This window comes from Petaurus breviceps, unplaced genomic scaffold (genome assembly GCF_028583685.1).
Source record: "Petaurus breviceps papuanus isolate PSGF00001 unplaced genomic scaffold, PetGlider_PUasm1.0 90925, whole genome shotgun sequence".
NCBI lineage: Eukaryota > Metazoa > Chordata > Mammalia > Diprotodontia > Petauridae > Petaurus > Petaurus breviceps.
Window position 1 is genome coordinate 22,364,118 of NW_027187380.1, and position 233,539 is coordinate 22,597,656.

Below are 233,539 nucleotides of genomic sequence, written 5' to 3' on the forward strand. Positions count from 1 at the left end.
CCTTCCTTCCTTCCTTCCTTCCTTCCTTCCTTCCTTCCTTCCTTCCTCCCATCTTTTCTTCCTTCTTTCCTTCCTTTCTTTTTCTCCTCTTTTCTTTTTTCCTCCTTTCTTTCCTTGCTTTTCTCTTTTGTCTTAGTATTACTATCACTTTCCTCTCACTTCTCTCCCTAACTCTCATCTCTAACCTAAAATAAAAGCTCTTCCTTATAACAAGTAGGTCATAGTCATACAAAATACGGAATATGTACTTATAGTTCATCACCTCTCTGCCAAGATATGGGAAGCATGACTCATCATCAGTCTTCTAGAGTTATTATGGGTCTTTGTGTTGATCATAAATCTTGTCTTTTCACAGTTGTTTTCCTTTACAATGTTGTAATCACTATATACACATTATTCTTTTGGTTCTGCTTATTTCACTCTATAAGCTCATACAAGTCCTCTTAGGTTCCTCAAAAGCCCCCTCTTTCACAATTTCTTATAGTACAATGATATCCTATTGCATTCATATATAATAATTTGTTTAGTCCTTCTCCAGTTAATGGACGTCCACTTTGTTTCTAGCTCTGTGCTATAACAAAAATTACTGTGATAGATGTTTTTGTGAATATGGAAATTTTGTTCTTTCTTTAATCACTTTGGGGTACATACCCAGTTGGGTCAAAAGGTATGTGCAATTTAGTGACTTTTTGGATAAAACTCCAAATTGTTTTCCAGAATTCAGACCCACTTCACAGATCCACCAACTGGCCATTGACATACCTGTTTCTGTTTGTTTGTTTTGTTTTTGTAGATCCTTCAGCATTCGTTGTTTTCCTTTTTTTGGTCAATTTTGCTAATCTGACATGTGTGAGGTGGAACTGCAAAGTAGTTTTAATTTGAATTTGTCTAATCATTAGTAATTTGGAGCATCATTTTTATTTAGTTTTTATCTAGCTTGACTTTTTTTCTTTTGAAAACTATTTTATCCTTCAAATTAAGGTTTTAAAAATTATTTTCCTCACAAGTATCCTGTGAAGTAGGGAAATGCATTATTATTGCAATTTTAATGCTGAAATTGAGATGGAATGTTTAAGTGATTCATCTCAAAATCATATAGACAGAAAGGAAATAGTTAACTGGGGTAAAATATTTGCAGCAAATTTCTCTCATTAAGGATTGATATCTAATATATAGAGAAATTATGCAAGTATGTGGTAACATATACCACTCTCTAATAGAGAAATGGTCAACAGCTATTAAAATATTTTTTAAACATGCTATGAAGTTTGTGGCAGAGATTTGTGTTTTCCTTTGCAGTCCAATTTTCCTGTTTTCCTTCGTGTAGGGGAAAAAGTTCATTTTTTGTTTGTGTTTGTCAAGGTCTTAGTAACATAAAAATAAAAAAATAACACATAGCAGAAAGTGTCAGAACTAGAAATCAATCAAAATTGCAATCATTGTGACAAAAAAATAACAAACAACAGGAAAATTAATTGTAAAAGAAATATCCATTCCTGTAGTTGACTAATTTTAGGACATTGGAACAAAGAGTTGCAGAATTTTAGGTTGGAACATAACCATGACTTGAATTAATTATGTAAGTTTATGAGTTTAAGATGAGGAATAACTCCCTATAAAGTGGCATATTGTCTCCCTCTGAAACTAGACATGTGCCCTAGACGAAGCTTAAATATTTCATTTCCCATATGTATATAGAGTTTTGTGCCACTTCTTACTGTAACATATGACACAACTTATCACAGATATCACTGGTGTCCCAATGAAAAGCAGAGTTTTCTGGCAATAAATTCTATATAAATTTATACTATTTGATAATAAATTTATTCCTTCTATCAGCTTTTGCCTTTCTTATCCCTAAATCTTCTTCCGCAAACCAGTGTTATGTCCTAGGTAGCTGTCTGTATCCCTACAATCATGGAATTTCAGAATTAGAAGGTATCTCAGTGACCACATTCTCCGACCAATACTTGAGAAATAATCCCTTCTACAATATAATCACAAGTGGCCATCTAGCTTATGGTAGAAGACCTCTATGACCCCAAATTTCCCTATTAGTCCTTTCTATTTTTGGATAGTTCAAGTTGTTAGTAAGTTTTTCTTTACATCAAGATTAAATTTTCCTCTTTGCAATTTCCCCCCATTGCTCTTTTTTTCAGCCTTCTAGGATCAATAAGAACAAGTTTAGATTTTTTTCCATGTCAAATTTTCCCATTGCCTTTTATTCTCAAGGCTAAATATTCTCCTTTCCTTTAATCAATCCTCATATGACATGAATTTATGTCCCTTCAGCATTCTGAATACATCTTCCAGTATGTATTCTCCATCACATCAATATTATTCCAAAAATGTGGGATGCAGGAATGAAGCCGACTCAATATAGATGGACAATGTCAGAGCGTAGCAGAATGACTATTATTCCTCCACAAAGCATCTCTTAATGTAGCCGAAAATGCTCTTGACACACATTTCATCAAAACCATTAGATTTTTTCATGTGAACTTCTCTTGGGCATGCCTTCCTATTCCCGTATTCATGAAATTGATTTTTGGTACCTAAGTGTATGATGTCAATCACCACTGAATTTCTTCTTAGTAAGTTTGAGTCAATATTTTACTTGTCAAGATCTTTTTGGATATTGGGGCATTCCATCCCTGGTCAGTCATATTGTGTCAGCTATTTCTCCCAATTTTGTTTCACCTTCAGATTTGATAAGTGCTATCAACGCCTTTTTCTAAGCAACTGAAGAACATGCTAAGCAATACAGGTTGAAGCATAGAAACTTCTGACCCTCCTTTGAATACCATCTTCCAAACTGACATGAAACTATTAACAATTTTCTTGATGTCTAGCTAATCAACCAGTTCTAAATCTATCTATACATACCATCATCTGGTCCCCCTCCCGTTCTTCTCCAGAAGGACTATGTGACAGATTTTTTGTTTTTGCTTTTTTTTGGAGGGGGGAAGGCAGGACAATTGGGGTTAAGTGACTTGCTCAAGGTCACATGGCTAGTAAGTGTTAAGTGTCTGAGGCCAGATTTGAACTCAGGTCCTCCTGACTCCAAAGCCGGTGCTCTCTTCACTGTGCCACCTAGCCAGCCCCACATGACAGATTTTATTGAACATTTTGCTCTTGATCATTTAATTACCATAGTATTCCCCTGATTTATTAGTTTGGCAACCCTGGGGAAAAAAAAAGAAAATAAGTCTGTTTTGACATGACCCATTCCTGCTGTCTTTCTGTGACTTGTTCCTCTTCTTAATGTTCACTTAATCTTTTTGGTAATACATTCTCAAATTTTGCAAAGAATCTAAGTCAAACTATTTACTCATAGTTTGCGGATTACTCTCTTGCCTCACCTTAGCACTACCTACATTGGCTACCTTGTGTTCTAAGTGTTCAGTGGAATACATCCATACAAATAACTAAATAGAAGAATATTGAAGCATAAAATCCTAGGCAAAAAACTGAAGAGCTCAGCGACACCTTGTGCCATTTTCATTATTAAAGGAATTGACTTCATAACAAAAGGACATTTTGGTGAAATGAACAAATGTCTAGTAGGTAGAGTTTGAGAACAATATTTTGGATTTCCAAGCAAGAAATGAAGCAGCTAACTGGTACAGTGGCTAGAGCACTTGTCCTGGAATCAAGAAGACTTGAGTTCAAATCCTCTCTCAGAGAAGGGCAAGTAATATACCTTCTCTCTGCCTCAGTTTCCTTATCTGTAAAATGGGGATAATAATAATACTTACCTTCTAGGATTGCTATGAGGATAAAACAAGATAATATTTGTAAAGTAATTTTCAAACTGTTAAGTGCTGTAGAGATGTTATTATTATGTTACTGCTACTACACTACTACTACTACTGCTACTACTACTACTATGTTACTATTACTACTACTGCTACTACTACTACTGCTTCTACTACTACTTAGCAATGGTGGGTTCTTGACCAGTGATAGAGTGTACCACCAAAATCTAGTAAAGAAAAATTACTGTCCCCATTCTTGCAAATACAATCAAAAGGGTTTTGAATTGAAAAGCTAGAGGGAGTGAGAAAATAATACATAGATCTTCTAAAGCTGATATAAAGGACAGCAAGTATAGCATAGCAAGAACAGTAGAAGAAAGAAGAGTTTTCTCAGGAAACAATGTCCAGGAAGAGAGCCAGAAACAGAGCTCATCGTCTTGGATATGGGCATATACAACTCTCTGGCAAGGCTGGATAGACTGCTCAACCTGGGCAAGTCACTTAAAATCTCTCAGCGTGTTTCCTTATTTGCAAAACAGAGATAATAAAAGCAAATACTACACAGAGTTGTTGTGAGGATAAAAAGAGAAAAATTACATGAAGTGCTGTAAATCCTTTAAATGCTCCCATCATTCCTACGATACTACAGCTACACTGGTGTAAGACCTCATCACCTCCCTCCTTTGCTATTATGATAACCTTCTGGTCGGTGCCCTGTCTCGAGTCTCTCCCAACTCCAAGCCATTTATCAAAGTGGTCTTCCTAAAGTACAGGTCTAACACTCTCTGTCTCTGTCTGTCTGTCTCTCTGTCTGTCCGTCTCTCTCACACACACCACCTCTATTCAATAAACTCCAGTGACTCCCTGTTACCCCCACAATCAAATACAAAATTCCCTGTTTGGCTTTTTAAGCCCATTGTAACCTGGTTCCTTTGTAACCTGGCTACCATCTCAGTAGCCTCTGAAGAAAATATCCTGTACTTTTCCAGGCTTCTTACACCTCACTCCACCTCCATGTTCTCTGTTCAATTCAGTAACATAGGCCTCTTTACAATTTCCATTTGTAATGAGACACTTTCTCCATTCTTATCATTTTGTCCACCATTCCTGAAGTTCCCTCCCTCTTCATCTCTCTCTTTCCTCCTCTCTTCTCCCTAGGATTCCTTTAAGTCTCAGCTATAAAATTCTAGTCTAGTGATAGTCAATTTCCTCAAAGATTGTCTCCAATTTATCCTGTACAAATCTTGTTTGTACATAGTTCTTTACAAATTACCTTCTTAGACTGTGAACTCCTCAGGAGTAGTAAATGTATTTGTCTTTCTTGGTGTCTGTAGCACTTAGTGTTGTTCTTGGCACATAGTAGGTGCTTTGCAAATGTTTGTTGACTTGCACTGTAGTGTGAGATTTATTCCTACCAGAATGAAGGAGATAATTAATGAAGAAAACTAGAATGAAGAAAACAGAGAGAAGTGAAGGGGCTTACAACAGACCCCAAGAGGATTTCCTGCATTAAGTTGATGAAAAGAAGTTAAGGATCCAAGGTAGAGAAAGGATTGATTAAAGGTCTGAGAACCAGAAGAAACTACTATCTCAGTAGCCTCTGAAGAAAGAAAGTATCCAGTGTCTAGCAAGAACCAAGAGTGCCAAATTATGCAGAAAACTCAAGAATGATGAACCTGGAAGAAGCCCCCGTATTTAGTAATTAGGAGATCAATAGACACCCGAGAACAGCAGTTTTTAACCTTTTTTTCATCATGGACTGCTTTGTCTAGTGAAGACTATGGACTTCTTAGAATGTTTTTAAATGCATAGGATTACAAAGGAAATAAATTATATTAAAATACAGTTATTAAATTAAAAAATACTTTAATTAAAAAATTAAAAAAGACCAAGTTAAGAATGCTTGCCTTAGAGAGAGTAACTTTTTAGGGAGGTGGGAGCTGAAGCCTTATTGCCAAGGGTTTTTTTGGGAAGTTTCATTAGTTCTGCTTCTGGAGCACAGAAATCAACAGAAATCAAAGAATCAAGAGATTCTTTGGGGATGAAGATTCCTTGTCTGACAGCAGCAGAAGGGAAGAGGTCCAAAGGGTTCCATTGCAGAAGCTAGTGACATGCTAGCTAAGGGGAGCAGAAGAGGGGATGGTCAAGGTTTGGTCTCAGTGAAAAAAAAAAACAGCAGAATGAAGGAGATGGATTAGGGGAATGGGAATAGCTCAAGAGACCAAATATGATAAGTGTGAATAATTCATTTAAAGTAGAATAATAAAAAAGATAAAAAGTCTATGATTGAACAATAACATTTCAAAGATCTTTTTGGAGGTGTACAACACTGAGATATGGTGTATTCTAAGATGTAGCTATGTCAGATATGACTCTAGTGGGGGTGGAAGTGGTCATTAGAGTTGGGAATATAGAAGAATTGAGAGATCAGGTTGTCAAAAGATTTGTCTGGATAAGTATAGGGGGAGACCATGAACTAAGTACCAATTCACGAACAAAGTTGGTCCTTCATTCTCGAAGAGGATCAAAATGTCATCACTATGCTTGAGTCAAGTTTTAGTGGATCCAACCGCGGCTTGTAAGACCAATATGAACTCAGAATGCTCCACCATAGGTTGGGCACAAATAGTCCATGTGAACATTTGGGGTGGATTCTCTAAATTTGCATGAAAGAAGTAATAGAATGATTTAACAGAATTGAGACCTAGAACAGCAAGTTAGTAGAGTAGATAGACTGCTGGATCTGGAATTAGGAAGACCTAAGTTCAAATCCAGTCTCAGACACTTACTAGCTGTATTACCTATGCAAGTCAATTAATCTCTATTTGCCTCCATTTCCTCATCTGTAAAATGGAGATAATAATAGAACCTACCTCCAAGGTATGTGAGGATCAGATAATACAAAATTGTGAACTGCTCAGTGTAGTGCTTGGCACATAGTAAACACTATATAAATATATATTTTTTCAAAGATAGAGCCATGACAATGGGCAAATAGTTTTCTCAAGTAAAACCTAAATTTAAAGAACATTGATATTATTTGTATTTCTTCAGTAGGTGGAGACAACTCTCCCTAACCTATCAGCCACCCAGCTATGGTCCTCTCCTTTCCAATCTGCCTACTTCCTTTCTCAACAGTACCTTCATTGTTTCTTGGTGTCCCCAACCTATAAACCTCTGTTTATCAGTGTATATTTTCTGAACATTCCTGAATGAAGATATTAAAAAATGTTGTTTAAAAAGTTCAAGTGTGTAGGGGAGTTTATCATCCATAGATGGGTATTCCAAAGGGTGAAGTAGTATGGGCTAGTCGACTAGTGAGTCACCTGGAATTGGACTGGGAGAAATAGAGATCAAGAAAATAAGTGTGAACATTGAAGAGGAGGGAGTATGTGCATGACACTGGTGCTTCAGTCTGGGATGACTAGGACTGAGAAGGCATTTCTCAGAAGGAAGCAAATTGTTATGCTTACTTCCTCAGCACAGCTCCTTGTGATGAATTTGCAGAATTAAGCTTCCCTTAGTAAAAAAAAATATAGAAACTTGGTGTCTACAGCATGTACTTTTGACTTGGTGCTTCCTCCAGGTGCTTGGGAGTTGCCCTGATTAAGGGGTTTAGATCTCTTTTTGCTCTAGGCTTCCACTTTCCAGGAAAACTTGGCTCCTGGCTAAATATTTGACTCCTGAAGCTTTGGCCATCAGATATTTGAATGACTTATATTTGCTATTTTTGTTGTACAATGTCTTCTAAATAATGAATGAAATATATGTGATAATTGCCTAATATAAAATTTATTCTTGTGCAGCCAAATGTACCTTCAGTCAGGAGGAATACAGCCTCTCTCAGCCCACTTTGGAACAGGTATGTTATATTGCCAAGCAACTTGAATACATTTTATGTTCTCTTTCCATTAATTTGGGAGCACAGGAATCAACTTGTCTTTCTTTCTTCTCTGCCCTCCCCTCTTTTTTACCTCCTTCCCCTCCTGCTTACTTTTTCAGGTCTTCCTAGAGTTGTCGAAGGATCAAGAGCTGGGAGACTTTGAAGAAATGGACACAACAGTAAAATGGAAACTTCTCCCTCAGGAAGAGCCTTAAAGGGTCAAACCTCCCCAATTCCCTTTAAATTCAGTGAAATAATTCATAATCCCATTAATTTGCCTTATTGGTCTTAGAGTTTGTTACAGAATTAATTAAGTTAATCAAATCTTTTTGAAGCATATATTTTTACTCAGTAACTAATTACATTCAAGTTAGTGAAGGAAGATGAGAGGACTGGGATGAAAGCAATAAGTATCATTGGCCCATGATTGGCTTCAGCTAGATGTTCAGGGATTTCCTCTGCATTTGCATGCCTTTCTAAGTATATTTTTTGTATTCTATGAAATCAGTAAACTATATATATGACGGAATTGATTTTAATAGATATGCGTCTTGGCATCTGATATACCACAAATTATCTTATATAAGTTTTAAATACATCAGACATTTATTTTTTTAAATTAACACAAATACGAATTTAGAAATGTATTTATTTTGGAAAGAGACAACTGAGTTTCCTAGATGCAGCTAAATGTCACAGCAGTTGGAGAAGAGCTGGCCTGGAGTCAGGAAGACCTAAATTCAAATCTGGCCTCAGACACTTATCATGATCTTGGGAGAGTCATTTAACTTGTTTGTCTCAGTTTCCTCAACAGTAAAATAGTGACAACAGTTGCCATTTGTGTTGTACACAAATGGGTATTCCAAAGTGTGCAGTGGTATGGGCTAGTCAATTAGTGGATCACCTGGAATTGGACTGGGAGAATTAAAGATCAAAAGAATAAATGTGAACATTAAAGAGGAGGGAGTATGTGCATGACACTGGTGCTTTAGTTTGGGATGACTAGGACTGAGAAGGCATTAAAACAGGAAGCAAATTGTTATGCCTACTTCCTCATCACAGTTTCTTGTGATGAATTTGCAGAATTAAGCTGCATCACAGGGTTGTTTGATGAGATAATATTTGCAAAGAGCTTAGCAAAGTGCCAGGCACATAGTAGGCACTATGTAAATGATTGTTTCTTTTCTCTTTGTTAGATTTTTATGGCTCTTTTCACCATTAATGACAGTGGGACGTTGTACGTAGCCTCTAATATAAGAGTCCCCCAATGAATTGCGTAAAGAAATAGGATTTCACAACCTCTCCACTTCTCTCACTGATCAATGCTTTTCTACGTACTGACTGCTTTCTTTGCTGTCTACAAAAAGGCCCATAATGCTTCTAGTCTTTAATAAACAAAAAATGAAAACTCTGACTTGATCTGAATATCCTTGCTGGCTAGCTACCCTTCCTCTTCATGGTTCACTCCTTGAAAAAGCCATCTGTATTGGGTCTCTGCTCTGGTTCTCCTCCTGTCTGTCTGACCACTCCTCAGTCTCATTTGTTGTATCTTCCTCTGGGTCATACCTCCCAAATGGAGAAGGCCCCAAAGGGTCTGTCTTTAGCTTTCTTCTACCTCTACTCTCATGGTTAGTGATACCATCAACTGCCATAAGTTCAGTATTTTTCTCTATTCCGATGATTCTCATATCTACTTATATCTTTCCTAACTTCCAGTCTTAAGTTAACAACTGTCTCTTAAACATCTCAAATTGGATGTCACATAGAAACCTCAAATTTAACATGTCTAATACAAAAGTAATTAGCTTTCTTTTCAAATCCTCCTCTCTTCTTATTTTTATTACATTTGAATGTGCTACAAATCTACTTAATACTCTAACTCATAGTTTCAGTATACTTTTTTGGGGGGGCGAGGCATAGGGTTAAGTAACACTGGTGTCACACAGCTAGTAAGTGTCAAGTGTCTGAGGCCAGATTTGAACTGAGGTCCTTCTGATTCCAGAGCTGTCCTCTATCCACTGTACCACCTAGCTGCCCCCACTGTCATCTTTAATTCCTCACTCAAACTCACCACATATATCCAATCTGCTGCTAAATCCTGTCATTCCTAGATCCACAATATTTATCATATATATCCCCTTCTATCCTCTCATGGATGAGAGATTAATGACTAAAAGACTTCATGTTTTGAGCATATTGATTTATTATGCAATGCATGCCAATCGTCCAACAAACGAGGACCAGACCTCCTTAGCTTAGGCTTGGACCTTAAATATGGGGAGAGATAGACTTTATTAAATATACAGATTCATTAAAAACAATTAATCCAATAAGGTCAATTAATTGAAGGAAATAATACATTAAGCAATTTTATTTTAATTGGGTGAAATATTATGGACTTTCTAAGTTGGGAAGGGGAGAGTGAACAGGTACAATTCCCTGAATTCAGAAAAGGAGGTGTCCTACTCCCCAAGTATTTGTAAACAATCAAGGTAACTGTGGAAACTATAATCAATTGATCGGTATGGGGTCAGTTTTCAAATAAGACATATGGGTTGTTTGAGATGTACAACTGTGAGAAAACTCCCTGCACCAATCTTTGCATCTGACTGGGTTTCTGCTCAGCATAACTTAGGTCCTTGGTTAAAGGTCTCTAAACAGCAGGGAGAGGTGGTCCTGTTCCTAGTCATGCAGGCCCAAGTTCAAACAATGTAATAAGATTTTCTCTCAGTTCCCACAAATGAATAAAGTTTTCTCACAACGGCCTCAGACACTTAACACACACACACACACACAAACTAGCTGTGTGACCCTGGGCAAGTCACTTAACCCCAATTGCCCTCCAAAAACAAAAAGTTTTCTCACAAGACAGAAATTGAACTATAAAATTGAACTGAATAGAAACTAAGCTTGTTTCATAATTGAGTCACTAGATGGATTCAGTGTGGTTCACTCAGTTCTCATAATTAGCCGCTTCTGACCTAATCTCCCAATTGGCTTACTGCCACCCCGATACAGGTCCCCATCACCTTATGTCTAAGCTAGTGCAATAGTACTGTAATGTAGGTTGATCTCCCTGTCTCAAGAATCTCTTTAATGAAGTCCATCCTCCACTCCACTCAGATGCAAAATGATCTTTCTAATGTCCATGTCTGACCATGTCATACACATATTCAAAACACTCTGGTACCTCCTTATCATTTCCAGGATAAAACATAAAACTTCTTTTATGATCAGCCCCCTTCATAACAATTCATCTTCCTACTTTTCCTGTATTCTTCTATTCTTCCTGTATATCTTCACAATTTCTGCAAACAAGTGATACTGGTTTCCTTGATGTTCCTCAAACAAAACCTTCTGTATTCTCACTCCATGAACTTATATTGACTGTCCCACCTGCCTTAAATCATCTCCCTCCAATTTCTGCTTCCTGGCTTTCTTCCAGTCCCAATCAAATTCTTACCTCTTACAAGAAGTCCTTCCTTATTCTCATTAATTATAGTGTCTTTCTTATCTTTATTATCTCCAATTGATATATATATATATATACACATACATGCATGCATATACATATATATTGTTTGTATATAATTATTTGCATATTTTATCTCTTTTGAATTCTTTGAGAGCAGGGACTTTATTTTGTCATTCTTTGTATCCCCAGTGCTTAGCACAGTGCCTGGAATATGGTAGGTGCTTAATAAATGCTGTTGATTGACTTAAAAAGAACAAAATCATATACCCAGAGAATCTCAGGTTTGCAAAGATTGTTCAGTAGACTACATTGGTGTAGCACCAATGAAATATTCACAGTGTTGACGGTGACAATAAATATGCCACCATAGGTTTCAATAAAAAAATATAACAGACTCTCCATATAGATGACAGAAGCAAAACATTTATTCAGACACCAGAAAAGTAAATCCCCAAACCAGAAAGCCAAATCCATCATAGTAGCAAAGAAGTTAATATACATAACACCAGGGAGAACCACACCATCCTTTAGCCTTCCCACAAAACAACACTCACAAGTCTAGCTGTCTGCTTGCCTGCCGTCCTCTCTCTCCCACTGTCTAACTGCTCTGAGGCCCAGTTTCCTGTGGGCTCTGCTCTACCCTTCAGCAAACTTCTCCCACCACAGGCTCCATGTGATTACATCTTCAAATCAGGGAAGATCTTCAAATTCTCATAACCATTACAATTTGTCCTCTTCAATGGAAAGTGATATGCTCTAACAGTCGAGGATACCTCTAGTTAGGGAATTTCAGTACCAAGTAGGATGGCTATGGGACCTATAACCATCATTGTCCTCAACAATCATGTTCTTCTTCCATATGAAATGAATGCCCTCGGACAGGCTTGAGTACCATAAAGGTAATTGAACTTATCCATAGCATTCAAAATTTCTCCATTTATTGTGACCAACGGTTCTACATATGGATGGTTTGGTGCTGGCTGGTGGAAGACATCTGTTTTCTTGGTGTTGATTGTTAGGACAAAATTAGTACAGGTGGCAGAGAATAAATGAATACTCTGTTGCATATCAGACTCAGAGGCTGCATTGAGTGCACTATCATCAACTCCCCTAACATGCCATACATCAATTCCCTTTCTACTTTGATCTTGGCTTGTATCCTTTTCAAGTTAAATAGTTTATCATCAGTATAGAAGCTTATCTTTATGCCCTTTTCATCCTTGTTGAAGGGATCTGACAACATTGCAGAAAACATCATGCTGAAGAGAATGGGAGAAAGCACACAATCTTGCTTCATCCAACAGGTGACTGGGAAAATATCAAAACATTGTAGAGAATAGATGATGAAGCTGATGCATGTACTTCCAGAGCTGGCTCAGTGTTTGGGTGTGGGAGAGAAGATGTATTAAGCTCCACACCAAACTGTAAGTCTACAGAATGGAAGTGCTGAAAATATCGTTGTATGCCTGTGAACCTTTAACGGTCTGTCAGTGCCATGCCAGAAAACTGAACCACTTCCACTTGAATTGTCTCTCTAAGATCCTGAAGATTTCCTGAAAACACAAGGTACCAAACACTGAAGTCCTCTCCAGAGTTGAACTGCCAAACATTTAAACTCTATTGCAGAGAGCACAATTCTGAAGGTCTAGCCACATAGTTTGAATGCCAAATGCATGCTTACCCAAAAGACTATTTTACAGACAACTCTCACAAAGTAAGCACTCACATGGTAACTAGAAGTGCTATGAATATACTCTGAAGGTATCTCTGAAGAACTTTGGTAATAAGTGTGATTTGTGGGAAATGCTGGCACAGCAATGCATGTCCACATTAAAGAAGGCAGTGGTGGTGGGGATTGAAGAGTTTATGTCTAAGAAAGGGGATATACTAACCCAATTGATATTCTTGCTAAGCTCCTGGGTGAAAGTCAGGAGTAGACAATATCAACTCTATAAGCAGGGAAAAACAAGGGATTGGGAAATATTGGATTTATAATTTGTTTCTACCCATATTCCCCTGGGAAGAGGTAAGAAGAGACGATGAATCTATAACCAAAAGCCAGGAGATAAACTTCAGGCAAGGAGGATTAGCTTAAGTAACAGAGTGAAGCTTTGTCTGTTATCTTTTTTTTAGTCTTCATTATGGTTGTCCTCCACATCCCATGCTTGATCATAGCAGATGGCCTGAGTATATCCTTGCAACCATGATCCATATCTGTGAACATGATATCCTCTCTATAAGAGAACATCTTTCTGAAAATGGTGTGAGCATCTTAAGAAGTGACCAGTAAACTAGAATATTGGGCATATATAGAATATCTATCCATGTAAAAGAACCTCAAGAACAAGTTGGATAGGATGTTCATCGATATTCAATCCTAGAAAATGGTCCGAGGCCAAATAATCTGTGGCCTGGGGAGAAGAGTACTGGGCGATCAGAGGCTCTAGCCTTTGGGGTCAGAGCCAGTGGAGGAATTTTTCAGATGTTTCTTTTTTTGGGGCATTTCAATATATGGGGCATTCATCATAGATATTTGCTGAACTAATCCAAGGTTAAGCTGTTATGAGGAAAGCAAAAGTTGGGGAGTGTCAATTGCCAGTATGCATATGGGAGCCATGACACCATGCTAGGTGTAGAGCACTTAGTGGGTGTAACTAAGTACAAGACTTCTACTCTGGATGACTTTGACTCCTCATGCCAATTGGAGTGTGCACACAATCCACATGACACACCCTATGCCCAGCTGAAAAATTGGCTTTCTTCTTTCATTTAAGCATCAAAAGTTTTGTCCCTACAAATCAATAGCTTCATCATTATATTGCTTATTTCTAAAGTTGTGTGTCTCTCCTCCCAGAAACCATTCCTGTGATGAATCTATGCTACTGTAGAAAGGAGAGGTATAATGGTTTCCTGAATCTAGTCTTTAGGAAGATTTACCAAAAAAGGATGAAGTGCTTTTGGAGGTAGTCCTAGCTGGATCTTTTTTTTTTATTCCTTCTCTGATGCCTAAAGTTCCCTTCCCCCTTAGGGGCTCTGTGTACCTTGAGAAAAAAAAGCTCAGGTACCCCTCAAATGGCAAATCTTTCTTTTGGGATTGTTAAGTCAACTTCTTCCAAGAAAGACCTTGGGGATCAAGGTTTGGGGAGGAGAAGCTTTTGCTTCTCCATAACTGTGGCAAATTTACCTGGAAAAAGGAGGATCCCTGGTTGCCTTAGTGATAATCCTCAGTGTAAAGATGAAAACATTATCCTTATCCATGCCCATGAAAGAAGAGAGCAGACCCTCAACAAGAACCTCTAAAGGGGCAGACATGTGGAACAAATTTCCCACTGAAGCTCCCAGGGAAAGAAATATTTTAATTTTTCAGATGGGAAACAATAAGAATGAAGTATTAAGAGGTCTTGCTATCAGCACTAGCACCAGGACAGTCTGCATGCAAGAGAACTCTTAGATTTCTTACTACAGATGACCCCAACTCATGATGAAGAAGTGATGACTGTGCCAAAGGGGTAACCCTGATGCTGCTTGTGATGCTCCAACTCCTTATCACTTCTATTTATAGAATCCTAATAAATCTGCACCCAGCCCCAATATTCTAACTTCATTATAAGCCCCACCAAATAGCAGGCCCAATGAACCTACTTAGCCACCCCCCCACCAATATCCTAACTTCTTCATATATGCCTCGCTGCTCACTAGAACAACAGGTGAATCCATGAACTCATATTTCTCACAGAACAGCAGGTGTGTCCGTGTGATGGGATTCCAACCATCACCTCTACCTAGGCACTGCCCCTAGACCCATTCTTCATATTTCTTACAGAAATAGTAGTCAGTCAATCAGGAAGTGGCACTGCCAGAATGCCCTAGCAGGATGTGGACCCCAAAACAATAGAAGGGACTTTCCCTAAGTAGACACTTGTGCAGTAATAGTAAAAAACTGACCTAGAGTGAACTTATGACATAGAGAGGCTTATTATAATATACATATATATGCACTCCCCCAAATGGGCTTTTCTGTATGCATTGTGGGTAATCACATGCACAGTTCCCCTGTGACTGGGAACCCTCTTCTATTAACCTAATCCCTTAACAAATACCTCCTGCCTTTTAAATATTCATAATTTATGTTGTATAATTGCATTTTTACCCTATAAAAATCCATCTTGCTTTCTCTGAAGTTGCTGGTTCCTCTTGGAATTTAGCCAGCTCCATGAGAGGCATCAATCTCGATAAATGCCTATACTTGGATTAGAGGTGATCTGACTGAATTCTTTGAGACAGTTCTACCACAACACATCATGAAATCCCAACAATTTTTGGTGTCCCAGAGTTTAAACTTCAATAGCTTTTGGCATGGGCAGAGCCCCGACCACAACACTATCAGGTGACATACTGCAATGATTTAGCCACATCTACAATATTGATCAGATCATTGAAATCTTGGGTGTGGTCTACCAAATTTGAGAAGTGAAGATTATTGGTCTTTCTCTTCCACATTTGGTCACTCTTTCCAAGTGCCATTAAGATTTATTTGTTTGTGTTTATATTTTATATTTTTCATTTAGCTTTCCCTCACTTTTTCATTCCGGTAACTCCTCTGCCATACTGCCATTCTCAATCCCAAGATTTCGGTCATCCAGGAATGGCTCTTAAACCATTTAAATTGTAGAAGATTCTCTAGAAGACTTTCAGGGATTTGGCCAAAAATTGGTATGTGATAGGGACAATATCTACCTGATTCTTTCCCTTTCCTCTGCCATGTATGTTAGGCTAGTTCTTTACTTAACAGTCAAAAGAACTTTCTCCATGACTTGATTGGCTCAGGGAACAAAGACTCAAGGCATCTAACCTTTAATTCAGCTTCCTGGTGGCCTCAGGATATATTTATCAGGCCTCTTGGTCACCTTAGGGCATAAAAAGGCCCACCCACATGAAATAAGGACCTTTTAAACTTGTTGGCTGTACTAAAACTTCTCAAATAACAATAGTCTGCCCTGCTGACCAGTCATGTTTCCATAAGGAGATGAGGCAAACTATATATACACAAGCTAAGCTCTATATCCTTGTCCAGTATCCTTTCTATGCTACAGAGAAGTAAACTTTTTATTAACTATTAACTTATTATAATTAATTACTAACTTATGAAAACCTCATTTTATTCCAATATCAGACTTAAGTGTCCTGGGTACTGACCCACTTCACTTAACTTTATGGCAACATCACCAATAGTCCAAAGGTCAAAGTACGTATCCACTTATCCAAAGTCCTTAGCCTCTGGAACTTGAATCAATAGTCTAATAACTTTAAGCATCTTCCACTGAACTAAAGGAAGACCCACAGGGAAATTAATCCTTCAAGTTTTCTTATTAATACAGGAGTTTTAGCTGCTGTGAGCTTATCCACTGCATTAAGTCAAGGAAACAGTTTTATAACTGGGACATGACCAGAATACTGAATGACTACTCATGGCCAGAACTATGGGGTGGATTGTAATGGGCTTTGGCTAGGCTCCCATGATGTCATGGTCTTCTTAGAAATTAAGGACAAACAACAACAGCTGCTACCGAAATTGAATCCCAATTGTTTACATAGAATCGCTTTAAGGAAATAAACCAAATATTGGTTTATTTATTGGTTTATTATTGGTTTATTAAGCATAGTAGACATTGAACTAGATAGTAGAGGGAGAAGTCCAGAGTTATATAACAGTAACACAAAGCCCTGACAGAAATAGCTCTATGATCATTTTAGTGACATTATTTTAACAGTTGCCTCTCAAAGCAGTCAAAAAGGAAGAGTGTTGTGGCTTTTCTCATGTGACAGGAATGTTACTTCCAAGTTAGCTCTTTGTCATGGGCATTGGGTACTCCTCTGTGAGAATTATGGAGGCAAGTGGAAGCTACTTTCAATTTAGTTGTCAACCTTATGTACCCTTTAATGATTATGCACACGAATCTTTCTATAGTAACAATGAGAGGGGTACTTCTAAATTGTGGCCCAAGGAATCATTGCTACCAAATCCAAAATGCGAGGGAGACCTCAGAAATAATTCAGGCACTTTCTAACAGAAAGATAACAAAGAATTTATGACTCTGAACTGAATACTAGAAAAATCAGATATGAAAGACCATTGTAAATTATTGAATGGCAATTATAAGGAATGTAGTTTTCAACATTGTACAACATCTTTACAAAAATTGACTATGTGAGTTTTGCCTAGTGGCAGTATCATAGCCAATGAGGTTTATCTGAAGCATAATTATTGCTAATTAAAAAAAAACAACAACTGTTTACCAGAGCATAAAGAACTCATAAATCAACTACTTTAAAAATATTCAATAAGTAATTACTATATGCAAGTCACTATGATAAGCATGGGGGGGGGGAGGTAAGAAGAAAAAAGTAAAAGCTGTTCCTTCCCTCAAGGAGCTCCCATTCTAATAGGGAAGACAACATGTGTATTAATAGTTATATACAAGATAAAATCAAAGTAGATGGAAAGTAATCTTTTCCTATAGAAACCATTTGAGCTTAGCCTTCAGGGAATCTAAGTATAGACTGGTATACCATCCAAATTTCATAGGCATACAACAGTGAGGTCAGCTTTCCTATGAGCGATAGACTTTCAGTTTGGTAGTCATTCTAATACCTCTTCTCTGCCACACTTTCCTTCAGAGCCTCCCAAACAATGAGCTAGGTCTGACAATGCATGCATCAACCTTATTATCAGTGTATACATCCATGAGAAGTTGTAATGGAAATGTAAATTTGAAGATCTTCCCTGCCCCTAGGCTAAAGTGCACCTGGAGCCTGGGGTGGGAGGCTTGTTTTTCAGTAGATACTTCTTGATTGGCCAGTGAGTCAATAAGGTTGTTACATTCTCTGAGCCAGGAGAAGGCTCACTTTGAGAAGTGTTCTGTGATTTGATCAGATGAAACTCTGGAAAGCCATTGTCCAGAGCTCCCCGGCTTTGAAATCCAGATGTTGTTTGGTAAGGATGTAATGGTTGGACAGTTTGGAAAGCTGTCTACTTGATCTGTTTCTGTCTTGATACTTCTGCCTGTGTACTTTGAAGTTCGGGGTGCTGACCTTTTTCCCCTGAACGAGGCAAACGATGTATGTTTGACTGATTAAGCTTCTTAACCCATTTTGAGTTGCTTTCCTTTATCAAAGCAGATCCGAGAACCTGTGGTGGCAGGCACCCTGAGGACACTTGGGGTGCTTGCTGCTACAAAATGGCGTCACGAACAGGATCTGCAGAGTAAAAGGAAAGTATGGGGACTGGGATAATTGTTTGTTTCCCAGTTGTGGTAGCTGTGACTCCGTGGAGCCGTGGAGCAGGAGAGAAGAATGGCCTGCATGCAGACTTTGCTGAGCTGAGAGCAGGAATGGTGAGCTGCCTGCATCGGGACCTGGGCAGAAGCCAGGAGCGGCTGCCGCCTGCGGGCGGAGAAGGAACCCAGGAGTTCATAATTCAGCCACAGGAAAAGATAAGAATTGAGCAGCAAAGCAGGGGCACTGAGTGTGTTTCCTGGCTGCATCCCACAGTTTGGGAACCAGGGGGAGGATGAACTTGTGACTATGGTGGGTGGGATGAACTGCCTTGGACCCCCAGGGACCCCACCTTGTTGGGTTTGTTGCCCAGCTCCCTTTCTGTACTTGGAAGCTGGGGCTGGAGCTGTGTGAGGGGAAGGACACCCCGTCCCCCAAGAGAACTTTATTTGGACTCTTGTTTTGAATTGAAGTGGTAATGCAGTGTACTTTGTGTTTGTTTAAGGCCCAGTGGCCACTTTGGTAACTTCAGTTATGTATCGTGCAAATGTGACCTATGATTCTTAATGCTAATTCAAAAGTAAATTGTCTATGCTATGGGCATGAAAGATCTTGGGGCCGAATGTAATGGGAATGTAAATTTGAAGGTCTTCCCTGCCTCTAGTCTAAAGTGCACCTGGAGCCTGGGGTGGGTGACTTGTTTTTCAGTAGATACTTCTTGATTGGCCAGTGAGTCAATAAGGTTGTTACATTCTCTGAGCCAGGAGAAGGTTATAAAAGCCCTGATGTGTAGCTCAATGTGGGTTCACCAGCACTGAGCAGTTGAGATGCACCATAGATCTTTAACCCATAAATAGCCTTCAGGGCATCATAAAAGCACTTTGGATTGTTACTATCATTGTAAAACTGAATTTCATCTGCCTTCCTACTGAGCCAAGAATTCTGCATTTCTCTAAGATTTGCTTGTACTTTACTTTTTTTAAAAAAAGCAATTGGGGTTAAGTAACTTCCCCAATGTTACAAGACCAGTATTTCTTGTGTGGGTGTTAAGTATCTGAGGTCAGAACCGATCCTGGGTCCTCCCGACTCTGGGGCCAGTGCTCTTACTCGCTGCGCTACCTAGCTGCCCCTGTACTTTACTTTTGATGGACTTAAATGCTGCCTTCTTGGAGATGGATGAATTATCCTGCTGGTAAACCCTGTGGAGTTCTCATTTTAAAATTATCAGCTCATGAATTTCCCCATCATTTTCATCAAACCAGTCTTGAAGTTTGCTAGTATTTGGACCCAGGTGAGCAAATCCACAAAATGAGCTATCCACTAAATCTGTGAAAGCTTTCTACTCCTTCTCTGCTCCAGTGTTGCCAACTGTGCATTGGCTCAACTTTCCCTCCAAGCTAGCAACCAACTGTATCCTCTTAGAGAAGAGCTCTAATCTATTGACATTAATTCTTATGGTAGTGATTTTGCCTTGGGGACCCTACTTTTGTTGAATGCAAACTTTTATCTTTGCAAGGATAAGTCTATGATCAGTCCAGCACTCTATGCCACACATAACTTTTGTTACTCTCACATCCTATGCATCTACTTGCAATCACATAGTCTAATAAACGCCACTGTTTTCCACGAAGTTTTATTGTGTTTAGGTAAATGCAAGACAGAGTTGGTGATGAGAAGTAGTTAGATGTGCAAGTCTTTAGTAGTAAGTGACTATTTCTGCTGCTGTTTCCAACTCTCTAGGATTTCATGTTAAGTCTGGTAGTCTGTGTTCATGCTAATACTAAAATCACCCAGTATTATATATACACTTTACAACCTTTCAGTAGGTAAGTGACATAGTCAAAAGTGTTCTAGGAATATAAATCTGAAAAACACTAGAGAACATAGGAGTGAAACTTTTCTTAAAATGATAAGTAGTATCTACCTAAACCATCAGCAAGCACTATCTGTCATGTGGATAAGCTAGAAACCTTCCCAATAAGATTAGGGGTGAAGTAAAGATGCCCATTATCACCATTATTATCCAGTATTGTACTAGAAATGTTACTTTTGACAACGAGCAGAAAAATAAATTGAAGGAATTAGAATAGACAAGGAGGAAACAAAACTATCATTCTTTGCAGATGATATGACAGTGTACTTAGAGAATCAACTAAAAAACTACTTGAAATAATTAACAACTTTAGCAAAGTCACCTGATATAAAATTAACTCATGTAAATCATCAGCATTTCTATATTTTACCAACAAAACCCAGCAACAACAGATAGAGAAATTCCATTAAAAATAATTGTAGACAATTTTAAATACTGTGAGTTTACCTACCAAGATAAACCCACGAGCTACATGAACATAATTACAAAACATTCTTCACATAAATAAAGTCAAATCTAAACAAGTGGGAAAATATCTATTGCTCATGGGTAGGCGGAACCAATATCATAAAAATGACAATTCTGCTTAACAATTTGTTTACTTAGTGCCATAGCAATTAAACTACCAAAAATTATTTTATAGAATTAGAAGAAAATAACAAAATTCATCTGGAAGAACAAATGGTCAAGAATATCAAGGAATTAATGAAAAAATGTGAAGAAAGGTGGCCTAACCATATCAGATCTCAAAGTGTATTATAAAGTGTTAATCATCAAAACAATCTGGAACTTTCCTTCAGAAAAGCATTATTATCCCAGCCCCCATACTTTCCTTTTAGTCTGCAGATCCTGTTCGTGATGCCATTTTGTAGCAGCAAGCACCCTAGCATACCCAGGATGTTTGCCAGCACAGGTTCCTAGATCTGCTTTTTTAAAGGAAAGTTAAAAGAAAAAGAGTGGTGGCATTCAGAGTCCATCAATTCTTTCTGTGAATATGGATAGCATTTTTCATCATGAGTCCTTTGGAATTGTTTTCATATGTAATTGGGAAAAATATTATTTAAAAAGAATGTTAATTTGGCAGTTGTGTGGAAGATGGGTTGGGAAGGGGACAGAGGGAGAAGCAGAGATACCAATCAGATGGGTATCAGTTGTTGTTTAGGTGTCTGACACTTTGTGAGCCCATTGGGGGTTTTCCTGGCAAAGATAATGGAGTAGTTTGTTATTTCCACTCACTATACAGATGAGGAAAGTGAGGCAAACATGGTTAATGACTTGTCTAGGGTCATGCAGCTAATAAGTGTCTGAGATTGGATTTGAACTCAGCAATGTGAGTCTTCCTGACTTCAGAAAGTGCTCTATCCACTATGCCACCTAGCTTCCCATGGGTATTAGTAATTCAGGTTAAAGATGGTAAGGGTCTAACGTAGGATATCAAAAGCATAGAGAAGGTGGGTAAGGTAGATGTAAAAGATTCTTTTGGAGGCAGAATCAATAAGATTTAGTATGTTATTGGTTATTGAGAATAAGGGAGAGAGAATAGTTATGCATGACTGCAAGGTTCCAAACCTGGTTTACTGGAATAATGATGGTGCCTCCTGAGAAACAGGGAAGTAGGGAGGCAGACTGGATTTCAGGAGAAATATGACTGTAGCCATAGACACAAGTCCATCCTCCCCCTGGGTTCCAAACCATAGGATGAAGCAAGAAAGCACATTCAATGCTCCTGACTTGCCCCACAGTCCTTATCTTGTCCTGTGACTGAATTCTGAACTCCTGGTTTCTTTCTCCTCCCACAGGCAGCAGCCACTCCTGGCTTCTGCCCCAGTCTCGATGTAGGCAGCTCACCATTTCTTCTCTCAGCTCAGTGAAGTCAGCATGCAGGCCATTCTTCTCTCCTGTTCCATGGCTCCACGGAGTCACAGCTACCACAACTGGGGAATAAACAATTATCCCAGCCCCCATACTTTCCTTTTAGTCTTCAGATCCTGTTCGTGATGCCATTTTGTAGCAGCAAGCACCCTAGCATACCCAGGATGTTTGCCAGCACAGGTTCCTAAATCTGCTTTTCTAAAGGAAAGCAACTCAAAATGGGTTAACAATCTTGCTTTAATCAAACATATGTTATTCACCTATTTCAGGGGAAAAAGGTCAGCACCCCAAACTTCAGAGAATACAAACAAGTTACAAGAAGAAAGAGAAACAGATCAGCAGACAGGCTTCCAGCTGTCTGACCATTACATCCATACCTAGTCAGTTACCAGAGAGGGAAACACCAACATCAGGGTTTTCAAAGCCAGGGGGCTCAAAGGCTGCCGAGAGTCTTGTCTGGTCAAATCACACAACTCTTCTCAAAGTGAGCCCCAAAGCAAAATCTCACATCAGGGTATATATAGCCTTCTCCTGGCTCAGAGAATGTCACAACCCTCTTGGCCCATTGCCCAATCACAAAGCAACAAGGTTGTGGGCATTCCTGAAAAACAAGCCTCCTGCCACAGGCTCCATTGTGACCATATTCAGACTATTAGGGGGAAAAGTATATTATCAAATCAAGGAAGGTTCTCAGAGTCACTTAAGCCTATCAAAGAGCCAAGGATCAGGGAAGATCTTCAGATACCCATTTCCATAACGATGACAAATCTTGTTTTGGAAAAGAAGCGTTTGAGATTTATTCCTAATATGAGATTCTGTGAGTCTAAGATTTCTGCCTTTGCAAAATACATCTTTTTCAGGACAAAGAAAAAAAATCTAAATCTAGAGACAGAAAACATTCAGTTAGAGTGAAATTATTCTTTTTGTACATGATAATTGTATATGTTCTCTGCAGTTCACACACTTTCTCAAATAGTTAATACCTGATTTTGCATCTTCTAAAAAGTATTGTCCTAAAATTTTATTTATTTTTTAATTAAAAATAATTTTTAGTTCTAAATTTTTTTCCATCACTCTACCTTCTCCCACCTATTGAGAAGGCAAGATGTAGGATATCATCTATCTATCTATCTATCTATCTATCTATCTATCTATCTATCTATCTATCTATCTATCTATCTATCTATCATCTATCTGTATGCATATATGTATATAAATTCACATGAAACATTTCCATATAACCCATGTTGCTGAAAAAAGAAGAAAAATAAAATGAAAAAATATATGCCTCAATCTACATTCTGAGTCTATCTGTTCTCTTTCTGGATGTGGATAGCATTTTTCATGATTAGTCCTTTGGGACACTCATAGATCATTGTTTTGATCAGAGTGGCTAAATCTTTCTGAGTTGATTATTATTGCAATATTACTATTACTGTGTACAGTGCTCTTTCTAATTCTGCTCATTTCACTTTGTATCACTTAATATGTCTTCCCAGGTTTTTCTGAAATCATCCCCTTTAACATTGCTTAATGGAAATACAATAGCATTTCTTCATATCCAAATGCCACAACTTGTTCAGTCATTCATCAATTGATGGGCATCTCCTCAGTATCTAATCATTTGCCACCACAAAAAGAGCTACACTATAAATATTTTTGTACTTATGCATCCCTTTCCTTTAAAATATTGAGACTTACATGTGTAAAAATACTTATAGAGGCCCTTTACATAGTGGAAAATTTTGGAAATTGAGGGAATGCCCATCAATTGGGAAATGGCTAAACAAGTTTTGGTATATGAATGTGATGGAATACTGTTGTGCAATAAGAAATGATGAACAGGAAGATTTCAGAAAAAATCTGGAAAGACTTGTAAGAGCTGATGCAAAGTGAAATAAGCAGAACCAGAAAAACATTGTACACAGTATCAACACATTGTATGATGGTCAATTATGAATTGCTTAGCTCTTCTCAGCCGCATAAGGATCCAAGACAAGCACAAAGAACTCATGATGGAAAATGCTATCTACATCCAGTTAAAGAACTGATGGACTCTGAATGCAGATTGAAGCATATTTTTTCACTTTATTTTTTGTGGCTTTTCCTTTTTATTTTTTCTTCTTTCATAACTGTGACTAACAAGGAAATATGTTTTACATAATTGGACATATGTAACCTATAGCAAATTACCTACCATTTTAGGAAGTGGGAAAGGGAGGGAGAAAAATTTGGAACTAAAAATCTTACACAAATTAATGCTAAAAATTGTCTTGACATATAATTGGGAAAAATAAAATATTACTAAAAACTAAATAAAAAAGAAAAATCTTTGGGGTACAGACAGTAGTAGTATTACTAAGTGAAAGGGTATGTATAATTTTAGAGTCCTTTTGTTATAGTCCCAAATTGCTCTTCAGAATGGTTGGAGCAAATCATAACTCCACTAACAGAGCAGTAGTGTACCTATTTTGCCCACATCCCCTCTAGTATTTGTCATTTTCCTTTTCTCTTATGTTTGTATATCAGAGTTGTTCTAATTTGTTTGTCTCTAATTTTTAGTAATTTTGACCAATTTTATAAAACAATTGATTTGATTTTTTTCCTCTGAAAACTGTCTTTTCAGATATTTTTATGATTTATGAATTGGGGAATCATTCTGGTTTTTATAAATTTCTCTAAGTTCCCTATGTTTGAAAAATGAGACCTTTATTTTTTTTCCAAATGCTTTATTAACTTCTGATTAACATCATTCATTTCTGCCAGATTTGAAGTTACAAATATTCTCCCGGTTTTTCCCCTACCCACCACCCCAAAATACCAGTCCCACAGGATATCCCCTCTTCCAATCTGCTCCCTCCCATATTTTCTCCCATAACCCTTTCACCTTTTCCAGTGGATCTCTATGCCCCAGTACCTGTATATCTTATTTCCCAATTACATGTAAAATAATATTATATATATATATATACATATATATATATATATATATATATATATATATATATGAATATTTGATTTTAAAACTTTGAATTCCAGATTCATTCCCTTCCTCCCTTGTCTCCCACCCTTACTGGGAAGACAAGCAGTTCAGTATATGTTAGACATGTGTGGCTCATGCAAAACAATAACATAGTAGATATATTGTAAAAGACTGACTATATTTACCTCCCTTCTATCCCACCTCCCACTTGTTCTATTCTCTACTTTGATCTTGTCCCTTTTCAAAAGTGGGTGCTCCCAACTTCTCTCCCCCACAGGCTGCCCTCCCTTCCATCATCTCCCCTCTCATCCCCTTCCCCCTACTCTCCTGTAGGATGAGATACCCTATTTAGTGTGTATTTCATTCCCTCCGTGAGACAAATTCAGTGAGAATAAAGTTGACCCATTCCCTTTTGCTTTCCTATTCTTCCCCTCCATTGTAAACATTTTCCTTTGCCTCTTCTATATGAGATAGTTTACCCCATTCTGTCTCTCCCCATCTCCTCTCATTATATTCCTCTCTCACCTCTTAATTCACCTTTTAAGTATCATCCCTTCTTGTTAAATTAGTCCTGCTCCCTCTATCTATGTATACCTGTAAACATGTATACATACATTCACATATGTATTCATATGCCCATATACACTTATATATATGTATGTGTATATATATATATATATATATAAAGACCCTGTTTACCTTCTCATGCTTCTCTTGCTTCTTGTATCTGAATGTCAAATTTTCTATTCAACTCTGGTTTTTTCAGCAAGAATGCTTGAAAGTCCTCTATTCCACTGAATGACCATATTTTCCCCTGAAACATGATACTCAGTTTTGCTGGGTAGGTGACTCTTGGTTTTAATCCCAGCTCATTTGACCTCTGGAATATCATATTCCAAGCCCTTCGATCCCTCAGTGTAGAAGCTGCCAGATCCTGGGTTATCCTGATTGTGTTTCCACAATATTCAAATTGTTTCTTACTGGATGCTTGTAATATTCTCTCCTTAATCTGGGAATTCCAGACCTGGCTATAATATTCCTAGGAGTTTTCTTTTGGGGATCTTTTTTTCAGGAGGTGATCGGTGGATTCTTGCAACCTCTATTTTGCCCTCTGGTTCTAAAACATCAGGGCAGTTTTCTTTGAGAATTTCCTGGATGATGATTTCTAGGTTCTTACTTTGATCATGGCTTTCAGGTAGTCCAATAATTTTTAAATTCTCTCTCCTGGATCTATTTTCCAGGTCAGTGGTTTTTCCCATGAGATATTTCACATTGCCTTCTATTCTTTCATTTGTTTGGTTCTGTTTAATAGCATCTTGATTTCTCATAAAGTCATTAGCTTGCATTTGCTCCAATCTAATTCTGAAGCAATGATTCTCCTTATTGAGCTTTTGAGATTCTTTTTCCATCTGGCAAGTTCAGCTTTTTAAAGCATTCTTCTCCTCATTGCCTTTTTGAGCTTCTTTTGCCATTTGAAGTCTATTTTTTTAAGGTGGTTTTTTCCTCAGTCAGGCTGTTGGCTCTCATTTCATAATTTTCTTGCTTTGTTCTCATTTCTCTTCCCAATTTTTCCTCCACTTCTCTTATCTGCTTCTTAAGGTCCTCTGTGGCCTGTAACCAGCTGGTATTTTCCTTTGAAGCTGTTGGTGCAGGAGTTCTGACTTCACTGTCTTCCTCCTGTTCCATGCTTTGCTCCTTTTTGTCCCCAAAATAGGAGTCTAATGTTGGAATATTCTGTCTGCTTTGTTTCCTTTGCCTGGTCTTGTCACCCCTCAGTCACTTGACCCCTGGGCTTTTTGACACAATAGGACTCTGCCACCAGACTTGGGAGCTTTTGTCCCAAACTCTGTGGTTTTCTCAGCTGCTGGAGGTATTAGATAGGTGCCCTCTCTGAGGTCTCCACATACTCTGGCAAGCTGGACACACACTCCAGGACCTCCACCCTAGACTGCAATCCAGATCCAAGAAGGTTAAAGCAAGAGCAATTACCCCTCAGACTGGTGCTTGGTCCCCCTACACTCTGCAAGGCCAGGAGCTGAAGCTGCCAGGTGGGGCTGTCTGTCTGTGCCAGCGTCTCAGCGGCTTCTCACCCCAGGGGCAAAAGCCACTCACTCCCACTTACTGGGTCCCAAAGTCCAGACTGCACTAACCTCTCACTTTGTCCTTTGCATCTATGTGTTGACAAATCTGAAAATGGCCACAGCTACTCCTGATCTGGGGTCCCTCGGGCCAGTGGCTGGTCAGGCCCCCCTGGAGCTAAAGCCTTCGTGTGGGGCTGGGCTCGGCTCCCAGAGCACTACGCTTGCAGATTCCTGCCAGCCTGCTAGGCTGTCCTCAATGGAAGGTTAGCTTCTCTGTGTCATTTTGTGGGTTCTGAAGCTACAAAGTTTGTTTAGAGTCCCCTTTTACATGGATCGGGGAAGGTGGAAGCCAGAGCCATGGGGAGGTCCTGCTTCTACTCTGCCATCTTGATTCTGACCCCAAAAATGAGACCTTTATTAGAGAAACTTCCCATAAAGTTCTCCCATAGTTTCTTGCTTTTCTTCTAATTTTGATCACATTATACATGTTTGTACAAAACTTTTAAAATTTAATTTATTTTATCTTCTGTGATCTTCTCTGTCTCTTGTTTGGCCATGAACTTTTCCTTTATCTACAGATCTAATAGGTAACTTTTTCCATGCCCCCCTTATTTGCTTATGATATCCCACCTTTATGTTGAACTCATGTACTCATTTTGAGCTCATATTCAATATGAAATGTTGGTTTATACTTAGTTTTACCAGACAGCTGTAATCTTCAGATTTATCAAACACTAAATTATTATGCTCATTTACTTCTGTATGTTGTGTACCTAATCTTGTCTATTAATTAACACCCTCTATTTCTGTTAAAAGATTAGGCATGGTGGTCTTGAAACTACCATGACAATCTCTCCTTAAGGGAGGCTGTAACATACAGAATCTATTCATGGAAAAATACTGGCAATAATATTTGTTGAGGTTAATACAACTGTATATCCAAAAATAATCTTTCCAACAGTTATCTTATTTTTCTCCCTGTACCTATGTAGCCCTAAAATTCCTTGTGTACTTCAAACCCTGACACTCAAAGTGGCCAGCTCCAAGTAGTCACCAAAAAAAAGAATAGAAGTGTACCACTCTTAGAAGGGTACTTTCCAGCTGAATAGACTCATTCATATCTGTGCTCCCCAATGCAGCATTGAGTTTACATGAGTTATACTCTGTTAGTATCTCTTTCTGAATGGTGTATCAGATCTGCTCCTCAGTTTCTCTGTTTTTCCCACTGTTTGCTGAAAAAGCTTTGCATTTAATTGAAATCTGTTGTATTACATACTAATCTCAGCATCCAACCTCATTAAAGGTTTGTTTTCTCCTACATCTCTGACTGGCCCACAGGCCTTTCTTAAATTGCGTACCTGGAGGAGGACTTGTTAGCTGTGAGTACTCTGCTGGAGCATGGCATTGTGAGTTCAGTAGTACAAAGCAAGAATCAACAGAGAAACCCTATGTTCTCTAAGGAGGGACTCCCTTATGCCAGAGAACTGTCACAAAACATTTTTTTTATGCAGTACCCAGATTGTTTTAATGATTACTTCCAGGACATTTTCCTTCATTCCTCCCTCCCTTATCTTATTGTTGTTTTTATTGTTGTTGTGTTGCTTTGTCATATTCCACTCTCTGTGACCCCATATAGCCGTGAGTGTCAGAAGCAGAATTTTAACTCAGGTCTTCCTGACTCCAAATCCCATACTCTATTCACTGCACCACCTAGCTGCCTCTTTTATTCCCATGTTTAATTTTTGTTGTTTGCTCCTTTTTTCAGTTATGACTGACTCTTCAAAAACCCTTTTGGGGTTTTCTTGGCAAAGATACAGTACTGCTCTGCCATTTCCTTCACCAGCTCATTTTACAGATGAGGAACTTAGGGTTAAGTAACTTGCCCAGGGTCCACAGCTTGTGTCTGAGGCTGGATTTGAATTCAGACCCTTCTGACTATAGGGCTGGTACTCAACGCACTGTGCCAGCTCACTTCCCTTTCACTAGAATTCCCTTGACATTCTTGATTTTTTGTTCTTCCAGATGAATTTTGCTATTATTTTTTCTAGTTATATTATTTCCAGTTTTTTTTTCTATTTCTACAAAATCTTTAGTAGTTAAGTAGCACTTAATAAGTAAACTAAATTGTCATTTTTATTATGTTGGTCCAAGAATTATTATGTTGGCCCACAAGCAGTTAATATTTCTGCAATTGTTAGATCTGTCTTTATTTGTATTTATGTTGTAATTGTGTTACATGTAGTCTCTGTTTGTGCCTTGGTATTTCATATTATCTTCAGGTATTTGAAATGGTATTTCTCTTTCTATGTCTGTTAGATTTTGTTGGTAATAAATAGAAATGCTCATGATTGGCTATTTCATATCCTGCAACTTTGTTAAAATTGTTAATAATTTCAACTAGTTTGTTAGTTAATTTTTTTAGGTTTCTCTAAGTATACCATTATATATTTGTCTATTTTTATACCTTCAGTTTCTTTTTCATGTCTTACTACTATAGGTAGCATTTTCTAGCACAATTTTGAATAATAATGGTGATAATTGAAATCCCTGCTTCACCCCTGATCTTATTGGAAAAACTTCTATTTCAACCCCATCCAGATAATGGTTGATCTTGGTTTTAGGTAGGTACTATTTATCATTTTAAGAGAAGTTCCAGTCATTCCTATGTTTTCTAGGGTTTTTAATAGGAATGGGTATTGCTTTTTATCAAATAATTTTTTTCTGCATCTATCAATATAAACAAATAATTTTGCTGTTTTTCTCATTGATATAGTCAATTATAATTAAAGTTTTCCTATTATTCAACCAGTCTTGCATTCCTGGTATAAAGTTAATGTGCTTAAGGTGTATTTGAGATATATTTTTATCTCCTTGTATTTTATTTTTAAATTTTGCATCAATGTTTTTAGGGCAATTGGCCTATAATTTTCTTTCTCTGTTTTTATTCTCCCTGGTTTAGGTAAGAAAGTCATATTTGTGTCATGGAAGGAATTTTGTAGAACTCCTTTACACCTTTTTTCAAATAATTAATATAGTTTATATGGAATTGTTCTTTGAATATTTGGTAAAATTCACTTGTTATTATACCTGGTCTAGGCAATTTTTTTTAGAGAGATCCTTTATGACTTGTTATATTGCCAATACAATACACATAGCAGCTGCTATGAACATGTATGCACATTTCCAGGGAAAATTTGCAAAATATAAATAACTCTCTTCCTCAAAGACAAAACCAAAATATTTATTCAGATATCAGAAAGCCAATTCCACCATGGTAACAAAGAAGTTTATACACATCACCAATCCAGGGAGCACCAACATCCCCAAGCCTTTCCTTTGTTTGCCTCCCCACACACAAGCTCCCCTAGGCAAGATTCTTCCCTCTCTCACTCATACTAGCTGCTCTGCCTCAGCTCTCCCTGGCTTTCTCTTACTGCTCCACCCTTCCTGCTCTACTCATTGGGCAAGCTCCTCCCACCATGGGCTCCACTCAAGCTCCACGTGACTCAGCCTCCATCCCAGCAGTCAGCTGGGTCTGAGCTTGAAGAAGGTCATGTAGGCCTATCCATATATATACATATATATCCATTTTATTTAGATTTTCAGTTTTATTGGCATATAATTTGGTAATCTATTGTCTAATAATTGCTTTAATTTTGTCTTCATTGGTTGTGCATTCACCCTTTTCATTTTTGATATTTATAATTCAATTTTCTTCTTTCTTTTAAAAAATCAAATCAACCAACAGTTTATCTATCTTATTGTTTTCCCTATAAAACCATATACTAGTTTTATTTACTCAAAATTTTTAAACATTCATTTTATTAATTTATTTTTTGATTTTTAGAATTTATTTTTTAGTATTTAATTGGGGATTTTAAATTTATTTTTTTTCTAGTTTTTTTTTGTTTCATGACCAATTCATTGATCTACTCTTTCTTTTATTGATGTAAGCTTTCAGTGATATGTTTTCCCCTAAGTATTGCTTTCAATGCATTACACAAATTTTGCTATGTTGTCCCATTGTTGTCATTCTCATTAATAAAATTATTGTTTCTATGATTTATTCTTTGACTCATGCTTTAGGATTACATTATTTAGTTTTTAATTAATTTTATCTATGCTTCAAAGACTCTTTTTTGAATGTCATTTTTATTGTATTATGGTCTGAAAATGGTTCATTTAATATTAATGCTTATCTGCATTTATTTGTGAGGCTTTGTGCCCTAATACATGGTCAGTTTTTATGAAGATGTCATGCACAGTTGGAAAAAAAGTATACTTTTTATTCCCATTTAATTTTCTTCAAATGTCTATCACATCTAAATTTTCTAAAATTCTATTCATCTCCTTAACTTATTTCTTATGTATTTTTGGGTTAGATTTATCTAGGTTTGAGAGGAGGTAGATTGAAGTCCCCCACTGGTACAGCTTTACTATTTTCTCCTGTAACACTCTTCCTTCCAGAATTTGGATATTATGCCATTTGGTGTATATTTGTTTATATTAATTCATTATCTATGGTACCTTTTAACAAAATATAGTTCCCCTGAAAGCCTTCTTTCACTTTTGCTTTGTCTGAGATCATGATGGTTACTCCTACCTTTACTTCAGTTGAAGCATAATAAATACTGCTACAAATGCTTATTTTAACTCTCTGTGTGTGAATGTTTCTGTTTCAAATGTGGCTCTTGTAAATAAAATTATTGCATTCTTGTTTCTAATTCACTCTGCTAATCTCTTCCATGTTTGACCAAGTTCTTCCCATTCAGATTCACAGTGATGATGGGTAACTGTGTATTTCCTTCCACCCTATTCTATTCTCTCTCTCTCTCTCTCTCTCTCTCTCTCTCTCTCTCTCTCTCTCTCTCTCTCTCTCTCTCTCTCTCTCTCTCTCTCTCTCTCTCTCTCTCTCTCTCTCTCTCTCTTTTTTACCATGTCCTTCCTCAAAAGTCTGTTTTGCTTCTGACCACTGCCTCCTTTAATCTATTCTCCCTCTTTTTACACCCCCCCTTTTCTTATCCCTCACCCTTCCTACTTCTCTGTTGGGTATGATAAATTTCTATACTCAACTATTTGTGTAAATATATTCTTCCCTCTTTGAATCAATTCAGATGAGTGTAAAGTCCAAGAGTTGTCTATTCCACTGCATTTTTCCCTCCATTGTAAGAATGCTCCCATGAATGACTCTTTTATGTGAAATAATTTTCCCTATTATTCCTCCCCCTTTCCCTTCCTTCCAATGCAGCCCTCTTTTTCACTCTTTTATTTTGCTTTTGAGGTCATTTAAACAAAATAGACTCACTACTATGCACTCTAAATAGATTCCTTCTAACTATCCCAATGACGATAAAGCTTTTAGGAGTTACATATATTATCTTCCCATTTGGTAATGTAAGTGGCTTAACATTATTAAGTTGCTTATGCTTTTTCATTCATATGTGCCCTTTTATGCTTTTCTTTAGTCTTGTATTTGCATGTCAGATTTTCTATTCAACTCTGATCTTTTCATCAGGAACACTTTAAAGACCTCTATTTCATTAAAAATTCATTTTTTCTCCTGTGGGATTATATTTAGTTTTGCCAGGGAGGTTATTCTTGGTTGTAATCCTGGCTCCTTTGCCATCCAGAACATTATATTCCAAACCCTCCATTCCTTTATATTGGTGACTATTAAATCTTTGTGGTCATGACTGTGGCTCCCTGGTATTTGTATTGTTTCTTTCTGACTAATTTCAGTAATCTCTCCTTTACTTAGGAGATCTGGAATTTGGCTATAATATTCCTGAGAGTTTTAATCTTGGAATGTCTTTCAGGATGTGACTAGTAGATTCTTTCAATTTCTATTTTGTTCACTTTTTCTATGGTATACAGGTCATTTTACTTTATAATTTCTTAAAATATGATGTCTGGGTCCTTTTTTCTGGTCACAGCTTTCATGTAGTCTAATAATTCTTAAATTATCTCTCTTCAATCTATTTTCTTGCTCAATGTTTTTCCTGATGAGGTATTTCATATTTTAATTTATTTTTTCAATCTTAACTTTGCTTTATTATTTCTTTATGTCTCATGGAGTCATTAAGTTCCACTTGACCATTTTTAATTGTTAAGCAATTATTTTCTTCAGCAGAGTTTTGTACCTCTTTTACCACTTGCTCAATTCTGATTGTTTTTAAGGAGTTACTTTCTTTAGAATTTTTCTGTACCTTTTACCATTTGGTCAATTCTGGTTTTTTAAGGAGTTATTTTCTTCAGCATTTTTGTGCATCTTTTTCTAAACTGTTAATTCTCTTTTCAAAAAAGTCTTTTATTTCTTTTCCCAATTTTACCTCTACTAACTTTATTTTATTTTCAATGTTTTTTGGTCCTTTTTCATTTCTTTCTTTAGCTCTTCTTGGAATTCTTGTTGGTCTTGTGTCCCATCTGTATTTTATTTCAGAGCTTTTCTTGTTGAAATTCTCATTGTCTTCTTCTGAGTTTTTGTCTTGAGCATCCCTCTCATTTTAGAAGGTTTGTATGATTGTGGTTTTCTTTGCTCATTTTTCCAACCTATTTCTTGACTTACTACTTTATGCTAGAGTTGGGCTATGCCCACCTCTGTGTGTGGAAGTATATCTGAACTGGATCTTTTGATTTTTATGTCCTGTTGCTTTCTCAGTTAGAACTGAGGGCCTGTAAGTCTTTGGTGCATTCTATTTGGTGTTATTGGAGGATAGGTCTTGTCATTGCTCTTCTTTTCTGTGTTTTTGGTTCTTACCTTGGTAGGGAGTCTACTAATTTTCTATGATGAGCTACTCTCCACCTGGAACTGTGATCCAGAACTAGATAATAAGAAATGGAGTTGTCAAATGACACCTGGTCCTGAACCTAGAGCTAACAAAGGATCCCCTGCAATCTCTTTCTGACTAGGTCTTCATTCCTCCTATAGTCCCCAGGTACTGAGTGGACCTGGTGTTGCTGCTGCTGCTTTGCCAATCTCCCCTAATCCCAAAGCTCATAGCTGGTGTCTCTTAGTCCATGCCAATCACCCACTGTCTGTAAACCTCTCTTTATGTCTTTTTAAATTGTTTTGGGATGGAAAAATGACTCACTATAAGTCTCGTTTTTATTTCCCACAGATTTGCAATAGGGAAGAAAAGTGTTAATTCACAATTCCCTAACCCCTCTGTTGAAGCAATTATCCCAAGCAAAGTAAAGATTGAATGCAGTTATGAAGCAAGCATTTACTTTAGGGCACTAAAAATAATAAGTGGGATTTTGTTATTGTTCATCTATTGTTATTGTTGTTTTCGTTCTTGTTAGTGATGGTGGTAGTAGTTTATTATAAGAAGGCAGCTGTGGAGTAACAGAATGAGCCCTGGAGGCAGGAATCCTAAGATGTGGGTTTGAATTCTGCCTCTCTTATTTATTAATTGTTGGACTTTGGGACAAGTTTCACCTTTCTGAATCTGTTTCCCCATCTGCAAAATAAAATAATGATTTTTTACATATCTTTTAGAATTGTGATAATTAAACAAGATACTATCTATAAAGAACTTCAGGAAGCATAAAACACTATAATGGCCAGCTAATAATTTTATGATTTATATCATTTGCCTGAAGTGAAAGCTAAAATTCTCAGCTGAAATTCCTTTGCATCAATCACCATCTGTCTTGACTTTGAGTGTTACTTATCATTGTAATTCACCTCCCCCTTCCCCCTTCCCTTTCTTCCTTCTCCCATTTCAATCTGCTATTTGGGCTGTTTACATTTTTCCCATTTAAAGACTGCATTGTGGTCATCCCTCTTGGTGGGTCTTTCTCTTTTCTTTGAAATATTTGGACTTGACCACTTCTCCTTTATTTCAGGAAGCAGAGAGCCAGAGGAGTAAATGTAGGATTTGTCTTCATGAGATTATTTCTTCCAGAATAACATGCACAGTCAACCATCTGGCACTGTTGTCTCCCTGCACTGACCAGAGGAGAAAGAAATGGAAAACAGCACACAAAGCATCATGTGACATGTCATTTGGGCAGCCTGACTGACCTTAGCCCTCTTCAAAATTGATCTGAATAGAAACTGCTGAAAATAGGCAAACACTGAAAACTTCACATAAGACGGACTGTGAAGCAATTTGAACTGTTCTCTTGGACATAGAGACTGATGAGTTAATAATTCTTCTAGATTCCTTTTTTCAGCTTTCCTGACTGTAAGTTAATCTCTATTTCTCCTATTTGTTATATGTAATGTATAAACTTTTCTTGATATAGTGGACATGCCATAAATGTTTGCAAAATGAAGAATGGCATTCAACTACATATGTTCAGGGAAATAGGGGTGGAAACTATATGTATTAGTGGTGTGTGTTCCCAAATATTGTGGTATTTGATATTATATAGACCAAAATATCTAGAAAAATTATGGAATTTGGGGATTTTTATCATTCGTGTGGAGACATAAATTTGTAGACTATTGAGTATCCAATGAAACATGGTATAGAATAGAGTAGGAGAAATGTATCTGAATTTTGTAAATTTAATCTGAAGTCGCTTTTAAGATTCTTTTTCATTGCCAACACATTTGCAAACATTTGGATTATTTACTTACTTTCCCTCTTTTTTCATTTCTCAAGTGACTTTAAGAATATTCTTCTAAGCTTTCAAAAGAGACCTTTTCTAACCAGAAAATGGAGATAAGTATTTTTATTGTGTTTGTTTCTTAGTCTCATATTACAAAAATGTAGGGACAAGAACAGTATTACTCTTTCAATAAGAACCCACTTTGAAAGGAAAACTATTAGGATTTTTTTTTTATTACAGGTTTATTATTTCCAAAAGACATTATTTTCTCTTTGTAAGATTTTAAGTTTCATAGGTTGTTTTCATTGCTTGTGTGATTTAGAGGACTATGAGGTTTTTACTCAGGAATTTCCATCTGAAAACAAAAAGAAAAAAGGTCATCTATTGCAATTGTACTTATTAAGTTAATAGGGATCATAGAATAATAAATTAAGAGCTAGAAGGCAGACTTCAGCAATTACGTAATGCAATTTTCTCATTTCACAGATGAAGAAAACTAAGGTCCAGTGAAAGGATTTGATTTACCTAGGGTCATATAAGTCACAAAGTCAATACTGAAACTCAGGTCCTCTCTCTCCAGATCTATCATTTTTCATCTTAACCATATTTATTTACACAATACATATTTACATACATACACACACATACATGCATACATGTGCAACCCCTCAGAATCAATGAGGTTTTGTTCTTATCCTTTTGCCCTGTTCTCATAAATTATCCCAAGACAAGGAGGACTGAAACATTTCTACATTCAATATCTTTTAGATAAATAGGTAAGAAAAATTTCAAACATTTAAAAGTAAATTGAGCCACTATATTTGTCATTATTTTAAAAATAAGCCCTTTTTTTTAAAAAAGTCAAGAAAACAGGAATTGGAATTCTTATGAGGATGAATATATATATTTTTATGTTATAAACTCTGTTGAGGATCACAATGGCATAGTGAAAAGTGAACAGGTTTTTTTTTGTCTCTGACATGTGCTAATTGTGTGACCGTGTGCCAAATCACTTACCTCCCATTGCTCCCAGGCACTCTTACACTGTTAGTTGTATTGAAAAATTCTGCTTGTATGCATGGACAGAAAGGGTTTACAAACCAGGAGGTCTCCATATAGAGGAAATCATGGATCCAGGTTTTTATTGTTAAATTTTGTTTTGTCTTTTTTAAAGAAGAAAGACATTTTTATTTGCTCAAACTAAATACAATTTTATAAAAATTTCAATTTTTTAAAAAATTGTCAGTGATTTCCTTCATTTCTCTTCTCTACCACAAAAATGATTTTCTAATTGCTCCAAATTACTGTCAGTTGGTAAGCATTTCTTAAGCACTATGTGTCAAATGTGCTAAGATCAGGGGATGCAAAGAAAGGCAAACACTGCTCCCAAAATGATGATTGTCTGATGTGGAGATACCATACAAGCAACTATGTACAAACAAGCTATGGATAGCATAAATTAGAGATAATCAGCGTAAAGAAAGCAAATGGGGGTGGGGAACCTGTGGCCTTGAGGCCACACATGACTGTCTAGGGCCTTGGTTGTGGCCTTTTGATGTGTACGAGGGGTGGGGGACCTGCAACCTTGAGGTTACACATGACCTAGGTCCTCAAGTGCAGCCTTTTGACTGAGTCCAAGTTTTACAGAGTAAATCCTTTTATTAAAGGGATTTGTTCTCTGAAGTTTGGATTCAGTCAAAGGGCTACATTTGAGGACCTAGAGGGCCATGTGTGGCCTCAAGGTCACAAGTTCACCACACCTGCACTAGAATAAAGGGACATCAGGAAAGGCTTCTTATAGAATACAGGATTTTAGCTAGAGGTATAAGGTGTAAGAAGACTAGATAGGTGTGGAAGGGAAAGAAGAATCACAGATGTCTTTGAATGACCAACAGAAGATTTTTTATTTGATCTCAAAAGTAATAGGGAGCCACTGGAGTTCATTGAGTTGGGGTGGGAAGGAATGACATGGTAAAATGTTTTAGGAAAACCACTTTGACAACAAAGTGGAGAATAGACTGGAATTGGGAGAAATTTGTGGCAGTCAGACTAATCATCAAATTATCGCAACAGTATAGGCAGAAGTGATGAAAGCTTACACCAAAATGCTGTGAGTATCAGAAGAGAGAAGGCAGAGATTCTGTGAAGGTAACATCTACCGACTTTGGAAACAGAACAATTACTGGCATAAGAAAAAGTAAGGAGTCAAAAATGGCACCTGACTAGGTTGCCAGCCTAAGTAACTGGAAGTATGGGGGTATAATAATAATGGAATTTGAAGTTCTTCCATGCCCCTTGGATTGTTAAGCAAACAGGTACTTAGCACCTTGTTTCAAGTTCATGATCGTGTTAAGTATTAAGATCCAAAACTTGTGAATCCCACAGTGGGATGAACTTGTTGACGTAACAGGAAGGAGCAGACCAGGGAGGAGCTAATACCATATATAAGGAAAAGCCCAAGCTGAGAGAGGCCAGAACTGCTGGGAAAGAGCAGTGTGGAGGCTGAGCTATTACTGCTGGAGAGAGAGAAAAATTGAGAACAGAATTGAGAATTGAGAACTGAACTGAGAACTGAGAAGAACTGAGAAATGAGAAGAGAGGAAAACTAGAAGAAGGCACAGCTGTGGTGCTGGTACTTTGTCTGTCTGTTTTGATGTTACTTTGTAAGATTCATCTGCTGATAGAGGATGATGGTGCTGTTATAGAAGCCCTGGGACCTTTGCTGCTGGTTCAGAAGCCCTGAAAGAGGATTTTCTTGTTGTATTAAACATACAGAAATCCTGGAGGAGGGTCTTGCTTATGTTTTCAGAGGTCCTGGGACCATACTGATGATTTGTGTTGATTTCTCAGACCTTGTTGTTGGGTCTATGTTGATTTCACATGCAGAAAGTGAATTGATGAGGGTGCCACCAATGTTTATGAACGTTATTGTGACTCTTTCAGAGCAAAAATATTCCTTTGCTTCATACTTAATAGTAGTGATTTAGTGAAAAGTAAGTTAAGCTTTAAATGTTAGCATTCAACCAACAGTGCCAAATGACTTTCAGGGAAATATCACTTAGGTATTCAGAGAAACACTGGCAGTAAATGTCATTCCTCTGACATTATTCTCTTTTCTTAAGTCAGCTGAAATGCACTTTCTAAGGGCATCAAAAAGTAATTTCACTAAACAATTCCTTGAGAGTAGTAAAAGATAAGATTTTCTTGTTAAAGATTTTCTTGTCACCTATTCTGTGAGTAGGTGAGGGATGATCCAAAAGGAAAGAACTGATAAAAGGGGAAGTTTCTAAACTCTTTTTCCCCAGGGACCAAGAAAACACTTTTTTATTGCAATTTCTCTCATATTTCTAAAAACAAAATGGGAGGAGGGAAAGGGAACATGCATTTATTAAGTACTTTAAATGCTAAGATGCTAGTCATTGTGCTAATTACTTTACAAATATTACCTCATTTGGTCCTCATAATTGTCTGAGGTAGGATTTGAACTTGGGTATTCCTGACTTCAGGCCCAGTACTCTAGCCACTGTGCCACCTAATTGCCTCTAAAGAGCTTACTAAGTGGTTTAAAAAAGTATCCTCAGGGGTTAGAGCCCATGCATTCCTGATTGTCTATCAACTGATTTCAGAAATGAGAATAATGTAGGAGGGATGACATTTACTGCCAGTGTTTCTCTCAACATCCAGTGATATTCCCCTGAAGTCAGTAAACAACATTGGTGAAATGCTAACTTTTAGGATTAACTTACCTTTCAGTAAATCTGTACTAGTATTTGTGAAATGGAATACAGTAAATCTATACTACTATACTGTGAAATGTCCCTAAAAGAGTTCACTATCGATCAAATCAACAAACATTTCTTCAGCACTAACTGTGTGGCAAGCATAGTACACTTGGCTAGGAATAGAAAGAGAAAAACAAAATTATGTCTGCCCTCAAGGAATTTACTTGCTATATTTTCCAACATTTCTCCTTTGAATGCACAAGAATACATTTGAAAGGATAACAAAGTGATGATAATTAAACATTTTTTTCTGTTTGAAAAACAAAACAATTTCTTTCTGTCATATATATGTATATATAGATATGTATGTACATATACATATATATGCCACAACATTTACAATGTTTTCTCTCCCTTTGTAACAAACAGGTCAAAATGATTAAAAGAAAGATAACTATTTTCCAACAAACTCGAGCACTTCTGTGTAAGAATATAATTAAAAAATGGAGGATGAAAAGAGAGAGTTTCCTGGTATGATTAAAAGTAATTTTATGTTGTTCTTGTTTTTTTTCTCAACTACATATTTATTATGAGGATTTTGCTTCTATTTTTTAAGCAGAATAGAAAAGAGGAGGGCAATGGATAAAAGTAAATATTTGATCATTGAAAAAATTAAATTTATTTTCTAAAAGCAAAACAAAAATAAAGAACAACAAAGCTACATCTCTTTTGGTAAAGGAAGATGTGCCTCTCAGGCAGCATACATGCATTTCTTCATTCTATACTACTATTTATGTGCTTATTTTATACTGAAAAGCTAGGTTGGTTTAATTTTAGATTGTGTATGCTTACAAATGTTTTAGCATAAGGAAAAATTTCAAATTAAAGGTGCCATTGAAAAAAGGCATGAAGTAGAAGTAGCACTTTCCCAAATCATCAAATCACGCAAAACCATTCTGCTTAGCTCAGACTCAGTTTCTGGGCCTGCAACAACAAAAATGCTAACCAGCATAGAACTTAATGTTTTAATGGACAAATAAATAGCTAGTCTCTGCTTCAACTGCTCATCAAGGTACATTATGATGAAAACACTGGTTAGGTTGGAAGGATTATGAAAGTGTTGGTTGGCAGAAATGGAAAACCTCATTTTGCAAGGGTTTTTTAATCCTGATAAAACACTACATTGACCCCAAGTTCTGTGACACTCTGTTGAGTTACAAATACCTGGATCTGGCCATCATCACAAAGATACTGATTACTTTCTACATTGCCTAATGTGTAGGTTTCCCCAGGTCACAATTACTGGAACAGGGACAAAGTAGCTATGAACAAAGTGATGAGAACTGGTCCCCAAAACAGAACATCCCATTACTTCTTAATCCTGTCTACTCAGAGAGTTCATCATTCAATGCACATTTTTTTTTAGCATTACCAAGAACTCGTACAGGTCTTACTCTCACTCTTACTTAAATTAGGTGAAATTATAGTTATTTTCTCAGTTCCCAGGTAACATATATTTAAAGGGACCACAGAGAAGAACATCGGGAATTGGAAATAAGCAGAAAAATGAATAGGTGAACAGGACCCAAGATACCTAAAAAAAATACTGTTAATTTTGAATGTTAGAGGAGGGTGCTTCATAAACTTTAAAATGTTATATGAGTTATTATTGTAGTTACCTTACTATTATTAATATTTATTTGTTTTGCTTTTGATAGGCCAATTATATTGTGTCTTCCTTATTCTATTTTCCCTCTGCCTTGTCTTGTAAATGTATCTGCTTAGAAATAGAAACTTAGTGGAACAAAAAAAGTGAACACTTTCTAATTTCTTTTTCTCTTGTGTTATATAGGAATGGCTTCTTTCGTTGTTTCTGTGCCTGCAACTCTTCCTGATTGGATTATTTACTTTATACTCTCAACTTTCTGAAGTGCCTCCAGTAGACCTAGGACGCATAGATAAATTTAATGATTCTGAATTTCAGGTTAAATATATGCCAGTCACCAATATAACTCAACAAATAATAGATAAAGTGGCTTTACCTTCCTTTATGAAAGGTATGTTCTCTAACAGCTCAGAGCAAATATTTGGTGTTATTATCCTATTTTATTATAAAGATAAACATGTTTAATCTGAGATTAAATGTATAGAATGAGTTAACTCTTCTATCATAACATATTCTAACAAACTTAGATTAGACCAGATATGGCCCTATGATTGAAGACAAGGGCCATACTTGAGGACCTAGAGAGCCACATGTGACCTCGGGGCCACAGGTTCCCCACCCCTGGGTTAGAACAAGTTAAAAATAATTGATTTTTCAGTATTCTTGTATCTGATTTCAGAAGATTCAAGACTGCATATTTACCCTTTTTCTAAAACTAGATTAATGCCAGGAGGGTATATTTAAAATAGTTCAATATTCTTGATAAAGATTGGTTATAGATATATCCATTTTAATAAATACTCTATGGTTTATGTCTCTATCTCACCCAGGAAGGGCCTAATTTAGAGAACATTTCTTTCTGAAACCAATAAATTTAAGGCTCATTCCTTGAAGGGGAAGTGGATTTCAGCAGACCTTCTGCAAGATCTCTTTGCTACTCATCTGAATGATTGAGTACATAGCTAATATGTAGGAAGACGGTGTTGCATAGTAGATAGATACTAGCTTTTAGGACAGGAAGGTTTAAGTTCTTGAGCTGTCTCAAGTTTCTTATACACTAGTTACTTAAATTCTCAGCGTCCCAATCAATTCTCTAAGACTATGAGCTGCTGATGGTAAGTAATCTAGCCTCAGACTATCTTTTCAGTCTCTCCCTAAAATACTTTATTCTGCAGCCAAAATGGCCTGTATGATATATTATCCCTATGTATATCCCCTACATAATATTCTATCTTCCACCTCCATTGCCTGTGCCTGGACTGTTTTCATTCTCACTTCCACTTCTTGGAACCCCTAGCTCCCTTCGAGGCTTAGCTCAAGCTGAGAGATCTTTCCTGATATCCCTCAATTTTAGCACTCCTCACTTGACTGTGTATTTATTTTGTATTTACTAATTTTTAGACATGTTGAATCCTATAAGGGAGAGGTACTGACTCATTTTTTAAAATGTGTATTGCCAGCACCTAGCATGCCTGACATGTAACAAGTATTTAATAATTTAATAATTTATTTATTGACCTATATCATTGTAAAGATTTTCCATACAGAGAAATACCTACAGGAATAAAATCACAATCAGTTCCTCCATCCCTAACCAAAAGGATGTCAGGACCAAATCACATCCTCTATCACACCCTCTGTACTGAGCTAAGAAAAGTTCTAGAGAAAACGGAAGACCTTTCCATAACAAGCCAGAAAAGTTTATTAGAGCTTCTTCCCACTCCCACCCTTCATTCAAATAGTTATAGCTATGGTCTACACAGCAGGGGTTGGTAGCCTGTGGCCTTGAGGCCACACATGGCCCTCTAGGCCCTCAAGTGCAGCCCTTTGACTGAATCCAAACTTCACAGAATAAATCTCCTTAATAAAGGGATTTGTTCTGTAAAACTTGGACTCAGTCAAAAGGCTGCACTTGAGGACCTAGGTCATGTATAACCTCAAGGTTGCAGGTCCCCCACCCCTCGTACACCATCCTCTTTTGCCTCAGTCAGATGAAATTTTTCTTCCAGGCTTAGAAAAATGCAGTTTCCAGCTAATTTGTTTTCATTGCCTATCAAGATTAAGTTTCCCAATAAGTACTCAGGAAAGACAAACAGTGTATAGTGCTCATGTATCATGTGTATTGCTTCATTCTAAACTAAGGAACTCCAATCCCCCATCTCCCTTTGAGTTTTTTATTCTAATCTTACTTTTGTTACACTAAAAATCTTCTATATGCTGAAGACCCTTAGGCTTAGAATAAAATGAACCCTTTTAATAAGATGGACTTTAATAAGATGGAGATTCCCCAATCTGCTATTAAGTCATCATCCTTTCCTCGTTTCTTTGTTTCTCCCTTCTCTTGTTTTAACCTCAGGACTCTATTTAGGGAAAGGGAATAATGAGAGAGGAGATATAAATTCAGGGGGAGCTTTGCTTGGGTACAATGAGGGAATGAACAGCATCTCCGATACCTATTTAATGATTTTTAATTTACTAATAAAGTACTAAGATCTAGTTTTCCTACTTTGCTGAAGAAATGTAAATGGCAATAACCTTCTAAATTTCAGTGACCTGAGACAAAGCCCTGTTCAGCCCATCCCATTTACCAATATTCTCAGAGTTTACCAGGAACATCATTAGTTTTTCTATTCTTGAACCTGAACCAAGTTCTTACTGAAGCTTACTTCAGTGTCATCAGCCCTGCAATTAGTCTGGAATCTTGGTCAGTGTAACACTTCTACACCTTGTATTTATTATAATGATTTATGGAGACATCAAGCCCACTGAAAGCAATCTACATGCATAGTGCTCCATCCCACCTGACTTTCAGTAGGCTGACATAGTGAGGGCCCAGCTCTCCAAAGATTCCTCTTCCCATTAGAAGCAAAACCAAGTAGTACTATGCTTTCCCCCACAGGGCTAGGATAGGCCGAGAATCTCCAAGGCATTTAGGATCAGTTTAGCAATGAAGTGGTATTAGGGTCAGCAGTTCTGAGGGTTTGAAGGTACAAAGATCTTCAACAGGGAGCAGGTTAAGGAAAGACAAGCAAGTGATAGGCAAAGTTACCATCTTCCTGTGCCCTAGTTTTCTCCCCTACATAAAGAAGGGTTATACTTTATGTCATCTTTTCCAACTTTAAATCTACAATCCTATGATCATCTTCCTTGCCCATTAATAGAGAAAAAATCTGAAGAATCATAAAAAAATAATGCTTCTGAATTAACTAAAAACTGCATTTTTAAAAAGGAAACTGAATGTTGCCATTATCAAAAGAGATGAATTAGGAGGCTAAACTGACAGTGCTTGTAATTGATACTTGGGGAAAGTTATTTGAGATTGTATAAATTCCTACAATGAAGAGAAGTTAAGTTGACTTTGAAGGCACACGAATTGCTTTGTCTCTGGGGCTAGGACAAGAGAAGGGATAAGTGAGCAGAACAGTGATAGCTATAAGAGTGGGGAAATGAGTGCTAGAAGTTTACTCACTTTAGACATTTTGGATATTTACTAGTGAAACTGTTATAAGACTATATCATTTTTTTCCAACTATATGTAGACTCTCCACTACCTAAGATGAGAAGATATTCATTATTAGCATTATTGATTCCAATTTTTTCATAGTAAAATAAATCATTCAACTTTAATCAAAACTATTTTCACCTGATAAAAGTATCTGTGCTGAGTGGCATCAAGGCGATTGACTGGCTCGATTAAGCCGCATCTTTACACTGTCTATGCTTTTGGATAGATTGTCTCAAATGACATTTTAAGATCAAATGTGATTTATTGAAAAGGTCAGAATGAGACAAAATACATTTTTCATGTGTTATAATTTCTAGATGATTAGAAATGTCTTTTTCCATGCTGCTATATCTGAATCTTCTATACAGTTGACTTACTTCATATATCGAGGAACTTTGCTTAAATTAGTTGGACATGAATTAATCATCTTAAATCACTTTTTCCTTATGCATGGCAGGAATAAATATCACTGGGACAACAGACAAAAAAGCTTCATCTCATGGAAACTTTGACACAATGGCAATCATCTTTCATGATACATTTTCATATGAGTTGAAGTCATGGGGATACAGAGTGCCATATTTCAATGAACATAATGAACATTCAGGTGACTTCCTCTTTGGCTATTTTTTCATAAACCAGGGACTATTATGAGGCGATGAAGTATATAAAAACAATGGTATAAACAACATAGATGTATAATATGCATTATACTCTTAAATTTAAACAGCGTACATTTTTATGAAAATAAAGAATACCTTCCCATATGAGTATAACTCTCAGTGAACAAGTTCCTATTAAATATATTTATTTTCCTTCCCAATTTTATTATATCCTCTTTATAGGCCTATATAAATGGCATTATTTGAGAAAAATCAGGTTAACTTAAATAAACATTTCCTTTGGTTTTCTACATATACTATTTTAATATTTTCACTGTTGCAATAATTATTTTTGATTGTGTGGTCTTGGTTTTTCAGCCTTTTTTTCTTATTTTTACTTTTAACCAAGTGTTATTTGCTTTAATTCTTCATGGTTAAATCTGTAAGATATACTCTCTAGAAAGAAGTAAGTTTCTCATTTTGGATTATGTCTACTACTGGGGTGGCTACTACAAAATAGTAGTATAATAGTATCTTGCCAAGTGTAGGGTTCAAAATTAGATTTCCCCCATAAAAAAGAAGTATAATATTTATTATATTAAGTATAATCATATTATTAAATTAAATTATAAATTAATTAAAAATTGTTAAATCAAATATTAAACTAGTATAATAGTATCTTGCCAAGTGTAGGGTTCAAAGCTAGATTTCCCCCCATAAAAAGGACTTAGCAGTTGATTCTCAAAACATTAATTTACCCAAGATGCATATAATTATATTCTTATTACCAAAAAGCATCTATTTATAAAGACAGTAAATTCGACCTCTGTAACTGTTATATAAGTAAAAGGATTCACATTCATGTAGTATTTTAAACAGCCACTTGAGAATCACATGTTTTCTATCAGTATTGTTTCTTTTGCTACTAATTTAATGCTAATAAAATTTTTACCTACTCACATGGCTTCAAACTTATCCTCACCTCTACCTGTTTCAGCTGCACTGGGCTATTGAACCAGCAGTAAGAGAGCCATACTGCATCTAACTGATAAGTTTGGAATTAGATATTTATTCTAACACCTTAGTCAATACCTCTGCAGCCACATACAACCAGTGCAAAGAGATCTATGTCTACATGAAAGAACTGTTTTTCTCCTTTCTTCTTTCCTTTTCCCTACATATATCCTATGAGATTCTATTCCCTGAAGTAGCAAGAGCTACTGATTCTCCCCAGACACCCTTAGGGTAATCATGAAGCCTTAGGGATGGTCAGTGACCAGAGAGAGATTGTAGCACATTAACCCATGCCCATGAACTCTGAAGTACATAGCACTCTGTTCTGAGAAGACAGAATAGGCCCTGAAGATCCATCATTCCAAATCTCAAATATCTGGCGATGGAGGCTAACCCCAGGAAGTGAAGGTCAGCACAAGATCCCAGGGGTACCAGGTCAAAACTAAACAAGGTGGACCGGCTCTCTTGAAAGTATAGCAGTGAGCAGATACTTGGTTCCAACTCAGTAACTAAATCTTGATTGATGCATAAACCAAAGAAGCCCTCTACCAGTACAACAAATGACCATAGATCTAGAGATCTCCCAAAAGGAGAGAGTAACTCTGTAATAACTCTAAGAAAAGACTCAAAGGGAAAAATAATTTTTCATAAAAAGTACATAGATACCTAAAAGAAATGAAGAAATAATAAAAAATAATAAAAAGTGAAATCTCTGAAGGAATTGGAAAGAGAATAAACAGCTTAGAAGAGAAAGCATAAACCTCATCCAAATTATGAAATACTTGAAAACTGGAAAAGACCATTTGGAAATCAATGACCACATGAGATAGCAAGAAATATTAGAACAAAATAAAAAGATTGAAAAAAGTAAATTATTATATTAAAAAGAGCTAAATTGGAAAAAAAGATCAATAAGAGATGATTTTAAAAGCATTGCACTCCTTGAAAACCATATTTTGTATGTGTTTCTGGGGGAAGGACTTAATTCTATATTTCAAGAAATTTTAAGTGAAAATTATCCAGATCTATTACAATTAGAAGACAAAATGAAGATAAAAAGAAATCAGTGGATCATCTCTGTAATGAAACCCCAGAAGAAAAAGCCTGAGCAATGCTATAGTCAAAATCCTGGATACCTACATAAAATTAAAAAAATATTATAATTCTATAAATAAAAACACAGAGTACTTACCAAGGAATGACAGTCAGAATTACCCAAGAACTGGCAGCTTCTACTGTAAATCAGAGGAGATCTTGGAATACAATATTCCCAAAGGCAAAATAACTGGGCAAAAATAGCTTACTCTGTAAAGATGATTTATCATCTTATAGGGAAAAATGAACTTAACATGAAACAGAGAATTTTAAAGAATTTCAGATAAAAATACTAGAACTGACTTAGGAATACAAGCAAAAGACTACAGAAGGAGCTGTGATGATGATATAGTACTGGCATTCTAATAAATGGAGAAGAAATATGTCCCTTTGGAACCTTAATATTTTCAAAGATCATTAAAAGAGTTAAATGAGAAAAACAGAGTTCCTTGTATTGAACTGGTTCTGTTCTGAGTATATGAAGAGAAAAAAGTGAAGATAGAGTAAAAGAAATGCAATAATGTAGAAAAGAAGATGGGGGGAGAACTTGCTGTAAAGGCAGGTAGGTGGAATGGCATATAGAGTCCTAGATCTAGAGTAAGGACGACATATTCATATACTAGCTCCTTAGACATTTACTAGTTGTTGACCCTGGAGAAGGGAAGGGAAATAATGAAATAGATTATTTTAGAGGATCATGAGTAGTATGAACTGGTACAGAGTGAAGTGAGCAAAACAAGAGAGCAATTTATATAAGGAAAACAGTATTGTAAATAAAAAAAATTTTGAAAGATTTAAATCAATAAGCCAAGATCCCAAAGGTCTTATGATGAATAGTGTTGTCTCTTTCATCACAGAAGTGATGGACACAGGTGCAGAATGAAATATGCATTTTTGAACATGAACGTGATTTATTTTTACATAATATTACTTTATTTGTTGCAAGATATTTTCCCTTCTTTCTCTTTCAGTTGAGGGAGTAATGTTGGGGAGGGGAGGGCAGAGTTATCAGTAGCAATACCAAAAAAAGAAGAGGACTATTGAAACATTTTTTTTAATATGCTGAAGAGTAGTATGTTCAGAAAGAAGCACAGACAATTTTGAAAGCGACATCTTGAATTTGTTATATACCTTTTTAAGAGAGGAAAACAGTATAACGTAGAGATGTGCAGTTTCACACAGAATCCCTTTTTGGCATGTGTTCTGCTGTGCATGTTAAAATGCTCTGTTGTAGAATGAAGTCAAGATGGCGAAGTAGATACACGACCTCCCTGCTGCTCCGGCTTCCACCTTCCCCAATCCATGTAAAAAGGGGACTGTAAACAAACTTTGGAGGTTCAGAACGCACAAAATGACACAGAGAAGCTAACCTCCCACTGAGGACAGCCTGGCAGGCCAGCAGGAATTGGCCAGCACAGCACTCTGGGAGCTGAGCCCAGCCCCATGCTGAGGCTTTAGCTCCAGCGTGGGCCTGACCAGCTGCCAGCAGGAGGGACTCCACATCAGCAGCAGCTGTGGCCGTTTCCAGATTTACCAACACATAGATGCGAAGGACAAAGTGAGAGGTCAGTGCAGTCTGGACTTTGGCACCAGTAAGTGGGAGTGCATGGCTTTTCCCCCCGGGGCGAGAATCCTCTGAGATGCTGCCTGGGTCAACACCACATTGGAGCTTCAGCTCCTGGCCTGCAGAGTGTAGGGGGACCAAGCACCAGTCTGAGGGGTAATCGCTCTTGCTTTAACCTTCTTGGATCTGTATTGAAGTCTAAGGTGGAGGTCCTGGGGTGTGTGTCCAGCTTCCAGAGTGTGTGGAGACCTCAGAGAGGGCACCCATCTAATACCTCCAGCAGCTGAGAAAACCACAGCATTTGGGACGAAAGCTCCCAAGTCTGGTGGCAGAGTCCTATTGTGGCAAAAAGCCGAGGGGTCAAGTGACTGAGGGGTGACAAGACCAGGCAAAGGAAACAAAGCAGACAGAAGATTCCAACATTAGAGTCCTATTTGGGGGACAAAAAGGAGCAAATCATGGAACAGGAGGAAGACAGTGAAGTCAGAACTCCTGCACCAAAAGCTTCAAAGGAAAATATGAGCTTCTTATAGGCCATAGAGGACCTTAAGAAGCAGACAAGAGAAGTGGAGGAAAAATTGGGAAGAGAAATGAGAACAAAGCAAGAAAATTTGAAATGAGTCAATAGACTGCCTGAGGAAAATAACACCTTGAATAATAGATTAACTCAAATTGCAAAAGAGGCTCAAAATGGCAATGAGGAGAAGAATGCCTTAAAAAGCTGAACTTGCCAGATGGAAAAAGAATCTCAAAAGCTCAATGAGGAGAATCATTGCTTCAGAATTAGATTGGAGCAAATGGAAGCTAATGACTTTATGAGAAATCAAGATGCTGTTAAACAGATCCAAACAAATGAAAGAATAAAAGGCAATGTGAAATATCTCCTGGGAAAAACCACTGACCTGGAAAATAGATCCAGGAGAGAGAATTTAAAAATTATTGGACTACCTGAAAGCCATGATCAAAGAAAGAACCTAGAAATCATCCTCCAGAAAGTTCTCAAAGAAAACTGCCCTGATGTTTTAGAACCAGAGGGCAAAATAGAGGTTGAAAGAATCCACTGATCATCTGCTTAAAAAGATCCCCAAAAGAAAACTCCTAGGAATATTATAGCCAGATTCCAGAATTCCCAAATTAAGGAGAGAATGTTACAAGAAGCCAGGAAAAAACTATTTGAATATTGTGGAAACACAACCAGGATAACCCAGGATCTGGAAGCTTCTACATTAAGGGATCGAAGGGCTTTGAATATGACATTCTGGAGGTCAAAGGAGCTGGGACCAAAACCAAGAGTCACCTACCCAGCAAAACTGAGTATCATGTTTCAAGGAAAAATATGGTCATTCAGTGGAATAGAGGACTTTCAAGCATTCTTGCTGAAAAAACCAGAGTTGAATAGAAAATTTGACATTTAGATGTAAGAAGCAAGAGAAGCATGAGAAGGTAAACAGGGAAATGAAATCATAAGGAATTTATCAAAGTTGAACTATTAACATTCCTACATGGAAAAATAATAATTGTAACTTATGTAACTTTTCTCAGTAGTTGAAGGGAATAGAAATATATATTCATATATATATGTGTGTGTGTGTCTATATATGAGGGTATATGGGCATATGAATACATATGTGAATTGTGTATATATGTTTACAGGTATACATAGATAGAGGGCACAGGACCAATTTAACAGGAAGGGATGATACTTAAAAGGTGAAATTAAGAGGTGAGAGAGGAATATAATGAGAGGAGATGGGGAGAGACAGAATGGGGTAAACTATCTCATATAGAAGAGGCAAGGGAATATGGTTACAATGGAGGGGAAGAATAGGAAGGCAAAAGGGAATGGGTCAACCTTATTCCCATTGAATTTGGCTTGAGGAGGGAATGAAATACACACTAAATAGGGTATCTCACCCTCCAGGAGAGTAGGCGGGGAAGGGGATGAGAGGGGGGGATGATGGAAGGGAGGGCAGGCTGGGGAGGGAGGGAAGTTGGAAGCACCCACTTTTGAAAAGGGATGGGATCAAAGTAGAGAATAGAACAAGTGGGAGGTGGGATAGGAGGGAGGGAAATATAGTCAGTCTTTTACAATGTATCTAGTATGTTATTGTTTTGCATTAGCCACACATGTACAACCTATATTGAACTGCTTATATATATGTATATATATACACTCTTATTAATACTATTTTACATTTAATTGGGAAATAACATATACAGGCACTGGGGCATAGAGATCCACTGGAAAAGTTGAAAGGGGTATGGGAGAAAATATGGGAGAGAGCAGATTGGAGGAGGGAATATCCTGTGGGACTGCTATTTTGGGGTGGTGGGTAGGGGAAAAAAGGGGAGAAAATTTGTAACTCAAAATCTGATGGAAATGAATTATATAAATCAAAGGTTAATAAAGCATTTGAAAAGAAAAAAAAAGCATTTGGACAACTTCTGGGAAAACCCAGGTACTCTCAGTAATGAGAACCAAGAATACTTCCATCAAGAAATCTGTTAGTCAATAAACATTTATTACGCACCAAAAGAAAAAAAAAAAAGAAACACATTCCAAAAATGAAATATAGATTGTGCAAAGCCACAAGATAGAATGGAATCCCTTTTGTTGGAAAAGGAATACCAACTTAAGGGAATAACCAAAAGGACATTTTGGCTAGAACATTGTCTATGAAAGGATCATGTGAAATAATCCTGGCAGAGTAGGCTGGATTCAGATTATAAAGGTCTTTAAATTCCAAATAAGGATTTCATGCTTTATGCTTGAATAACTGGGGAATCACTGAAAAAAATGCTTTGTTTTTTAGTTTTTAAACTAAGAATTAAAAAAAATCTTGACCAATTTGGAAAAAAGGGAGGAGGTTGTTGGTTGGATAAGGAGGATATTGTGGGCAGGGAAGCTCTACCAAATTGATTTCTTGAAAAATTTTGAAAATTCTATCATATATATGCTTTTTGATTTCCCACTTCCTTCTATAAAAATATCCTTCCACCACTTTTAACAATGAAACTCAGGCTCCCTTAGCAAACAATGTAAAGACTAATCATTAAATAGAGACTCAGTTTCCAGAATTTTCTAAGTCAGGGTCCCAAAGGAATTAACATCCCATCAAACCCCTAAAAGGAATCAAACTATTTTGCTTTTGTCCTTGTTAACAAATTTTATCATACAACATGTCTGAACATAACAAAATGGTTTTAAACCATGTAAGTTTAATGAGAGGTAGCTGTTGGCATAATGAATAGAGCACAGGACCTAGAGTCAGCAAGACCTGAGTTCAAATTCAACTTCAGACTCTTACTAGCTGGGCAAGTCATTTAACCTCTGTTTGTCTCAGTTTCCTTAAATGTAAAATGAGAATAATAATAGTACTACTTTGCATAGTTTTTATGAGCATCAGATGAGAAAAATATTTGTCACAATGCCTGGCACATACAGCACTATACAAATGTTCATTCTCTTTCTTTCTTCATATAAAAAACATTCTCCGCAGATGCAGAGTAAAATGCATCTTCTTGACGTAATCCTAACTCATAATGATGTTTTTGCTTCTCTTTAAAGCACATTGTACACAATATTTTGAAGAAATCAGTTGCTCACTTGAAAGATATTGGGAAAGGGGTTTTGTTGCTCTTCAAGCTGCCATTAATTCTGCTATTATAGAAGTAAGTATAAAATTTTAAGAATCCTAATAATAATAAATATAGTTTACTCTGACCATGCCACTTTCTTGGTCCCTAATTCCAAGACAAAATCTTAATTCCTCATTTTGGCACTTGACTCCAAGCCACATATCATATTTATTCATGTATGTTGTGTTCCAGTGAAACTCAACTAGTAGCTGTTCCAGAAATTCAATATGAAGTTTCCTGTCCCCATAGGCATTTTCACATGTCTGGAAAGCATTTCCTCCCCTTCTGACTTTCAAAAGTCTTCTTTTCTCTCAAGGCTAAGCTCAGATATCACTTCCTCCATGCTACATTTCCTGTTTCCATGAAAGTATTTTTACCTTACTAAAATATTCCTAAATTGATTTGTCTCTCCCTCTTCTCCCCTACCCCCTTCACTCCCTATCTCCAAGTAGAAAACAATTTAAAGGCAGGGATTATATGGGTTTTATCCTTACATACCCTGTGCCTTATAGGTAAGAAGTTGCTAATCAATGTTTGCTCAATGTATTTATTGAATGTTAATTGATAGCCTATATCAAAATTGCCCAATTATTAAAGAATATAAAATGTGTGATCACTAAAGACTGAAAAAATAAAAAATAGCATTTTCTTCATATCCACTGAATTGAAATGTTGATTTTTTTAATGTTAATATATCACTTTAGGTCACAACAAACCATTCTGTGATGGAGCAGTTAATGTCAGTCCATGGTATAAAAATGAAGGTGGCTCCTTTCATTTCCCGATTTGGAATCACTAATGACATCATCATTGCAGTCTACATAATTTCTTTCTCCCCAATGTCATATTTTGTATGCCTCAATGTTACAAGAGAGAGAAAAAAGATTAAAAAATATATGACAATAATGGGCCTCCAGGATTCAGCTTTCTGGTAAGTTATATATTTTGCTTTCAAATAATATGAATAAATAGAAGACTGGAGCTAACTAGATACTAGCAGTTTTTTTTCTAGGATTATGATTTAAACTTCATACATTTAATACATTGGTAACTTTTAAAAAATACATTCCTACCATTTAAAAGACCTATGCCCACCTATATGCACAGGGATTGGGGTCTTATGACATTTAATGAATTGATTTGTTTTTCTCCCAGAACAGATAATATACAGATGATATGCTTTTTTGCACATTCTGAATAAAATTCAGCAATATGGAAGAAAACATAATAACAAGATTGGAACATATTGGTATAAGGGCCTAGCAGGAATCTTTCTGCTGTATGCATTCTCTTACACATTAGAGAGTGGTATATGATTTTGGCTTACTACAATTTAAAAAGACTGTGGAGAAATAGTCATGTAGATTATCTAGCCTCATAATAATGACTTGAATAAATGAACTATTGTGGTCTAAAAATCATTACTGAGGCTAGAGAAAACTAGACTAGAAAAAGAGATGAATTAATCATAAAAGGAGACAAAATATAAACCCCCATATTATACTTGTATCTGTCAAATATTAGAACACCTAGAAAAAGACCTTCAAAGTATTGGGCAAATCCTGAATGGAAAATATATTGGAAGACCTTGAAGGTATTAGATCCTATCAGACTAGGTTGTAGAATTGAGACTTCTTAGCCTCCACGAGGTAAAGCTAAGGAGAGTGTTAAATGAATCAATGAATAAATCAATTAATTAAAGAAGCATTGCTAAGTCTTAGGGGTGCAAATACTAGAAGAAAGGCAGCTACTGACCTCAATGAGCTTATATTCTAACAAACGAAGAAAACCAATATAAGGTAGTGGTGACCCAGGAAGATATTTTAGACTGGAAAGTCAAAGGGATAGTGAATAGAGTAATAAAGTTAAATAGTTATATGACTTTAATGGAACTGGGTGCTATTGTTGTTTTTGGCAATGCCAACACTTTTGCAACCAAATAGTAATAATAACTAATGTTCTAATTGTGCTTTATTAAAATCTACCAAGTATTTTCCCTATAACAATCCCCTCCACCCTGGTAGGTAGCATGAGTAGTATTATCATTACCATTTGACAAATGAACAAACTGAGGATTGGAGTTTTTCATAGAAACTAGAACTGGAATCATAGAGATTACCTGTTACATCCTTCCATTTTACAAATGGGTAAATGGAGCCTCAAAAAGATTAAATAATTAGTCAAACAGTAAGCAACAGAACTTAAATTTGAATCCAGGTTCTTTGTCTTTAAATCTAGTGTTCTTTTCACTAGAGCAGACTGTTTTCTCCTTCACAACCATCATCTTCAGAGGTTCTAAACTTAGTGTAAAAAAGCTGCTATTTTTCAAAAACATATTTGGAACTCCTTATGGAGGCAAAGAGAGAAGATTCAGTGTAGCTTCACTCTTTTGACGAGTGTAACTTCATTTTAGAATTAACCTCCATTTTAACTTTTCCTAAATGGTTTTGCTTTTTAAATTCACATCATACTCAGATTTACCCCAATCTTTCCTATAAGCGACCCAATTAATAAGAATCTTAGATACACATTTTACATATATAAAAAGTAAACAGTCTGTCCTTATGAATCCCTTATAATCAGTCTTTGGTATGTACTTTATATTGCTCTTGTTCTTATGTGTTAAATCTTCTTCAGGATTTTTTTAACAGTCTTGAAAGTCTGAGAGTTTATCAAATGCCTGTTTTCTTTCCATTCAGGATAATACTTAACTTTGTAGGGTATGATATTTTCTATCGTAGCCCCAGTTCCTTTACTCTTTGATATATTGTGTTCAAAGATCTGCAGTTCTTTAATATTTCTGCTATAAGGTCTTGTTTAATTCTAATTGTGGCATCATCATTATATTTAAATTGTTTTAATCTTGATGCTTTTAATATTTTTATCCTTGAGTTGGGGGTTTCAGAATTTGAATATAATAGTCCTATGAGTTTTCCTCATAGGATTTCTTTTAAGCTGTGATCAATTAATTTTTTCTGTTTCTACTTCCCCCAATCTTCCCAGGCTCAAATGCCAACTCCCCTCCACATTGGGGGTAAAAGTTCCTGTAACTGGGGCTGATGCAACCACTCAAACTAGCCCTAGAACTTGCTGCTTGCTGTTAAGGCAGTACCTAACCTGGAGGTGTTTACTCATAGGGACCAAACCTCATCCTGGGATTTTTCTTCCAGTCTTCTCAAATTGTTCCAGGAAAATCCAGTTGTGCCCTTATTCTTTTTTTTTGCTTTTTGGAGGACAATTGGGGGTAAGTGACTTGCCTAAGGTCACATGACTAGTTTTTGTGTTGTGTCTGCGGTCGAATTTGAACTCAGGTCCTCCTGACTCCAGGGCTGGTGCTCTATTCACTGCGCCACCTAGCTGCTCCTGTGTTCCTATTCTTATTTATCTTCACCCATACTTTGTTGTCTCTAAGGTGCTATTTCAACTCTTTTGTGGGGGAAAATCATGGGAGACTGGAATTTTCTGACCTACTCCATCATCTTTTCAGAATCCTCTCTGTAATTATTTTATACAAATGAGGTGCAAGAGGAAGAACTGATACAGAGGACTTAGATGGTGGAGGAGGGCAGGTAGTTCTGATAACCTTTCATTGGAAATAGGTTTAAGAGGGAACAGTACATATTGTTATGTATTAGAAGAGGATAAAAGTCTTCTAAATTCAGAAGAAATAAAACAGTAGGTGCATAGAGAAGGGAGAGAGGATAAGGGAGGGATCTTTAGAGGAGAGAGTGAGGGAATAGGTAAAAAGGGGTTATAGAAGAGTGTTTAGATTCATGGGAATGGGAGGATAGGGGAGGGATCCTTGGAGGGGGTTAGGCAAGTAATAGTAGGGCAAAGTAGTGAGTAGAAGTGAAGTAGAGGAGGCAGGAGGGATAGGAAACAAAAGATATGCAAAAACATAAAAGCAAAGATCAGGACTAGAATATGTTTGGGAAAGTATATGTCTATATATGAATATGTGCATGTATATATCTAAAGCTATAGAGAAGCTTATCTAAACTTTATTTTAGCCTTCTGGGGGTGGAAGAGAGAAAAACGAATAAAGTTAAAAAGTGCAAAGTAAAGAACAAAAGAAAACTCACAAGGAGGTAAAGATGGACAACTGTCAACATAACATTTATTATTTATCATACAGCCTTTTTGAAATGGAAATTTGTTACATATATTGAATCCTCTTTTATGTTCTGCTATGAACATGACATTTTTTTCTTTCTTATTTCGTATTTAAGTTCCAATATTTAAAAGTTTATGATATATTTTTGTTTCTTTTCTCCATTCTGTATTTGTGTTTTTGGTGTTTGAGTTGACAATAATAAAAAAAATAATTAGCTTCCATTTTGGTGTGAATTGAGCAAATCACTTCCTTGCCCTATGTAGGAGGTTTATTCCTCCCCTCCTCCCAGTCCATTTTCAAGGCTTTTCATAACATTCTTGCAACATCACCAGTGTCCTTAATATTGCAATGGACAAGTTTACAAGATGTAGAAAAAAAAGAAAAGAATCCTGTTCTCTCTCACCTTTCTTTGAATGGACACTTTATTCTATATATGCTAGTGAGAAATGACTGGGATGCTGAGCTCACTTAAATGACAGAGATTTTCCCTTTGGGATTATCTCATTTCACCATCCATGGCTTGCAAAGGCAATAAAGCTTCTTTACCTGACTTGTCCTATAATATCATGAACTTTGCCCTCTTGTAGGACAATACACTCTTTTGAAAAATTCATTCAGGACATGTGCCAAATTCTCATAAATACCCATAGTAATGGAAATTCTTGGACTTTTGAGGGGAAGACAATATTCTTATGGTGACTCAGCAAGCTGAATAACACTGCTTGGGTCAAGAAGGACATGTGACCCTAAAGTAATGGTGCTTGTTTTCAAGGGCAAATTGTCAAAATGAGGAGTTCCGTGAATGTTTTGAGAAATGTCAGCACTCCAGAAGTCATGTGCATAGATTCCAAAGGTGACTATATGGGAGGACAAAACACATTTGCCACATGTCAGTTCTATTTCATTAAATTTAAAAATTGTACAACATTACTTTATATGTTATGCATACCTCACATGTGAAGGGTTTTAATGAGAATATTATAGGTGATTTGTCTAGGTACATAGGAAATTGGAACAAGACAAAATTGGCTCATTTTAAAATGGGAAAGACTTTTATTGTACTTAGTAAGATATAAGGAAAAGAGAACTGACTTGACACAGTCAGAGTAACTGAACTAAAATTCCCATTCTGATACTTTAATGCCTTTGTGACCCTGGGCAAGTCACTCAACCTCTCTGGGCCTTAGCTTCCTCATCTGTAAAATGAAGAGGATTGGACTAGATGACCTTTGAGGCCCCTTCCAACCCTGGAGCTATGATCTATCTATCTATCTATCTATCTATCTATCTATCTATCTATCTATCTATCTATCTATCTATCTATCTATCTATTTATCTATCTATCTATCTATCATCTATAATGAAAGATAGTTGGGGAATTTAGGTCTCTTCAATAAGAGGATGATTGCCATTTCTTTTTGGTAGTCACTTCACTAAAAAGATGGGTTCAAACAGAAATTACTAATTGGTTCCTAACTGCTCTAAGGTAGAAAGAATTGCCTGACCATGTAATGTTGAAATTATACTGTGTTTCTACCATAGGCTTTCCTGGGGTTTACTGTACGCTATCTACATTTTTATTTTGGCAAATCTGCTGACCATTATTATAAAATCTTCTGAACTTGTAGTCATGACTGGTTACTTCATGGTCTTCAGCTTGTTTCTCCTATATGGTCTCTCTTTGGTGAGTATGTAAAGTTTCTTTCCCTGCATTAGTTCTTAGGAAGATCAAATGTTGTCAAGTAAGGACATCATGACAGTCATCCCTTGTCTGTTCTTTTTCTGTATCTGCCCAAGAAAGACTCTTTTTAAGCTTTTTAAAATTAATTCCAAGAAAAACTCTTTAAAGACAAGACCTTATCAGACATTAGTTTTGTAATATAATGGCTCATCTTGCATGATGTCCATAAAGGATTCTCAAAGGTTCAGCTGTCATCTGAGGTTCTTCTTCCTTCAGGTAGCATTAGCTTTCCTGATGAGTGTGTTGATTAAGAAACCTCTACTTACTGCCTTGGTCACATTCCTCCTTACTGCTTATTGGGGAGGCTTGGGATTTCTTTTATTGTATCAACAATTTCCTGCATCTTTGGAATGGATTTTAAGTCTCCTAAGTCCCTTTGCCTTCATTTTTGGAATGATCCAGGTAAGTTGAAATATTTATTTCTCTTTTACTATTAGTTTTACAAAATTTCTTTCCTGTGTAGAATTTAAGGGGTTGAAGATCTATGATTTTATTAGTATGGAATCTCTCCATCTCTTCTGATTCAGATAAAAAATAACTTCATTGATACATTTTATAGAGTTACCTGGGGCTTAACAAGCTTAATGCCATTCCTACAACCATTTAATTCATATGTACAAGGGATAATTCTTAAAATTTCAATGAAACTTAAGGAAAAATGGGATTTGACTAGTAAATTATACTTCAATTCTTCATTGATTTTTTTTCTACTTGATCATGTTTCATGTTAATTCTAACCCTTTTATAACATAGTCATGTCACTAATCCCAGTCATGATAAGCAGTGTATGTACATATTGTAATTCCTGCTGCAAAATAATTTTTTTACAAATGTACTATTTTTTCCTTTTTAATTTGCTATTTTTTAAACCTTCAGATTATGAAGATGGATTACAACTTGAGAGGTTTTGCTTTCCCTGACCCCTCTGGAGACTCACATCAATTGTTAGCCATATTTTTCATGTTGATTTTTGATAATCTTCTCTATTTGGCACTCACTTTGTATTTTGAAAAAATCTTGCCACGTAAGTAACAGTGCTTTCATGATTCTTAATGTCTTTCACCACCTTATTAGGGAAAGTTTTTCATTCTGACAGAGGACAAAGACAAATAGAGTTGACCCTATAGGCAGGAAAAAATGTGCTTATGGCAACAACCCATTCCATTACTGCATATTTCTTCACTCTTTGGAGGCATCTATGCCTGCTCTGCTTTGCTAGAGCTATTTATAAGCTACTCCTTGAAATTCTTCAGTTAAATTGTGTAACAGGCCTAATATTAACCTTTCTAAAGCATCCTTCCCATAGCAAACACAGTAATCTTCCTAAGGCACAGGTCTTGCCATTGCATTCCCTTGCTTTAAAAAAAGTAAGCAAAAAACTTTCAGTTGTTCCCTATTGTCTCTGAAATAAAACATAAGGTCATTAGCCTGGCAACTAATATTTTCCACAATCTAACTCCAACTCAATTTTCTCATCTTTTCTCATGCTGTGCTCTTTCCTGTACTCTCTATTCCTCTGTAGCTGGATTATTAGTTGTTCCCTAAACATGATCCTCCATTTTCTTCCTACAATCATTCAAAGGCCTGGAACATTTTCCCTCCTGAACTCTACCTCTCAAAATCTTTATCTTCCTTCAAGGCTCAGTTCAGGATTCTCACCTTTTCCACGAAGCTTTCCCAGAACTCTGCAATTTCAAGTTACCTGTCATTCCTCAATTGATCTTGAAACCTACTTATTCATGTCTACTGTATCTGCTGTATCTCACCCTGTAGGCCCCTTCTCCCCCCACTTAGAATGTAAACTCCATGAAAGATGGGGTTATTTCATATTTATCTTTGCATCCAGGCACAGAACAGGGACATGATAACTTTTTGTAAAATTGAATATTTATTTAATTACGTCTTGTTTCATTAGGTGAATATGGACACCAATATTCTCCTTTGTTTTTCCTGAAGTCTTCATTTTGGAACCCTCGCCCCAAGGCTGGTCATCAGACACTGGATAATGAGAATAACTCTACATATTACTCTGACTCTTTTGAACCAGTGCCTCTGGAATTTCATGGGAAAGAAGCTATCAGGTAATTAATTATCTTAGTGTACAAAAAGACAAGTGACAGGCTGATTCAGAGTAAAGCATATAAAACTGAGTCTTTCCTTTCCTATACCAACTCCCAGACTTCACTCTCAATCTCCCCTAAACACATACACACACACACACACACACACACACACACACACCTGCTTTAAATGAACACTTCCATAAAAAATTTTCATGTACAGGAAGATTTTCAATATTTGCCTTATGTGGTGAATCTTTAATCATGAACCTCCTCATGACTTTGTTCTACCTCTTTGCTTCCTCTTTTTTTTAACAGCCCTACCTCATACCCTATTCCCTTCTCTTTTTATCTCTTTCCATTTTTTTCTTCTGAGATGGAGGGAACACTTTCACAGAGAGAGAGAAAAAGAGAGAGAAGGGAAACATAGCAAGGTTCACTGTGCCTTGGCCTTTTGGATCTTTATTCTGTATTTCACGGAAGCAGATATTTCAGAATGCTTCATTCATTTGTGATTTAAGGGGGTTGGCACACATGTTCCACCTCCACCTTGGGGGAAAGGACTAACCTTAATAGTCCAAATCACTCAGCTAAGAATCTGCTTACTCTCCTACACTTAGTACAAAATGAAACAATCGCTTATAGAACAACAGTGATGAGGGCAGAGCCAAAATGGCAGAGTAGAGGCTGCAACCTAGCCAAACTCTCCCAACGTTCCTCTCCAAACAGCTTTAAAGTAATATGCTAAATCAAATTCAGGAATAGCACAGAAAACACAAAGTTGAAGTGAGACATTTTTCCAGCCCAAGAGAATTTAGAGGATTGGTATGTGATATTGGGGTGAGAACCAGCCTGGACTGTACCTGACAGCAGCAGCAGAAGGCAGATCTTGGAGGCCATGACAACATCAGCAGCATCTTCAGAAACCCTCAGCCCAGAGATGTTCCAGGGCAGAAATGAACACTAGTGTTTGTAGCTGCAGGGAAGCAGAGCCCTTCGTGGGTGAAAACCAGAGCATGGACCAGAAAAGAAGTGACTACATGTAATGGCAACCACACTGGCATGCTCAGGATAGCTGCCAGTGCAGGTTCTTAGATCTGATTTACTAGGAAAGATAGCTGTTTAAGGAGTCAACAATCTTTTTAAAAATTACATTCATTAGTTCAGCACCCTGGATGAGAAAATACAAGTGGAGAAAAAAAGACCAACAGACAAGGTTTCTAACTGTCTGAGAAATTAGTATAGATCAACAGACAGATACAACTATCTGACCAGGGCAATACATTAATAGTCACCAGAAAGAGAAGCACCAGCATCTGGGTTTTTTCAAAGGTTCATTAACGGCTACCCAGAGTCTCATCTGGTCAAATCACAAGAACACTCTTCCAATGAGTGATCCCTAAAATAAAATGCTAACCTCAGAGTATATATACCTTTCTTAGAGCCAGAGGGGATCACAACCCTCATTATTTGGTACCTAATTAGAAATTAACAAAAGTTGTGAAAGCGTTCCCACAAGCAAGTCACGCCTAAGCAAGCTTCCCAAAATGGGTTCCATGTGAGGCCTATTAATGGTCAGGGAAGATCTTATATCCCATTAATATTATGCCACACTCCTCCAAAGACATCACTACCTTGGAAGCACCAAAAACTTGCAGACCCCCAGAACTAGCTCTAAAAACAGCAGTGAGAAAAAGTCTGAAGATTGAAATAGTGTCTCCCCAGCCTGGGCGAACAGAACACAACTTTAATATAAAATTCAAAGTCAAGAAATAGACTGGAAAAAAGGAACAAACAATGAAAAAAGAACCAAACCATAAAAAGATATGATGACACTGATGATCAAGACACAAACTCAGAGACAACAATGTGAAAACAACTATAAGCAAAGCCTCAAAGAAAATTGCAAATTGGATACAAACCCAATAACAATTCCAAAAGAGCTAAAGAAAGCAATGAGAATGAAAAATAGAGGATGGAGGGAAATGGAAATAGGAAACTTTTGGACAAGAAATGAGAGCCATGCAAGAATAGTATAAAAAGGAGAGAATATCTTGGTTTTAAAAAAGACACAAAAACACTGAAGAAAATAACACCTTGAAAAACAGAATTGGTCAAATGGTAAAAAAGGCAAAAAAAATCATTGAAGAAAAGAATTCCTTAAAAAGTAGAATGGGTCAAATGGATAAAGAGGTAAAAAACTCATTGAAGACAATAATTCCATAAAATTAGAAGTGGGCAAATAGAAGTCAATGACTCCATGAAACCAACAAAGTCAAAAGAATAAACTAATAATTATCTACAAAGGACATATGAAGGAAAATGCTATCTGCATCTATAGAAAAAAACTGATAAATAGAAGTATGTATAGAGTGTTTTACACATATATACATATTTGTATCTAATAGTGGGAGGGGGAGGGATGGGGAAGACGAAAGAAAAAAGAGGAAAAAAGAAATTTTTATTTACATCATAAATTTATTTACATGATAACTATATTTTAAAGGAATTGTAAGTTGCATGTGATAGATTTGCATTTTCATGTGCTATCATCTTTTAAAAATTCTATATATTATGGAAATGCTTGTTTTATTTCATAAATTAAAATTAAATAGAACATTTTCAAAAGAAGGAAAAATGTATAAAAACCATGAAATATCTCATTGGAAAAAATTTGACTAAAAAGTAGATCAAGGAGAGATAATTTAAGAATGACTCAACTACCTAGAAACCATGATCAAAAAAAGATCATAAATTTCATATTTCCAGAAATTATGAAGGAAAACTGATCCAATATCCTAAATCCACAGAGTAAAAAAAAATTGAAAGAACTGACTAATCACTTCCTGAAAGAGATCTCAAAATGAAAACTCCCAGGAATATTATAGTCAAATTATGAGCTCCCAAGTCAAAGATAAATCATTGTAAGCAGCCAGAAATAAAACATTCTAATATTGTGAAGCCACAGTCAAGATCAAACAAGAATTAGTGACTTCTATTCTAAAAGAATAGAGGGCTTAGAACATGATATCCCATAAGGCAAAAGAGTTAAGATTACGACCAAGTATAATGTACTCAGCAAAACTGAATACAATTCTTCAGGAGGAAAAGAGATATTTAATTAAATAGAGGACTTTCAAGCACTCTTGATGAAAAGACCAGAGGTGTATAGAAAATTTGACATTCAAATACAAGTGTCATGAGAAGCATAAAAGGTAAACGTGAAAGAAAAATAGTAAAGGACTTATATATATATATATATATATATATATATATATATATATATATATATATAAGTTTAAGATGCTTGAATTTTTATATGGGGAGATGATAACATAACTCCTAAGATGATAATGTAACTCTTAAGAACTTTATCATTATTTGAGCAGTTGGGAGTCTACATAGAGGGCATGAATGTGAGGTGATTATATTAGGATGATCTCAAAAAATGAAGGGTTGAGAAAGAGGGATACATTAGGAGAAGGGAGAGGAAGAATGGCAAAAATTATCTCACATAAAATCTCCAGCAAGAAAGAGCTTTTACAGTGGAGAAAAAGGGAGGGGTTGGCAAGCAATGTTTGAACCTCATTCTCATTGGAATTAGTTTGAAGAGGGAAATATATCTCTATGTGTATTTTACATAGGTGTGTGTGTGTGTGTATGTGTGTGTGTGTGTGACACTCAGTTGGGTAAAGAAACCTATCTTACCCAACAGGGAACTAGATGGGGAAGTTGTATAAGGTGTGTGAGGGGAGAGGGTAGGGTAATAAAAAGGAGGGCAGATTAAAGAAGGTAGTGGTCAGAAGCAAAACAGACTTTTTTGAGCAGGAATGGGGTAAAATGACAGAGAAATTGATAAACAGAAGAATATAAGATGGAGGAAAATACACCGTAATCATAACTATGAATGGCATGAAATCATCCATAAAAGAGAAACAGATAAAAGAATGGATTAGAAAACAGAATACAACAATATGTTGTTTACAAGAAGCATACTTGAATCAGAATGACATGCATAGAGTTAAAAGAATGGGCTGGAGCAGAATCTATTATGCTTCAGCTGATGTGAAAAAGCAAGGGTAGCTATCAAGATCTCAGAAGAAGTAAAAGCTAAAATAGACCTAATTAAAAGAGACAATCAGGGAAATGACATTTTGCTAAAAGGTACAATAAACAATAAAAAATATAAATACTAAATATATATGCACTAAATGGCAGAGCATCTGAATATTTAAGGTCACAAACCAATGCAGCCAAAATGAGAAGGAAAGCAGGAAACTGAGGTGGGGGTGGTGGGGACATGGGTGAGGAATCTAAAGCAAATTTCTTTAATAAAGACCTTATTTCTCAAATACATAGGGAACTGAGTCAAATTTATAAAAATAAAAGTCACTCCCTAATTTATAAATGAGCAAAAGCATATGATTGTCAGTTTTCAGAAAGGGGAAATTCTGGAAGGGATATGGAGAAGTGGGGACATTAATGTACTGTTGGTAGAGTTGTGACCTTGTTCAACCATTCTGGAAAATAATTTGGAGCTATGACCAATGGTGATCAAATTGTGCATAATCTTTGACCCAACAATACCACTGTTAGGTCTGCTTCCCAAAGAAATCAAAGGAAAAGGAAAAGGACCTATATGTTCAAAAATGTAGGCAAAGAACTGGAAATTGAGAGGATGTCCATCAATTGAGGAATGGCTAAACAATGTGTGGTAAATATTTGCAATGGAATACTATTGTTCTATAAGAACAAGATGCTTTAAAAAAACCTGGATTGATATGAACAGATGCATAGTGAAGTGAGAAGAACCAGGAGAACATTGCATACAGTAACAGCTAGTACTGTGATGATGATCAACTAGGAAACACTTAACTGTGATGATGATCAACTAGGAAACACTTAACTACTCTAATCAATAAAGTGATCCAAGACAATTCCAAAGGATTGATGATGAAAAATGCCTCCAGAGAGAGGACTGATGGAGTCTGAGTGCAGAATGAAGCATAAGCTTTTCACTTTATTTTTTTTTGCAACATGGCTAATATGGAAATATGCTTTTCATTATTTCACATGTATAATTGATTGCGAAGAAGGGGCCTGAAGAAAGGAAAAGAATTTGGAATTCAAGATATTTTTAAAAGAATATTAAAAGTAAATAAATAATAAGTTGAGAAAATTTTAAAACATAAATAAAAGCAATAATGGTAAAGAACTGAAAGCCATGTTCCATGGGGATCCCACTAGGTATTCAACTTGTGTTATGTCTTTATTTAAAGTACTTTTTTCTTTTGCAATAAGAAGTTCTTCCATAATAATCATACCTCACTTTGCTATTTTGCCAGACTGATTTGGGGAAATGAAGAAAAATGGGAGAGTTGGTGTTGTGAAAATGGGAAAGATAGAAGAAAATCTATATCAATGAATATGGTTTACATTCCCACCTATTCACAGCCCAAATATTCTTTGAAAACAAGCTTATAATAAAAATTCATTTTACTCCACTTGATAGTATCTTATTTTTTCAATTACATGTAAAGATAGTTTTAAGTTTTCACTTTTATAAGATTTTTATTTACAAATACTGTTCTCCTTCCCTACCTCTCCTTCCCCCTCCCCAAGATGGCAAACAATCTGACATAGGCTATACGTGTACAATCATATTAAACATACATGAAAATTCATTGTGAATGAAGCCTTCAGGATTATTCTTCCTCACACTGATCTCTCCGTTCCCTAATTTCTCATGATACTTACATACAAACATAACTAAGTATTTAAAAACTCAAGACCAATACAATTTTCTCTGCTGTCCCCTACAATATTTAGGAGGTACATAAACACTTAGCAAATGTTCAGTATGTTATCAATGGATAGTGAACTGAGTGCTATGCCTTGGTCAACTTCTAATTACTAAGTAACTTTGAAAAGTCACTTTACCTTTCTAGGCCTTAGTCCCCTTGTTTATAAAGTGAGGGATTTGGAATTAATGTTCTCTAATGCTATTTGTAACTCTAATAGTCTACATTTCTATGACCATACAAAGCATGAGAATAAAAATGGGCAGGTCTTCAGATGAAGAGTAAATAGCCCCCCAAATTTTGTTGCCCCAATGGTGGCTTATCTGATTTAATATTTTTATAAGTATTCTAGAACTGATTTTATTGGGGAATATCTTGAAGATGCCATTAAATTCTCATGGGTAGTGATAGGTAAAGCAGACCAGTACAGACTGCAAGATCTTATGGAGTAATATAAGTAGCAGATAAGTAATAGCATTTAATAGTCAGAAGGCTATGGGTAACAAAAGAGAAAGCATTAGCTAATCTGCTGCAGTTCTGAGGGTGTGAGGGATGGGTAGAGATAAGTTTAAATTAGTATTTAGGAAAAGAAAAAATATGAGAGATAGCATGATGCAGCAGCTCTGTATCTCAGACAAACCTAGGTTCGAGTCTCACCTCTAACTCCTACTCACTTTGTGACCAGGGACAAATCACTTCTTAGCATTCTGAATCACTCTCTAAGACTCTAAGTTGTAGATGAGTTATCAATGTGCATTTACATAAAAACATTCCCTGTGCCAATGAAATTGCAAATTTAAAACCCACCTGCCCCAATTCTCAGTAAAAGCTAAGTTTAATTTTTCAGTTCAAATCTCAAGCACATCACTTCTTTGCATTACGTATAGGATCTCTGCTTAGAGTCACTTCCAAACTGCTGAGTTGTCAGTTTACCTTGGTTAAATGACCTGGAAAAGTTACCATCTCAAGATTGTTTAATCTTCTTTCAGAATCAGAAATCTAAAAAAGGAATATAAAGGGAAGTCTGAAAAAGTACAAGCTTTGAAAGGTAAGAGGAAAAAGTGAACTGCTGTATTAACTTTTGAAATTTGTTATTTGTAATGATTTGATAGTGATCTCTGACAGTTGACTTGGAATGCAAGTATAGATAACTTTATCCCAACTATTCTCTAGGCTGCTCCTAGGGGAGAGTGTGACTTTCCCTTTGCCATTACTTCTATTCTATCCTTAACCAGAAACAGAACAGCCTCTTGGAAAAATAGAGGAGGAGGCAGTGAATTTGTCTGAGATGGCTGTTCCTTCCTTATCAAGCATCCTTATGCCACTTGAATTTGTTCTAAATAAACAAAGTCATTCAATTTAACCTTCCTCTATTTTTGAGGTGTTATTAATTGTTATTAATAACATTTGAGTTTATTTTAATTCTATTTTTAATTTAAATTTTTATTAAATCTATTATTTATTAAAATTCATTAAATTAATAAAATTAAAATTTACACAAGCCTCTTTAATGTAGCTTAAGCCTCTTTAATATAACTCATCACATGGGGGATATGGGGAGAAGCCTCTCCCTTCTCCACCCTTTACAGCTCTTACAATCCAGAAAGAAACATTTTCTGTCTTTTTCTCTATATACTAGTACCAGCACCAAAAATAGCACCAATGCTATTCCTCCCTCACATAGCCCCCATGTTCAATTAAGAGTATATACAAATCAAAAGCAGTTATAATAGGTTGTAATCTAAAGGTTATAAGGAACAACATAAGATCAGGAATTTTGGAAATTTTAAAGAACAAAAAAAGGAGTGTTTTTTTACAATAGTTTCTTATGGTATAGTAATATTCCATTACATCCATGTAATACAGTTTGTTTAGCTTTCACCAGTCTATGGGTAGGTCACCTAGGTGGAACAGTGGATAGAGCACTGGGCCTGGAGTCAGGAAGACCTAAATTCAAATCTGGCCTCAGACACTTACTAGCTGTGTTACTCTGGACATGTCACTTAACCCTGCTTGTCTCAGTTCCTCATCTATAAAATAAGCTAGAGAAAGAAACAGCAAACCACTCTAGTATCTTTGTGAGGAAATCTCCAGATAGGGTTACAAAGAGTCACATATGACTGAAAAACAAATTGATGAATCCAACAAATCTTGAATCATTTCCAGGTTCTTTTTCAGGAAGTTAAGAACATCTGAATTTAAACCTTGCTTCAAATAATTGACTAGCTAGCTGCCTGACCCCTGGGCAAGTTACTTAACTTGTGTCTGCTTCATTTTTCCTCATCTGTAAGATGATGGAAATAATAATAACACCTAACCTCCCAGGGTTGTTCTGAGGATAAAACAAGGAAACATTTGGAAAGCGCTTTACAGACTTTAAAACACTGTATTTTCATCCATGTTCTAGTGTCAATGGAACCTTTCTTTTTGCCACTGATCTCCTTAGGGTATGCGCTAAGCAGTGGGATCTCTGGATTTAAGGGAGGCAATGTGACATAGCAAATAAACCTCGATTCAAGTTCTTCCTACCTACTTGCTGTGTTACCCTGGGCAAGTCACTTCTTAGCACCAAGCACCTCTCTTAGACTTTAAGTTACAGATGAGTTGTCAATGTGCATCAGTGGATAATGATTATATACCAGAAATTCCCTCCTCCAAATGAAGTTACAAGTTCACAACCAAGCTTTGTTATTTTAGGCTGTTTCATAGAATAATTCAAAATTGCTCTTTAAAGTATTTGGACCAATTTTCAGTTCCTCCATCTGTTAAAATTATATCTTGTTCTGGTTCCCCTGACCACCTCCCCACTTCCCTTTAAGTCAGTATGGTAAATTTATAAGTAACCAGTACAAAATGACAACAGCAGAAAGTAAGATTGGAAAAAGGGAACCTAGAAACTACATGCAAATTATCTCAAAGATCAAAGGAACATAATTTACAAATTTTATCATATGTTAAACAAAAATCATATCCTGGGAACATGTGCAAAATCAGGGGAAGCCATCTAGACTCTGCTGTCAGGGATTAGGTAAATCTCAGATATGTTCCAGAAGAACAGCAGTGTGTCGAATGATGCTGATAATTTTGAGATTATGTGGACATGTTAACTTTAAAGTTTTATCAACAACTTTGAGAAAATTCAGATATATTAACAAAATAACCCCAAGGTGGCACAGATAAGTGAGTCTGTTCCTCAGAAAAGAGTATAAAAATGAGACCTCAAACTTCTACCCGCCCCAAGTACTCTTCCATCTCCTAAAGGTCCATGCTACTCAAGTGCTCCCAACTCTAATTCAGGGGTGATTGTTGGTCACTGGCTGCCTTCCTTTGCCACTCAATCTCCTGTCCACACACTATGTGCCTCTGTCCTCCCTTTTCCCCCTTGTCTCTGTACTTTATGTTCCTGTTTTATTTTGATTTGTATTTCTTTTTTATATTAGTCATTGGAAATAATTTTTCACTTGGTTGTTAATTAGAGCTGAGGAATGGTTACATGGTGTTTGATGCCTGACATCTCTAGGAGAAATGACAGGAGCAGAACAGAGGTGTGTGTATAATGTTTGTCAATCTAACTTTAGTACTGTCGGTTATAAGGGCTTGTAGAACATCATGGCAAAATTTGGTTACGTGGAGAAGTTCATCGGTATTGAATGCCAATTTGATGATGGCATCCTTGCATGGTTTATGGATAATACACAATGCTTTTGCATTTTCCTGGTCACCAATGAAGTAAAGCAGGGTTGTGTGGTTGTCCCCATGCCTTTTAGCGTGATGCTTCCCGTGAGGTAGTCAGATGCCTTCAATAAGGATGAAAATAACATTAAGGTCAACTACTGCATTGATAATAAATTATTTAACTTGAAAAGTCTACAAGCCAAGAATTAAGTGGATGAATAGTTGGTGCATGACTTTTTGTTCACAAATGAGTATTCACTTAATGCAGTCTCTGAGGCTGAGATGTAGAGTATAGATCAATTCTGTCTCTTACACTAATTTTTGCTTAACAATTAACATCAAGAAAACAGAGGTTCTCTACCAGCTAGCACCACGCCATCCACAGTATGGAACCATTAGTTACAACAAATGGAGAAATTTTGAATGCTGTAGATAAGTTCACTTACCTTGGCAGTTTGCTTTCCAAGGATGTACAAAGAGATGATGAGGTTGACGCATGCATTGCCAGAGCTAGCTCAGTATTTGGGAAGCTGTGAAAGAAAGTGTGGGAAAGAAGTGGCATTAGACTGCCTACAAAATTGAAAAGCTACAGAGCCATTGTGCTGACCTCATTGTTGTATGCCTGTGAAACCTGGACAGTCTACCAGTGTCAAGTCAGAAAATGGAACTGATTCCATTTGAATTGTCTTAGGAAGAGTCTGAAGATCACCTGGCAAGATAAAGGTGCCAGACACTGAGGTCCTTTCTCAAGCTAACTGCCAAATATTCAAACTCTACCACAGAGAGTACCACTCTGTTGGGCTGGCTATGTTGTTCAAATTCCAGAAGTATGTTTGCTTAAAAGGCGATTATTTTATGGAGAACTCACACAAAGCAGGTACTCACATAGTGGTAAGAAGAAGAAATACAAAGGCAGTATTAAGATCTCTCTGAAGAACTTTGGAAATGATTGTGAGATATGGGAGAAACTGGCATAGGACCACCCATCATGGCATGTCCACATCAAAGAAGGTGCTGTACTCTATGAGAAAGGCAGAATTGTAATATTTCAAAAGAAATGTGAGATGTACTACTTTAGAGAAATATCCACTCCAAATATTCATATAGGCTATTTGTGCTTGACCTTGTGGTAGAGCCTTCCAAGCTCCAAGGGTCTGATCAGACACAGCTGGACACACTGTACCTTGACCCCAATGTATTGATGCCATTTTGGTCCTCCTTGAGAACAAAGGACAAACAAGAAGTTTGCTATTCATTTTTTGTCCATAGTTTACTCATTTCACATTTTTCTTTCCTTTTTATATTTGCTCTGCTTAACTCTTAGAAATATAAATTCTTGAAGGAAGAAATGTCAGCAGGAAGAATTGTCGTTTGACTCTGGTCACTGTGTTGCCAGCAAGGAGGCGAGTCTGATTCTCTGCTCTTGCCTTGATCAGTCTCCATTCTTTTTGTTTCCCTTTTTATGGTATTTTTAATAGCATTTTTTTTCTCTCCCTTCTCCCCCACTCCCTGTAGTGGAGAAATACACTCACAGCAAATATGAATAATAAAGCAAAAGCAAATTCCCACATTAGTCCTGTTAAAAAATCAATGTCTCATCATGCATATTTTGTCCATCACTTTTCATTAAGGAGGTAGACAACATTCTTCATCATCAGTTTCTTGTAATAATGTTTGGTTACTGAATGAATCAGAATTTTCTAGTCTGGTTTCTTCCAGACTACTTTCAAGTTTTACTAATGGTTTTTTCCTCAAACAGTGAGCTCTTACACCATTAGCTGGGATCTTTGGAGTTTATCAAAGACTGGGTTACTTTGTTTTCTTCTGTATGTTGCATAGATAATCTGTTCCATGATTGACCTCTATTTTCTAACCAGTACCAAATAATTTTGATGAATACTGCTTTGTAATACTGTTTTAGATCTCGTAATGGTAGGTTCTCCTCCTCCCCCTGCCTCTTTTCTACCACCCTGATGTGTGTTTTTTTTTCATTATTTCCCTTTGAGATTCTTCACATTTTACACCTCCATGAATTTCATCATTTTTTTCTAGCTTTATAAAGTAATCCTTTGGTAGTGTGATTGGTATAGCACTGAATAAGTAAATCAAATTAGCTAGCATTGTCATTTTATTATACTGGCTCATCTTATTTATAATAAAGTAATTCATACTTCTCCAATTATTTAGGTCTGTTTTAATATAAAAATATTTTACTATTGCATTGATTTAGTTCCTGTCTGTGTCTTTGTAGTTATAGTCCAAAGTATTTTTAATGTTCCATACTTTATTTTTTAAAATTTATCTTGAGCATTCAATTTTTTAAAAAATTGATTTCCAAATACTCTTCTTCCCTCTAGTCCCTCGCCTACCCATTGAGAAGGCAAGTAATGTGATATAAAGCAAATGAGAAATAATGCAAAATATATTTCTGTATTAGCAATGTTACAAAAAAACAAGAAAAATATCATTATTTGGAGCATTTTTTTCATATGACTATTGATAGCTTTGATTTCTTCTGAAAACCACCTGTTCCTATCTTTTGACCATTTATCAATTGGTCCATAGTTACTTTAAATGAAATTCCTCTATCTCTTGTTGCTTATTTTGTTAGTAATGTGAAGAAATGATGACTTATGTGGACTTATTTTATATCTTGCCCCTTTGCTGACATTATTTCAAATAATTTTTGGTTGATGTACTAATATCCTCTAAATAAATCATAATGCCATTTATAAAAAGTTATGATTTTATTTCTTCTTTACCTGCACTTATTCCTTCAATTTCTTTTTATTCTTTATTTACTCCTCAAATTCTTTTTATAGGTAGCATTCCTAGAACTATATTAAATAAGAGTGTCAATAATGGACAATTTTGATTAACCCTTTATCTTAATATAAAATCTCTATTTATCCCTATTATATATAATTTTCATCTTACGGTTTTGTGTGTGTGCATCTGTGTGTGTGATTTAAAAAGGAATGTGTGTTATATCTTGTCAAAAGCTTTTTCTGCATCTATTGATGTCATCTTGGGTTTTTTTTGTTGTCCTTGTTATTAATTTAGTATATTATGCTTTTTTGTTTAAGCTTGTTCTTCTGGAAAACCTGTGATCTTTAAGTTATCTTTTTATCTTCTGTCTTCAAGGTCAATCAATTTGACTTATATTAAACCTATGAATGAGCATTCATTTGCCCTTTTCAGATTATTTTCGTTTGGTACTTTTTCTTTGCCAAATTTTCTTCTACTTCTGTATATTTGAGTTCCAAATCAATCATTCTCTCTTTCAGAGACTCTTCCTTTTTTTTTGCAGACATTATCCATCGTGCATCCTAATTTTTATAATTTGGTGTTTAAATTATTTAATTTTTCATTGAGAGCTCTGATGTCTGACAAAAATAAAAATTGATACTGCATTGAATTTATAAATTGATTTTGGGACTATTTACATTTTATGATTATCTATAGATTTAATGTTGTACAGTGACTTTCTCTCCCACTAGGAAAATTCTTTTAATTCTTTTGAAAATATTTTAAAGTTCTTCTGTATATGTTTTTGATAGGTTAATGTGCAAGAAGTGATATTTTTATAATAATGCAATTAATATTTCTCATTTTACCAGTTTTTTTCTGGTTTTCATTTGGAGTTTCTTTTATTTTCCTTTGGAATTTCAATTATTTTTTTACTTTGTCTTTCTACTTACTTTATCATTTACTTTTTAAAAACTTTTTACTTTACCAAAAAGCACTTTACTGTAAATTTTAAAATGTATCCTCTTTTACTTTACTGTATTGTAAATTAAAGTAATTGATAATGTCAATTTTTACTGTTTTATTAAAAATATAAATAATCGACTACTCCAGTCTTTTATTTGAGTCCTCTTGAATATCCCAAACTTCATCTCATCTGGAAATGCAGATATTTTTGTCTTTTATGATACTACTTTATATTCTAAGTTCTATTCCTATATCTACTATTTTTAAAATTGAGTTAAGGAGAAATGATTAACTTTCTTCAACAAATAACTTCTCATTATAAAAGATTTTTACTACATTCTCTTGAAAAACATGAGAAGAAAACTAGGGGATTTTGACATAAGCTTTTTGCCTATGCTTCTAGAACTATGAAAATGTCATTGAATCATCATACGCTGTTAGATCTAAACACCAAACCAACTGGAATCATCTCATTCCAAATTTTTTCAATCACCTTCCTCTACATGATAAAATTCTAATGTCAACAATTTGGTCTACCAACTTGTGGTGCAGTGGGTAAAGTCCTTGGCTTGGAGACAAGAAGACCTAAGTTCAAATTCGGTCTCAAATACTTACTAACTGTGTGACTCTGGGCTAGTGACTTAATCTCTGTTTATCTCAGTTTCCTTGTCTGGAAAAAATGGGCATAATAATAGCACCTACATCCCAAGGTTGCTGTGAGGATTAAATGAGATAATAAATATTAAATGCTGGTACCTGGCATATAATAAACATTACGCAAATGTTAGCTATTAAAATAAAATAATTTTTATTTTATCTTAGATTTGCAATTGGACATCTATGAGGGCCAGATCATGGCAATACTTGGTCACAGCGGAGCTGGAAAGTCCACACTAATAAATATTCTCAGTGGATTATCTGCCCCAACAGAAGGTGAGTGATAAATTTCTCAACCACAAACTGATTGATAAACAAAGCAAGAGATATGGAAAAATTATTAATTTCCAATATGTAAAGAGACAGTGTTGTTGAGTAGAAAGAGCCTTTGATTAAGAGTCAAGGCATCAGAATCCTCATCCCATCTATGACAAGTTTTGCAATGCCTTATCTATAAAATAATGTATGTTATGCCTATTATGTGTTTGTACATACAATGAAATTTTTTCCCAACTGAACAAAACCTAAAATTTAACACAATACTCAAATGTTTAAATTATTTAAACATCTTTTGCAGGGTCTGCTAGCATCTATAATAACAGTCTCTCTGAAATGTCTGATGTAGAAGAAATCAGGAGGATCATTGGCATATGCCCACAATTTAATGTACATATTGATTTCCTTACTGTGAGAGAAAACCTCAGGCTATATGCTAAAATCAAAGGGGTTCCTTCAAAAATGGTGGAGCAGGAGGTATGTAAACATTTTAGAAGAGATAAAGTGGTGAATATTTAAATTATACACCCATGAAAATCTGATTATTTCTGTTCAATTATCTATATCTGGGTCAACTGATAAACTTTTGGAAGGGAGAGCCTGGAATAAATTTATCTACATTTAAAGGATAGTGAAAAGAAAGAGCTTAATCTAAAGAATTCTCAGTTAATTTAAACTTGCTCTTCTCTCTTGGTTAGGTGCAAAGAGTTTGTCTGGAGATGGAAATGGAAAGTATTCAAGACACTTTGGCTGCAAACCTAAGCGGTGGACAGAAAAGGAAGCTGACCTTTGCTATTGCCATTTTGGGTGATCCTCAGGTGAGTGGGATTGAATTTTAGGGTTTCAGACTGAAGAAAATTAAACTATTGATAAAGCAAATTCTTGTTCTTTTGTGATTAGAAAAAATATAGGAAGAAGTCTACTAGGAAATGCATGCAATCTTTTTAGATTTTTCCCAACCCTATTATGTATATATTCACACACTCACCCCCCCACACACACACACTCATGCATGCACACACACCCATTTTGAGACTTTTATGTCACTTTCCAAAAGAGCCTCACTTTAAATCAGAAGGTCTTTTTATTTGCTTTCATCCACTACAGGTTTTGTTGTTGGATGAACCAACTGCTGGATTGGATCCTTTTTCAAGGCACCAAGTATGGCACCTCTTAAAGGAGCACAAAGAAAACCGTGTGATCCTCTTCAGTACTCAGTTTATGGATGAAGCTGATCTTCTTGCTGGTGACACTCAGTTTCTTCTCCTTACTGTCATCAAGAATTTGGGGAATCAGGGAAGCATGGATCTTATCTAGGGCTATGTCTATACACAGTGATAGAAGATATGAGAACTTTTCTCCCCCATATATTAAATATCTGCAGTATGGTAGCACTTTTATTTCCGAAGGTATACTGGTGAGTACATCAGTGAGTTGAATCTGAAGACTTATTCATTTATTGTAAATTTGCTTGGCAAGCAACATAAGGAAAAAAAAGATTTTTACTTTTTCTTTTTATCACAGAAGTTAATTTGAAAACTCTAGGTCATATTGTTGCACATACAATTGTAAAATCCAGCTATTTCCAAAATATCTGGTTCGATACCTTGCCCTCTCCCCCCATAAATAAATCCTACCCCCCAAAAGTTCTGGATAACACAAAAATAACCTAGAAATTGTGGATATCTTTAGAATGCATCAGATTTGTTAGACTTCAGATTAACTCTTACATTTAACTGTAAGTGGTATATTCAATAGAGTGAGACCACAGAGTATCACTGTGTATCAGACGATCCTTTAAATTCCACCTTGTTCATCCACGTCCCTCTCCCACATAACATTTCTAAGTGAAGAAACAACTTCCTAACCTATTTTATTATTGCTTTCTTTTTGCTCAGATTGGAAAGTCTTTATATCCAGTGGGAGATTGAAGTGTGCAGGCTCTTCATTGTTTCTCAAGAAAAAATGGGGAATTGGCTATCATTTAAGGTATTACAACTTGAGGAAGTTTAACGATTTGTTGTTTCAATACTTCTAAGTATTTAAGGAATTTGACTAATATAAAGGATAGTCCTTGAAGTTTGAAGCATATAATTTTAAGAAAAAAATATATTTACTGTTCCACACAACAGAAACCATATATATGGAACTCATTACCTATGAGGAAATCTAAATAAAGTCTGAATTAGCTCTGAGGGGGCTCAGGTTCTGTATCACCCTCAAATAGCCACTCTTAAACTGTAATAGAAAGAATTATCTTTGCTAAAGCGATCAAGAGATATGAAGATACTAGAAATTAAAGATCCCTGATGAGGAGTCAGACTTAATAACAATCATAGCCAAATGTGGGGTCAGCAGATACGGCTCCCTATGTCTCTTTATCCCTCATGGATATTTGTCCTAAGTCATAATAGCAGCATTCCATGAGAATAGTGAAGAACTTGCCAGGTCAAAAGAGCAAAAAAGCTTTCCTTCAGAATTCCACCTATCTCTCTCACCCAACAGAAAATTACATGTCACCCTGTGGGGGAACTAGATCGATTGTCAATGCAATTTTAATTTTTTCATAAAAAATGAGGCTCTCTGTGAGAATATGCAATTTTTTGACTGCAGGTTATATGTCTCTTTTCTATCTGTGCGGCAGCCACAGAGATATTTCCTCATTGTGATTTATGTAAATAAGTGAAACACTAAATGAGATTGCTACAGAATCTGACCAAAGCCTACTACAAAGTACAAGAAAGTTTTAGATGAATTATTGAAGGATGTATCCATACCAGGCAAGCATTACTAACCTTTTAAGGTCAGCATTATGAAGAGACTCTGGTCCCCACAAAGCATTTCTTGCCATGACTGTTAGGAAGAGAATATTTTTAAAAAGTTAAATTAAATTAAATCTTTTAAAAAAATGTAAGTTGCAGACTCATGGTAGTGTCTTTTATAACCTTGCATTCTCACGAAAATTCTCCTGTTTTTTGTTAAGAAAAAACAAATTAATTCTGCAGAGGTTTCTTGGGCCATAGTTGCTAAAAGTGGGATGAAATCTCAAATTGTGATATTTAGTATAGATAGTTAGCATGGCTTTACAAAATAATACAGAAATAACTTATTAGGGGTGAATAGCTATCATAGCCACCATTTCCAGAACATGAAAAACAATAATTTCTATTTCTTTTCTTGTTGAAAGAGCACTGTTATTTCACAACCTCCACCTTGCCATTCATTATACTTCCTAGAACCAGTCCCAACTGCTAGTGAGTAACTTATGATTTAATCAAAAGTTACATAGTAGAAATATAGTCACAATTTTCTACAAAAATCCCTTCAATATTTGTATTCCATGCTGTTTGTGTGATGATTTCTCTTCTGTTAAGTGTTCATTATTCCATAATTTATGAAACTATTACATTTTTTGGTGACCATCCTTAGTGGATAGTAAATCTACTAGAAGAGATTCAAGGGAGAGACATTTGTGTTGTTGTTAATGGTTCAGTCATATCTGACTCTTTGTGACCTCATGGACCACAGCATGCCAGGCCCTTCTATACTCCATTAACTCTCGAAGTCTGTCCAAGTTCATGTTCATTGTTTCTATGACACTTTCTATCCATCTCATCCTCTGCTATCTCCATTTCCTTTTCCTTTTAATTTTTCTCAACTTCAAGGTCTTTTCCAATGAATTCTGTCCTCATTGTGTGACAAAGTATTTAAGCTTCAATTTCAGTATTTGATCTTCCAATGAATAGTCTGAATTAATTTCTCTAAGTATTGACTAATTTGATCTCCTTGCTGTCCAAGGGATGCTCAAAAGTCTCCTCTGACACCACAATTCAAAAGTGTTGATTCTGCAGTGTTCAATTTCCTTAAAGTCCAAGGATATTTGCATAACATTTTAAAAAAATTATTTTTTTCCCTAAACCCCCAATTTGAATGCAACTTCCTTCCCTACAAGAGCAATAGTAACTCTCATTTATATACTACTTTAGGATTTGTAAAGAGCATTACGTTTATTATTTCATTTGTTCCTCATGACAGTTTTGTGAAGTAGATGATATTTACACCACTTTATAGGAAACTGAGGTTCAGTGAGGTTAAATGATTTGCCCAGGATTATATAGCTGAATGTACAATCTCAGTGTTCTTTTATGAAAATTAACTTGCCACTCAAGTAAGGAAACCCCACCCCACTCCACCACAAGAAATAGTATGTTCCATGAATAATTAATGGATAACTGGGCTATTTGCATAGAGGAAGTTAAAATGGGCCAGCTATATATAGGTACCTTAGAATCATCTGTGCTTGTCACTTGCTTAGAAGCCTGTTGAATGAGGCAAGAGCTTTTTCCCCTCTACATTTTAATAAATTCAGTTATGTTCAACAAATATTTATTGGGTGGGCTCTGGTGCTCAGAGCACTGTACTAGCTTGGAGGAATAAGGGCAATAGGAATACTGATCACTAATCTCATGTAGTGATTGTCTAAGTGGGGTTTATGGCACATAGGAATGAAGGAGGAAGGAAGGAACGAACGAACGAACGAAGGAAGAATGGAAAGAAGGAAGGAACGAAGAAGGGAAGGAAGGAAGGAAGAAGGGAAAGGAGGAAGGAAGAAGGGAAGGGAGGAAGGAAGAAAGGAAGGAAAGAAGGAAGGGAAGGAAGGAAGGGAGAGGGAGGAAATAAGTATTTTAAAGTACCTACTATATGCCAAACAATATGCTAAATATATTACAAACATTATCTCATTTGATCCTTACAACAACCCTAGGAATAAGTGTTATTATTATCACCATTTTATACTTGAGGAAACTGAGGCAAAAAGAAGTTAAGTGACTTGCTCAGGGTTACACAGTTAATAAATGTATTTTTAGTTACATCTTACTGACTCCAGGCCCAATACTCTATCCATTGGGCCACCTCTGAATCTCTATACACTACAAAAATTGACAATGTTCTATTACAGAAAGGAGTTCCAGAGGAACCTGACTGGGAGAAATAACAATAGAGATGGGCTTTAAAGGATGTGTGGAATTTCATCAATAATTTGAGTTACTAAGAAGAAATTCACAGCTATCCACAAACAGTAATTTCCTTACAAATTCTAAGGTTAGGTTTGGAACTTTTGATAAGTAATTTTGTCAGGACAAAGGAACCAAAATGCAGGATGAAAAAAAGGAAAAAGAACATAATAAGGTGATAAGAATTGGAAAAGATGATCTGAAGGTCCCTTTCAGTATTAGGATGCTACAATTATATAAAATGTTATTGAATGACATTATATAATGAAACCCATAAATTATAACTCTAGTTCTTTCATATGAATATGCCTGATCTCCCCTCACCCCCATCATTCTCCTCCAAATGATACATATCTCATAGCCTGTGATTTTATTTTGTTTACATTAAAAAAATATTTTGGACTCACAGGTCAGAACACAAATACAGAATAGAGAAAGGAAACAAAAATATATCATAAACTTAAATATTGGAACTTAAACCCAATGAAAGAAAAAAAAGCACATCATATGCATAGCAGAACATGAGAGGATTCAAAATATGTAATATGATAAATAATACACATTGTGTTGAGAATCGTCCATCTTTGCTTCCTCGTAAGTTTTCTTTCGATCTCTGCTGTGCATTTTTTACTTTGTTCTTTTTTCCTCCCCCCATCCCCCAGAAGGCCACAAAAAAGTTTAGAAATGTTTCTCTATAATTATAGATATAAACATACACATATATACATACATAGATAAATTTATACTTTCCCAAACCAATTGTACTCCTGATATTTGTTTTTATGTATGTGAATATCTCTTATTTCCTATCCCTCCTGCCTCATTTACTTCACTTCTCCCCACTACCTTGCCCTCCTATTACTTGCCTACCCCTCTCCAAGGATCCCTCCCCTTTCCTCCCATTCCCATAAATCTAAACACCCTTCTATACACCCATTTATCTACCCCCTCACCCTCCCCTCTAAAAATTCCTCCCTTGCTCTCTCCTTCTCCCTATGAACTTACCTTTTATTTCTTTTGAATTTAGAAGACTTTTATACTCTTCTAAATATGTATGTACTGTTCCCTCTTAAATCCATTCTCAATGAAAGTAGGTTATCAGAACTACAAGCCCTCTTCCCCCATCTAATTCCTCTGTATCATTTCTTCCTCTTGCACCTCATTTGTATAAAATAATCACTCTTTTTAACTGTTCCTAAATGGTTTTACTTTTTAAATTCATACCATACTCAGGTTTAACCCAATCTTTCTTATGAGATACCCAATTATTAATAAGAATCTTAGACATACATTTTACACATATAAAAAGTAAACAGCCTGTACTTATAGATCCCTTATAATCAGTCTTTGTTATGTGCCTTATATTTCTCTTGGTTCTTGTATGTCAAATCTTTTAATAAGTTCAAGACTTTTTTTTAACAAAGTATTGAAAGCCCGAGAGTATCAAATGTTCATTTTTTTTTTCATTCAGGATAATACCGAACTTTGCAGGGTATGATATTTTTGGCCAGAGTCCCAGTTCTTCTGCTCTTTGATACTTTGTGTTACAAGACCTCTACTCCTTTAGTATTTGTGCTTCTAGGTCTTGTGTAATTCTAATTGTGGCACCATAATATTTAAATTGTTTAAAGCTTGATGCTTTTAATATTTTTCCTTGAGCTACGGATGAAATTTGTCTATGATATTGCTATGAGTTTTCCTAGTGGTGCTAGATGGATTTTTTTTTACTATTTCTACTTTCTCCCTTGTTCTAATGTTTTAGGACAATGTTATTTAATTATTTCTTGTATCATCGTATCAAGATTCTTTTTTTAATCATAACTTTCAGTTAGTCTGATTATTTTGTATTTTCTTGATCTATTCTCCAAATCTATTGCTTTTCTTATAAGAAGCTTCACTTTCTCTTCTATTTTTTCATTATTCATATTTTGTTTAATTATTTCTTGATCTCTTATAAAACTATAAAACTTCACTTTGCCCAATTTTAATTTTTAAGGTGTCATTTTTCTTCTTAAAACTCTGGATTTCTTTTTCTAATTGGTTGAATTTCCTTTCATAACCTTCTTGTTTTTCTTAGATTATTCTTATTTATTTATTTTTTTTAGTTTTTCCTCCATCTCTGTCATTTGATTTTTGAATTCTTTTTAAAGATCTATGAATTCTTTTTGGGCAAGTGTCCATTTGATGCTACTCTTTGGGGGTTTCTTTACTTTAATATTCTCTTCTGAAGATGAACCCTGATAATCTCTATTCCCATGATTGCTTTCTATGTTTGGATTCTTTCTCCTTTGCTTGTGCATTTTTTGTGGTAATGGCTTAATTTTTGTAGTCACCTCTAGCCCTTGGGTATGGGATATGGTGCCTCTTGCCCCAGATCTTCAGGTCTCCCCTCTAGCCTGAAACCAAGGCCAAACCTCCAACATCCTGTAAGTGCCCATAGCCAGGGGCTTTCTACCTCACTGCTTCTGCACTCACCAGGTATGTGCTTGTTTCTTCTTGTCCCCAACGCTTTTTTTCAGCACAGCTGAGTCTGGTGTTCCTCATCAGCAGAGGTTCCCTCAATCTTCACTGGCACAGACTCCCAACTCCCCCACTATTCCCCTGGGGGAAGGGGGTGGAAAAGTTACTGTTACTAGGGCTGAGACAGCCTCTCAGACCCTAGCCTGGAGGTGTTTACTCTTTATGGGGACCAAACCTTAGCCTGGGATTTTTCTTCTGATCTTCTCAAATTGTCCCAGGAAGACTCTCAGTTGTGTCCCTATTCTTATTTATTTCCACCCACATTTTGTTCACCAGTAAGTGTGGGAAAATCTTGAGAGCTTGGAATTTTCTGACCTATTCAGTCATCTTCCCAGAATCCTCCAAATTTTATTAATCTTCTGAAATGCCTGGTAAAATGTCTTGAACACAATAAAAACTGACTTTTTTCCTAAGGTGATATTGGTGATGATGGAAACAAATACAAATAAGTTACACTCATTTTTTTCTTTATCATTTTTCAGTTTGCAGAGAAATGAATCTTGTGACACAGAGAGAATAACATCACTCATTAAACATCATATTCCTGATGCCAAATTAACTGCAGAAAGTGAAGAAAAACTTGTATACACATTGCCCTTGGAAAGGACAGCTTTATTTCCAGGTAACATAATAAGGGTAATTAAAAGCAAAATTTAGAAATAATACTAAAATGAGAAAATCAATTTTGGGAACAATTAATTTGAAGAAGAATGAAAGATTACTATTTGAAGACATTGGCAGTTTTAAGTTTGTTTTTAAAAAGGTGATTATGATAGCATAAGAATATTTTGAAAGATATAAGGACAAATATAACGATATATTGGATACTATCTATATAACAATAAATTGAAAAAAGCTAAAGAATTTTACTTTGGAGAAGAGAAAACAGAGGAGGTATGTGATAGCTGTAATAAGAAATTTGAAGCACTATTATGAGAAAGAGGGATTGAACTTCTGAAAGTTTTACTTTACTACAGGGTAAAAACTATAAGTAATGACTAAAAGTTTTAGAAATACAGATTTTGGTTTCATGCATGGAAAAACTTGCTAATTATTAGAGTAGTCCAAAAGTAGGTTGTATAGCCTTAAAAGGTAGTGAGTTCCTCATTACAAGCAGACTTGAATTGGAGATCATACCATAAAATGAATTCTTGCTGGTTTGAAGTATGCAACCTTAGACCCTTTGCAAACCTGAGATTCTTTGAAAGTTGCCCTGTACCAGTGAGAGAATGGAGGCCAAAAGTACTAGAAAGAAATTAACTGTTGAGATGCTATAAATATATGGAAGTAATATATTTAAAGGTCGTCTGTTTCTTAAGAAAGAATCTCTTGTAAAATACTTTCAATTAATGTATTGTATACTTTGAACATTACAAAAATATTTTAGATCTAGTGCATTATTTTGGGGGGAGTTTTTTCTATAGAAAAACATTTATCCAAAATGCCTATTTTTGTTGATAAATATATTTACTGCCAGATTCAGTAAAAGTTTTTATGGTTTTAACATTTTGGGCCATTCTTTAGACCTTTACAGTGACCTTGATAATTGTACTGACCAAGGCATTATGAATTATGGTGTTTCCATGACAACTCTAACTGAGGTATTCTTGAAACTAGAAGGAAAAACAGCAACTGATGAAGCAGGTAAAAGAAAATGTCACATCCATTATAAATAAATAAGAGAACTATCATATGATGTATATAAAAGTGTATTCAATTGCTCTGACTTTCCAAGAGTTCCAACCCAAGACCCAATGCTATGAATCTACTTCCCCATGCTTCACCTGACCATTTTCCCCCTGCCCAACAACATATTATCTAGCCAATTATAATATTCAGAGAACATATTTATTTGATTCAAAGTAAGGCAAAACAAAGTAAGTTAATACTTCCTGGCCATTTCTCAACCATATCACCTGTACTCCAGCCATTCTCCTCCCATTGGAACCTGCACTCTATCCCTGACCCTGGACTCTGAGATGCAAGCTTTTGCCTTATCTTGCCCAGATCCAGGTCCCAATGTCCCTTTCTGGCTGTTTCAAAACAATATCACCTACAATGCAGTCATATTCTTCATCTCCCTCCCACCAGAAAGTAGTACAAAACATGAACTGTACTCAAAAGTGAGCTTTCTCTTAATTTTTGCCTGGAGCTAGGCCTCTCGACTTCTCAACCATTTCCAAACTGTCACCCTGTATGCTTCCTCCTCATAATCTCCCCTTCATGTATGCCTTCACTTTTTAGAATGAAAATTTCTTGAGAATGCATTACTTTCTTACATTTGAATCCCCAATGCTTAATGTAGTGACTGGTACATGATAAGTGGTCAATAAATGCTTAACATTTCTTCATTCATTCAATATCCATTACTTTGTTTTTCCAACAGGTACTAAGAGTAGACAACATTATAGTCCCAAAGAACAACTCTCATATTTCCATTTCAATTGTCACTGTCAGCTCAGACCAACTAGGAACCTGCTTGGGGATATATGTATGTGTGTGTGTATACACGTACACATATACATATATTCATATGTATACATACACATACATACATGTATAATATATACATATGAATATGTGTGTATGTGTATATATGTATGCATATATATAAAGTTCTGTACCCTCACTCAGTGCTAGCCTATTCAAATTACCGTTCAATCATTTAATAAGCATTGAACAGTCAGACCCTATGCTAGGTTATGGGGATGATAAGACTTAGAAAAACATGAATAAGGGGCGGCCAGGTAGCACAGCGAGTAAGAGCACCAGCCCCAGAGTCGGGATGACCTGGGATTGAATCCGGGCTCAGACACTTAGCACCCACCCAGAAACACCTGGCTGTGTAACCTTGAGCAAGTTACTTAACCCCAATTGCTTAAAAAAAAGAAAGACATGGATAGACTAGCATGAAATAAAGAAGAGTAAAATGAACAGAACAAAGAGAACATTGTATACAGTAACAGCAATATTGTTTTAAGAATAACTTTTAGTGACTAAGTCATTTTGACTATTATAAATACCCAAATTAACTACAAAGGACATATGAAGGATCTACATCCAGAGAAAGAACTAATTAAGAGCATGGAATGGTGTATGTATACAAACACACACACGTGTGTGTGTGTCTAATGATAGCCATCTCTAGGGCAAGGGTGGGGAGGGGGTGAAGGGGAAAAAAGAAAGTTTCAGGATAGCTCTAGTATATATTTAAAAGGAATAGCAAGTTGTACATAATAGATTTGTAGTTTTATGTACAATCATTTTTTCCTATTCTGCTGTTACAGAAATGCTTATTTTATTTCTTAATTTCTGAATAAAATGAATAAAATAAAAGAGACAAAACAGTTCATACTCTAAAGGAGTTTATACTCCTTTACAGACCAACAACACCTTTACAGATAAGTAATTCAAATATATATAAAGACACTTGTAAAGTAACAATAATAGCTAGAATTTATATAGTGCTTTATGCTTTTCAAAGCATTTTATACATGCTATTTCAGTTGATTCCCACATCACCCTGTAAGATAGATGCTATTATCATTCCCATTTTACAGATGAGGAAATGACATGGAAATAATTGCATCGAACCCAGGGTCATACATATAGCAAGTGTCTGAGGGAAGATTTAAACACTGATCTTTCTGACTCAAAGTCCAATATGCTATCCACTGTGTCACCTAGCTAACTAGTATTATACTAACTGCACTAGTATTGTACTAACTGTGGGGCTCAAGAAAGACTTCTCATAGGAGATGGTTCAGAAACTAAACTTTAAAGGAAACTAAGTATTCTAAGAGGTAAAGATGAATAAGGCATGAACATCAGGAATGGGAAATAGCCTGTGAAAAAACATGGAGGCAGCTCTTAGTAAGTTATATATAAGGAACAGAAAGTAGGACAGTTTACTTAGAATGTACAGTGAATGAATGGGAGTATTATTCAAGAAGTCTTAAATTAAGACAGGAACCATATTGTGAAATGTGCTCAGTGCCAAACAGGTTCCTGAGAAGGAGAATGACCTGGTCAGAACTGCCCTTTACGAATTTTAATTTAACAGCTATATGGAAGATGGATTACAGAGAGGAGAGACTGGAGACAAGAAGAATAATTGGGGATTTATTGCAATAGTCTAGGTAAGAGGTGAAAAGGAACCAAATTAAGATAACGATATGGGAACCGAGAGAAAGGACTGGATGTGAGACAAGTTGGAGAGGCAGAATCAAGACTTGTCAACTGATTAGATATGAGTAGAAAGTGACATTAAAAGTCATGGAAAACTGAATTTGAACATAGAACACAAAGGTTGGTGGTGATGTTGACAGAAATAAGGAGGTTGGAAAGAGGGACAACTTTTGAGGAAAATATGAGTTCCATTTTGTACATGTTCAGTTTGATAAGTCTATGGGACATGCAGGTGTAAATCTCCAATTGTCAGATTGTGATATGTGATTGGAGCTTAGGAAAAATACTAGGAATCATCCACATAAAGGTAATAGTTGGACTCATGGGAGCTGATGAGATTACCTACATCAAACCTTTTAGAGAAGGAAAAGAAGAGAGTCTAGAACAGAAGCTAAGGTAACCAACAGAAAAGGCTTGGAAAATGGGTAATGACCCAAAAAAGGAATCCAAGGAATATTCAGTCAAGTAAGAGGAGAAGCAAGAAAGGGTAATTTCATTAAAAAAAAGGGAGGAGGAAAGAGCATAAAGGAAGAAGAGATGGTCAATGGTATAAAATTATTCAGAGAAATCAAGAAAGATGAAAACTGAGAAAAGGACATAGGATTTAGCAAATGAGGTTTGCTAAATGGTGGTCTCAGAAAGGACAGTTTTTCAATTGAGTGTTGAAATAAGTGTTATAAACATCTGAGGTGTAAGAGGAAAGGAAATGGAGATGACAAATATACATGACTTTCTTTTCTATGACCTTGTGCAAGTACTAATACTAAGGCATTATGCTAGGAGTGGCATATATACAAAGATACATAAGACATTCTCAAGAAATCGATTCTTTTAAGTTAAATATAGATTCATTTTGTCCTTTTGTTGTTCAGTCATGTTCAACTCTTTGTGACCCCATTTGGGGTTTCCTTGGCAAATATACTGGAGTGGTTTGCCATTTATTTCTCCAGCTCATTTTATAGATGAGTCAACTGAGGCAAACAGGGCTAAGTGACTTAACCAGGGTCATATAACTAGTGTCCTAGAGGAGGACAGATTCGAACTCAGGAAGATGAGTCTTCTTGACTCCAGTCCTGGCATCACATCATTTGGGCCACTTAGCTGCCTCCTTCCATTTGTCCTAGAAGCACTCATTTCAAGTATTTATTAAGTACTTAAATTATATGCAAGCACATGTGCCACGCACTATCCTAAACACTGAGGATACAAATAAGAAAATAAAGACAGTCTGACCTCAAGTCTCTTTAAGTCTAATAAAGGAAGTCAACACACAAGCTAGTGGGGCAGGGTTGCTTGGTGCATGATGTTACATGGAACCAAAACCAAGCAAGAGCTATTGATGAAATGTTGAAAATTACCTGTAAATTCAGATTTCAGTATTTTATATAGAAAGCTAGTTGGCCCAGTGTTTGGGGTTCAAATCTTGCCTCAAACACTTACTTCTCTGTGTGACTCTGGGCAAGTCACTTAACCCTGTTTACCTCAGTTTCCTCATCTGTAAAATGAACTGGAGAAATAAATGACAAACCACTCCAGAATCTTTGCCAAGAAAATCCCAAATGGGGTCATGTAGAGTTGGATATGACTGAAAAATGACTGAAGGACATAAAAGAAGACTTTGACTGGAGTTTAGTGCATCACTCTCTAGCTCTCCAATCAGAGGGGAGAAGAGGCTGAGGACGCTGAGAAGGCGTTGAGTATAAAAACTAAGTCAATCAGCAGAATGAAGATCAGCTTATCCTGGGTGGAGAATGATGGTCCTAGTTAAACTGCTGATAGAAAACCTCCATATGAGAGTACTTGCCATGATACCATAAAGAGAAGGGTCAGTATAGCTTCCATTCCTCATTGGAAGTCTCAGTAATACAAAACTGTCCTTTATTTTAGCTGCCATTTTCATAGGGTTGGGATAGCAAGGGGACCTTTAGAATTAGCCACGTGATTGAAAAAGTCAGTTCTCTCCAGCATGCCAAAATACTGTCACTCTTAACAGTTACCTGGAAACAGGCAGAGAATATCTGAGTATACCTTATATGTCCAGTATTACACAAACAAATGAACCAGCCACTTCCCTCAAGGTGATTGCATTCTACTAAGAGGATACAATACCTTCATTTGTAACGTATTTATTATTTTAGACGTTTCAGTCCTGTCTAACTCTTTGTGACCCTATTTGGGGATTTCTTGGGAAAGAAATTGGAGTGGTTTGGTATTTCCTTCTCCAACTCATTTTATAGATGAGAAAACTGAGGCAAAGAGGGTTAGGTGACTTGTCCAAGTTCACACAGGTAGTAAGTGTCTGAGGCTGGATTTGAATTCAAGTCTTCGTGACTCCAGGGCTAGTGCTCTATTCACTGTGCCACCTAGCTGCCCTTGTCATTTATATCCATATATAATTTGTGAAATCAAAAAAAGAAGTTAAAAACCTTTGTGTACATCTTACTATCTCTGCTAGAGTATAAACTCCCTGAAGACACAGACTATTTTTTTTCTTCCTTCCCTGTCTGTCTCCACACTTTGGAAATAGTAAGTATGATTACTGAATTTAATGAAAAATAATCATTTGTCTTCATTTGTTTCTTTGGTGATTTGAGTTGACACCATTAATAGAATATCTAAGGCCCCTTTTTCCAGTATCCCTAAAAGAAAACTGTTACATTTTGAATCCTATTTTACTTATAAGGGATTTGTTCTGTGTTGTCCTTTTTTCATCATGTCTGCAGATTTTGGCAGTCATGGGCAAGAGCAAACAGAAGTCACAAGACATTTTGAAAACTTTGTCGAACCAGAGCAAACTTCCCCTTCTCTCCTTGGAGAGAAGATGGAAACAGTCAGTGGCATAGCTCTCTGGAGACAACAGATTTGTGCAATTGGAAGGGTTCGCTTCTTAAAATTAAAGCATGATGGGAAAGCTGTTCTGTCATTGTGAGTATCAGTATCCTTCTGATTTAAGACATAAATATACGTATACACACATACACACACATATATATATGTATTTGGTCTCTAAACATTTTTCCTCCATTAAGTCCTACTCTGATGCTTCATTATGGTGGCCCTGGGTTCTTGAAATCTATACCAGCTCAGCATAAGCTCTAGCAGCTTTTTCCATGTTCAAAAAAGGTTTCAAGTCTGGTCCTGGCAGTAGATTATCTCTGCTTTCTGAGGATCAGTTAGCAGGAGGCTGGTTGAATGGTGACCGGTATTTTTGCCATGAAACAAAGAAAGAATGTTTCAGTCCTATAGAGCTCCCTCTCTCTCCTGCAGAGACAGTTGCAAAGTGGTAGGAAAGGAAACTGGTGGCGTCAAAAATCACAGTCTTTGGACTATTTATAAACACAAACTTACTGTTGGTGCTAAATGTGAAATCCTTGTCCAGTAACCAACTAATCTTGATATCTCTCTAAACAAAAACAGAGGACAGAAGGAAATTTCAATTAAAGGAAAAGTGGCTCAAAGGCTCTCCTTCGTAAAGGAACAAATAAAGGAGTTGGAGGATTTGGTTTTATTGAGTTTAATGATAACAAAAAACAACATACCATGGGACATGATCATCCCGTATTGTAGTATTAATGATAATCATTTGTATCCCAAAGTGTTATTATGAAAATAATTGTAGCTTGTATGCCAATTTTTTCAGAGGATCAAGAAATTCAGAAATTATAAGAATGATCAAGAAATAAATCAAGAAATGATAAGGCCCTCTTCAAAGTCCAATTTGAGGATTTCCTTATTGATGATGAAGTCCTTTACAAATGCTCCAACATAATGCTCTGCATTATGTTGATCGTATCGAACTCAAGAACATTTCAGAGCATTCTAAATGAGATCCATAATTACTGAGTTTGGCCTAATTTTCCACACAAGAATACTAAGTGAATGAAAAATGCCTGTGGTCCAAAATATGATATACTGTTAAATGAACAAGCTATAGATTTTATTGATTGGCACATATATTTTAGACACATACTAAAAATGCTTTTTTTTTTTGGAGTAAGCAGGGCAGGGCAATTGGGTTAAGTGACTTGCCCAATATCACATAGCTAGTAAGTGTGTCAAGCATCTGAGGCCAAATTTGAATTCAGGTCCTCCTGACTCCAGGGCCAGTGCTCTATTCACTGTGCCACCTAGCCACCCCCAAATACTAGAAATGGGCATGAAATCAAGCAAAAGGAGGAATACAGACTGGATTACATTTAGCAAATCATGCAATCCTTTTAATGACCACAAATTTCTCCCTGAAGCAAAGTTCCATTTTTTTCAAGGTTCTTTCTGGCTCTGGATCTATAATCCTATGATCACATGCTTAATATTCATATTGACACTTTCTCAATCAATGAACCCCAAAGACAAAAGAAGTTATACCTCAATGAAAGGATGTTACAAGTTATTTTCAGAGATTTAAATAAATTGAAAGGAGTTAATTTTATCAAAACTCAAAATAAGTTGTTTATATATACATATAATCATACTATATATAATTTTTAGTCATTCTTACACTGCAGTATTCATGATAAACACAATTTTAAAAGACTGCTATCTACAGTGAAGGATGATAAAGTACAGATAGTGTATGCAGAACTTGTAAAGAATATCCAAAGTAAGTCAATAATATTTGTTAAATGCAATTGAAAGCCGGATACTTGGAAAGATTGTGAAAAATAGAAGTAAAAGACTACACATTATGAATATTTTCTTAAAGAAAAGAGTCAAAAACAAAATTGATTGCCTTTGGGAAATTATGTAGCTCTTTTAACACTCCTATGCTGGTCTAATGGTTTAATTTAATGCCAGTATTTTTTTTCACAGTAGTGCTGAATATCACAGAACATCACAGTCTCAGAAGAATTAAAATTCCATTTGACCCAATGGGTAATGGAAAAATACATAGTTGGTGAGAGGAGACTACAGCATTTTATCAATAGTGACATTATTCCCATTTTACAATTGAGACAGAGTGAAGTTAAGTGACTTGCCCAGGGTCATATTCTTAGGAAAGGCATAAAGTTGTATTTGAACTCTGATCTTCCTGACTCCAAGACCAACACTTTTATCTTCTCTGTCACCTAACTGCTCTGTATGAAAGCTGAAAATAGAAATACATTGTTAAGAAAATATGTGAGGAAAAATAGGATAATCATGAGGTGAGGATAACAGATGGGCAGCCTACAAGCTGAACTAGTGTGTGTAAAATGTGATATTTTCAGTGTTAGATTGAGCCTCTAGCCTAGAGGATTTGTGGGAAGACATGGCCAAGAATTACACAAAATGAGGAAATGTGGGTGAATTCCAGTCCAATATTCTGAAGGGAGTATTATCTAAGTATCAATGAATCAAATACCAACTCAGTAGGTTGGGCATGCACAAATGTAGGATCAGTTCATGTTCCTGAGGAAGAAAGCGGTCTCTTCCTATAGAGTTACAACCTACTCACTGATGTGAGCAGGTTGTAACTGGACTATACCTGGACTAGACCCAGCTCTGAGCTCTCTTTGGGCTGCTTGAAATTCTACTACAATGCCTCATAATCCTACTTTATAACCTGCAATTTCAGGAAGAAAGGAACATTAACTAAAAGTCTGCCTTCTGTTTACATTAGCCTCACCTGACCAAAATGGGACTAATGGGATACAAATTTGAGCTTCCCAAAATGACTTAGACCAGGGGTGGAGAACCTTCAGCCTGGAGGCCACATGTTGGCCCTCTTGGTCCTCAAGTGTGACCTTTATGTGACCCTCTAATTCTTTGGATGCAGCCTTTTGACTAAGTCCAAGTTTTACAGAACAAATCCTTTTATTAAAGGGGGGACCCAGAGGGTCACTTGTGGCCCCCAGTGCACAAGTTCTCCTCTCCTGAAGATATTTGTCCAATTACTCTAGCTAACTGTAAGGGAAAAGTTCCTTAACCCTGAGTTTTCTTGGTTACCTTAATTATATGTAAATCAAATAAACCTATAACCTGACTTAGACTTTAGATTTGTCTCTTAAAGAAATTGATATGTTTGTTCAACTTTATGTCATTGAAGGAAGCATGGCATTGTGATTTTTTGTGGTATATATAGTGTGCTTGTTACTTATGAGTTTAATTCCCCTGATTTATAGCCACTGAGATTCATTCAAATTGATGTCTCTTACTATGAAACGTTGGGAAAAGTTTGAAACCAATCTGATTGGCTGATGTCAGAGGCATATCTTCCAGAGAAACTAAATGACTGTAGGGAATGGTTGGGTAGATTTTTGAAGTCCTATGTAATGGTACCATCTCAGACTGAGGAGGGTGCCTTCTTCCTGCTTTCTTCATCTCCCAAACAACCTAATAAATTTCTTTCTAAACTGGGGGGGGGGGGGGGGGGAGGAGGTAGAGGAAAAGGGAGAGAGAGGGAGAGGGAAAGAGGAAGGGGGGGTGGTTCTTTATCTTCTTGTTGCTGAGGGCCAGGGAAAGAGGAAATCAAGGGAGGAGTGGAAAAAACAAGGTTGGTGTGTCATAAAAGCTTGCTAATTGAAAAAACAAACTTTAGGGAATATTTGCTTTTCTAATTGTAAAGATAGCAGATGCAAAAAAAGTTTCAAAGGGGTTTGGTTCTAGAATGAATGCTCACGAATATTTCCTTTTATATGTCCCCTTCCCCTAAGATTCTTTTAATGCCTAATTTCTCTTGCATCTATACACTTTCCATATATCTTGAAGCAAAAAAAGTTTTTCTATTCATATATATGATAATTTCATGTGAGCATTTATACTCTGAATTAATTTGATTCCCACTACTTGTAAATAATTTCAAATTGTTCCAAAGATTTTTTATAATTCCTATCATTATTTTCTTTGAATAACTGTTATTTTGAGTGTATGCATGTATGCATGTACATGTGTGTGTGCGTGTGTGTGTGCCCATGATCAAATTTAGATTTAGCTTGATATACTCAAGGCACTAAATTATTTGAAATGAAACTGAGTTATGCAGATGAGTAATCTGGGTTATTCAGATAAAACTTCTATGCCTGCCTTGTGGAAGGACTGGTAAAACACTTTGTTAGGCATTTAATAACTCTTTGGAGAAAGATGCTATAGCATACAGGTATAGACTGTCCTTGGTACATTTTTTTTTCTCGACAGAGACAAAGTAAAAGTGAATTTATACTTACATGCGATGTTTTCTTTTTTCTAGATTTTTGTTATTGTTGGTTACTTTGATACCCATTGCTTTCGAGAGTATATTGAGACAAATATTTTTTCATCCTGCTCCTTGGAAATTTTCTCCTGATATGTATTTCCTCTCTCCTGGACAGCAACCACGAGTTCCACTCAGCAGCCTATTAATTATAAACAACACAGGTGAATAAATTACATTAACATTTTTAAGTGGATCATTTTTAGTTATTTTTGTTGTTTTTTAAATTAAATTTTATATTTATTTTTACTTTACATCATTCATTTCCACAAGATTTTGAGTTACAAATTTTCTCCCTATCTTTCCCCTATCCACCACCCCAAAACAGCGATCCCACTGAATACCCCTTCCCGAATCTGTTCTCTGTGATATCCTCCCTCAACCTCCCTCCAACTTTCCAGTAGGGCAAAATGGATGTCTATGCCCCATTACCTGTACATATTTTTTCCCAGCTGCATGTAAAGAATATATATATATATATATTTTAAACATTTGATTTTAAAACTTTGAATTTCAGATTCTTTTCCTTCCTCCGTCATCACCCACCCTTACTGGGAAAATAAGCAATTCAATATAGGTTGTACATGTGTTAGCTATGCAAAACATTTCCATAGTGGATATATTGTGAAAGACTGACTATATTTCCCTCCATCCTATTCTGCCCCCCACTTGTTCTATACTCTACTTTGGCCATGTCCCTTTTCTTTTTTTTTTTCAACTTTTTAAAAAATTAATCTGTTTTTTTCCTTTTAGTTTACAGGATTCAATTCCACAATTCCTTGAATTTCACATTTTGTCCCCCTCCGTCCCCTCTCCTCCATGGCGGCATATAGTCAAGTATAGGATCTGTAAATACTTTCACATTAGACATTAGTAAGGTTATAAAGATGGATTGTATCAGCTGGAATGAAAAATGGCAAAGAGGACATAAAACCAAATAAGAGAAGGAAAAAGATCAGTTATTTTGCTTCCACCTGGATATAAACTCAGTTCTTCCTAATTCTTTCTCTGGATGCACATATTTCTCTCCACATGTCCCTTTTCAAAAGTGTGTGCTTCCAACTTCCCTCCTTCCCAACCTGCCCTCCCCTCCATCATCCCCCCTCTCATCCCTTTCCTCCCTACTCTCCTGTAGGGTGAGATACCCTATTTAGTGTTTATGTCATTCCTTCCCTAAGCCAAATTCAATGAGAGTAAGGTTGATCCATTCCCTTTCACCTTCCTGTTCTTCCCCTCCACTGTAACAGTTTTCCTTTACCTCTTCTATATGAGATAATTTACCCCATTCTGTCTCTCCCCATCTCCTCTCATATTCCTCTCTCACCTCTCAATTTCACCTTTTAAATATAATTCCTTCCTATTCAGTTGGTCCTGTGCCCTCTGTCTGTGTATACCTGTACACACACATACATACTCACATATGTATTCATATGCCCATGTAATCTCCTATATTGACACATATATGTATGTATATGAATATACATACATTTATATTCCCTTCAACTATTCTCATACTCAGAATAGTTTCATCAGTTACAATTATTGTTTTTCCATGTAGGATTGTAAATAGTTCAACTTTGATAAGTGCCTTATGATTTCTTTTCCCTGTTTACCTTCTCATGCTTCTCTTGCTTCTTGTATCTGAATGTCAAATTTTCTCTTCAACCCTAGTTTTTTCAGCAAGAATGCTTGAAAGTCCTCTATTCCACTGAATGACCATATTTTCCCCTGAAACATGATACTCAGTTTTGCTGGGTAGATGATTCTTGGTTTTAATCCCAGCTCTTTTGCCCTCCAGAATATCATATTCCAAGCCCTTTGATCCTTCAGTGTAGAAGCGGCCAGATCCTGTGTTATACTGATTGTGTTTCCACAATATCCAAATTATTTTTTCCTGGCTGCTTATAATATTTTCTCCTTAATCTGGGAACTCTGGAACCTGGCTATAATATTCCTAGGAATTTTTTGGGGGGGGGATCTTTTTCAAGAGGTGATCAGTTAATTCTTTCAACCTCTATTTTGCCCTCTGGTTCTAAGACATCAGGGCAGTTTTCTTTGAGACTGGAGGATGATTTCTAGATTCTTTTTTTTGATAGTGGTTTTCAGGTAGTCCAATAATTTTTAAATTATCTCTCCTGGATCTATTTTCCAGGTCAGTGGTTTTTCCTATGAGATATTTCACATTGTCTTCTATTTTTTCATTTGTTTGGATCTGTTTAATAGTATCTTGATTTCTTATAAAGACACTAGCTTCTATTTGCTCCAATCTAATTCTGAAAGAATGATTCTCTTCAGTGAGCTTTTTAGATCCTTTATCCATCTGGCAAGTTCACCTTTTTAAGGCATTCTTCTCACTTTTAGTTTTAAAAACATCTTTTCCAATTCCCCAGTATGCCAGTAGGTTATTATCTAATCCAGTGGTATCTAAATGCTTTTGATAACACACCATTTCAAAAAAATTCATGCAGTGACATACAAATATGAAATAATTTAATTTATTATTATTTAGGGCATAGAAATAGGACATGTGATTTCACTGACATGAATAACTCCTGATGAGAAAATTTCCTCTACTCATGAAAGTATGCACCTTCTCTGTGACTTGTAACCTCAGAGCACCAAAAAATTAAATAATTCATCGAAGATCATAAAGTCAGTATATGTCAGAGGTGAGACTTGACCCTAAATCTTTCTATCTTTGAGGCCATCTCTCTACCTACTACACCATGATGCTTCCCCTATAGTTATATTTAATTGAGAAGGCTTTTTATGCTGCTAATATGCCAAATTTAAAAATTAGGATGATTTATTTCACTTTTATTTCAAATGTTCCCCCTCTTTTTGTGCTTTAGAATATACATAATATATTAGTACACAGTAAATTTTTGTATATAGATGAAGTCTATATATGTGACCCTGGGCAAGTCACTTAACTTCTATTTGCCTCAGTTTCCTAATCTATAAAATTAGAATAATAATAGTACCTACATCCCTAGAATGCTCTGAGGACCAAATAAGACAATAATTGCGAAGTGCTTGGCACAGGGTCTGGCACATAATAGACTCTATATAAATGCTAATTATTATTATTATTATATACTCAAATACTGCTATATTCGTGTACCAATATATTTGTACAAATTAGAAATTAATGCTACTTTACCAATATATTAATTACAAATACTTATTTGAACTATGCAAATATACTATTATACAAATATCTGTATTATAAATACTTAAAATATAAATTAAATAGAATGAAAATGTGGAATAAATATTTTAACTTTAAATTTTTAGTGGTATAAAAGTCTTGATCAACAATTAATGAAATAAGATGATATTTAGTTATAGTGTTATTAAATATGCTTTATTCTTTTTTATCATAATTTATCACTTCGTGATGTAGCCAGTGAAAGGTCTAACTCTAAGTTCAGTATATTTCTTCACTTAGTTTGCCATCTGTCTCTGAACTATCATTGTAACTTCTTAATTGGACTCCTAAACTTGTGTCTTCCCTGCCCAATCTGTCCTCACCATAGTTGCCAATGTAATTTTCTAAAAAATGCAGGTCTGATCATGTCACTCCCTATCCATCTCTATTCAATAAACTCCAATGGCTCTTTATAACAACAATGACGACAAAAATCTAGGAGTCAATATAAACTCTTCCATTCAGCAATTAAAACTTTTCACTTTACTGACCTTTTCTTATCTTTGCAGTATTTTAACACATTTCTCACTTTAAGCATGGTCTTCCAACCATTCTGACTTACTTGCTGTTCCACACATATGACACTTTATTTCTGATTCTGTGCCTGTCCACTGGTTGAATCCAAGGCCTAGAATGGTCTCCCTCCTGCCATTTCCCTTTTATAAATACTGGCTTCTTTTAAAACTCAACTCGAGCATCACCTCCTCCAGGAGTTCTTTCTTGATTCTCCCAGCCATCAATGCCCTACTCTTTTAAGCTATCTTCCACTTAATCTATATTATCTTGTTTATAACTGTGTGTGTATATATGTGCCTCTGTTAGAATGTATACTCCTTTAAAGCAAAAAGTGTTTTCACTTTTTCATTTTGTACCTACTGCTTAGCGCAGTTCAGGGCATATAGTGAGCATTTAAGAAATGCTTGTCGATCAATTGATTGTCATAACTAAGAAAAAGACACCTTACAAAGAGACAAAGTCCAAATGGAAGATATGCATTGCTGGGTTGAATTTAGTAAATCATAATAATCATATCCCAATCTCATTCACCAAATATTCAAAAGCTAAGTTGACATTCAGCTTTCAATTTTTTATCTTCCTTGATGTCAATCATTTGTTCTTACATACTAACCAGAATAGTAGTAGTAGTAGTAGTAGTAGGAGGAGGAGGAGGAGGAGGAGGAGGAGGAGGAGGAGGAGGAAGAGGAGGAGGAGGAGTGGTTGCAGCAGTAGCAAGAGCAGCAGCAGCAGAAATAGAAGAAATTGTAATAGTGGTAATAGCAGTAATAGTAATAATAATAACTATCATTTATATAGTACTTTAAGGCTTTCAAAGCACTTTCTATGTGATATCTCATTTGATCTCAGAATAACAATCCTATGAAGTAGGTGATTTATTACCCTGATTTTCCAAATGTAGAAGCTAAGACTTATAGAGTTTGTGTCATTTGCCCAGAGTTACACTAGGGACCCTGTAAGTATGAGGCAGGATTTGAATTCAGGTATTTCTGGCTCCAAATCCAGCATTCTATCCACAGTTAACTATATCTAGTTATGTTAACTAGATATAGTTAACTATATCAGTTGACTATATATAACTAGCTGTTATATACATATGTACCATACACATACATGCATGTATTTAACAATAGGTTCAAAACCCACATAACATTTTCATATAGAAAATTTCTTAAACAAGTTTGAAAATTCTGTTTCCAAATTCTTCTTGTTTGTTTGTTTTTTGGAAGGCAATTGGGGTTAAGTGACTTGCCCAAGGTCACATGGCTAGTTTTGGTGTAAAGTGTCTGAGGCTGGATTTGAACTTAGGTCCTCCTGACTCCAGGGCCGGTGCTCTATTCACTGCGCCACCTAGCCTCCCCACTGTTTCCAAATTCTGATAAACAGATATGAAAGTTTTTGTAGAAGACAAAAAATACTTTGGCATTAAAAACTTGGTTTTTAAATGTCTCACTAAATATAACTTCCTGCTATCATTTGCTATTATCTCAAGGTACAACGCACACTGGAGTGAAAGGGTCATCATTAATGATAGAGATGTCAATCCATTTTTCAAATAATCTTGATTTCAGTTTTTTTGGTTAAATAATGTTTTTTTTATCTCATAATGTGACTGGCAAAGAGCTCATATTGGGAGTGGGAAAAATGCCAGTTCTACTATTTTTTTTTGCTTATTCTTTCACAGTTAGCATTATCTTTGATCTATAGTTTCTTTGCAGGAACCTTTCTAAGTCTCTTGTTCACTTTGTGAGAATTAGTTTATATAACGTTAGTAAAATCTATGAAGCCACTTAGACATAAATATAGATATTTCATGATATATTGCAAGTGAACAAATGAGAGAACCATTGTCAACCTATGTATGACTGCATCTTACATTCAGATTTAGGAAGGGTACTGGTGTTAACCTACATACCAAATATCTATAACCCTTAATTTCTCTTTTTAAAATTTCATTGATTTTTATGTCACTTACATTTTCTATATATCCCCCACCTCCTCTTATCACATAGAGTTATCCTTTATAATAAGAATAAAAAAGAGAGGAAAAAAAGTTCATCAAAACTAGCCAAACATAATATAATATGTAATGTTTCACAATCATAGCCTTCCATTGCAAAGAAGTGTTTTATTATATCTTCTTGGGGACCAAGCTTGGTCTTTATAATTTCACAATATTCAGTTATGATTCTTTTGTTGTGGTTGTTATTATTTCCATTGAACTTGTTATTGCTATTGTATGCATTCTATATGGTATATATTGTTTTCCTGGTTCTGCTTACTTCACTTTGAATCAGTTCATGTCTTTTTGTACATTTCTGTATTCATCATTTCCATTTTCACTGATTGTCCCCCATGCCTGGAATGTACTCCCTCCTCATTTCCACTTCCTGACATCCTTGGTTTCTTTCAAGTCCCAACTAAAGACCCACCTTCTAGAAAAAGATTTTTCCCAATCTCCTGTAATTCTACTGCCTTGACCTCTATTAATGATTTCCAATTTGTTCTCTAAATAATTTGTTTGTACATAGCATTGTATATTGTCTCTCCCTTTAGAAAGTGAGCTCCTTGAAGCAGGGGCTATCTTTTGCATTTTTTTTTTGTTATCTGCAGTGCTTAGCACAGGGTTTGATGCATAGTAGGTGCTTAACAAATGTTTATTAACAGCACACAAATATGGCGTGACATTCATATGCTACAATTTATTTAGTTATTCCCCAGCTGGTGGGCATCTACTTTGCTCCCAGTCATAAAGTTGAATTTCTTCTTATTTTAGATTTTTAGAAATAAATATATAAAGTTCTAATATTTTCTTCCTATTCCCCTGTGGATTATCTTGCACAGGGAATCTACTTTGGAAACCACTGACCTAATCTACATGAATCTTCCCTTCCATAATGCAGAGCACAAACAATACATGATTGTCCACCTTGCTTGATTCTCATCCATGTCTCTACAAATACTCAATCATTGGTCCAACCTGCTATGACTTTCCTAAAATTCTCTTGTGAATACCAATGTAACAATTGGGCTCCTGAGAACCCATCAGTGGTCCTTAGAAAACCCTAATCTTTGTCAGAAACCTAAAAAAAAATGCCTTATCAGAGGAAGGTATGAGGAATGATATGTCTATAGTTTGTGGTGATTTCTGAGAGGATATATCCCAAGCAGAGGATTACAAGAAGGATTAAAGTGTTCAGCAAAGTTTCCACAGAACAGAACATACATTAAATGATCTAATATTATAGAAATAAATGGAAAAGAGAATTTTAACAGATACTTAATGCTAAAACTGCAAGTTGGGAGGAAAGAGTAAACAGGTGGACAGCTGTAAGACTGAGTTTCACTACTAGAAAAAGTGAGTGAGTCATAAGAGTTTTTTAATATGTAATTTTAATTCAATAAATTACTTGGATAGAAAATCTCTTTTAAAAATAATAATACACAATGATGTAAGACAATTCTAAAAGACTCATGATGGGAAATACTATCCACATTCAGAAAAAGAGTCTAAATGCAGGTCAAAGTATATTATTTTCACTTTTTTTGTTTTTTCTTTCTCATGGTTTTTCCATTTTGTTCTGATTCTTCTTTTACAACGTGAAAATACATTTAACATGACTGTGTGGACATATATATATATATATATATATATATATATATATATATATATAAAACCTATATCATTTCTTGCTGTCTTGGGGGGGGAAGGGGAGGAAGAGAGGGAGAAAAATTTGGAATTCAAAATTTATAAAAAAATGAATGTTGAAAACTCTCTTTACATGTAATTGAAAAATAAGATACTATTTAGTCAAAAATTGCAATGTTGATGATAAATTATTTTCACATTACTAAAACTTGAATAAAAAATTTCTTATTCAAGAAATCTGTCCCATGCCATTTTAGCAGAATCTATTGCAGACTTGTACTGTCATTTTTGCTATCATAAATATAAATGGAACTTAATACAATATGTGATGTCTAAATTTGAGAGTTTTAAAAAAAAAAACACACTTTAATGATTTCCTGGTGTCTTCTTCCTAAATGTTTACTAGGATCAGGTATTGAAGATTTTATAAATTCTCTGAAGCATCAAAATATAGTTTTGGAAGTAGATGACTTTGAAAAAAGAAATGGAACATCCGACCTTGCCTACAGTGGAGCTATAATAGTATCAGGCAAAAAGGAGGTAGGTTGGCCTCTATTCTGAGCTTTTTATCAAAGTGTTATTTATATTATTCTGTCTAATAAGACAGACAAAAGGCTATTCTCACTAGTTCACATGTGCTTGTAGTCAGAAAGATCTACTATATTGTTTTGGAATCAAATATAAAATTCTTCACAATCTTGACTCTGTGGACAAATTACTCCATATATCATTTTTTTCCCTAAGTGAAACACTTTTGTAAATTTTATGGGAGAAGCTATCCATTAATTTCATTGCTCATACTCCCCCCCCAAATAAATATATATGCTTTTATAGTTTTGATATTAGTGTTATATATGAGCATGAAAGTCAATCAAGAAGTATTTACTTAGGTGAAATAGTTGATGGACAGAGTCATGAAGATTTGACTGAATTCAAAACTTACCTCAGACACTTACTAGCTATATGACCCTGCCTCGGTTTCCTAATCTATAAAACAAATATAATAGCATCTATCTCCCAGGGTTGTTGTGAGGATCAAATGAGACAATATTTGCAAAGTGCTTTGCAAACCTTAAAGTGTTATATAAATTTATTATTGTTCAGTTGTTTCAATGGCATATGACTCTTTATGACCTCATTTTGGGTTTTTCTTAGCAAAAATACTGGAGCAGTTTACTATTTCCTTCTCCAGCTCATTTTACAGATGAGGAAACTGAGGGAAACAGGGTTAAGTGAATTTCCCAAGGTCACACAGATACTGAATACCTGAGGCCATATTTAAACTCAGGTCTTTCTGTCTCTAGACTCAGCCCTGAAACCTAAGCCACTACTCCACCTGGTGTTCTATAAATACAATTACACGTGCTATTATCCTTAAGCATTACTTTGTGTCAGGTATTGTGATAAATGCTAGTGATTAAAAAAAAAATCCCTGCCCTCATTCTAATGAGATGAAATCATTAATGACAATAAAATGTAGTATAAACAGTGCTAGGAAGAAATGGATTTGAATCCTGCCTCTGACACTTTTTAGTTATGTAAATATAAATGTAAACCTACCTAAGTCTCATGGAACTCTCTGAGACTTACCCACTGTCATAGATGGGTTGTGATCTATATTGAGATCACAATTGAGAGAAAGATTCAATAATAGCAAGATTATAAATCCTTAATGTGAAACATGACTTTTATTGGACAAGCTTCAAAACTCAGTTTTGATATATGATGTGAATAAATGTCCCTACACTATCTAATATACATCATGGAGCAGTCTTTGTAATAAACTATAGACTCCATTTTTAATGGTTATATTATTTTTCCTTGAATAGCAAAGAAATATCCAAGGGGGAAAAATACTAGAATACTACAACATATGTATTTCTTTTGGCTAAATTCCAAAACTGCTTTTGTGAAAATTAATCAACTCTCAATATCAACTCAAAATAATGACTAATAAATAAAATACTGTGCTCAACACAGAGCTGGACTGTGTCTTACTTTTGGATTATGTACAGGATATTAAAAATCTATTTAGCTTAAGTTTAGTAACTGAGGGCTTCTCCACACCCATCTAGACATAATCTTTGTGTGTTTGGGGGAGGGGAAAATCAAGAAAGATTTGTTCAATTTATTATTTATTTATTTTAAACTTTTTTTTAATTTTGAGTTCCAAATTCTCTCTCTCCCTTCTCCACCCACTAAGAAGGCAAGCAATATGACATCACCTATACATGTCATATCAAAAAAAAGCAAGAAAAATGAAGTGAAAAGTTACACTTCAATTACACTCAGAATTCATCAGTTCTTTCTAGATGTAGATTGCTTTTTTCATCACTAGTCCTTTGGGATTGTCTTGGATCATGGTACTGATCAGAGTGGCCCAGTCTTTTACAATTGATCATCATTACAATATTTCTGTACCATGTACGATGACGTCCTGGTTCTGCTCATTTCACTATTCATATAGGCCTTCCAATGTTTTTCTGAAACCACCCTCCTCATAATTTTTTATAACACAATAGTATTCTATCATAATCATATGCCACAACTTGTTCAGCCCTTCCCCAACTGATGAGCATCCCCTCAATTTTAAGTTCTCTGCTACCACTAAAAGAGCTGCTATAAATATTTTTGAACATATGGGTCCTTTTCCCACTTCTATAATCTTTTTAGGATACAGCCCTATAAGTGGTATTTCTGGGTCAAACATTATACACTTTTTTATAACCCTTTGGGCATAGTTCCAAATTGCTCTCCAGATGGCTTGATCAGTTCACAACTCCATCAACAATGCATTAGTGTTCCAATTTTTTGATATCCTCTCCAGCATTTATCATTTTCCTGTTTTGTCATCCTTAACCAATCTGACTGGTGAGATGTGGTACCTCATAGTTATTTTGGTTTGCATTTCGCTAATCAATGGTGATTTAGAGCATTTTTCATATGCTTATAGATGTCTTTAATTTCTTCCTCTGAAAACTGAATGTTTATATCCTTTGACCATTTATCAATTGGGGAATGACTTGTATCATATATATATATATACATATATATATATATATATACATAACTGAATTAAATATAGATTTCATTCAGTTCTCTGTGTATTATAGAAATGAGACCTTCATCAGATACGCTGTTTTTAAAAATTCTTTCCCAATTTTCCATTTCCCTCCTAATCTCAGTTACATTGACTTTATTTGTACAAAATTTTTCAATTTAATTTAATCAAAATTATCCATTTTGCATTTCATAATGCTCTCTAACTATTGTTTGATCATAAAATCTTCCCTTCTCCATAAATCTGACAGGTAAACTACTCTTTGCCCTCCCATATTGCTTACAGTAGCAGCCTTTCTACCCAGACTATGAACCCATTTAGACTTTATTTTGGTCTATGGTGTTAGATATTGGTCTATGCCCAGTTTCTGCCATACTATTTTCCAGTTTTCTCAACAGTTTTTCTCAAATAGTGAGTTATCCCAGAAGCTAGGGTCTTTGGGTTTATCAAACAGTGAATTACTATAGTCATTGACAGCTGTGTCTTGTGTACCTAATCTATTACATTGATCCACTACTGTATTCCTCAGTCAGTACCAAGTAGTTTTGATGACTGCTGCTTTATAATACAGATTAAAATCTGGCATCACTAGGCCACCTTCCCTAGCATTTATTTTCATTAATTCCCTTGATATTCTGGACCATTTGTTCTTCCAGATGAATTTTGTTAACTATTTTTTCTTGCTCTATAAAATAATTTTTTGGTAGATTGATTGGTATGATGCTAAATATGTAAATTAATTTAGGTAGAATTGACATTTTTATTATATTAGCTCGACCTAGTGTAATGCGAATGTAAATTTTAAAGATCTTCCCTGCCCCTAGGCTAAAGTGCACCTGAAGCCTGGGGTGGGAGGCTTGTTTTTCAGTAGATACTTTTTGATTGGCCAGTGAGTCAATAAGGTTGTTACATTCTCTGAGCCAGGAGAAGGCTATATAAGCCCTGATGTGTAGCTTTGTTTTGGGGACTCACTTTGAGAAGAGTTCTGTGATTTTATCTGAATTCTGGGAAGCCGTTGTTGAGAGTCCCCCGGCTTTGAAAAACCCAGATATGGAAACCCAGATGTTGACTGGGTATGGATGTAATGGTTGGACAGTTTGGAAATCTGTCTACTTGATCTGTTTCGGTCTTGATAATTCTGTCTGTATATTTTGAAGTTGGGGTGCTGACCTTTTTCCCCTGAATAAGGTAAACGATATATGTCTGACTGATTAAAGTAAGCTTGTTAACCCATTTTGAGTTGCTTTCCTTTAACAAATCAGATCCAAGAACCTGTGTGAGCAGCCACCCTGGAGACGCTGGGGTGCTTGCTGCTACACCTAGCCATGAGCAACTAATGTTTTTCCAATTATTTACATTTGACTTTATTTGTGTGAAAAGAGTTTTGTAATTTTCTTCATATAGGCCCTGGGTTTGTTTTGGCAGGCAGATTCCCAAATATTTTATAATGTTTACAGTAACTTTAATGGAATTTTTCTTTCTATTTCTTGTTGGATTTTATTAGAAATATATGGTAATGCTGAGGATTTTTGTGGGTTTATTTTTTTGACATATTCTTAGTAATTTAAGTAATATTTTCCATTTGAACACATATTGACTACTTGTTGACTTTGAGATCATACTTGTTTTGTTTTTAAGGATTATAGGTTTTCTCTTGCATGTAACACCAAGAGACTGAACTGCTTTCCTGTCCTCATGAATATTGTTAGCAATGGACTACTTAGAATGTTGAACTCCTCAAAGCAAATTTACACTGAGAAAAGTCTATTTTCTTCAGTAAGTATGACAATGTCTCAATTATCATTAATTGTTAGTGAATGTATATTTTGAGTGAATAAATTTCCCAGAAAACTGAAGATTGCCACTTTTTATGCCAAAATCACTTTTATTCTTTTTTACTAATGGAAAGTTTTCCAAAAGATATTTTACTTTTCTATCTCATTAAACAAAGTATACTGAGTATACCATATGAAACCTTCTATTACTGACTTATAGTCACTGAAAAATTGTAACCCTAGAGAGGACATAGAGACCATCTGGTGTTGGCTCAATTCACAAGTAAGAAACTGAGATTCACTGAGCAAGAATCCTAAGATCAGATGACTTATAATTAAAAAGAATTTCAGAGATCATCTAGTTTATTCTTCTCATTTTACATTAAGGGAACTGAGGCACAGAGATCTTAAGCATGTTGCTTAAATTCACAAACAAACCAATTTCACAGAATCACAGAATTTCTGAGGTGAGAGCAATCTCAGAGGTTATCCAATCTGACAATTACCTGAACAGGAACCTCCTTCAAAATACAATCAACAAATGATCTCACCTTTGCTTCTCTACTGGGTCCAGAGTGAGAAGGAACCTCAGAAGCTATGTAGTCTGATCCCATCACAAAAAGGAAAGTAAAACCCATGGAAGTTAAATGATTTGTCCAAGGTCACACAGAGATTAAGCATCAGAGATGATATTGGAACCTGTTTTCTGACTTCTGAGTTGGTAACTCTTTCCACCAATACATGCAGCTTGCCATTGCATTATTCACTACATCATTTATCTTCTCAAAGAAATAAGGTGACTCAGAGTCATGGGAACTGGGTTCAGATCTCAGCTCTGCCATTTATAACTGTGTAACATTGGACAAATTACCTAACCTTGATAAACCTCAGTTTCTTTAACTGCAAAATGAGGTGATGGGATTTGTTGTTCAGTCATTTTCAGTTGTGTCTAACTCTTTGTGACTTCATTTGGGATTTTCTTGGCAAAGATAGTGGAATGGTTTGCCATTCCCTTCTCTAGCTCATTTTACAGATGAGGAAACTGAGGCAAACAGGAGTAAGTGACTTGCCCAAGGTTTCAGAGCTAATGTCTGAGGCAAGATTTGAACTAATGATTAAGGTCTCTTCCAACTCTAGGTCTAACCTCCTGATCTCATTCCTACTCTGTCATGCTCCCACGAATCCAGAATATTTCAATACTCTAAGAATAAGTTATTGAGCACTGGGTTTGGAGTCAGAAATTGAGTCCTTTGTGAGTTCAAATCAGTCACTTAACTAGCTATGTGACCTTAGGCAAGTCACTTAACCTGCTTGCCTCAGTTTCTTCATCTGTAAAATGAGCTGGAGAAGGAAATGGTAAAACACTCCACTATCTTTGCCAAGAAAATCCCAAATAAAGTCACACCCAGACACAACTGAAATAACATGTGTGGTGTATAGTGATTACTCTCTAATATCCCAGTTTATAACACCTCTATAACTAGTAACATGTCTTGAAAAGGAGCTATGCCTGAAAAGTTTATCATCTTTCAGAAAACCTGCTAGTGAACCTCTGTGAAACTAGGCTCAAACAATATGTCACCCCACATGCAATGACTTTCCATCTTAGACCTGTCAGTGTTTGTGTTCCATATGACTTGGGAAAGAAAGATCACATCAACACTTTTAGCTTTTGTACTTCTCTAAATGCAAAAAAAAAAATGCATCATCACTGATCACAATTTTCTGTTTTACTTTTCATACTGCTTTGGTTGTCAGCATTTACTCTTTTTTTCTTTCAGGAAGTTGAGCCCACTTCAATGGTTGACATAGAGAGAGATTTGTTCTTGATATTGGCAACAACCTGTCTTTCTCCTTATTTTGCAATGAACAGCATCATTGATTACAAAGTAAGAAAAAGTCACTGAAATGAATTTACTTAAGTAATTGAAGGTGGACTATATATTTATATACATATATGTGTACATATATATGTATATAAATACAGAAATAGATATGTATGCATATGTGTTTTCCCCTTGGACAATGTTTGGATGTTTCCATGAATATTATTTAATTCGGTTCCTATGTATATTGTGCCCTAGTAAGTACTTAATATTGCTTGAAACAAGTGAGAGAGTTCATTGTGCATCATATTATTTTGATACAGAAGAGAGATTATAAAGCAATTAATCACGATGGATATCTTTCTGGAGGGAGATAGCCAGAGAGGTACCAAAGTAATACACATAATAAACAGAGGAGTCTAAGTGGACAAATTCACTAAAGAGAAGGCCAAGAAATAGAAAAACTTAGTAGGATAATGGAAAAAAATTCCTCCCTTAAGCACAGTACAAAGAAAAAATCAGATACTCCTTCAAGCAAATGCATTATTATCAACAGGACAGTGTCAGAAACTGATAAAGATAAAGAGACGGTAATGAAAAAATGGGCATGAATTAGGAAAAAATATTGAGCTTAGCCATCTATTGTCATTAAAAAGACTCTAGCACTATTCAGTATAACAATGGAGCAACCTCAGAAGGTAGGAAGTACAGACATTATTATTATGCACTTCATACATTAGGAGATTGAAACCCCAGTGGATTAGATGGTTTGCCCCAGCTAGCTAGAGCCAAACCTGCCATTCAAACCCATGTGTCTGGACTCTAGCTCCACTGCTCTTTCCATTATGCTATTTTCAAGGCCCAAAACTTTTGTTGAAGAATTAAAGCAGATATGAAGAAATTTATGAAATGTAATTGGAGTCATAAATACAAAGATGGATGAATCCTCCTCTTTTTTAAGGCTTAAGGAACAGAAATACAGTTGAATTTATAGATATCTATACACAAAACACATGCACAAATATGAAAAATATAAAACACACTTGAACGGAATATCTTTTCTTAAACTACATTTTTTGTTGTTTATATGGAATAAATTTGGTTGAATTTTGTCAGTTTAGAGAATTTAATTATTTCAGTTTTGATAAAAACAATAATATATTTTAACTACATATATAATTATATGTTTTTTAAACATTCAAATGGCTTTATGATTTCATCAATTCATGAAGCATGTGTTGTATTTTCAGTTGCATATGACTCTTGATGACCCCATTTAGGGTTTTCTTGGCAAAGAGACTGGATTTGTTTGCATTTCCTTCTCTAATTAATTTTACAGATGAGGAAACTGAGACAAAAAAAGGTTATGACTTGCCCAGGGTCACATAGCTAATAAGTGTCTGAGTTCAGATTTGAACTCACAAAGATGAATCTTCCTCACTCCAGGGACAGTGTTCTATCCAGTGTACCACCTATCAGATCAAGAATTCCCTCCAGTGATACATATTACAACTTACTTATGTCAGCCCATCTGATGTGACTCTTGTCCAAATCTTCCCCAAAGCTTATCATAAGGAGTCCACCCAACTTTCTAGGTGTCTGTGTTCCTTATTTTCTCCTGATATTGCATGTGTTCTAGTGGAGTACTCTGGTTGTCTACCTGTCATTCTTTATACTTGCCATGTGATCACCCCAAATTCTCTACCATGTGTTTATTTGATGATGTTTTTTACTCCCATTCTTCAGAATTTTTCCTTATTTATATGTTACAGTCAACTCAGACCTAACATTGACCATCCCATTACCTTTTATGTCATAATTATTTTTAGTTCCTCAAAAGTAGTTATGTTTGATGTCTTGCTGCTATATAGCAACACTATGAAAATATTAGGATTGAAAAGGTGAACCACTGCTCTCATGGGAAGCTTGGAGTCAATCAAAGAAACCAACCTTAACAACTGACCCATATGCCTACCCTCTCATGTGTACAGAATATGAGAGCTATCTACTCACCCTCTCCTTAGCTTTCACTGACAGCAGTAATTCATTTTTAGTTTCAGAACCTGGGATGGTCCAAGTCATACAAGCAGGGAATGATAGCTACTACATTTGAAGTCAAAAGGATCTGATTTTGAATCCTGGTTGTGTTATTCTCCACTTGTATGAGTTAGGGTATGAGACCTTTTTAGGTTTCAGTTTTCTAATAAAAAAGGAAGGAGGAATATATGAATTCTGAGGTCCTTTCAGCTTTAAATCCTAACACTAGATACATTACCATGCCATTCTTTTTAATTTATTATTTGTTTCTTGCCTCCTTGCTTCAAGATTTTTAAAAAGCTCAGTTGGAAGGAAATAAGATAGACAGGCAATGGGGTATAGATATCCATCTTTCCCTATCAGAAAGTTGGGGGGAGGGATGGAGGAGGATATAAGAGAGAGCAGATTGGGGGAAGGGGTATTCAGGAGGCTCACTGTCTTGGGGTGGGAGTAGGGGAAAGAGGAGAAAATTTGTAACTTAAAATCTTGTGGAAATGAATGTCGAAAACTAAAAAATAAATAAACATAAAAAAGCTTAGTTGGGCAATGAATTGACTATCAATCCATGTCAATCTCTTTAAACAACTCTCCCTCATAGGAATAGCTTACATTTGTATCATCATTTCATTCTTAAAAACTTTTAATCCCCTTTAAAGACAGCTTTGCTTACGAAATTTTAGGGGTCAAGGTCCTCCCTGTGCTTTCTCCAAGCCATTTGAAGTAGGGATTTATTCTAAATCTAAGATTTACATCAGACTACCTTAGCTTTTCCTTTATCTATAATTAGTTCAAAGGTAGAGTGCTCAGTTTCTCCAAGATTTTCATGATTTTAACTTCAACAATCAATTGCTCCTTTTTGGAAATTGTCAGGGGCATAGTATCATAGATTTATCACTGAAAGGGACTTGATAAGCCAGTGAGTCTGATCCCCTCATTTTATAAAGGAAACAGACATACAGAGGTTAAGTGACTTGCTCAGGGTCACACATCTGGTTTGGATTGGGTTTTGAACTTAAATTTTACTAATCCCAGGCTATTAGGTGACACAGTAGATAAGAGTGCCAGGCCAGGAGTCAAGAAGACTCATGGAGTTCAAATCTGACTTCAAACACTTACTAGTTGTATGACCTTGGGCAAGTCACTTAACCCTGTTACCTTGGCAGTTTCCTCATATGTAAAATGGGTCCGAGAAGGAACTCATAAACTGCTCAAGTATCTTTGCCACAAAAACCCCAGCATAGAGTTATGAAGAGTAAGACATGACTGAACAAAAACAACTTACCAATTCCAAGTGAGCTGCTCAATCCACTATGCCACAACAATCATTTTTATCTTCTCCCCCAGCATACTTGTTAATATATAATGCTTCTCCATCCCTTTTGTTTATTCTGTCCCTTTTGACTAGAGAATACCCTTACAAAAATATATTCCAAATATGAGTCCCATCCTATTAAATCCTAGTGATAGTGCCTATCACGACATATTTACTTTCCTTGATTTAAACTTTATAATTTAACTTATTCATTACAATATTTGTAAAATGTATACATTCTTAGCTTTCTTTGTTGTTTCATTAAAAAAATTAAATTTTGATTTTACCTCATCCCTCTTTTATTTTATTTTTTTTAATTAGATAAGAGCTCAAAACCAACTAAGGATTTCAGGCCTTTACCCTTCAGCATACTGGTGTGGGCAGGCACTGGTAGATATTCCCTTGAACTTCCTGATTCTTCTTGTCATATATGTAATTTTATACATTCTAAGTTCAGGCTTCTACACAGTGGACACTGGAATCCTATTTATTCAGGTAAGTTAAAAAAAATCCTAGGAGACTTGCATCAGAAAGTGTGAAATTTTACCTCCATTTTTAGGAAAGCGCCCAGGTGAGGCATGTCTTCATTCTTCTCCAGGTTCCAGTCTTGACTCTGTACTTTCCTCAACAATATCCCAGGAACCATATCTTCTTCCATCCCCTTGCTTTCTCTTTCTGCTTTTCAGCTCCCTTCCTGTGTGTGGATTGTCTTCTATTAGAATATAAGCTCCTTAAGGGCAGAGACTGTCTTTCTCTTTCTGTTTGTATCCTATTTGTGTTAGGGGACTAAGACAGTATGCTTAATGAATGATTGCTGCCTTTAGCAGAATTGATGAGAAATAATATTTTTATATTATTCTGTAATAGTTCAATTCAAAGAATATCCAAAAATTCTTATGCATAACTGAATTTGTGAATCTTGAAGATTTGATCGTTTCTTGGAAAGTATCTGAACCCAATGGCAATTTCCCTTGCTTCCAGATCATCTGCATTATTGGTTATGCAGGCTCAAGTGTTTTCTTCACATATGTGATTTCATTCTTTTCTAAGAAAGGAAGAAAAAATAGTGGCATCTGGTCTACTTGTTTCTTTATGGTAAGTATATATGTATAGTGTTCTAAAAATATTGTCAAATATTATCAAAGGTATCAATAGTGTTCAATTTTATTACATATAATTATTATATTACTAATTAAATTATTTTAAATCTAGATTAGACTTTCCAACCAAGTTAATCTATCAACTTCTTCTTGGTATCTATAAATAAATGCTTACATTTGCCTATCCTTAAAAAAAATTGCAACCTTACACATCCACTCAAGTTCTCGTCCTAAATCTCTCTCCATTTCACGTTTAAACTCTTTAAAATACTACCTATCCTCCTTGCTTCCACTTCTCATATCTCTCACATATAAAATGATAATTTGGATTCTGACCATATCACTTAAATGTAACTACTCTCCTTAATATTATCAATTATTTATTTTTTGAAAAATAAATTTTATTAATATCTTTTGTTTTTATGTCACCTAAATTTCCCACTGTGTTCTTCCTCTTCCAGAGATTAATTTCTTACAATAAAAAATTTTAAAGAGGAAGTTAAAATATTCATTAAACTAACTAGCATGTCAAAGCAAGCCCAACATGATATACAATATTCACACTCATGATCTCCTACCTCTGAAAAAAAGCAGAGGGAGGTATCTTCATGTCACTTCTTTGGGACCAAGTTTGTGCACTTTAATTTCAAAGCATCCTGTTTCTCTTATTTTGTTGATTCCATTCATATTTTTGTAGTCATTGTACACATGACATTTCTGATCCCATGTTTCTTTATTACTATTATTTTTGTAATTTGCAGAACAAAACAATCACTTCCTTAACAAAGTTGATTGCACATAAAACTACAAATTTACCATGTGCAACTTGCTATTCCCCCCAAATACACTATAGTTATCTAAATTTCTTTTTTTCTTTCTATTCTTCGCTCACTTTCCCTTTCCTAAAATTGGCTACCATTACACACACACACACACACACACACACACACACACAGTGTTTGTGTAAAACATTTATATATACTTCTATTTATCAGTTCTTTCTCTGACTGCAGATAGCATCTTTCTTCATATGTCCTTTATTTTAAATTTGTGTATTTATAATAATCAAAACTACTTAGTCACTCAAAGTCATTCTTAAAACAATTTTGCTGGGGTGGCTAGGTGGCTCAGTGAGTAAAGCGCTGGCCCCAGAGTCAGGAGGACCCGAGTTCGGTTCCGGCCTCAGACACTTAACACCCACACAAAAAAAACTAGCTGTATAACCTTGGGCAAGTTACTTAACCCCAATTACCCTCCAAAAGGCAAAATAAAAAAAAAACTGCTGTTACTGTATACAATGTTTTCTTGGTTCTGTTCACTTTGCTCTTCATAATTTCATGCAAGTCTTTCCATGCCTTTCTAAGATCATTGAATTCATCATTTTTTATAGCACAGTAGTATTCCATCGCAACCATACACTACAATTTGCTCAGCCATTTCCTAATTCATGGGGATCCCTGCAATTTCTAATTCTTTGCCACCACAAAGAGAATTGCTATAAACATTCCATTCACATTAAAGGTTATAATTACTGTTTGTGAATTTCCCTTCATCTTATTGTACTCACTATTCTTTCTCAGTCTCTCTTTTGACCCTATCCCTATTTTCTTATCTTCTCTCCCCTCCCTTCTCCTGTCACTCCCCAATTTCAATCTACATATCCTTCCGAAAGTCCTTCTCTAACACTGTGCCCTAGATGTCTCACTTCTGTACATGTTCAGAAGACTTCTACATCCTTCCAGATGCACACATTGTTTCCTCTTCAACCCAGATGAGAGTGTTTCCAACATTACCAGCCCTCCACCCCCACCTACTTCCTCTGTATTAGTTCTTCCTTTTATGTCCCATTGTTATAATATAATTACTCCCTTTTACCTTTTCCTACCCAATTTTATTTTTTTAGAATCACCCCCATTGTACACAACTCAATCCCAAACTTTCTTTCAAACTACCTTAGTAATGATGACAGTTAATTAGACTTCTTATAGATAAAATTGCATCAGAGTGACAGAGAAATAATTCTTTTACATATTGCAATCTTGTACATTCCTCTTAGGTCATAAAAGTAAAAAAGGACAGATTCATGATGCCATGCTCCTTCAAAGTCATAAAAGTTGAACAAAGTTAAACAGTCATAATCTCTTACATACATGTTTATGTAAGTTAAGCAGGCTTTATATGTAAGCTGAGTCGGGTTACAGATTAAACTGCATTTAGTGGGTTCACAAGTAGGCTGATTGAGAGGGGGATTTACTTGTCACCAAGATGACTGTGAAAAGCAGCATCAAGGACATCTGTACTTATCCAGTTAGCTAGGGGAGCTAACAAATAACTAAATCATTTTGAGGAGCTCAAACTCTCCTTTGACTTTTACCAAAAGAATGTCAGTCTTCCCTTCATTATTTTTCCAAGAGTCAGGTTTTAATCAGATTAGGCTAATATTAGCAGAATACGGGCTTTTAGTTAGCCAAAAGTTATGGGAGGAATGGCCCAGAGCCCTGAATAATAAAATTAATAAAGGGGCAGGTAGGTGGCACACTGAATAGAGCACTGGCCCTGGAGTCAGGAGGACCTGAGTTCAAATGCAGCCTCAGACACTTAACACTTACTAGCCATGAATTAAATTAATAAAAAGGAAGAAAAAATTCCCACAAGAGGTCTTTTTTTTTCTTTTTGGAGGGGGAAAGGCAAGGCAATTGGGGTTAAGTGACTTGCCCAAGGTCACACAGCTAGTATGTTTTAAATGTCTGAGGCTAGATTTGAACTCAGGTCCTCTTGACTCCAGGGCTAGTGCTCTATTCACTGTGCCACCTAGCCAGTCCTATTTTTTTTTTCTTTCTGTCCTTCTTGGTACTTATTTTTTTTTTAAGCAATTGGGGTTAAGTAACTTGCTCAAGGTTACACGGCCAGTTATTATTTCTGGGTGTGGTGCTGAGTATCTGAGCCCAGATTTGATCCAGGTCATCCCGACACTGGAGCCGGTGCTCTTACTCGCTGAGCCACCTGGCCGCCCCTAAGCAATTGGGGTTAAGCAACTTGCTCAAGGTTACACAGCCAGGTGTTTCTGGGTGGGTGCTAAGTGTCTGAGCCCGGGATTCGATCTCCAGGTCTTCTCAACACTGGAGCCGGTGCTCTTACTCACTGTGCTACCTGGCCGCCCCCCTTCTTGGTACTTATTGTGGCCATTGGTTTTTACAGCACAGTAATGTAATAAAATATTACATTCATATACCAAAATTTGTTTAATCATTTTACTCTTGATAAATATCCATTTTGTTTCCAGATCTTTGGTATAAAAAAAGTGCTGCTATTAAAATTTTGAGAGACAGCACAGAATACTTCATAGAGCTCTCCTAGAGCCAGTAATATTTGGGCTCAAGTCCTGCCACTGATAAGTGGCTGTGTGACTAAGAGCAAGTTATTTAAACTCAAAATACTTTAGGAATATAGAGAACATAAAGAGAAGGTGGATGCTGTGTAAAGGTGAGGAGGTTTAATATATAATGCTGAGTTTGGGGTATAAAAAGTAGTCTTGTTTGACTGTAAAGTAGTGTGTCAATAGTGAGAAAGCAAAGTAAATCTGTACAGGTGGGAGCTAAATGTTGCAAGGTATTAAGTATCTTCCAAACTGAGGCAATACTCCCTACAAAATGGTATATGAACTAAAATGGGACCATATAAAGAAAAAATACTGAAAACATGAAAAATATCTAAAATATTGAAAGTAACTCAAACTTTCTGTTCATATCCCTGTGAAATTTTCATACAGATTTCCTTGTTCACATTTGTCTTTATTCAAGCAAGTGACTTTGCACTACATAAAATACTTTATTGTATTGCATTCATGCCTTTCTTCAGCCTGTTTGGATGCACAATACTTATTTTGGAGGTAAGCAATGGATGTGTCAATGTCACCATACATATGGCTATTTGATTAAAAGCTTTGTGCCTCAGTGAAAACCGCTGCAAAATATAATCTCAGATTGGTGCTGCCCTGCTCTAACAGATTTTAAAATCAGGTGGAAGTAGGAAAGTCTAGTGCTTAGCACAATGCCTGGTATATGGTCAGAAATTAATAGATGTTTTTTGATTTACTGACTAGCTCAGAGTCCAACTCTTTTACTCTCTTTCAAGTTCATAAATGTATAAAGTTTAAGTTTATAAATCAATAGAAGGAAGGATTCCATTGCTTTTTTTCTGGTTAGAGGAAAGAATTACACTACAATGATGCAGTGGCAGAGTAGGTGTATGGAACTGTACCAACAAATATATTTAAATATATAAGTAAATATATTTTTAAAATATATTTCAATGACTATATGTGAGTAATATTGTTTTATTTTAAAATCATATATTTTATTTTATACATTTAAATACTTTCTGAGAAGGAGTTCATAGGTTTCCCCAGACTGCCAAAGGGGTCCATGACATGAAAAGAGGTGGGAAATCTTTAAGAATCCCTGCCTTCTCGGGTCATGGATAGGGAAGGCAAGTTCCTGGGCAGAATAAGTAGTTAATTAAGTACTTGGTGTGATTTTGACGACATCGGGAAGCATCCCTTACCCAGAAACATATCATCTTCCTACTAGTTTATTTATGCATGAAATTCTACAAAATGAAACCTATTTGTATTAAAATTTATGACTTTTCTTAAGATGCAGGTATCTTTGGAAGAGAAGTATCTCAATTAGCCCTTGATTTATTCACAATTATTCATGTATTTATTTGACATTCATAACTCTAGTGGAAAGACGTTAAGTTCTTTCTTCTGGTTACATATGGATAGGGAGGAGAAGGATGTATCTCTGCCTTTCTGGGAAAAAGGAGGGTGGCAACAAGTAAGGAAATGGGAACAGAGAGGAACATTTGGGCATGCTAACAACAAACCTAGGTTCCTTTGCAATTTTGTAAATCTCTGACAGTCAAAACTACAATGAAAAGCAGGGGACCGGAGAGTTCCATAAGCTATGAAAATAGGAGCAAAGTAGATGATATTTTTTTTCCTTTCTGTGGTCAAAGAATATCGACACACAAGGAGGAAATTGAACCGAGATGTTCATTGTCTGCATTATGGATTTATTTATATAAAATTCATGATGTAGACAAATTTAACCATGGTTTTCCTTTGGCAGGTCAACTATATGTATTTCAAAATGTCTAATATGGATGATGGAACATATGATATCGACAGAAATATACTCTTCATGATTCTCATAGTAAGAAGACTTTTCCATTTGGATACATGTGTATTAAGGGTGTCAACATTTGCAATATTATACATTTGTTCTCATTTTAACTGACCCGATCTATTAGGTTTTACAAAGGCATGATTTTAGACTTGCTGCATGTAGATATATGTTTGGGAATATGGGTATTTACATATATGTAACTCTTGAGTGACAGTTGTAAGTGTTGAATAATGAAATTAGAATTATTTTAGAAGAAAATCTTCAGAAATCTTTGATCTGCTTTGATGTTTGTCTTTTCTTCTTGTTCCACTGATTGGAAATTGCTCCTTTGTGACATTAATCCAATATGATGTTTATAAAATCTGGAACAATTTTTTGTAAAATACCTCCAAATCTGAAACCATAAGACTTGTGTAGCTATGTGAATTATGCAGCTGTTGAGGAAAATGAGGCGATGCTTCATCCTCCTCTTCTCACTACTCTTTTAAATAGAATATTTGGGCTGGGCTTTGTACCGCACATATTACCATCCAAATTTAGTGAAAAGTTGTCTTTTTTCTGCTCTATCTTGGTAAAGGAATGACAATAATCATATTAAGTTAAATACCGAAGTAATTTCTACTATATTGTTACTGTGTTTGTCTTTCTTTCTCCTTAGCCTTACCTTCATTGTATCATTTTCCTTTTTGTTCTACGATGTCTGGAAATGAAATATGGAAAGCAATCCATGAGAAAGGACCCTCTGTTCAGGTTAGCAAGGGGAAAAAATAGAATTCACTATTTAATTTATGAATTCAATGGAACAGATTTGATTACCAAGCATTGTGCTCAGCCCTAGGAATAAAATTACAAAAGAGAAATAGTCCCTGCTTTCAAGGACCTTACATTCTAATTAAAGGATAAATCACATACAGGTGAGTTCATCTCCAGGGGCATAGGAAGGTCTATTGAACCTCAAGGTGTAATGGAAGATCAGATAATAAAGTCCAGAAATTCTTAGAGTGCAATGATAGGTCAGATGGCAATGCACAGAGTGGATAGCAGCAAGGCAGATAGTCTACTGGTCCACCATATTGCCAGAAGGAGTATAGTAGGTGACTCCCTATGAAGTATTTAAGGATACATCTTGGTGGCACAGTAGATAGAGAACTGGGTCTGGAGTCTGGAAGACCTGAGTTCAAATCCAGTCTCAGATGGTCACTAGCTGAATAAAATCTACCCTGAGAAAATAACTTAACTATGTTTGTTTCAGTTTCCTGATCTGTAAAGTGAGCTGGAGAAGGAAATGGTAAACCTCTGCTGTATCTTTGCCAAGAAAACCCCAAATAGTATCACAATGAGTCACACACAGCTGAACCGACTAAACAACAATAATAATCATAAATTGGTCAGTTAGGTTTTCTTATTTCTTATTCAAGGGCAACTGACTAGACTTGTGTTACTTTTTCAAAAAGGACTATTGGACAAGATCAAATTTGTAAGAAATATGCTTGGTGGGGCAGCTAAGTGGTGCAGTGAATAGAGCACTGGCCCTAAAGTCAGGAGGACCTGAGTTCAAATCTGGCCTCAGACACTTAACACTAAAAAAAAAAAAAAACCTAGCTGTGTGACCTTGGGCAAGTCACTTAACCCCAATTGCCCTACCTTCCCCTTCCAAAGGAAAAAAAAAGCAAAAAATATATATACTTGGTAATAAAGTGATACAAAAATTATAAAGTACTATCTCTGTTCTCAAGGAGGCTGCATTGTGGTTAGGAAAACAAATCTCACACATTTGAAGGAATCAGAAAACATTTAAGTTCCCCCCTTGATATCAATGCCATCTTCTTTTTCATTCACATTCACAACCCTGGCATCATCAATAACTTTTCCCTCTCCTTCACACACATATCTAATCAATTTCAATCTTGTTAATTTTACTTCCCCAACATCTCTTCTACCTCTTCCATTTTTTCTACTCAAGCTATGTCAGTCCTAATTCAGATTCTACCTACTTCTCACCTATACTACTGAAATAGCCTCCTGAATGGTCTTCCTACTTCTAGTCATTCCACTCTACAATTCATCCTCTATGAAAGCTGACAAACAAATATTTCTACAAACACAAATCTGTCTGTATGACTCTCCTATTCAAAAACATTTAATCACTCTCTATTTCCTCTAAGTTGATACAAATTCTTCAGCTTGGTATTTAAACTACCCACAATCTGGTTCCCACATGCCTTTTCCTTCTTGTTTCATCTTACTCTCTTTCCTAAAATCTCCATTCTAGTCCAACCAGCTAACTCTTTGTTTCTCATTTAAGACATCCTATTTCTGGCCTCTGGGCTTTTGAATATAAAGGCCCTTATATCTGGAATGCACTCCCTCCTCACCTCTATGCAGCAGAATCCCTAAAGTCCTTTAAAAGAGTCAGTCAATGAAAATTTAGTATGCATCTACTAGTGTGCCAAATACTGTGCCAAGTACTGTAGACAGAAGGAACAGTGAAAGACAGTCCCTCTTCTCAAGGAGCTCAATCTACTTTGTGTTTATTTATTTACATGTGCCCATGTTTTGTCCCTGCAGGAAAAAGTTACCTCCTTGAGGGCAGTGACCATTCCATTTCTGCCTTTTTGTTTATAAGACTTAGCACAGTGCCTAGTACCTAGTCATGCAATGTCCACCCTAATTCAAATTCTACCTACTTCTCACCTATACTACTGAAATAACCTCCTGAATGGCCTTCCATGGATGGTTAATTCAAGTCGTCCATGATTGACTGAGATGAGGATTTTAGCTAGGCTTTGAAGAATGTGTAGGATTTCAGTATGCAGAAAGGAGGAAATTGAGTTCATAGAAGGACACAACACTAGCAAAGGCAAACAGATAAAAATGATATGCAGAGAATAGTAACAAGACCAATCTTATTGGAATAGAGGCCTGTGTTAGTGGAGTAGTGGAGAATGAGGTTGGATGCAGGGAATAGAGCCCAATTATGGAGCCTTTTGTGGAATCATGAAGTGGATGAGTTTAGTTTAAATATAAATGTAGATCATGAAACATGATCCTTAGTTCTTAAGCAAGTTAAATTTTGGTAAGATTAGAGTGACAGTGGTTTGCAGAATTGTAGAATGGAATGGGGAATAAATGAATGGATGTAAAGGAGACCAATTAGAAGTCTGTTATATGACTGTGCATGATGTCATAATGGCAGTGAAATTGAAATAACAGAAAAATCCGAGAAATATTTGAGAGAAGGAAATGATAACATTTGGTGATAGACTGTATCTAGGGAATATGAGAAGGAATAGTCAAAGCTGAATCCAAAGGGGAAAAACATAGTAAAGGAAAGGGAAAGCATTTATTAATTATTTACTACACTTTGTTAAGCACTTTACAAATCTATCTCATTATATCCTCACAACAACCTTGGAAGGTGTTATTATCATTCTCATTTTACAGTTGAAGATCTAAGGCAGACAGAAGGGAAGATAGTCCAACCTTTTTGGTAACAAAAATAAAAATTATTAGAGTATCAATTTTGGCATCAATTATATTTGAAAATCGATATTTATGGCATTATTTTTGTCCTTTGTAGAATTTTCCAAACAAATAGCGATGGTGGTCCCAACCCTGAAGACCCAGAAGATGAAGATGAAGATGTTCAAGCTGAAAGAACCAGAGCTGCAAGGGCGCTAACTGCTTCCAATTTGGATGAGGTGAAACTTTATGTGTAGATGTTTGCTGAAATGCTTAGAAGATTGAGTCAACTATCAAGTAAATAATCTTTCATTTATTCTTCAACTCTGAAGCTAAACAAGAATACAGTGTTTTATTTTTCTACTTAAGGAAAATTTCCTTTAAGCACAGATATAATTTTTAAAATCCCCAAAGCCTTGGTGAGTCAAAGATTTTGGATAAGCCATATTGTAAGGAATGTTGAACAGATGTTAGGTCTGTGGATTTGGCCTCTTTTTAAAATTAGCTGCAATAAGGCCTCCTTTAAGCAAATTCTTCATTCTGTGTAGAGAAAAGCAAACTCGTAGAAAACATTCTTTGATTCCGTTGTACCTTCATGCATGGAAAAATGAATTTTCCATCTATGAACACAAGCTGGAATTCAATTATGTCCTTAATGTGACCTAATTTGCTCAATGGCTTGGGACAATGTTGAGAGCCAGAGAGAACACAGCATCCAATTAAGGCACTATAAAGAAAATCAAGTTCTAGCTTCTTTTCCAGAAACCTGTTATTATTGTCAGCTGTCTGCGAAAAGAATATGAAGGCAAGAAGAAAAGTTGTTTTTCAAAGAGAAAGAAGAAACTGGCTACAAGAAATATCTCTTTCTGCGTTAAAAAAGGTCTTAATTCACAAAGATTTTTATCTGGGTTTTCTCTTTTTTGTTCTGTAGATTCAGTATGCATAAGATTCTAGATCTTATGCATAGTTCTTTTTAAATTTTTTTTTGGAGGGTGGATTCATAGAGTTGAAAGGATCTGGAGAAAATTACTAATCTGCCAATTTTGGGTCACTCTCCAATTTAGCCACAAGCCCATCAACTTTCTATAATACCTAATAAAGGAATCTGAGCAGCATAGAAATTCCTATGACATGGGCACCTTATTCAAGGAGAACTGAGTAGACTTGTGTTACTTTTTCAAAAAGGCTTTTGGACAAATGACTATCAGATCAATAGGAATTTCACTTATCAGCTACAGAAGCAGGATTTCCACCTAAGCTTCTGGACACTTTGATTGCTATGATCCACAAGTCAATATATCAGCACGATTAATCTGGAACCATAGCAATTCTGCCATGCCACTACTTTGTTGGTTCAGTAGTCATAGGTTTTCTGGGCTAGAATTCCCATAGCTTACTTATACCTGCTTCTGGCCTTCTATCAAACACCAAGTGGCAAAACAAGTATCTTGGGATTTTATTCGCAAGAATAAAGGTTCAACCCTAACATAAGCATATAGGGTACAGGAAGCCAGGAAGTGTCTTCACTGACTATTATTTGTTCTTCCTTCCAGGTGAGATACTGGGACTTCTAGGACACAACGGAGCTGGCAAAAGTTCATGCATTAGGATGATAACTGGAGAGACAAGACCAACTGCAGGGAAGGTAAGAGAAAAAGAAGGGAAATATTTTGGTTGAAGACACCAGAAACAGAGTAAGTAGTAATGGTAATCTTTAGGTACTTTACTAGTCCAAAGCTCAATTTATAATAAATGGTTGTGACACTTGTTCACAAGCTTTTTTAGTGGAAGAAGAGAAAGATGGGCATGTATCTGCATTAGTAGCCATGAATACATAGAGAGTGAAAGGAAATGTGAATTGCCTGCAGAAAACACATGTAAGTGCCTGATGTGTGAATAACACTGTCTTAGGGGCTGATAATACAAAATAGTATAAAACAAGAAGAGTATAAAAATAGTTGCAGAGAAAGGGGAGTATGCCTTCAAGGCAGGTAGGTAGCTAGCTATCCACTGATAGAGCTCTGGGTCTGGAGTCAGAAAGAACTGAGTTTAAATCTAGCCTCAAATACTTATTAGCTGTGTGGCACTGGCCAAGTCACTGAACCTCAGTTTGCCTCAGTTGCCTAACCTGTAAAATGGGATAACAATGGCATCTATCTCCCAGTGTGGTTATGCAAATCAAATGAGACAATGATTGTAAAGCTTTTAACATAGGGCCTGGACTAAGCAAAACTCATTTTTGCGATTTCAAATATGGCATCAGACACTTACCATCTCTGTGATGCTGGTCAAATCACTTAACCCTTTTTGCCTCAGTTTCCTTAACTGTAAAATGAGCTGGAGAAGGAAACAGCAAACCTCTCCAGTATCTTTACCAAGAAAATCTCAAATGGTATCATGGAGACTCAGACACATCTAAGAAAGAACAACAACTGGCACATGAGTAGCACTATATAAATGTAGTAGTAATAGTAAAAAAAAAAAAAAAAAAGCACGATGCAATGGAAAGAACAATGAGTTGGGAGTCAGAGAACTTGAGTATCCCAGGCCTCACATGTGTGACTTTGGACAAGTCATAACCCTTCTGGAAGTTAGAATAGATGAATGGATGAAAAATAAAACATTAATTAAATTATTAAATTAAATTAATTTAATAATTTATAATAATAAATTAATTAATTAAAATAAATTGCTTTATGCAAGGGACTATGCCCAGCATGATAAATATAAAAGTGAGATAGGTTTTGCCCTTTAAAAAAACTTATATTAAGTCAATACATATAGTGGATTGGTGGCCTTCTGGCTAAGTGATTCTAGTTAGAACCAAGGCTCAGATGGGACTAGTTCATACTAGAACAGAGTCAGTATGAGGGAAAAGGATATGAGACCTTTTACCACCAGCTAAGGTATAACTAGTCTAATATTTAAGATACCAATTCAAGTAGAGACAGGATAGGTGATACTGGAGGCTCTGGGGATAGAGAGACCAGGAGATCCAAAAAGTAGTCATCAAAGGCAAGTCCAACAGAGCCATGGAGTTTCAGTAGTAGGAGTGGATGATTCAAACAATGAAATGGAGCAACTTGTGTCAGAAGCCAAGAACCAGGACGTTTCAGAAGTTCAGAAGAACATTCACTAAGGGTGAGGGGCAGAAGAAAGAGTATAAGAGAGAAGTGATTTGAGAAGCATTTCTCTGTATATCTGTTTTCTATCTTTGTTTATATCAATCCTTATAAATTTGTTCTGTCATCTTTTCTCGACTCCCAGATCTACATTTTTACATTTACTTTTGACTGAAGTTATGATTAAAAAATACATTGCTGAGATATATGGGGGCAGTTGGGTAGTGCAGTGGATGGAGTGCCAGGTCTATGGTCAGGAAGACTCATCGTCCTGAATTCAAATCTGGTCTCAAACACTTAATAGCTATCTGTGTGACTCTGGGCAAGTCACTTAACCCTGATTACCTCAGTTTCCTCATCTATAAAATGAGCTGGAGAAGGTAATAGCAAACCACTCCATTATCTTTGCCAAGAAAATCCCAAATGAGGTCACAAAATAAGACACACTTGAACCAATTAAATGACGACATGGGATATGTGTCAGTCTTTGAATTTAACCTAACAAGAATTTATAATTCATCTACTTTATTATGTGCAAGTAACATACAGTGGGGATAGAAAGATAAAAATAGGACAGTCTCTGCCCTCAAAGAGCTTATATTCCACAGAGACAAAATTACATGTACACCGATAAGTAAATGCAAAATATATCTCATATATACATATTTAAAAAAATAAAGACTGTGGTTGATGGGGAGTTTTAAGAGAAAAGCATTAACAATTAAGGGAATAAGGAAGGGAAGACCATATATAGGAAGTGACATGAGCGAAATTTTGGAAGGATCTAAGGATTCCAAGAGATTTGTACAAGGAACTGCTAGCAAGCCTATTTGACTGGAATACAGGATTCCTAAGGAGGAGCAACATGAAATCAGACTGAAAAAAAGGTCAGAATCAGAATGTGAAGGGCTTTAAATGCCAAAAAAGAGGAAGCTGTATTTCTATCTTAAAGAAAATAGGGAGGTACTGAAGTATCTTGAGCAACAGAATAACATGGTCATACCCTTGCTTCAGAAATATCAAATTAAAAGTAGTGTGTGACTTGGACTGGAAAGGGAAGAGAAAGGAAGACCAATTAGCAAACTATTGCAGTAGATTCCAAAATGAAATATTTTGGTATATGATATTGAAAGGCAACAGAGTTGCCTAGACATGGAGATTCGGGGCATTTGGAGGTCAGTGGCCAGGCATATCAATAATAATAATTACATATATATTGAACACCTACTATTTACAGAGCACTGGGACACATGTGAAGTGTAAATAAGATTTTATCCCTACTTTAACGGAAATTAGAGTCTATAAGGGAGATAAGATACAAATACAGACAATTATAATCCACAATATTACAGTAATAAAAGAATTAGTTACCTACCTCTCACCCCAAATGCCCTATGGGAGTTCTGGAAAGTCAAGATCATTATCAACAGAGCCTAAATATGGAGACTGCATGGGAAAGGTATTAGATTTAGAAAGTTTTTAGGAAGTCTACAGATAAGGAAGGGAGAGAAAAGCACTCCAAGCTTAAGGGATGGAATGAGCAAGGATAATGGAGCATGAAAGCTAGGAAGGGAAGAGGACAAACCAATTTTTCCTTTTGAATAGAATACAGGAAGAGGAGTAATGTTGGGGTTGGAAAAAGTCAGGAGAAGGGAGGAAGTGATACCAAGTCTTGGGAAGGCCTTGATGAACAGTTAGAGAAGAACAGATTTTAATTAGGAGGCAATTAAAGAATTTTGGAGAGTTTCACAATAAAATCTTTACTTAAGGAAGAAAAGTTATTCTGAAATGTGAAGGATGAATTGTTCAGAAGGATGTCGCAAATAGTTGAATATTGAGATGCTAAGTAAGAGGCATCAATCCAACCACTTGGAGACTCGGCCAAGTTCAGATGAAATAACTGAAGACAGGCCAGAGGATTCTTCACCTTGACTTGGGGGAACTCTGAGAGAGAACAAATTCTCTATGAGTTTATTCTCTATCTTTGCAGAAACCAGTATTCATATATTCATTCAGTTAGCAGCTGCATTATTTCAGAATTACTTTTTGCAGTTAGCATATTGATTATTTTTAATACATTATGAAATACTTCAGTACTTTAATGATCTGTGATGTCTCTGGGATAGGTATTCTCTCCACTGATACAGATCTCAAGGTCACTACAATTTAATAGAACAGATGAGAGAATTATTATAGCAGAACACTCAACCTCTGTGACTGAACTATTGATGAGTGTCTCTGAACTAACCTACAGTGATCCTGGGACAGCAGGCATATGAACTGTCCCCAAGCTGATAATGATATATTGTTGAAATATATTTGCTTTAAAACTGTGTGCTGAATTTTAGTATGGGTGTTTTATGTAGGTGGTTCTGAAAGGAAGCAAAACAACTCATCAACAAAGAGATGAAATGATCAATATCCTTGGGTACTGTGCTCAGGAGAATCCATTATGGCAAAACCTTACAGTGAGAGACCATCTGGAGGTCTATGCTGCAGTGAAAGGACTAAAGAAGGAAGATGCCATGGTCACTATTTCACGGTAGAGTAAAAAGGGAAACTACACCGATTATCCAGAGGAGGAGGAGGAGACAGGCTAGAGCAAGGATGGGAAACCTTTGGCCTCAAGGTCACATGTGATCCTCTAGGTCCTCAAGTGTGGCCCCAAAGGGACCTGAAATACCACATGTGACCTCGAGGTCACATGTTCCCCAGTTGTAACAAGGATGAAGCAAGAGATGGACTTGCCTTGGGTATGCAAAACTAAGTAACACAAAATATCCTTTTTTAAAATTAAAATTACTATTAAGTAGAGGAAAGGATGATTTTATATCCTTATCTTAGGTTCACTTAAATAGATATTGCTTTGGGACAAGGGTGAGAATATGATAGTGGAAAGCTCCACAAAACTAGGCATGAAGATCTCAAATTATGTTTCTAAATTTTGCTAGTTTATAAATGATCAATCTGAGATTGTTCCTGTTTTATTGTATCTCAGTTCACCGATTATTATTACAAAATCTATTAGGAAATAAAATTTGAAACATGAATTTAATTGATCAGGACAAACTGAAGTTAATACTTAAAATACCATTAAGAAACAAATTACAACACCAACAGAACTCCTCTCTTGTTCTTTAAATGTCACTTTGTGAGAACCAGAGCTGAGACTTTCTTCTACATTGTACTTACTCCCTTTTGGGGGGACATTCTTCCAATATCTTCCATTGGCAAATGAACCTGATTCAAAGCATTTTTTCCTTTTAAAATTTAGTTTTTAATGAGCATTTATTTTATCTCTTCTCCTACATAGAAAAGACAATTATACCTTGTTACAAATATGCATAATAAAACAAAACAAATTTCCACATAGACCATGTCCAAAAATGTATGTTTTGCTTTTCATTTTGAATCCATTACCTCTCTGTCAGGAGGTGAGTAGCATGCTTTATCATTGGTCATTGAATTTATCAGAGTTCCCAAGCCTTTCAAAGTCAGTTGTCCTTGCAATGATGTTGTTGTATAATTTTTTCTCATGATTATGCTCACTTTACTCTGTATTTGTTCACGTAAGTCTTCTCAGGTTTCTTTGAAGCCATCCCTTTCATCATTTCTTATATTATTTATTATAATATTATTTCAATCATTCCCCAAGTCATGGGAATCCTCTAATTTTGAACATTGTTGTACATATGGGTACTTTTCCTCTTTTTAAAAATCTCTTTGAGGTTCAAATCTAAAAGTGGTATTGTTAAGTCAAAAGGCATATGCATACTTTAGTGACCTGTTTAATATAGTTCAAAATTGCTGTCCAAGGATGGCCGGATCATTCACAACTCCACCAACAATGCATTAGTGGCCCATTTTCCTGCAATGCTTCCTGCACTCATAATTTTCATTTTTTGTCTTCCTGGCTAATCTGATGGGTGTGAGGTAGAACCCCAGACTTGCTTTAATTGGCATGTCTTTAATCAATGTATTTTCTATCAGATTAAAGGATGCTCTCAAACTTCAGGAGTATATGAAAGTTCCAGTCAAGGACTTAGCAACAGGCATAACTAGAAAGGTATGTAATGTGCTTTGCATTCTTTCAAGCATTGTTATGGTGAGGACAGTAACTAATTATGTTTCTATGCATTTTAGTTGTGCTTTGCTCTGAGTATCCTGGAAAATCCAGCTGTCATACTTCTGGATGAACCATCAACTGGAATGGATCCAGAGGGGCAGCAACAAATATGGTGAGGAGAATTATAAGAAAGTTCAATGCCAAATAAAGCCTGTTTAGAATTTAATCTTCTGGCTGACCCTATGAAAATTAAGCATTAAAAAAGTTCTATTTCGGGGCAGCTAGGTGGCACAGTAAATAGAGCACTGGCCCTGGAGTCAGGACGACCTGAGTTCAAATCCAGCTTCAGACACTTAATACAAAAACTAGCCATGTGACCTTGGGCAAGTCACTTAACCCCAATTGCAATCCAAAAAAGAAAGGCAAAAAAAGTTATCTTTCCTAATTCATTTAGAATGATATGCTCTATATAAACATATTCAGCACTAAAGGTTTCCCTGACATTTCTGACCTAGGTATCATTCAGAAGTAAATAGTCCAAAAAGTAATCCATCCAAGGCCCAAGTAAATTTCCAAGGATTTTGTTGTGTTTTTTTTGGTAGTCATCCATCTTATAAGTTTATTTTCATTATTTTTCATTCATTCAATATTTTTCAAAATTAATTCAATATTTTTCCTTATTTACCTCAAGTTATGCCTTCTTCCCAGAGAAACTACCCTTATTCACTATTTTTTTGTTCAATCCAATTCCTTCAATTCATGTGTCTTTATCCTTCTTGGCTCCTTGCTGCCCTACCATTTCTCCTTTCCAAGAACATTCTTCCCTTTATCAGATCTGAATTGTCTAAACAAGTATCTTCTCTGGGACCATTCCAATTTTTTTTGTCAAGTTGTGTGGAAACATTAATGTGCTCCTTCTAATTGCCCACATTTTCTTGACTTCACTATAGGCAGATGATTCGAGCAATCTTTAAGAAAAAGGAGAGTGGTGCTATCCTGACTACACATTACATGGCAGAAGCTGAAGCTGTGTGTGACCGAGTGGCCATCATGGTATCAGGACAGCTACGGTGGGTGAAAATGGGCCCCAATTTTATAAGCAAAGATATAACAAAATAAGAGTCCTCTGCCACTCTGCTCATCTCATGATCTATTTCTGCTGGTATAACAATGCAACCTTATCCCCACTATTCCCAGAACAAAGAATAATAGCAATAGGTTAGATAGCAAATACCTTATTTTTTTTAGCTTCTCCTTCTTTCTATCTCTGTCTATTTCTTCCTGTCTCTGTCTTTCTCTCTGCCTCTGTCTCTCTGTCTTTCTATCTCTGTCTCTCTCTTTTCTCTGTCTCTGTCTCTGCCTTTCTGTCTCTGTCTCACTTTCTTTGTTTCTCTCTGTCTCTCTCTCTCTGTCTCTCTCTCTGTTTCTCTGTGTGTGTGTGTGAAAAATACATCTTCTTCCATTTTCCTTACTCCAGATGCATTGGTTCTATCCAACATCTGAAAAGCAAGTTTGGCAAAGATTATATACTGGAAATAAAAGTGAAAGAACCTGGACAAGTAAGACATCTCCATGAAGAGATTCTGAAGCTTTTTCCAACAGCAGCAAAGCAAAAAAGGTATGGGGAGTTGTTTTTCACCTCTGTGATGGCAAAAGTAAACTTAATTCTCTCATCAGTTTTTCTTGCTTTATGTTATATCAAAGAAAAATAAGCGAATACTTTACTTTGCATTTTAGACACAAGGATGCAAGAATTTTAAAATTAATTTAATATCCAACTATTTCTAGCTTAGAGAGAGAAGTGTCCAAATTGGCATAGTCTAGTCATTTCTCAACCTCAAGAAAATTCAAAGTACATTTTATAAGAATCTTGAACAAGGAAAAAGTCACATATATGCAAACAAAAAATTCGTTAACATGCTATTTCAAGAACAGAACAATAGTTACTTCAAAACTATTCAATTCCTTCTTGATCACTCCTCTTAATGTGTTCTGCTGGAGTAATCAGAGAGACTTCCCTGAGACCTTAATCTTTTTTGAATGGAAAAGACAATGATCTTAACTATACAAGAGGTATAGCTTAGTTACCATCATTAATCCATATTCCCTTTGCACATTTTGCTAAAGTTAAAAGTTTAGAAGGGACTTTAGATAGAGAAATACTTATTTCTTAATTTTTCAGTTGAGGTTTTTCATATATTTCATAGATATTTCACATATTTTTATATATTTCATATGTCTCCATATATTTCCATATACTACAGTTCGAGCCATGAGGAATAATAATATAATAGGGGGGTAGTTCAATAAATTGGGCAGTTCAGTTCTCCTGAGGGAAAAGAAAGGAATAAAATGGCTGTTCCCAAGAGCCAATTCTGAGCAACCCTCCCCACCCTGGATATAAACTCCAAATGGAACCCAACCTTTAAGAGCTTTTAGCACTCCAAAGATGAAGGAAAAGGTAGCTAGAAAAGAGAAAAAATTCATCAGAGAAAACCTAAAGAAGCAAAATAGAAAATCAGCTATGTTCTTTGAATAATTGAAAATAAAATGTAGTAATAGGGCATGTACTGCAATATAAAATGTGAAATTATCTTGATAAGGAAGAAACAAAGCATCATCATATTTCCTGGGAAAAGAAACTTAAATGATGAATATTCAGCAATATTAAATATTCGGATTATTGATGCAGGGAGTATTTTTTTTATTTTCATAGAGAAATATCACTAGAAAAAGGTCTTGTCCATGGTAGGTGCTTAATAAATATTATAAGAGTTTTTATTGATATCTTTTGTTTTTATATTGGCTATATTTTATTTCCTATCTCTCCACCACCATATCTTCCCAGAGTCATCCTGTATATTGTAGAAGAAAAAGAAATTCAGCAAAACCAACAAACGTATCAAAAAAATTTAAAAATTCATTAATAATCACTAACTGTTCGAATCCCGGGCTCAGACACTTTGCACCCACCCAGAAACACCTGGCCATGTAACCTTGAGCAAGTTACTTAACCCCAATTGCTTAGGGGCGGCCAGGTGGCTCAGCAAGTAAGAGCACCGGCTCTAGTGTCGGGATGACCTGGATCAAATCCGGGCTCAGATACTCAGCACCACACCCAGAAATAACTGGCTGTGTAACCTTGAGCAAGTTACCTAACCCCGATTGCTTTTAAAAAAATAATAATCACTAACTGTGTAATAGGCATTGTGCTAAGCACTGGTTATATAATAAAAAGTAAAAATAGTCCATTCCCTCAGGAAGCTTTTCTTCTAATGGGGCAGACTATATACATATATGTACATACATACATATATATATATATACATATACACACACACATATATATATACACCCATCACACACATGCACACACATATATATGTAGTACCATGGAACATAAATACATAATATATGGAAGATATCTTTACCGGAAAGGGCACTAATAGTTCAAGGGAAAGTAAAAGGTGTTTTTGAGAAGATGAAAATACTAATGATTGAGACAATAAGAACAGAGAGAGGGCAAATAGATAGCTTTAGAGTTTGCAAAGCACATTATGTATTTCAGTCTATCAATAAACATTTATTAAATGCATACTATGTGCCAGGTAATGTGCTAAGTGCTTTATTTTCTCAGTTGATTTTTGCAACAACCCTGGTATGTAAGTGCTATTATTCTCCCCACTTTACAAAGGAGGAAAGTGAGGCAAATGGTAAAACTCGAGAGGCAAAAATTCTAGAAAGATAGGCTTGAGAAGTGCTTACTTGAAGTAATAAATAAAAGAGCTTTTAGGTGATCCTACACCAATTCTGTTTTTCTAAGGTATTATTTTCTTCAGTATTTTTTGCCTCTTTTACCAAACTGTTATTCTCTTTTCATAAATTATTTTGTATGACTCTCATCTCTTTTACCAATTTTTCCTCTACGACTCATATCTCTTTCTTTAACTCTTCCAGGAATTCTTGTTGGGCTTGGGTCTAATTAGAATTTTTCTTTTTAAGGCTTTGTTTGTAGCAATTTTGACAATGTTGTTTTCTTCTGAGTTCATGACTTGATCTTCCTTGCCACTATAATAACTTTTTGTAGTCAAGATCTTTTTATTAAAGTAGAGAATGACATAGCCAAACCTACACTTTAGGAAAATCACCTTGGCATGTCTGTGTAGGAAAGGTTAGATTGGGGAGAGAATTCCCAAGTGGTGAGGAGGGGCTGAATTACATTGGTGGCTATGTGAGTGACAATAAGGTAATTCATCTGAGAGATTTTGAAAAAGAAATAAATATTTCGGATTTTGGCAGCTAATTCAGTATGGGGAGAGTGAGAATGAGGAATCAGGATGATATGAGGTGAAAAACCTCAGTGACTAGAAGGATGGTGGCACTTTAGACAGTAATAGGAGGTTTAGAAAAGGAGTCAGTTTAGGAAATACAGTGAGTCCTATTTTGGGGTATGTCAAAATAGCGATTTCTATAGGTTATATACTTTGAAATGTCCACTAGGCATTTGGTGATAAAACTGGCATTAAGGAGAGACTAGACCTGCATAAATATATATAGAATCATCAGTCTAGAAATTACAATTGAATTCATTGGAGCTGATAAGATCAAAAAATGAGAAAATATAGAGAAAACGAAGAAGAGAACCTGGAATGGACCCCTGGGTGACAATATTAAGCTCCAGCAGAAGAAATGTAAGACAAATAGAAGGCAAACCAAGAGAGAACAATATCATGAAAATACAGAAAGGAGAGTGTCTTGCTCTTCAGTTATTTTTCAGTCATGGTCAACTCTTTGTGACCCCACTTGGGGTTTTCTTGGCAAAGATATTGGAGTGGTTTGCCATTTCCTTATCCAGCTCATTTTACAGATTAAAACAGGCAAATAGAGTTAAGTGACTTGCTCAGGGTTCCAGAGCTAATATCTGAGAACAGATTTGAACTCACAAAGATAAGTCTTCCTGACTCTACACCCAGCATTCTATCCATTGTGCCACCTACAGAAGAAAATGGTCAATAATATCAAATGTTATAGAGAGGGCAAGAAGGATGATGAATGACAAAAGACTGCTAGATTTGTAAATGAAGAGAATACTATCACTTTGAGGAGAACAATTACAGATGGACAATAAGTTCAAAAACAAGACTGCAAATAAAAAAATATATCAACATTAACTCCATTTTGTTTTTTCTATTCATTTTACAATTATCCTTCATTTTATGAGTTGGGCCTTGCTTTGATATAAATAAGAGAATTATGGGGAAATCGAGATGTTAAGATAATTCTCAGAAATTGAGGTAATGGGGGAGGACCAAAATATTTCATGTATCTTGCTGTCTATTCTTTTAATAACTACAGAGTGTTCCAGGACATTTTTAACAGTATTTTATTTTTCCCCAGTTACTTCAAGAAAATTTGTAGCATTCTTTTTTTTCTTTTTTCCCCCAAAATTTTATTTTAGACTCAAATTCCAGAACACAAATAGAGAATAAAAAGAAGAAACAAAAACATATAAATTTAAATATTGGAACTTAAGTACAAAGTTAGAAAGAAATAAAAGTATGTCATGTGCATAGCAGAACATGAGATGATTCAAAAAGTGTAATAATAAATTTTCATTTCAAGAAAGCCTCTATGATAAATGATATTCATTATGTTGAGAATTGTCCATCTTTTCTTCCTTGTGAGTTTTCTTTTGTTCTCTGCTGTGAACTTTTTTACTTTGTTCTTTTTCCCCTCCCCCTCCCCCTTATCCCCCCAGAAGGCCACAATAAGGTTTAGATATTTTTCTCCATAGCTATATATACATATGTGTATGTATATATATATATACATATATGTATGTATATATACACACATACACATATACACATACATATATAGACATATACATTCCCAAACCTACTCCTGCTCTTTGTTTTTATGTATAAGCATATCTCTTGTTTCCTATCTGTCCTGCATCCTCTACTTTATTTTTACCCACTACCTTGCCATCCTAAGACTTGCCTACCACCCACCAAGGATCGCTCCCTTATCATCCCATTCCCATAAATCTAAATACCCTTTTATACCCCTATTTACCTATTCTCTCACCCTGCCCTCTAAAGATTCACCCTTGTCCTTTCCCCACTTCCTATGCCCCTATTATTTTGTTTCTCCTGAATTTAGAAGACTTCTATCCTCTTCTAAATATATATGTATTATTTCCTCTTACACCCATTCCCAATGAAAGTAGGTTACCAGAACTACCAACCCTCCTCCCCCACCTAATTCCTATGTATCAGTTCTTCCTCTTGCGCCTCATTTGTATAAAATAATTACTCTTTTTAGCTGTTCCTAAATGACTTTACTTTTTAAATTCATATCATGCCCGGGTTCTCCCCCAATCTTTCTTATGATCTACCCAATTATTAATGAGAATCTTGGATATAAATTTTACATTTTATGTACATAAAAAGTAAACCATCTGTCCTTATGGATGCCTTATAACCAGTCTTTGTTATGGACCTTTATCTGTATTGATTCTTGTATGTTAAATTGTCTAATAAGTTCAAGTTTTTTTTTTAACAAAGTCTTGAAAATCTGAAAGTTTATCAAACATCCATTTTTTTTTCATTCAAGATAATAGTTAACTTTGCAGGGTAGGATATTTTTGGTTGGAATCCCAGTCCTTTTGCTCTTCAATATGTTGTGTTCCAAGACCTTTGGTCTCTTAATGTTTCTGCTGCTAGGTCTTGTGTAATTCCAATTGTGGCACCATCATATTTAAATTGTTTTCATCCTGATGCTTTGGATAATTTTTCCTTGAGCTGGGGATTTCAGAATTTGACTATGATATTCCCATGAGTTTTCCTCATAGGATCTCTTTTAGGTGGTGATCGATAGATTTTTTTTTCTATTTCTACTTTCCCCCCTTGTTCTTATACTTCAGGACAATTTTCTTTAATTATTTCTTGTATTATTGTATCAAGATTCCTTTTTTTATCATAACTTTCACTTAGTCCAATTATTTTTATATTTTCTCTTCTTGATCTATTCTCCAAATCTGTTGTTTTTATTATGTTTCACTTTCTCTTCTATTTTTTCATTATTCATATTTTGTTTAATCATTTCCTGATCTCTTATAATTTCACTGGCTTCACTTTGCCCAATTCTAATTTTCAAGGTGTAATTTTCTTCCTTAAGATTTTGGATCTCATTTTCTAATTGGTTGACTTTCCTTTCACACACTTCCTGTTTTTCTTGGATTATTCTTATTTTCTTTTTTAGTTTTCCCTCTGTCTCTGTCATTTTATTTTTAAAGACTCTTTTAAGGTCTTATATAAATTCTTTTTGGGCAGGTGACCATTTAACATTACTCTTTCAGGGTTCCTTTACTTCAATTTTCTCTTCTGAAGATGAATCACAATCATCTATATTCCCAAAATAGGTTTCTATAATTGGAGTCTTTTTCCTTTGCCTATGCATTTTTTTCTTGTGGTGATAGCTTAGTTGTTTGTAGTCACCTCTAACCCTGGGATGTATCAGCAATGCAATATTCACAATGCCTATGGAAATTACAGATATGCTGATGAAGTTATCAGTCACAAAATATATAAGGCTTGCTATATGGGGGAATAAGCTAGAACACTTATTAAAATACCAAAAGACTGAGTCCCCAAACCAGAAAGTCAAAGCCATCAGAGTAGTTATGAAATTGGCACAGGCAGATAAAGTAGAAAGCACACACATTCTCAAGCCTTAAAAACAGAACAGGCTACCTCAGGCAAAAGTCTTCCTCTCCCCACTCACAGCAATCACCTGGCATCCAGGAAGTGCGCTCCCAGCAGCTCCAGCCCCTGGCAGTCCTCAGCAGGAGTCCTTAGCAGAAATTCTGACTGACTCAACAAGGGGTTCACTGCCGCTGCCTCTGCTGCTGCTGCCACAGTCACCACCACTGCTAGCCACCGCAGGAACTCTAGCTTGGCTTCTGCTTCCTCTTGCCCCACCCCTTCCTGCTACATCAGCAAGTCCAATGGGGCATGAAAGATCTTTAAATCCCATAACCCTTACAAGTAGAATGGTGCCCCTTGTCCCAGATCTTCAGTTCTTCCCTCTCAAAGTCAAACCTCCAGCCTCTTGTAAGTGCCCACAGCCAGGGCTTTAAACCCCCCTAGCATTCATTTTTTACAAGATTTTGAATTGAAAATGTCTCTCCCTTTTTCCCTCCTCCCCTTCTGAAAATGGAATACAGTTTCATATCATTTATACACGTGCTATCATGTAAAAAAAATTCCATTTTAGTCATAGTTTTGAAAGAAGAAACAGATTTAAAAACATGAGAAATAATAAAGCAAGTGAAAAAAATGCTTTGATCTGCATTCAGAGTACATCAGTTCTTTATGTGGATATGAATAGTATCTTCCTTTGTACTTGTCTTAGATCATTGTGCTGTTGAGAAGAGATGAGTCATTCATAGTCATTCATCATCACCGAATGTTGCCGATACTGTGTAGAATGTTTTTCTGGTTCTGCTCATTTCCCTTTGAATCAGTTCATACAAATCTTTCCAGGATTTTCTGAAATCTGCCTATTTATCATTTCTTATTAAACAATAGTATTCTATTACATTCATATACCACAGCTTGTTTAGCCATTGCCCAGTTGATGGGCATCCCCTTAGTTTCTAATATTTTGCCACCATGAAAAGGGCTACTATAAATGTTTTTGCACATGTAGGTTCTCTCCCCTTTTTTATGACCTCTTTGGGATATAGACCTAGCAGTGGTATTGCTGGATTGAAGGGTATGCATAGTTTGGTTGCCCTTTGGACATAATTCCAAATTGCTTTCCAGAATAGTTGGATCAGTTCATGACTCCAGTAACAATGCATTAGTATCCCAATTTTCCCACATCCTCTCCAAAATTTATCATTTTCATTTTTTGTTATATTTGCCAATCTGATAGGTGTGAGGTAGTTATCTCAGGGTTGTTTTCATTTGCATTTCTCTAATCAAAAGTGATTTATAGCACTCTTTTCTGTGCCTATAGATAGCTTTGATTTCTTCATCTGAAAACTGCTGGTTCATATCCTTTGATCATTTACCAACTGGGGAATGACTTGTATTCTTATAGATTTGACTCAGTTCTCTATATATTTGAAAAATGAGACTTGCTGCAAAGATTGCTTCCCAGCTTTCTGCTTTCCTTCTAATCTTGCTTGTATTGGTTTTGTTTGTACAAAAGCTTTTTAATTGAATATGTTCAAATTTATCTATTTTATATTTTAAAATGTTCTCTATCTCTTGGTTGGTCATGAATTCTTCCTCTTCTCATAGATCTGACAGGTAAAATATTCCTTGCTCTCCTAATTTGACACCATGAGGTGTCACCCTTTATGTCTAAATCATACACCTACTTTGACCTTATCTTGGTACACAGTGTGAGATGTTGGTCTATAACTAGTTTGTGTCCCACTATTTCCCAGTTTTCCCAGCAGTTTTTGTCCAATAGTGATTTCTTATCACAAAAGCTGGGGTTTGGGGTTTATTAAACACTAAGCTACTATGGTCATTGACTATTGTGTCTTGTGTACCTAATCTGTTCCACTGGGCCAACACTCTACTTCTTAGCCAGTAGTTTTGATGATTACTGCTTTATAATATAGTTTGAGATCTGGTATTAATAGGGCACCTTCCTTTGTATTTTTTTTATTAATTCCCTTAATATTCTTGATCTTTTGTTCTTCCAAATGAATTTTGCTGTTATTTTTTCTAGCTCTACAAAATTTTTGGTAGTTTGATTGGTATGGCACTGAATAGGTAAATCAGTTTAGGCAGAATTGCCATTTTTATTATATTGGTTCGGCCTACCCGTGAGCAATTGATATTTTTTCCAGTTGTTTATATCTGACTTTATTTGTGTTTAAAATTTTGTAATTGTGTTCATATAATTTCAGAATTTGTCTTGGAAGGTAGACTCCTTAGTATTTTATATTGTTTGCAGTTATTTTAAACGGAATTTCTCTTTTTATCTCTTGCTGCTGGGCTTTATTAGTCACATAAAGAGATTCTGACTATGTAGGTTTATCTTATATCCTACAACTTTGCTGAAGTTGTTAATTATTTCAAATATTTTTTTAGTTGATGCTCTAGGGTTCTTAAAATATACCATCATGTTTAACATTTTGTAATTTTGTTCATACAATTCCAGGATTTGTCATGGAAGGTAGACTCCTTATTATTTTATATTGTTTGCAGTTATTTTAAATGGAATTTCTCTTTTTATCTCTTGTTGCTGGGCTTTCTTGGTCATATAAAGAGATTCTGGAGAGTTGGGGGCAGAGTGAAGATGGTAGAGTAGAAACAGGACTTCCATGGGGCTCTAGCTTCCACCTCCACCAATTCATGTAAAATGGGACTCTGAAGAAACTTTGGAGCTACAGAACCCATAATATGACACAGAGAAGCTAACCTCCCACTGAGGATAGCCTGGGCCAGCAGCAAATGGCCAGCACAGCACTCTGGGAGCTGACCCCAGCACTGGGAAAGCCTGAGGTTTTAGCCCCAGGGCGTGGGCCTGACCAACCATAGGCTGGAGCCAGTTCAGATTACCAGCAGCTGTGGCTGTTTCCACAATTACCAACACATACATGTGAAGGACAAAGTGGGAGGTCAATGCAGTGTGGCGTTTGGGATCCAGTAGATGGTAGTGTGGTCAGCATTTGCCCCCTAGGACAAGAAGCCGTTGAAGCACCACGGCCGTGCAGCAGCCCCCACATGGCAGCTTCAGCTCCTGGCCTGCAGAGTGCAGGGGGAACAAGCAACCAGTATGAGGGGTAATCACTCTTGGTTTAACCTTCTTGGATCTGGATTGTGGTCTAAGGTGGAGGTCCTGGGGAGTGCAACCAGCTTGCCAGAGCATGTGGGAGGCTTCAGAGAGGGCACCCAACTAATACCTTCAGCAGCTGAGAAAACCCCAGCTTTGGGTATGAAGGTCCCTTGTCTGGTTGCAGAGACCTACTGTAGCAAAAAGCACAGGAGTCAAGTGATTGAGTGGTGACATGAGCAGGCAAAGGAAGCAAAATAAACAGAAAAACCCCAACTTTACACTCCTATTTGGGCAACAAAAAGGATCAAAGCATGGAACAGGAAGAAGACAGTGAAGTCAGAACTCCTGCAACAAAAGCTTCCAAGAAAAATACAAGCTGGTTGCAGGCCATAGAAGACCTTAAGAAGCAAATAAGAGAAGTGGTGGAAAAATTGGGAACAGAAATGAGAACGATGCAAGAAAAGTATGAAATGACAGTCAACAGACTGACTGAGGAAAATCACACCTTAAAAAATAGAATAACTCAAATGGCAAAAGAGGATCAAAAAGGCAATGAGGAGAAGAATGCCTTAAAAAGCCAAATTTGCCAGATGGAAAAAGCTCACTAAGGAGAAATTGCTTCAGAAATAGATTGGAGCAAATGGAAGCTAGTGACTTTATGAGAAATCAAGATGCTGTTAAACAGATCCAAACAAATGAAAGAATAGAAGGCAATGTGAAATATCTCATGGGAAAAACCACTGACCTGGAAAATAGATCCAGGAGAGATAATTTAAAAATTATTGGACTGCCTGAAAGCCATGATCCAAGTCAGAACCTAGAAACCATCCTCCAAGAAATTCTCAAGAAAAACTGTTCTGATGTTTTAGAACCAGAGGGCAAAATAGAGGTTGAAAGAATCCACCAATCACCTCCTAAAAAAGACCCCAAAAAGGAAACTCCTAGGAATATTACAGCCAGGTTCTGAAATTCCCAGAACAAGGACAGAATATTACAAGTAGCCAGGAAGAAACAATTTGAATATTGTGGAAACACAATCAGGATAACCCAGGATCTGGCAGCTTCTACACTGAGGGATTGAAGGACTTGGAATATGATATTCTGGAGGTCAAAGGAGCTGGGATTAAAACCAAGAGTCACCTACCCAGCAAAACTCAGTATCATGTTTCAGGGGAATATATGGTCATTCAATGGAATAGAGGACTTTCAAGTACTCTTGATGAAAAAAACAGAGTTGAATAGAAAATTTGACATTCAGATACAAGAAGCAAGAGAAGCATGAGAAGGTAAACAGGGAAAATAAATCATAAGGAACTTATTAAAGTTGAACTATTAACATTCCTTCATGGAAAAAAATATGATTGTAACTGATAAAACTTTTTTCAGTGTGAAAATAGTTGAAGGGAATACATATATATATATAGTATATATATATGTCTATATATGAGGGTATATGGGCATATGAATACATATGTGAATGCATGTATATATGTTTACAGATATACATAGAGGGCACAGGACCAATTGAATAGGAAGCGATGATACTTAAAAGGGGAAATTAAGAGGTCAGAGAGGAATATAATGAGAGGAGATGGGGAGAGACAGAATGGGGTAAACTATTGCATATAGAAGAGTAAAGGGAAATGGTTACTATGGAGGGGAAGAACAGGAAGGCAAAAGGGAATGGGTCAATCTTATTCTCATTGAATTTGGCTCAGGGAGGGAGTAGGGGGGAAGGGGATGAGAGGGGGTATGATAAAAGGGAGGGCAGATGGGGGGGGAGTTGGAAGCACCCACTTTTGAAAAAGGACAGGATCAAAGTAGAGAATAGAACAAGTGGGATGTAGGATAGGAGGGAGGGAAATATAGTCGGTCTTTTACAATATATCTACTATGGTAATATAAGTGAGAGAGAGAGAGAGAGAGAGAGTCAGACTATTACATAGCTAAAGTTGTTCATTATTTCAAGTAATTTTTTTAGTTGATGCTCTAGGGTTCTTAATGCATACCATCATATCATCTGCAAAGAGTGACAGTTTTGTTTCCTCATTGCTCATTCTAATTTTTTCAGTTTCTTTTTCTTATTACCTAGCATTTCTTGTACTATATTGAATAATAGTGGTGATAATGGGCATCCTTGCATCACCCCTGATCTTATTGGGAAGACTTCTAGCTTATCCCCATTACAGATAATTCTTGCTGATGGTTTTAGATAGATACTGCTTACCATTTTAAGGAACACACTCCCTTTATTCCAATGCTCTCTAGTGTTTTTAACAAGAATGAATACTGTGTTTTGTATAAAAAAATTCAGCATCTATTGAGATAATCATATGATTTCTGTTGTTTTTGTTATTGCTATGGTCAATTATGTTTATAATTTTCCTAATATTGAACCAACACTGCATAAATGGTATAAATCTCAACTGGTCATAGTGTATAATCCTTGTGATATATTGTTGTACTCACCTTACTAATATTTTGTTCAACATTTTTTTCATTGATATTCATTAGGGAAATTGGTAGTCTATATAAGAAAGTCTATAACTTTCTTTTTTTGTTTTAGCTCTTCATGTTTTAGGTATCAGCACATATTTGTTATAAAAAAAAGAGTTTGGTAGGACTCCTTCATTTATTTTCCTGAATAATTTACACAGTAATTGGAATTAATTGTTCTTTAAGTGTTTGGTAGAATTCTTTCATAAATGCATCTGATCCTGGAGATTTTTACCTAGGAAGTTCACTAATGGCTTGTTCAATTTCTTTTTCTAAGATGGGGTTATTTAGGCATTCTATTTCCTGATTTTTCAATCTAGGTAATTTACATTTTCGCAAATATTCATCAATTTAACTCAGATTGTCTTATTTATTGTCATATAACTGGGCAAAATATTTACTAATAATGGTTTTAATTTCTTCTTCATTTGTGGTGATTTCACCCATTTTATTTTTGATACTGGATATTTGGTTTTCTACTTTCTTTTTTAAATTAAATTAACTAATGGATTATCTATCTTTTCATAAAACCAGCTCCCAGATTTATTCATTAACTCTAGAGTGTGTGTGATTTTTTTATTTTCAATCTTATGATCTCACCTTTGACTTCTAGGATTTTTAATTTGGTGCCCAATTGTGGAGAGTTAATCTGTTATTGTTCTAGTTTTATCAGTTGCATGCCAGTGCATCAATCTGTTCTTTTTCCATTTTGCTGATGTAAGAACTTAGAGAAATAAATTTTCCCCTAAATATTACTTTGGCTACATCCCATAAATTTTGGTACATTGTCTCATTGTTGCTATTCTCTTTATTGAAATTATTTATTGTTTCTATGATTTGTTCCTTGACCCACTCATTCTTGAGGATTAGATTAAGTTTCCAATAAATTTTTAATCTACATTTCCACTCCTTTTTTGTTGAATGTAATTTGTTATTGCATTATGATCCAAAAATACATTTATTATTTCTGCCTTTTTACATTGCATTTTGAAGTTTTGTGTCCTATTGTATGATCAATTTTTGTGTAGATATCATGTGCTATGAAAATAATGTATGTTCCTTTCTATTCCCATTCAGTCTTCTCCAAAGGTCTGTCATATCTAACTTTTCTAATATTCTATTTATCGTCTTAGTTTCTTTCTTGTTTGTTTCTTGGTTGGATTTATCTAGTTGTGAGAGGTGGCAATTAAGGTTCCCCACTAGTATAGTTTTGTTGTCTGTTTTGTCCTGTAACTCACTTAACTTCTCCTTTAAGAATGTTGATACTTTTCCTTGCCTTATAGTCCTGAAATTTGGCTATTATGTTCCTTGAATTTTTTATTTTGAGATCTCTTTCCTGAGCTGATTGGTGGGTTCTTTTAATGCCTATATTGCCCTTTAGTTCTAGGACATATGAGCAGTTTTCCTTGATAATTTCTTGAAAGATGATGTCCAGGTCCTCCTTTTGATTATGACTTTCATGTAGTCCAATGATTCTTATATTGTCTATCCTGGATCTATTTTCCAGGTCAGTTGTTTTCCCATGAAGCATTTTACATTTTCATTCTTTTGATTTTGTTTGATTGATATTCATGATGTCTTACAGAGTTATTAGCTTCCACTTACCTGATTCTAACTTTTAAGATTTGGCCAATTTTACTAAGGAATTATTTTCTTCAATGGATTTTTGTATCTCCTCTTCCATTTCTTTTTAAGCAGTTTTCCAAGCTGTTTACTCTTTTTTCATAATTCTCTTATCATTCTCATTTCTTCTCCCAGTTTTTATTCTACCTCTCTTCTATGATTTTAAGCTCCTTTTTGAACTCTTCCATAAGTTCTTTCTGGTCTAAAGACCACTTCTCATTTTCCTTTGGGATTTTGTTTATAAGTGTTTTGACATTGTTGTCTTCTAAGTTTGTGTCTTGGTCTTCCCTATCACTATAACAACTTTCTATGGTCAGATACTTTTTTGTTTTTTCTTGTTTGTTTTTTCTCATCCTTTTTTTTGTTCTTATCCCTTTCTTTTAAATTTGATTTCTGCTCCCAGGGTGGAAAGGGCTCTGTCTCAGGCTTTGTGTGCCAGTGACTAGAGGCCCTAGTTGTTTACTTGGTACTATACTGATTTACCCTGAGGCCCCCAGGGGACCCTTGTTTTGGGCGCTATGTTGAGGGGGTGTGGTAAGGGGAGACTGCTGCTGCTGGAGATTTCATGGGTATGGCAGCTTATTTGGCTGGGATCCTAGTGGTGGTGTTTGGTATATGGTGAGGCCTGGAAGTATTTTTCTGTGTTTCCTCAGGGAGACACTGAAACACATGAAGGTCTGGCCCTGAGGAATACCTGTTTTACCTGGGTTATACTGAAACATATGGAGGTTTGGCCTACTTTCTTGTTATGCTGGAAGATCTCTGTTTGCTCAGAGCTGTGCTGAAGAACATGGAGATCCTGTGTTTGAGGGCACTTTCCCACCCCAGGCTATGCCAAAGCACATGGTGGTTCTCAGAGCTGAAGTCTGCTGGTTGCCTAGCTATGCTAAGGCATGTGGGGGGTCCTGGTGTTGGCATTTGTCTGCTCCATTACACTGGCACTCAGGATCTCCTGCTCTTTTACTGAGGTGGGACTTGTTGCTGGCTTGCTAGGATATTCCTTTCCTAGACTGTTCTCCCTTTTTGCCCTAGTGAGACCGATCTTTCTTGCTTATCCTCCAAGTCTCTTGAGCTAAAAGACCATTCCATCTTGTCCTTCTGCTGGCTGTACTATTCCAGAATTTGTCCTAAGGTCCTATTTTATTGTTGTTTGGATGTGAATATGGTAGTGCTACCATAATTTACTGCTTACTCTGCCATCTGGGCCCCCAGAAGTCCCTGAAAACTGAGAATTCTAAGAAGATGGCAGAATAAGGCAGGAAATTACCTGGCTCTCCCAAATTCCCCCACAAACAACTTAAACTAATGCCTCAAAGTAAATAATTAAAAGTTAGAGTAAAGCAGTTGTCCAATGTAAGACAACTTGGGATGACATTAGGAAAGATCTGACCTCTTGGTGTAGTTATCTGGCCTGACTGAAGTACAGATACCTGGGGTAGATACAATGAATCAACAAGCAACAAGCCTGGGGGTGGGTGCGTGGTTGTGTGGTAGCAGTCTCAGCTTCAGAAACTTTTACATCAGAGACAGTGTGGGAGTCAGATGATTAGGTGAAGATTGCAGGGCTCTCTGTTGACTGATGCTACAAGAAAGGCTCAGGTGCACTGACCAGATGTGATCCCAGATTATAGCTATTGGCATGGGGAAGTAAGCATATGCTGACAAGTGTAGTTGCAGAAGGGAGGGGCTCTGCTGGCTATGGTCACTCACAGGAGAGCAGAGCCTCTGTTTTTGATTCCAGGGCAGACGGGTAAGCTGAAACTTGAAGCTGCAAGAAGAACTCTAGGGAGTACAAGTGTTTGAGGTGACAGAATTTCTGGGGGTCCTGGTCACAGCTGAGGGGCTGAGAGTAGTACCTGAGGTCAAACTCCTAGACAAAAATCAGAAAACAACAGCATGAAAAATCTGAAACCTAAGACATTATCTCCCACACCTCAGGACTAGAGCCCAACTCTAACATAAAATTAACAACTAAGAAAGTAACCACTAAAACAAAATGAGGAAGCAAAAAGAGAAAGAATTTGGTGATAGATAGTTGCTATGGTGATAGATAAGATTTGGGTTCAAACTCAGAAGACAGTAAAATCAAAATAGCTACTTCTACTTCAAAGAAAAATGTAAAATGGTCACAAGTCCAAAAGAGTTCAAGGAAAAGTTTTAAAAGGAATTTAAAACTCAAATAAGAGAAGTTGAGAAAAAATTAGGGAAAAAAATCAAGAAAATTATGAGAAGAGAGTCAATCAATTGGAAAAAGAGACCCAAAAGCCTACAGAAAAAAATTACCCTTAAAAATTAGAATTCAGCAAGAGGAAGTTAATGACTTGAAAAGACACCAAGAAAAAATAAAACAAAATTTTAAAAGATGAAAAAGTAGAAGATAATGTGAAACTTTTTATTTAAAAAAACTGACCCAAAAAACAGATCAAGAGAGAATATAAGAATTGTTGAACGACCTGAAAGTTATGATCAGTAAAAGAGTCTAGGCATTATGCTTCAAGAAATTATTAGGGAAAATTGTCCTAAAGTTTTAGAACTAGAGGGTAAAATAGAAATTTTTAAAAATCTACTGATCACCACCTGAACAAGATCCCAAGATGAAAATTCACAGGAACATCATAGGTATGTTTTGAAGCTCCCAGATCAAAGATAAAATACCACCCACCCTGCATGGGAAAAAATGGATACTTTATGAATTAAAAGACTTTCAGGTATTCATGAGGAAAAACTTAAAACTGAACAGAAAATTTCACCTATAAGAATCAGGAGAAACACAAGAAGATAAATAGGAAAGAACAATTACAAGGGATTTAATAAGGTCAAACTGTTTACTTTTTATATGGCAAAATTTTATCTGTTATTGATATTATGATTAAAAAGCTAAAAGAGCATACATAGACAGAAAGTTTGGGGTTGAGTATGATGGAATGATCCTAAAAAATAAAATTGGCTAGGGAGATGTAAAATGGAGCAATTATCTCATATGTGCATGATGTGAATAGAAGAACTGTTACACTGGGGGCCGGGGAAGGACTAGTAGTGCTAGAACCTTGTTCTCATCAAAACCAGGTTAAAGATCTAGTTATATATCTAGAAGGTGTAAAAGTCTTTCTTAAATTACAGAAAAACAGTAGGGAGAGAGAATAGGATAAGAGAGGAATTCTTAGAAGGGATGTGTTTCAGGGAGGCAGTGGTCAGAAGGAAATTAGATGACTGAGGAAGGAAAGAGAAGAATAAACAGTGAGGAAAAATAGGATGGAGGGAAATCCACAACTAGTAATTATAACTTTAAATGTGAATGTGAGGAACTCACATATAAAACAGAAATGGATAACAGAATGGACTGAACAGAATCTGACAATATGTTATTTATAAGAAATACATTTAAACATGAGAGATACACAAAGAATAAAAATAAAGGACTGGAGTAGAATTTATTATGATTCAGCTGATGAAAAAAAGTCGAGGAAGTAAATCATGATCTCAGAAAAGTTAAAGTTAAAATATTTAATTAAAATATGAAGAGGATAAATGTAGAAAAAAACTTTGGACAAAATGCAATACCCATTCCTATTAAAAAACACTTGAAAGCATAGGTATAAATGGATTTTTCCTTAAAATTATTAGAAACATCTACCTAAAACTATCATCAGGCATTATTTGTAATGGGGATAAGCTAGAAGCATTCCCAGTAAGATAAAGAGTAAAACAAGGATGCCCATTATCACCAATATTATTCAATATTGTATTAGAAATAATAGGAATAGGGGAGGCCAGGTGGTGCAATGAGTAAGAGTGCCGGCCCCGGAGTCGGGAGACCCGGGATCAGTTCTAGCTTCAGATACTTAGCACCCACACAAAATAATTGGCCGTGTAATCTTGAGCAAGTTACTTAACCCCAATTTTTTTAAAAAAAGAAATAATAGGAATAGCAATAACAGAAGAGGGAATTGAAGAAATCACAATGGGCAATGAGGTAATAAAAAGATTTCTTTTTGCAGATGATATGATGATATACTCAGAAAATACTAGATATTTGACTAAAAAGCTAGGTGAGAAAATTTATAATTTTAGCAAAGTAGCAGGATATAGAATTAACCCACATAAATCATTAGCATTTCTATATATGACCAGCAACAAAACCTTGCAAGAAGAGATAGTAAGAGATAATCCATTTAAAATAATCATATACAGCATAAAATACCTGGGAGTATACCTGCAAGGACAAACCCAGGAACTACATGTATATAATTATAAAACATTTTTATACAAATAAAATCAGATTTAAATAATTGTAGAAATGTTAATTGTTCATGGTTGGGCAGAATCAATATAATAAAATGAACATTCTACCTAATTTACTTCTGCAATATCATAATAAATTACCAAAAAAAATTATTGAACTAGAAAAAAATAACAAAATTCATTTGGAAGAGCAAAACATCAAGACTATCAAAGGAATTAATGAAAAAATGTAAAGGAAGGAGGCTTAGCAGTTCCAGATCTTTTTTTTTTTAATTCCAGATCTTAAACCATATTATAAACTGGTAATTATCAAAACTATCTGGCCCTGGCTAAGAAATAGAAAGGTGGATCAGTAAAACAGAGTAGACATACAATACATAGTAGTAAATTTGTATTAAGTAAATCTTATTAAGCTTTTTGACAAATATAAGGATTTAAGTTTTTGGAATAAAAATTCTCTTCTTGGTAAAAATTTTTGGGAACACCAGAAAGCAGTCTGGCAGCAATTAAGCATAGATCAATATCTTACATCATTTACCAAGATAAGATCAAAATAAATATTTGACCTTGATACAATAATTAGACAAAAATTCACCATAGCATCTATCAGACATATCAATAAGGGAAAAAAAATTATGAATAAACAAGACACAGAAAGGATTGAGATGTAAAATGGAAAATTTTGATTATATTAAATTATAAAGGTTTTGTACAAATAAAACCAATGTAACTAAGATTAGAAGAAAAGCAAAAATTGGAAATGGGGTGGGGCTGAGATAGTTTCTTGTATAAAGGTCTCATATCTCAGACATATAGAAAAATGTATCTATTGTATTGAATATTAATCATTCCCCAATTGATAAATGTTCAAAGGACATGAATAGGCAGTTTTTCAGATGAAGGAATCCAAACTATATAAAGTCATGTGAAAAAATGCTCTAAATCATTATTTGTTAGAGAAATGAAAATTAAACAACTTTGATATATCATATAACACCTATCAGATTGACTAAAATAATAGAAGGGGAAATGAAAAATGTTGGGAGGGATGTAGAAAAACATTGTTGGTGGAACTGTGAACTGATTCAATCCTTTTGGAGAACTATCTAGAATTGTACCCAAAGAGTTATAAAACTGTGTATACCTTTTGATTCAACGATACCACTATTAGGTCTGTTTCTCCAGCTGATCAGGGAAAAAAGAAAAGAACCTATATATTCTCAAATATTTATCACAGCTCTCCTTGTGGTGGCAAAGAACTGGAAATTGAGAGGAAGACCATGAATCAGGGAATGACTAAACAAGTTGTGGCATATGGTTGTGATGGAGTACTACTGTGCTGTAAGAAATGATGAGCTGCTTGATTTTAGAAAAACATGGAAAGACTTCCATGAAATAATGAAGAGTGAATTGAGCAGAACCAAGAAAACATTGCATACAGTAACAGCAATATTGTTAGAAGAATAACGGTGAATAACTAAGTTGTTCTGAATACTATGTAAATCAACTACAAAAGACCTATAAAGGAAGATGCTATCCATTTCCAGAGAAAGAACTGATAAATAGAAGCATAGCATAGTTTTACATATGTATGTGTGTATGTGTTGAATTGTGGCCTTTTTTAGTGAAGTGTGCAGGGTAGGGAAGGTGGGACACAGTTCAGAACTTAAAATGAACAAGAAAGAAAAAGAAAAAATGTGTAAAACATTGTCCAATCAGAGACAATGTCCATGTTACTCAAAATTGTATGAACTGATTGCTTCCTCATTGTCAACTATAAAAAAATGCTCTGTTACTCCTTAAATGGCGTATTTGTGCCTAGTGAGGAGGTCTAGCCTTACTAAAAAATATTAATTAACTTGTTGTTAATTAATAAAACACTAAGATTTAATTAACCCAATCCTAATCAATTTTGTTTGTGACAAAGTTTAGGAAACCATTAGGGAAGAGGAACTAAAAACACCAAATGTAATTTAGGTCAACCCTTCCCCTCCTCGCAAATTATATTTGTTAATTGTTTTGTTTTGTGCTTTTTTGGGGGGGGGTGGCCCAATTTCTACAGTTTAAACTTCCCTTACTTATTACCTCTTTGGGCTATTTCTAGTTAAAGATTCTGAAGTGCCAGGTTAGAACTCCTGCTTCTAACTAATTTCTATGTAATTGCCTTTATTGATCTTGTTCCATCACCCCTCTTTCTTGTTGTGCCTCTCTTAAGTTTCAGTTCAGGAGAGAATTAATGTGGGAAGAGGACTTTAGGCCATAGCACTTCAATTTTGTTCCTCCACCTTCAGTTCTCCTAGTTTAAGTTTTGCTTATATCTGTCTTTATTTCTTCATATTTCTTTGATTTTATTTATTTTACTCTATAGGTCAGCCTTTTTTCTTTCTTTTGGAAAAATTCTGAACATTTATCTTATTACTTATCCTTTCCTTGGTCATTATATTTTTAAATTATGTTTCTGGTGTTTGAAAATTGAATATTTTGCTCAGATCTTAGTTACTTAAAAAAAATGCCTTAAATCCCTCTTTTTGATGAACATTCATCTTTTTTTCTTGATGATTAAGCTAAAGGTCTCAGACATATTGGTCTGCTTAACTCCTTTACTGTTTAAAATACAATTTTTGTTCCCTTCTAGAATTTCTAGTGAATAAAGAATAATCTTATATTTTTGAATTTTCCTTTTATTTTGAAATATTTGAAAATCTTTAACCTGGATGCTTACAGAATTTGTTGTTTGGAATCGTTATATTTAAATACTATGTGTCTTGAAGTTTGAAACAGTTTTTTTTTCTTTGAATTAAAGTTACTCCATCAAAAAGAGTAAATCATTTTGCTAAAAATGTAATTATATTTTATAGCTATTGCTCTTTTATAACATTTGGCCAAGTCCTAGGTTATAGCTGAAAGGAAATAAAAACTTTGCTCTTTTCTCCTACCAGGTATTCCTCCTTGATGGTCTATAAATTACCTGTGGAAGACGTTTATCCTCTTTCTCAGGCCTTTTCTAAATTAGAGGCAGGTAAGAGTGATCATTTTGAAAATGTTTCTTCATAGCAATGGCAATCCACCAAAAGAATCAGTACAACAGACATTTGAGAAAACTAAAGCCATTTCCTACAAGACTTAAGGAGGCAAAACTCACGGTTGAGTTAAAGTTTCTTAAGGACAATCTAGTTCAGTGACACACAGACAAGATACCTAATTAAATAGTACATTAAAATACAAAAAATAGCTATTTTAATGACAAAAGTCAAACTGGAATAATTTATTACATTTTCCTTCAACTATAGTGTGATTGTTGCTTCATCATTTGTATTTGAGATATATATATATATATATATGTACATATATATATATATTATTTGTAGTTACATGTATTATACTCTGACTTGGGGGAAAAAACCATATGGAAAATATTTTAACTGCTAACATAAATTCATTCTTATTCAGCTAAGCATACCTTCAACCTGGAGGAATACAGTCTCTCTCAGTGCACATTGGAACAGGTGGGTTATTTTCTTAAAGATTTTCTATTTGCCATGCAACTTATTGTTGTTCATTCATTTTAGCTGTGTCCAACTTTTCATGACCCAATTTGGGGATTTCTTGCTAAAGACACTGGAATGATTTGCTATTTCATTCTCCAGCTCATTTTATAGATGAGGAAACAGGCGAACAGGGTTAAATGATTTGCCCACACAGTTAGTAAGTGTCTGACTGCACCACCTAACTGTGTAACTAATTTAGTGCAAGCTTAGTGTGTGCTGGGTGGGTGTCTTATCTGGCACTTGATATACTCTGTTAGCAATGTGGTGTGCATAGGACTTCTTCAGCTTGACTTAAGACTACAGAAAGGCATGTTTTCACTTTATTAATCAATGAACCAGTAATGGAGAACCTCCTTCCATTATTATATAGAAGAACCTCTTTAATGTACCATGTCAGCTGCCTGCTTCACCAGACTTCTCCAGGTAGCTGGACAAGAAGAAAACCTTCAGTGACCAAACTCAAATTACGTTGGCATAATATGAAATATGGCTCTGAATTATTAAAGTTTCTCATAAAACTTACTGGCCCTGCTGCCATCTCATTCTGGGAAGTTTCCAAGTTCAGTCTGACATCTATATATTTCTTTTCTTTCTTTCCTTCTTCCTATGCTTCTTTCCTTATTTCTTCATTCATTCACTTGTATATTTGTTCATTTATACATCCATTCATGCAGGCATCCATTAATTTGTTTGTTTATGTGATATAGAAAATATGCTTGTCTATGGGTGTGACGTTTATTGAACATAGTAAAGTACAACCCAAAGAAGCCATCAAATGTTCCATTCTTGTGGAATAGCCTGACCAATCATTTCCAGATCTCATGGAGATTATTCTCCTATTTCTTTGGGTTGCTTGCTCCTGAATATCTTGGAAAAAACAGAAAAATAGATGTGGAGAGGCTTTTTATGGTCAATGACTATAAACTCTAGAAAAAGAGGACATGAAGGTGAGAGATAGCTCAGCTCCTATATCAATATCCCCCTCTTCTTAAATTATTATTTTTGTCCTGGTCAAGGAGGAATGATAATACTAATAACAATAAAACAAAGACAACACTTATAAGCATCTTATGGTTTACAAAGCTCTTTGCTTATATAGTAATAGCTAGCATTCTTATATTTTAAAGGTGTTATTAATATTAAGCCTTGCAAGAATTCAAGAGGTAGGTACAGTTATCCTTTCTACCTTGCAGGGTTTGAGGCATGGTGTCCCTGTGATCTAGAAAATCTGCCTAAAATTTTTTGACCCTCCCTTCATACCAGACAAGAAGTCTGAATTATTATGATACTAAAGATACAATGTGTTGATAAAATATAATGCTATACACAAGTTTTATGAATTTCTGAGTTTCTAAACTTTTTCCTGTGTCATCTGCTGGCCTTTTGTGTTGTCTGCGGTTTCTTCAAACTTCCCCCCCACCCTGCCCAATAATTTCCCATTTAATTTCCTTTGTCAACCTGCTATGTACCAAACTAGGATGAGGAAGTCAGTGTTGAAAGGATAACTGTATGGCAGATGTAATTATACTCGTTTTATAGACAAGAAAATTGAGGTTCAGAAAGATTAATAGACTTGCCCACAGTCACAGAGTTAGCATCAGAGGCAGGATATGAATCCAGATCTTCCTGGTTAGAAATCCTATATCGGGCTAAGAAACTTCTCACAATAATGTAATTCAAATAAATGGCAGGGTGAATGATGGGCACCAGTTACATAGGTGAGACATGCGAGATTGAAATAATATTTGGAGGCAGCTAGGTGGCACAGTGACTAGAGCAACGGCCCTGGAGTTAGGAAGACCTGAGTTCAAATATGACCTCAGACCCTTAACACTTACTAGCAGTGTGACCTTGGGCAAGTCACTTAACCTCAATTGTCCTGCCTTCCACCCTCAAAAAAAAAGACAAAAAAAGAAATAATATTTGTAAAGTGCTTTGCAAACTTTAAAGCACTATGTATATGCTAACTATAATAATAATAATAATTGTTGTTGTTGATATATGTACTCTTCTTATTAATGTAGTGGTACAGGAACTAAATTATTACTTCATTATTCTCTTTTTCTCCCCTATTTTCCCTTGAAGGTCTTCCTAGACTTGTCAAAGGAGCAGGAGATGGGAGATTTTGAAGAGGAATTGGATACAACCATAAAATGGAAACTCCTCCCACAGGAAGAACCTTAAAGGCCTAGACCTCCTAGGTTTATCTCTAAGATCTCATGACCCTTTCTTTTAATGCATTTATATTTTTAATCTCACATATCATCTCAGAAATGTTTAATCAAACTTTTAAAGTATATTTTGTATTTACGCAGAAACTGGTTAAATTGTAATAATGCTTTGGTAGAATAAGGGAAGGAAGGATACCTTTGGGCAAAATCTCTATGCTAAACAGCATTGACAATGACATGGAATTGGATTGTACTGGTTTCCTCTATATTTGCATAACATTTTAAGAATACTTTCTGTATTATACTGTAGCCTTTTATCAGCAAAGAAACTCAGTTTTTCTCAACTGGAAGGAGGGACTGAAGGATCATGGGAGATGGAAGCTAGGGCAACTTTTGAGCCCCTAGAGGGGATGGTGTAGGGGAGGGGCAGGACGTGTAGATGAGTACCAGTAAACAGACAATTGCAATGGCAGGGTGCTGCTACCTGGAAGTGAATGCAATCAGGATCATTTGGGTCACTAGCTCATCTACCCACCTAAAAAAGTGCCTTGATGGAATTTATTGCCTTACTGGGATTGCATGAATGTATCCCCTCTCCATTTCCTCTCCCTCCTCTACCTCACAGTTGCCTGGTGAACTGGCATTGCTTAATCTTAAATTTTTTTTATTTTATGTCTCTATTTTTATAATGAGTTCCGTATTCAGATAAATATAAGCTGATTTTTATTGTATTCTGAGTGTTTGTTATAAGGCCATATTATGTGGAAGGACAAAAGATTTCTAGACAAATAATCCTGCTTCTGTCTTTGTCTTTCTATTTCTTAAATCAATAAAATACAGATCTATTTGTTATGGTTTTTTAATATTTAATTATAAACTTGACAACACTAAGATTGTTTTTGAATGGATACTTTTAAGGTTCAAGTTTCTGAGTATATTGCTTCAGAATCAATTCACCAAACATTGAGCTCATGTGCCAGGCATTCCACTAAGTGCTGGAGATACAAGGACAACAATTAAAACCATCCTCACCCCAATTCCTTTTTTTTTCACTTTTCACATTTTTATTATTTTTTTTCCAAATGCTTTATTAACTTCTGATTTACATCATTCATTTCCGCCAGATTTTGAGTTACAATTTTTCTCCCCATTTTTCCCCTACCCACCACCCCAAAATAGCAGTCCCACAGGATATCCCCTCCTCCAACCGCTCTCTCCCATATTTTCTCCCATACCCCTTTCGACTTTTCCAGTGGATCTCTATCCTCCAATGCCTGTATATCTTATTTGCCAATTACATTTAATATATATATTAATAACTATATATATATATATATATATATATATATAAATTTGAATATATGATTTTAAAACTTTGAATTCCAGATTCATTCACTTCCTCCCTTGTCACCCACCCTTACTGGAAAAATAAGCAGTTCAGTATAGGTTGCACATGTGTGGCTAAGGCAAAGAAATAACATAGTAGATATATTGTAAAAGATTGACTATATTTCCCTCCCTCCTATCACACCTCCCACTTGTTCTATTCTCTACTTTGATCCCATCACTTTTCAAAAGTGAGTGCTTCCAACTTCCCTCCCCCCCCAGCCTTCCCGCCCTTCCATCATCCCCCCTCTCTTCCCCCTTAACCCCTATTCTCCTGGAGAGTGAGATACCCTATTTAATGTGTATTTCATTCCCTCCCAAAGCCAAATTCAATGGGAGTAAGGTTGACCCATTCCCTTTTGCCTTCCTATTCTTCCCCTCCATTGTAACCATTTTTCCTTGCCTCTTCTGTATGAGATAGTTTACGCCATTTTGTCTCTCCCATCTCCTCTCATTATATTCCTCTCTCACCTCTTAATTTCACCTTTTAAGTATCATCCCTTCCTGTTAAATTGGTCCTGTGCCCTCTATGTATACCTGTAAGTATATATACACACATTCACATATGTATTCATAGTATTCATATGCCCATATACCCTCATATATAGACAAATGTGTGTGTGTGTATATACCCTACAACTACTGAGAAAAGTTTCATAAGTTATAATTATTGTTTTTCCATGTAGGAATGTTAATAGTTCAATTTTTATAAGTTCATTATGATTTCTTTTCCCTGTTTACCTTCTCAGGCTTCTCTTGCTTCTCGTATCTGAATGTCAAATTTTCTGTTCAATGGTGGTTTTTTCAGCAAGAATGCTTGAAAGTCCTCTGTTCCACTGAATGACCATATTTCCCCCTGAAACATGATACTCAGTTTTGCTGGGTAGGTGACTCTTGGTTTTAATCCTAGCTCTGTTGATCTCCAGAATATCATATTCCAAGACCTTCTATCCCTCAGTGTGGAAGCTGCCAGATCCTGGGTTATCGTGATTGTGTTTCCACAATATTCAAATTGTTTCTTCCTGGCTTCTTGTAATATTCTCTCCTTAATCTGGGAATTCCAGAACCTGGCTATAATATTCCTAGGAGTTTTCTTTTTGGGATCTTTTTCAGGAGGTGATCTGTGGATTCTTTCAACCTCTATTTTGCCCTCTGGTTCTAAGACATCAGGGCAGTTTTCTTTGAGAACTTTCTGGAGGATGATTTATAGGTTCTTACTTTGATCGTGGCTTTCAGGTAGTCCAATAATTTTTAAATTCTCTCTCCTGGATCCATTTTCCAGATCAGTGGTTTATTCCATGATATATTTCACATTGCCTCCTATTCTTTCATTTGTTTGGATCTGTTTAACAACATCTTGATTTCTCATAAAGTCACTAGCTGCCATTTGCTCCAATCTAATTCTGAAGCAATGATTTTCCTCATTGAGCTTTTGAGATCCTTTTTCCATCTGGCAAATTCAGCTTTTTAAGGCATTCTTCTCCTCATTGCCTTTTTGATCCTCTTTTGCCATTTGAGTTAGTCTATTTTTTAAGGCGTTATTTTTCTCAATCAGGCTGTTGACACTTATTTCACAATTTTCTTGCATCATTCTCATTTCTCTTCCGAATTTTTCCTCCACTTCTCTTATATGCTTCTTAAGGTCCTCTATGGCCTGTAACCAGCTTGTATTTTCCTTTGAAGCTTTTGGTGCAGGAGTTCTGATTTCACTGTCTTCCTCCTGTTCCATGACTTGTTCCTTTTTGTCCCCAAAACAGGAGTCTAATGTTGGAATCTTCTGTCTGCTTTGTTTCCTTTGCCTGGTCATGTCACCCCTCAGTCACTTGACTCCTGGGCTTTTTGCCACAGTAGGACTCTGCCACCAGACAGGGGAGCTTTCGTCCCAAATGCTGGGGTTTTCTCAATTGTCAGAGGTATTAGTTGGGTGCCCTCTCTGAAGCCTCCACACATTCTGGCAAGCTGAACATACACCCCAGGACCTCCACCCTAGACTGCAATCCAGATCCAAGCAGGTTAAAGCAAGAGTGATTACCCCTCATACTGGTGCTTGGTCCCCCTACACTCTGCAGGCCAGGAGCTGAAGCTGCCATGTGGCACTGACTGGCTATGCAGGTGTCTCAGCGGCTTCTTGCCCCAAGGGCAAAAGCCATGCACTCCCACTTACTGGTCCCAAAGTCCAGACTGCACTGACCTCTCACTTTGTCCTTCACATCTATGTGTTGACAATTGTGGAAATGGCCACAGCTGCTGCTAATCTGGGGTCCCTCCAGCCAGTGGCTGGTGAGGCCTGCCCTGGGGCTAAAGCCGTGGCATGGGGCTGGGATCGGCTCCCAGAGCACTGTGCTGGCCGATTCCTGCCAGCCTGCCCTGCTGTCCTCAGCGGGAGGTTAGCTTCTCTGTGTCACTTTGTGGGTTCTGCAGCTCCAAAGTTTGTTTAGAGTCCCCTTTTTACATGGATTGGGGAAGGTGGAAGATGGAGCTGCGGGGAAGCTCTGCTTCTACTCTGCCTTCTTGGCTCCGCCCCCCTCCACTCCTCACCCAATTCCTAATTGCAAGTTGACAGTTATATCAGATAATAGCAATGACATCTTATATTGAGTAGAAGGTATTAGCACAGAGGGGGCAGAATCAGGTTGTCAAGTTGTCCTGTAAATTAAAATTACCCTGAAAAATCCCTCAAATCACCTCCCAAATTATTATGCTATTTTTATATAGTTGCAACTAGAAAAGGGTTAAGGTCCCTATTTAAAAAAAAAGGAGTTTGTAATGAAGAATAGAAAGTGTGGAAGAAGTTGCTATGGAAACAATTGAATGTAAACTTCATTTTTTCATAGCACTCAACTAAGCTATCAGGAGAAAGAAAGGGAGATGAAAATCAAGCCTTGAAGAAGAAAATGAAAATAATAGTAGAAGAATTAATGTTTTTTGGGGGGGGGCAGGACATACTTGAAAAGGGCTTCACTGGATGATTATATATTCACTACCTACAGTCATTATTTAAATGTTTATTTTTCTCTGACATAGTGATTTTTTTTTGCCAAGCACATATAGTTGAATTTTCACATGTTAAATGAGTATATTATGAGATTCTACTGTGTAGACACTATACATTTTTGTAGATGACTTTTTATCCAATGTGGTAGTAGAGAAAACACCAAAACAACATGTGTGTGTATAATGTTTGTGTGCATATATACAAGCAAGCTATATTTTTATGTGATTTCTCTTCTTAGCTTACTCCTCTGCCATTACTCTTTTCCAGAACATCTCTGTTTTGGGCAAAGTCTGACTCAGGTCATTTCTCTCATAGTAGTTTAGGTTCAATATTGGAACAAAATGAGATAATTGCAGATTATTCAAGAGTTAATAGGGAGATTTATTTAGCTAATGCAGGAGAAGGATGTTTAACAAAGATAGATGCCTTGAGTTAATTTAGCTATACCAAGGTCCCTTGACTGAGTTATCTATTGTAACCTACTATGCAGTGATCAGCGGCCTCCTAAAACTCCATGTGACTATTATACTCAGGCAATAAAAAAGCAATTTCAACACTGAAGCTTTGGGTCCCTGAAACAACTCATCTCAAGTATGACATTAATACCTTTTAAGGAAAAACTAGCCTAACTTGCATGGGGGGAATGGTTAGGAAATTGGTCCTATCACACTCAACCCCTTGGTGATAGTAAGGACTTCAAGGTCTTCTAAGGGACATTCCACTAGTTAAATGACTTTAGAGTTGTTATTGGTCAACCATGCAGGATCTTTGGTATTCAAGAAGTCTGATATAGGAAACCATAAAGAAGAAAGATAAAAACAAAAACAGAAATATAACCAAAACAAAACAATGTAACAGCTCTCTGAAGAAGTGATTGATTCTGGGAGAGTCCCAAGAAGAACAGAATCCCAGATCTAAATGATTAGTTGAGTGATGCCAAATCTTTGTGCAGTAGATCTTTCAATGTAATGAAATGTGACCTTAAACAGGAAAAGCACTGGAAATATTAGAGCTATAACAAAGAGGATGTCACTTCCAGCATCACTAAGTGTCATGACAGGTCAGGGAGAAATGCAGTGTATCATGGCCTACTTAATGTTTCCACCAGTTAGGACTTGCCACATTCTGGAAGCCCCTTTGAGGGAAGGGATTTTTAAAATTTTGCCCCATGACAGGACTCTGAGGGGCTTCTCCCTTTCTTCTATGAAGGCTGATTAGATATTTTCACCTCCTTCTTGTTGCTAGAAATCAAGGCCTCTCCCAACAATGCCACCTTTTTGTCCTTGAAATCTTCCCTTGGGAGGAGCCATACAATCAGATACTCAGCACCACACCCAGAAACAACTGGCTGTGTAAACTTGAGCAAGTTACTTAACCCCGAGGGCTGCCAGACCATGGGTAGGTTACTCTTGCTTATATTACTAGCTCCTTTGCCTTCTGGAATATTATATATTCTAAGCTCTCTGGTCCTTAAACATGGAAGCCACTAAGTTTTTGTGATTCTGACTCTTGATCTACAACATTGCTTATGATATTTTCTCTTTGACCTGGGAGCTCTGGAATTTGGCCATAATATAATATGGCTATAATATAATAAGTGTTTTAATTTTGTTATCTATTTCAGGAGATGATTAGTGATTTTTTCTATTTCTTCTCCTGCCAAACTCTTAAGGTTTCTTAGGCTGCAGAAATGTCTCACCCCAAACTTTTGTTAGCTCTATTATTCCATAATTTGACTTGAACTATTATTTTAAGTTATTTGGGGGCAAATGTTGGGAGAGTTCAGCCGGGTGGCTGTCCCTAATCTTCAATCTTGGCTCTGCTCCTTCTTTTCTCCTTTACCTCCTCCTCTTCCTCTTCTCACTCTCCTAAATTTCTTCCTCCTCCTCTTCTCCCTTGCTCATTTTCTATAACTCTCCACCCAAATAAGGGGCAGGGCAGTCCAAATTGGACATTCCTAGAGCTGTTGGCAGCCTTATGTATTCAAGTTGTCATGAATTCTCCTGGATTCCAAAATGGGGACTGACTGGAAGTAGTAGGAATTTCCTGCATTGGAGAAGATGATCACCAATAGGAAGATGAATGCAAGCCCTAGCATCAGTAGTCACTGAGAATCCTTTGGAATTGTCTAAGTTAACTCATGAGGTAATTCTCAACGTCAGCAACTCTGAAGGTTCAGCCAGGAGCAATGGTCTACTTAGGAGGAATAGATTAGGCCCAAGAGTAGCAGCACTCACCATGCTCCTTCCAAACACAAAGGGCAGTGGCAGCTCTGGTCTATAGCAATCTTTCATATAGGGGGGAAGAGTCAGGCCTGACTTAGGGGAGGTGGAGTCAAGTTCCAACAGTGGCAATGTAATAGCATTCAGGTCAATAGAAGCACTTTGTCCTAGCATAGAATGAAAGAGCTCAGGCCTCAGTAGTGGTAGTTATCCTGCCCTGGCACAGGGGGATAGCAGTTGACCTTGGTAGAGGAAGCAGTGAACAGAGTTGAAGGCCCAAGAAGCACTGAATGGAAAGGGGAGGGTGCATAGTGAGTAGAAATGTGATGACTAAGGGACAGTAGACACAGATAAAGGATCCAATGGTAATGGACAGCAGCAGGCATGAGCCTGAGTGACAGCAGAAAGTTAAGTAGCTCAAAGGCAGTGGCATATATAGTGGCAAAAAGCAAGTTCATTGTAGCCCAGTGCTAACTGTGATGTAAAACTGGTTGATCTCTCTCCATTTCTGATAATACAATACCCAATAATCACCCAGGTGATCCCGACACTAGAGCCGGTGCTCTTACTCTCTGAGCCACCTGGCCGCCCCACTCTAAATAACTATTGATCAGAGAAATACACATTTTAAAAACTCTGAGGTACCACATCATACCTATCAGATTGGCCAACATGACAAAACAGGAAAATAATAAATATTGGAAAAGATGTGGGAAAAAATGAAATACTAATGCATTCTTGGTGGAGTTGTGAACTGACCCAACCATTTTGGAGAGCAATTTGGAACTATGCTCAAAGGGCTATAAAATTGTACATACCCTTTGATCCAACAATACCACTACCATGTTTGTATCACAAATAGATTACAAGAAACGGAGAAAGGACCCACATGTACAAAAATATGTATAGCAATTCTTTTTGTGGTGGCCAAGAATTGGAAATTAAGGGGATGCCCATCAATTGGGGAATGACTGAACAAGTGGTGGTATATGAATGTAATGAAACACTATTGTTCCCTAAGAAATGATGAGAAGGGATACTTCAGAAAAACCTGGAAAGACTTACATGAACTGATGTTGAGTGAAGTGAGCAGTACCAGGAAAACATTGTGCACAGTAACAGCAACTTTGTGTGATGACCAACTTTGATAGTGCTATTTCTTCTCAGCAATACAATTTTCCATCATGAGTCTTATGGCACAAAAATATTCTTTCATGATCCACCAACTATCACAGTTTGCCTGGAGCTCTTTATGATTGTGAAGAAGTAATATCAACAGTCTGAGGCTTTAGTCTTCTGAGTCAACCAAATCTCAGTCATGATCTTAACACTTTTTTTAAGGAAAGACTAGCCAGTCCAATATACATTAAGGAGGGAGAGAAAGAGGGATAAAGATACCTCACCCTCATAACTGACAAGAAACATCCATGCTGATGCAACTTTTGTAAATAGCACTTCCTTTCTTGTGACATGGGAAAGTGGGAGACTAATTAGAGTGGCGGGCCTGAAGTCAGGAAGACTCAATTTCATGAGCTCTACTTACTGGCCATGTGACCCTGGACAAGTCACTTAATCCTGCTTGTCTCAGTTTCTTCATCTAAATGGTCTAGAGAAGGAAATGGCAAAACCACTCCAGTATTTCTGTCAAGAAAACTCAAAATGGGGTCACAGAGAGAATGAAAAAGTGAGTTTTATTAGTAAAAATTACTGTAGCAGCAAGCACCCCAGCATACCCAGTGTGGCTGCCAACACAGGTTCTTAAATCTGATTTTCTAAAGGAAAGCAACTCAAAATGGGTTAATAAGCTTACTTTAATCAATCAAACACATCATTTACCTTGTTCAGGGGAAAAAGTCAGCACCTTGAACTTCAGAATACACAGACAGGAGTTACAAGAAAACAGAAAAACATCACTTAACCTAGGGGCAGGGAAGATCTTAAAAATTTACATTCCTATAACATGTGGCCCCAGGATCTTTCCACAGGGCCTTAAACAAATACAAAGTACATTCAGGTGCATCTCTTCAATCCAAAACAAAAAATGTCCAAATTAAGTTCTCTTGCTGGGGGGGGGGGGGGTGTCCTTCCCCTCACAGTGCTCCAGCCCCTGCTTCCAAGTTCTGAGAGGCGACTGGGCAACAAAACCAACAGGGTGGGGCCCTTGGGGGTCCATGGCCCTTCACCCCACCCACCATGGACACAAGTCCATCCTCCCACATTCATTGCCCTTGCTTTGCCACACAGTCTTTATCTTGTCCTGTGGCTGAATTCTGAACTCCTGGGTTCCTTCTCCTCCTGCTCCTGGCTTCTGCTCCAGTCCCAATGCAGGCAACTCACCATTCCTGCTCTCAGCTTAGCGAAGTCAGCATGTAGGACTTTCTTCTCTCTTCTCTCCTCTTCCATGGCTCCACAGAGTCACAGGTACCAAAACTGGAAAACAGACAATTATCCCAGCCCCCATACTTTTCTTTTACTCTGTAGATCCAGTTTGTGACACCATTTGTAGCAGCAAGTTCCCCAGCATACACAGGTTGGCTGCCAACACAGGTTCTTAGATCTGCTTTTCTTTTTTTTTTTTTTAAATTTTTTTCTTATAAGCAATCGGGGTTAAGTAACTTGCTCAAGGTTACATGGCCAGTTATTTCTGGGTGTGGTGCTGAGTGTCTGAGCCTGGATTTGATCCAGGTCATCCCAACACTGGAGCCGGTGCTCTTACTCGCTGAGCCACCTGGCCGCCCCTAAGCAATTGGGGTTAAATAACTTGCTCAAGGTTACACGGCCAGGTGTTTCTGGGTGGGTGCTAAGTGTCTGACCCCGGGATTCAATCTCCAGGTCTTCTCAACACTGGAGCCGGTGCTCTTACTTGCTGTGCTACCTGGCTGCCCCTAGATCTGCTTTTCTAAAGGAAAGCAATGCAAAATGGTCTAACAAACTTACTTTAATCAATCAAACATATCATTTACCTTGCTCAGGGGAAAAGTCAGCACCCCGAACTTCAGAGTATACAGACAGAAGTTATAAGAAAACAGAAAAACATCATAACCTAGGGGCAGGGAAGATTTTAAAGATTTACATTCCTATAGCAAGTACCCATTTCCAAATTTTGGTGGCCCAGTCCTTGTAATTTGTATTGTCTTGATTCTAGCAATAGATACCTATTAGTACCTGTTTCTTTTTTTCCTCTTTAAAACTGTTGTTCTTCCATATTTCCAAGCTCAAGAAGGCTATGAAACACTGTAGAGGAATCATTAACAACCCTTCCAGTTGTCAGGTCTCTCTGAAGGTCTTTGCTTGTTTTCTGAAGATATAATTACCCTGTTTTGCAGCAAAAGTTTGACTTTTTAAAAATTTTCAACCTCACTTTCCTTTGTGGGTTTGATATTTTTAGAATCTTTGCTTCCCCCACTCCCATTCTAGCTGCCATAATGTCTCTAACAGTCATTGAAATGTGTTCTTTAAGAGGTACAACTTTTGCATATTTCTTTGGAGTAATATCCATTCTTAAAAAACACAGAATTCAAAACACAACAAGAGAGAGCAATGAGATGTACATATTGCACACAATCCAGTGAGGAAACCAACTCAAATAAAAATTATTGGTTATCCTAATGTTATAGGAAGAATATTTTCCCATTGAGTTCCTGTGATAGGTTACTAACGCTGAATAAATCTTTACGACACAGAAATTATAGAGGTTAAAACCTCGCTTTTATTATGTTTAAGCATGGATGCAGGTTTCAGAAAAATAACCCCGAACCCCAACTGGAATTCAGACCAGGCTTCTCATAGAGAAAAATTTCATTGGAGAGGCACAGAAATGAGTTTTTTAAAACACCTAACGATCTTTATGGTCATAAAGTTCACACAGGCCTAGTCAAAAATAATCCTTCAATGTCATTAGGGTTAAACCAATTGAGAACAACTTAGTAAACAGACTAAGTTACAAATTTAAACACTGAATCTACAATATCATACACTTAAAAATCTACAAGGCTACATTTTAAAGAAATAACAATGGACTAAGTGAGAGGAGGAGATTTACATAACACAAAGATAACCAAATGTTCAGAGTCAGAATAATCTTTTCACAAATAGTTAACTAAATCACTTATGGAAGTTCAAACTCCTCTTCAGCTTCTTATGAAGAAGGGCAAAAAATCTTTCTCTAAAGCTAACCTCCCTATGTATCAGATTTTAAACAGGCAAGGCTAATATTAACTAGCTTCAGTCAGCCAAATATACATGAGAACCAACATAATAAAATTCAATAAAAGGAAAATGAAAAATTCTCATCAAACAATTTCCATTCCACTGGAGTTCTCCCTTTCTTATGTTCTTGGTCATGAATCAGACTGGCTTAGTCTCTGTTCCCTTATCCATCTTTTCAGGTGGAATGGTTTTTCCTCTGGGTCTACTTCTCACCAGAGTTCTGTGAGTTCCTTTAGTTGGCCCTGAACTTGTAGGGCCATTCCTTAATTAGCTTCCTTAGAAGTCCATTTACAGGCTCTGCAGTCTATGACCCAATAGCCAAAGCTCTGCTTACCTCTCATAGCCTGAGCATTCTGATTGCCCCCAGATGGCAGAGTTGAGCATGTCAAGGTACTGGGGCCTTAGAGCTAACTTGGCTTTGGGTGGTAAAGTAGCATCCCCAAGACCAGGAGCAGGGAACCTGTGGCCCTCTAGGTCCTTAAGTGTGGCCCTTTGATTGAATCCAAACTTCACAAAACAAATCCCCTTAATAAAAGGATTTGTTCTGTAAAACTTGGACTCAGTCAAAAGGCTACAACCAAGGACCTAGAAGGCCACTTGTGGCCTTGAGTCCACAGGTTCCCCACCCCTGACCAAGACCAATCCTGTTGAGAGAAAGGAGAGAAAAACCAAATAGGGACAGACTCCTCCCTCAGGAAAGGGCAGTAAAAGTAAATGGGGATGACTAAAGACCTGAAAAGAGAAAAGTGACTTCAAATATTTGAAGGACTGTTGTAGGAAGAAAAAGATTAGATTTGTTTTCCTGGAACCCAAAGGATTTAAATAGACATAATAACAACGATAATTAATAATGCTAAGTATTCATATAGCATTTTAAGGTTTACAAAGTATATTACATATGCCATTTTACTTGATTTTTACAACAAGCCTGAGAGGTAGGTGATAATGCCCCCCATTTTACAGAATATGACTTTCCCGGGGTCATATAACTAGTAAGTGTCTGAGGCAGAATTCAAAGTCAGATCTTCTTGATTGTAACAATCTATTCTCTAGAATGGACTACCTCAATATATTGTGAGTTCTCCACCATTAGAGGTGATGCTGTCCCACTTACCCAAGATATTGTACTGGAGATTCCTGTTAATATTTGAATTGTACTAGATGACATTTGAATTCTCTTCCAAATCTAAGTTCTGGTGTTTCTATAATTCAGAATAGTAGAAAAAAGACCACCTACCTTCCTGCCCCCTCCCCCTGTCACCTCACCTTTGGCCTCAGAAATGCTTTATATATCTATAAGAATAATTATAAGTACCATTATTGACTGAAGTGCTTTGCCATTTATACCTACTTAAACTGTTACCCAATAACAATTATGAAAAATTAAACATATTGTTAACATGTGTGTCAAATTAACATTGTTATAAATTTTAAAAGGAGTTTCACCCAAAACTGTATTATGTTTTGCTTAGTCTTCCTAATTTGTTTGTGTGGCCTAGTAAATTCTGTCATAGCTTAAAGGAAAATTTAAAAATAAAAAACATTGGCACTCTTCCTCACTTAATCCAAATGAACTCCAGAGATTCTCTCTTAAGGTCCCATAGAACACTCACATTTTATCAATCTGGAAGTGTAGGAATCTATGAGAATGCATATTGTGGGGAAAGGACATGTATAAATTCAAATCAATGCTTCTCTTTTGTGATGAGGCTGAAAATACAATACTGGGTTAACTTGGGACTCAAACCTTCATTGACATTGTAAAAAATAAATAAACAATTCAACAAGTTCCTTCCATATGTCAGAAACAATATTAGTTTCTAGGCATCCAATGACAAAAAGGAAATAAGTGACCTCAAATAGTTTGCATTTTACTAGGATGTAAATCAATTGTAGTTAATGGAGACTCTAAACCAGAAATTCTTAACCTTTTCTTGTGTATCTTTAAACCCTATGGACCTCTTCACATAAAACTGTTTTAAACCCATTAAATAAAATGTGTAGGATTTCAAAGGAATATTGAAATGCAGTTATCATAATATTTTTTAAAATTCATGAACCCCAGACTAAGAACCCCTGAAAGAAGATAGAATGGTTCTTTTACTTTCTAGTTGACTAGAAATTTTTAGGATTTCTGAAATTTCCATTAGAAATTCTAGATATTCCAGCAGTACTAGGGAACATTAAAGTTCCTTCTATGCAAGCATTATAGTTATAAAAGAAATAGAACAGAGGGAAAGAAGCCTATAGGATTTAGTACTGAAAGAGATCTTAGAAATCATCTATTTTCACTTCTTCATTTTATAGGTCAGGAATATGAGGCCCAAAGAGATTTGGTTAAGGTCACACAGGTAGTAAATAGGTGAGCTAAAATTTAAATGGGCAGCTAAGTGGTTCAATGGATAGAGTGCTGGGTCTGAAGACTCATCTTCCTAAGATTAAATCTAGTCTCAGACACTTAGCTGTGTGACCCTGGGCAAGCCACTTGTCTTAAATTCTCATCTGTAAAATGAGCTGGAGAAGCAAATGGTGAACCAGTACAATATCTTTGCTAAGAAAACCCCAAATGGAATAACAAAAAGTCAGACACAACTGAACAATGACAAAGATTCAAATAGTGAATAATTACTGCCTTGAGAATGGAATGTCTAGCTTGGCAGACAAAGATTCCTTTGCAGCAACAAGAGAAGAAAAAAAAATAAAACAAGACCAGAATAGACACATTATCCAGGAACCTGATTTTCTCCCCTTTTTTCTAAACTGTGCAGCTATTCTTTTCTCAAACCCCCTCCTGTCCCCCACAAAGTCCTTTCTTCCTACCCCCTTCTCCTCATACCATCTTGTTATTTAGACTAGAAACAAAACAAAACATACTCTATTCCATTTTCTGAAATAATATGTTAAAATGTTTCCATATTTCCCAGGAGGGAAATAAGAGAAACTTCCAGATGTTTTTTTTTCAAAACTGAAAAAGTATACCCAAAGAATTCTCTAAAGGTTCATAACCATATTCAAGATCAGGGTCTTTTGCAAGAGCTGATCCTTTCCCTGCTCTACATTGGATTTCTGACCTCAGGATAAAGAACAGAGTCCTTTTATTCTAATGGGATGATCATCTTCTGGGCTAATTTCTAAGACATATGTAAGGGATTCAGCTTGTACCTAGTAGTGAATGCAGTGTTCCCTTGACCTGTACCATCTGTGAAATTTTTGCTTCTCCTTTGAAGCCATACAGATGGCAAGAAACATATCTGTTGTCTTAGAATCTAACTCAGTCCTCTTCAGATCATAGGTTTAAAGCTGCAAAGAACCTAAAAAGGAAACTGAGTCACAGAAAGGAGAAGTGATTTGCCCAAGATTACATAGTTTGTAAATGGCAGAGCCAAGATTAAAATCTGGATCTTGTGGCAAAAGACCCAATGGTCTATCATTGTATTATGCTGGTCCTTGATATTTCCTGGCCATAATTGAGTTCAATCAGCAGAACTGTGGTACACTGAGCAATACCTCTTTATTTTGTAACTGCCTTCTTAAAAGGGGAGGATGGATTACTACCACCTGCCCACCCTCTCAAGCAGGAGGAGTGGCCTAGATCATATATTGATTCCTGGGATTTTGAACTTTGGCTCATCTCTCAAGCCAACGCAATATTTCATGGTCAGGGGACAGGAATGAGAATTTGGTAGACTTTCAAGAAAAAGAAATTATATAACCTTTTACTATTAGAAAGGGTTTCTGAGAAGTGTAATTTTCACTGCCAGGAATATGAGACTGAAGAATCCTGAGAGCATCTAAGACCTGGGAACTCTGAGGTTCATAGGGAAAAGGAAAATGGAGGAGAGGAATGTGTGCCAGCAGTGAGCCAATTATGAGTGAAGAAATAGGACTAATATTTGAGACACCCCTGGTTCCCAGAAGACAAAATCCAAGGAAGGAATCAGTAGTAAAATCTTGGTCCTCAAACATCTAAATACAAATGCCCAAAATTTAGGTAACATGCAAGGACCAGTGGCCCAAATGAAAGTAGGCAAATTTAACCTGAAAGATACCCCTGGGACTTGATAGGATGGAAACCATGAATGCACTATGGGTCTGGATTGGTATAGCTTATAATAGGAATGGGGGTGGTAGGGATATTAAGAAAATAAACTCATGTGAAGAAATCCAGAATCCAAAAACAGACACACCCTATGGAGTACATCTGGTAGGTCAATGGAGAAAAATAAATGATTCTGTCATTGGACCACCTAGATAGGAAGAAGACGTAAATGAAGCCTTTGGAAAACAAATTTAAAGCCTGGCACAGAAGCACAATATAGCAATGATGGGGAATTAAATTACAAAGACATCTGTGCGCTCTCTCTCTCTCTCCCCCTCCTCCTCTGCCCCCCCTCCTGCCAAAAGCATTATAGCTACTAACTTTTCTGCTTGCCTTAGTGATAATTTCATCCTTTAAAGATTGCAAGAAATGGGGTGGCCAGGTGGCTCAGCGAGTGAGAGCACCAGCCCCAGTGTCCAGATGACCTGGGGATTTAATCCAGGCTCAGATACTTAGTACCACACTCAGAAATAACTGGCCATGTAACCTTGAGCAAGTTACTTAACCCCAATTGCTTTAATAAAAAAAATATTGCAAGAAACAACAAGAGGAAATTCTATTATATATCAGAATCTTGCTGACAAAGTTCTGGGGTAGAAGTGATGGGAATTCTAGGGGAACTCTAAGGGACCATTCCTCCACAGAATTTCTCATAGTAGAGAGTGAAGCTGGGTATATAATTTGATATTCAGAGAGAAAAGATTTAAAAGGGTTCAGAGGTAGGTACAATCATATTCACTAAAATTCTAGAAGGGAAGTCAAACCAGAAAGGTTGCTAAATGTTTAAGAATGAGAACCAGTATTGTATTGTGTGAAACAAGAGACCTATGCTTGGGGTAGACAAGATGAGAATAACTGACAACAAAGACAAGGCAAAAATGCTCAATTTTCATTTTTGTTTCTATTTTCCATGTTAGAGAGAATGACTTTCACATTGGAAATGAACAAAATAATCACTAACGGGACTGATACTTGAGAAGAATAAGAACATAAAAATTGCCCTGATGAATTCAATCACCAGGTTTAGATGAACTACGCCCTCTGGTGAAGAATTGACAGATGTGAATCCTGAGTCAATAATATGTGAAAGACTGTGGAATAGGAGAGAGGTACCACAAGTTTGAAAAAGCTCAGTTGTGCCAATTTTTAAAGTAGTTAAGACGGGCAGCTAGGTGGTGCAGTAAATAGAGCACCAGCCCTGGAATCAGGAGGACCTGAATTCAAATCTGGCCTCAGACACTTAACACTTACTAGTCATGTGTCCTTGGGCAAGTCACTTAACCCAAATTGCCCTGCCTCCCCCCTCCAAAAAAAATAAGCAAAAAATAAAATACAATAGTAAAGAGAATAAATTTCACAAACAATAGGCTTAACTTTGATTCATGGGAAATTCTAAAACTAATTATTAAAGACATGACTGGCAAACATTTAGAAAGGGAAGAGATGATTTCAATGAACCTATATGGCTTCATCAAAAAGAGATTCCAACAGACTAACTTGATTTCTTTTTTGGCATAGTTATAAAATTGATAGATCAGGAGAATGCCATAGATATAATGTTTAGAATTATTAAAAGAATGTTGCCATTTCTCAAAGACAATTCAGGCTAATCTGTTCCTCATTTTAAATTCTCCTTTTAAATTCTAATGTTCTCTTATTATTTCCAGTGTCTTTCCAAGATACATTTAGTGATTGATTGCCTCGTTGCATAGTCACACAACTGTATGTTTACTTTGGACTATAAATATCCTTTATCCACTTAGTTTTTCTATTTGGATAATTACACTTTGAATTTTGATAGAGCTCATTTAATATTTTCTGTAGTGTTCTGAGAGATTATATAATTAGTATTATGTCATTCACAAACAGTAGCAAGTAGAAAACATTACCATCCATAGGGAGTTTCCCTCCATTTAAACTCTGCTCTGAGTCACCTCCACAAGAGTGGAAAACACTGTTAACAAGCATATGCCTCCTCATCTTATATTTCCCTTGATTTTTGTTGTTGTTCAGTAATTTTTCAGTCATGTTTGACTTTTTGTTTGGGGGTTTCTTGGCAAACATACTGGAGTGGGTTACCATTTTCTTCTCCAGTTCATTTTACAAATAAGGGGTTAAATAGCTTGCCCATGGTCACACAACTAGGAAGTGTCTGAGACCAGATTTGAACTCAGGAAGATGAGTATTCCTCACTCCAGGCCACTGTGCCACTTAGCCACCTATTTCCCTTGATATCAATAATCAAAGGGTCATCAAACAGAATTAGCTCTTTTATATATTTCAATGAATTTTCTTTTCAAAATTCAGAAAAAAAATTTACCTTGGCAGCCCTGCTCCCACTCTTCGTAACTCTCACATAATCATAGGATTTAAAATTTAGAGAATCACTAAAAATTACCTAATCCAATCCCCCCTATTTTACAGATAAATCTCAAAGAAGGAGGAAAAATGACTTGCACAGTCAAAGGGAAGTAAATGCAGGATTTAAAATTTGAATCAAATTATTTGTTCAATCAATAAGCTTATATTAAGAACTTACTATATACCAGGAGCTATTCTAGGCACGGGGGTACAAACAGAAAATTTAGCAATCACTGACCTCAAGCAGGTTATGGTCTATCAGAGGCATCAATGCTTACACATAAATAGACGGAAAATATATTATATTATATTGTATTGCAGTGAATTACATCATATTATATTATATTGTATAGATTATGTTATAGTATATCGATATACTATATTATATGTTGTATTATATTATGTTATGTTATACTACATTATATTATATTATCATATGATACTATATCATATTATATTTTATTATAGTACATTATATTATATTATGCTATACTATATCCTATAATTATCATATTATAAATTCAAGGTAATTTTAAATGAGATTTATTCATATAGGAAATGTCACTTGATCTGATCTTTGAAAGATGTGCAACCTTGGTCCTACAGGATATGATATAAGGTCCAAATGGATACATGACTTAGATATATAAGGACAGATGCTAAACAAATTAGAGGAACAATGAAGAAATCACATGTCAGATCAATGGGAAGGAGAAGAGACCTCACCAAACAAGGGAAAGAGAGGATAACAAAAGATAAAATGGATAATTTTCTTTACATAAAATGTTTTTAATAATTTGGCACAAGCAATTTCAATACTAAAAGTAACTAGAATTAGAAGGGAAAAATAACTGGGGGAAAATATTTGAAGTAAGTTTCTCTGAAAAAGATTTCATTTCCATGATATCAAATTCATAAAAATTAGAGCTATTCCCCAACTAATAATTTGTCTAAGAATAGACAGTTCTCAAGGGAAGAAGGCTACCTATATCCACATTTTAAATAAAATGCTCCAGATAAGCAAATTAAAGCAATTCTAAGGTTCCACCTCACACACTCATAATATTGGCAAAGATGACAAAAAAGGAAAATGATAAATCTTGTAGAGGGTGAGGGAAATTAGGTACGTTGGTGCACTGTTGGTAGAGTTGTTAGTGCATCCAAATATTCTGGAAAATATTTGTAACATCTTTTTTTGTTGGCCAAAAGTTGGAACTAAAGGGATGTCCATCAATTATGGAAGGGTTGGACAAATCTTGGCACATGGATGTAATAGAATGTTGTCCTTCATTTTTGAAGAGGACCAATAACATCACAGAATGATGTCTTGACTTGTGTGAATTGGATTTAAGGAAAGCAGAGTTGAACAGAGTTGTCAGCCTCTCTCTCTGTCTGGAATGCAGTGGATGACCTTGTCATATTCAATGTCTAACCAAACTGTAAGTGCTCCACAGGGCTTCCTTCAGCCACTTTCATGGCAAATGGAACAAACTGTTCTCATCCGCTCATTCTACTCAGAGAAGTCTTCATGTGCTCCGGGTAGATACCTCCTAACTCACCAACAGGTTTGTGGCTTATCAGTTCCCCTTTAACCTTGTTTAGCTGGTCTGCTGAGATGTTTTACCAAGAGATGGCTGCTGCTCATCATACAGCTCCTTGGAGCATGTAGCACCAATGCAATATTTACAGCACCCATGATCACGATAAAGACCGTGACTATAAATATCGCATGACGTTTGATCACAAAGTATACCAAACTCTCCATAAAGAGGACATAACTGGAGCATTTATTTAGACACCAGAAAACCAAGTCCCAAAACCAGTAAGCTAATTCCATTATAGTACCAAAGTTATTAAGAAGCCATAATAACACTGAGAGCCACAACATCCTTCAGCCTTCCCACAAAACAATACAAGATCAATATTTACTCACAAACCTCTCTCTCTCCTTGCCTGAGCACCTCTCTCCCACAGTCTCTCTGGCTCTAACTCCCAGTTTCCTTTGGGCTCTGCCTCCCTTCATCAATCTCCTCCCACTACAGGCTCCACGTGATTACATTCAACCTATTAGGTGCAGAGTTTACTTTCAAAGCAGGGAAGGTCTTCAAATTACCATTCCCATTACAGATCAACAGGTGAGAGTTTAGTGCCAGGTGGACACCAAAAGCAGATGAGCAGCCCTGAAGAGGGTTCAGCAAGCCCTCACACCCAAGGTGCTAGTCCTCCTTAAACACCCCTACACCTATATTACATGCATATATATATATATATATATATATATATATATACACATATATATGTATGTATGTATAATGGAATATTATTATCCTGTAAGAAATGGGGAAAAAGTTTCAAAGAGATATGGAAAGACTGATGCAGAGTAAAATGAGCAGAAAAACAATTTATATTTTACATATCTGAAATCAATATTGTAAAAATGAAGAATTTAAAAAAATTTAGAACACTAAATACTGCTCAATTCATAACAGAGAGGTGATAGGCTAATATGCAGAACATGAAATACATTTTTGAATGCAAACAATGTGGGAATATATTTAACTTTATTTTGCTTAAATAACACGAGGCTTTATATTTCTTTTTCTTATCTTCAATGGGTGGAGGGAGGTAGAAGGAAAAAAAAGAATGTTTGATCACTGAAATAAGTAATTTTTTTCATTTAAGAAAATAAGAAACTTAAAGCTCTGTGGATGGTCAGAAATTTGCCCAGAGTTGCTAAAGTGGCTTTGACTTGGAATGCTGGGGAAGGCAACCATACTGGAGAGTTTGGGAATCCAGATGGAGACCTGGCTAGGACTACTTCTTGGATTCCCTGATTAGGGAGCTGACCCAGTTGACAAACTCAAATGGATATTGTTGATCCTGAGGTGTGGACAAGAGTAGCACAGAGAAGAGACAGAACAGACTAAATCCCAATCAAAGGGCTGCACTTAAGGACCTAGAGGGCCACATGTGGCCTCAAGCCTGCAGGTTCCCCAGGACCAGACAATATCAAGAATGAGTGGAGACAACAGAGCATTGTGGAAGATGGTGAGAGAGATAAACCTGATTCCTGACCCCTCTCCCTTCTTGGTTCTTGGTCAGATAAGCTGCTCAGTGGAAATATATCCCTATTACTCTCCCTCACCATGTGGGGAGAGGGGTGAAAGAAAGGGGAAAAGTCCAATTTTATACCCTATTGGCTGCAGTCCCCATGCAACCAGAGGACTGGCTTCTTAATTGCTCACTTTTTGTTCTTTCTTGTCATTTGAAGTTGTTACTTGACTACCATCAGCCTGAGCTTGATTTGGTTATTTAATAACTGTAGTTTGAGAGTGAGAAAGAACTCCTCCCTCAATTAGATAGAAGACATTTTTTCCCCTTAGTGGAAGTAGGGAGTGGGAGCCAGAGCCAAGGAAAGATAGTAAGTTTGTATCTTTCCTAACCTTTCAGAGTCTATGTGAATCCTGATCATCCCCTAAGCAATGATAAAGGAAAAATTAGTCAAATAAAAGTTCATTGGGGCAATTGGAGCCACCGTTTTCCAGTGAGGAAACCAATGACCTCAGATTGTGACCAGCAACCATAACTGGAAGTTGATGTGACTGGCCAACTAGCCCTAGGGCTTCAAGTGGTGGGGGTACTGGAGTTGCTATTAACCCAGTCTTGTGTTAGAGGACTTCTAGAATCATGTAGACTCCAATTCTTACTTTTAAAGAAGACAGGAATTCCAGGAGCCTAAGATGAGGACAAAGTACATACCAGATATGAGAGATAACCTGTACAAAGGTACTGATATGGGGAATGGAATGTCAACATGCATGAAAAACAGAAAGAAGATCCATTGTTGAACCAGGTTGTAAAGTTCTTTAAGCAACAAACAGAATAGTTTTAATTTCATACTAGTACACATTGACATTCATGGGTGGATTAAGCACTACACCCAAAGTCAGTGTCACTATGCTGTGTTACCCCTCATTAAAAAAAAAAAAAAAACATGGACACCAGCCTTGTAATTACAACTCTGAGTTATTTTGAGTCTGGTCACTTGAACTTTTTTTGGTAAACTAGGTGGTCTCTTGCCACCTCTTCCTCATTTACCATGTGTTTCTATTGCTTTTCAACAATTTCTAATGATACTTTCCAGGGTAAAGATCATTCTAATTACTAGAAAAAAATAGAAGTAAGAGTGAATCTTGTCTTTTCTTCATTATGATTGCCTTATCTACCCCTAGGCAAAGTTCTACACTCCTTTGTTCTTTCTTGTTTCATTAAAAGGGCTTTTAAAAATATCCCCCTCCATACATGTAAAAATAATTTCAACATTCTGTTTTCAAATTTTGAGTTCCAAATTTTCTCCCTCCCGCCTTTCCTCCGCTCATTGAGAAGATAAGCAATTTGACATAGATTCTACATCTGTCCTCATGCAAAACACATTTCCTTGTAAGTCATACTGTGAAAGATAAAAATAAGAATAATAAATAAAGAAAAAGTAGCTTTGATCTGCATTCAGGCTACAGTAGTTCTAAAAGAGCTTTAAAAAAAAAAACATGGGCAGCTAGGTGGCATAGTGCATAGAGCACCAAGCCCTGGAGTGAGGAGGACCTGAGTTCAAATTCGGCCTCAGACAATTGACATACTTACTAGCTGTGTGACCTTGGGCAAGTCACTTAAAAACAATTGCATTGCTTTCCCCCTCCCCCCAAAAAACTTTCACTTTTTGTTGTCCATAGCATCCATTTCTAAGAGAGAGAGTTCCCCCCCTCCCCCGCACTTCAGATTAACATCATCATAGAAAACCTAGAATGTGATCACAGTAGATTATTAAAGAACTTTCCTACAACCCCATAATAATGTGTGAATAAGTCATTATTCAATTTGAGAGGATTATACAGCCTCAGCTACTGGTGAAGGCAATGACACCATGTAGATGTAGTGATTGGTTGAGAGAATTACATACTCCCCCTCCCCCACACACACACCCTTATATTTATAAAAGTAATTTATTCAGCTGTGCAGAAGTGCAAGCTCAAGAGTACTTTGCGGAGGTAGACTCTTTGACCATAGGGCAAGGGAGGTAGGGGACAGAATGTGACATTCTTTCCTCTTCTGTCCCCTTTGTTGGCCATGTCATTGGAGCTACAGGACCAATAAGAGACAATGCATTTAACTGAGAGCAAAGACACATAAGCAATGGAAGAAATGAAGTCAGAGAGAAAGTTACTCAACAGAGAAGGTAGCTTCAGAGAATGTGATCCTTCTTGATACAGAACAGAGCTTGAAATCGATTCAGGAAAGAAGTCCCTGTTAATCCAGCTGAAATGGGGTCATCCCCATTGCTTAATGAGTTCCATGTTCTGCAGTAATCATATGTTGTGAGCTACCCTTCGCCAAATAGGTGTTCTATATATACAATTTACTACCTTTATACTCTTAAATTTGAACATAGTCTCTTGGATGCTATGCATATTTGTAGGAGAGTGCATCACAGGCATTCGAGGAGGAGAATACTTTGTGCTGACTGTTCTTACCATCTTAGTAAATGCCTTGGTGAAAAAATAATTAAGTCTACTTGCTAAATATTATGGGAAAACACAAAGATGGAGGATCATGAGCAACAGTAGTAGGGGTAACCAATCTACAGGATGCCCCCTGGTGTCTCAAGTCACTATCCAAGGAATTAACCTGACACTGCAAGTAGAAGTTGGGGAGCAGGACATAGGGATTGCTACACAGTGCCAGCCTCAACTCTTGATGAGATTTATTTATTTATTTATTTATTTATTTTTACTTTTTTGGAGGGGGGAAAGTAAGGCAATTGGGGTTGTGATTTGCCCAAGGTAAGACAGCTAGTCTGACAGCTAGTGTCAAGTGTCTGAGGCTGGATTTGAACTCAGGTCCTCCTGACTCCAGGGCCATTGCTCTATTCACTGCACCACCTAGCTGCCCCAAGATTTATTTTTTTTAAAGGTAAAATGCTGTTAAGCCAGCCCATTCTTCCCTCCATCCTATATTTCTGCAATTTTTAAATTTAATTGAAAGCCTTTACTTTTATGGCCATAAAATTTCATCCTTTTAGTTTCAGCCAAACTCATTTCAATTACTATTGCTTTCTTCTAGGAGATTCTGCAATGTCCTGGGACTCGATGCAATAATCAGTGTTATGTACAAGGAAGAGTATCTGAAGGACTTCATGATCCACAGGGGACCCCTCCTTACTGTCTACTCTGTGCTGGATCTCCTTCATCAAAATGAATACCATTGGCAAGCCTACATCTCCCTATTTTATGCCCCATCTGTTGTCCACCATTAGAAAGTCTTTGAAGAGGGTTATTTCTGTTGTTATTTTTTCTAAGAAATTCTGAATGAGGTTGACATACAGCTGGGGAGGGTGACACTTTGCTGTTCAAGTGCCTGTGAGGTGATATTTTGTGCTTTTCTCACAATAGGCATAATGGGAAGTTATATTCTCTTCACCTTTCAGTTAATTTTGAAATGGTCAAGATGTGGTCTATTATTGAATATCACTTGTGAAAGCCTGTTTTTTTCTCTACTATCAGAAACACCCTTGATTCATATCAAATATTCTCATAAATATTTTTTTTGCTTTTTTTTTTGGAGGGCAACTGGGGTTAAGTGACTTGCCCAAGGTCACATGGCTAGTTTGTGTGTTTGTGTGTTAAGTGCCTGAGGCCAGATCTGAACCCAGGTCCTCCTGACTCCTGGGCCAGTGCTCTATTCACTGAGCCACCTAGCCGCCCTGTCATAAATATTCTTAAGACATGGGGGAGCATGATTATGAAGAGGACATAGATTTTTGCTGTTATGGCTGTAAATCTGAGAGGTTTTAGAGTTGTTTCTCTTTGTCTTACATCCACACAGGAAAGACTAGGGGATAAAGAATTTATCTTTCCTAGATTTCAATATACATTTGAATAGATGCCCTAGAAAACTTATCCAATAGTACATATTGGGAAAGACAATGCAGATGGGCTTTGAGCTTGACTCAGTTAAAAAGAAGAGAGTAAAATGACCTGTTTCTGGACAAATTTAGAGCTATTTGGTCAACCCCTAAGCTTGCCATAGAAACAAAGGTTTGTTTTTTCAATACCATTTCACATATATTGCAAATGGCAGCGACACCAGGAATATCAGCATCTTTGAAGAACTCAAAACAAGCATTATACAAAGTGCAATGGAAAACCATATTGTAGATGTGACCAGACAACAACATATAACCAAGGAGGCATTCCAAAGAAGAACAGGAATGAAGGGCATCATCACATAATTGTGTGACAGAAATAGGAGGACAGCCAAATACTCCACTGGTAGCTTTGTGATTTCAGGAAAAGATGAGGAAGAATTCCAACATGTTAGATGGGCCTCCTATGGTGAACTTCTGGAGACTATGGACAAGAGTCACACAGGATGGGCAATAGGGTGACATTTGCGTCATAGGAGGGGACTGAATCAATGAGATCACAGAGCCATTAGAATATTTGAGAATTTCAGATGATTGTTCTAATCTGTTGTTATATGTTTGAATTTTTATCTTATTTTTCAGAATAGTAGTTATCAGGGGCAGCTAGGTGGTTCAGTGAATAGAGCACTGACCCTGAAGTCAGGAGGATCTGAGTTCAAATCCAGCCTTGGACACTTAACTCTTACTAGCTGTGTAACCTTGGGCCAATCACTTAACCCCAATTGCCATGATTTTCCTCCTCCAAAAAAGAAAAAAGAATAGTAGTTATCCCTTCTGTATATGTGTAATCTAAAATTTTAATAAACATGCTTTCTTAGTGGGCTTCTGATTTGTTTGTTTTTTAAAATCATAATGAGGATAGAGCTAAGGACAGGACTAGTAAAAATCTCCATACGGCTATATATTTATTAGTCAATACTCATTAGGTAAAATTGGGTATAATATAACTAGATATGAATCCAACTAATATCATCCTGCCCACATTTCTCTATCTTGTCTATAAGGATATCATGATAGACTTTGTACAATGACACATAGAAATATAGATGCATTATATCTAAAGAGTTCAATCCAATATGAATTGTTTTGATAAACCCTGATTGGAGAGCAACAATAACAACAAAAACAATGTCATTATTTTTATATAAGACATTCAAATTTATGAAGTACTTTATACATATCATCCCTATTTATCTTAGTTATGATCGCTATTTCTTGGAACTTTCTACCTTCTGGCTTCCTTGACTCCCTTCAAGATTCAGCTAGTCTCACCTTCTGCAAGAAGCCTTTCTTATTTCTCTTTAATCATAGAGCCTTTCCTCTGAAAATACCCCCCAATTTATACTGAACATGTGTATCATATATTCACACAGTTATTTCCATGTTGTCTCCAAGTATTAGAAAATGAATTCCTCTGAAACTACCTCCAATTTATCTTGTATATATATCTTGTTGTTCCTATATATGTTGTACTTATATATGCACAGTTATTTGCATGCTGACTCCCCTTTTTAGACTATGAGTTTCCCTAGAGAACAGATTGGTTTTGCCTTTCTTTGTACCTCAGCACTTAGCATAGTTTTGACAAATAGTAGGTGCTTAATAAATGCCTCTTGCCTTACAAGTGCTCAAAGTCCATATGTTAAACAACTCATTCTATAATTTTATCACAGTTATTCATATTCTGGTTAATAGTCTCTAGTTTTTGAATACACCTTTTTTTTTTTTTGCTTTTTGGAGGAGGGAAGGCAGGGCAATTGGGGTTAAGTGATTTGCTCAAAAGGTCACATGGCTAGTTTTGTGTTAAGTGTCTGAGGCCGGATTTGAACTCAGGTCCTCCTGACTCCAAGGCTGGTGCTCTATTCACTGCGCCACCTAGTCACCCCAAATCCACCTTTTTAAAAATGAGAACACTTGAGTGTCTTCAATCTTCTGCTATTTGTCCCACCTTCCTTGGGTCCTCAGTGACTAATGATAGTGGTTCAGTATTCTTCTGGAGTTCAGGGATGTAAGAAAAAAAGTATAAGGGAAATGGCTAGAAAGACAATTAGTATTGCAAAAGCAAAGATTAGGAAATATAGGTGATCACAAAGACAATTGAAAAGATAAAAAATAATAATAATTCATATTCCTATAGTAGTTTACAGCTTTCAAAGGTCTTTCCTCCCAATAACCTTATGGGATGAGTAGTGTAAGTATTTTCTCCGTCACATAGATGAGAAAACTGAGGCTCAACAAGGATGATGATTTGTCCTCAGAAACAAAACAAGTGTCAGAAATCAATATTTGAATCCATTTTTTCTATCTTTGAATATCATATTTTCTATCTTTGAATATTTCATTCCATGATACCATGTTCCTTGCTCTTCTATGCTCTAAAAAAAATCTAACCCATCAAAGAGGTCAACTGGAAGGATATATTAATTCCCTTTGCTAACTCAGGGGAGTGAGTAGAGGTGTGAAAATGAATACTAAATTATAGAAAGTTATATAAAAGTAAGTAGTGAGGAAATAGAGACAAGTATAGATCACATATTTATGAAAGTTGGAGTGTAGGAGAATTAGAAGATACATCATGGATCTATAGTTGGAAGAAACCTCAAAAAGGGACCCTAGGGCCACTTCCTTGTTTGATAGAAAAAAAAAATCTAAGACCTAGACATACTAAGTGACTTGCCCAAGGTCACCCGGGGAGTAAACATCAGAGGTGAGATTTTAAACCCTGGTCTTTTGTGAATTCAGAGCCTATACGTTTTCTACTATACCATGCAGAATCAAGTAATTATTTTTCCTCAGTAAATTATATTTGTGCATCTGTCAAGGCAATAAATAAAGATTGATGGACAGGAAAAGATAAAAAATGCTGGTATGACAGGGGAAAACCAATGCAGTTAAGTTCCAGAGTAGATGGGATGGGTGGGAGAGGGAGATGAAATGAGATGGGATGAAAAGCACAGATGTTGGGATAAGCCTTGAAAAGAAGGGTGGACACCTTTATCCTCTGCAACAGGAAAAAGTATACAGAGAGCTACTATATACTTCATGCGAGGAAAAATAATAAATCACAGATCCTAAACTGGAAAGGACCACTAAAATCATCTAACCCAACCCTCTCATTCTACAGTTGAGAGTCTAAGGACTTAAAGTTACTTGCTCATAGTCAACCAGGTAGTGAACACCAGAGGAAGCAGTTACAAATCAGGTCCTTTGAATTCAGGATCAGCCCTTTAAAGATCCACTGTACCAACATTTATCAATAAAATAGTTGTCATCTCCTGTGAGTGAGGGAGATACATGTGTATGATTAAGGTTTCAATGAGGGTAGTGAAAATTTAGAAAAGTTACTCATTGTAGGAAAACTCATCCAGGAAAGCATTTAGAGGAGAAGCATGTTATCCTAGTAAAGGCACTGGAATTAGAGTCAGAAGACTTGGGTCAATCTGACTCAAATCCTTATTGCTTATATGAATCTTGCCAAGTCATGTCCTCTCTCTGGCTACTCCTTGTAAAATGAGGCATGTATCCAAATGGTCTTTAAGATTTCTTATATGTCCAGGTCCTATGAAAGTTTACTGAAAAACAACAAGGGCCCAGTTGAAACCTGAATCAACAGTAAACCACTGGCCCCATAACACTGTATGACCTGTGAGAAGTATAAAATCTTCAAAGTATAAATTTCCTAAAACCATAAAATTGCAAACTAAGAAAAAATATGTATGAATACACACATACATACACACACATATACCTACATAAATGTATATATTTGCATTTATATACATATACATGTGTGCATATGTGTGTGTATATAAAATAGGATGATTTTTATCCAAAAAAAAATAATACTTTGGTTTTGAAAACCCATGGCTGGTTTTTTATTTCTAAGTTCTGGATTTTGATTCAATGTCAAACACTTGAACTGTTTTCTGATGCATGTTCTCTGGTCTCTACCTTTTTGCCAAGCTGCTTTGGCAGGACAAGGGGTACTAAAATATCTAACATTCCAAAGAGGCACAGTAAGACATTCAAAACTCAGAAAAGCTATACTCATCTATTTATAGAGTACATACAAGCAAATGAAAGCATCTTAAAATTTTTGTGACCCGAACTAAAAGTTTTGATTGCTTGTATATGCATCTTCTGAAATATGTTCACCAAATCTAAACCAAGAATGAGTACACCAAAGGTAAATGTTACCACTAAACAATACTAAGTTGAAAAGAATTTTTGTAGCATGTTTAATCTGCCTAGTTTACATGATTATTCCAAAGCAATGTGGAGACATGAAGCAAATGGCAAACCTCTACAGTATCCTTGCCAAGAAAACCCCAAATGGGGTGATGAAGAGTTGAACACAATTGAAAAATGACCAAACAACAACAATGTGAAAACCAAAGGGAAATACAAGGCAAACATTATCTTCTCATTTTTTCTCTACTTACTCTATCAAGTAGGGAATGGGTTTAGTTTTTTTAGAAACACCATTTGCTAAACTCTTAGCTAAAGCTTTCTCATATAAATCATTATCTACCATGGTTTGTAGAGTCATTTCATTTTTTTCATCTTCCCATTCATCTTTCCCCTGTGCCAATCTGCTCATCCTTGACTTGGCTATTTGCTTTTTATTGTTTAAAAATTGTGCCATTGTCCTTAATATCTGTGTGTTTTTCTTCTTCTTCCACATTTGAACTTGGCCCTTTCTCCCATATTCCAGGAAGCAGAGAGCCAGAGGAATAAATGTGGGCTTTGTCTCCATGAAATCACTCTCCAGAATGATAAGTACAGCCAACCATCTGTAACAGCTGCCTCCCTGTGATCATAGAAGGGGAAAAGAAAAAAAAAGCATAGAAACAATTCCATGAACATCATAACTAGATGGTCTGCCTGAATCAATGTGGTGATGGGGTTCCTTTGGCAGTGGGAAAGGTCAGGTTGGGAATGGCTATTACCTAGGCAGGCAGACCCTGAGGCTTAGGTCCCTCAGAAAGGAAAAGGAAAGGTTTAAACAGCAGAAACAGAAGAGAGTACAGGAAGATAGTTGGTCTTGGGGAAATGACCATGAGAAGATATAGGACACTAGTTTGGAAGGAACTAACTGAGCAGGTGTAATGTTTAAGTGATAGTAGGGCTAAAGCTGACCTGGTGTCCACACTAAATCCAACACCAAAATGGTGAGTCCTCAGGAGGCAGAGCCACCAGACGGTTTAAGGAGGAGTTAACTGGATCAAGTTAGAAGTGTAACAGATCAAAGCAGTGGGGTCAGGCCCGTGAATAACCACTATACTTCCAGGCTGGGTGAGATAGACCCAATTTCATGAATGAATGAATGAATATATCTCATTAACTTCAAGGCACAAAAGGGGAGTTTCTTTCATTGTCTAGTTTTAAGGAAGAATCATAACTAGCAACCTTGACATCTGGAGCAAAGAGCATGAAAGAATACTCTCAAATCAAATTTATAAGATGAGGTCAGCTGAGGATAAAGGGAGAGATCCATGGTACACGGGACCTCATGAAAGGAATGGGTGATGAAATATTGTGAAGCCACTGTTTTGAATTTAAGCTAGTTACTCTTTCAAACTTAAGTGTTAAGGGCTGTCAGACAAGTCTCAATTTCAGTGTCCTTGGACAAGCCCCTAACTGCACCACCTTAGTAATATATATCTAAGAAGACACGCCTAGAGTTTCTTACCAGTGCTCTTCTTCACTGTTTCTGAGTTTGTTTCATATGGTTTATTCCTCCATCCCACATCAGCCACACACGAAGATGGTTACAACCTTGTTCTTGCTATCACCTACAAAGGTACTACTTCCATATTAATTAATCCTTAAATTTCCTTATCTCATAATAATTTATTTTCATTCTACCTCTCCCTCTGCCTTGTAACAGCAAAACCTGTTCTTTAGTCACAGTTCATCAATCGCTCAATCATTTCCCACAAGCTGCCCTAGCTTCACTCTCCTCTCTTCCCCATGTTGACATCTTGGTAAACCAGTTCAACTCTACTGTGTCATCTTTACTTAAGTCCCTTGCCCCTTCATCTCATCACTAATCTTGCCCTGCTAAGCCTCAACCTCAGATTATTCCCACCATCTACTACTATCTTCATTTTTAGACATCTATTGCTGTATACAGCTGGAGAATTTTCATAAAACAATACTAACTAGCTCCACCAAAAATTTATATGACCTCAAGGAGACCTTCACTATACCAAAATAATCTTCTTAACACAGCCAAAATTTACTATGCTATTTACCATAGTGACTCTTCCAAACTCTTTTACCCCTCCTCAAATTTCCAATGGCTGCTCTTCCCTCCCACCCTACAGTTACACACCTTGCCTTTAATTTTACTTAAAATAGTGAGATCATTCACAAGTTCCCAATCATCTTCATATAATATCACTGAGATGCTTTCTGCCACTATTTCTTGCTTCACCCACATCCCCCATTAATGAAGCGGCTTTTCTCCTTGCCAGGGAGAGCCCCTCTATGCACAACTGATTCCATCTCATCTTCTTGAGTAGATTGTCCCCTGTATCATCCCCATTCTTTCCCTTACCTTCAATCTTTATTTACCACCTCCTTCCTTACTGCGAACAAATATGCCCATGCCTCTTCAATTTTCAGAAAACCCTCACTTGCTCCATCCATTCCTGCTAGCTATCATTCTATAGCCCTCTACCCTTTTTTAAACTGAACTTCTTGATAAGCCTATTTATAATATGTGCCTCCACTTCCTTTCTTCTCACTCTCTTCTTTTTTTTCCAAATGCTTTATTAGCTTCTGATTTACATCATTCATTTTGGCCAGATTTTGAGTTACAAATTTTTCCCCCATTTTTCCCCTACCCACCACCACAAAATAGCGGTCCCACAGGATATCCCCTCCTACAATCTGCTCTCTCCCATATTTCTCCCATACCCCTTTCGACTTTTCCAGTAGGGCATGGTGGATCTCTATGCTCCAATGACTGTATATCTTATTTCCTAGTTTCATGTAAAATAGTAATAATAATTGTATTTATATATTTTTAAACATTTGATTTTAAAACTTTGAATTCCAAATTCATTCCCTTCCTCCCTTGTCAACCAACCTTACTGGGAAGATAAGCAACTCAGTATAGGTTGTACATGTGTAGCTATGTAAAATATTACCATAGTAGATATATTGTAAAAGACTGACTGTATTTCTTATCCCACCTCCCACTTGTTCAATTATCTACTTTGATCCTGTCCCTTTTCAAAAATGGGTGCTTCCAATTTCCCTCCCCCCCACCTTTTTGCCTTCCTGTTCTTCCCCTCCATTGTAACCATTTTCCCTTGCCTCTTCTATATGAGATAGTTTACCCCTTCTGTCTCTCCCCATCTCCTCTCATTATATTCTTCTCTCACCTCTTAATTTCACCTTTTAAGTATCATTTCTTCCTATTAAATTGGTCCTGTGCCCTCTATCTATGTATACCTGTAAACACATATATATATATATACACATAAACATATGTATTCATATGCCTGTATGCCTTCCTATATAGACATATATATTTCTATTCCTTTCAACTACTTTCATACTGAGAAAAGTTTCATCAGTTACAATTATCATTTTTCCATGTAAGAATGTAAACAGTTCAACTTTGATAAATTCCTTATGATTTCTTTTCTCTGTTTACCTTCTCAAACTTCTCTTGTATCTGAATGTCAAATTTTCTATTCAACTCTGGTTTTTTCATCAAGAATGCTTGAAAGTCCTCTATTCTACTGAACGACCATATTTTCCCCTGAAACATGATACTCAGTTTTGCTGGGTAGGTGATTCTTGGTTGTAATCCCAGCTCCTTTGCCCTCCAGAATATTATATTCCAAGCCCTTTGATCCCTCAGTGTAGAAGCTGCCAGATCCTGGGTTATACTGCTTGTGTTTCCACAATATTCAAATTGTTTCTTCTTGGCTGCTTGTAATATTCTCTCCTTGATCTGGGAATTTTGGAACCTTGCTACAATATTCCAAGGAGTTTTCCTTTTGGGATCATTTTCAGGTGGTGATTGGTGGATTCTTTCAACCTCTATTTTGTACTCTGGTTGTGAAACATCAGGGCAGTTTTCTTTGAGAATTTCTTGGAGGATGATTTTTAGGTTCTTTCTTTGATCTTGGCTTTCAGGTAGTCCAATAATTTTTAAATACTCTCTACTGGATCTATTTTCCAGGTCAGTGGTTTTTCCCATGAGATATTTGCCTTCTACTCTTTCATTTGTCTGGATCCATTTAACAGCATCTAGATTTCTCATAAAGTCAGTGGCTTCCATTTGTTCCAATCTAATTCTGAAGGAATGATTCTCTTCAGTGAGCTTTTGAGATGATTTTTCCATCTGGTAAATTCTGCTTTTTAAGGCATTCTTCCCAATTTTTCCTCCACTTCTCTTATTTGCTTCTTAAGGTCCTCTATGGCCTGTAACCAGCTTGTATTTTCCTTTGAAGCTTTTGATGCAGGAGCTCTGACTTCACTGTCTTCCTCCTGTTCCATGATTTGCTCCTTTTTGTCCTCAAAATATGAGTCTAATGTTGGATTGCTTTGCTTGGTTTGCTTCCTTTGCCTACTCATTTTGCCACTCAATTACTTGACTTTTGGGCTTTTTGCCACAGTACAACTCTGCTACCAGATAGGGGAGTTTTCTATCAGATGCTAGGGTTTTCTCAACTGCCAAAGGTATTAGTTGGGTGCCTCTCTGAAGCCTCCAAATGCTCTGGCAAGCTGGTTACACACCCCAGGAACTCCACCCTACACCGCAATACAGGTCTAAGCAGGTTAAAGCAAGAAAGATTACCCCCTCAGACTGGTTGCTTGGTCCCCCTACATTATGCAGGCCAGGAGCTGAAGCTGCCAAGTGGGTATTGCTGTGCAGCAGCCCTCAGAGGCTTCTCACCCCTTCTCACTCACTTCTCACTTGGCATAAGCCAAGGCACTCCCAACTACCGGGTCCCAAAGTCCACACTGCACCGACCTCTCACTTTGTTCTTAGCATCTATGTGTCGATAATTCTAGAAACAGCCACAGCTGCTGGTAATCTGGAGTCCCTCCAGCCAGTAGTTGATCAGGCCTGCCCTGGGGCTAAAACCTCTGGCTGCCAAGGGTCCGTGTTCGGCTCCCAGAGTGCTGTGCTGGCCTATTCCTGCTGGCCTGCCATGCTGTCCTCAGCAGGAGGTTAGCTTCTTTGTGTCATTTTGTGTCTTCTGTAGCTCCAAAGTTTGTTCAGAGTCCCCTTTTACATGAATTGGGGGAGGTGGAAGCCAGAGTTCTGTGGAAATCCTGTTTCTATTCTCTCTCACTCTCTTATTAACTCTTTATAGTCTTAGTTAACTGATCATTCAACCAAAACTGTTCTCTCCATTGTCCTAACAACCTCTGAATTGCCAAACCTTTTCTCAGTCCTCAATTTTATTAATTTCTCTGCAGCCTTTGATCACCCTCCCATTTAATAATCTCTTTTCTCTAGGTTTTAGTGACAACTTTCCTTCCTGGTTCCCATATTTATTTGACCACTCCTCCATCTTTTTTATTAGGTCTTCATCCAGGTCACAGTTGATAACTATGAGAATCCCTCAGCTCTCTGTCCTGTGCCTTCACCTCTTCTCCTTATGTACTATTTTATTTTATTATCTCAATGGTTCCCGTGGATTCAGTTATCATCTCTATACTGAGCAATCTCACATCTGCTTGTTAATTCCTATAATCTTTTTGATGATCTCCAGTTTTACACCTCCAACTGCTTTATACTTCTCAAACTGGACGTCCCATAGATGTTCCATAATATGTCTAAAACTGTCTTTCTCACAAACCCTCTCCTCTTTCTAAATTTTCTATTATTGTTGAGGTCACACCATCTTCCCAGTCACCCAGACTTACAACCTAGGTGTCATTCTCAACTCCTTACTATCTCATATACCCCATAGTCAATCTATTAAAAAGGCCTCTCAATTTTACCTTAATAAAATCTCTTGCATATGTCTCCTTCTCTCCTCTGACATTGCAATCACGTTAGTGCAGGGTTATTTTGTTTTCTTTCAACCATCTTTTGCCTGGACTTTTACACTTCCCAGTTAGTTAATCTGACTATCACAAGTCTCTTCCCACTCTACTCCATCTTCCACTTAGCTAGCAAAGTGCTAAAGCAGAGATATAATCATCTCACTCCCTTTACACCTGCATATTCTGTGATCCAGTAACACTGGCCTCCTTGCTGCCACTTCAATAAGACACTCCATCTCTTGACTCTGGGCATTTTCACCAACTGTTCCCTATGCCTGAAATCCTTTTCTTCTTCATCTATGCAACCTGGTTTCCCCAGATTCCTTCAAGTCACTACAGGAAGTTTTTCTCAAGCCATTTTAATGTTAGTGTCATCCCTCCGTTGGTTATCTCTAACTTAGCCTGTATGTAGCTTATTTGGATACAGTTGTTTAATCTTTTGCCTTTCTTTGTATCACCAGCACTTACAGTACAGTGTTACTTGGGCCATAATAGGTGCTTACTATATATTTACTGCTGACTCTTTATTACCCCAGGCTATTTCCAAAAGGTGGGACAGCTAGATGGCCCAGTGGATGGAGTGCTGGGCTTGAAGTCAGAAAGACTCAAATTCCTGAGTTCAAACCTGGCCTCAGACATTACTATCTGTGTAACTCTGTATAGCCCTGTTTATCTCAGTTTACTCATCTGTAAAATGAGCTAAAGAAGGAAATGGCAAACCATTCCAATATCTTTGCCAAAAAAAACCCAAATGAGGTCATTAAAACTGAGATATAACTGAAAAGACTGAACAGAAACAATAACATTGCCAACAGCTAACAAACAGCTGGGCTATTTCAAAGCAATTGCCTCTGATTCCAAGTCCAGTGTTCTTTCCACTATATTATCCTAATTGTCATTATGGAGAATGGTAAAAATGTAGACAGGTTCCCCTGTCAGGGAGGACAGGTATGGCCAAACAGTATTTACTTCAAAGGAAAGATTGTTCCATGATAATGGAAAAGCAAAAGTCTGAAAATTATACTGGGAAGCAATGAATGTGGCAACTCTATCTACAAGCCCTGTAAGACTCAGAGAATTTTTGATTGGCTCTCATTAGAAAGATAAGTTTGAGATGTAGGATTCTTATGGGGAAACTGGCTATATGAATTTGAAAAAGTAGAATACACATAGAAGTCACAGTTCCAGGATAAAGGGAAGCTCATAACAATGGAATAAGAGGAGCAGAGACCAGATGGCAGAGTAGAAGCAGGACCTCCAAGAAGCTCTGGATTCCACCTACACCAATCAATGCAAAAAGAGGAATCTGAACAACTTTGGAGCTGCAGAACCCACAAAATGACACAGAGAAGCTAACCTCCCACGGAGGACAGCACAGCAGGCTGGCAGGAGTCCGCCAGCGCAGCGCTCTGGGAACTGAGGCCAGGCCCCCTTGAGCTGGAGGTTTTAGCCCCAGAGCTGGTCTGACTAGCCTCAGATGGAGGGACACCAGATCAGCAGCAGCTGTGGCCATTTCCAGAATTATCAACACATACATGTGAAGGAGAAAGTGAGAGATCAGTGTAGTCTGGACTTTGGGACCCAGTAGTTGGGAGTGCATCAGCTTTTGCCCTCAGGGCAAGAAGCCACTGAGACACCTGGCACAGCCAGCCAAGGCCACGTAGCAGATTCAGCTCCTGGACTGCAGAGTATAGGGGGACCAAGCGACCAGTTTGAGGGGTAATTGCTCTTGCTTTAACCTGCTTGGATCTGGATTGCAGTCTAGGATGGAGGTCCTGGGGTGTGAGTCCAGCTTCCCAGAGCATGTGAAGGACTCAGAGGGGGCACCCATCTAATACCTCCAGAAGCTGAGAAAACCCCAGCATTTGGGATGAAAGCTCCCTTGTCTGGTGGCAGAGTCCTACTGTGGCAAAAAGCCCAGGGGTCTAGTGACTGAGGGGCAACATGACCAAGCAAAGGAAACAAAGCAAACAGAAGATTCCAACATTAGACTCCTATTTTGGGGACAAAAAGGAGGAAATCATGGAACAGAAGGAAGACAGTGAAGACAGAACCCCTGCACCAAAAGCGTCAAAGGAAAATACAAGCTGATTACAGACTATAGAGGACCTTAAGAAGCAAATAAGGGAAGTGGAGGAAAAATTGGGAAGAGAAATGAAAATCATTAAAGAAAATTACAAAATGATCAGCAGCCTGACTGAGGAAAATTACACCTTAAAAATAGACTAACTCAAATGGCAAAAGAGGCTCAGAAAGGCAATGAGGAGAAGAATGCCTTAAAAAGCAGAATTTGCCAGATGGAAAAATCATCTCAAAAGCTCAATGAGGAGAATCATTGATTCAGAATTAGATTAGAGCAAATGGAAGCTAATGATTTTATGAGAAATCAAGATGCTATTAAACAGATCCAAACAAATGAAAGAATAGAAGGCAATGTGAAATATCTCATGGGAAAAACCACTGACCTGGAAAATGGATCCAGGAGAGAGAATTTAAAAATTATTGGACTACGTGAAAGCCACGATAAAAGTAAGAACCTAGAAGTCATCCTCCAGGAAATACTCAAAGAAAACTTCCCTGATGTTTTAGAACCAGAGGGCAAAATAGAGGTAGAAAGAATCCACCGATCACCTCCTGAAAAAGATCCCAAAAAGAAAACTCCTAGGAATATTATAGCCAGGTTCCGGAATTCCCAGATTAAGGAGAGAATATTACAAGCAGCCAGGAAGAAACAATTTGAATATTGTGGAAACACAATCAGGATAACCCAGGATCTGGCAGCTTCTACACTGAGGGATTGAAGGGCTTGGAATATGATATTCCAGAGGTCAAAGGAGCTGGCATTAAAACCAAGAGTCACCTAGCCAGCAGAATTGAGTATCTTGTTTCAGGGGAAAATATGCTCATTCAGTGGAATAGAGGACTTTCAAGCATTCTTGCTGCAAAAACCAGAGTTGAATAGAAAATTTGACATTCAGATACAAGAAGCAAGAGAAGCATGAGAAGGTAAACAGGGAAAAGAAAACATAAGGAACTTATCAAAGTTGAACTATTAACATTCCTACATGGAAAAATCATAATAGTAACTGATGAAACTTTTCTCAGTATTAAAATAGTTGAAGGGAATAGAAATATACACACACATATATATATATATATATACATATATATGAGGGTATATGGGTATATGAATACATATGTTAATGTGTATATATAAATTTACAAGTATACATGGATAGAGGGCACAGGACCAATTTAATAGGAAGGTATAATACTTAAAAGGGGAAATTAAGAGGTGAGAGAGGAATATAATGAGAGGAGATGGGGAGAGACAGAATGGGGTAAACTATCTCATATAAAAGAGGCAAGGGAAAATGGCTACAATGGAAGGGAAGAATAGGAAGGCAAAAGGGAATGGAACAACGTTATTCTCATTGAATTTGGCTTGGGGAGAGAATGAAATACACACTAAATAGGGTATCTCACCCTACAGGAGAGTAAGGGGGTGAAAGGGGGGTAATGGAAGGGAGGGCAGGCTGGGGGGGAGGGAAGTTGGAAGCACCCACTTTTGAAAAGGGACAGGATCAAAGTAGGGAATAGAACAACTGGGAGGTGCGACAGGAGGGAGGAACATATAGTCAGTCTTTTCCAATATATCTACTATGTTATTGTTTTGCATTAGCTACACATGTACAACCTATACTTAACTGTTTATCTTCCTAGTAAGGTTGTGTGACAAGGGAGGAAGGAAATGAGTCTGGAATTCAAAGTTTGATAGCAAATTTTTAAATATATATATATTCTATTATTAATACTATTTTACATGTAATTGGGAAATAAGATATACAAGCACTGGGGCATAGAGACCCACCATGCCCTACTGGAAAAGGTGAAAAGGGTATGGGAGAAAATATGGGAGAGAACAGATTGGAGCAGGGGATATCTTGTGGGACTGCTATTTTGGGGCTGTGGGTAGGGGAAAAACGGGGAGAAAATTTGTAAGTCAAAATCTGGTGGAAAGAAATAAAAATTAATAATAAAAAAACAATGGAATAAGAGATCCTATAGGCACAGGGGAATTCAGACCAAGAAAGGTTAGAAAGTATCAGAGAAAACAGGGATAGGTCTACAGGGAAGTAGTAGTCACATAAGAAAGAAGGAATGGAAAGAAACAAGTATTTGCTAAGTACTTACTAAATGACAGGTGCTGTGCTAAATACTTTTACAAATATTCTCTCATTTGATCCTCACAACAACTCTGGAAGGTAGGTGCTATTGTTATTACCATTTTTACAGTCGAGGAAACAGAGGCAGACAGATTAAGCCAGTTGCCCAGGGTCACACAGCTAGTAAGTCTGAAACTGAATTTGAACTCAGGTCTTGTCTCAAGGCCTAGCACTCTATCCACTGCACCACCTACTTGCCTCTGGAGTATGGATCTAAAGTAAATACCTGTTGATGAGAAGGATGAGGGGAGTCAGTCAGTAAACAAACATTTATTTATTTAAAATTAATTTGTTTGTTTCCTTTTAGTTTACAGGATTCAATTCCACAATTCCTTGAGTTTCACATTTTGTCCCCATCTCTCCCCTCCCCCCCCGCATGGCAGCATATAGTCAAGTATAGGATCTGTAAATACTTTCACATTATACATTGGTCAGGTTATAAAGACGGATTGTATCAGGTGGAATGAAAAATGGTAAAGAGGACATTAAGCCAAACAAGAGAAGGAAAAAGATCAGGTATTTTGCTTCCACCTGGATATAAACTCAGTTCTTTCTAGTTCTTTCTCTGCATGCACACATTTCTCTCCATCATGAGTCTTTTGGGATTGACTTATGTCACTGCATTGCTGAGAAGAGTCCAGTCTATCAAAGTTGGTCATCTTACATACGTTGTGTCTGTAATTGTGCACAAATTTCTCCTGGTTCTACTCTTCTCACTCAGCATCAGTTTGTATAAGACTCTCCAGGTAAATATGAAGACCGTCTGCTCCTCATTTCTTATAGCACAATAGTATTCCATAACATGCATATACCACAACTTGTTCAGCCATTCCCCACTGATGGGCACCCCCTCAATTTCTAATTCTTTGCCACCACAAAAAGAGTTGCTATAAATATTTTTATACATATAGGTCTTCCTCCCACTTCTATGATCTCATTGGGATATAATCCTAGGAGTGTTATTGCTGGGTCACAGGATATGAAAGTATTTTTAGCCCTTTGGGCATAATTCCAGATTGCTCTCCAGAAAGGCTGTATCAGTTTACAACTCCACGAGCAATGCATTAGTGCTCCAATTTACCCACATGCTCTCCAGCACTTGTCATTTTCCTGTTTTGTCATCTTAGCCAATCTGACTGGAGAGATGTGGTACTGAAGAGTTGTTTTGATTTGCATTTCTCTAATCAATAGTGATTTAGAGCATTTCTTCATGTGCTTATAGATAGCTTTAATTTCTTTCTCTGAAAGTTGTCTGTTCATATCTTTTGACCATTTATCAATTGGGGAATGACTTGTATTCTTATAGATTTGAATCAATTCTCTGTATATTTTAGAAATGAGTCCTTTGTCAGGTACATAGGTTATAAAGATTCTTTCCCAATTTCCCACCTCCCTCTTAATCTTGGTTACATTGGCATTCTTTGTACAGAAGCTTTTCAATATCATGTGGTCAAAATCATCCATTTTACATTTTATAATGTTCTCTAATTCTTGTTTAGTCATAAAGTCTTTCCCTCTCCACAAGTCTGATAGGTAAACTATTCCTTGTTTTACGAGACTGCTTACAGTATCAACCTAGATCATGCACTCATTTACACTTGATTTTTGTATATGGTGTTAGATAATGGTCTATGCCTAGTTTCTGCCATACTATATTCCAGTTTTCCCAGCAGTTTTTGTTAATCAGTGAGTTCTTATCCCCAAAACTGGGGTCTTTGTGTTTATTAAACAATACATTACTATAGTCATTGACTGCTGAATCTCCTGTGCCCAATTTATTCCATTGATCCACTACTCTATTCCTCAGCCAGTCCCAAGTAGTTTTGATGACTGCTGCTTTATAATACAGATTAAAACCTGGTATAGCTAGTCCACCTTCCCTAGCATTTCTTTTCATTAATCTCCTTGATATTCTGAACTGTTTATTCTTCCAAATGAATTTTGTTACTATTTTCTCTAGCTCTATAAAGTAATTTTTTGGTAAATTAATTGGTATGGCACTAAATATATATTTTAATTTAGGTAAAATTTTTATTATATTAGCTCTACGCAGCCATGAGCAATTGATATTTTTCCAATTATTTAAATCTGACTTTATTTGTGTGAAAAGTGTTTTGTAGTTGTGGTCATATAGGTCCTGGTTTTGTTTTGACAGGTAAATTCCCAAATATTTTATAATGTCTACAGTAATTTTAAATGGGATTTCTCTTTCTATCTCTTGCTGCTGAATTTCATTGGAAATATATAGGAATTCCAAGGATTTATTTGGGGTTTTTTTTATATCCTGCAACTTTGTCAAATTTATTTATTGTCTCAAGTAGTTTTTTACTTGATTCTCTAGGATTCTCTAAGTATATCATCATATCATCTGCAAAGAGTGGTAGATTGGTCTCTTCTTTGCCTAATTTGATTCCTTTGATTTCTTTTTCTTCTCTAATTGCTACTGCTAACATTTCTAGTACCAGATTGAATAAGAGGGGTGATAGTGGACACCCGTGTTGCACCCCTGATCTTATGGGAAATGCTTTTAGCTTCTCCCCATTACATGTAATACTTGCTGATGGCTTTAAATAGATGCTACCTATTATTTTAAGGAAGGCTTCATTTATTCCTATACTTTCTAATCTTTTTTAATAGGAATGGATGTTGCATTTTGTTAAAAGCCTTTTCTGCATCTATTGAGATGATCATGTATTTTCTGCTAGTTTTATTGTTGATATGATAAATTATACTGATGGTTTTCCTTATATTAAACCATCCTTGCATTCCTGGAATAAATCCTACCTGACCAAAGTGTATTAATCTTGAGATAAGTTTCTGTAGTCTTTTTGCTACTATTTTATTTAGAATTTTTTGCATCTATATTCATGAGGGAGATTGGTCTATGATTTTCTTTCTCTGTTTTATCTCTTCCTGATTTAGTTATCAGTACCATATTTGTGTCATAAAAAGAATTTGGTAAGACTCCTTCACTAATGTTCACAAATAGTTTGTAAAGTATTGGAATCAATTGTTCTTTAAATGTTTGATAGAATTCACTAGTGAATCCGTCTGGCCCTGGAGATGTTTTCCTAGGGAATTGACAAATGGCTTGTTCAAATTATTTTTCTGAGATGGGGTTATTTAAGTAATTTACTTCCTCTTTGGTTAATCTGGGCAACTTTTATTTTTGTAAATATTCATCCATTTCCCTAAGATTGTCAAATTTATGTGCATACAATTGGGAAAAATAATTCTTAATTATTGTTTTGGTTTCCTCTTCATTGGAGGTAGATTCACCCTTTTCATTTTTGATACTCATAATTTGGTTTTCTTCTTTCTTTTTTTATCATATTGACTAAGGTTCTATCAATTTTGTTTTTTTTTTTCATAAAACCAGCTCTTAGTTTTATTTATTAATTCAATAGCTTTCTTAATTTCAATTTTGTTAATCTCTCCTTTGGTTTTCAATATTTCTAATTTAGTATTTAATTGGGGATTTTGAATTTGTTCTTTTTCTAGGTTTTTCAATTGCATGCCCAATTCGTTGACGTCCCTTTTCTCTAATTTAATCATGTATGTACTCAGGAATATAAAACTTCCCCTAAGAACTGCCTCTAAATGCATCCCACAAATTTTGGTATGTTGTCTCATTATTATAGTTCTCTTGAATGAAATTACTGATTGTTTCTGTAATTTCTTGTTTGACCCACTCATTCTTTAGGATTAAATTCTTTAAATTCCAATTAACTTTTAGTCTGTCTTTCCATGGCCCTTTATTGCATATAATTTTTATTGCATCATGATCTGAGAAGGATGCATTTAATATTTCTGCCTTACTGGATAGAATTTTGAGGGTTTTATGCCCTAGAACATGGTAAGTTTTTGAGTATGTGCCATGAACTGCTGAGAAGAAAGTATATTCCTTTTTATCCCCATTCAGAATGAAGCAATATCATTACTTAACATATATGCACCAAGTGGTATAGCATCCAAATTCCTAGAGGAGAAGGTAAAGGAATTAGAAGAAGAAATAGATAGCAAAATTATACTAGTGGGAGACCTTAATCTCCCCCTCTCTGAACTTAATAAATCTAACCTCAAAATAAACAAAAAAGAAGTTAAGGAGGTGAACAGGATTTTAGACAGGATAGGTATGATAGATCTCTGCAGTTTTACTTAATGGGCTCTTTTTTTTTGCCTTTTTTTTGGGAGGGCAATTGGGGTTACTACTTGCCCAAGGTCACTCAGCTAGTTTTTTTTTATGTCAAGTGTCTGAGGCCAGATTTGAATTCAGGTCCTCCTGACTCCAGAGCCAGTGCCCTATTCACTGTGCCACCTAGTCGCTCCCCCTTTATGAGCCCTTGGAGAATGTTGTCCAGGCTCATTTTTTCATCGTGATTTTCTGGTAGGCCTATAATTCTCAGATTATCTCTCCTGGATCTTTTTTTTCCAGATCAGTTATTTTTTCTTTGAGGTATTTTACCTCTTTTTCTAATTTTTTCATTCTTGTTGTTTTGTTTGACTAATTCTTGGTTCCTCATAGAGTTATTTGTTTCAATTTGGTCGATTCTAGTTTTTAGCCAATCATTTTCCTTGGTTAATTTTTGAAGCTCCTTTTCGATATCATATACTTTTCTTTTTAGAGAGATGTTTTCTTCATTATAATGTTTTTCTCATTCTGCTATTTTGGTTTTGAGAGAATTATTCATTTTGTCTTCTATCTCATTTGATTTTCAAAGTTCCTTTTGATCTCATCTAGGAGATGCCTTCTGTGCTTGGGACCCATTCCTTGTTGAGGTTTCAGCTGTGGGTGAGGAGTCCACATTGTCTCCCTCTGAGTTTGGTTCCTCCCTCTGAGGAGAGTAGGACTCCAGAGTCTTTGTCTTGGTAGTCTGCTTTCTACCCATTTTGAGGCAGGGCCCTAGCCACACCCTCTCTCTAGGGATCCCAAGCCTTTACTGTAGAGGGTTTTGCCCTGGGGCAAGAGTTGCTATGTTTTCAGGGTCAGAGGGGGGGTTTGGAGCAGGTGAGGTTCACTCTGTCATCCTGGTCTTTGGAAGTCCTGATAGGGTTTTTTTTTTAATTTCTGGGCTATGAAGTGGTTGCCCCAGGAGTATTTGCTGTCCAGGACAGGGGCCCCTGTATTTGCTTCTTACCTTGCTCTTTCCGGTCCCAGCCCTTTGGTGATAGGCCTGGTAGTGGCCCTTGTGGTTGGTGGGACAACTTGCTCTCTGAGTTGATCAGGCCCCTTCCAGGCCTGCCTATGCCGTAAACAAACACTTATTACAAGCCAAGTGCTGTGCTAATTGCTGGGGATACAAAGGATAACAATAGCATCCCCCCTACCTTAAGAAGGGTGAGAAAACATTCTAATGTGTGAGACAACATGGAAATAACTATATACCTGCAAGCTCTGAAGTGCCCACCAGAAATTATACACCAAAGCCCCCTTAAACCTGCTAGAGGGGACCCCTACTAGGTTCCTTGGAAACCACCTAATAGGCTCCAATAGTAAAGAAATGTTTCACCTGTGTTGCTAAAAACATGCCACAGATTCCCACGGAATTTTCGCTTCAGTAGAAATAATACTAAGGCTTTGCTTCAATAGGAATAATACTGAGAATGTTTTGCTTCAGTAAGAATAATACTGAGAAAGCTTCACCTCGACAGAAACAATGCTAACCCCTTAGAAACATATTCTGTTGCTAGCAATCACATTGACTATAAACTTATGTCTAACAGAAAGCTCGGGGCTTTCTTTCAGTCTGAGAGGCAGTCCCAGCCAGTTAATAAACACTCATATCAAATTATAATTGGCCTAGCTGTCCTGTTAATTCTTGGGTGTCCATTACAGCTCCATATGGTATAAATGGAAAGTAATCTTAGAGGGTAGGTACTTAAAAAGTGAATAGGAGTAGTGTGTTAAGCGATGAAGGAAAGGGAGTACTGAGCAAGTAGAGATGAAAATAGAGAAATTTGCACTTCTATTTGGAATGCTGGCATAAGAGTTCTTGCCAGTCTGTGCTCCCCTCAGGTATAGGAGCTCCTCTTGATTTCCTGGTTGTCTAATTACAGAGGTACAGTAACACTCCTTCTGGGGTCACTCCATTTCCCATCCTGTCATTTTTGACAATTCAGTCAATGTGAGGTGGAAACTATGAGTTATTTTTTATTGTATTTCTCTTACTGCTTGTGATTTGGAGCTGTCTGCTATATACAAAAATATGAATATATATATACATATGTTAATAACTTGTATTCTTCCTTTGAGAGCTACCTGTTCATATCCTTTTATCATTTTTCTTTTGGAGAATAAATATTGATTGTATTTATTTGTACAAATTCCTTAGATATGAGAGATATCAAACCTTTATTGGAAAAATTGAATGCAAAGCAAATTTTACCCAGTTAATCACTTTCATTCTAATCCTGACTGTAGTGATTTTGTTGGTGCAGAAGTTTTTCGATTTTATGGAATCCAAATTATCCATTTGATGAAAAGCTTTGTTATTATCCATGGTTATGAAAGTTATCTCTTTTCCTTCTACTCATATGTTTATGATGTAATTTCCCCCCGACATCTATGGTCGTGTATATTATACATCTACTTGAATTTATTATTGTATATAGTGAGATGTTGATTCTATCTAATTTCTGCCAGACTGCCTTTCAGTTTTCTAATTTTTTTTAAAATACTAGTTGGAGTCCTTGATTCTGTCAAACACTATTCAATTGTTTCTAATTTTTAAGTATTTAATTTGTTCCACTGAACAACTTTTCTACTTTTTAACCAGTACTAAGAAATTAACTTGGGAAGTCTTTGGTAGCAAATTTCTCTGATAAAATTTTGCTATCTATGGCATAGAAAGAATGTATTCAAATTTGATGATTCTTGCTTTACAATATAGTTTCAGATCTAATACTGCCAGTTCCTTCTTCCATTTTTTTCATTATCCCCTTTTACTTTGTCTAGTTCTATAAAGTAATGCTTTGGTAGTTTAGTGTGGCATTGATTCCAGGAATTAATTTAGATAATATTCTTATGTTATCAAACATTAGCATAAATTAACCATGAGCAATTAATATCTCTATTTAATATGAACAGACTGGACAGAGCCTGGATTTGTGTTTTCATGGACAAAGGGAAAGTTCGGGTGAGCTCTTTGTTTGCAGCTTTTAGTCTTGGACAGTTTCCTAGAACTATGAGGGCTAAAGTGACTTGTCCATAGTTAGACAGTATTTGTCAAAGATAGTCCTTGGGTCCTGGAATTCCTGGATTCAAGGCCAGGTCTCTGTCCGTTATTGTTAACTGCCTTATTTAAGTTTTTCTTTATTTCTATAAAGAATGGTTAAAAGTTGTAGTCATATAATTCCTGTGTTTCCTGGTATGAGGATTCCTAAACAGTTTATATATTCTATTGTTATTTCAAAAGAATTTTTTCCTGCACTTCCTTTTGATTTTGATGCTAATATACAGAAAACTGATATTTTCCAGCCTGTTTTATATTCTGCTTTTTAGTTAAATTTTATATGTTTATATTACAGGTAATATAACAATATTAAATTTGTATTTGTTTCTGTTAAATGAAACAGAACAACATAGCAATTGCAATAACATAATAGAGAGGTGCTCCCATCCATTCTCAAGAAAGTAAAGGAAGAAGAGAAATGAGAAGAGTATAACATGAGGGAAATATCCAGAGTTTGTGAAACTATAGTATTAAAAGATTTAATGTATATATATATATATATACATGTATATATATGCATGTATATATATGAATGTATTTGCTTTAAAATCTATAATCAGCACCTTTGAGAGCTAGAAGCAATCTTAGCAATCATCTGGCCTAACCCATATGGGAAGTACAAATCCCCCCTCTAACATCTGCATCAAAGCCCCTCTATGATCTGCAACAACTTGTCAGAGGGTCTCTACTTAAACACCTCTGATGGTGGAAAATTAATCATCTCTCTTACTAACCCATTCTACTTTGGATCAGCTCTAATTGTTATGAAACTTTTCTTTGTGTCAAGCCAAAATATGTGTCTCTGAAACTTCCACCCACACTGGTCCTAATTTTGTCCTTTGGAGAAAAGTCAAATAAATCTACTCCCTCTTAATCACAGAATGGTTTCACATCTGTGATTATTAGGTCATTTGTTTCTCATAAGAATCTTGGGAGGTGGGTCTGATAGGCATTAAACTCAGGCCAGAGGGATTTAAAGTATGCATGTAAAAAAGAGAATTGGGTTCACAGAATTAAATACATTTCTATCTAGTTGTGACATTCAGTGTGAAAGAGCCAGTCACATGTTAACTCAAACACCATATTAGTTACTTGTTTAAATTTGCATTGTCTTTTAATGTCTCCTCATTGAAAATAATGCTAGCACTTGATTTGAGAAGTGTAATATTTATGAAATCAAAAACAACCCTTTAAGAAAATAAAAGAATGCCTAAATGGTACTAAGGAGATACAGTAAGAACTGAGGGTAAATTGTGGTTTGTTTAATTTCATGTTGCCTTTGAATTGGGCTACTTCTTAAACTTTGGGGTTAAATTACTTTTACTTTGTAAGATTTTTAGCATAAACATATCTTATAGTTTGTCAAAAGCTTTTCTTGCATTTGTTGATATACTCATCTATTTAGATATGCTTTATTTTTAGTATGATTAATTATGCTAATGTATTCTTTAATATTGAATTGATCTTGTATATTTGTAATACACTTAACTTGGCCATAGTAGATAATTTTTTATGGATTGCTATAGGTTTTTGTCAGAATTTTATTTTAAAATTTTGCATCAATATTTTTTCTATAAATCTTTAAAAAAAGAAAACTGGTTGTTTTGACATCTTGGAGGGAAAGTCAGAAAGAACAAGAGAGAATAAATACATGTTAGGTATGGATATATATATATATATATATATTAGGACAAATAGGAAATAATTAAAAGAAGGAATGCATTAGAATTAAGAGGAGTTGGGGAAGGTTTCTTGATAGCAAGAATTAAGGACAATATCTGTGGTGCTTATCTATGCTTTCAGGCTTATAAAGAAAGAATATCGAATGATACTATCCCCAATTCAAGTCAAGTAATGTTCACCCATGAATGACTAAAGTTGAGGATGGATGGAGGTCATGAAGGTGAGATTTTTTTGAACTGAGAGACCAGAGTGTCTAAAGGACAACACAAATATAGAAGTTACCAAGGATGAAGACAAGAGATGGGATGAAAGAAAGACCATGAGCCAGGAAGTAAACCAACTGAGAAAAGAGAGAGTTACTGGAGGTTAGTTGATGACAATGAATTTCTCCATATAGCAGTTGTCCCAGGATTTAACAACAATTATAGGGACTTAGATAAAGTTTTGAAAAATTTCAGACATAGTAATAATGCAAATAGCAACAAGTATTTGATCATGGTACTAGTACAAAGGGACGCTAAGGGTTTAGATCAAGTGTTATGGGAATGGGAGTCTGAAGATCTTCCCTGCGCTTTGGCCCTTTGATAGGCTTAAGTGACTCTGAGAATCTTCCTTGATTTGAAAATATACTCTGCCCCATAATAGGCTGAATTTGGTCACATGAAGCCTGTGGTGGGAGGCTTGTTTATCAGGAATGACCACACCTTGTTACTTTGTGATTGGGCAGTGGTCAAGAGGGTTGTGACATTCTCTGACCCAAGAGGCTATAATATACCCTGATGTGATGCTTTCCTTTGGGGCTCACTTTGGGAACAGTTGTGTGATTTGGCCAGATGAGACTTGGGCTGACAGCCATTGAGCCCCCCGGCTTTGAAAACCCAGATACTGGTGCTTCCTTCTCTGGTAAAAAAAACTAGGTATGGATGTAATGGTAAGACAGCTGGAAGCCCTGTCTGCTGATCTGTTTCTCTTTCTGCTTGTAACTTCTGTTTGTATTCTCTGAAGTTCAGGGTGCTGACTTTTTCCCCTGAACTAGATAAATGATATATGTTTGGTTAAAGTAAGATAGTTAACCCATTTTGAGTTGCTTTCCTTTAGAAAAGCAGATCTAAGTACCTGTGCTAGAAGCCATCCTGGGAATGCTAGGATACTTGCTGCTACAGCAAGACACCTGGAGAAGCAACTCAGGGGGAAGTACGAACAATGAGGAAAAGATACAACCAGCATATTTGTAGAACACTGAAGCTAATGTGGTCTTCAGGACATGAAAAGAGGAAGAAGGCAAGTCAGCAGTGGTCCCTTGGAGGGACCACCATTAGATTCAGCACACTCAGTTACATCAGGGGAGATCTCCATCACTCGTAGTTGGCAAAGACTGTATCACAATCATCTTCATACAACAACTGTTGCTTGAGCTCATAAACTTTATAAGTAAGATCTATTTTCTTGCTCATAAGTCTGGTTCCTTTCCATTACTAATTTCATAGTCAAGAAGATAGGAGATATTGACTGAGGGACACCCAGCTGAGGCAGATAGGAAATATAAGCAAAGGAGTGGGGGCAGGATGCTAAGTATAGAGTACAAGAATCATACTGGAGGTGAGCTTGATGGGTATCAAAGAGTGTCACAGATGCAAACTTGTCATTGTTGCAATTATATCAAAGTAGAAATGGTTGCTTAGTGATGGTGGCAGAGGTAGGATCTGGAAGTATAATGGGGAACAAAGGGTATGTTAACTTACCTTGTCCCACTATGTTGAGGACACAAAAGAAGGAGTTCCTGGCACTAGAGAGGGACACAAGGGAAGAAATAGTTTCAGGAGGGATCTAGGTTTCCATGAGCACCAGAAAATGGAAAGAGTGAAAAGAAGAAAACTGGGTAGGAGGGAAATTTTTTGACAATAGAATTTGGGTTCCAGAGAACATTATGCAAGAAGAAGGAAGATAAAGATAGGGCCTAAGGAGGAAGAGAACTGAAACAGGAAGGAGTACAGGAAAGGACAGCAGAGGAAAGTGGGAGCTTTGCCTCTGAATCATAGGGACTAGAGGAAGAGAAGGTAGGAATTTGCTAACCATAAAACAAAAGAAGTGACATGTATCAAGAAGCTTAAAGGAAAAATCACCTCTAAAATGTTAATTAGAATCCCAGTGTGAAGGGGGTTGTGCTGTTAGTGTCCCCCTATTGAACTCCCTTGGCTGAGGAGTGATGAATAAGAGGATAAATTGTAATGGCAGGTGGAAAGGTCTTGAGATGAAGGGGACCTTCTAAGAAGAGAGATCTAAGCAAAGTTTATTACTGTATTTTCCCTCTCCACATAGAACCCCCTCAGTTTAAGATGACAATGGGAGGTCAGTAGTAGTGGCAACTGGAAAGCTTACTTGATAAAGAAAGTCATTTGCAATTTAGAAGGTCAGCTCACTCACATAATTACAGGACAAAATCTCAGCTGGAAGGTACCTAAGGTACCTAGACAAAAATGCCTTTTACGATATAACCAAAATGTACTTGTCTAGACTCTGCTTGAAGACCTCTAGTGAGAGGGGCACCATTTCCTGCCAAGGAAGCCCATTCTACTTTTGAATAGTTCTAAGGTTTTATTTTAAGAAGGTTTTATTCATATCAAGACGAAATTTTCTTCTCCATATCTTCCATTAATTGTTCCTAATCTTCCCATCTGAGGCCAAGAATAAAATCCTTCTTCCCTATAATAGCTCTTCAAGGACATGAAGAGAGCTATCACGTTCATCTATAATTCTTTGGGATAAACATCCTCAATTACTTCAAATGGCCTTTCAGAATGATCTTCTGGTCTTTAATCATTCTGTCTGTCTTTTTCTTGATGTTGTTGACCTTCTTAAGTCCTTAAAATATGATATTCTAAATGTGCCATGGGACTCCAGATGTGATAATTAGATTAGAATATAGTGGACTTTTAATTTCCCAATTCTGGTCTCAAGTACTATGTTTCTCTGATTACAACATAAGATGGTATTAGTTTTGGTTTCCATATCACATTATTGACTCATTTTGAGGTTGCAATATATTAAATATCCCTGTATACTTTTCTTCCCCAGAGTAATTGCTATTAGTCATGTCTCCCCCATTATGTGCTTTAAAAGTTGATTTTTTTAACCCAAGCATAAGACTTTGAATTTATCCCTTTAAAACTGAAATTCATTAGGTTGTACCCAATATATTTAACCTACTGAAATCTCTTTGGAAATTCAGTCTGTCATTAAATCTATTTGGTTTATTTTTTTCAATTATTTCAGGTAACAATGAAATATAGTTGGTCTGGACTTGGTAACATAAAATTCAGTAAATTGAACTGGGTGCCCTCTTACAATATGTTTCAATTGATTTTTATCCATTTTGATTATGACCTTTGTAGTTAAAATGTCATTCTCCTTGACAGAATATGATCGCATGGTCCTGTAAGCCACTTCTATCCCCTTCCACCACAATCCCTAAATTCACTCTGCTTTTCTGGAAGCTATTTCCCTATGGCATTGTAGAAAATATGCCTACACGTAAGAGATTATAAATCCATATAAGTTTTTACATAATAGAGAGAGACAACTATTTAATTGACTGACTTTTTGCTTTTCAATCAGTTTTTTTTAAGCTCATGGAAATATATAACTACTCTAATCTATTCTGTTTCCATTCTTATGTGCTTTATCTTTTTATTATTCTTATTTTCATTCTTTTTCAACTTTACCAAATCCCTTTTTTGTTGTTTTTAAGTTAAAACCAGTATGTTTATTTTCCTACTATTTATTATGGCTTGTTTTGAACAAATGTTGGGATAAGAAAGTGAAGTGGGTTGTGAGTCAACATAAATGGGTTTCTCCAGGGAGTATTCTTTGTTGAACTATCAGAGGGAGAGCACATCTGGAGAGCTATGGAGCTGTGAAAAAGAAGAGGAAGGAAGACAAACCTATACTAGTTTATAGCACAGAGGAAAAAATAGCAGTCTTCAAAGGATGTGAGTTTAAATTTCTTTTTCTGATTTCCAAGATCCTCCCTACTCTTCTGCTCCCTTCTATCTCTATGTTTAACAAAAAAATAAAAATAAACAATACCATGGAAAGAACCAAAATAAAGGAGACCAATCTAAGCTCTTTACTTGACTGAGTTAAACCCCGATTGATAAGAAATAAGCAATTTCTCAACATGAATCATATAAGTATACCAAGAAGGTGGCAGACCCAGACCTTAGCAGGAAATAATCTCTTCTTAAATGCTACTTAATTTAAGAAGTAATTGTTAGCACTGAAACTTGAAAGGCAAAAATTTTTCCCACTCTCAAAGAGCTTATATTCTACTGAAGGGAAAAAACCAGTAGTGTCAAACTCAAATAAAAATGGATCCCCATAAAGAGCATATTGACTTAGAAAAGTACAAATTAACATTATCTATGTTGTATTTGTATTTTTATATATTTTGCTAAACATTTCCCTATGGGAGTTTTTTCTATCTGTCAGGTCAACAGTTTGACACTTCTTATGTACAGAATTCTTTAAAACAAAATATATACAAAGTAAATACAAAAAAATGGGGTGAGTAGAAGCATTAATTAATTAATTAGTAGAAGCATTAATTCATTCATTGAGAAGATCAGAAAAGGGGGTCTTTGAGAAAAGAAAGCATTCTAAGCATGTGGAAGAGTTGTATGAAGACAGAGACATGAGAGGCAAAATCCTCTGTATGTGGGAGAACTAGAAAGTCAATTTGTCTGGAACATAACATGAATAAGGAGAAATAATAGGAAACCAGTTTGGAAAGATAGGATGGAGCAAAATTGGTTTTCAATGCCTGACATAAGGGTTTGTATTTTATTCTACAGACAGTGAAGCTTCTCGAGCAGGGAAGTAGCATGGTCAAAAATATGCTTCAAGAATTTCAATTTAGTAACTATGTGGAAGAAGGCTTGGAGTGGGAAGGGACTTGAAGTAAGGAGACCAATTAGGATGTTGTCACAATAATATAGGATAGAGGTTATAGTGCCGGCACAATATTTACAGCAACTATAAATATGCCAGCATAATTCTCAATTGAAAAATATAACAGATTCTCATATAGAAGACAGAAGCAAAACATTTATTCAAAAAACCAAAAAAAAACCAAACAAATCCCACCACCAGGAAACTGAATTCATCAGAGCAACATAAAAGTTAATACACTACAACATAGCAGAAAGCCTAGACCATCCTTTAGTCTTTCTATAAAACAACACTCACAAGCTTAGCTGTCTCCCTGGGTGCATCCTCTCTCTCTCCCCATCTAGATACTCTGACTCCCAACTTCCTGTGGGCTCTGTTCTACCCTTCAGCAAACTCCTCCCACTACATGCTTCATGTGATTATATTCATCCTATTAGGAGGCAGGGAAGATCTTCAAATTACCATTACCATTACAGAAGTGGACCAAAATGGATGATGGAGTAGGAGGAACAGCTTGTTTCTCCCTACAAATGCTCCAATGATGATTTAAGAGGAGTATCAGACTGAGTAGTGATCAGAAAATTTAGGGAGAAAGCACAGTGGGTCATTTTTCAAGCTCAAGATCATGAATGCAGCCCAAAAACAAGTGATTAGGTCAAGAACTGTGGCAGAAGGGTGGGACTTGAGTTCTGTTGCTCTGATTTCAGAGCCATGATAAAAAAATAATGTATTTCAAGAAATGACAAATTTTATCTCAGAATCAGAAGGCAAAGTAAAAATAGAAACTTTAAGAAGTCTCTTCCTTAACTGGAATATTTCCTCCCTTCTTCTCCAGTCACCAAATTCACAAATTCTAAATCAGTGATCCTCCTGCCCATACCCGAGACCATGTTCTAGAGGATTTTAAGCCTGAGACCTTACTGTCCTGAAATATTATGTTAGGAAAACTCAATTGTGTTTCACTTCCCTCTCTCTTCTCTGATCACCTCCTCCACAACCTCCTTATTAACTGCTTCATTGCCCAGTAAGAAAGCCATTGTCCTAGAGGACCCATCTACCCTTCCCCTTCATTCCCTCCACTTCATCACCACCTCCTCACATTCACATTCTGGAGTCAAGAAACATAACCAAATCAACTCTTCTATTGTTCCTGAATGGGGCATGTCAATCTATTCATCTATTACCCTACTCACTGTATTTATAACTTTTCAGACCAAAGTGCCTATTCCTGTTTACCACTTTCACATTCCTCATTAGAATGTAAGTTCCCTCAGAGCAGTGCCCATCTTCGTTTTCATAGTTGTATTCCCCAGTTTATCACAGTATTTAGTACATTGTAAGAGCATAATAAATGCTTTCTTTTTAATTCATTTAATTCATTCATTCCTTAAAATATCATATATATGTAATCAAGCTTTCAATCAAACCTGGTCGCTTTGTTATTTTTTGTTTGTTTGTTTCACATATTGCTGGTATGCAGAAGGAGAAGCAATTCTGAATTGTTGACAAGAAGGCTGAGCACAATGCTATGTATCTGCTTAAGGGATTTATTACGCTAATTGCAGAGTTTCTTTAGGAAGAGACAGGTGGATAAAGGACATGTCATGTGAAAAATAAATACTTGGAAATAACAGACATACATGGGAGCCAGCTGCTCCCATGCAAATAAGTCTCTAGACTTATTTGAAATTCTAGAGGCTGCTAAAATGGACTTCCTCTGTATGAGATGCTATTTCTTTCCTGGTTTTAGTTGATTCTCATTTCACTCCTAGCTAAGGAACTATTACTTTTGTATATTTTGTGGTCTATTGCAATTATATAATTTCCCCAACTTATATTTACTATTTTGTCTGTAAAAATTGGTGGAAATTATAGTCTCCTTTGGAGAGAAGTAGGCCAATTTCCAGATGCATACACAAACATCTATACACACACATATATGTAAATGTTCTGTATATAACATACATCAATATGTCACCATGCTACATGTAGGTTATTTCTGCACATTTTGACATCACGTTGACATATATTTTGAATGGGCACTGGACTTACATATGCTTATGTTTACATGCTATATCTCCCATCTATCAGTCACTCCTAAGAGAATGTAAGTTCTATGAAGTCAGGGACATTTTTGGCAGAGATGGGAGAGGAGAATGTTTGCTTGGAGGAGGCATACCTAGTATCCAGGTCAGTCCTTTGCACATAGTAGGCAATTAATAAATGCTTGTTGGGTTGAATGTGATTGTCTCAGGTCACAAAGATAGTGAGGGATATAACCAACATTTGAATACAGCTCACTATACTTGAAATACAATGCTCTTTTAAAAAACCACACTGTCACTTTAAAAGAATCAGGATGTTCCAAAACTGCACATATAAGTATTAGTCAGAAAAAAACCAGGTCAGAAACAATAGATGGCGTAAATTAACACTTATTCTGAAGGAATAGTAATAATAGCTAGCATTTATATAGCGCTTTAAGATTTGAAAAGCACTTGACAAACAATCTTGATCTTCACAACAACTCTAGGACACAGGCACTATTATTATCTTTATTTTATCAATGAGAAAACTGAGACTGAGATATGTTAAATGACTAGTTCAGGGTCACACACAAAGGTGTCTGAGACTGTATTTGAACTTGGTTCCAGTCTTCTTGGTTCCAGTTCCAGTCATCTATCTAATGCACTACCTAGATGTCTTGGTTAGGTCAAGGATGTATGAATTATTTCCATTTAAAATATCCTGATAATTGTCCTAGCAAGTGCACTAATCCTGAATGGGGCCCAGAAAGTCCTAATATCCCTCTCTGAAAAAAGGGGGGAGGGGAGTGGTGAAGGGGTAAGGGCTAGCTAAATGTGGAACACAGCTCAGCGCATGTCAGAATGAGGCATTCTGAACAAAATATGAAGGTAAAATCACCTGTGGTATCATGACTCAGGACCTTGAATTGTATTGATTTTTATCATGCTTTAACTTGCTGCTTTCAATTTAGTATCAACAAATGGCAGCTGATTTAATGGGGATTCTATTTTAGAATGTATCATTTCTCTGTTACTATGGCACAGAACAATAGAATGATCTAAAGGAGAAATTCTGTAAATGTGATGCCATATGAGGACCATATCCAGTAGAACCTATACCAACATTGTTATCTAAAGGACGAGGATTGTGTGGCTTTCCATGTTATCCTGGAAGAGACACAGACATCCTTCTGTAGCAACAGGCATGATTTAATCACCTCTATGACTGAATCCATGGTATACTATAGAAATTCTAATTATCCTGCTAGTTTTACTGTATTGTTCTTGGTTGTAAGGGACCTGGCAAAGTCTGATGAAGGCATAATGTGAAATAGAGCAAATGATAATTTAATATTGTGAAAAAGAGCATCCCTGAACCAGAGAATCAGTGTATGGGTGGGAAAACAAGAAATGACAAACTAACTGTGAGTCATCCTGGCTCTGAGTTTATGAAAAAGGAATAGAAGAAAATTGATAAGAGATAATCTTCCTTTATAATTAGTGATTATGAAATGCTCTATTAATATCTTCAAAGTAAAGTAAAAGCCACTCATTTCTTCACTTCCTTCCCTTTACAAATACTTATAAAGGTAACTGATTTTAGGATTGGTGCTCACCAAAGGAAATCAAGTTTTATATCCTAGTGGTATGGTAGACACTGGGTCAGGTAGAAAACCTAGTGGTATGTGTTAGACAAAGGGTGAAGAAAACCTGGGTTCAGATTCCTGATACTTGCTGAGTGACCATAGCCAAGTTACTTTACCTGAGTATGGGTTCCTTAATCTGGAAAATAGAAAAAATAATGAGAATAAAAGCTTTAGTGCCTACCTTACAGAGCTGTTGTGCAGCTCAAGTTCAGTGATATATTACAAGTATTTTACAAACTTCAAAGTACTATCTAAATGTCAGCTTTTATTATAGACATCTGCTTAATTTCTTTTTAAAATTACACTGACTGCCAAAATGTTTCTGGCAAGAGATTCATGGAGCTGGGAGGTAGGAATGAATTCTGATATTAAATAACATACTCAGAAAAATAAATACAGCTGCTTATTTGAAGACTAAAGGGGAGGCTAGGTGGTGCAGTGAGTAAAGTGCCGGCCCAGGAGTCAGGAGGACCCAAGTTCGGTTCTGGCCTCAGACACTAAAGTGTAAAAACTAGCTGTGTAACCATGGGCAAGTTACTTAACCCCAAACGCCCTCCAAAAGGCAAAAAAAGAAAACTAATATATGTTTCTTTAGCATCTAAATCATTTAGCTATAATTATTTGATATATAGTCGATCCCATTACTTGCCTGCATCACCAAAGTGCATTAGAGGAAGTCTTGGATTTGGGATATACAGGTCTGATCTAACTCTAAGGCAAGTACCAAGAGTTGATTTTGCTTCTACAAAGATCTGAAAAATTTTTAAAAATAAATAACATCACCTTGAAAGTATTTATCAATGAAGGCCTGAAGAATCATGAAATGTAGTGGTAATATAGTGTAATGGATACACAGCTGATCTCAGAGTCATGAAGACCCGGGTTCTAGTTCCACCTCTGACACAGACTGGCTGTATGACACTGAGAAAATTATTTTACCCCTCAGTCCTCTAAGAAACCCCTAAAATTGCAAGTTGAAGAGAAAGTGACAACTGTAAAGCCACTCAAGAGCAGCTTTCCAGAGGACTGCTGCTGTGGACAGCTTTTAAGATTCTGATTACACAGTATAGTGAACTCTCTATTTATTCAATAACAAATCAGAGCAAACATTCACAGAAAATCAAGTTACAGCATTCAGAATATTACAACTTATCACAGAAAATAAAAATACAGCATTCACCATGTCACAACTCAACAACTTATCACTAAAATGGCCACGTGGTTTTCACCAAAGTGGTCACATAGTTTCAAACAAAATACATTCATTTAGTCAATCACAAAATCCTTAATTCAATCACAAAGTACAAAAGTCAAAGTTCTCTACCCCTAGGTCACAGTAAATCAAAATCTTCTCAGTCAGTACACAGTATCCAAGTAAAGTCTTCTTTCAGCTTGACTCGAGGCTGGCTCTCAATTTCCATTGTTCCTCTTCCATGGTCCCAGCTCCAACTGTCACCTGGGTTCAAAGTCAAGCAGCTCCCAGTTCCTTGTCCAGCTCCTGTTCTTCATCCAGTTCTCATTCCATATTGAAGTTCACAGTGTCCAGTCCACTTCAAGTCCTTCACAGTTCATGTTTCTGGGAAGACAAAGCTTGATAGAGCCACAAAAATATTCATACACATTGCCAGCACCATGATCAGTTCACTTTCTGCCTGTGAAATCAACTTAGACCCACCAACAAGGTCTGAGAACTCAACACAAATTATCAGCATAGACCTACAAACAAAGGTCCAAGAGGTCAGCACAAATCATCAGTAAAGTCCCAAGACCTCCAAAACCCTCCTCCAGGACTTTTGTAAACATACAACCAGAAAATCCTCTTTCAAGGCTTCCAGTAAGGTCCCAGGGCTTCTGTACAAAGTATCACAAACAAACATCAACACAGACAGAGTGCTGGGATACCACAACTTTCTTCCTTCTTGACTCTGCCACCACAAGAGTCCTCTTCTCAGTTTTTTTATGTTTCTAGCCTGGGCCTCTCCTTATATATGGTCATTAGCTCCTCCCTGTTGCAGGAGTTCATGGGTTCTAGGGTTCACAAGTTGTGAGGTTCACACTTCTGTTTCTTAACAGACTTGATACAAGGCTCAAAAGAAACTTGAATGGAAACAAGGTGTTAATTCAATAGCTAAAACAAGGTGTGAACTACTTCTGTGCTTGCCATTATACAACCTGCATTGGTGGAGAAAGTTCCTTAACAGACTTTCTCTATATGAATGAAATCATAGGTCCAGTCTATATCCCAATTCTGCCTCAATGATGTTCACTTATCAGTTTGTGTGCATCACTGCCTCTGTCTCTTTTTTCCCTATGCTTGCCCGACCTCCTCTCTCTTAACATGATGTATGCTTCTGTATGAGAGTTACAGTTATCCAATAGAATTTTCAGTTCTCTCCTTATTTTGATTTTAAAAGTTAACAAGTGGAATCACTTATATTTCTCTAGTAAAAGTAATAAATTACTTTTTTAATTTATAAGGTCCTTTTTTCTGTGTTTATAAGATATTCAATTGAATCCCTAATCTATTCCCATTCTTAAACATTCACCATGTATCTGGGATGTAACTAAGAGTCACATTTTGCTACTCTGAAACAGGTCCTTTTGTTCTGTTTTATATATCACCAACTAGACTCAGTAAACATTTAAAATATATTTATATGCTTTCATTGTAACTGTTATCTCACTGATAAAGAGTACTTCCTCTATATAGATTTCAACCCATCTGCAATGTCTCCTCTGGCATAATTCTAATTCATGTTCACCCATTGATCTTCCATAGAGGGTGCTTAAGGCCCTCCTCTGTGCTACTTTACCTTCCAGTGGACAGTCAACAAGCTGTCCATATGGTGAATTTTCCTCTCACTACTTCATTTTTTGGCATACATTTCTTCAATTGCTACCACTTTTATGCAGAAGTTATCTTGGGAAATATGACTCAACCTACTTGAACCTACCACATACTGTTCCATTGTCTTTTAGGTAATTCCAAATCTGTATTTCTTCTGAGACTATTGTGTTCCAAAATTCACAGCCATGCAGTATCACTGGAAGAATATTTTGGCTTAAATATAGGTTGTTGGCCCAGAAAGCAGCTTGAAATTATTAAAAAAATACAGAACCATATCCCATGTGGAATCTAGCCGCTCTTATCCTCTAATTCAAATCCAACTCACTGCCCTTGTATAGTGTCTATAGTGAATAAATGAGCTGAGGAATAAATTAACAGACTAACCATGCAACAGTCTATATTATGCTCTGGACAATAGGCATTTTTCATGCATTCAGTTATTCTATATAAATTGCCAGGACAATCTATTATGAGAAATCATTAACTGCATCACAGGAGCTAAAATTCTACAGGAGAAGTTGGCCTAGGAAGTATTCCAAACTCTCAAGAATGAAATTCTGAAGACACAAAAAATTATTCTGATGGGGAAAAGGAAGAGAAGTTGCCTAAAAAAGACTAATGTAGGTGAACGGGAATTTGTCATTTGCAATACCATTAGATATTTTGAAGATGGAAACATCTTCAAAAGAAAATGGAAGCAAAGATAGGCAACATAGGATGAATATAAAAACATGACATTGTCCTTCAATTGTTGATAGTATCGTATCCATAGCATTAAAGTTGAGGCTAGTATGGAAGACTGAAAACAAAACTGATGTTCTTCTTTTTAACATTTTCCTTAGTCACAGTGCTAAAGGTATAGAAGGCATGTTTATCAGGTCTTCAAATGGTACAAAGCTGGAAAGGATATCTTAACACATTGGACAACAGGCAGAATCTCAAAAGATATTAACTGGTTTTATTGGGCTGAATAGGATAAGAAGAAATTGATTAAGGATAAATGTAAACTCTTGGATTTGAAAAAACAATCAGCTTCACAACTACAAAATGAGGGAAGCATGACTAGAGAGTTGGTCATCAAAAAAGGCCTGAGGATGGCGAGTGGAATGCAAGTTCAATATGAGTAAACAATGTACTATGAAAACTGGGTGGAGGGCAAGTAATGGAAACTTAGGCAACATTCAGAAAAGTATGGACTTCAAGGTGACAGGTGATAGTCCCATTATACTCTGACCTGGTCATATCACACCTTTAATATTATGTTTCATTCTTGGCGCCACATTTTAAAGGCCGAGCTAAACTATAGATTGTCAAGAGTTAGGCAACCAGGTTATTGAAGTGGCTAGAGATCATGCCATGCAAAAATAAGTTGGAAGAATTAAGGAACTTAGCCAGAAGAAGAAAAAAATGGAGGAGAGGGATAATCATTGTCTTAGTGTTTGCAGGGCTATGCCATGGAAAAAGGTTCAACCAGTTCTCCTTACCCCAAGAAAGAAGAATGAGTATAAATTGGAGTGACACAAAGGCAATCTTGATATAAGTAAATGTTTGCTAACAGAGTTAATAAGAAGTGACATAAACTACCTTTTTAAATAGTGTATTCTTCATGACTAGAAGTATTCAATCAGAGTCTATGTACATGTCACGTATAGTGTAGAGGGGACACTCAGGCACATGTTAGACTAGTGAACTCTATTGTTCCTTTTTAATCTAAGATTCTCTCATTTTGCATTTCACTGAGACAGCCATGGAATTTATTAGCAATTAATGTTACCAGTATATCATATCAATGCTATCTGTAAGCAGAAGCATGTGAAGGACCTCAGCTTCCAGAAGGAATCTTACATTTGGACCTTGCACAAGGCATCCTTCAATGACACCTTAGAGAAGCATACATGTCTTTATTTAAAGCCTTGTTTGGTCATTCTACAAAGTTATGTCAGTATTTGAATTTATCAAGAAATTTTGTATGAGCTTAATGAATGGATGAGATTCTTTAATCAATAAATCAACTAAAATTTATTAGGTTCCTACTAGGTGCCAGACTTTGTGGTAAGTAGGATACTACGACAAAAATGAAATAATTACTGCCCTCAGGGAGCTTTCATTCTATCAAGGAAGATAACATTTAGATAGATGGATGGACGGATGGATGGATAGATGGATAAATGGATGGATGCATAGTATATACAAATAAAAATGGCAGATTCTTGGGGGAGAGGGTACGAGCTGGGAATCAAGAAAGAAAACATGTCGATGGTGTCATTTGAGTAGACTTTTGAAGGGATTCTGAGAGAGGGAAATTAAATGGAGCTGGGGAGTCTTGGTGGTGCAGTGAATAGAGCGCTGGCTCTGGAGTCAGGAGGACCTGAATTGAAATCTGGCCTCAGACACTTAACACAAAAACTAGCCATGTGACCTTGGGCAAGTCACTTAACCCCAATTGCCCTACCCTCTCCCCTCCAAAAAGCAAAAAAAAAAATAGAGTGAATTCTAACAGAGGGTATAAAGATGTAAAGGTACAGAGAGGGAAAATGGAGTGCCATATGTGTGTAAAAGCAAGTAGGGTAGTTTGGCAGAGTGTGAAAAGGGGAGGAACATATAAGAAGATAGGAAAGGTAGTTGGATTCATATGGTAAAGGGACCATAGAACTATATAATTCTAGTTCTAAAACTGGAAAGGACTTCTAAGGCTATATTGTCCAATCCCCTTCTTTTGCAGAAGAAATTGAGACTCAAGTAGGCTAAGGTCATTGTCTTAGGTCATCCAGATAGTAAGGAATTGGGGTTTAAATCCAGATCCTCTGACTCCAGAGACAATGTTCTTTCTACCATTTCACTAAAAGCTAAACAGAGGAATCTGGTTTTTTGGCAGATAGCCATTTGGGTCTATGAGTAAGGAAATCATATGGTCACCTGTGCACTTTAGGAGACTCACTTTGGCAGCTGAGTGAAGGCTGAGATGAGTCAGAAATAAGAATTAGGAAGCTGTTGCAGTTATCCAGATGAATGGGTCATGAGAACCGGACCTAAGGTAGTAACCATGTGAGAGAGAAGGGAACAGATTCTGTAGCTTTTATTGAGAAATCATAGAATCTAACACCTCACCAGGATATCTGGCATAAAGAAGGGAGGAGAGTCAAACATAATATTAAAGGTCACTAGAATAATGGTGGTACCCTCATCAGTATTAGGGAAGTTCAGAAGGGAGATTCTTTTGGAAGAAAAGGTAATGGTGGGTTTTACTTTGAACATGTTGAGTTTGACATGAATATAAGTCATTCAGTTTGACATATTCCAAATGCACTTAGAGATGGATGACTGGAGTTCATTTGAGACAGTCAGGTGGATATGTAGCTATGATAATCATCTGCAGAAAGATGGTGAGGTCACCAAGTGAGAGAACATAAAAGAAAAATTAGGAGGGTGCCCCTGAGAGGGGTTTGAAGTATGCTCACAACTAAGGTGTCTGATGTGGATGATGTCCTAGCAAAGTTGATAAGTAATGGTCATGTAGAAAACAAAAGAAAATGAACAGTGTTATGGAAGACCAGAAAGAAGAGTGTTTCTAGAAGGAAATGGTGGTCAAGTGTCAACTGTTGAAGACAGATGGAAAAGAATGAAGATTGAGAAAAGGATAACAAATTTGGCAATTAAAACATCACTGGTAAATTTGGAGAGAGCAGTTTCAATTGAATGTAGAGCTTGGAAGCTACATTATAAAGGAAAAGTACTGTTTTTCTCTATCAAGTCAAATTTTTGTTATATTCAGTTCTCAGCATCACACTTTAAGAAAGTCATTGATAATCTACACAGCACTTCTTAAAACTGTGGGTCACACTCCATGGTCATGACTCATAGTTTTCTTAGCATTGTGAGTGGAAAAAGTTTAAGAAGCCCTGTTCTAGAGATTTTCCAGAGATACATAACCAGAATGATGAAGGTCCCTGAGTTCATATCATATAAGGATCAGTTTAAGAAGCTAGTTATGTTTAACCTAGAGAAGAAAAGATGAAGGTGGGAAGAGAAGACATGATAGGTGTCTTCAATTATTTGAAAGACTATCATGTATAACAACCTCTGGTAGAGGACTAGGTACAAAAGTCCACAGGATTTGTAGCTTTCCTCAGTTTGCAAAAAGAAGAAACTAACTCAGAACCACAATAACTATGAAGATAGTTACAGAAATAGAGAGAAATAATTCCATTTTGTATCTACTTATTATTCACCTTCCATTTTCATTATAAATGCTTTAGGGATGCTGCATCTTAACTAGTGTTCATATGAAACTTTCCATAGACTTATTTTCACTTACCTTGCTTTTTACTGTTTTGTGACATAAAATCTGTAATTTACAATCTTCCTCCAAAGGTTTAACAAATTCAGTTTGTATTCTTTTTTTATGAATTTGAGATCTTATCAGTGGCTTTTCTCCTTCCATCAATGTGGTTAGCAATGCATCTATTGCCCTTTGAACCTGATTGCCTCTTGTCCATATCCGTCCAGAAATTGCTGACAGAGGTGTCTTTTCAAATGCCCAGGGGATTATTCTGTATCATTTCACATTGTCTAGATACCAAGGAAGTATATGCACTACCCCTCTGTCACTACATGACTGACCTACTTGTGCTACATACATCTCATTTGGACTATACCTATAATTTCATTTTATAGTTAACTCATAGTGATGAAACTTCCTATATAATGATGCTTGTTCTACAACTTATCCAATGTATCCAAAAAATCTAAGTGAAATTTTAAGGCTTAATAACTTTAAATTGTAGTAAGACTTTTTAGAATACCTTGTATTATTCTTAAAGAGGTGCCTGAGGGATGACAGAGCCAAAAAGTACCAAAATCAGGACTTTAACTCAGAGCCTCATGGTTCAACGTTTGGTTCTCTCTACCTACTACACCACAGCTATTTCTCAGTTAAATATCAAGATCAAAAATAATATCAAGAATCAAATACAAAAATCAAAAAAGGAGAATTTTAAGGTTTAAAAAAATTATGATATTTATAAGGTTCCTGCAATTCTGGGATGCAAATAGGAAAGGTGGTTTTTTTTTTTCAAATGCTTTATTAACTTCTTATTTACATCATTCATTTCCGCCAGATTTTGAATTACAAATTTTCTCCCCATTTTTCCCCTACCCACCGCCCCAAAAAAGCAGTCCCACAGGATATTCCATCCTCCAATCTGCTCTCTCCCATATTTTCTCCCACACCCCTTTCAACTTTTCCAGGGGATTTCTATGCTCCAGTGACTGTGTATCTTATTTCCTAATTACATGTGAAATAGTATTAATAATAGTACATATATATATATATATGAGTATTTTATTTTAAAACTTTGAATTCCAGATTCATTCCCTTCCTCCCTTGTCTCATACCCTTACTGGGAAGATAAGCAGTTCAGTATAGGTTGTACATGTGAGGCTAATGCAAAACAATAACATAGTACATATATTGTAAAAGACTGATTATATTTCCCTCCCTCCTATCCCACCTCCCACTTGTTCTATTCTCTTCTTTGATCCCATCCCTTTTCAAAAGTGGGTGCTCCCAACTTCCCTCCCCCCCAGCCTGTCCTCCCTTCCATCATCCCCCCATCATTCCCTTCCCCCCCAACTATCCTGGGGGGTGAGATACCCTATTTAGTGTGTATTTAATTCCCTCCTCAAGCCAAATTCAAAGGGAATAAGGTTGACCCATTTCCTTTTGCCTTCTTATTCTCCTCCATTGTAACCATTTTCCCTTGCCTCTTCTATATGAGATAGTTTACCCCATTCTGTCTCTCCCCAACCCTCTCATTACATTCCTCTCTCACCTCTTAATTTCACCTTTAAGTATGATCCCTTCCTGTTAAATTGGTCCTGTGCCATCTATCTATGTATACCTGTAGACATATATACACACATTCACATATGTATTCATATGCCCATATACCTATATATATATATATATTTCTATTCCCTTCAACTACTAATAAGTTTCATAAGTTACAATTATTGTTTTTCCATGTAGGAATGTTAATGGTTCAACTTTGATAAGTTCCTTATGATTTCTTTTCCCTGTTTACATTCTCATGCTTCTCTTGCTTCTTGTATCTGAATGTCAAATTTTCTATTCAACTCTGGTTTTTGCAGCAAGAATGCTTGAAAGTCCCCTATTCCACTGAATGACCATATTTGCCCCTGAAACATGATACTCAGTTTTGCTGGGTAAGTGACTCTTGGTTTTAATGCCAGCTCCTTTGCCCTCCGGAATATCATATTCCAAGCCCTTTGATCCCTCAATGTAGAAGCAGCCACATGCTGTGTTATCCTGATTGTGTTTCCACAATATTCAAATTGTTTCTTCCTGGATGCTTGTAATATTCTCTCCTTAATCTGGGAATTCTGGGACCTGGCTATAATATTCCTAGGAGTTTTCTTTTTGGGATCTTTTTCAGGAGGTGATCTATGGATTCTTTCAACCTTTATTTTGCCCTCTGATTCTAGAACATCAGGGCAGCTTTCTTTGAGAACTTCCTGGAGGATGATTTCTAGGTTCTTACTTTGATCATGGCTAATTATCTCTCCTGGATCTATTTTCTGGGTCAGTGGTTTTTCCCATGAGATATTTCACATTGCCTTCTATTCTTTCATTTGTTTAGATCTGTTTAACAGCATCTTGATTTCTCATAAAGTCATTAGCTTCCATTTGCTCCAATCTAATTCTGAAGCCATGATTCTCCTCACTGAGTTTTTGAGATTCTTTTTCCATCTGGCAAATTCGGCTTTTTAAGGCATTCTTCTCCTCATTGACTTTTTGAGCCTCTTTTGCCAATTGAGTTAGTCTATTTTTTTTAAGGTGTGATTTTCCTCAGTCAGGCTGTTGACTCTCATTTCGTAATTTTCTTGCATCATTCTCATTTCTCTTCCCAATTTTTCCTCCATTTGTCTTATCTGCTTCTTAAGGTCCTCTATGTCCTGTAACCAGCTCATATTTTCCTTTGAAGCTTTTGGTGCAGGAGTTCTGACTTCACTGTCTTTCTCCTGTTCCATGCTTTGCTCCTTTTTGTCCCCAAAATAGGAGTCTAATGTTGGAATCTTCTGTCTGCTTTGTTTCCTTTGCCTGGTTACGTCACCCCTCAGTCATTGACCCCTGGGCTTTTTGCCACAGTAGGACTCTGCCACCAGACAGGGGACCTTTCGTCCCAAATGCTGGGGTTTTCTTAGCTTCTGGAGGTATTAGATGGGTGCCCTCTCTGAAGTCTGCACACCCTCTGGCAAGCTGGACACACACCCCAGGATCTCCACCCTAGACTGCAGTCCAGATCCAAGAAGGTTATAGCAAGAGTGATTAGCCCTCAGACTGGTGCTTGGTCCCCCTACACTCTGCAGACCAAGAGCTGAAGCTGCCACATGGCGCTGGCTGGCTGTGCCAGAGAGTCAACCCCGGGGGGCACAAGCCACACACTCCCACTTACTGGGTCCTGAAGTTCAGCCTGCACTGACCTCTCCCTTTGTCCTTCGCATCTATGTGTTGATCAATCTGGAAATGGCCACAGCTGCTGCTGATCTGGGGTCCTTCTGGCCCTGGCTGGTCAGGCTTGCCCTAGGGCTAAAGCCTCAACTCAGCTGAGCTCGGCTCCCAGCGTGCTGTGCTGGCCAATTCCTGCTGGCCTGCCGGGCTGTCCTCAGTGGGAGGTTAGCTTCTCTGGGTCATTTTGTGGGTTCTGCGGCTCCAAAGTTTGTTTAGAGTCCGCTTTTTACATGGATTGGGGAAGGTGGAAGCCAGAGTGGCGGGGAAGTCCTGCTTCTACTCTGCCATCTTGACTCCATCCCTCATGAGTTTGTATTCTAGAGTGACTTTGTTCGTGGTTGCTGTGTCTGTCTCTCCACTTGACAAGTATATTAAATGTTTTCTGCCTAAGATAGTTTCTGGATTATTTTGTTCTCTTTGTGGTGGCTGTTTTACATAAAACCACTGCAGCAAATTGTCATAAAAGGTAATAACTTTGCTTTTCTCAATTTCTTCTTCTCATTTGGGGGACGTATCAATAGCTCATTTGAATAACACGAATTGAAACTGTCACAATTGTACTTCCATGAAGTTGTCCTCTGAGATTTCCTTATGTGGAAGTGATTCTGGGTTCTCAAACACTATGCCAAGGGAACCATAATTTTTGTATATTTCTACCATGCTGGAAAGTTACAGTTTGTTCCCAGTGACACTGTATCTGCTCTTTGAAGATAGTTTAGCTAAGTGTAGAGACACTCATCACCAGAGATCAGTCATTAAGTGCTGAACACTACATCCATTACAATTTAGGAAGCAAATAAAAAAAATTAATGACCCCCCCCAACCTTGTATAGCCCTCTTCTGGTTCTACAATGATAAAATGGCATGGTAGAAAAGGGTGCAGGGAGTGCTAAGAATCATATGGTGTAGGGACTGTTTATAAATATTAATATATGTATTGGTATTCTTTTGTCAATGATCAATGAATTTACATATTATTAAAACTGAAACATATCACTATTTAAATTCTTATGACGAGTAAAACCAGGAGGTAAGAGAAAACTGCAGCTAAATAAAAGATGCCTCATAAGTTCTCTTTAGAGGGGAAAACAAAGCATTCGCTTCCTTGACAGACTCAAAGCAAACAAGAAAAAAATTATTTTTCTCATTACGAAATGATCAAGACAGCAAAAAACCCAGTATGAACAATCATCTTAACTCATGCACAAAAATCTATTGCAGAGGATGAAGAAGTATGGAAATTCTAACAGGAAAAAAAATTATAAGATCCTCCAAACCAAATCAGCATGGTTTTTTTTTATATTTAGTGACATCAGTACTGAAGGTGTCAGTGTAGAAGACAGCCTGGAAAATATGGTTGAGGTTTGAGAAATGAAAGAGGTCTAAGGCTTATAGACTCATGCCTATATAGCATACATTTCAGACCAGGCCAGACTCATGCTGATTTGGTACTTCAGATTTAGAATTGGCATTTGTAGATCAACTAATAGTTAACAAAAGGAGGTTTACTTAATGATAGCATGGAAAGGACATTCAGCAAGGATACAGGATTGACTCAATTGAGCACAAGTATTCAGTCTCTTTGTTAATCATGGTAACATAGCAATCAAGCCTGAGAGATCCTCCTGAACTGGATTTTTGTTCTCAGGACACCAGGAAGCAGTGCCAGCAGTCCAATCATTTGTCACTTCAGCCAATTTAGTCCCAAGATCAGTTTCAATACTTTTCAAGTAAAAACTTCTACTTGCACATATTGTTCCTGCCACATCGTGAAAATATATTTATAACATTATAGAATTCATTAAAGTCTCAGCTCTGTGAAAATGATGAAAGATCGATTGTCAGAGGTATTGTTAAGGGTAGTCTTCCTTTCAAATGAAGAGGAGATGACTTTTGAGATTAACCTCCTTTTGTTAACTATCAAACTCCAAACTTTAAGATTCTATGATTCTATAACCTAAAATAATTTATTTTAATCATTGGCATTGAAATTCTTCTTTAAAGTAGCACATTCTCCCTTGCCTTATTTAAAATACAGAGAAACCTGTATAGATTCTACTGAAAACTCAGGATAATCAATAATTTTCAACATTCATAATTGTGCTACATTGAAATATAGCAACACACTCAATATCTATTGAGGTGCATGAATCTGCATTCTCCTATGTTAAGTGATCCCATACTCCTGTGCTTGTTAAATTTTTATTTTCACTTTTTTTTCACTTTTTTATCTCCACCTTTGTTGTCAAGTTCTCAGTGTGTCTTGAGTGGCTTGCTTCTTCTAATTTACATCACTACCACCATTACCCCATCTTCCTACCTGCTGTGGGTTTGAAAATTCAAGTCAGTTTAATTTTTAAAATAACTTCAACCCAGTAATGAACCTTGCTAGAGTTACATGTAAATATCATTTTAACTCAGTTAAATAAATATTAATAAATGCTTGTCATGTATAATATAAGGTTGAATGTTGAACTCTAAATAAATGAAATCAAAATAAAGTCCTGAAGGAGACTCAGGTAAGTACTGGGCATAATTTTTTTAGTACATGGACTTTATAACATCTCCTTCAGCTGATCCAAAGTCTTTTTTGCATCCATTGTCATTCTATGCTTTCTTTCAGTTTCGTAAGATCATCAGATAGATGTGATCCAGATATATAAGATATTATTTTGCAATAATTTCTAATTTTACAGAGTTTCTGTCTGTCCCTCCACTACCTCTACCTTTTTTCCTTCCTTTTTCTTTTCTTGTTATCTACTCATCTTTCTTGTTTCTCCTATTTCCCTGACATCCTATTACATGGAAAAACCTATTATTCTTTTGTTTCCATTCACTTCTTCTTCCTTTCTTTACATATAGACAATCTTTCCTTTCAAATTTTAAATCACAATACTTGAATTTGCAGGTAGAAGTTAATATACCCAAATAGAAATGGGGTTGGGGGAGACAAAAGAGGATGGTGGCTTTCTGGTGACATATCTGTTGGCTTCCCCGATTAATAATGCATTTGATTTAATTGATTTGGTCCCCTAGAAATGTGAATCGAAGAATTTTAAATGAATCATTCAGCATTAGGACATGTGACTGTAATGGGACTGATTCAAGGGATTACAAAGAGTCTATTTCACAAGATTCCTTTCAAAGAAAGCATCTGGCATCTACTTTGGTTCAAGTATCACATAGTTAATGAACATTTTGCCATCCATCTTTCTGTTGCACTGGGAATTTAACATTTTGGGGAATTCTACTAGACTGGTCATTTTAGAAACATGTTTTTGGTAAGAGTTTGTAGATTTCCTGCAACTATGGACCAGTTTTTAACCTTACATTGACTAGAAATAAGAAATGTTTTTATTACAACTGGTGCTTAGCTTTTTTGTATTATATTCGTGTATCCATATATTAGTGATATGTAAACTGATGTTGTCTACAATCCAATTTCAGGAAAAGGATAGTTGCAAACCTCGATTCTTACAGCTTTTACTGAAGGTGAGGCTTTTTCCTTACTTGTTTGACATTTAATTTCAGAAAATATTTTCCTAGAAAACCAAAAAATACATATGTGGCATTGTTAGGGGAATATGATAATTTTGACGTGACAAATCTATTTACAGTTAATAACTCATGAAGGGATATCATAGTGCATCACAAGATATGCCACCAACTCTTGATTATCCTTTAATATCCCTTCAGGTAAAGTCTATTATATTTATTGCTATTTATTGACCCAGAATTGATATTGGAGGTAGATGGAGGATAGAGAATGTAGGGAGAGACCTCAGGTACAAAGTCTTATGGAGAGACAGATAGATTCTAGGGTAACTTTCCTTAAGAAGGAAACAGGGACTTCGGGTGCTGAGACATTTGGACACCCTGGGACACTGTTTAGAGCTAGTCTGGGAAAGAACTCATATGGTAAGTTATTACTTAATTATTCTTGCTATTAGGTAATAAGCTTAATTATTTCTACCTGTTGAAAAAGTATAAGAGATGTCAACATAACCTGCTCCCCCATATTTCAATGCCCTGGAATAAAGTTCCAGCCCACCTGCTTTTGGCTCTAATTTCTATGGTCTACTTCAGTGATGTCAGACTCAAAAAGACACAGATCCTGGGGGGTGGCATATTGACTTAGAAAACTACTACAAATTAACAACATTTCTGTTGTATTGTATTTTTATTTATTGTGTTAAACATTTCCCAATTACTTTTAATCTGATTCAGGCTTTACTTTGGAAATTTAGCAGAATTTAGTACCTCTCATCTACTTTATTTTTCCTGCTAGCCTTCGTCAGCTGGCCAAAACCATCTATTTTTACATAATCTTCATTCCCTGCTATTTCTGAAGCAGCATTGATTGGATTATGATTTTTCATTGTGATGTAATAGAAAATATGGTGTTAGGGATACTGCTAATCAAGTCTTTGGGAAGGAAGTCTCTAGGAAAGTACCTCAGGGATCTGGTTTGTTCATGTACTTTTTTTTTTTTACCATTTTATTAATGGTTTAAATAGGGGATAAATGAAATGCCTATCTCCTATTTGGAGATGATAGAAACCTGGTATAAACACAACTGACCATGGTCAGGATAGACTAGAAGACTGGAGAAATCTAATAAGATGAAGTACAGTAGAGATAAATGTAGAATCTTACACTTAGGTTCAAAGAATCAGTCTCACAAGTACAAGATAGAAAAGGCTTGGATAGATAGCAAATATCTGAAAAAAATATATGAGAGACTTAGTGGACTGCAAACTCTGTACAAGTTAACAGTGTGACGTGACAGCCAAGAAAGAAAGAAAATGTTTTCTTAACTAGCACTGAGAAAGGTATAGGACTAAGAAAGTGATAGTCCTGATCAGCTCACATCTGAAGAACTATGTTCAGTTCTGACCACCATGTTTTAAGAAAGACATTGATAAAGTGCCCAGAGGAAGACAACCAGGTTGGTGATGAGTCTTTAGATCTACCAGTAGGATAACTGATAGAAAAAGCTAAAGATGACTAGCTTAGAAGAATAAAAAGACTTAGAATAGACATGAAAGTTACCTTCAAGTATTTTACATGCTTGTTCACATGTAACAAGAATTCAACTTGTCATCCTAGACCCCAAAGGGCCTAAGTGATGGGTGAAAATTTCAGGGACAAATTTAGACTTTATGTAAGGAAAAACTTTCTCTTTCTTCTTTCTATATTTCTTTCCTCTTTTCTTTTTTTATAGATGGGGCCTTCTCATCTTACTTAAGTTGGAAGTATAGAAGCTACTTACAGGACAAATCCCATTTCTGAGCTTTAACTGGCTCTATTTTTCTGACTTGAAATAGTTTGCCTAAGTGAATGCTTCTAACAGAGTTATTCCCAAAAATGGAATTGGTTGCCTTGAGAGATAGCATACTCCTTCTAAGTGGAAGTCTTCAAGCAAATGCCATGCAAATACTCTCCTATGCTGTGGCTTTCCTTGTCCTAGTATAGATTGGACCCAATGCTACCCCAGGTCCTTTCCAGTTCTTAGATTCTTTAATTCAGAGAATGGCTTTATACATTAAAAGGCTGTATTGTCGATTCTATTGTGGTAGAAGTTAGACAACTAAGAAGATCAGTTAAAGGTTTATTAGATAAGTTGTTCCAAGGCTATTTTATTAATCTAAACCACAAACTCTTTTCTCTTTTTCTATGCAACCATGTTAACCCACATAATTCCATTTACAAACAATACTGCCCTTTATGAAGCAAGCAAAGCAGCAGAACAAATAGTGGTAACCCATAGAAAGTTATTCTTCTAGTATTAGTTTCATTATAATGGCAAAGAAACCTGAGACATTGATCCTTGCCAATTTACTAAGGGCCTTTTTTATCCCTATTTCAGTGTGTTAAACATAATATACTTTAATGTGAGAAGTGATTCAACCAAGGTGTTGGAGAAAAGTCAGGTGATCCAGTGACCTCTGTGGACAGAAGGACAGGAGTGTATCACATTTTTTAAAGTCCAAATGAAGGTGAAAAAACCATAGCTGGATTAGAACTAAACCTCATTTTATGGCAGTAAGCTGTAAAACCATGAGGGAAATCCTAAGTCACAGAGAAAATAAATTTATACTCTCTGGAGAATATGTTTTCCTAGGTGAAAACTGAGAGGTGGTCAGTAACAAATATACTAAATGTAATCAACCAATGATAGATTTTGGAATTTATTTTTCAGAAAATCCAGAGAGGAGATTATCAGACTGAGACAATTTCCAATAAAAAGACCACAAGGTAGGTCCACTTTATAACCTTAGCAATAGTTCTGAAATTGTCACAAATGTGATAAAAGTATCTTCTGTTCTTTTATTCCCCTTCATCAAATGCATGTTGTTGTTGTTGTTGTTTGGTCATTTTCAGTCATGTCCAACTCTTTGTGACCCCATTTTGGGTTTTTTGTTGTTGTTGTTTGCAGAGATACTGGAGTAGTTTGCCATTCCCTTTTCCAGCTCATTTTACAAATGAGAAACTGAGACAAATAGGGCTAAGTGACTTGCTCAGAGTCACGAAGTTAGTAAGTGTTTGAGGCCAGACTTGAACTCTGGAAATGAATCTTACTGACTTCAAACCCGGCACTCTACCCAGCTCCACCTAGCTGCCCTATCAATGTGATTACAGTAGACAAAATGTGAGGACTCTACAGTTGAGGGAATTTTCCTAAATAGGACCCAGTCTACTAGTCTCTGGTGGCAACTAATTTGAGAGGATTGAATTACCTATTTTTCCCATGTGAAACTGACCTCTGTCTTTGGGAAAACATGGTTTGAAATGTTAGAATGATTTTTCCAAGGTTATTTACATCCTTCTCTTTATAGTTTGGAAAGTCTCATTAAGTTAGAAGGAAAAACATAGAAAACCCATAGAACTGAGCAGGCAAATTTTCCAAATGACAGTGGTTTGCTTTTGGTTCTTCTCTCTGTTAAGTCCTTTCCTTTTCATTCAGGGTCTGAACCTAGTGTGCTTGCCAACTGGTAACAGAATCTACTTTATTCAGCTTTTCTACTGCTGACACCCAGGACAAAATTCTATGATTCTGCAACAGAGCCCAACTTTCTCTTTATGTTGGTGGGAATTTGTACATAGCTGTCTGTGGTGCATACCAACTTGGTTTTATTACTACAAACAGAACAGAATGTCCCTTCACTAAGAAAGTACGTGTTTTCTGTGGCAGGAATCTTATTTCACGAGTTCCCTAACTTCCTGCCACATAATAGAATGACACAATGTCACACCAAAGTCAGAGTTCAGGTACGACTCAAAAATATTTCCTCTAAAATAGAATAGTTGATAGCAGAAGTTAACCCCTTAGCACTAGATAAGTTTGCCATTGGGTATAAGGAGCAATTTGATGTGGATATATTAATTTCCCTCAATTTTGTGTCTATGTCATTCCTTGTAGAGAAGATGACATTATATATTTTTTGTAGGCTAAGTATTATGCCTATAAATCTTATGAAATTACAAGAAGCAGGGCGTTTTTAGTGCTTTGAACTCTGGACATCCAGTCAAGTTCTGCCAAATGATACCTATTAGTTATGTGACCATGGGCAAGTCACTTAACATTTCAGTACCCCAGGCTCTTATACTAATAGAATTAATGTCTTCTGTATCTGAGGCAGCTAGTGGTTAAAGGACTAGGCCTGAAGTTAGGAAAACATGAATTCAGTCACCCTCAAACACTTCCTGCCTTTGTGACTCTAGACAAGTCACCTAACCGCTCCCTGCTTAAGTTTCCTCAACTTTAAAATAGACAAAATAACATCCCTTACCACTCAGGGTTCTTGTGAGGATTTAATGAGATAATGTTTACAAAATGCCTGGAACTTAGTAAATATTTAATTAATACCTATTTCCTTCCTTCATTTTGTGGGTTTCAATATCTGGGGAAAAATTAATTTAATTTTGTTTATATCATATCTAGAAGGGGCCTAAGAGTTCACCTAGTGACTATTTGATCTACTATATATCATGTGGACACTTAGAAAAATGCAACATGCTTGTATACATGTATAAAAACATACATATTTATATACAAATGGATGAATGAAAATCATTTATCATGTTTACTGTATGCCAAACACTGTACTAAGAACTGTAAATACAAATTTAAAAGTAAAAGTCCCTGCATTAACAGAATACATATTTTAATAGAGGAGACAGTACGTGTAGGGTAACCTTGAACAAAGAGTGATATTTAGAGTGGAAATGTAAAGGGCTGGGGAGTGACGGCATAAGGGAGTAGTAGACCGGCACACCTTCTTAGGAATAATGAATGAGTTGATTTGATATGCCAAATGCCAAGGCATTGACTCACGGCACTGTAAGAAGAAATATAAGGAGTGAAATGAACTAAGGCTGGACTTCAGAACTAGATATAGTAGAGGTGAGTATGAAAAGTTTAGGAAGCAAAATGTGTCTATAGACACATACACACACGTACACACATGCACACATCACACTGTGATATGTCATTTATATTTATGATTATAAATACTGTATATTTGGATATATAGCATCTATAATCATGCATATTATACATAATCTGTGTATATCTACATAGTTCACTTGCTGATTTTCTCACCAGCTACCATGCCACGTGGTCCAGGAACCAAGTCCAGGGGACATAACGGTTTTGTTTTGTTTTTTTACATCAGAACTCCTGCCCTAAATTGCCTCTATAATCTAGTCATGATTTACTTTGCTCCCTAGATTACTTCTTACCTCCTGCTATCACACTGGGCATACCAAATTAGCACTATTGTAATTTTTAGAACTACAAATCTACCTCCCTTATGACTCTGCTCACCATCTCTGTAAACTACATATATATATATATATATATAAACACATATGCATATACACATACATATATTCTGTATACGTATATGCAACACATATCCACATAAATGTGTTAATATATACATATATTTGCATGTTTGTATGTAGTATATATGCAGTGTATCTAGCGAGCAAAAAATTATATACACACATATATATACTTGTATATTGAATTTTCTTAATCACAAACATATAAAATAACATTTTTATATTTTCACATATCATTTACAGAACATTATATTGTATTTAATACACTATAATTATAATATATAAATATTTATATTGTATATAAATGTCATATCTTTATATATTTATATAAAATAAAAGTAGACCCCTCCTAGATAAACTGAGAACAAAATTATGTTAATTTCCCCCAATTAAGTGAAATATACAAAAAGAAAAAGAAGTCAAAAGATAGAATTTGTTTAATTACATAGTAGCCCTTCACCTGCCCATTAATTTTGGAAGTCTTCAGGACACAAATTCTATCCTTCTCTAACTGTGTTGCAAACACTTCCACATTCTTAGTTTGGTTGAATTTCTGCTGTCCTCCAAGACAAAGTTCCATCCAAAAGATTTAAACTATTTCTGACCTTGAGCCTAGCATTTAGGCTACAGAGAATACATCTTGAACACAAGAAACAAAATCACCCATCAGAAGAGCCTCCCGCTGGCATGAACTTACTCTGAAATTTAGACTGGCCATATCATCACATCATCCAACTTCAGTCATGGGACTTAATGTTGCAAAAACATCATTAGTCAAATTCCATTACTGGAATGTTATTATAGCCCAAATTCCATTTAATGAAAAGATATGTAAATCCTAGCTAATGACCAGCTTGCTTTAAACATAATTTGCAACCGAATCTATATATTAATAACAAATAATTTGTCCAGTCCCTCAGCCTTCATTGTAAATAGAACTGGACCTGTGGCTATTGTTATACCACTTCTCTCACACTTTGTGCTTGATAATGGACTAAGATCCTGGACTTTAAGCCATTAAGCCCGCTTCATGGATTATTCAAGTACTGTGGTTTTGCCAGTCTCTTTCTTAACATAGAAGCACCAGCCTCAAGAGGAGAATGGAGCCAATTGTATATTTCATTAAATGAAAGGCATTCTATTCTGGCTTCCCTCTTCTCCTTCTTATTCTTGTGCCTGACTTCTGGTTTCTGGTAAATATTTATTAATATTAGCATCTCTTCTTCCTGAAAGTGAGTGAAAGTCACAGAAAGGTAGGTTTTTAGCTCCTTATAAAGAATAACTTTCTAACAATTAGAGCAGACAATGAAACCTTTTGAAGTATGGGCCTCCTTTCTTCTTTAGAAGAGTCTTGTTAGCTATGCTATAGCAAGGATTTTTATATTGGAAAGTTGAATTAAGTGACTTCTAAAGTTACTTCTCCTCGAAGAGAATGAAAACTTAATTCATTCTCTTTAACTAAGACTTTAAACATTTTGTGAGATTCAAAACAAAAAAGTTCCAAAATGCTTTACTGTGACCCTGAGGCAGCAGGAAAAGTCCTGTTAACTGGAAGTGTTATTTTTCCAGCTCCTATACTCTGCAGCTGTTCTTTTCTAGGGAATAGGGGGAAAATGCCGTTCTCTCCCCTGACTCCCAAACACAGACCATCTTGTTATTTACACCAACAACAAACAATTCTTTGTTCCGCTCTGAAAGAACACAGTAAAATATCTCCACATTTCCCAGGAGAGGCAGTGCTGTGTATGTTTTCCAAGGCTGAAAGTAGCTTCCCAGAATCCTCTGTAAATATCTTCAAGATGTGAATGTGGTATTTTGCAAGAGCTGATCTTTTGCTGTGTGTTATATTTCTGGCTCTGATACCACCAGCAGAAATATTCTTCTTTAAGAAACCATAGAGGTAAGTTTTCAAAGGGTGCCATCTTCTGGTCTGATTTTTTAAAAAGTCAACTCAAGGTGCTGAGTTTGTTTTTTTTAGTGAATGTAGCTTTTCCTTATACCTAAATCAACCATTTAAAAATCTGCTACTTTCTTGAAGCCAAACAGGTAGCTGGGAAATATCTCAGTCTATCTCAGACCTCTAATTTAGCAGGTGAAATCTTGAATTGCATCCCAGCTATGGAACTACGTAAGAGTTCAATGTTTATTTACTGAAAGTGCAGCATTTAGAAGTTCTTCTTTCTTCATAGCACTGAAATGATGAAGTCATAATTGATCACTTTCTCCTCCAAGAAATGCTTTATTGTTAACCTGAAACATGTAAACCAAGTGATTTTTAGTCCTCTGAATATAGTTAATTTACTCCCAAGATGTGCAGCTTTCTCTAAACCAGAATTATTTTTAATATTCCCATAATATTCCAGTGTTTTAGCATTGTACAAGTCATATTTATAAAGTAAGAGAGCCTCCTCTAAAAAAAACTTCACCTGGTGTCCAAGGACCCCCAACAGGCCTATGAATAGATATCAGGAGGTCCATAAACTTGGATGGGAAAGATTATTTACATATTTATTTCCTCTGTTTTTGGTTTTCTTTGTAATCTTATGTATCTTATTTCATGCATTTAAAATATTCTTTGTCAGACTGACCAAGAGGTCCGGGGGAAATAAAAGATAACTTGCCCCTTTCTAGATGTTGGTTATATTCTTAAGATTCTATCACTGTAATTATTATAGCTACCACTAGGAAGACAGCCGGCTGCTACAGTAGCTTAGACTCAACAAGTGAGTCCATTTTGGCTAGTTTCAAAGAGCTAACAAGCTCTACACTTGAATATGCTTTATCTATCAAAAAAATACTTAATCAAAAATAGTCGCATAATTCAGTTATGTCCTTTCTGTGAGATTACTGCTTAAAGGTTTGAGTGCATCCATGAACTCATCAGTATGAGTACTTTATTCACTGATACAGATGAAAACTCTTAACTTTCTCATCCTATATGATTCTTATTCCTATATTTTGGCAAATACTCCAAAGAGAAGCTTGTTCTATGTGCTAACGGCCTTCCTCTTGATTCTCTTAATATTTAAGCAATGCTAGATTAGCAAAACGTTGTTCATCTAGAAGTATTAGTGATGATAAATAATAGTAGCAATAACAATAAAACCTTCAACCCATCATCCATGGGAGGTTTGGTGGGGGAAATGAGAAGAGCTTTGATAATGGTTTCATGTGGCCTGAGTCCACTACAATAGTTATGAAAGCTTTACAGGAATTCTGAAATGTTGATCATTTGTGCTCTGGTGATGCTGCTGGTTGGAATATGCTACCCGATCTACCGGTTGGAATAGCATCTTAGTCAGTGTGATTCAACTATTTCTATAAGTCAAAGAAACAGGGTCACCCAGATTTGCATGCTGATCCTACCCTAAACTGTCAAGATCATTGTCTTGACAGATTATAGCAGAATGACTGATGCTACCTTGTATTCTGGTAACATTTCAAAAAGTAAAGATATGTTGGAAAATCAAAAGAGCTAACTCCCTACCTGCTAGAAAAGCTGCACTAACCAATTTGCAGGCAAAGTACAGGTATACATGAAATGGGCCAATGATCTGAAAACCTACATTCCATGTTTGTACTACATTCTAGAAAAATTGGAAACAGATTTTTCCCTATTATAGGCAGGGTTCCATATTGGTTTTTGTCACTGTCACCCCCAGCTTCAAGTCATACAACAATATGCTGCTGACCAGGGCAATAGCTATATACCTAAGCCTGTATCAGATGAAATGAGCGATGAAATGAATGAGCTACTAGAAATTGAAGAATGAGAAATTATTGAAATTCTTAATGCAAATGCCTGGAATTATACCTGATAATAAAATGGAGGGCAAAAGCAGTACCATTTAATGATTTTGAAAAGGAAATGGGAATATTGCTTGATACCAGAAAAGATGGTAGAGTAGGAAGAAAAAGTCCAACCCAGCTGTTTCCATAGTTACTCCAACAAACATCTAAGAAACTCCTTCCCCCCACTGCTAAGATTGAGTAGCAGTCAGGAAATCTAAAGAGAAAACACAATAGGACATTTTTTCTAGTCCCAGGTCATGAATTCAACCTACAGGCAATCAAAGTAGGATATGTGGAACAAGGGTGTGCTTGGAGCACTTTTTGCGCTGACTTCAGAATAGAAGAAAGGTTTTAGACCCCAGTTTCAGAGCATGTTTAGGCCAGCAGCACTTAGTCTCAGACTAGAGTTGGATGACGGACTCTTTCTCTGGGCTAAGACTAGGGATTAGCCTACTACTTTGTTGTACTGACCTCAGAACAAATTCTAATTTAGTCCTTGGGCTCAGGCTAAGAGCAGGCCAGAAGTGCTGTTTCTTTGAATCTATAGAGTTCTTTACCTAACTGATGGAGACAACCACTATCTACTGAATCTTCAACCAGAGGCATATCTACAGTTGTGTTGTCTAGATCCAAACTTGGAAATCAAGGAAAATATCTTAGGGCCCGTGTAAAGTTTGTAGCTTCCTGGTCCAAGGTGCCCCTTCAATCTTTGAAAAAGACAGTATTCAGTAAGCAGAGAAAGCAAAAGCAAGATTCTATAGAATACAAATTAGTACCAAACATGGCTTAACATGTCTCCAGAAGTAAATAAACACAAAGCCCAATCTGGGAAGTAAGGCTGAAGAATGAATAAACAAGGGGCGGCTAGGTGGTGCAGTGAATAGAGCACCGGCCCTGGAGTCAGGAGGATCTGAGTTCAAATTAGGACTCAGACACTTGACACACTTACTAGCCATGTGACTTTGGGCAAGCCACTTAACTTCAATTGCCCTCCAACAAAAAAAAAATGAATAAACAAAGCAAAAAAGAGATTCACACAAAATAATTACGGTGCCAATGACAATGAAGACAGAAACATAAGAAAGTAGAATAACTCATATATACATATGTATGTATATGCATGTATACATATATATGTATATATAAACAAAGTCTTAAAAGCATAACTTGATCACAAGACCAGTTAGAATTTCTAAAAGAAATGAAGCAAGACTTTTCTTTTAAATGGGTTTAAACTGATATAAATGGAATGAGAGTGCTATTGGAAAGAATTAGAAAAAAATGAGTAAAATAGAGGAAAGACCAGGAAAGGAGAATAAACAGATTGGAAGAAAAGGTATAGTACTTTACCAAATAATAAATTCCTTAAAAATTAGAATAGATTTCACAAAAACAACTCCATGATATAACAAAAGACTTAAAAAATAGAAGAAAATTTCAATTTTTTTAAATTTTATTTTTCCCAATTGCAAAAAAACAATTTTTAATATTAAATTTTTAAAATTTTGAGTTTCAAATGCTCTCCCTCCTCGACCCTCCCTCCTCATTGAGAAGGTAAGCAATTTTACATAGGTTATACATGTGCGGTCATGCATAACATATTTCCATATTAGTTATGTTATGAAAGAAAACAGAGAAAGAAAAGAAGAATGAGAGAGAGAAAGAGAGAAGAGGAAGAAAGGAAGGAAAGAAGGGAGGAAGGAAGGAAGGAAGGAAGGAAGGAAGGAAGGAAGGAAGGAAGGAAGGAAGGAAGGAAGGAAGGAAGGAAGGAAGGAA

The 233,539-nt window shown here is 36.3% G+C and overlaps 1 protein-coding gene across 6 annotated transcripts; it reads left to right on the forward strand.

The window, feature by feature from the left end:
* Positions 1 to 35,026: 35,026 nt before the first annotated feature.
* Positions 35,027 to 153,557, forward strand: LOC138152592 (ATP-binding cassette sub-family A member 10-like). 6 transcript variants are annotated; one of them, XM_069076550.1, is made up of 39 exons: positions 35,033 to 35,389; positions 39,911 to 40,012; positions 41,334 to 41,538; positions 45,110 to 45,259; positions 52,496 to 52,599; positions 53,271 to 53,497; positions 58,223 to 58,364; positions 58,638 to 58,823; positions 59,298 to 59,445; positions 60,337 to 60,502; positions 67,272 to 67,330; positions 74,494 to 74,604; positions 74,906 to 75,081; positions 75,303 to 75,422; positions 75,712 to 75,850; positions 76,503 to 76,593; positions 82,622 to 82,761; positions 83,664 to 83,783; positions 89,051 to 89,252; positions 93,493 to 93,659; positions 101,278 to 101,411; positions 105,571 to 105,708; positions 107,489 to 107,596; positions 111,204 to 111,377; positions 111,864 to 111,977; positions 115,752 to 115,871; positions 117,115 to 117,198; positions 117,830 to 117,921; positions 120,752 to 120,872; positions 121,396 to 121,513; positions 122,187 to 122,278; positions 126,122 to 126,297; positions 127,746 to 127,821; positions 127,899 to 127,993; positions 128,772 to 128,891; positions 129,299 to 129,439; positions 149,928 to 150,007; positions 150,439 to 150,494; positions 152,622 to 153,557. In XM_069076550.1, exons 2-39 carry the CDS (start codon positions 39,917 to 39,919, stop codon positions 152,718 to 152,720), a joined length of 4,887 nt encoding a protein of 1,628 aa, XP_068932651.1. In that variant the 5' UTR covers positions 35,033 to 35,389; positions 39,911 to 39,916; the 3' UTR covers positions 152,721 to 153,557. The 6 variants fall into 6 exon arrangements, 5 of the variants coding, with proteins under 5 accessions (XP_068932655.1, XP_068932653.1, XP_068932651.1 ...); XM_069076551.1 differs by lacking the exon at positions 35,033 to 35,389 and adding an exon at positions 38,198 to 38,391; XM_069076554.1 differs by lacking the exon at positions 39,911 to 40,012 and having other exon boundaries at positions 35,029 to 35,389.
* The last annotated feature ends 79,982 nt before the right edge of the window (positions 153,558 to 233,539 follow it).

Excerpts from the sequence above, each read along its gene's own strand:
- LOC138152592 (XM_069076550.1), top strand. The coding sequence starts at position 39,917 with ATGATTAAAAGAAAGATAACTATTTTCCAACAAACTCGAGCACTTCTG. Across the intron at positions 75,423-75,711 it reads CCATTTTGGGTGATCCTCAG|GTTTTGTTGTTGGATGAACC; the intron begins GTGAGTGGGATT and ends CATCCACTACAG. Across the intron at positions 128,892-129,298 it reads ATGGTATCAGGACAGCTACG|ATGCATTGGTTCTATCCAAC; the intron begins GTGGGTGAAAAT and ends TCCTTACTCCAG.